Below are 254695 nucleotides of genomic sequence, written 5' to 3' on the forward strand. Positions count from 1 at the left end.
AAGCATTGGAACAGGCTGCCCAGAGAGGTGGTGGAGTCACCATCCCTGGAAGTGTTCAAAAAATGGGTAGATGTGGCACTTCGGGACATGGTTTAGTCCAGTCTACCCTTGATTGGCTTAGAGTAGACTTGGTAGCGTAGGTTAATGGTTGGACTGGATGATCTTAAAGGTCTTTTCCAACCTAAACGATTCTATGGTTCTATGATTCTATGATTCTATCTACCCGTTTTTTGATGCTCAGCTGGATCTGAGAGGAAGGAAGAAGAAACGATGGATGCTGCTCGGGCCAGCGCTCCCGGTAGCAGGGGAAGCGCCCTGGCTGGAGGCACGGATGCCGCCGCTGCGGGCTCTGCAGGGCGGCCGGGCTGACTGGGAGCAGGGTGGCTCATGGGGACAGCAGGCGGTTGGGACCCCAACCCGACCTGTCCTGTCCCATCCGGCCACGTCCTGCCCACGGGGGACGGGATGGGACATGGGTGACCACCCCCCCACCCCCACCCCACCCTGGAGCGGCAGGAGGGCACTGAGGGAGGTCATTATACTTCAGGATTAGAAAGTAAGAATCTAGTGAAAATCTAGCAAATTCAGAACTGCTTAAATTTTAAAAGGCATCATAAACCAGAAAAATTAAACCTCATCCATCTCTCTGGGTAATTGCTGAAAATTAAACACAACAGGTGATATAAACAAATGGCACGATGGTTACTGCAAGGAGGGAGACCATCTCTCTCGTTTATTTTCGAGTTTAACAGAGCTTATAACAACGTGGAAAGAAGAATACAGTGGAGAAAATGCTGGTTTGGAAAGGCAATTTCTGTAGACATCTGATGTTCATGAGGGCACAGAGGTAATCAGATCATTGCAATTTGCCTCTAGGAAAGAAACTCCTCTGCCTCTGCTAGGGAAGAAAATGCAAGGTTTTTCTTAACAAGATCGATGCCTGGCACGTATGTAGTGCTTAGCATGTCCTGGAGGGGGGAGTGAAGCGTTGTTATCCTGGGAGTTGTTTTGGCTCAGAGGTGGGCCCGGACGCGAATGGCTGCCCTGCAGCTGTGACGGCCACCATTTCCTCATGAGAAGGTGCAGCTCGCTCCCTGCTGTGCCTCTCTTGGCACCTGTATGGAGAGAAATGCTAATGCTTTTCCTCACCAGACCCCTCCTCGCTCCCCCCCGCCCCAAGCATCCCTCAGCCACCCCACCATCCATGCCACTGCCACCCCAGGACAGGGCTGAGCGGCACCCGCCTGCTCCCTGCAGCCTCCTGCACAACCTCACTCTAACCTAGTTCCAGTTCCTTGGAGAAGGGCATCCTTGATACAACTGCCAGTACCATAAATACCAAAAGCATCCAGCAATCAGCTCACTAAGGGCAGCTTTTCCTGGAGCTCTGTCACTTACCTTTCCTCTTTCCATTTTGGCATGATGCAAGAACAAGACTTACTGCCCCAGGCTGGACGTGTAACAACAGACCAGAAAAAGTCAGTTAAATAAATACCCAAGAAAACAAAACAGTAATCTTCTTCGGAGAAGAGGATAAAGAGCCAGCCCTTGGCTGTATTACTAGTGTCGCTATGTGTGAACAGAATAACAGAAGACAAGGCAGAGCAGGCATCCTGACAACCAGCAAGGATGGAGAGGTGCACATCCTCATCCTGCCTGGGAGCTGCTCTCTGTTCCAGGGGCTCCCTGGAAATACACAAGAGGACAGAGCGAGCTGCACACAGAGACTAAAGCTTCTCTGACACTACCTCTGTGAGCAGTGCGGGGAAAGTCCTGCAGAGGAAGAATGAGTAATAGCAAGATGAGCTATACAGAAGATTCCCAGCTGCAGAGACGACCCACTAACAGCAACACCACCACCACCACCCCCCCAGTATACTACTGACAGTTGTTGGGGGGTTTTTAGAGTATGTGGTTGGTGAGCAAATATAAAAAATAAGCATCTAAAATATGACAGTAAGTGTGTAAGACATCCATGGTTTGTTCCCTTATGACTCATGGTTGAAGCTCTCATTAAATCTCTGAACATTTTTTTGAAATGGAAAATGAATGATCAGTTGGGCACTTCAGAGAGTAAGCTTTCTAAAGATAACAGAGCTCTTCAGTTACATGAGGCATTTATAAGATAAAAGGTATTTGATTGCTTTCCCTATGAAGAATGGAAGTACAAGCAGCAACAAATACAAACGTATTATCCACAATTTTGCATTTACATGATGTTTATAACTCAATCCATAACACTGATGGCCATCATTTGACTAATTTTCATGCGGGACTAAGTGTCATTTATTCAATCTAAAACATGTATCAGTGTGAGAATATGTATTAGTTTTCAAAATGAAGGCATGCAAATGCTAAGGGAAACTATCACAATGTCACTCAACAATATATCCATCTCACTCAAATGCCACCAATCCTCCTCTAAGCAGAAAGCAACATTGTAAGTAGATTGTTCTTTCTTTTTACCTTGCCTTAGTTTACAGAAATAGTTAATTTCTGGAAACTTCTTCAAGCTATCTAAACTACTTAAGATGTGAGGAATTAAGTCATGTCTGGTAATGTATCCACTGGGAGACTGAAAAGCTCTATGGTATTGGATCCAGGACTTCATGTATTAATCAAACAACACACCAGCTCCTGGCAGTGGAAGATTAACAATGTCTCTTTCCTCAGCTCTTTGGAAACACACTACAAACTCATTTCTTCTAGCAGAAGAAAAAAGAATTTTTTTAAGATGGCTGATAAGGGAACGGCCTCCTTTCTTTCTTTTTTTTTTTTTTAGTTTGATGCACCTTTTATCCTAAAGCAAATGTTAGGTAGGTGACAAGTGACACAGCTATTATGTAGACAGCATATTCCATGTGGTCTTGAGCTTCTGCTATCTATGTACTTTTAGTTTCATTTATACAACAGGTTTAGCAGTATGTGGGATGGATGTATACATTCAAAAATCACAAAACAAGTGGAAAGAGATGGAAGACAGTTTAATAGTAAACACTAAATACTCTTCACTGTGATACATTGCTGGCAATAATCACTGTTACTCCATTTCCAGGAGTAGAAGAGAGTTAGTTGGAGAAAGCACTAGGCTTCAAATACGTTCACCATATTCCTACTGTAATACTTCATGTACAGCATAAACAAGTCTTTTGCCTATCTGCATTTCTGCACACGTAAACGATGTTACTGACATAACTTCAGCCAAAGCCAAAATGGTAGAATTCTTCGTGTTTTATTCTAGACCATAAGAGCTAATCTTTAAACAGTAGGTCAGCTGGGATTCTTAGGACTCCTCCAGGGTTTAACTGTTGTGTGAACTGCAAGAGGAAAAAGAAACTACTATACTGCATGTCAATTCAGTCTTTTCTGTCATAAAAAGCTTGCAGGGTTAAGAGACATTTCATGTTTTTGTAGTTTGATGTCAACTGTTTCCTTGTTGCTCTCTCACAGTGGTTATGAATACTTCTTTGATGGTCTCCTTATCCAAGTTCCTGCCTGTAAAGAGAAATAAATTAGCTAATTATATTTTACAGTGTATTACAAAAAAGCATGCAAGTAGCAACCTGCAAGTCTTCTCAGCAAAGGAAATGTTTATTATACCAATGAGTGAAAACAGACCAGTATTAAAATTAAGCTGCAGGTAACAAGACAACTTTAGATTTTACAGGCAACAACAGACTTCAAGCTGTACAAGTAAGGGAAAGGAGGAAAAATAGGGGCCTTTTTTTGGTAATAAAAACACTTTGCAAAGCAAAGAATAACACACAGGAAATAAGAAATGTACAACTTCAGCATCACAAGCTTTTCAGGAAAATACCCCGATTTTATATATTTTAATGGCTATAATCACCTTCCTTAAACTTACTGAATATTTGATCAACATTCAAACCATTCCTATCACCACATTTCTAATTATGGATTTTAAAAATAACATTAAATATACCAACATAAGTTAGGAATACATAGGTTTTTATTTTATTTTGTTTTATTTTATTGTATTTCCCTAAAAGGGATAGTGTAGATTCCTCTCAGCTGGAATATAAAACTGCTGGAGGTCTTCATGGATAAATCTTTGACTGAAGGTTATGCTAAACATAATGCTATTATTCTGGCCAGTTCAGGCTGGTTGCTTTTCACATGCAAGTCACAGGACTGCATGCTGAAAGAACAGCTTCTTAAAGTCAAACAAGGAGATACAAGGGTAATTCCCTCCTACCTATTAGGACCAGTCTATTTGTTCTCTTTTCGTCTTCTTTCCAGGCTACTGCAGTCTCTTCTAGATCATAGAGCTCATGGACACCTTGGACTATCACCTGATGAGACTTGCCTTGAACAGATACCAGTCCCTTATCAGAAAAAATAACTGTTAGGATACATAAACAAACCTTTAAAAATTAAATGTTCCTGGCAACTATGCACCAAATAGTCAAAATAACAATGCAGTATGATCACTTCTACTCGTCACATCCATTCTCACATCTCCTTATTTTTTAAAAAACTACTAATTAGACTTTTCCATACTCTGCCTTCTGCTCCTCATTTGGTCGGTTTCTAGCATGTCTGAGCAAAAATAGCCATCTGCTACTATGCCACTTTGAATATATGTATGGTGTATGATGTGTGTGTCTACAAAAGATTGATTGCCTATCAAAGATGATGTAAAATGAGCAAAAATGTTTGATTTTATATTATTCTGATTAAGCTCTTCTGCTCAGCATTTTCATTATTCTGGAAGAGAATCTTTGAATACTGGCGAAAGAACAAACATTTGTGAGGTAAAATGACTAGCAACAGAATTAGAAGCTATTACTGTCAGAGCGAGCCCATTAACCCAGAAACTGAAAATTGTATTAACAGACTTTCCATCACTGCATGAAAAAATTTATAAAATATTCTAGTGGAACACAACCTGTAAAACATGTCTCATACTTCCGTAAAGAAAAGGAAAAAAAAAAAAAAAAAAAGTTAAAAATATTTCATGAAAAAAGGTCTGCATTTGGCATATTAGTTGGAATTCTGTGACTATCACTGCTAAAAGGATTATGACTGCAGGTAAAAGAGAAATACAAAAGCAACAAACTTTGGAGCCCATTCTGTAATTACCTGGGGTTCATTTGCTTTGGTATATTTGTCTGTGACTGAGGGCCAGTGCACATATTATCACAGGCCACAGATCTCCTAAAGAATTACTTTGATTCCAATGCTCAATACAACAAAAATGTACTTGTGCATAGCAGTACTGTTTTCAGACAGCTTAAGATGCATCAGTGGCTACTTTTTTTCTATTTGTCAGGAAGAGGAAGACAAGGATATTCTCATTTTGTTGCTGAAAGAGCAAGAATACAACCTTTCTTCCAATGAAATGAAAATAATTACATCACTATCCATGACGCAAAAGTGTTCTCAGAATACAAACCAGAGAGTACTTTCCTGTATTTCTTACAGCTTACCAAATGACACTTGGTTCTCATTTTTTAATTATTTACTTGGCTGCTTGGTATAGGAAAATGAAAATATATCCTAAATTGTCACCTATACTCCTCACAAAATCATGCAGCTGAAAAACATACAAAGTGCCCATGAAGATGAATACTTATGGGCTGCATCTTTAAAACTACAGTCTCACAATACTGTAAAAAGTTCTAAGTGTAGATCACAACTAGTATTGCACTGCTATGTTATGCCAAATTCAGCTTCTGCATATATTCCAACAATCATAATTATGGAGAGCAATCTATAGTTACATCCCTAGATAAGGAGACATTTATGTGACATGGATGGAACCTTTCAAAGCAATGGAGGTGAAAAATGAAGAAGTGTTTTAACTATGTCCTGATTATTAACTCTGCCACTGAAGTTTAGAACCGTACATCTTCCCTCTCAATTCAAAACAAGTAGGATCAATGTTTGCTTCTCTGTCAGCGATCTCCTTTTGAGTTCTTCCACCAGCCAGCAGATAAGAAACTATCTCTACATGGAACAATGACAAATTTCTATTCTCTCTTTTGTCTGTTCTGCTACAGTGATCCAGTAGCACCTTTGATAGGTCTGTAACTGACAGCACACTGCAGTTTTTTAGCTGTAAAAGAGGAAAAGCACAAAACAATTTGGTCATTTCTGACTAACCTTCAGTCTTATAACGTCCATGGTGCGTCCAGTCTTATCTTTCACATTCTTCTCCCACAGAAGATTCTATGAAAAGGAAAAATGTTTTCATAAAGAGAATGGCATGTGACAATTTTCTATAAAAAGCCACAATGATTTTTCAGTTGACAGTGACATATTACTTACCTGAATAAAGAGATTTAAGTTTTCTTCTTTTATATTTCCTGGAACTTCAAACGTTACTGTAATTATACCCTGCAAATGGAAAGACACACTTCTTACTACCAAACTGAATAAACATTCCATTACATTAATTTCAAAAAATGTTCTTTATAACTTGGCCTCCTAAAAAAGCAACTATATACCCATATCAATTTTTTAAAAAAATTATCCATTTCTATTCTGCTCTAATTTGCTGTATTATGCTATACTTTTTGGTTCTGTTTGGGTGTACACTTAAGGGGCATATGCAACACTTTGAACAGTTTAATGCCATCAGCTTCTACTGCATAATTCTTTGCTGTAGTTGATCTTTGTTCTCAAAGAAAGCTTAAGAATTTTAATTCTTATAGGCTAGTAAGCTCAATCTTTCAAGTATGTTTAAGAATACTGTTTTCTTGGCATACTGATCTTTGTCACAATTTCTGATCTTCATCACAATTCTATCAAACAAAAATTAATCAACATATTTTTCACCTATCCATACTTTCCTGTTATAAAAAGCTTTTTATAAACAGACTATGTAGCAACAGATTCCGAAAATAAAGATGTCTGAGTGATGTTTTATTCCAAAATAATAGTAACAACAATAATAACAAAAAAATGTGTAGTTTAAAATTAACAACTTCTTACAAAATAAAGGAAATAATGTGTCTTTAACTTATGTTTGTCACTATAACCTCAGCATCGCACAGAAGAACATACAGAGGATTACTTTTTGTGCAACCTAAAATTCTTTCAAATGGTTACTGCTTTCAGATGACTAGTCTAACTTAAGAAAAAAAAATAGCATAGCATAGCATAGCATAGACTAGACTATTTCAGTTGGGAGGGACCTACAACAATCATCTATCCCAACTGTCTGACCACTTCAGGACTGACCAGAAGTTACAAAATGCCACTGACAGGCTTGGGGCATCGACCACCTCTCTAGAAAGCCAGTTCCAGTGTTTGACCACCCTCTTGATAAAGAAATACCTCATGTCCAGTCTAAACCTCCCCTGGCGCAGCTTTGAACCATTCCCACATGTCCTATGACTGGATCCCAGGGAGAAGAGCTCAGCACCTCCTTCTCCACTTCCCCTCCTCAGGAAGCTGTAGAGAGCAATCGGTCTCCCCTCAGCCTCCTTTTCTCCAAACTAGACAAATGCGAATCCTTAGCCACTCCTCACAGGACATGCCTTCCAGCCCTTTCACCGGCTTTGCTGCCCTCCTCTGGACACATTCAAGGACCATTTAAAGTGTGGGGCCCAGAACTGCACACAGTACTCCAGGTGAGGCCGCACCAATGCTGAATACAGCCAGACAATCACCTCTTTTGACCAGCTGGTCATACTGCATTTGATGCGCCCCAGGATGCGGCTGCCAGGGCACACTGCTGACTCACATTGAGCCTGCTGTCAACCTGTACCCCCAGATCCCCTTCTGCAGGGCTGCTCTCCCACCACTCCTCTCCCAATTTATGCTTGTGCCCAGCGTTACTCCAACCCAGGTGCAGAATCCGGCATTTAGACTTGCTAAATTTCATCCCATTAATCATTGTCCAATGCTCCAATCTATCTAGATCCCTCTGCAAGGCATCTTGTCCCTCAAGAGTCAACAGGACCTCCCCGTTTGGTATCATCTGCAAATTTGCTAATGGTGCATTCAACTCCAGCATCCAGATTGTTGATAAATATATTGAACAGAACTGGCCCTAGAACTGAACCCTGAGGAACACCATTGGTGACCGGTCACCAGCCAGATGTAACCCTGCTCACTACAACCCTTTGAGCTCTGCCCTTCAGCCAGTTCTTCACCCAGCGCACCATGAACCCACTCATCCCACAGCTGGACAACTTGTCCAGAAGGATGCTGTGAGGGACAGTATCAAAAGCCTTACTAAAATCCAGAAAACCTACATCCACCACCTTCCCTTCAACCACTAGGCCAGTGACCTTATCACAGAGGATACCAAATTAGTGAAACAGGACTGTCATTTTGTGAATGCATGTTGACTGTGCTCGGTGACTGTATTATTCTTTAAATGCCTTTCAATAGTACCCAGTATAATCTTCTCAGCAATTTTTTTCAGGAACTGAGGTTAGACTGACAGGTCTGTACTTCCCTGGGTCTTCCCTCACACCCTTTGGGTAGATTGGCGTAACACTGGCTAGCTTCCAGTCAGCAGGGACATCCCCAGACTCTCAAGACCTTTGGTAGATGATTAAGAGGGGTCCTGCCATAACATCCATTAGCTACTTCAGTACTCTGGGACAAATCCCATCAGGCCCCATGGACTTGTGAACATTCAGCTGATACACTGGTCTCTTACAATTTCAGTGTCCACAAATGGAAAGTCAGTGTCCCCAAACTTGTGGTCCTCTGACGCAGGGGACCAGACAGCCCAAGGTCTATCAGTATTATTAAAGAGAGAGGCAAAAACCACATTGAATGCCTCCACTTTTTCTGCATCCCTGTTAGTCAGTTAACGATCTTCAACAAGTATTGGTCCAATGTGTTCTTTAGACCTCCTCTTGCTATTAACATACTTTAAAAAGCCCTTCTTGTTACCTGAAACAACACTGGCCAGTTTCAAGTCTAGAGCTTTGGCCTTTCGTGTCTTTTCCCTGTATAAACAAACCACAGCTCTGTACTGTTCCTGCAAAGCCTGACCTCACCTGCAAAGATCATACAATTTCTTTTTCCTCTTGAGCTCCATGGAGTTCTCTGTTCAGCCAAGCTTGTTTTCTGCCCCACTTAAAACAAAAAAAAAGAAAAACTTGTATTTTTATTAAGTAGCTTAGAAAAGTGTACTTTCCTTCTAGAAAGTTGCTATGATTAAATTTAATTTTCAAGTTAAAATATGATGCATACAATGCCTTTATTTTTCTTTTTGAACTGCAAATCTTGACTGTGAAGTTGCTAGTCTTGAAAACAGCAAAAGGCAATTATATTCTCTTTCTGGAACTAAAGATTAAATATAAGCAACAAGCAGCAAATCTAAAAGTTTATCTAATTACTTAGTAAACTCACCAAACCAACCAAGAACTAACACTCTGAGCAGCTTCAAAACAAGACAGACAAAAATTCACTGCGCTCCATGCGTAGTGCAGTATTGCTTCTGTTGACGTTCCACATGAAAATAAGCACGCTTTATTATCCAACAAGGACTTCCAGCCTACTGCAAAAGAAGTGTTCTGCTCTCATTATGCCTCATCTGTCTCAACAACCATCTTAAAACTGTGAGTGTTGAACTACACAGGGGTAGTAACAATGAATTCTCACTGTTTCCTACTGGCCGAATGGCTCCACGCTACAAAAACAACAATAATTTCCTTAATACAAGCATGCTGTAACTCTCATAACATTCAGGAAGGCTTCTATTTAACTTATTTTCTACTTTAGGGATCTATTCAGACTATTAGTACTAGAACTGAACATATTTAAGATGAACACAAATTTTAATTGAACTATGAACTTAAGATTCTGATTGCAATTATAGCTAAGCATGAAACTGATTTTGTATTTAATCTGTAGTTCTGAAAGGAGAATATAATTGCCTTTTGCTGTTTTCAGGACTAGCAACTTCACAGTCAAGATTTGCAGTTCAAAAGAAAAATACAGACATTGTAGACATCATATTTTAACTTGAAAATTAAATTTAATCATAGCAACTTTCTAGAAGGAAAGTACACTTTTCTAAGCTACTTTATAAAAATACAAGTTTTTTTCTTTTTTTACAGCACCTGAGGGGACTGATGCCCATGGGTGAACGGCACCCAGTTGAGGATACACTGGAGAGGACTGTGACCCATGACTCATCCACAGAGCAGGGTACCTGTATATGGGCTAGGACCCATGGACCAGGGACACTTAAGGAACAGAGCAGTGACAAAACCACTAAGAAGCAAAAAGGAGCAGAAAGCTACCACACAAAACTACAGGCCCTGCTAAAAAGTCTGTCTTTCCTATAAGCCTCATTTAAGTATTGAAAGGCTGCAGTAAGGTCTCCCCGCAGCCTTTTCTTCTCCAGGCTCAATCACCCCAACTGTCTCAGCCTTTCCTCACAGGAAAGGTGTTCCACCCCTATGATCATTTTTGTGGCCCTCCTCTGCACCTGCTCTAACAGGTCCACGTCTTGCTTCTGCTGGGGGCCCCAGAGCTGGATGCAGTGCTCCAGGTGGGGTCTCTCTCTCGTGACATTACTGCAATGACTTGGGGAATGCAGAAGGAGCCTTGGTTCTGGTACTGGGAATCTGCAATTGTATATTCCGGTGTGAGTGGCACAGCCGTCACGTGTGTGGATGCATGCAGACAACGTATATGCTGTTGGAAAAAGTAGGGACCTGAAAAACCGTAGTGGGACAGGAAGATGACTGGGAAGACACAGGATGGTGCCAGCTTCAAGCCCATGCAGCCATGGCATAGGACCTTAACAGTCCCCTAGGGCAGCATCCAAAAGATCAGCCCAGGAGTTATAAAAGGGATACAACTGCAACCTGTAAAACACTGGAATACGTGCTGCTTTGGTGTGGGGGTATGCCAGAGTTTATCATATGCTTCAAATAGAGCCTGACAAAAGTCAGGACCACTTACAATTCATCACCATCAGACTGACAGTCACTGTTAGACTAACGGTCTGCTAAAAGATGCACTAGCAAGTGCTCAGCAAGAGTGACAAACCCTGAATCAAAACTTAGCAGGTGGTAACACTGAACTGGCCAAAGGGAAAGCTGTGTGATAAGCCATCCAATATACTGTGGAAACAGTAAGCCAGTTTAAAATTAAGAGTCCTATAAGGCAGCCCATGTAATAGTGCTGCAGAAATGGGAGCACCACTCCTCAAAGTGCAACCACTCTGCAACCTTTTACTCAGAGTACTAAAGCAGTGCACTTATGGCTGCCGTTCCCAGAAGTTGCTTCTGCAGTGGCTCTGGTGGTGCTGGGAAGCTGGAGAAAGGCACTTGCAAAAGTAGGAAACTCTGGGATTTACTGATGGAGGGGTATGCTGAGCTCGATCATTCCAATCCCACAAACAAGACCCTTGTGGAGGGACCGAGAAGAAGGGGCAGTGGACTGTGAGCACTTTGACTCCTGCTGTGTTTACAGGCAAGGGACCCCAAAAAGGCTGAGGCCACAGATCAAAAGCTCTGACAGCTACGCACAGTCACTATTGTCCCTCTGGTACCACCTGATAACCTGGTGGGACATCCCATTGATCAAAGAGTGATCTAGAGTATCATACTGGGGGGATCATTCCAGAGGCAGGTGTGAGATCAGCCTCATGGCAAAGCATGATGAAATTGCAGCTGTTAAAGTGTCAGGAGAGGATGAAAAATCTCCACGCTCCCACCCTACAAATTGGGATTTGGAAAGTGGAAAAGAAGTCCTTCAAAGACCTACATCTGGGAGCTAAGGAGTAACAAGCTCAGCAGAAAGGTCAAAGCTCAGTTAATATGGTTATAAGATGTGAAGCAGGCTCTGGGAAATCTAAGTCATCTGATGCATCGTCTTACTTTCCTACTGGGGAAGCGTCCAGGTTATACCAAATGAACACTGGTCACCACACATTTTGGTTTTGGATGAAACTACAGCTGTTGGACTCAGAAACCAACTGGATATTCAATAGCAGTGCTACTCTGTGGTTCTACTGTCTAATTGCTTGCTTGAATATTTGCTTGTATACTAAGACATGGTGAGTAAATTAAACATCCAAGTGTCTTGCTTTGGTGTTTTGCAGGAACAAGGTGTGCATTTTCCAGTAAGTAATGCTAACCTTACTATCTACACGGAAGGGTGGAGTCTATAATGGAAACGTGTAAATTCAAACCCTTAACGATACTAACCTCCATCATCTGTTTGGCAGCAGATGGAGGTTAAATACAACAATTTTTAACATGTATATTCAGACTGCTACAACATTAACCCCTACAGTCTAACTCTCAGTGGCAAGGAGTGGAATATGTTCTAGGTGTACATTCAGTTTCTGATGATATTACAGGTAGAGTCTACAACCCATATATGTTCATACAGCTCTTTAAGTCTGTGTAAGCTTTCAAGGCTTATGTAGCAGGGGGCTGCAGTTCTGAGGGGTGTGGGAGGAGGCCATCAGCTGCCTGGTGTGTCTCACAACCCGTTCTAGCCAGCTCTGAAACCATACAACAGTAAAAAAAAAAAAATTCCACATATCTTCAGGCAGAGAAACACATGGCACCCTGTTAGAGAGACAGACACCTCCAGCCACTTGGGAATGAAGACTCTTTGGAGGAGGCGTGCCATGCCATGCCATACCAAAGGGGTACATACACCCCTGAGAGACCACAGCTTGTTGTTTACCCACAGAGCAGGAGCACTCCACGGGTACTAAGGGCCCTGCGTGAACCACAAGGAAGGAACCTTAAGGAGCAGAGCAGTAACGAGGAACAGAAAATTATTACACAAACACCCCCGACTTCCTATGCCACATGTGGCCTTGCTGGGAGAACTTGGATGGACTAAGTGTAAGCCACTGCAAAAAACAGGGCAAGCTGGGTAGAGTGAAGAAGAGGTGTTCATGTAAGTGTTCGTGTAATTGTTCTGCATTTCTTTTTTTCCGTACTCAAATCAGTAATTATAAGATTTTGTTGCCCGGTAATAAATTCAGTAATTACCTGACTTAAGACTGTTCTGCTTTTGAGAAGGGTCTAAGCAGAAAAAGAGACTGCTATCATGACATTTGGAAAACAAACAAAAAAAGAAAATTAAAAGGGAGCCTTTCTAGTAAAACCTGTACATCATGGACAAGATAGGTGCTTAAGGTAGCAATTAGCACAGAACGGTCCTATTCTGTAGGCATGGTGGACCAGACCCATTTTCCTTAAATTCACCTCTGAAATTAGATATGCTGATCACAAAAAATATTGTATTTTCTCAGAAGCTACAAAGGCAGAAATGCTATTTGCAGTTGCATTATGCTGGCATCATTGTACTGCACACAGGGAGAGAAAAGATTCTGCCCCGATATAAACACACACTGGGTTGAGTACCGGGGGCAGGTGGAGTGGGCAGGTATACGTTTTAGAGTTTAATTTGACATACTAAAAATAACAGAACTACTTTTTTTAGCATATGCATGCTTACTGGATTGATACCTAGTTTATAGGGCAGAATCTACCACACTTACAAGCTAAATTGTTACTATTTCTTGTGAAAACAATGGGAAGCACTCATAGAGTGGAGATCTACACATGCTTAACTACTTAGTGAAGTTTTATTACAGCTTTAAAGAATGCAAAGTTATGAATAACATCTCCCTGATATCTATGTACACAGACAACATTTGGACAGAAGACCTACAGGATAAAGACTGGGTACAAATTTAGGACTTGATTCTGCAAATATTAAAAAGAGCAGTGCTATCTATCAGTTTCAGTAACACTGTCCGTGTGAATCAATAAACAATGTGACTGTCTGGACCAGTGGAAGCCTGTAAGTTATTTGTGAAAGACTTACTATATGCATTTACAATCTACCTACAACAAAGCACATTCCTGTATGTATTCAATGTAATCTTCTAAAGATCTTAAAACACATTACTCCCTACTGGAAACCTTCTGAAAAGGTAACATGATTAGTATGCAATGCTTGCAATTACCCTGAACAACCTCGCTGTTACAAAAAGATTGAAGCAGTAGTTTTGGTAATTACCTTATCTAGATGTGCATGTGTTGTCTTTATATGGTCAAGCTTTTTCTGCAAACTGAAACAAGTAAAGTTAAATGTCGCATTTGAGTAGGATGGACAAAATGTCACTATTTCAAAATTTAAATAAACTCTTCAGTATTGCAGAGCAAAACTAAAATGTCAAAGATACACTGTATACTCAGAATAAGCGTCAAATGTTAATTCAGTTTTAATCTTGAAATAGGTATGTTTAATTATATTGGTTTGATCTAATTAACTATTTGTGTTAGAATATTAGGTTTTTAAAATATAAACAACTATAATAATGATGTGCAGTATCTTTTGGATTTAAAATACTTATACTTCAAGAAGTACAATACCCTTGATATTCCTTTCTGTAGGAACAAAAGGCAATCTACATCATTAAAGCAAGAAGGGAAAAAACACTAGAATCTATTTATTAGATGTTGATTTTTTGAAAATACTTTAGAAGAATAATTTGAAAAGCAAGAAGAAAAAAAATGTACAAAGCTGTTGCTTGTGAGAATGAAAACTGCAACACTAAGTGAAATACTGTATCATAGAACACCAGGTTGGAAGGGACCTCAAGGATCATCTGGTCCAACCTTTCTCGGCAAAAGCACAGTCTAGACAAGATGGGCCAGCACCCTGTCCAGCCAAAGCTTAAAAGTGGCCAATGTTGGGGAATCCACCACTCCCCTGGGGAGATTATTCCCATGGCTGATTGTTCTCATTGTGAAAAATTTTCTTCGTGTCCAATCAGAATCTCCCCAGGAGTAACTTGTACCCATTACCCCTCATCTTTTCCATATGACTCCTTGTAAAAAGGGAGTCTCCGTCTTCTTTGTAGCCACCCTTTAAATACTGGAACGTGGTGATAAAGTCTCCCCTAAGCCTTGTTTTCTCAAGGCTGAACAAACCCAGTTCTCTCAGCCTTTCCTCATGTGGCAGGCTTCCCAGTCCTTTCATTGTCTTTGTGGCCTTTCCCGGGGTCCTCTCCAGCCTGTCCACATCTTTTTTGCACAGCAGGGACCAAAACTGAACACATGATTCCAGCTATGGCCTGACAAAAGCGGAGTAGAGTGTGATAATGACTTCTTTACCTCTGATGATGATGCCCTTGTTGCAGCAACCCAGCATCCTGTTGGCTTTCTTTGCCACAGCAGCACACTGTTCACTCATGTTGAGCTTGTTGTCCACCAGGACCCCCAGGTTCCTTTCCACAGAGCTGCTCCCCAGCCGGATAGATCCCAGACTGTGCTGCAGTCCTGGATTATGTTTTCCCAGGTGCAAGACCTTACATTTGTCTTTCTTGAACTTCATAAGGTTCCCGTTAGCCCACTCTTCCAGCCTCTCCAGGTCTTCCTGCAGGGTGGCTCTCCTTTCCAAAGTGTCCACTTCCCCACTCAGTTTGGTGTCATTGGCAAACTTCATCAGGGTACACTTGGTCCCATCATTCAGATCACTTATGAAGATATTAAACAGTGTTGGGCCCAATATTGATCCCTGGGGGACCCCACTTGTGACAGGCTGACAGGCTGAAAAGGAACCATTTACCACCACCCTCTGTGTGCGGCCTGTCAGCCAGTTCCCCACCCACTGCACAGACTACTTGTCTAGACCCTAACACATCAGTTTCTCTAGGAGAAGGCTGTGGGAAACCATATAGAAAGCCTTGGAGAAATCCAGGTAGACAATGTTGACCGCTCGCCCCACATCAACCGAGCGGTTACTTTGTCGTAGAAGGTGATCGGGTCTGTCAAGCATGACTTGCCCCTGGTGAATCCATGCTCGCTTTTCCCAATCATGTGCTTCATTTGACTTGTGATAGCCCCAAGGAGGATTAGTTACGTAACTTTCCCAGGGACTGAAGAAAGACTGATGAGCCTATGATTTCCTGGATCCTCCTTTAAGCCCTTCTTGTAGATGGGGGTGACATTAGCCTTCTTCCAGACTTCTGGGATGTCCCCCGATCTACACAACTTCTCAAAGAGTATGGAGAGCGGCCTCACAATTGACATCAGCCAGCTCTCTTAACATCCTTGGGTGGATATTGTCAGGGCCCATCAATATCTGCTTGTTGTTCACATACCTGAAGAACCCTTTCTTGTAGTTTTTGACATCTCTGGCCAATTTCAATTCAAGCTGAGCTTTTGCTTTTCTAACTGCATCTCTGCATACACTGCCAATGCCCTTGTAGTTCTTAACAGGTATTTGTCCACTTTTCCATCTCTGGTATACTTCTCTTTCAGCTTCAAGCAGACACAGAAGTTCACAGTTAAGCCAAGGGGTCTCTTGCTCCACCTACTTCCCTTACCTTTAAAGGAGATGAACTGGTTTTGTGCAGGACAGCATTCTTGAAAAACTCCCAACACTGGCTATCTCCTTTATCCTCCATGGAAGCTTCCCATGGAATCCCTCCCAACTGAGCTCTGAGCAAAATTTCACTGTACAGAGCTCAAATAAAATCAAAAGAAATGGAACTTCATTTAAAGCAGTTTCAAACCTTCTTGGTGCTATTAGAATTTATCTTTAAATGCTGCAATTTTAGAGTGTTTCCTCTGTTTTAATACGAAACATTGAGAACCTCTAAAGGATAGGAGAGAAAAGACTAGACCAAGGAAACAAAGAAGGATTTTTTTTTTTTTTTTTTGTCAGCTCATTAAGGACTTTCTCTGATCTGCAGAGCACAGCACTTCTTAGTAAACCTTGCAGAATGCCATGTAATATTACAGCTAATCAGATCTAACTGTGAATTGCCATTGTCAAGAATGACCCTTTTCTGGTTCACATCATCTTACAGCTTTCTCTCTACTGTGTGGCTCCAGGATGAGGCATTTTAGCTAGCTGATCCATCACAAGAACTCAGGACATGGGTTTATGATCTGGTTTATGACCTAATAGTTATCCATTGGCCATAAAGGATATATTGGCCTTCGTCCACCCTTAACTTTCTTTTGGATGCCTATTCTGATACCTCCCTGATGCTGCCATTGGTACAGATCTGACTGGTACACTCAAGGAGCTCAAAAGAAACAAATCCTATTTTCATAAAGCAGACAAAAGACAGTGCTAGCAAAAAGAAAGGGCAGCCGAGTCAGGAAAAGCAGGCTATCCTTTGGATAGTACTGCACCAGTTCATTGGGAAATCTCATGAGCGCATCTCATCTACTAGAGGCTACAAGCTTGCATCTTCTGCAATTTCTCCCTTCTGTGAATAAGGAAGTGGTTGCGTTCCTTTACCTGAAGTGAACAGTGTGCATCCAGGAAGAAAAATGAAGCTCATACGGCCCCCAGTTGCATGTTCCCTCCTTTCCTTTATGATGGCCCCAGTACTCCTTGCTCTCTTCACTGAACAATTTCAGCACGCAAAGTGAACAGAAAGCCCTTCTCCCCTCACCTCCAATTTTATTTTTCCACCAATCTAACATGCCAAACTCACATTTGGCCTTGAAAAACAAAACAAAAAAAACAACAGGAACACAGTAACCAGAATTTGCAGTGGCTTCATCTGTTGTGGAACCTCAGTCCCTCATTGTTTTCTTTGAAAATGAAGGAGGCCTCCAGTTCATCATGATGTGAAGTAAGAAAAATACTGAAATCCTTTAAGTTTTAAGAGAACCAGAAGAGACTGTACAAATCTGCTCTACTACTACTATTGAAGCAACACGTATTTGGGGAAAAAAAGCCAACCAACTATGCACACTCCAGCTCATTTCACTTTACAAAGTCAAAAAGCTTTTGCTGCACACATTTCAAGTGGACAAAATTCTCAGTCTCAGATTACCACTTACAAACCGAAAATTTTAAATAAGTGACTAAACTAGAATTTCTAACAGAAACTCAGATGCAAATTTGAGCCAGGATTTGAGGGTGTCTATTTCATGCATGTATTTACACAATAGACATTATTTCTAATAAAAGACAGTGAAATTATCACCATACCTTATTCCAGATAAACTGTCAAATGCATGCAGGTCCAAGACATTGGAGAGATCAACTCTAAAGAGGGGGAAGAAAGAAAGCTTTGTATTTTTGCTATATTTAAATATTGCATATACTTGAATAATTAGTTTTAAAATGGTTCTCTAAAGCTTGTGTTTGTTTTCCTGTGTACCATTCTAATGCCATCAATCCTTAGCCTTATTTTTGGATGTTGGTGGTTGGTATTATCTCCTACATGGAAACGCAGTTTTTATTTACATAGTAATATGTAAGCACAGAAACATGATTTTAAAAAATATAGTAAAATATAAGGTATTTCCAAAAAAGATCATAAAACCCATCATACTGGATGCCAGAATAGCAACTCATTTTCCCTAAACGGGAAAAGGAACCCTGAAGTTCTTCCAGCAATTATTCTGCACCCTTAATGTGTACAAATATAGACCCTCCTCTCAACACACAAACCCCTGGAACATATGTAACTTCTACTGACACACTGTTAGCAAACAAAACTGAAATAGAACCATAGAATCATTTACGTTGGAAAAGACCTTTAACATCATCAAGTCCAACCACTAAGAACAAATTCTACTATGAAGAATTTCAGCTCTAACATCGGAAACTTAGACAAATGAAAAATGTAATATGGAACAGACAGCACTGATCATATTGACTTGCAAGAACAGCTACCTATAAACTCACATAAGACACTTTTTTTAAAAAAAGCAATATAGACTATAGTTTCACTGCTAATAGCAACTGAGAGCTTTCTAAATACAGTTAATGATATGTGGCTAAATACAAGGAACACAAGAGGTTAAAACAAACAAACATAAAAAACAATAACAAAAAAAAATATCTCTCAAGTGTAGCCGGTATTATTAAATTTTTACACCCGACAGTAGCTTTACAAAGCAGCTTCTAAGATGAAAGGTTTATAATGTAAAACACATAAATAATGCCTCTCAAGTTAGTTCATTGCCAACTCATTGCTAATTGTTTGTTCTCAGCAATGTTCTGAAAAATCACACAGAAACACTCAAGATAGTGCTACATTGGTCCCTTTTACATGTGGGCTTTTGAGGGACAAACCCCCCTAACTAAAGAAGATACGTTCTCAAATAACATGTTAATAAATTAATTTTGTGCTTATTTCAGTTTCGGAATGCTTAATCATGGGAGAGACAGTATGCGTCATTCACTAAAGAATATTTACTAGTAACAAGTTGTCATTCAGGACTGCATCTGAGGTCCACTTTAATATCCAAAATTTACTGCTGGCTGGCATCAGACACCAGAGAATGGTACAGATGTGGATGCCACATTTCACATATTGCATCTCTTCCTAATGGACATGGACAGATACTGATTTAAGACTCAAAGCATGAAGTTTAATATCCTCTTCAAAATTGTTAGCCATGCTGGATACCATCATCATCTTTACAGAAACCTTTTTTTTTTTCCATGTTACCAAAATCTTGGCCTCACACTTGCACTGATTTCCCAGGGCAGTGAGACCCATGCATATGCAATTTATGAGTGGTTTAACTTTGTCAATAGTGTTTGCTTCTTTCCCCCCTCAAAGCATTTCACTGACCATTCCTGTAGTCTGCCTTGCAACTAAAGAACAAAGAACTCCTGATCTGCTTTGCCAAAACCACCGTTCGTTCTCAGTAAAATCATTATGTTCCCACTGCTTTAATTTCAGCTGGAGCATTCTTTTGCAAATCTTTTTTATAAAACTGTTTTCCTAAGCCCTGATCATCCTGCATGCTTTTCTTCCCCATTCTGTGGTGAAGGTAAAATTTCCCATTCCTCCTAATATAACTTCCAGAATTTTAAAAATTAGTATCATGTCACAAAAGTCTACTAAGCAGGAGGAAATGGAAATGCTACAATTTTATCTCTGCAACTCCACCACTTTGCAATATTTGCCCTTCTCATGTCTTTCAAATCTTTCATGCTGCACTCAAAGTACATACATTAGATTAAGAAATACCTCGCTGCATAGAGGGCATGAAAACTGTAAAGAATATAGAGGTCTCAAAAATAAGACTTAGATATTGTAAAATTAGCTATGAGTAAATATCCGAGATTTACCATCAGAATAAAATCTTGGTTAAATTTAACCTGGAGTCACCAGAACATTCTCATCTCCATCTACAGACAGAAAAAAATGCCAGTAGCATTATTCTAATACACCTCAACTTTATTAAATACTAACTTAGTAATACTGAATTTACAGAGTAGAACAAATGAACAGAAGTCTAAAATTTTGCAGCAGAATCTGGAATGACTACTTACACATTAAAACTCTTAACATATCATGAAAACTGGTGAACATTAAAAGCTTGATTGTCAGAATTGCTCACAAGTTTATCCACACTTGCTGTTTTGAACGTAAGTCCCTGAATGACAATAAATCCATTGAAGAAAATAACTTTTTATGTAATAGATACATGCTGACTTAAGAGAAATGATTTACTGAGGACCACTAGAGCAATACATGGATCAATATGAAACACCTCTCAGTAACAGAATTTATGATCCCCTCCATAGTATTGTTTATTCTTGTTCTAAGTGTTCTTCAACAGAATTTGCAAGTCAAGAAAGTAGTGTGAAGTTGTCAAAGCTAGTTAACCATGTCACCTTCCTCCTTGAACAAAGTAATGAAAACAGTATGAGAATAATCCTTATAAACTAACACGACAGTCACTAACATGATAGTCACTAAAGAGAATGCTTTTCATAGTGTAACTGTTTAACAGCAGGGCATAAAACTTCCAGCATCAGACTGCAGAGAGAATTTCAAGTAAGTTGAAGTCAATAGAAATGTTAACAAGATTAACATTTTTGGAAATATAAACCAAGCTGATCTTTAGATTAAAGTCAGACAAGCACCCACCTTCAAAACCCTGGGTTACTAAATAAAATACATAGAATCACAGAATCATAGAATCATCTAGGTTGGAAAAGACCTTTAAGATCATCCAGTCCAACCATTAACCTACACTACCAAGCCCACCTAAACCAATCAAGGGTAGAATAGACTAAACCATATCCCGAAGTGCCACATCTACCCATTTTTTGAACACTTCCAGGGATGGTGACTCCACCACCTCTCTGGGCAGCCTGTTCCAATGCTTGACCACCCTTTCCGTAAAGAAATTTTTCCTAATTTCCAGCCTAAACCTCCCCTGGTGCAGCTTGAGCCCATTTCCTCTCGTCCTATCGCTAGCTACTTGGGAGAAGAGACCAACACCCACCTCACTACTACCTCCTTTCAGGTAGTTGTAGACAGCGATAAGGTCTCCCCTCAGCCTCCTCTTCTCCAGGCTAAACAACCCCAGTTCCCTCAGCCGCTCCTCATAAGACCTGTGCTCCAGACCCTTCACCAGCCTTGTTGCTCGTCTCTGAACACGCTCCAGCACCTCAATGTCTTTCTTGTAGTGAGGGGCCCAAAACTGGCCACAGTATTCCAGGTGCAGCCTCACCAGCGCCGAGTACAGGGGGACAATCACCTCCATGCTCCTGCTGGCCACAGCATTCCTGATACAAGCCAGGATGCTGTTGGCCTTCTTGGCCACCTGGGCACACTGCTGGCTCATGTTCAGCCGGCTATCTACCAACACCCCCAGATCCTTTTCGGCCAGGCAGCTTTCCAGCCACTCCTCCCCAAGCTTGTAGTGTGGCATGGGGTTGTTGTGACCCAAGTGCAGTACCCGGCACTTGGCCTTGTTGAACCTCATACAGTTGGCCACAGCCCATCGATCCAGTCTGTCCAGGTCCCTCTGCAGGGCCATCCTACCCTCCAGCAGATCGACACTCCCACCCAATTTGGTGTCGTCTGCAAACTTACTGAGGGCGCACTCGATCCCCTCATCCAGATCATTGATAAAGATATTGAACAAGACTGGCCCTAAAACAGAGCCCTGGGGAACACCGCTCGTGACCGGCTGCCAACTGGACTTAACACCTTTTACCACAACTCTCTGGGCTCGGCCACCCAACCAGTTTTTTACCCAGCGAAGAGTATGCCTGTCCAAGCCGTGAGCTGCCAGCTTCCCGAGGAGGATATTATGCGAGACGGTGTCAAAAGCGTTGCTAAAGTCCAGGTAGATGACATCTACAGCCTTTCCATCATCTACCAGGCGGGTCACCAGGTCATAGAAGGAGATCAGGTTGGTCAAGCAGGACCTGCCTTTCGTGAACCCATGCTGGCTGGGTCTGATCCCCTGGTTGACCTGTACTTGCCTGTGGAGTTCGCTCAAGATGAACCTCTCCATAATCTTCCCCAGCACCGAGGTCAGGCTGACAGGCCTGTAGTTCCCCGGGTCCTCCTTCCTGCCCTTCTTGTAGATGGGCGTCACATTGGCAAGCCTCCAGTCATCAGGGACCTCCGCTGTTAACCAGCACTGCTGATAGATGATGGAAAGTGGCTTGGCGAGCTCCTCCGCCAGCTCCCTCGGTACTCTCGGGTGGATCCCATCTGGCCCCATAGACTTGTGAGCGTCCAGGTGGCATAGCAGGTCATTAACTGCTTCCTCCTGGACTATGTGGGCTCCATTCTGGTCCCCATCCCTATCCTCTAGCTCAGGGGCCTGAGTACCCTGGGAATGACCGGTCTGGCTGTTGAACACAGAGGCAAAGAAGGCGTTAAGTACTTCAGCCTTTTCCTTGTCCTCGGTGACAATGTTCCCCCCCACATCCAGCAAAGAATGGAGATCCTCCTTGGCTCTCCTTTTATTGCTGATGTACATATTCTGCAGACACTTATTGATCCTATCAGATTAGCCAACAACAGCAAATATTTTTCTCTACACTTTTGAACAAGAACTTTAAGAAGCCAAGTATACTTTACGAAGATTATGTCTATTATTTTCCCTTCAAAAACTGCTTAAAACAGGAACACATCACAATATAGTCAAATAACTGATGTAATAGCACACAAATCAATCCTAGCAGTATGAAAGATACACTGCTCTCCTAATGTCCCTGGGAATACCATTTCCATTTAATACCTTATTAAAGAAGAAATCTGAGTCAGAATTTCAATGAAAAATAGCAAAAACAATGGAATTACTTTTCCTTCTTATAAATTCCCCTGCACTGTTTTCAAAGTAATTTTGTAGTAACAACTTATCTGCAGCAGCCATTGTAAGTCAGAAAAATCTTTAAGCTGAACAACAGAAAAAAACCATTATAGTCCACGTGATCAATGATTAGCTCAGATACAACTTGGCCTTACATGTAGCTGTTTAGTTACAAGATCTGGTTAACGAGTTACGAGAAACTTTGAATTTCTACCTGTAACACTCCCTTAAAAATCTGCTATGTTTCTGGAATATGCTGAAGCCAATTAAACTACATCAATATTAGCATTTTCCAAAAACTTTCCAAATGCTATTACTCCATAAATGGCAACATGACTAAAATGCAACTTTAATAATTAAAAACCATATTCATATTATACTTAGAACAACATACAGGTTTTGGAAAAATTAATGCCCGAGCTTTTGTAAAATCCAGTTCTCATGTAAATAAGAAATACTTATGGTTATGTTGCAAAGTCCAATAAAATCCACTAGTGATAAGCTCTGTAAGCTAAGCTACATCTTAATAGCGATGTTTTTTAACTAATTATACATGTAGGATGTGAGCAGCAACAAAGAAAAATACATTTTTACTTATTTTTAAAAAATCCTTTATCTAAATCCTTATTAGTAAAATATTGAGTTAAATATTTCTAATTCAATAGTTTTCCTTTAACCAAACTGATCTAATAGCATACTCAAATCTGTCACAAAAGAAGCAGGATCTGGTACCTAGTAATAGTGGCCATTTAATACCTTGATCTTTGTGTCTCTAGAATTTTAACAAGTCCATTTATTGACCTAAAATAAAATAGAAAAATCAGAAGTTAGACGAAAATGCATCTGTAATACATTGCTTGAACAACTTCACCATGGAAAGCAGCGTAAGAAATAGCACCACAACAACCCCAAATCTGTTATCAACTTGTTGAACAAAGAAACAGACATCCCAACAAGACCTTGTTTTTATGACTTTTTCATACCCTAAGTAAGGGTTGGGGAACTTCACAAGTTCTGACAACAAAATGCTACTAGTAAGAATAGCGTTTTCCTATGCAAGACCCCTCATTGACACACTCTGCTGGGTCTAAGCATTTTTACTTTTAGAATTCAAACCACTAACAGAGTTGTAAAGAATTTCAAAATTTCAATGTTTTATTTTGGTTACCACGGTACTGATAGAAAAAGACAGGACAAGCCTTTGATCATTAATTTGATTCAGACCATTGGTTCTTCTACACCCAAGACCATTATTTAGGACTTCCTCCATACATCTTTGTATTCGCTACTGAACTCATCTCTGCTAGCAGATTTTTCTTTCCCTGATGCCAATTCAGAAAAATGGGGACAGCTGCCCAAAAATATAAGAACATGGACACTTCAAAGGCTTGTCCTTAGTAGGTAACATCAAATCTTACCTAAACAGGCAAACTGCTAAGCTTACGTAAGCACATAAAAGTAGTGAAATGCCTTTAGAAAGGGGCACCCTCTTTTTCCCTGCTGAGCTAAGGATTTATATCAGTGTAATCATGAAATCTAATTTCTGTATTAACAGCAAGAAAGAAGTAATTCTGTTCCAATAAAAATAACCTGAGCCAGTACAGCATTACATTTATGCCAGAAGTTTCATACCTGACAGATGTTCTGACTTTATTCAATTCTTCCCCCGAAACCAAATCTGTTTTGTTGATGATTATAAGATCAGCTAATGCAACCTGCCTATGCGTTGGGGTGGGGCGGTGGAAGAAAAAAAAAAAAGACAACATGAACAAATACTTTTACTGTAAGGCAGAAACACCACCTCTCCCATAGCACCAAAAAAATACTATGAGCATTATTAGTACAGAAAGGCAAGCATTAATCAAACCAGAACATCATGGAGTATGACTACAGTACTACTGTCTTCTTGAGGTGCTCTTCTGTGCCATAAGAGGAGCCTACCAAGCTACCAAGGCTTGCTAGTTTTTGGTTGTTTTGGTTTTGTTGTTTTTTGGTTTTTTTTTGAAAAGAAGTCATCTAAACTGCAGGGCTTTGTAATTTATGAACTTCACAAGCCCCTGTTTCTCCTGCACGTACTCTTCGCAAAGTCATACTTGAAGTCTCTTTGCTTTATGAAGGCTTCTTTTGTTATAATTACCCTTAATCATTGCAGTTCCATATCTAGCAAAAAATAGTTCTACTTCAAGCATCTGGCAGATTCTAGCATGCAGTTCCTTCTTCCCCCCAACACAGGTGATTTTCCTTCAGTTATGTAAAACCAATCCCTCTTAAAATGTGTATGAGAAGAGTCAGATCTTCGCAAAAAGACCAAATGGAGCATGAAGTCACTTTTCTATTTTCTACCTTTGTTTAAAAACAAAGAAGAAGAGAAAAGCATTATAAAAGAAAAAAAAGCCATTTCTAATGAACTTCTATACAGCACGGTTCCTAACATGATATATAAAATTAATTTGTATGTCCATACCGAGATGCTTCATTGACAAGACCTTCTGGCTTTTCCTCCGTCAAGTGCTAGACAAAATTTAAAACAATTGGATTAATCATGTTCAAATGACATTTAAATTCAAAACCAATTCAGCTGAGGTGTATTTTTCAACAAGGTATTGAGGAAGACGGCATCTAGAATTTTTCTATAAAATGATGGTGACAAAATACATTTATACATTCATCATTTCAGAAGCTTATTTCTTTTATGAAAACTCTTCTCTTTTAATGAATTTTATGACTAGAATGCTAAATAGTTGGAAAATGTATTACAGTATTTATTTTTAATTACTTTTCAGATTTATGAAGAAGTAAAAAAAGTCACCATGACATATAGTAACCATGGAAAAATGTATCTGAAAAAATGAAAGTACAGTAATTTTTCTAATGAGGGTGATGTTGACTGTTAAAGATGAGTTAGGCTTGCAGGATTTCATATCTATTAACTGCATACTCCTTTTCTCTGAAAGATTTGTCAAACTGTACTTTTATAGTAAAAATTCATGGGAAGTTTAGCAAGATAAAGCCTTACTTTCATCAGTAATTTAGGCAGAGCAACAGACTTTACACTGAAGCAGCAAAGGTTCAAATACAAGCTATTTTCTGCTCCCTATGCCATGGAGGCAGCAATCTCCAGGAGAGAAGCATCACAGACACCTGGAAGCAGCAAAACTTTAAACTGGTGCTGTGATGTTAGTAAGAGCTCATCTCTTACACCTGACATCTCTGGGAAGATTAAAGAGTCTTGTGCATTCCTTCATCAGCTCTAAATGTACCTGGAATATAATTTTAAAATTTGGTTTTAAAGACACAAGAATACCAAATGAAAGGGGAATTAATTGTCATGGGAAATATATAAATTAAAAAAAACCGGGCCCCTAATATTACTTGACTTGAAAAACAAAACTAGATTATTGCATACCATCTGTCACCTTAAGAAAAAAAAAGAAGAAAAAACCCTATTTCCTGATTGTGCACAATCTAAGCAGAGCATAACAGGACAACTGGGAGGGAACCTCTCCTCTGACCTTTTCTTTGAAATCCACTGTGTATTGATTCTATTGAATTTAATGTTGTCAAATTTGTTGCCCTGAAAAGGACAATGCCAGTAGCACAGATGTCAAGTCCTGCAAGTAGAAAACTGTCACTTCAAGTTGTCCAACCGTTTGCCCGTGATTAAAGAAATGAGTATTTCAGATTGCAGGGTGACAAATCCATTAGAGTGATAACCCATGATATCAATTACCACTTCAGTTTCAATTTGGCTGACTGGTCACTGGGTACTATTTGTCAGCTTTTCTTGTGACAGGTTGGTTCTTTGAAGCATGATACCCTTAAATTGCTGCCTATTATCTCAATGTCATTACCTGTATGGCTTTCAGAATTCTTTGAATCACAAGCAGCTGTTGAGGTCAAGCTTTGCAACCAGAGGAATTGCACAAGTTAGAAAGTCCTTTATACAAAGCAAAAGTTATTTACTTGGCATGTAACTGAGAAAGTCTGAAGTTTCTATTATTCCGAGAGGACATCAGTGTTGTACAGGCTTCCTGATTAATAATGTAAGAGTTTTCAGTGAGCTGTCAAACATAATAATGGATAGAAAAGCTCAATGTTTCAAAACATTTTTGTGTTGCTTCTGACATATTACTTGAAAGTTTAAATATTAAACAATTTTTAAATCATAATAATTGGTTGGACTGGATGATCTTAAAGGTCTTTTCCAACCTAAACGATTCTATGATTCTAATTCAGTGCTGCTGTGTACAACAGAATTATGTTTGATTCAAGCCAATAAATCAGCATTGCATGAAGAGAAAGATAAACAGAACAACATTTTTGCAAGTAATAAAACACAGGTGAATTAGTACAAGGGCACTCAGCTGAAAAGGAGGCTGACTTAAGACATGCTGTGGTCTCTTGTGATAGTTGAGCTGATTTAAAAGTCAGTTCCTGTTCAAAAGGGCAAACCAGCTCTCAGCCCCTTCCCCTTGTTCTTCTCCCAAATCCTCCACAAAAGCCCTTGAAAACACCATGGTTTAACTCGACAAACTGCCTTACTATGGGGTTAGATTAGTTCTGTCCTGGTGCAATGCAAATTGGCAAGAGGACAGGACAGCCCCCTTTTGGTAAATCAGCTGTTAGATCAGCTCAACTGAAATGAGAAACCCAGACAGTCGAAACAAAATAAAATCTTAAAAATGAAGGATCACTTCCTTAATTTTAAGCCATTATTCCTCAGTTTTCTCAGCTTTTTGCAGCCACTGTAAAATGCAGAGATATTAAAAATACTTTCACAGCATGATGGCGTTTTTTTATACCATGGAGGCATCTTTTCTTACAGCCACTCTTATTTTGAATCCTGCAAAATCAATACTTCAAAGCAGTCACTTCCTAAGCTATTACGTTACAAATAATTATTTTTATGACTACCTATTACAAAAGAAGTTCAACTATTTGATTTAATCACAACTTCTGCTGTTATCCAACCTCACTGTTCTATAGGTCTGTTCTTACATTACACTTTATACAGATTACTCTAATACCTGCTCTTTTTGTCTGCTTCCATGTAATGAAGTCATCTTTTATTCTGAAATGGTACCTAGACACCTGGCTCTCTCATGTCTCCTCACCACAGTTGCCATTACATTAGCACCTTTCCCAATTTGAGCCCTAGCTCACTTATTACCACACGAGTATCAGAGGCCTGTTCTTACTCCTCTCCTTTCAAGTAACACGGACCAATGACACTCTGTAAGACAAATTTCTCCACTGTTTTACAGCAATCCAGAAGTCTATTTGGAATACAACCAAGACTCCTGATTGAAGTGATAGACCTAGAAGAATCAAGTATCTAGCAACCTGACAACTCTTAGTAGACATGTTGCTGTGTTGGTAAGAATCTGAATTTCTATGAATATCAGTACTTCCTTGTTCCCCTTCAAAATACAGTACTAAAGTACCACAGCAACTGAAATATGTCCTCATCCATTGTAAGAATTAAAGCAACTGTAAAAATATAATTCACCCAAATGAACATTATTGCAATAGTTGTTCTAATGCTGCAGTTTTAAGCCATGTAATAAATCCAATAACTTACCTGCAAGCCATGCTTTGCATCAACAACAGATACAATACCTGAAAGAGAACATTAAAATGGAACAGAAATGTGCTGAAAGTAGCTAACAATTTAACAACTTGTAAACTTCTTGTACAATTACTGAAGTAACATTATCATCACATTTACAACTGCTTATAATACCTTCAATGCTTCCAGTGTATCTGAACATCAGACTTGTCACCCAATTCGTTTCTTATTTGTTACTCATCTCTGTGATAAAAAAATGTCAACCAAAGCAGGTGAGAGAAATTCTCACAAGGTGGATGCCTCTCCTCTTTCCTCCGCAACAGCAAACTGGCAGAGGTATGCTTTTACAGGTTATGGAAACAAATTAAGGGGACTGACTGAGGTATACAGTTACTGTGATTGTAAGTGACCAGGAATCTGCAATTCTCTGGCAGAAACTTAGGAACCTGTTTCCTATTCAACTGTTTCCTTGGCTAGATTGGTATTCTAGAGACTGACCAAAATGTTAGTAGGATATTTTTTTAAGCGAAAAAGTACAGGGTTTTCCTACATTTAACAAAAAAAAAAAAAAATCAACATTCAACAGGCTCTTAATATATTAATCTAATATATGAATATATTAATCTAATATAGTGATCATTTACATTACATTAAACTCAGATTTTTAATGGAACACAGCAAAAACTAGCACTAACAAGAGTACAATAGGCAAAGAAGGCAGAAAACAAAAGGCAGCAGAGTCCAGATGTTGACAAGTTAAGAGTTCAGAAAAAAGGAAACAATTTCAGAAACACTGCACTGGAAGGAAAAAAAAAAGTAATAAGAGCTGTAATAGTACTCCTAAATAATGTTTTATAACATCTAACTAATGAGGGTTTTTTCCCCCCTTTCACCACAATCAAGATCTCTCCATATCTGATTCCTTAGCAAAACATGACACAACTTTTGCTGGATTTAGCAAACTGAAACAGTTCACCAAGTAGAAAACAAGCATCAGAATAAGCAACTGGATTGCTGTGGTCAAATTTCAGGATGTGAGAACCAAGACCATGTATTTCAAACATTTTCTGAAACTTTGCCTTAAATGGTAAGGATACATTACACTAAATCCAGACATGGAATGCCAATACATTGGAAAACAAGCTTGCCCTTCTTACCATCAAGATAGATGTCACTTCCCAGCTCAGAATCAACCCAGAACATGGAAGCCACAGCTCCTAAGAAGTGCAGTACATTTAGTTGCAAAATTGACATTTTCCAGTAAACTATCAATATTCAAACATTTCATAGAAAAATTCTGTTTGTAGTGCTGTGCTTGAAACTACACTCTTCCAAACTCACAAAGCATCATAGATTCAAACACCCAACCACACACTTGATCTAACAACAGCTACCAAAGCATTATACTTGTGTGCACATCAACAGCTATGACTACAGAAAGCATTAAAAATCTCACAATTCCAGATGCATGCAAGTTGTCTAAATTACCTTTACTCAGTAATATCAGTTATCTGTCATTACTATACTCCAAGGGTCCCTCATTTCTTAAAAAATCTGTACTCCCTCTCCTCACCTTTCAGCCACTGCTTCTAGGTCATGGCACACACACAGAAAAAAAAAAAGGAGATAAAAAAGGAGATAAAACAGTTAAAGAAAAATGGAATTGGCACATTTGGGAGAAATCAGCTGTGAAAAAATTATTGTAGCTGTGGACAAGGGGAGAGCACTGCATGCCATTTATGTCACCTCTAGCAAATTTTTCAACGCTATCTTTGAAGTTGTAACCAAGTTTGGACATCACCAGTCTGACTGGAAAGGCAACTAGGTAAAACTGGTTGGATAGTTAAGCTCTAAAGGTTGCAGTTAAATGGGTTATACCCTACCTGGAAGTCGGTAGTAAGTAGGGTACTGCAGGGGTCTATCCTGGGACCTATCCTGTTCAACATCTCTACCAGGAACTCAGGAGGGGATGGAAGACATGCCTGTCAAGTTTGCAGAGAACACCAAAGTCGGAAAGCAACAGCTGATACACCTAAGGGCAGAGCTATCTCTCAGAGGGACCAGGCCAGGCAGGCAGGAATGGCCAACAAGAACCTGATGAAATTCAGGAAGGAAAAAGGTTAAGTAACGCACTTAAGAACAAAGAGCACCTGGCAATGATACAGGCTAGTGACAAACTGGCTGGGGAGTAGGTCTACGGAGAAGTCCCTGCAGGTCCTGGTAGGCAGCAAGCTCAGCAAGCAGTGTGCCCTGGGATCAGAGAAGGCCAAAAGCACCCAGGCTGCTGGAACAGAAGCATGGCTGAAGGAGGTTGTTCTGCTCTATTTAGCACTTTCAAGTCCACATCTGGCTAGCACTTCCAGCATGGGGATTCCCCATATAGGAAAGACATCAATAAACTGGAGTGAGTTCAGCGTAGGATCACCAAGACAGTTGTGGCCAGAGCACAGGCGCTATGAGGAGAGGCTGGGGAACTGGGTTCGTTCAGCCTGGAGAAGGGACAGCTTGCGGGGAACCTAAGACTCACCTACAGGTGAGTCACTGAGAAGACTGAGCCAGGCTGTGGCAGCAGGATGAGAGAAAACTGTAGTAAATTGAGGTAAGATAGATTCAGACCACATATATTAGAAAAACTTTTTTTTACCATGAAAAAGCAGGCACAGAACAGGTTGTCTGGAGAGGTTGTGTCATGTTTATCCTCAAAGACAAAGATATACAACTTGATATCCCGAACAACCTGACCCTGCTTTGGGCAGGAGGTTGGACCAAAGACCTCCTAACGCCCCTTCCAAACTGAATTTTCTATGATTAGATGATTTTAGTTTTTTTTTACATTCTAAGCCTCATCATCCACTGAATTTCCATCCAAATGAGGTGCTTCTGGAATAATGAAACATGTAGTACTCTCTCTTCTTTGTATAGTTATTTGTATTTCTTCAGAATGTAAAATGGAACATGCTAAACTGGTGAGTCTTGATCAAGAAGAATCCACAAGTATTTGGACAACTGGGATCACATTCTATCAAGGGCTTGGAATCTGTGACCTGATACCTGTGCACTACACATGGCCTAGAAGTATGCTACTCCTGTTTTCTGCTAAAATGGCCCTGTAAAACAGATTCTAGCAGCCGCAGGATGTGCTGTGTATTTATTTTTAAAAAAAAAATCATAATTTGTTATGAAACAAACCAATTCAACATGTATCAGTGCCACAATATGAAAGTCAGGAGGAGCTGACAGTAACAACAGTCCTTGTTTTTTTCAATTATCATATCCTTAGTTATGAGCAGGCTAAGAGTATTAAGCAAAGATTAAAAAGAAAAAAAAAAAAAGAGTAACCAAACTCATTCTAACACCTAAAACTGTCCACCTGAAGTGACAAAATGCAGTCCTCCAAACATCACTCTGTATCAACACCAAATACCTGTGAGTTTTTCACAGTGCTTACTCATGCAAGATATAGCAAGGCCCACAACATCTAATGGTTTTCTGGTATCTATTGATTTTTTTTTCCTCACCAAAAAGCTTAATAGTTTTCCAATTTCACTCAAATAGAATTTGCGTGTAACAGAGGCCAAATCAATGTCCTTTCTTTTGAAGAAAATTACTTTACCATGACAACTATTTAGCTTTGAGCTGGAAAGTGTCAGTCTCCTAAATGGGAAACAACTGAATTTCTGATAAGAATTTCCTTCACTCTCAATCAACAACACTTTTTTTAATTGAGATGGTTCAGAGAAAATTGTTTTAGATAGCTACTACTAACATAAGCTCAAGTTTACATACCTTTTTATAATAAGTATCACTAAAGAGCACACAAGGAATTTGTAACATCTCTACTCTTGCTCTGTACCTTCCAGAAGAATGTCTATTTCGCAGCGTATTTTATGACTTCACAAAATACAAGGCCTATCACAACCAATGTGACAATACATCAGATGCCAATAATTCATACTTTAGAAGGAGCAATGTAGAACAGCAAAAGCCTATTGAAAACTACTATTTTCACAGTGTGCACCTCTTTTCCAAGCCCAGTGTCTTCTCTTGATAGAAATATATTTTAACTGGATTTCTGTAAGCTTTAGAGTCAATTTTAGAGCAAGTTCAAGAAAACAAAACAAAACACCCAACCAAGCAACCCCACCCACAACCCTGCTTCTGCACATTACCCAATTTGGTTTTAGTCTATATGGCAATGAAAGCATGTGCCTGACAACTCACCACTTTATATTACATTTTGCACAGTGAACTGACTGGTGAGCAAATAAGCACTTCATAAGAACAGAGTAATTATCATGATTATGAAAACCATAATGTGAACTACCTGGATCTGCCAAACCAGTTGTTTCTAACAATATATAGTCAAACTTTCCTCTCCTTTGCATCAGGTTCTCAATAGCCTTCACACCATTGTCCCTGTAAGAAGAAACAATTAAACCTGAGAACAGAGAAAACAAGCTAGAATACGTATAAACATGTACCTTCTGACGCAGAACACAGTGTCAGGACCATCAAAGAGAAGGCCTGAGTCAGGACTTACAGTCTACACTGAAAATTCAGTCATCAAGCTGCTGCTCTAATATCAGGCAAATTATAGTTTTGTTTCATTTTAGTGTGAAAATAGTATTTGTCTACTCTGGACAGGCATAATAAAGGTGGTTTAAATGAAGATCTGTCTTCAAACACTGAAAACCCTGTAAGAAACAGTAGGGCTGCATAAACGTGTGACTACTTGGTTTGGCAGCTGAGTTTACAAAAAGGAAGAAGGTGTGTAGAGGGGGGTGGGGGAAATGAACCATGTTCTGCCTTTCCACTTTACCTACAGCAAAATTAAGACATGCCATTTACTTACATCTCTGCTGATGAAGTCAGCCTGAAGCAGAAATGTATGGCATTTTATACAAGAAACCAATGTATATAAAACGTAGCAGCAATGGCAGCATTCCTCATATCCCAGTATAGGACACAACACAACAGGGTCTTCTGTTTTCCACTTCCTATTCCAATTTAAGGCATAGGACCAGTTCTTTCAAATTTTCAGGACAAACAGGCCATCACCTTTTTAACAAATTTAGCACAAACAATCCAGCATTCAAACAAACAGGGTAAAAACATGTCAAAGAAACAAATACACTCCTGCTTTTTAACGTGACCATCAGCTTACAATTTGGAATACTGTATTTCATTAGGTGACCAAAGGGTCTCCCTCCACCCTTTCTGAGGTATACAATATTCAAGTATTAACCAACAGAGAACGAAACACAGAGTAAGTATTTCATGTGAAAATGAGGAAACTTGAGCCCTAGTTCCAGCCTCCACGAATATTTAGCTCTCTATATACAAGCATATAATACTAACAGAAGAAGGAGAGCTCCCTACCCTACAATACCCCAATGGTATATAAGTTGGTATTTAGATTATTTTTCTGAAAGACACTAAGTCCAAATCCAGTAAGGCAGCAAAAGGAAATAAATTTCTATCCCCCAAATTCCAATTCTTGTTTATCCAACGAAAGAAGTCTCAATCAATACTACCATCAGTTTTAGGCATCACATCCTGGATGTCTTCTCCTTTCCTCAGTCCCCCCAAAATCTACTGTAAGAACTTGTACAATAGTCCTTCCTTACTTTACTGAACAGCACAGGCAGCCATTTCTGAGCTCCAGCCATTCTTCATAGAGTTCTCCCCCTTGACTGATTGCCAGGGATTTCTCCAAGGCACTTCCTGGAAATGTAAGTAGTACTATAATTTTAATCTACAAACTTGCATGACAGTGCTTGCAAAAGAGATGTGAAAGATTCAAGTTGGTATGCATTTTTACTCTTGGATTATATTTTTGTCTTCTGAGACCATGGTTCTGACATGTTCTTTAGAAATTAGTATTTCCCATTTTATGAGCAATTCAAAAGCCAAAGTCAAGCTGGTTCTACAAAGACCAAAACCCAGAGGATGAAAGTACAACATAAGTGCCACAAACTTTGCTAAAAGAAAAGGAAGTCAGCCTCTACCTCCATATCAAATAAAGGCTCTGTCTACACACTTTATTTTAGGCACCATGACCAGAAAAGTGGCATGTGTCTTTGTTGATAAAAACAAACACACAAAACACCACCAACACAGTGCAAACTGTAAGCAACGCTGACTATGGTACAGATATGAAATTATAGCCATAACAGTTAAAAATCCTAAGAAGGAAGCAAAGAGTTCGAAGAACCACAGACACCAAGCACACATCTCCCCGTTTTCTGGGTCTAGGATAATTTGTGATCTGTAAGTGGCTGAGAGGAAAGGAAAGAAAATAAAATATTATCTACCAACACGTTATTTTAATTTCCGTTTGCTTGAAACTGAGTAGGACAAATGGAGGTACAGCACTTCCAACAGGGCGATATATTCATTTATTTGACTCCGAGGGACTGAATTTATGTACAAAACAGATTAATGCATAGCATTATTTTATGAACACCAGCCAAAAGACTTCTTGCCCTCCTGAAGACTCTGAGGTATGTCAATAATTTCAGTAATGGATTTAAAACTCCGTTGTTCTTGATTTCCAGAAATTTAATATATTTGTCATTTTACAGCTAAAAAAATTGTTTCTGCAGGTTTACATACCTTCTCCAAACTCATTCAGAATAACCGCTATTCTTTTATTATGCTGTTCTGTCAGTATGTAATTTAGAAGAGTTGTTTTCCCGGCTCCTAGAACACAGACCATATTTCTATTAAAATGTTAAAAAAAAAAGCTTAAGTTATAAATAAAAAGCAAATACTACTGCACATGTGCACACTTCAGATAAATCTGATCTTTTCTGAAAAATGAGTTTTCATTCTTGTATCCTGCATTCTATTATAACACTGTAAAAATTAATCTGTAGACATTTGACCTCATGGAACTATCAGCACATTAAATCTCAGCTTTAAAAGACCCATAGTTTTCCATTCACTAAATGTTAGTGCTTGATAAACTTACATGTCCCCTACCAGCTAGACAGTCTTTTCCTAGAAAACTAATTTTATGTTTCTCTTAACAAAAGGTGCTCTTATTCTTCTACCTCCCAATGCTTTTTCTGACCAGCTCTTTTGCTATCAGTAATCACTGATTGTGCTACCATGAGATGAGGCATTGCTAAGCAAGTTCACAACTTCTGTAACAGCACATTACTAACAGTTTCATCCCATGCACAAGATCACAACTAGGGGAATTTGGTAAAGCAACCTTCCTTCCATGCCCTTAGGGTTTTTGAGGGAGTGCAATGCAGTACAAAGTTACAACTTTTAGAACAACACCGGCGATCCTAAATTTAACCTGATCTTTACTACATATAACTAGATTTGAAGCTCCCAATAACCACGTTGGTTTAAGAGAAGGAAGCTAAGCCTCACATTTGTAAGATGGCAATTCAGGTTGCATTTAACTGAGGCAAACACATCACGCTATTCTGACATTAAGTGACAAAAAGCTAGTGTCAAAGATGACCAGAACAAATCGGACCCAGAACACGGACAAAAGCAGCCTGCACAAGCAGCAACAACAGCTTGTGCAGCTGTTCAAAATCGTTCTGCAAATCTAACTGGAACGGCATGAGGACACTGCGCTGAAAACGCGGCGAAGCGCTGAAGGAGCCGTGCCACCAGGTCTCGCTTACCCACCCAACTCGCGGGCACGCAGGCTGCCGTCAGGCCTGCCGCGGCACTCCTCCGCCGGCCCCTGCGGCCCAGAGCCCCGCCACAGCCCAGCCTCCCGCTCAGGGGTTTCCCGACGCCAACAAACCGAAGCCCGCAGGCCTGCCGCACAGCTCTTCCCAGCGGCGGGGCGAGCGGCACGCCGCGGGCCGGGAAGCGGGGCAGGCCGCTCCTCACCCAAGTAGCCCGTGATGATCGTCACGGGGATCTTCCTGCTGGGGCCGGACTCGGCCTCCTCCGCGCCGCCGGCGTCTATCGGGACCAGGTCGGGGCAGTCTTCGTCCTCCATGAGAGCGCGGGCCCCGGCAGCGCGGCGCAGCCCGGCCGGCCCCGGCTGGGGAAGAGGGAGAGAGGCAGGGCAGGCGAGGCGGCGCTGCCAGGCGGGGAGAGCGCAGGGCGCCGCTCTCCCCTCAGCCGCATTCCCGCCCCCGCCCTCCAGCCGCCACCCGCTGCCCCCGGCCGCGAGCCGCCACTCACCTGCGCCCGCCTGACGTCACGCAGCCCACGCCACGCGCCCGCCGGGCGGCAGCGCGTCACACGCACGACGGGAGTGCGTTCCACGGCACCCGCCGCCCCGCCCCTCTAGCGCATGCGCCCCACGGCGGCCTGCAGGCGCGTGCTGCCGCGCAGGCGCAGGCGCAGGCGCAGGCGCAGGGCGGGGGTGCCCGCGCGGGCTGGCCGTTGGCCGGCTGTTACCGGCCGGGGGCGGGTCAGAGCGGCGGCGGGCCTGCGTCAGGGACCGCTGCCGCTCCCCCAGCCCGCTGCTCCTGCTCCTGCTCAGCCCGCTCTCAGGAAGAGGAATGTCGCTTCTGACCCGCGGGGAACGCTGAAGGCGTCCCGCTCTGGTCAGCAAACCTTGTGCGGGGTGGATGTGCAGAAGACGGCAGTCTTCTATAATCAAATAAAATTTAAGCTACAAATTGAATATTAGCTTTCTCTGTTATCCATTAGATACCGTGAGGAGGCATGTACATGTAATAAGACATGTCTATGGTTAATTATAACAGAGTTGTCCGCTCCCTTGCTTTTTGTGGGCCATGGGTTTATCAAATCGGTAACACCTGTTTCTTCACATCAAATAGTGTAAATGTAATAGCATTGGGAGAGGCATGGAGAAGAGATTTGCCTGATGCATAGTGACGTATGCATACTCCTCAAAACCCAAGTGTGGTTCTCTGCTCTCGATGTAAGGTCCAGTAACAAACGTTTGAGTACAGACTGATAAAGTATGTTTGTCTGTTAGTTGGCTTGTATGGCAGTAAATGTACTTAGTGTTTATCCTTGAACCATCTTATACTTGTGTAAGTTAAAACATTCCTTTAATACCGATGATATTTGATTATATTCCACTCTAAATAGTTGCTTCTACTTTAGTCATTCTGATTATAACAAGCATGTGACATATATATAACAAGCAAGTCTGGTCTAAAAAGTTATCAAGTAATTTAACATAGTCCATTAATTCAGCTTGTCCTTGGAGAGACAACCATATTTATTCCAACAGAAATACCTACAGCTACGTGATTGTCCAGATAGTAAGTTCAAAAGCAAATTTATTAAAATTTTGATTTGTGAGAGAAATGTGGTTTTCTGCTTTGGTTGTAGTTAAAATAACTCATGTTGTCCTACACTATAAATATTCTGCCAGTTCTGTGGAATGTCAGCAGTGGCACAAGCATGAAGCTGTCAAGTTTAGCAAGGTGAAAGGCTTAGGAATCTTTCGTAACTAAGGGTAGCTGACAAGAATCAGTTGTGGAGTTTCTGTTTCCTTAACTGTGGAAGGCAGTAAATCTCATCCGTTCATTATAGGGTATAATTATACAGCCTGTTGATTCATAGAGCTTTAGGACCAATACGTGGTAAATGCATCTTTTTGCGTTGTTGTTTCAACCGCTCGTCCATCCCCTTGTATGACACATCCTGTTTTAAAGGAAGAACCTGATCGGTTTTTCAAAGCAATATGTTACAACCATGACTGATGGTGTGTGTTTTTGCTGTCCTGAGACTGCTGAACATCACATAGTTCTGCTATTAAGGCACTGATTAAGAAAAATTTTAACATTTTCACTGCAAGAAAGCTGTGGGTTAAAGGAAGAAAAAATCAGAAAGGTGTTGGGAACTAGCAGCTTGGCATCACAGAGTTGTCTTTCAAAAATGAGACTGTTTGTAATACTGAAATTTCATTTACATGTCAGTGAGACATCTGGTATTGGGGAGGAAAAAGGTGATGAAACCAGTGTCCTGGTTCTTTAAGCTGTTCTGCTTTTCATCAGTTCACATGACACTGCTCATTATTTTTCCTTTGAACAAAATTACCTAAAATAAATACTGTGGTTTTGGGGTTTCCCTTTGGTTTCTTCAAAGTTTATATTCAAACATTATAGTTTTGCTCTAAGTCCTAACTGTCTTTGCATTCCTGCTGAATTGTGTAATAAATCCTACTTTGTGAAGATAGATGCAAAACCTGCGTATTTTATTGTGGTGGCAGTTAAAATGAGCATGACAAACCTAAATCTGGGTGGCACAGCTGGAGTGTTTTGTTCTAAGGTATTTGTAGACCAGATATACAACATCAGAAAGCAGTTAAGTGTCGATGGGTACCAGGAAGTTGTATTGAATTATTACTTTAGGTGGCTGCAACCGAAAGAAGCTAGTACCTTCCCAAATAGCAAAGCTGTTTGCTTCACACTGATTTGGACGATGGACGCAAGTGCTTAAGGCTGTCACTCTTTGAGGAGAATTGGGGACGAAGACGCTAAGAGCTATGAAAATAAGGAAGAGGATGCACTGAAGAGCATTGCAACTTACTGATTCCTGACACAGGAGCAAGGGGAGCATGGCCTGATTGAAACAACGGGAAAAGAAAATCATTGGCATTTCAACATTATGTGGAATGTGACAGTCTTAAAGCATCATGGCTGCTGGAGAAGGAGGTTCCTTTAAGGTACTACTAGTCTGTATAGTACAATGTAGTTCAGCATCACAGAGAAAGGAGTTGCTGCAAATTCATACCATGATGCCAGATTTTTTTAATTATAGTTAACCTGCAAAACAAGGTGGAAAGAGAAATTAAGTTTGGTTTTGTGATCAGCTCAGTAGCTGCAGAGCAGGTCTGTGTGTATCTCAAAATGTAAGCTGGTAAGCAGAGGCATAATTTTAGTATGATTTGAATACTCCCCTGAGTACATTAACTTCTTTCTTGCCTGTTATCTGTGTTTAGCTGTTTCTGTATTAAACTATCTCTATTTGTATCTTATCTGTACTTGGTTTGACAGCTTCTCCTGACAATGGGACTTTATTTTTCTTTGAAGAATGCAGATTATTCACATGTGTAACAGAAGGAAGATCTTCGAGAAACACCTACGTTACTTCAGTCAGTGCATCTGCTTTTATCACTGCTGCATTTTTTGACACATGTGCTCAATATGCTGTTATGATGTGAAACTCAGTGAAACTGAGAACATTAGAATAAAGGTATGGCTTATAGTCAGGATTTAAATATCAACATACATTGTCTAGCAAGTTGCCTAATTTTGTGTAAGAAGATGGTGAGAGTAAGGGAAAATATCATTGTTGTCTCTGCTTAAGTTCTGTTTACTACGAAGGTGAGCAAAGAAACATTTCTCTTTGACAAACCCTCTGTTGAGTGTCTGGCCAGTAACATTCTTATGTCTCCAGAAGAATTCACACAGACAAATGGAAAAAGAAGATATGCTTTCATGTAGCCTTTTTTTCTTAGAGTCAATTGTTTTATGAAAAAACAAAGGTTGCAAAGTGATCTAAGTTCCCTTTCTCCTGTTTCACTAACACAGAAGTGAAACTTAAAAGTAGGAGTGATTTTTTTTTTTTTAGGAAGATTCAGTATTTCACTGCCAATCTATTTAATACATCAGTAGGAGTAGTGGAAAATTACACTTATTTTTCTCATTTAGCCTACTAAATTTCATATAATATCTTTTGTTTAAAACAATCTTGAATACATCACTTAGATTTTATTGGATGCAGTCAAGATCCATGCCAGCGAGAGCACTGAACCTGATGGCATGTCAGCTTCAAGGAGGGAGTGTCTAGTTGCTCTGGCTACTTTGTACTCTTCTAGTCAGTGATGTCATAGGAAGGTGGAATATGAGCAAACATCAACAGGCATTGTGTGTTGCTGGCAGGTACTGAGATCATCACAGTTTTCCTGTTGGTGTAAACATCCAGATATCTTACGAGGTAATTGGATAACAGTTACTCGTTACTGCAGTTATATACCACTGCTGTATTTTGCCAGGGATGCAAACTTACCATTCTAGAAGATAGTGAGAAAGCTCCCATGAATTTAACTCAGTTGCTGGTTGAGTACCAAAGGTACATCCTCTACAAATAAGCAGGTGACACTTAAAGCTTCAGCAGGGCTTTGTCATCCGTGGCTATCCTGAGCCACAAAGTTGTGTGTAATGATGGGCTGTGATGCTGTAATACTCATGTCATGCAATATTCCTTGCAGGGATACCCCTGCCGGTGAAGAAGTGACTGCTAAGTTACTCTTTTAAGAAAAGATGTTTGGAAATACGTGTCTTAACAGAAAAAAAATCCCCTGGTAGGTGGCATATAGACATGATGATTGTTGTCTCTTTCAGCGTTTCTCCAACCCCAGCTTGCAGACTCCTTCACAACAACACGCAGCAGTAGCTGTTCTGCCCAGAAGCAGGTGCCCAAGCTGTGCTGTCCTTACCACCACTCAGCTGCTCTTTGAAGACCAAAGCCTGGTGAGAGGACCAGAAGCCCCAGTGGAATGAGAGGAAACTGCAGTTTTGTGGCTGATTCTAGGGCTGAAGTGATGCAGTGGTGATTAGGACCACCATTTGGGATAGATGTGTGTGTGACAGGAGGATGGGGACGAGTAAATGGGGAATGTGTGCATGCTGCCTACTGTATCGTATACAAGGCCCACCAACAGCTCCTGCAATCCAAGCAAGCTAGGTTTGGAAAACCATGGTCTGTTCTGAGCTGCATTGTTCTCTTCACTTTTGATTTTGTGCTGCCTTCACCTGCACCTGATTTGATATAATGTTTTTAATTTCCTGATGGGAAAGATCTTGTTCTTCTTGTTCTAAAGGCATGACCTTGTATATAGTAGGTTGGTTTGTTGCAGGAATTCAAACAATAGTGTTTAACAGTGTGCTAGACCAGTACTGTTGACAATGCTTCATTGCATAAGATAGTTTAAAAAAATCAGTTTACCAACATCTCATGTGGTAGTACTCCAATGAGTTAAAACCATACAAAGTTTCTTGATAAAATTCCTTTTTTTTTTTTTCTCCCCCCCCCCCCCCAAAAAGGCAATGGAATTGCTGACATAATAGATGAAAAGGAGTATTTGATGAGTTTTGCTGCTCATATGCTGAAGTAGGCTGCTGATAATTCAGTTCACCCATAAAGATGAAAACTTAAAATAATCTAAGTGTTTGGTCTGTACCTGCTGAATATACTGGCAGTTTTGGAAACCTTACTTTTGTGTGTCTCCTCAGGCATTTTTTCATGCATGTGACAAAATATTTTTGAGTAATCCTTCTGTCCACGCTTACCAAGAGTGTATGAAAATGCAAAATAAATAGTTGTATCATTCATAAATGGGTGTATTTGTGCACGTTGAGATGGTATCTGCATTGCTGCTAGCTCTATTTGTGTGGCCAGATTTGGCCATGAAGGAAGGCCACATGAGCTGTTAAAATGAAGCCTGGACTCTTTTTTATAGCTTCAATAGAAAATGAGGTAGTGGTTTCTTCTTGAGTAGTTAGCAGTTCTGGAGGTACAGCTAGAAGAAGAAACATCTTCCGCTCTTAAACAAACAAACACAAAACAACACCCCAAACCAAATTAACCACAGGCTGCAGTAAAGGAAGAGCATCCAATTCTTTTTGTGGGACCTGCAGTGAACAGAAAGACGGGTGTGAAACCTATCTAATACCAAAACTATTGCCTTACTGTCTCTACAACCAGACAATGTACAGAATGGTTAATGGAGGTACCTGCTTTTTTTCCTTGCTTCCTTTTCTCCTCCTTAGCTTGTAAGTTGCTAGAAAGATAGGCATAGCACTTCATGGAAGCTTTTGCAATTAAACAATGAAAAGGATGGTTATGGTTTTCAAACGCGGTATTTTGAGAAACAGAAAAGACCTGACTTCCTACTGTGGATGAGCAGCAATTCTAGTGACATGTTACCTATAATGCATGGTTAAGCTACCAGAAAGCAATTTCATGTGATAGCAAGGACCGGCTGTACTAGTGGAGAACTGTGTAACATTTTTTCCTTTGATTTCCCTTCATTTATGTGGGAGATAGAATGAGGTGGAACTGAGAGAGTCCACCTCGATGTGTGCGAAAAGTACATAAGAAATGTTTCTTGCCCAGCCTGCAGTGGTCTAGACAGCATGGGAAACTGACAAACTGGTATTTATTTCATGGCTATTGCATGGCTTCTTACGGAGAGCATGGTTTATATTAATCTCTAAGCTAAAATTCTGAAAAGCAAATGGGAGAGAAGGAGCTCCTCCGTCCACCAATTTCCTGTAAGAGCAAAGAGAGTAAGTATACTAGAAAGGCAAAGATGTTAAAATAAATACTTCAGCTGGATTTTGGATGCGTAGATTTTAACGGTGCTGAGGCCCTCGACTGCAAGTAGAGTAGGTAAGAAATGCATACCATTGATCCAGGAAAGAATCAAATATTGGGTGTCTTAGATTAGGCTCTCAAAAATGGGTATGTCCATTTAAATTACATGGGTCTACTAAAATTAAAAAAAGGTTACATTTTTCTTGTTTCTTTCCACTGTTGACACAATGTGATTGCAGCCACCTGTCAGAAGGCAGGTTGCATGCTTTGAGTTTCTTGTAAAGCACACGTCTAACACATCTAACACATCTAGTAAAACCGCAGCCAGTTTGTGCGCTGAGGAGAGTTGTGAAGGCAGTGGCCATCTTTCAAGAGGCACATGCAAGTGCAGACCACAGGAAAGGTGGTGTGGAGCAGTGGCGTGCCACAGCCAGTATCTCAGGTGCTCCAGAGTTTTCTTGTCATCAACACACATGCCAGATCATAGCTACATATTGGTGATTTGTAACTAAGTGATATTTAAGTTCAAATTACACCTGAGGTAAAGAAAGGAGGGGTGTGGTGGGTAAGTGCTGTGCAATAAAGTGTCTAATTTATTCTTTGCAAAGCAAATGTTTGTTAGTTGATACCATTCTATTAATAGTAGATTTTGATATTTTCTTTCTGAGGTTTTCAGACTCATATCTGAGATCTTATTCTGCTGTAGATCCTTGAGGGTATTTTCCCCCAAATTATATCCATATTTGTTTCCATTTTCAACTCTTTTTATTTACTTCTGGTTTTTGTTAAGTCTTTCACATCTTCAGCCTTTCTGCACTTCCCTAACAGCACATAGCCACTGCTCTTCAAAGACCATGGGGGTTAACAGTCATATTTGAGACCACCCATACTTAGTGCTCTAGTGCTCTAGAGAAGGGTGAATCCTGCAGGGTAAGAGGTAATTGTTATAGCACAATTTTAGGCCTTCAGTGTTTGACAGTCTTCTATTCCTCGCCTCAAATCAAACCGTTTCCCTCTAGATACCCTGCAGCTCACTGGGAATGGAGAGACAAGCTATGACTGCCTTTGAATGGGTGAATCCTAATGTTGTTGCCAACAAAGCATGGATTTAATAAAAACAGGACAACGTAAAACTGAATTGCCTCTGCTACCCCAGAATTCCCCTGCAGAAACCACGTTTGGCTTCTGTTTCCCCTTTCAAATGAAGCCCGAGTTCTGCTTATCTGCAGAAGCAGTGAAATCTGCACCAAGGCTGAGAGAAAAATACCAGTCAGGAAACATCACTTTGTGACACAACCACAAGATACTTACTAAAAACGGCCTTTTGTTGAGCTGTACGTGCAGGTGAAGGCAGCAGCAGCGGGGCCCACTTTGTGCCAAGCTGAGCTGGTATCTGGTGCTGGTATGCGTGAGTTTTCCTTACACACTCAAGTAATTTAGGGGTAAGAGAAACGCACATCCTGGGTGCACGTGAGCGTTGGCAAAATATCATCCCAGGCAAATGAGCCGGCATCTGTTTTGGTCTTACACTTTCCTGTCTCTACCTGCCCGAACAGCTCCGTCCGTGTGCCAGCGGGGCCGAAGGAAGGACCCTGGCTACTTCCCCTGCCCGAAGAGCGATGGGCACCGGCCTGCCCTGCCCCTGCCCTGCCCTGGGCAGCCCTGGGCAGCCCTGCCCGGCCCTGCCCGGCGGCCGCGCCTGCTGCGCCGGGGGAGGACGGGCTGGATCGGCAGCGCCCGGGGGCGGTGCGGGGCCGGTCTGGCGCCCAGCGGTGCCCAGCGGTGCCCGCTGCCTCCTCGCCCGCCCCCGCAGAGCAGCGCTGGCCCCCCGGGCGGGGATGTCTGCCAGCCGCGCCGCCGCTTCCAAAAGCAAAGGGGTTGGGACGGTGCGCACGGGTTTCCGCAGCCGTGCGCGTTCACGGGTACAAGGTGTCTTCCCTCCTCTCTTGCGCTTGCCTAAATGCTTGCCGTCCCCGCCGCTTCCCTCCGGATCCCTCCAAAATACCCACGGGGCGGTTCGCTTCCCTCCAAAATACCCACGGGGCGGTTCGCTTCCCTCCAGAATACCCACGGGGCGGTTCGGGGGTCGCCTGTCTTAAAGAGGGCGGTGACATTCGTGCCCGCTCCCGGTGCCCCGGTGCGCTGCGGCCGCGGCGGGCAGCCTGCGGGAGCCGTGGCGGGGAGGCGCAGCGCGCCCGGGCTGCGGGGGCCGGGGGGCAGACGGCGGCGGGGGTGAGAAGCCAGCGGTGCACGGGGTCAGATCCCTCCCACTCCGGCCGATTTCGGTGAGGAAGGTGAAATGCGGAAGTTGCCACCCAGAGCTGTCAGAAGACCGTCGGGGTGTTAGCCCGGAGCACGCAATTAAGAGAAATAAATAAATAAAATAAAGCCGCCCTCCGTGCGTACAGCCGGCGTCGGTCCTCGCCGGCAGCCGACACCCGCGGCTGCTCTCCCGCATGGCGACTTTACCCGCCGCGGACAGGAGGGCGTTCGCCCTGAAACTCAACAGGTAAGGGGCTTTCCTCGTTACCTCGCAACTGCTCCCCGCCAGCCTCAGCCTGAGACCCGGCCGAGGCAGGCGAGCGGGTCTGCGGGAGCGGGGGCGGGGGCGGGACGGCCCCTCCTCGGGAGACCCCCGGGGCGTGGAGCCGCCTGCCCGCTCCAGATAGCCCGGCTGGCCCTGCCGCCGCTGGCCGCCGGCCAGCCTCCGGGCGGGCACCCCCCCGCCTCCGCCCGCCTGCTCCTGCGGCCGGCGAGCGGCGAGCTTCGGCGGGGCCCGCCGCTCCTCGCCCGGCCCCGGCGAGCTGCAGCTCCGGGGCGCGCTTCGGCAGCTCGGCTTGCGCCGACGGACGCTGCACAGACGAAGCCGGCGATGGGTTCGCGTCCGCCGGCAGGGAAGAAGCGTCCCGTCTCGCCCCAGGAGCCTGTTCCCCATCAAGGTCTGTCCCAGCAAGGCCGAGCCCGCCGAGGGGCTGCTCGCTGTCGGCGGGGCCGAGGGTTGGGGTTCCTCCGCACGCAGCGGCCAAATGACCCGGTGCTTAAATTCGCGCTGCTGGAAAAGGAGGGTTTTGTGTAGGGCATCAATACGACAATGACATACATCCCCGGGATTTTTTTTTTCTTTCCACCCTTTCATCAACAGAAAAAGTCCTCCTGGTGACTGAAAACAAATCTACCTCCCCTCTTCCCTCCCTAAACCAAATATATTAGAGTTCAGCTATTGGAACACCATACTCTCGCGACGGAGCTTGCAGTCTGCTAGACTCCGGTGTCTTTTCCCAGGGAAGTGCTGACTCTCAGCTGGTCTGTGCTCTGTGGTGGCAGTAAGAAACCAAGACAATTACTTTCATATTGTTAGGTTAAAGGAAAACACAGGGGCCTTCTTTTCTTGTCATCTGAGACAAAAAACGTGTTTCCAGGGTGTTGATGTAAGTACGAGGTAACTGAGTTTGCTGACACATAAAAGAACAAATAGCATAATGGTAATATAAACTGAGGATAAGTCTCTGTGCCAGAGAGAAAAGTATGCAGAGAAACTCCACCTCCTCAGCAGTTTATTGGAACACATGGGGTTTGCAGTCGCAGAGGATAAAATTAGCTCCGCTGTGATGTGCCTTTCCCATGGTAGAATACGCATCAGTGTACCTTTCTGTATCCTTTGGGAATTCATTTGAAGTTTATGGTGGAATATTCACAGGAGTGAGACATCATATTGAGAAGCCATCAGATGAGCAGTTCACTACGTGATCCTGCCACCATTCCTGATCACTTGGAGACTTGCCTGAATAAAGAGCATAACTGGCTGATATTTAGAGGGTTTGGGTTATTTTCTTTCTTCCTATTTTTAGGGTCAGCCTTCTGGCAGCTTTTCCCAGCTGTGGTGATGGTCACTGTTCATCTGTATGACTAAAGCCTTACAAAGTAGTGGAATCGTAACAATGAATCTGGCTTCATTTCACAAAGGCTCACAAAAGTTTTGCTAGTAAGAACTGTTGTGAAATTAAACCATTTTATTTAAACCATTATAATTTTTCAAAATTTTTCTTTTGATTCAACAGTGAAATATTAAATATTTTTTGTAGTAAATTAAATGTTCAAATATGTTACTTACCATGTTCTGAATATGATTCCAATTTAACAACCTGCATGTTTATTTTGCAAGTAACAATGTTCTCTGTTACACAGTATGATAGAAATAACACATATTTGCTAGCAGAACATCATGTTTCCCTTCAAAAGGAACAAGTCATTTTTACATGATTCAAGTGCAGTTTGTTCTACTGACAGTAGAGAGATACATCTTCACAAGAACTGTTTTTAATACGGTGTGTTGTGATTTTTTTAAAGGAATTTTCAAAATGAGAGGAATAATAGGTCAGTGTGTTAGCTTTCTTGCCTGTACACAAAAGGCTAATTTACAGCTGTAAAATTTTGTTGCTCTTTCTTCAGAGTTCCTGAGTTTACTTTGTCAAAATGCAACTCTTAGTGAAAGTTGGACGGTGGCAAGGCATCATTTACAGGAGTTATTACATTGCCTGTATAATTACTGTCCATTTGCTACAAATTCACATGCAAGCTCTTCTCTTTCTCACTCTTTCTCTTGCCAGTGGCTTGAGTAAGCTATGTACTGTATTTATGAGGACCAGCAGAATTTTAGGCTCTGCGCTGGTTCCTCAGTAAGATGACATCAGCCACCTCCCTGCTAGTTACGTAAGGTGTACCCTGCTGTGTTCAGTGAAGCGTGATAGATCTCTGACCACCTTACAAACTATGCTAAACACCATTCTGTAAAAAATTAGCAATGACGTGATCCAAAACATCGTGTTAGTGGTCTTGTCATGATTTAAAGTTAGTGTGAGTTAGTGTGATTATGAGCACTGGAATTGCAGGTGCTTCAGGAATAGCTGTTACATGGCAAGCATCACATGTGTTTAAAACAAGGTCAAACTTTGAAATCAGGCCTGCAAATGCCTCCAAACTTGTAAGTTGCATATGCAACCTGCCCACACAATCATGTCTTCCTATCACTTTATTTTTCCTTCCACCCATCTGATGTCTGTTGCCCCAACCTGTTGCTTCCTGCCTTTTTTAATTATGCAAAGACTTGCATATATGTTTTTAATGCATGTATGTGAGTAGTTCCTTCTGTTTTAATGGGATAACTTTTATGTAGAATGGTGTTCACCTCATATGTAGAAGTGAAGAAGCAAGCCTTTAGTGTCCCTCATGTTAGGCAGCATTCCTGCTAGTTACCTGTGTTTTACCCAGAGCTAAGTTCCTGAAAGCTGAGCAGGACGTCAGAAAACATCCTCTTCAAATAACATTTTTTTTTATTATGTGAGAAATCAAATTCCTGTCCAACTTTTTATGTTCTTTGAAATGAAGCCTAAAGTATCGCTTAAAAGTAAGTTGTAACTGTCTTTCCAAATGGCCTCCTGCGTCGGACAAAGGAAGGGAAAGAAAACCCTCATTAATGTGCAACACCAGGAGACCTTTATGGTGCTTTCCGAGAGTGTTAGGTGTCTGTGGTGGTTGGAAGCCAGCATGCCACATGAAAAAGCAGATCATCCTCGTTGAGTTGAGTCCTAGACAGTAATTAGAAGGTATCCAGATTGCATGTTGTAAATGTGTCTACTTTCCAATCACAGTATTTATACCCAGAAACCAAGAAAGTTGAAAAATAATTTTGTAAACTGCTGAGAAAAAAACAACCCATCATTGCTGAAAGTGTGCGCTCTAACATATTCCAACTGAGCAGTGTACATCTGAGAGACCATAAAAGCTGGGTTTTAATCACTTTGGCTCAGCAGTGTGTTAGGATAAACATAGCATTCACTGAAGAGATTTTCTATTTTTATTACTTTTATTTAGCTAGTGTAGTTTACTATTTTATCTTCCACATAGATGTTGCAGTAGTAGTTACTTGGTTTGACTTCAAGTGAAGAAAATTGTGCTTTAGGCACCTTGCTGGGGCCCTGGCCACCAATGCTGTACGTTCAGAACATTTCAACACATAAATTACAAAGCAGAAAACTATTAAGTGCAGCAATACAGCTCCCTAACGTATCACTTAACTTTCAGTCATGTGATTCATGCAATTAAAAACCCTCCCAATAGACATACTCCTCAACTGGTCTCTACAGGCAACAAATGTCTGCATTTTACAAGTGTTATAAAACAAATTTTTAGCATTTACTTCTATCATTTCATTTCCTTGGCCCTGATATTGTCCAGTTGCCAAGCAAAGTTTTCTTTTCCTGTTCTAGTTTTAAGAAGTGTACTTAAGGATCAGTTTACATGCATAGATTTATATTTAAAAAAACAAACAATGCACACAACCAATATTAAAGCAAACATTTAGCTAAAGATTTCAAATTTTAAAAAGCTTACAATAAAAGTCAAACCCCTACCTAATTCTCAAATAGTACCATGAATTCTACTTTCCATTAATGATGACAATACTTTTAAATTATTTCTACCTGAAATGAAAAGGTCAGCTTAAAGCTTGTATTGTACAAAGTCTTGGTTCTGAAGGCTCACAAGAAATTGTCCAAAATGGCAAAGGCTATTGCAGAGGGGTCAGGTACGCTGCATAATGGTTTCAGTGGCAGAACAGGCCATTTCCCATGTACTTCTGTGTATGTATAGCAGATTTCTGTTTGGTGCAACCCCTTTATGAGGCTGAGGCCAGCATCTTTTGATTGAATTTCAATAAAACCCTTGCTATATACATATAATAAAATGCTAATTACTTAAAAGCATTGTCCAGAACTCCATTGTATAGGCCAAGCTATTTCTTTTAATTAATTTTTCTTTTTAAACTTTAAATATATTAAATAAGCTGCAGGAAAAGCCTCAGTCCTTTGTGTGTACAGTAGATTTATATAGTAAGTATAAAGATCTAGTTCATTTTTAAAAAGGTGTGGTAAATTCTCATAGTCTGTTTCTTACATAAATTAATATATCATAAAAACCTTAAAAAAATTACCAGTGTGCTAATAGCAAAGGCATTTTCCATGTGTTTGCTGCATACCTAAAATGCACATTCATACTTTATCAACTTTTAAAAGCTGCTTGTAGATACATCCTTCTTATCAAGCATGACCATTGAGTCATAGCCTTATAATATGTAATGTCAGGACAGTGGTAGTATTAAAAATCCTGTGTTCGTTTTTACTGAGTCAACCTAATTCCAGAAATAGAGTCACAAAGGAGAGCACACTTGATGCAAGGGTTGAATCCTGCTTTACTCTAATGAGTTGCACCCTGAGAATGAGTTGCACCTAGTGTGAGGATAACTCAAGTTAATAAGCCTTTGCAGATTTATATTTAAGACAGTTTTTCCAATGGTCAAATAATAACACATTTGAATTCATCTAAAACCCATACCATAAATATAAAGGGCATTATGCCTTTTAAGAGAGGTTAAAAAATTCCTATTTGTAATTGCTATGGGAAAGACTACTCCTTACATACTACATGTGTGAAATAATAGTGGTTTTGTATTTGGTACAGAGAATATTAAACACAAATAACAGATTAAAGATAAAAAAGTAGGATGTATATAAGTTTCATATGTTATGTATAATAATATTTTAGTAACAGTTTATAGTAAATGGCCAGTTTTCTTAGACTTCTGTAAAAATAAATGAGTAGCTGATTTTTTAAATCCTTCAGAGCAAATTACTTGGAGCTGCATGTACAGGGAATATAAAGATCAGGTTTGCCTCTGAGAACCAGAGAAAGGTTTGCATTGGAAGGGACCTTCAAAGATCATATAGTCCAACCCCCCTGCCATGGGCAGGGATGTCTTTCACTAGATCAGGTCGCTCGGAGTCCCGTCCAACCTGACCTTGAACATTGCCAGAGAGGAGGTATCCACAACTTCTCTGGAAGACCTAGTCCAGTGCCTCACCACCCTCATCATGAAAAATGTCTTCCTTACATCTAGTCTGAATCTACCCTCTTTTAGTTTAAAACCATTACGCCTTGTCCTGTCACTACAGGCCCTACTAAAATGTCTCTCTCCGTCTTTCTTATAATCCCCCTTTAAGTGCTGAAAGGCCTCAGGAAATGTCCCCAGATCCTTCTCTTCTCCTGGCTGAACAACCCCAACTCTCTCAGCCTGTCCTCAGAGGAGAGGTGTTCCAGCCCTCTGATCATTTTTGTGGCCCTCCTCTGGACCTGCTCTAACAGGGCCATGTCTTTATTGTACTGGGGACCCCAGAGCTGGACGCAGTACTCTGGGTGGACTCTCACCAGAGTGGAGTAGAGGGGCAGAATCGCCTCCCTCAACCTGCTGGCCACACCTCTTTTGATGCAGCCCAGATACATTTGCCCTTCCAGGCTGCAAGCACACATTGCCAGCTCGTGTCCAATTTTTCATCCACCAATATCCCCAAGTCCTTCCCTGCAGGGCTACTCTCAATCCGTTCATCCCCCAGTCTGTACCGATCTTTGGGGTTGCCCTGACCCAGGTGCAGGACCTTGCACTTGGCCTTGTTGAACTTCATGAAGTTCATATGGGCCCACCCCTCAAGCCTGTCAGGGTCTCCCTGGATGGCATCGTGTCCCTCAAGTGAATCAACTGCACCACTCAGCTTGATGTTGTCCAAACTAGCTGAGGGTGCAGTCATTCCCACTATCTATGTCATTAATGATGATATTAAATAGTATTGGTCCCTGTACTTACCCCTTAGGAACACCACTCATTACTGGTTTCCATTTAGACTTTGAGCCATTCACTGTAACTCTTTAGATGTGGCCATCCAGCTAGTTCCTTATCCAACTAACAGTCCATCCATCAAATACATGTCTCCAATTTAGAGGTAAGAAAATTGTGAGGGACCATACAGAAGCCCAGGTGGTTAATATCACTTGCTCTTCCCTTGTCCGCTGATGCAGTCACTTCATTGTAGAAGGCCACTAGATTAGTCAGGCACAATTTGCCCTAGGTGAGGCCACACGGCTGTCTTTAATCACCTCCCTGTATTCCATGTGCTTCAACATAATTTCCAGGAGAATCTGTTCCATGATCTTACTGGGCACTGAGGTAAGGCTGCCTAGTCTTGTTCCTGCATACGGTTTTGTTTGAGAGCCTTTTGGTTTGGCTGTAGGAGTTACTGAGCTAGTTGTCTTTCAGAAATATCATTACACTTTTTTCACCTTTCATTAACTTTTATGTTAAATTTTTTCCAGTTTTTCAGCTGAGTTCAACATGTGTTTTTTCCCAATTGCTGGAGCATGTATCTCCCATTTCCAGTTTACAGGGATAGATTATAAACTGCCCAAAGCATCTGCTTGTTTCTTTGACAGAATCACAGAATGGTTGAGGTTGGAAGGGACCTCTGGAGGTCATCTGGTCCAACCCTCTGCTCAAGCAGGGCCACCTAGAGCAGGCTGCCCAGGACCATGTCCAGACAGCTTTTGAAGACATTGAAGAAGGCAGACTCCACAACCTCTCTGGGCAACTTGTGCCAGGGCTCAGTCACCCTCACAGTAAAAAAAGTGTTTCAGGTGGAACCTTCTGTGTTTCAGGTTGTGTCCATTGCCTTGGTTCTGTCACTGGGTAGAACTGAAAAGATCCTAGCTCTGTCTTCTTTACGCTCTACCTTCAGATATTTGTATACATTGATAAGACCTCCCCTGAGCCTTCCCTTCTCTGGGCTGAACAGTCTCAGCTCTCTCAGCCTTTCCTCATAGAAAAGATGCTCCAATCCCTTCATCACTTTTGTGTCCCTTGGCTGGTCTGTCTCCAATATGTCCATGTTTCTCTTGTACTGGGGAGCCCAGACTTGGGCATAGAACCCAGGCATGTCCCACTGGCACTGAGCAGAGGGGAAGGATCATCTCCTTCAACCTGCTGGCAGTACTGTGCCTAGTGAACCCCAGGAAAACATTAGCCTTCTCTGCTGTCAGGGCACATTGCTGGCTCATGTTCAACTTGGTTGAAGTCATGGTCTGTGAGGACCAACATGATCATGGTCCTGTAGGACCCCCGGGTCCTTTTCTGCAAAGCTGCTTTCTAGCTGGGTGACCCCTAGCATATATTGGTGCATGGAGATGTTCCAGGTGCAGGGCTTTGCACTTCTGCTTGTTGAACTTCGTGAGGTTCCTGTCAGACCATTTCTCTAGCCCGCTGAGGTCCCTCTGAAGGGCACAATGACCCTCTGGTGCATCAGCCACTCCACCCAGTGCTGTGTCATCAGCAAACTTGCAAACTCTGCCTCATCATCCAGATCATTAACGAAGATGTTAAACAGGGTTGGAGCCAGTATTGACCCCTGGGGTATACTGCTAGTTAATGGCCTCCAACTACACTTCATGCAACTGATCACCACCCTCTGGGCCTGGCTGTTCATCCAGTTTTTGGTCCAACTCATTGTCTGCTCATCCAGCTCGTAGTTCACCAGCTTTAGACATGTTTCCTTTAGACATATGAAGAACGCAATCTCCTAAGTGTAAATTCTTCCCAGAAGAAGTCACTCCTGTCTTCCTGCCTTACTGCCAGCTGATTTCTCCTAGCTTTTTATGGCATCATTGTATTGGTGTCTTCCAGATTTGTATTCAGCGTAAGGAATAGATTGTACATGGCTTTAAAGCAGGTGCAGAGGAGGGATAGAAGACAGGAAGCTCTGCTCTTTCATACGCTACCTAAAAAGGCCAGTCAGTCCCCACTGCAGTCTCTGCACATAGATACTTTACCTCCCATCCCACCACCATTTGGATTCAAGGCAATCTGAGTGAGCAGAAAAGATAAGGAGGAGTTGAGACCATGGTATCATCCCTGTTGTATCAGTTACGACTGCTCACTGCATGTGAATGACTAAACAGCCATTACATGCCTCAGATGGCTGTTTCCTTAGGTATATTAACCTGTCTCTCTGCTTTTGAGACATTTTTACAGGTACTCCTCCACTCCAAGGGAGAGATGTAACCTGCACGAATAACAACCTTCTAAATCTACCACAAAGTCAAGAATATTAAAGCATGCTAGGGATGGATCCTACCTATTGTAAATAGTTCTAAAGATAATTGAGGGAACATCCTAATGCCTGTGAGGTTATCTTTTCATCAGCCCTAAAGACAATTCATCTTTAAGCCTAGCTAGGGTGTTTCCAGTGAGCAGTCAAATTAGACTAAATCTATGTCAGTGCAGTGCTTCTGAACGTGTTTTACAACCACACCAGAAAATGACAAACTTAGGCAGTACACAGTTTGGCTGGTCACTATGTATAATTCAAACCAGTATCAGCTGATTTGCATCTCACATTCTGGCATTGATAATTGTTGCATTTAAGCCCAACTATTTCAAAGCCTGTCTGCATCCACACAGACTGCTGAATTATACCATGAGTAAGCTGTGCTGTAGATCGTATGAGCTAGAATGTAGCTGGGGAGCTAATAAGAGAGACAATTGCATGAAAGAAGGAACACCGCTCTAATGTTTGTTATGGACTAGGCTTAGATTGCAAGCTGTCATGATTTATACAAGCACAAAATTAATAAAAAGAAAAGCAAACAATGCGCAGAGCCATGTTTGTCTGTGCAAAACTCGTGTGTGTGTCCTTAAGATGTTTCTAATTCTGATGGGGAACTGTGTGAACATTGCTTCCTCCCCTAGCAGAGGTGGACTGTAAATCAGTTACACGAGTAAGTTGACGAAGAAAGCAATATTATATATCAAGATTATGCCATAGCGTTAATTCATCATGCTAATATAGATTCCTCTAAGTATCTGCTCATTTTTCAAAGATAAGATTATTCAGGGTGCTCTTGCTAGATTTGACATCCTATTGTCCATTACAAAGACTAAATGCACAGACCTTTCCTCTGGTACACTGTGCGAAAGATTACAACATTTCCTGCCTAAAATTCATCTAACTTTTAGGAAGTAGAAAAGAAAGTTTAAGAAAATGCCCTCTTAACTACTTTCCAGAGGATACTAATGCCTTTGGTTATTCACAGTGATTTACTTTTGGTTTGTATTGTTTACCCTGAACTTTATGATTACCTTTTCTGGAGTGGTCTGCCTGCTATACAATCAAGGTGATAGTAGCCACTTACGTAGGGGGCTGATGACAAACACAGGCTCATCCAGCCAAATCTCTATGAAAAATTACAAGTGCAGGAAAGATAGCCTCCATAATACAAGCGTCTTTATCAGCAAGTAGGGAGCTGTAGAAACAAAGCCGTTAGTTGGGAGTTGGTCATGCAAGCAGAATACTGTTGTTACTGTTGAGACAGATGTTACTGACAGCTGTTGTTAGCAGGAAGGTAATCTTTTAATCCGACTGCTTACTCAAATTGTGTTTAAAATATAACCATCTATTTTCTATTACAGTTGTTGAAGACTGGTATTATACTGTACTTACATATCTGTGCAGTCACTGGAATCAGGCATAATAATCCCTGCTCCATAATTAGAGTACTGAGGTTTCTGCTTTGTCTCTGGAAGATGGCTCATGAGCCGGAAATGGACTTCAGACTCTGAGCAGAAAAGCTGCATTTTAAAATCCTTTTTTAAGATCTTATGTCCCTCTTAGGCTTCAGACATCTAAGTGCAATGTGAAGTCTAGGCTGCAATTTATGATGAGGTTCTTTTTTTATAGTACAGGAAATCCTAAGCTTACCCAAGAAAAAATGTAGTTGCAAATGAGAAACATCTTTATATTCACCAGGTCCTGCTTATGAACATTCCTTATTTATCTTTCCAAACAGTTTTCATTTTCAGAAGTGAAGTGAAAACCAGCAAGGAAGAAATTTTCAATGTTGTATATTATACCCTCTACCACTTTTAGGTTTTATGGTCATTAAAAATTACAGTTCATAAGCATAGTTCAGCTTAGTTGTCCTTTTTTCTATTCTGACTTGATTTTTTTAAAAAAATTTATTTGAAAAACACACACCAGACTACACTATTGTTTGTAGCAGTAGGAAAAAGGATAGCCTGTGAAAAGTGCTTACCTGATAATATACTCACACTAAATGCTTGCCATCATGAATGCAGTTACAGAAAAATAGGTTGAGGCCTAGATCAGCTTTTGAGCCAAGTTCATATAAAAAGCCCACAATATTTTTCCTCACAACCTTTGTAGAATAATACTTGCACATGATGAATCACACAGTTTCCTGAGCCTCAGTAATAATGACCTGGAGACTTTTTATAAAGGAGTCAGCACACCTGGACTCGATATTAGTATTTTTCCCTAAAGTCAAGAAAACTGGATTAGGTAAGAGTATATTTTATTTCAGTTGTCACATGATCTGAGCTTTACAATCATTATAATAACAAAACCTCATGTTTAGAACATTGTTAGAATAAAATTTAAGCTTTCCCCAAGCTTGAAATTTTCCAGATGAATCGCTAACTAGAATTCAGTTTCTAACTTGTGATATAAAATCTCTTGCATCATCCAAATGTGTTTGTGAGGGTGTGTAATATAGTTTCTATGGAATTTGTACCTGTAGTGATAGCTAGCAGATGCAAAAATACATTCTTTTTAACAACATAGTTGTTAACATATGTCAAATTCTGTAGACGTTCTTACTTTTAAAAGTATCAGTGGAAGATCCAGCTTTCAAGTGTATCTTAGTTACTGCTCTGGTGTCCACTGAAATTGAATAAAAATTCCCTGTTCCAAAAATGGCAGTACCTCTTCGTGTACTTGCAATTGGGCCAATTTTTTTCAGGTATACTTCCCTAATGAAAGATCCTCCTTTCACTATTTAAACTTACAGCTCTAAAGAAAAAATGTTATTCTAAGAAGTAACTGGAAAAAACCCAACTCATGGTTTTCCCGTCACAGAAAGGTCACACTGAAGCTCCACCAATCTGTGTCCTTAGGAAATGAGGGGCCAAAATAGTGCCATTTGCATTATCTCCTCCTCTAGCTTTTGAAGTGCTCACAGTATTAAAGACCCATCTGTGAATATGTTGTGAATTTCTTTGAAGTTGTCAGTCATGAAAGAGACAAAATACACATTTTTTTCCTTGTTGATAAAAATACCAGCTGTGACCCTGATAAAAATAAAAACAACTCTGTAGAAGCAAAAAGAAAAAATTCCTTAGAATGACATTTACATGGTCTTTATTGTTATTCTTAATGTCTGACCTTTTTTTCACTTACTAGTAATAATTGTTTATTAGGAAGAAAGTGAAAATGAAGCACATAAACTATTAAACTTGGTACAGGTTTTACAAAATTATCAGCATTATGGTAGCATTTTCTTCATGAAGTCCTTGTGAAGCTCAGATAATACATGCAAGCTGGAAGATAAATACTTGCATTTATTTCATAATCACCCTGTTATGAATTGGTAGGATAGTGCAGACAAAACAAAAATCTAAAAGCACAAACTGGTATCATTCTATTACATTTCAAGTGACAGTATAAAAGGAAGATGGCATGTATGATCATGAATGCTTCTGAAATTGCCCTTATTGTTGTTGTAGAGGACCTAAGATTTTGGAAGACATTCAAACAGTTTAGCAAGGAACAAGCCAGGGCGGGGGACGAAGAGTAGGCCCTAACTACAAAGTTTTGCCCTGGAATATAGACCTGTCAAATCTTCTGGAGACTTCAGGGGCACATTTGTTAGAAAGCTTTTCTTCAGCTATCTCAGCTGAAACAAACATTTAATGAGGCACCAATGTGAGCTTTAGTACTTCAAGCAGAGAGTACTTTGAGCCAACCACAGAAAATTATCCTTAGATAAATTGAGGTTAAACCCTTCAGTATGAAAGATTTGTGTATCTATTGCTGTATGCTGATAGATTTTAAGCTAATGGGGACAGCAAAGGAATTCTATTGTTTTCATACAGATTTATCTTTTGTTAGCAACATTAGTTAGCATCATGTGAAATATTCATTAGAAACTTTGTATTGCATATATAAACTTCCATGATCAGTTTAAGTCTGTAATAGGATGACAGGTAAGATAGATTTATAATCTCTGCTTTCCAGGAGGTACCACTAAACTATCATATGAAACATTACACACCTAAAACCACCTTAATTGCAAGAGCCAACCAGTCAACAATGTGTGCACAATGTCTTTGCAAATGTTATGTCATAGCTTTTCCATATTATCCCTAGAGCACAGTGATTAAAAAGCACATAAAAGCATGGTTCATCAGGACCAAATCCTAAGTCTTCTGTTTCTTCGTGTGGCATGAAAGTAAGGTTGTCCTTTTCCTCCACTGCCAGGATTAGAAAATTAATTTTTATGTGTGCTTATGTCTCTTCCTGAGGGAGAAACAGCAAAACTGAGCAGCAGTGAAAAGTCTTCACTGAGTAAATAGCATACATGACTGGGACAAAAATAAAAATTGCCCTCTTGCCCATTTTACTTTGTAACAAGCTGCCAGCATAACAAAGTTTGATGACTTCCTCTCCTAGACTCCTCTCTTTGTTCCTGCACCATCTCCTTTGAGAAGATTGTGATTAAATTTCAACTGTCTCAAATAGGATCTTTATTGCCTTAACTGATATAGAGTCTTAATGTGGTAGACCCCACAGTAGGGATGTGCCAGAGGGTGTATAGCCTACCTGAGCCATCAAGGAAATAGCAGCTAGTTCAGATCGACCACTGCTGTAAACAGTGACTAACAAAGCACAGCTCTGGTGCCTTAAGGACTAATTAGAAACTTAGAAGAAAAACAGGCAGTTCCACTGGCAGTAAGAAAAGGACTTCTAAGCAAGATTCCCATATTTGCTAGTTAAAGATCTGGATTGTTGCCCAAAACTTTGTATGTGTTTGTGTGTGGGAGTGGAGGAGAGAGGTAGGTAATCGTCACCTTTTTCTTTTCCAGAGTTTTTTGTTACTTGTTTTTAGTTGTAACTAGAGAAGTTTCATTTAGGCTCAGAAAAAGAACAAAAGCTAGCTGAGAGTTTTCTGTGTCAGTGTCAGATGAAAGGGATTACTCCTCAGGGTAGCCAAGACTGAATATTTTACCTTTTAAACAAAAGTTTTCACTATTTTACTTTATGATTCCACCATCTGTATACATGTAAATGTGAATGTTTCTCCATCCTTGGGGATAGTTCTTGCAGTCTCTTTTTATTTCGTATTTTCATCTTTCCTTGCTATCTAATTGTGTATGCAGCTCTTGCAGAAGACAACTCACTGTTGCTCAGAGTCTGCTGGAAGGGATTGTAAGGGTGTTAAGGATTACTCTTCCTGCCTCCCTCTAGTAGGTAATTTCTAGTAGTAGTTAACTTTGGATAACTTGATCCAGTAGGCATGTGAAGCACACTTTTAAAATCAGTTTTTTTCTTATGAAGTTTCTGATTTCCAGTTAATAGGTGATCTTTAAAGATCTTCTCTTTCTGTTTTCTTTTATTTCTAAATTGCTGTTCTGTGTTTTAAGTTTTCATATTATCTACATACTAGCAAAATACCCATTGTGCCTGCTTCTGAACTACATACTTCAAAGAACAATACTGTTGAGCAGAATTTACAGGGAAACTACAGAACCAGCTTTATGCATTATGAGCATTCATACAATTTTAATTATAGAACCCATCGGTGTTCAGCCACAGATCTAACATATGTTAGAGAGAGAAAATAAATGGCCTATTTTATCTTCCTTTCCTGATACCTAATCTAGGCCCAACCAATAACTCAAATCTCCAAGTTCCCAAACCTGCAATGAGCTCTACCCTGAGAAACATCTCAGAATTTGACCTACAAGTTAAACTGAATTTCAAGAACCTCCACATGTAGTCTGTTGCTTCAGTTACACTGTTGTTTTAATATATTATGCAAACTGTACACTTTGCATTGGAGAGTATTTGTGAAATACAGACTATGTCTCAACTTTTTGTTAGCAATTCAGGAGAATTGCTGGAGGATTGCATCTACCAGTGGGACAGACACTGGTGAAATTCTGATTAAGCAGCACCAGGGGTTTTTTTGGGTTTGGGTTTGTTTTTTTTTTTTTGCTACCCTCCAGCCCCATCCGGGTGGATCAGGAGGTCTGGCGAGTTCCAGCTTTTTCAAGATTTACACCAGAGGAGTACAGCATCATCATTCAGGTAGGGCTAAGGCAACACAGAGTAGAGCAATGAATTCCCGTTGATCATATTTTGCTCCAACACCATAGAGCAGCCAAGAATCTAAAAAGTCCAGAAGAGCCTTAGGCTGTCATCATTTCCCATCTTTCCACAGGTTTACACTATCTTGCAACATGCCATGTGAACACTGACTAAATGTGAATTCAGCAGTGACTTTTGTGGAAAAAAACTCCCCCAAATCTACTCCTTTTTCTTTTCAGCTAGTGTTTCCTCTTTATCCTAAGCAAAAGGACAGGTACCAACATGAGAGGTCTGTAGGGCTATTAACACTTCTACGTCCCATTGCTGATCTCTGAAAGGCTTGCAGTTGCCCAGATGCTGTTCTTCAGGTAGTTCAGAGACATGGTCTACATCACCAGTGTGCTCTTGTCACTGTGGCATTACCAGCTGGCCCCTTCCAGTGTGCCATTGCAGTGGGAACGTTTTTCCTAATGGCTTATTAAATATTTCTTGCTTCAATTTAAGCAGATTACTTCTTCTTCCCTTTACGGACATGAATTGCTCACCGTTTTCTTTACTACCTTTGACATAGTCAAGGACAACTGCTGTCTCCCCTCAGTCATCTCTTTTGTAACACATTTATTTTTTTCAGTCTTTCCTCATGGGTCATCCTTCCCAAAATTTTTAGCATTCTGACTGCTCTCTTTTGAAGCCTTTTAAATTTGATTGCATCTTAGTCTGCAGTGCTCTAAGTGTGTACATCAACCTAAGAACTGTCTCATTGGCTTAAATAAACAGAAATAACTCCTCTTTTCCTCACTTACAGTACCTTGTTATACTTTGTTAGTAAGTGTCCCAGTATACTCTCTCAGAGCGTCTTCTGTGGCATGGCTATTTCTTTGGACAGCTCATTTCCCTTTTTGTATTTCTGCGTTTGCTTTTTTCTTCCTAAGTTTAGGAGTTTACATTTATTTTTATTGACTCTAACTGTGCTGATTTCAGAGTGTTTCTAAAATAGGAGATCATTTGGAGTGCTAGTCCTGCCTTTCAGAGCGCTCACAACTCCTTCCAGTCTGATGTGATCCACAAATTTTATTACTATGTTACCTGTACCATCATCAGTGTTGTAAAATAAAATATGGGCTGGAACTAGACTGAGGAAAAATCAACTTGCTTCTCACTTACAGTAGTAGATTGTTCAAAATCTCTTCACAGTCTTCTTTTGAACTACTGATGACTACACCTTGAATACGTTTTTTTAAGCAGTTTTGGAAACAGCTGTGATGATTCCACCTAGCCACTATCTCTTTACTTTGCTTATAGGAATGTCATGAGGGACATTATCAAGAGCCTTACTGAAGCCAGTTAAACTATCACAGAAAAGTATTAGACTGGTTTTATGTGACTGCTCTTTGATAAATCCATATTGGCTGTTCATCATTAAGTAATAATTGCCAATAGTATACCAATAATTGCCAAACTTTTTGGACCATAGCTTACTACAGACTGCAGTTTCTAGTTGCTCACCATACATTTCATCATCAGACTATTAATAAACAGGCATTACTAAGGTGATGTACATTTTAATGTTAAGTATGATTTCACAGTCCCCTTGCTTCAACTGGAGACCACAGCATGGGACTTGATGTTCCGGCTACTTAGAAGTTGATTGTCCAGTAAGTTGATCTACTACCTTTTTGAGTGTCAGAGACCAGCTGACTGGCCCATGATTATCTGAGTCCTCCTTTCTAGAGATCTAGTGGCCTTTTTTGCTCAGATTTTTCAGTGACTGCTTTGCATTCATCCTTAATCACTTGCCTTCTTTCCTTACTGCTTTTTAGCACATAGCTAGACTGTCCTTGCTGCTAAGGGTGACTGTAGAGCTCTCCTCAAAACCAGGCAGGGCTGCTGTACAGGCAAGGAGAGTAAAAGTATGACCATGACATAGATGGACTGCAGCCTCCATAACAGCTGGGACACCACATGCACTAGGTTAACGTGGACCACCATTTTCCTGTGGGTACCCAGGCAGTGTTTTAGGGAGCGGTTTGATCAGAAAACAGGCATCTCACAGACCACAGCCATTCTGGCATTATCAAAGAGCTGTCTAGAAGGACCTCCATTTCTACGTCAGTTCTCAGGTTTTCAAAACTTTCCGTGCAGATCTCTGACTGCAAGACCCACCTTTTCTCCATGTTGGGACAGCTAAATTGTGCTTTTGGTTTAGCGTCTTTTAGCAGCTGTGTCTTTCCTTCACCTATTCCTAGTAGATCCTGCCAATCATTTCTGAGTTGGTTCAAACCAACTTCTTACTGTATTTCTTCTCCCTTTCTTGCTTCAGTGATATGAAAAACATGAAATCAATCAATTGAGCTACTCTTAAGCTATTTGAAATTCACCTTTGTAGATTACAGGATTCTTCTTGCATTGGACTGATATATTTTGCAGGTTCTTTCTTTAAATATTGGGGAGACTCTGGAACTAATGTCAACACTCTTGAGAAACATATTTCCTCTCAGTTAGCTGGGCTTGCACAGGCTTTTACCAGACAGCAAATTTGGCCCTTCATCCACATGCATGCTTCCTCTTTTGTAGATGAAAATTCATACTATTTCCTCTTCAAAGAGTCTGATGACCCCATATCTGGTGTAATTCAGAGATGTGTTATATCATTGTTTACGGCAGAAACTTCTGCAATACACAGTAACACAGTTTTTTTACATACATTCAGCGAACATCTGCTGCTACATCTATTATTTACATCAGTAACAGATACTTCTGCACAGGGTAGAAACTGACTCAGTTTGAAGGAAAATAATAATTTTGAATAATTTGAGGTTTGTTTTATACCTTGCCACATACATTCATGATCAGAGATTATTTGCAGTGGGAAGATGAGTAACAGTAGCTTTGATACACAAGCAGCTTTTATTTTTAAAATAGGGCAAAAATAATCTAAGGAACACACAGACTTCCTCACTCACCCTGTGTGGCTTCTTGATTATATAATTATGGAACAACCTTTAAGAAAATTCCATTTCATCCTGTCTTATTTTTAGAATACCACTGATGAGTAGGAATTTCTCTTCCAAATGGATCTCTTTTCTTTCTCTATAACTCCAGCTTTGCTCTGACTGCAATTGCTGCTGCCCTCAGATTGGAGCAATGTTGCACTCACACCTGAAGTGGCCTTTTGACCTATGAGCAACTACTCCTATTTATGCATCTTTTATTTTAGAAATCAGGACTAATACCTCTAATACCTTTAATATTTTCTGTGAGATGCCTGTCTCTTAACACGAGCAGAACTGCATTGAGCAGAGTTCAGGTTTTTGTCATGCTTGTTCAGAAAAGCAGTAGTAAAGATTAAGTGTACAGAATAGGTATAGTAGTTGCAGAAATCAAGAGGCCACAGAGGAGAGAAGGTGCAGACCAAACAAATAGGCAAACTGTCCTGTGGCATCTGGTAATTCTAAGATGCCTATTAATGCTTGCTGGAGTTGAAAGAGAGTCTCATATGGAAGGGAAAGTCTTTTACCTCTGTATTTTCCTGTCTCCCAGTTGGCTGCCCTGGTGGGCTGCAGGTTTGGGGTTTTTTTACTTGGAATCTGCTTAAGTGCATCTTTGTTTTTTAAAAGTCTTGTCCTGGACATTCATGGTGAAATACATTGCACACGTTTTGTTACCATGTCATGACTGATTATTCTTAAATCATATTAAATATAAATTGATTTGTTTCCATGAAAAATGACCAAGCTACTCTGATTACTGAATTTTCAGATTGGGTACATGCAACCGTACTATCCTTGGGATTTCTGAAGAATTCAGTACTGGTGTCTTTCTGCTCCCATTGAAATCAATTAATTGGCACTTAAGAAGTCTTTTCCTCAAAAGTTCAGCTGATACAGTATAGGCTGATTTTTAAATTCATGCTTTGGTTTGTCTTGTGCTTTTCACAGCAGCCTGCATTATTAACATAAGTCTGGGCTTACACTGTTCAGTGAGTGATCCTGTCTTGTTTTTATTCTTTGGTTAATTACTAGTTCATTAAAATATTTGCTTCTGTGATGTTCATTTTTCTTTTTCCGCTCTATTATCCTGTAACTTTGCTTTGCAGAAATGAATGTGCAAGTATTGCTGTACATGTTACAGTCACACTTCACTGAAGGGCAAGGTTATTCTTTCTGGCATAGCCTTTCCCAGTTGTGAGGACTGCAATATAATGTTAGAAATCTGCTGGAAGAATGTCAGAATCTTAATTATGTAGGACTGCAGATGTTTTTGAGGTTTGCATCAACTACAAAACAAGAGGAGTCTAGAATATCATCAAAATACATTTCTAAACACTGGGACAGGAGACTAAATTGGCATTTGGAATTTGTATGGGGACAATTGTAATTATAAGGGGTTTTCTCTGCTTAATTAAAGGCACTCATCTGCAGAAATAAGAAAGCAATTTACGCTCCAACCAGGCTTTGCGCAGTTCTGTCAACGAAGCTTAAGTACCCCTGGCTTTTCTACTCTTCATCTGGTAAGTTCTGGGTTTATCTTCTTTACAGAGGTTTGGCATCTACATTGCTTAATATTTTTAGGGTAAATTAAGTGGTTGTCTTAAGTTGTCTTGCTTTCCACTGGCTTCTGCCTAAAGCTGTTAAAAAATACTCCCTGGTGAGCTGAAGAAATTGTACATCTGAAAAAACTGAGAATGGTCATTGGAGCCTGAAATAGACAGTCTTTCTGCATATTACTACAAATCAAAGTTAATTAGTAAGTGTTGGAGTATATTACATCCTTTTCTTGCTGAAAACATTGAACACCATTAAGTACAGCGTGCGGTGATCACAGATGATTTGCAAAAGGAGGTCAGTGAATAAAGAGAAAAAAAGAAAGCTAGCTAGGCTTAATACACAGTTTCCAGAGCTAGCAGTAGACGCAGCACACTGATCTGTTTTTCAGTGCTCTACAGTAAGCATGTTAAGTGAGAAATGCCAAAGTATGCCCTGATTGGCATAGATATAATTGAGTCAACTGTTATGTGTCTCCGAATCATCTTCAGCCTTCCATGTGTAATCCTCCTCTAAAAAAGTTAGACCGTATGACACTGCCCTTACGACAAAGGGAAAAAATGTCAGATCTTTTTAATTGCCTTTCAGGAGGATGGGTATTCTGCAAACGTACTATGGCATAAATAAAACTGACTAAGATTTTTATACTCTCCTTTTTCCTACCCTTTTAATTTTTTCTTATTTTTGTGAGACTCGATAAGTAGAAGCGGGAAAAGTCTTTGTGCACCAGTGGTTGTGAAAAATGTAAAACACTAGATGTAAGCAGTTACTTCCTGTGTGTCAGGGCCTCCTGCCACTACTACTCACTTCCTTAATCTGAAATGCTGTTGTTTTAACTTGTTCCTTGCGGTTATTCAGCCTGGGGGAGGCTAGGTCCTTTCTTCTAGATGCAGACAACTGGTTTTGCTCTTGAGAAACTTGATAACATTTCATTTACCAAGTATTACGCCGTAGCTGCCATTTTGTGTGCTGTCACAATCCACATGCTTCTAATCCATCATCCTGAAAAAGGTATGTTTGCAGTAATGATTTGTGGCATTTTCTGTAGAGTAATTGTTTTGCACACTTGTATGATGTGTGAAAAGGAGTGTTGGCTTCTCAGTTGAAACGGTATCTCTGTTTCCTTTGATAATTTGCACCAATCGTTAGGGAAACCATTACCCTCCATCTGCATTTACCTTTCTCACCAACTTTTTTTACATTTGTGTCTAATTTACGGTAGTCAAAAGCACACATTTCGAATGATTAAAGATTGTTATTAACACTTCAACTAGAAAAAGTTAGAAGACATAAGGATATGCAATGGATGTGACTTGTCAGAATGGAAAAGTGATTTCTGAAAGGAAGTGCAATACTTAATCAAAAATCAGATTGTATTAAGCAAAAATATTTTGCATGCAAAACACTACATCTTCAGCAACTGAAAAGATGTAATATGCTTTTGTATACTTTATGTTTTACTTTAATCTTTTGTGAATTTTTTTTAGTAGGTCTTCATACATATATATATATACACACTAACATGTAATGTTTTACCCACTGGCAGTATGGTAAGTGAACTTTGACGATAATTAATAAATAATCAATAGCTAATAAAAATCACTATTTACTCATAACTGTTGATCCAGTATGCTCAGCACTACGCTAGGTGCAAACCAGATATAGTGCTTAACCTAAAAATATATTAACAGCGCAGTGTATTTCTTCAGCAGGCTGCCTCATGATTTGCTGCACTTACTTTTAGTTTTAGGTTTTTCCTTTGGACAAAAAGAGCAGAGAAAGAGAGAGAGATTTTCCCAAAGATGGTTTCAGAGAATTCAATCGATCCCTTAAATGTACAGGCAGAGGGGTGAGCTCAGAGACTTTATTTGCGCAGAGACCAGTACAGTTTCCCTATAAAAGGGGAACCTGGGACAAGGGGTCGTTGTTCTCTACTATATCATTTGCAGGAGTATTTACCACATCTGTTTTTTTCAAAAGTTTAAATTGGTTTTCTTCTCCTAGATAAATCATAGAATCATGTTTTTGGCACATTTCTTCTAAATATGCTTCCCTTTCTGCAAGATGTTTCTGGATTTTTATTAGCCAAATAACTTCCTCACTTATATCTCCAGAACACTAGAAAGGCTCCAAAATTCATATTTATCACTACTCAGCTTTAACTCACCTTAGTATCTCCAGTGACTGACGTGGCATATGAGCCATTTATGAGCCATTTTAGTTCAGAGTTACCCAGAGCTTTGCCACTGTTGAGAACCTTTGCGTGTTTCATAAATTGTGGAATTCCTCATTGAGCTAAAATTCCTGATACTATGCATGTAACACTGTTATGTGCAGAGGTCACTTCATGCTCGGGCAAAAATCCTGTCAGCTTCCATGACAGCCTTGCATGAGTAGGAGTCAGTAATAATGAGTGAAGACTTCATGATTTTGCTGCAGAGATTTTATTTGTGGAGAAGAACACTGGAGTATAAGGAGGATAGCTCCAGAACACATGTTGGATGAGACACTAGCCACAGTAACACTGAATATAAAAGGCAGTGTTGATATCAGGGACATTGGGTGCCTTATTTTCCCCACACCCCATCAACAGCACGATAGAGGTAGATTATCTGATCTATGTTCAGACTATTTATTGCTGGCAGCTTCAGAAGACAGTCTTGTGAAAGGTATTTGGGTTATCAGTCAATGCAATCCTTGCTCTTTACAGACAAGGATGATTTGATAGTTATTTTTTGCTTGAATTCTTCCTCCTAGTAAATAAGTTACTCCAGTGCTATTATTGAAATGCACTATTTTTCTGTGTTCCTATTGCGCTGAGGTGTCTTTGGCCTTTCTGGAACTCACAGAACATAAAATACAGGTTTTGTAAAGCTGTAGCTTTTAGACCTGTTTGTTACTTGTCAAGAAAATTAACAATATGAGATGCTGGTCTCTGTACACAATTAGACAGCTGTTTTGTTTTCTAAACATATACAGGCTATTTTTGTTGGCTAGATAGCAAGTAAAATAATTTTCAGTTTTATCTATACATAGAATAACATATACTTTTAATGTATGAAGTCACATTTATGTGTATGTGGAACATTTCTAGGTGCCATATCAAACAAGATTTTCTGCCTCTGTTTTTGAGACTAAGCAGATAAAAAGAGCCAGACAGCTTCATAGCACGTAATGAGTGGCAGAGCTTGTACTTGTTTAACTTTGTTCTGATCAGACGTTCTGTGTAAGAATGGCTGATCAAATGTAATCAGATACAACTGCTATCTATCAAGGTGCAATGCCATGTGCTGTAGAAATGGTGGATATCTAAGGTTTGCAATAATAACTTTAGTAGTTCCATGTAATCTTCTGTGTAGTTACTGTACTAACCCTTGAAAAAAACAGTAAAATTAGAACTCCAATAATATACAAGCCAGTAACATCCAGAGATGGAAAATAATAATTTCTTCTGATTTTGGGTATATCATGCCCTCAACTTTGTTTGGAGTTGAGAGCACACACCGTTTCTAATAGTCAGTATCTTTCAGGCACAGCACCTCAAATGAATGACATCTTCATGATAGCAGCCATGGTGCTTATAGTTGGTCCCTGGCTCAGTATAACTTCCAAGACTTACTGCCTTGGCCTTGTAATTGCTAGTGCCTTTCGTCACATGTGCGGTAGAGTCCATCAGCAGCTCCCTGCCAGCTGGCCCTGCCTGTCACTATCATTTTGGTCATCTGCTCTTGTTCTCTGCTATTCCTACCTACTGCTGCCTTTTTCATAACTCTGATTAATACCATGTATTGGACAAGGGGGACTGAGTGCACTGCGTGAGAATCCAGCAGAACACAACTGAGGGCATCTAGGATGTACCTCAGTCAGCCCTCCTTCTACCAGCATCTAGGAAAGCTCAACAGAGAAAATTGATGCCAGTTTGGATTTAGGTGTAGTATCTTCAATTTCTTCTTTGTGTTTTAAAACTTTTCTCTCTTTGTTCCCTTTCTTTTTTCAGCTGAATGTCTCGTTAGCAATTTTTCCCTGCATTAAATGCAGTGGTGCTGTATATAACATTAGAAGTCTGTTTCCAGTGTTTAATAAATAATGGGACAATGACAAGAATTAAATAAATAAACCTAAATTACGCTATTAAGAAAAACCTTCTGTTGCTAAAATAAACACCTCCTTATTTCTTTCTTTAGCCTTCTTTTTATGACGCAGTAGACCCAGTAGATTTTGAAGGCTTCCTAATGACGCGGCTGAACAACTTGGACTCAGAACTAGCACAAGAACTTGGTGACTTCCCTGAAGATGACTTGGACATTGTCTTTACACCCAAAGAGTGCAGGACTTTGCAACCCTCTATGCCAGAAGATGGGTAAGGAAACTTGCTCTCCCTCTGAAATGCTGCAGGTTTAAAAATAGTTTTGAAGATGTTGATCCAGACACCTCACTGCCATCCATCCAGCCATTATGCACTTGCTGAACATTAAACATTTGAACTTCACCATTCTGTTAGGCTTGTTTGCACACTTAAAATTATACAAGTGCTTACACGACTTCCTGAGCTAGCTGGTAGTGGCAGAAGTGAGGTAGGCATAGACCAGGAAGAAGAGTAAAGAAGGGCAGGAAGGTAGTATGAAAAATTATTTTGTAGCTGTGGTCCCAGAGGTGGAAGTTGATCCTGATCATGTAGTAAACACAGGATTCGGGTTTTTTTTTTTGCCAGCTATGTGTTACATGGCATTGATCAGATCACTAAGCATCTTTCTCAGTACCTTTCTTGCTTAAATGGCGGAAATAGTTCATACTTCACAAGGTTTGCGGAAAAAAAAAAGCGTTAATTTCTGGTGTAGGAGTCACTTTTGGTTTCAGGTTGACACTACTGAAATAATTCCACTATTTTCAACAGCTTTTAAATTAAAACAGATAGTATGTGTCGATACAGGTGCTCGGCCATCCTGGACGTATTTAAGCTGGTTTGATTAACAGGCAAACTACGGGCAACAGAATTTTTCAGAATGAGAAAAAGGGATGCATTGGAGGGTTTTCTGATGTGGTTTAGGAGAGTCCTATGCATTGTATACAAACTACTCTTCAAGGATTGTGTTGCTGTAAATGTTACTTTCAAGTAGAACCACAAAGGCGCATTGAGTTTTGCAAGCAGTAATGGCCAGATAAACACAAAGTCAGCACCAGTTTAGCCCCAAACTGCTATGTCTGCAAAGACAGCTAACAGTGCAACATGTTTAGGATGGGGGACTGGCTCCTTCCAGTAGGTATATTCAGGAAATGAACAGCACAGTCTGTCTTCTCTGCTGTGCTGAACCTGAACGCTGAAGGTCCAAATAGGCTTAGCTTATGGTGTCCTGGCTCACAGAGCACACCTGCATGCCCCTCTGTTACTGCAAAAGTTGTTACAGGCTGCTCTAATTTATACTGGCCAGCTGTATGAACTAGAGCCCTATACAGCAGCAGTATTTGTTCAGTGTTTTCTGCCCAACATACCAAATGCAACAAGGCTAAGCGGAAACCACAGCTTATATGATTTTGGCCAGCTGTGGACTAGCTGAAACCACCTCTCTCTAAGCAAGGTCTCAGACTGCAAGTTCTTTCTTGGCCCAATGCATCTCTCAGGAACTTCAGGAGAGCAAAGGTGATAGAGGCGAGGTGCCATGCTAGGTCACCTCAGAGCTCTTTGAATCATACAGCTCTTAGGGTATTTTGTAACAAAAGGTGATTTTCACTTGAAGTTACTCATAGAAGATGTTCCAATCTTGATCATGAATTCTTGTTTTCCTGTGGGCTGGGAAGAATGCATGTGGGAGACAGTGAATATTTTGGTGCTTGAAGTTCCCATTTATTTAAATGATGGACAAAAAAAGTAAAAAAAAAAATCCAACTTTGAAATGAGATTTAAAAGATAAGATGACCATTTCTCCCCTATTTCCAAGGTTACTTCCCAGCATTCCTGCTGTCTCAACCAGCAGTTATCTATTTGTTTTTCCAGTAGGAGAACACGTAGACTCACACTGTACAATCAGTTTTAGGCCTGATTTGCACCACAGTGACATTAAGGGTTTTGTAAGGAGTCTGTGGCAAAGCTCAAATAGTCAACACCGACAAATATGCTTTCAGCAGACTTTTTACACAGTAACTTCCCATTGAGCTGTTCACACTTCCATTATCCATATTAGTGCTTTCACAGAAAATCCTGATCAAGGGTGCCAGGGTGTGTGAGGGAAGATGAGAGCACAAGAGGGGCATGGACCAAAGATTCACCTGCAGGCGATGCAGTCTGTGGTGTCTTCTTGCATGGAGAGCAGGAAACAGCACCAACCAAACTGGGTTAACATCCTGCTTGCTTGCAAACATATGCAAACATACCTCCCATCTGAACCAGATGCAGGGAGTGACCATGTGCTGCGTCAGCCTGCCAGTGGCAGGGGCACGCAGCAGTCTGGTATCAGCCAAGGCTGCGTCCAGCAGTGCACGCATGAACCCAGATCGGTTTTTACCTGGTCTTGGTAATAGGTTGTAAATCTGTTAAGAGTTCTGGGTGGAAAGTGCTAAAAAGTATCATACCTTTCACCCATTCCTGCATTGTGTGTGTATCCTACTCTTTTACTTACTTGGATCAGAGGACATAACAAGTGATTTTGGCATGTCGCTAAAATTTTTTAGAATAGTGGTAGGGGAATTATGCTACAACATCATGACAGCAAATTCATGGACATCGACTTTAGCTTATAATATTTCAGTTCCAATCAGTATCCAGTCTATTAGGCAGCACTGACAACGCCCTACCTTAAATGAGACTTATTTGAAAATCATAAAATTAAAACATATTCTTAGGTCTTAAAGTTTTATTATGCTATCTGATTAAAAGCTTAGGGTACTTTTTTAGAATTTTCTTCATTTCTATGACAAAGAGAAAATTACACGAAAACATACAAGAGCCTATGTATTTGTAAGGGTCCAAAAGATGAGGCCTCTGTATGTTAAGACTTGTTACCAAGTTTTGAAAATCACAAAGATGGGTACCTGGTATAATTTATTTTATTTTGCTGTATTTTGTAGCAACATTGGTCTTATATTCATGAAATGTGTGGTGTGGCAAATGGTTACCTCTGTTAAATGTATGTTTGTTAATTTATAAACACAGTAACAGAAACCTGCATCAGGGAATTCATGCAGTACACAGAATTCTTTAAACCTCAAACAATAGTTTAGCAGTAAAATAAATATACAGGAGAGGACTAATAGGGAGGCCTTTATCTGAACAGCATGTTTAGACAAATTTCTTTGTCCTTAAGGTATGATCTGAGTGCTAAAATATTTACAATATATTGCTTTTTCCTCAGGGTTGAACTGGACTTACATGTCAGAGACTGTGTTCAGACGTATATCCGGGAGTGGCTGATTGTGAATCGAAAGTAAGTGACATACAAGTAAATAATACAGAAAATACCTGGCATCTTATTTGTCAGAGAGGAGATGCATGCTGTTATAAGTAATCCTCAACAATAATGATTTGAATCAGTGACTGAACACAAGAACTGACTTTTCAGTAGTATATATAACTATGTTGTTTTGTTTGAGCTAGTGGGCTATAGCTAAATATTCTTGCATCTGCTTCTTAATTATCAGGCGCTCTGGGAATTAATTGGGAAGAAATTCACATTAACTGTCTGTAATGATGATTTATCTAAATCAGGAATACTGCTACTATTTGGTCACACTAAAAGGAAAGATAACAGGGATAAAGATTACATTTGTATACTCTTCATTTTCCCATCCATGCCCTGAAAATTCAACATGATCTGATTTCTACTGGTGTCTGAAAATGAAACGGAGTGCTAGTAGCAAAAAAACAAGCATTATGGGCTTTTCCAGCAGTGATTGAGTGTATTCATGGAATTATTAGTGTAACATCCAAGGTTACTATTTTGCATCAGTAAGCAATTTCTGCATTTGGGGTCAGTATAATTCAACACACAGAACTGGACCTGTAGTCATTATAAGTGACTTTATTTTATTTTAATTTAATTTAATTTTATAATTTCATTTCATTCCATTTCATGTATTAAATGTGAAGGGAACTCTCCATCAGTGCTTTCCATGTGGGGGTGTCTGTCCCCAGACCATCAGAGGTGCACTGTGCCAGTGGAGCTCACCTCCTTCCCCATTACTCCCTCCTGTTCTTCAGAAAGAGGTTTTTGGAGCTCTGTTTTTCTGCACTGCTTCTTGTTCATCCCTTCCTGTGCTCATGCCCTGTTCTTGAGAAGCCGTAGTAGCAGCCGATGGTAGAGTGCTGGTACATCTGCTGCCATTTTGTTGTGCCCCTTCGCCCACCCGTGCTACTCTCTGTTTTTCTGATGTGATGTACCTCAGCAGTCAGTGCACTATGGGCTGACTCCTGATGACTGTAAAGGAATTGCATTGTTTAATTGTGCAGCTTGTGCAGGGATGAAGCAGCCGCTGAGGGTTATTAAGAGACTTCCTCTGGGGGTGCTGATGAAATTGATTGAGTTCTCAGAACTGTTCCACAGTGAGTCACTAAAAATAGGCTAGCGGGTTTTGCAGGCTCTCCACCTGCACGGCTCAGAGCATGGGCACCCGATCTTTCACGCAGGGTTGTTCTGAGTGCATTGTAAAGAGCTAGTGTGCAGCTTTGTCTGTGCACACGAGTAGCGAGCAAGCAGTAAAGTAGGTGAGGTGAAAAATAGAGCATAGCTATTTTTGCACTTACATGTGCTTCTCGAAACGTGAATGGAGCTGTAGAAATACATGTGCATGAAAAGATTTGTCGTGTTTTACTATTTCATTCATTCAGGTAAGGCAAACTTGCATTCAATAACTTTATCGAGCAGTTGAGTCTGTGGTAAACATGATGAAGGGCCCTGCCGGAGAGCTGAGCTTTGATGGCTATGGCTAACAAAGCAAGTAAGTTATTAAAAATTGCAAAGAACAAAATGTGAAAGATGCTGCAGTGTCACATAAACCAGTGACTGGTATTGGGTGTCTCATGTTATGCTTGGACACTATTCTCAAAACAGATATGAGAGGAAGACAAGATATGAAGAGCGAAGTGAGAAAAAGTAGTTGTAGAAAACTTTGCATTGTTTTGAGAAAGGCTGGAAAAACTGTAGTTGCCTACTTGGGAGACAGAGATTCATAGCACAGGTTGCTGAACGTATGGTCCGGTGAGCTATGGATGAGAGGAGTGTATAAGTGACTTTCATCCATTCATGGATGTGAAGGTTCAGAACAGGAGACTGAAGAGTCTTCAGTTAGGTGGCATGAGCAGAGGTGGTCCTTGTGCCCCAGGGCAGAGAGGTGTGTGACAGAGGGGCTGAACACAGCTGAGGGGTCCATGTGTTTTTGCCAGACGCTTGATGGGAGGCTCGTTCCTGTGCCTGTTGGTTTCTCCTTTGAGTTGTCCTTTGTTTCTTTTCCTCACGCCATTTTCTTAATTCAGTGTGTGGCCATTAAATTGACACGTGTGCTAAAAGCAGGGTTTGCCTCTTGGTGAGTTTTAATTGCTACCGTGCTTTTCAAAATAAATAAACAATATAAATAAGTTTTCCAGGAATACTTTAGGGGAAAGGCATCTCACAGGGAAAGCGTGATCTCAAGTACATAAATCTCTCCATTAATCATTTGTTTGCCACCAGAGGTAGTGAAAAAATAATCAACAAAACCTCTTTTGGATGCTGAAATGTCTTAAAGTAAGCTCATGCAGAATGTCTGTTTTCCATTCTGGATGATTAAGGTGGTTCCAAAACAAGGTCACATCCAAGGAGAGCTGGGATTGTCTCTTTTATGACTTCGGTTTTCATTTGCAGTGAACTGGTAAACGATTAAAATGCAAACAATTAAAATTAAAACACATCAGAGCATATCATTCAGTTACTCCCAAAATGTAATAAAAAGGTGTCTCCCCTATCAATAATTGCTTATCGTGGCATCTTTATGAAAGTACTCAGATGTTTAGACATTGCTTTGGGAGTGTTACGGAAAGGAAAATGGGTGAAGCAGGATACTGTAACTAAGGAGGCTGATAGCAAAAAGGCCATCACAGGATTTAGAAAATTGCATACTAAAGTGGGAGAAATAGAGCTCTGGATGTGTCTGGTATCTTTTTTCAGGGTACCTGCTGGTTTTTTCCATGTGCCACAAAAATGTAACTTGAAATTGGTACCTTGCTGCAAAATTTTGGGAAGTTGCCAGCAAGGAGGCTTACATTGTGCTGTAGTGATAGCCCTCATCAAAAAGAGGCAGTGTTTGAAGGTGTAGATTGTTGCATGTGATTAACCTGGGATACCAGCTAGGTCCAGGACAGGAGCAGAAAGCTCCTTGATGTAAAATTGCAGGAGCAAAGAGTCAGCCAGGAGAAGAGCAATCCCGATCCATGTTCTTAAGGTCACTGAAATAATCACCACATCTGATGAGGAGCTCAGAGCTGAATTTGTACCTAGGTCAGGTTTTGCTGCTGTCTCAGGCTCACAGTCTGTGCAAAAGTGATCGGAATGAATTTTCTTCCCTTAAACCTTTCTTAATATACACAATAGAGTTGCAGTGGTGTGATAAAACAATTAAACATTGTGAAAGCATAAAAATGGTGCTACGCTGCTCTTTGGCACAATACTGTTTCCAGTTGCTTAATATTTTTTTAAATTTGTCTTTTCTGTTTTATTTTCCCTTAACTCCTCCTCATGCTGTCCTGACTTGCTCGGGCTTTTCTTTGAAAGGAACCAAGGGAATTCAGATATTTGTAGCCTGAAAAACAAAGGATCCCGAAAAGATTTTCACAAGACGCTTCAAAAACAAACATTTGAATCGGAAACATTGGATTCCAGCGATGCAAACTTTCAGGTACATTTTCTTCACTTTGGGAGAAGTGATCAAATACAGCAGCTTTCCCCAAAGGAAGCACCCTAGGATCCCTGTAATGGCGTCGAGTGGAGAGCCGTGCTTGCCATTAGGCCTCACCGCAGAGGTTGCGTTAAGGCCCTCCCTGCCAGACAAGCGAGAGATGTTTCATGACACCCCAGCGTCCAGGCCACAGCTTGCCATTTTGTTGTTTTCCAACAGGTGGGGCCCCGACATGTCCATGCGCTCTCCGAGGAGGCCTCAAGGACGACCCTCACCTCCTCCGACTTCGACCTGCGCAGCCTGCAGCCGGACCCCCGCCTGGAAAACCTGCTGCGGCACGTCAGCGCCGAGGAGTTCGAGAGGCAGAACGAGGAGGCACGGCGCACCAACAGGCACGCCGAGCTCCTCGCCCTCTACCCCTCCGTGGATGAGGTGAGCTCGGAGGCTGACTGGCCCACGAGCCTTCCCAAGCTGGCTGTCCTGGTGTGTTTAAGGTTAAAGTTGCACCACAGTCAAAAACAGGGTTTGTGGCCTGGATACGTGTCTCCCTTGAACAGTAACACGGTGAAGGCACATCACCGTGGGCTCCTGTCAGCTATCTTGAATGTGCATTCAGGGGGCTGTACTCAGACTCGTGGTGTTGCCTGAGGCTTCGTTACACCCCCCTCGGTGCGGGGCAAGCCCCGTGCTGGTGATATGGTTGTGTCAGGGTGTTACCCTTCACTGTAATGCTTACTTGGGGGTCAGAAGTGTAAATATTCAGTGCGAAAGCCAGACGGGGGAAAGAAGCACAAATATTCATAAATATAAATCAATTTTCTTTCATCTCTAAAGAGAAGAAATGCCTGTTGAGTGGGGGAAGGTGGTAGTCTGTAGCAGTGGCCCCGTTAACATCACATTAAGGTTTTATGTAAGTATGTAAATTTACAGTTGTTCTAATTGAGTATGGCTAGAATAACTGTTTAATGGTAGGAAGATGCAGTGGAGATACGGCCGGTGCCAGACCGCCCAAAGGAACATCTGGGCAACAGGATTTTGGTGAAGTTGCAGACTCTCAAGTAAGTATCCTTCACAAGCCTCGCTCACCATTTCTCAGTTCATACCAGTGTACTGCTGCCGACCCTGCTACACCACTGCAGGTGTCCTGTTCAGCAAGGATTGCTTGTTCTTGCTTGCTTGTTCTTTCTTAGTGTAGCAGAAGACTATTTTCTATCCATCGTTACAGAAGTCTTTAACTTGTCAGGGTGAAAAGGAGTTGGGAATGAGCCCAAATTATATATTTCAAACAAACTAGATTGGTCTCCATACATGCTACTGGACTTGATAAACAGAAAAAAAAAAAATCAAGAAAGGTATGATCATTTTTAACTGGTATCTGAGACCACCTTTCTGACAAATTTAGAAAATACATTGCATGCAATTTATTTCCCTTCTTTTCCTCTTGAAATCATCTAATAAAATGCACTAATAAAAAAATCCTCCAGCCTTTGAGAGAGCTGAGTTCTGGAACTAAATATTTCTCCTTATTTTCTAATGGAAGTGCCAGTCGAAATACAGCCCTTTCATTTTTTTATTATACAGATTCATAAGAGTGCAGTATTAATCAGTGTCCTTTGTGTCTTTCCTTAACAGGTTTGATATAGAGATCGAACCTTTGTTTGCATGCATAGCTCTCTATGACATAAAAGAAAGAAAAAAGGTAAGTGTGCATATAGTATTTTTGTTCCATGGGCTTGGGTTTTTGTCTCTGGAGTAATAACTTAGGAAAACATAGAAAAAACATGCAACTTTTTCACACATGCAGTCTGCTTCAGGATTCTTTTTATTCAGTCAAAGTCACATGCCTGTGTTTATTTTGTAGTTCTAATTACTACTTTTGACTTATTTTAAAATAAAATCCCATACATTTTTGATTTGCAATACATTTTAATTCTTTTTCTTTTCAAGATCTCAGAAAATTTTCATTGTGACCTCAACCCTGATTCATTAAGAGGATTCTTGCGTTCTCATACACCCTCCATTGACTTGTCTACTCAGGCAAGATCGGCAGTATTTTCTGTCACTTATCCCTCGTCAGATATATACCTAGTAATAAAGGTATGTTAGAATGCTACTTCAACACTGTTCTTGTTCCTGGCTGTGCCTGTTGTCTGAGTTCATGAAGCTGACAAACAAGAGTTTCCTGTAGCTGAGATGAATTCTGATAGTTTTTAATAGTACATGTGCAGGTGTCCACTGGTATATCTCACTCCCAAGCTAAGAAGTTATATTGATACCTTGTCTTCTAGTTCTAATAAGTATTTGTAATTTCTTATCTCTGCCTAAGGGAAATTTAAAGTAAAGTGAAATAAGCAATTTTTTTAAATTTTAGTTACATTATGTGGAGGTTTTGTGGCTTTGGTTTAGTGCACTTTGCATAATTTTGTTTATTTAATTCTGAAGCCACTTCATTTGGAATGTGTTAATTTTCCTGATTTCAGTGAAAATGTAGTAGTACCTGATTGACAGTGTTGTCACATATGTATTTTCCTCTTTTCTAACAAACCAGATTGAAAACTAGGAGGAAGTTTAGTATCGGTTACTCCATAAAGATGGTTTTAAGAATTCTATGTTGTGCATTTAGGCAGGCTCTTTTGTATTGCTAGAGAACCAACATGTTACTATTTGGGTGATATTTTTTCCTTGTGACTGTTATATTTTGCTGCTTTTTGTAGATAGAAAAAGTGCTTCAGCAAGGAGAAATTGGAGACTGTGCAGAACCCTACATGGTTCTTAAGGAAAGTGAGGCTGGCAAGGTAAGTAAATAGCTATAAAGGGTGTTTAGATCAAAAAATGCATGCACAAGAAAAAAAACAGAGAAAGAGCAGACCCTTTGGAATAGGACAGAATCCCAAGAACACTGGGGAGGAAGCCAGTTGATGCATCCATGGTGCAAGCAGTCTGGTGTCTGTGACCAACACGAAGAAGTCATGAGAAGGCAAGGTGAACATTCATTACTGACCACTTTGGAAATCGATACTGGCAAAATCTTGAGTCACAAAGCAGATAGGGTGGGCAAAGGAGATGGCAGTGCAATGTGGAGTTAGCAGAAATATTTGTACCTTAGAGATATGTTATTGATTTGGATGGGCAAACAAGCTGTTGTAGTGTGTACGTGGCCAGTTCACTGATGTCATCCATAGATAATATGAGCTCTGTTCAAGGAATTCATGGTCATTTACCTCCTTGGAGCAGATTGACAATGTTTGCTGGACTTCCACATCTCTCTCACCTTTAGAATGTTGCTTTCAGCAGAATATTGTTTGTGTGCCTGGTGAAGGAAGTAGAACCTGCTAGCCTTTCATGGTGATTATTCATGCTGGGCTTGGGGGTCACTGCAAAAAGATCTGCATTCTCCTTTTTTGTAATGAAAATTAATTCACTGAAAAGGAAGGGGAAGTGAATGTACAAATCAAAAGAGCTATGGTCCTGACAGTGATGTAGCAAGGAAACATGAGAGATAAGAATGCAAATTATTTACTGAACTGTAAATATGAAATTTCCATTTTTTATCTGTAGTAGCATTAAAATAACTGATTGCTTTTTCAACACTCATTATTTTATTTGTCTTAGACAAAAGAAAAGATTGAAAAACTGAAAGCCCAAGCTGAATCCTTTTGTCAGCGGCTGGGGAAATACAGAATGCCATTCGCCTGGATTCCCATAAGCCTAACTAATTTCTTCAACCTTTCAACACTTGAACGAGAAATACCTGAGGCCGAAGGTTTAAATGGTAGTTGTCTAACTTTTCTAACTAATGTAAAGTGACTCTTCAGTAGGACTGTGCATAGGAAACAACGTCATTCACTCTGGCATCAAGAGTGAACAATAGATCCAAAGTCACATCTTCTCAGTCTTCCTTTTCAGTGCTACAAACACAACTTAATATGTTCACTGTTTCAGTTCTGCATTTTAACTTTTATGTATGCTAAATATTCTTCCATGTTTTAGGCCCAATTTTGGTTGAACACTGGCTTTGTAGAAGTGAAACTCCCTTTGCCATATGGAGTTCATTTGCAATACAGGACAAAATGTATCATCTTAGTTTCTAGAGTATACAGGACTATTGGTCAACAACATTGACCAATGTGCTTTATAACCCATGAACTAAAAATTTCAATAAGCTTGTGCTCTGCAGCAAAAATAATGTCACTTCACTAGATGTGTCCTGGCACTCCACTATTTCACATAGTCTGAAATAAAAGTAGTGGAATGTTTTAGGTACTCTATCTTCTGATGTTGCTGGGAAGTTGTGGTTTTCTAGTGTATTCTGATAGTCTTTGTACTGAAGCAACACAAAGCAAGTTGATGTTTCATTTAATTTCCCTTTGAAGGGAAAGGATCCACTAGTGACAAAAGGTCAACACTGCTGCAGGCGAGAAGACCTTCTGAGAGAAGTCTCAGCTCAGAGGACAGCTATCCAGTATCAAACTTCAAAACAACCTCTCTGACCCTCAGCACCTTCTTTAAACAGGTACTGGATAATTTTTATTTCTGATTGCCTAAGACATTTTTCACCTATGTAATGTGAACTGTGTTGGGAAAAGTTACCAGTGATGTGCATGTGGGGACAGAGGATAGCTGCTGTCAAGTAGGCAGTAAGCCACTTGCTTTGCATGCCTCAAGGACATGGTTCACTCAGAAGCCTTTCTCAGTGTTACGGAGTATTGTTATAAAGGTACTGATTTTTGTTTTCCTCCTGTTAGGAAGGAGACAGGCTCAGTGATGAAGATCTGTTCAAATTTTTAGCTGATTTCAAAAGATCATCTTCCTTGCAGAGAAGAATTAAGACTTTACCAGGTACATAATTAATTTTGGATGGAAAAGGATATATGTACTTTTCTCCCCTAAATGTTGTGTAAATTCCAACCCCAAAATATAATTAACTTGGGTTTTAAGTCTATAGTATGTGCTATTGTGTAACTTCCTGGGTTCCCAGTGTCGACCTGAGCACACATGCTTTTGAGGTTTTTTCGTGTATGAGTATGGAGATTTATATTTAGCTTGATATTCTAAAATGATTTGCTTTCATTCCTAATTTACAATGTATCTACTGGATGTCTTCTGTTATTATTCAAACTGTTTAAATACAGTGTTTTAAAGCAGATTTCTAAGATCCTTACTATTTCCTTGCAATATTTTTAAATCGGTTACATTTTACAGAGGGAGATTAAAATGTATACACATTTCATCTTATTTGGGTATTTGGGTCAGTGTTAGCTAACAAAGCAGAGAAGCAGAGATAGTGTTTGGCTACTGTCAAAAAGCTGACCAGCTTATTTTTTCTTTTTACATAAATTACAGCTCAAGCTTTTCTGGGTTGTAGAGGAACCTTAAAAAATATGAACTGCATGCTTTTGGCTTTGTAGCTGATTGCCAGAAATGACAAGTCTGAGTTCCCCAAATGGTTTTCACTTATCACATTAGAGAATTTAAATTGAAAGTCTAGTTATGCTTGGGTAAATGTTATCAGTATTAACTGTTTAACTGCTCACCACAGTAAGCCTGGCTTTCCTGGTGGGTGGTGTCTACTTTGGCAGAGATTAATCAGAGCAGAATCTGAGTGGGGGAAGTGAGAGAGAACTGCATTAGCAGCCCTTTTATCCTTTATTTGTCTCCCAGACAAATTTTATATTATTTGTGTGTGAAGATCATTTGTATGTGAACATCAACCCAGCATATAGTATTCCTTCTTTCTTTCCTGTTTCTTTGAAATTGTACAGGGTAGACATAAAGAGCTATATATTGGCCTGATGCGTAGGGATGTGTGTAGGTTACTTCCTGTGTATCTTTCTACACCTGTGCTTTCATTCTCGTGCAGCCTTGAAACCAAACAGCCCATTCTTATTTCTGCGCTGTTGCTATGTAACCTCACATATTGTTTTCATTTTTGTTTTATTATACTTTGGTTATTTTTTATATTTTTGCCAACATTTTGCGGGGTTTTTTTTTTAAGGAACACTTAAACTGGAGATTTCCCCAGCTCCAGAAAACCTTGGTTATTGTCTGACACCAGAATTACTACCAGTGAAGCCATTTCCAGAAAACCGTAATCGTCCTCACAAAGAGATTTTGGAATTTCCAATTAGAGAAGTGTATGTTCCCCATACCATTTATAGGTAAGAAATAACATTTTTTTTAAGCTCTTAAGATCCATTCTCAAAAGCAATTGTGGTTTAGTTACAATTTTTTTCAGAAACAGAAACTAAAAATAGTTTAAAAAAATGTTAAAGACTATGTGCTAGGCTGATGATTTAATCTTACTAGCCATTACAAGATAAAACACCTACAGGATGTTCTGTAGTGTATCTGCTAATCTAATTATGTTGTCCTTTGAAAATTTTTCTAAACAGTCAAAAAAAACCCTAACAGCTCTCACTGGCTTGGCATATATAGATATATATCTTTCCTCTTCTGTGTTTTTTTCCCAGTAGATCTTATTATAACTTTTAACAGTTGGTAAATGTTTGTGCTGGGTGGTTTTTACTGTTAATTTGAATCATCTGAGCATCTGAGGAAGTAATATGTTGCCACTTGTACTTTTTCACCATGAACAAGGATTCTAAGCTATGTCGTTTCTCTTCTTAAATCTGTTCTATTCTGGTTGTTTCAAGAAGACCACGGTGTTCAGTAGCATGTAACTCGGCAATTCACGTAATTTCTTAGTGGTCTGGCACATCCGAGTCTCCAAGAACAAATGCGTATCAAAAGAATATGCTTCAACATGTTTGTGCAGCATAGTAGTGCTAGTGAGCAGTGATATTGGTAATAGCTAACTAGCAATAATTCAAAATGGGTGTATCACAGTCTTACAGATAGAGAAATACTAGCTTTCGTGAGACCATTGTGTTAGTCAAGGCATGGAAGTAAAGCAGTATGCTTCTTACAACAGCAGCTGACACTATTCTAATGGACTATTCTGATCCCTGAAACAGTAGCTAGGTACTGAATTGCATTAGTGGCAAAGATGTGACTATCAATAAGGAATCAGAGAGTGAAGAAGCTGAATAAAGGGATGTAAAGCTTATTCACTTCTTGTAGCAGAGATTAGCAAAGAGCCAGCTCTCCCATCCACTCACCTGTCTCCACCCAGGAGGGGAGAAGGGAAGGGCAAGACTGATAGTTCAGTACAACTCAGAACTGCAAGGCTGCAGACTAATTTATCCTGGGGAGATGCTCCCCACCTTCACAGGGAACTGGAGAGCCAGTGGGGCTGTTGGTGACACCTGCATTTGGGTCTCAGCTTTTAAGGAAAGCAAAAAGAGGAAGCGGCATCTTATCTTAGAATGACAACTTGCAACGTGGTGTCAGCAGGGAAATAGGTAGGCTAGTTTGGATAGAGCCTCAGTGTATGTTTTGGAGGAGTTATTCCTGGGCTATGCCATGAATCTGTGGTATTCAAACTGCTGAGGGCAGTTTCTTTGAGCTCTCAGCACCAGAATGCTAAAATGCAGAGTGTTAGGGTACTTCTGTCTTCTCTGTGTATCCAAGATAGACATGTCTTCCCCCTGCCCCACCCACCCCACCCCCCCCACCCCCCAGTTTTTAGGGGTTTTATGCAGACATTTCTACAGGGGAATTAGTTTTTATACAATTGAAAGTGCAAATGTAAATGAACTTGAGTAATGACACCTTTTTTTAAAATGAAAAAATAAGACAGAATTTTAACTTCCCTGTTCATTTTCTGGCCCCAATAAGGAGTAGCATGTGTCAACTCCAGTGTGCAGCCTGGTAGTGTCTAAAGGTCTGCTTTTGAAAATGAAAAGCATTAGCAATGGCTGTGTTGCTGAGCTGGAAAGAGAGTTGAGACTGCACACAATGTTCTCTCTTTAGTTCTCACCAAGCTAAACATCTGCAGCCAGACATCATGAATATCAAAGCCACCATGCTGAAAATTAATTTGTGCATCTTCTGAAGCAAGTTTGGGTGTCTCCACAGTATCCTTCAGTTGCTAGGGTGTCTGTGTTGAATACATACACACACATTAGAAGAAACGCTTGCTACAGCTCAACAGTTACACTCTTTGTGCAAGAGTTCACACCCAGCATGCTTAATCTCTTCAGGCCTTTTGGGCTCTGTTTTGATTTTCACCCTAAGTGAAAGTCATGGTAACAAAACAAAGTAGGATCTGTCCAGCCTAACTTGTAATAATGAAGACAATATCTATAAAGAATATTTCCCTTCATTAATCTTTACCTTAATTAGTGAATCAGTGGTGATGACACAACTGAAATGCCGTAAGTAGTGTTATACTGTAAACTGGAAACTCAGTTAATACCCAAATTAAACCTGAAACAGTTAGTTAGATACACTGGGAAAATGGTGAAAAAAAACGCAGAAATGCTAGGTCATGTTTCAACTACCTTGTGACAACAAACACGTTTGGAGCAAGAAAGGAGAGTTGCCAACTGAAACCCCAGAAAGTTAGATGAGGCAGCTTTGCAAACATTACAAAACAGCGAAGTCTGGAACTTGGTGGGGTCCAGGAAGTAACACTTGTGTTTGCGCAGTGCCATTGAAAGCACCTCCTTTTCCCACAAGCTGGACTCACCTAGCCACATCTGAGACACATTTGCCACACAATCATGCCAGCGCTCTTTTTGGTGAGCAAATGCATAGTTAGGGATTGTAGCCCAATGTATTTGCTTAATTTAACTGTCATGCAATTCTCCTTGCTTAGTTCTGTGCATGCATACTGTTTTGAGCCTGAGATTAAACTAACCTATGCAAAGTAACTCTGAATTTGAATAGAGCCAGATATTAAGTGTTTCATGTTATTTTATTCCCTTTCCTCTAATCTGAAAAGTAGAACCATCCTGTCTTAATTAAGCAATGTGCTAGCATTTAGTCGTAACTGAGTGTCATGGCCTGCTAGTGTGTCACAGGTGATTTAATGTTTCCTACTTTTTGATTGTGAGTCTGCAAACCATTTTTTTTTCACCAGTGCTATAGATTAGATATTAAAAGAATGAAAAATGGATAAAATAATTACCTGTTTTCTATTAACATTACCATGCATGTAGGAGAGGGTTACATATAGGAATGTACTTGAATAACAAATAAATGAAAACTTATAAAAATACAGTCTGATAAGCTCTTACGGGCATAATAATAACTCTACACATGTCCAGACAAATGCTAATGAAACATCTAGCTTCAGTTTTTCTCCTGAATTTTTAAAAGATTGCAAAGATGCAAAGATTTTGTTTACTTTTTTGTGGTTTTTTTGCCAATGTAAGATATTTCAAAGGAAAAAAAGTCTACTTTTTAAAAAAAAAATAGATTTTTGCTTTGTGATAGGAGAAGCAGAGTCTTTGAACTTAGCTCTTGCTAGTTTTTGTACTGGTGTAATGCCATTATTTTAAATGATGCTATTTCTGATTTATGCTAGAGAGATCCGCCAGCCCACTTTCTTTGTGCACTGTGAAATTGAGCACTTCTTTTTGTTGTGTACCTACATTTCTTTAATAAAAATAGTTCCCTGAAAATGTCAAAACATTCCAAGATTTATTTCTTTCAATACTGTTTTATTCTTAATAGGAAAAATCATATAATTTAAAGTTTGTTTATAATTTTATTTTCTCATAAAATATAAATGAAAATGATGCTGCTTACTGCCACTATGAAATGTTGGTGCTGAGGAAGAGGGATTCATCCCATCACTTCAGCAGTAACTCAGCTTAACCAGGCACAGGAAGTCCTGCTTTGCTAGGGGAAGTGCCTAACGCTTAGGGCATTTTTGGGGCGGAGGGGACACACCTTTCCTTTGCCATTTTGTTTCATCTAATTGCAAACCACTTGGCACTGTGCTCAGACTTGTAGTCTGCAGTGTGAGCTGGAGGCCTTCTGCTTTGGTGGTAATCATTCTACCCCATCCTTGACTAGTTTTCAGTAAGGAAATGCTGTTGGTGTCTAATGCTCTGTTACTCCCATTACTGACATCACAGCGTTACCTACTCTTTTCTGCCTCTCTGCCCATGGGATCTGGAGACAGCATGGTAGCCCTGTGTATCTCCTACAGGGGCATTGCTCTAGTTTTGTGCCAGTCGGAGATCCCAGCCCTTCTAACTTCTTTTTCAGAGTAAAGAAAGTGGAGATTAATGTTGCACTGTTGTGCACAGGTGAAGGAGACAGCTTAAGCTAGCTACTACAGCTTCAGACAGATGTGTGTCTGGATATATTCTGCTCCTCAGTACACATGATTTCATCCCAATGCAAATAGCTGCCTGCTCTTTCCCAATCTCCATAACCTTTCCTGGGCATCTGCTATACTATCTCAGCAGTAAGAGGTTTTATAGAAGGTTTCCTAATTTTTCTTTGATTTTTACTGAGATAAAAATGACTTTATCAAATACTGCATAACAAAGCAGAAACAATGACAACAAAAACTTCACAAACAGGATTCTGGGAGTGCATGCCCCTCTCCCATAGGTACCTTGTTTGTCACAGTGCTTTCAGATGAGGTATTACACCTGACTCCTGATAAGAAACTTCATTCATTATGTAATACAGGCAGAGAGAAAGACACGCCACCATGGCATGGTGATCGCTGTGTAGTCACTGAGCAGAGACTCTGAATAAAATATAGATTTGTCTACATTTCCAGATGAAAGCAAAGCCTTTAAAAAAAATGTGTAATTATTCTTTAAAAAAGAAATCACATGCACATGGTTTAATTAGAGGGTGTTTGGGGGTTCTTCAAAATATTATGGTTAATTGTAATTTGACATCATAAATTAGATTCTTGAAAACGATTTTCAGCAGACTTTTAAGTAAGTATAAATCAAAATGCAACAACAGCATTTAAAAAAATCTTGGCAATTTGGTGCCTTGAATAGCTGCTAGCTGTCTGTATGAAAATCATTAGTATAATCTGCTTTCACATTCTGCTGAGCACTTTTGTGCTATTTAAAATCTATCATATACTGATAAATATTGGCTTCCAAACAAATCTGGTGTTGTATTTTTGATGACATTGTTCTTCAGCTTCAGTATTAGTTTGTTCTTTGGCCTACTGTGTGGAAACAAAAGAGCACTATCAGCAGAAAATCTTGTTAAGGAAAGCTTTTAAAACAACAGAAAGTAAATGCAAATACTTTATAATGTATACCAATTAAGCTAGTGCTCTTTTCTTTTGCGAGAAGCTAAACTGAGTCTTCCAGAGACCTGTAGGAATTAAAGATTGAAATTAACATGTATCTCAGGTATCTCAGTTCAAGCAACTTCCTAAAGTATAAGGAGCGTGGGACTGAATGGCAGTTCCTAAATCCAGTTCCAGTTCTACCGCTGACTTTCTGCAAAGCCTTGGCTTATTGATTGTACCTTATATTCTCCAACTGCACATTCACATCCACAGCAAGATACCTACCATGCAGGAATATTAGAAGGTTTGACGAATGTTTATACACTGTCTTCAAACAATGCTGGCCATTTTTGTTGTGGTTTAATTCCCCAAACTTGAGGCCATTTTTTTCCCCGCTTCTTTTTCCCTGTCTTGTAAAGGCTATTTCTATTGCTTCTCCTCTGGGACGTAGAGATAAAAGCATTTTATTATCCAGTACAATGACTTCCTAGAAAAACTGGGCTTCTCATTAATCATTATCATTAGCCATCAGTGCAATACTGAATGCCTACCTTCCTCTCAGGAAAGAAGCTGTAACTGAAAACACAGAAGACATAAGTAATGAGAGGGGCCTACCTTTCCAGATGGTTTTAAATGAAAGCAGCTGCTTTACTGATTTGGTTTTGATGCAGCTCCGCTTCAATTCAGGTTCCACCTGTAGACTTCTAGCTGCATAGATCTTGCATGCTGCTGAATCCTATGTCATTCACTAAGGTTTTTAAGCATTTTCAACTGAAATTTTGGAAGTGCCTGGTGTCTGTGGCAACCAGAAGATGCTAGTAAATATGAAATATTGCCTCATATTATCTAACACATGTAACTTCCTGGGGGGCATGTTACCAGCATTTTGGGAAGCTGTGGTATGCTACTGTATTTACTAGCACTCCTTGACTGTGTCATTTATTAATTAAATATATCAGGACAAAATTATCTCACCACGGTTCTCAGCTGTAACATCGTATTTCAAATAGGTTCACTATTATGTGTAAAAATCTAGTATGTCAGAAATTTCACTCTTTGATTATCAGGGTTTAGTGAGAATTTTGGGACAGAGCTTTACCTCTATTTACATAGCTGGAGGAATCCCAGGTCCTGGGATGGCAAGTGGATGTATAAAATACAGCTCTACGGTATAGTTGCTGTCTTCCTTTTTTCAGCTTTTCATACTTCATTCAGGTGACTGGGCAATGCCTTATGTGTGATGTACTATCTTGTTATTACAGTGTCTTGACACCAATTGATACCTGGTGGATTTCCACTCTTTTTATCCATTTTAATAACACTGACCCTCAGGATTTAATAATACCAGAACCAGCAGGGGAAGTGAGGATATTACCAATGCAACAGTGGGTTTAGGAGGTAGAGGACTGCAAAGCATGGAGGACAGAAACATCAGAAGGTGGTATAACCCCTTTGATTTTCATATTTGAAAACTTTAAAACCATTTTAAGAGTAACTTCTGCAAAAGGTGATGTAAAGTAGGAATTGTGGGTCAAAAAGTTCCCTACATTGGCACACGAGAAAATCAGTATGATAGGTAAGAAATTATTTTGCTGGTGATTTTTATGTTTCACAAAAGTCTTGATTATTTGCCTTTGGTCTTGGTTTTCAAACACATTATGTCATTGAATACCTCTTTGCAATATTTGGTGTTTGAAGTAATGGTAGGTCAGTTCAATGATGTATAATGAATAACTATGAGTCCTGGAGAGAAAGCTATTAAAATTTCAGTCTGACTTGACTCTAAGCTCTAGGTCACATTTAAATTTAGAAATATTTATTTTCTTATCATAATTTTGTGATTTCTATCTGAGGAAATCTGATGTTTTGAGTCAGCCTTCCATTCCATTCTTCTGGCAACATTTTTTTTTTTGTGCTGACTAAAACTTTAACAGAAAATTTATTAAGGTTTTCACACCAATGCTAATGGACAGAATAAAGCAACAATCACTCTCAGCCTAAAGTTAATGAGGATCTGACCACTGACTCTTTAGATGATTCCTAGTTTTAGCAACATGAGAAAAATCATTTGAAATATTATCCAAATTATCCATACTAAAATACAGAATATATGACACATATACATCCTCTTGAACATGACATGTTGAAGTTCTGTCATTGTGCCATTTGTTCTAGTCAGTGGCTGACTAGAACAGGTTTCTTTTTTTGGTAAAGTGTTTGTGATTTGCATTATAATTTTCAAACATTTTTTCTGAAGATTCCCTGTGCACCCCGGCAATACTGTAGAGAAATCAACAAAGATTTTAAATTATAACTAACGGGTGTATCAGTTTTTGTTTCCAGTACCATAAATATTAAATGGCAATGTTAACCCATCCATCACTGTTCACTTATAGAACATTTGTGGGTTTGTATCAGTAATGACTATGTGCACATATATTGGCTTTTGCTGTGTATGGCATTCTTGTCACAGTCATCAGTGAACATGCCTAATATTCATTAGAAGTTTGAAATGCACTTGTTGACACCTCACACCTTGTGTAATTTAACAAGGAGAAGAGTTTCATTATGTCACACATGTGCACAACCAATAATTACAAATGGGAGTATTCAATGAGAAAGGTCACAGGCTTGAAACTCTGCATAGCTTTTATTTTGGTAGAAGATAGGTCTGCATTGCTTTGGCCATGGGAAGTGATCAAATCACCACTGCTAAGTCCCATGAAAGTGTAGGGAGGTCAGCAAATTCAAACGAGAATTGCTGCATGGTGTCCTGTGTCAGCCTATGTGGACCCTTAGCTTTCCCAGCAAATAACTGATTCTGAAACAGCCTCATATCTTACCATTGCCCTGCTGGGTCAGTCTCCGACCCAGAGGAGCTGTCTGGGTCCGTGCGTCACCCAGGACTCTGCTGTCCTGTGGGACTCTGGTTTCAGTGAAGTTGGGTGCTGTGCTGTGGGTGTTATAGACCCATACTGACTCCTGAATAGCTCTTTTGCTTTTTGTAAACACATCTAACTGTATGTGGAGATAGAGCCCTGTACTTTCTGTAGGGTGAGTGAGGTGAGAAGTTTAATCACACTGGCCAAAAGTAATTGTTGTGGCATGTAGTTTGAATATTTCTGCTCAGTGCAGAGCCTCAAGGGAGACACAATGCCTCCTGGAGCTCACCACATCCTTATGGGCATGCTAGTTGTCCTGTTATTTATAAGACAGCAGTACGTGCTGCCCTGACACCCCTGCTAACCACCATGTGGAAATGCTCCTTGTCATTGCTTCCTCTCAGGATTTTGGAGAGTACAGATGCCGGCAGGCAGTAGCACCTACACAGTGGTCAGCAATGGGTCTACAATTCATGCCAGTGTGAAGGAACCTCTTTTGATGATCTCCCCACGTTCCTGCTTTAAAAAATCAATCACTTTCATCGCTGCAGGATATCCAGAGTCAGCATTTGCCTCTGTTCTTCCTCAGTACTGATGGGTTTTATACACATGTAAGCAAGATCTCTAAAACTGCTTGAGCATAAAAGGCACAAGCTTTAGCTCTTCAGTACAGTACTTGCTGGAATAATGCTTCCTTGGTTGTGTAGTCAGCAGAGAGCTCCCTGTTTGTGATTTTACATATCTTTCATCTCAAGTCACATCTAAATGTAAAATCCAGTGCTCAGGGACATTATATGGATTTGTGACATCTTCTGCTGGGCTGTAGATTAATGAAACAACGACTGGATTATACAGCCTCCCCTACATGTATTTCTTCACCTCTGGCAGATGTAATATTGATAATATCCTTCATTTAATATGTCATTGCCCCAAGCATAATTCAGTGGAGGTTACCAATATATTTCCCTCTTTCACTTAGCTTTTCCTAATATCATCTTGGAGAGAATTTGGCAGAGCAGAAATTGCATTTAAGAAGGTAAGGAAGAAAGTGCATTAGTGTGTCAGACAGGAGTAGTATTCTGAACAAAGGGAAAGGCAAGCAACATGTTAGTTTGTTTGCTAAAGCATGTCATGGCCGATGCAGCGTATGTTGGTTAGCAAAGTAGCTTGGACTCTGTAGTTGAAGAGTATTGTCACATTGTGACACATGGCAATAAGGAGAATCAACCACAGCTTTCCAGGTCTTGGGATGGAAGACGGAAGTGTGACTTAATGACAACATTCTCCAAAGCTGCTCCCCATTTTCAGCTGACGATGGTGCTGAGGAGATATCTGTGATAAGGACAGGGCGATTTTGTGTGTAGCTTCTGACTGTCACAGACAAAAATTATGAAAGCCCATGAGTAGTTCTCATTGTTTCTCATTGGAAGTCAGTGTGCCTCCACCAACTACTGTCTTATTCCTTACACTCAGGGCAAACAGTGAGAATCCTATACCAGAATGGGAAAATGAGACATTAAATAGCCATAATAGTGAAGCCAGAATGTGTGCAATCCAGGTCTGACTGAAATCTCAGAATTAATAGACTTCACTGGAGAAGAAGCTTTCTATTAGCATTTTGACTCTTCTACTAGAATTGTTGGGTTTTGAACTTGAAAGACCATCTATGCTGCCAAATTCCCCACAGAAATTAAAGGTGCTTTTTAAGTTCAGAGATCTGTCCATGTACAGAAGCTAGTAAACAGCAAAGGATGCTGTATTTTAAAGCATTATTAATATTCATTACTAAAAAATGTCAGTTTCTAGAATCATAGTTCAAAATTTCTTGTTTGTATTTACTCAGGTTCATTGATACTGCTTTTTGATTTGCATAACTTAGAAATACATGCCATTTTGTTGCTATAAGCTAGGAATGTATGAACTTCAGTTGTTGGTTTTATTTGCTGGTTTACTTGTTTTTATAACCCCTGAGTGATTCCTTGCCCCTTCCAAAATGTGAATCTTCACAGCTGAGAAGGGAGCTGCTTTCTTGAGAGATTCACGCTTTCAGTACCTCAAGCAAAGATATTAATTCATTTGTAATTGGGAATTATATATTTCAAAAAAAAGAGAGATAGGAGGACTGCTTTCTCAAAGATATAGCTTACTGTATGAGAAACCTTAAACATAGGATGTTCTATGTGTCACAGCAAGAACTTACCTTTTCCCTGTGAACTTTTGAAATGGAGTTCTGGCAAAACTTTCACTATCTAGGTGAAATTGAAGCACAGGAAGAGGAATCAGCAAAATGCTAGTTTGTGCACTTCATTTTGAAACACAAATGCCTGCCATTTACCCATTTTATTCTATCTTTTCTTTCTTCCAGAAATCTCCTCTATGTTTACCCTCAGAGGCTGAATTTTGCTAACCGACCAGCTTCTGCAAGAAACATTACCATCAAGATCCAGTTTATGTGTGGCGAAGACCCATCCTGTGCAATGCCGGTAATAAAAGCTGAGATTTCTTAGCAGACTTTTGCTTATGTGCATTCCTGAGGAACCTCTGAAAAGATAACTCATTGTTTACTTCCCATCACCACAGTTTCTAGTGAGGCCGTAGGAAGCCTAACATCAGAGAGCTGGTGAAGTTTGTCATTCTCATCAGAAAGCAACGCTGTAGTCCTTACCCACAACAGGAAAGACTTGTCACTCAAGTGGAGCAAAGGCATATTACTCCCTCTTATCTAAGTCTTCCTACCTTATTTCAGAAGAGTGACATCATATTAAATCAATGCTGTGTTGGAAATTCTAAGGGTAACGTTCACAGAGCTTCACAGACCTTTTAAGAATGATGTAGTCTATGTTCCAGTGTAAATCTCCTTCATACACACTATGTGTACACAAATATTCAGGTGTAACACTGGAGGGTAGAAGCTGGGATCTTCATTGCCTGAATCTGAACAGGTGCACAATTATGCAGTGCAGGTAGAGTTTTCCATGTTTGAAACGCACTGTCTTTTAGGGCATACATGTGCACTACTAGCTGAGCAGGCAGCACTGTCTATGTTCAGGTTGTTAAACGTTTCTCATTATAAGATCCTCTCTTCAGCTTTACAAAGCTTCAGATGTTCAGTTTAAAGTTTTCTAACCCAGACATCTGCTTCAGCCTGAAGTTTTTGGGAAATTTTCAGACAGTGTAATTGGCTATTTGAGAATGACACTGGGATAAAAATCTTCTGTGATTTTCTGTGTTAGAGTGGGAGAAAAATGAGTGGAAGTACTACTTTGAGGAACTTTAATCTAACAACATATTTGAGCAAGGACTGACATCTGACCAGCCTTTATCAGCATGCTGACACTGTACAGTGTATACTTCACAGCCTTACTCCACATAGGTCTGGAACTGAAATCAGATCATCAGCACAGTGCTTTCCCAAGACACACTTCTTCCAGAGCTGGAGCTGTGCCATGTGAATATAACACTGTCTTTTACACAATACTGCATTGTTGGTTTTCTTAAACTCTGCCCATATTATGATTAGGTTGTGAGAAATGCTTAGGACAGACACAGTTCATCTGGCATCCCTCTCCACTGTGAGAGCTTCATCTCAATACATGTGAGCTTGTGCTGTACAGATATCCTTGTCTAAGCTCAGCTCCCAGGGCTCCCTTTAAAGTTACTGGATTCCAGGACCCTCCCATGAGGCTGTGTCTGAAATGAGGGAAGGAAATCAAGCACCAAAAATGCCTATTTTTTCTTCATTGATTGTAAAGGAAATTTGGACCTGTAAGGTAAGGTGAGATGGATCGCACCCTAAATGAGCAGGCTACAACTGAAAAGCAAACTTCTAAAATTAATTTTAATTTAACTTTTTAGCATTTAGTTAAGGCGGTGTGACAATGTGTAAAAGGCTTATCATAACTTTATTCCTGCAATTCCTAACTTTTTAGTGCATGACTGGAGAATGTGATGAGGTAGTCAGTGGCTCTGGAAATTACATCTGCTCCATTTTCCTGATGTTTTAGCCTGAATTGTGTGTGGGAAGATGCTTGGTGATATGACACATTTGTGTCAACATGTTAGGATAAAATTGAAGAGTCATTTTCAGCCTTCATATACTCTCTTAAAATTTATACAAGATGATGACATTTAAATGCTTTAGACCTGGCTGCTGTTACATTCTTTTCTTCTTAACTTAGGTAATTTTTGGGAAATCTTCAGGTCCAGAATTTGTGCAAGAAATATACACAGCTATCACATATCATAATAAGTAAGTATTGTTACTATTTTTATGACTCGAGAAGTATTAATCATAACCTCTTTACATAATTCTTAGCCTACCTAGTTCATCAAGGAATGCTGGTACTAATACATTTTAAACATTTACATTTTATGTGAATTTGTCATATCTAATTTGGATTGCTACATGCATTGGCATAAGTGACCATTGCGTTATTGACCATTGCTTTTCTTTTTGGAGCTTTTCGGAGGTTAGTTGAGAATATTGCTAACCTGAAGATTAAGGAGCAGAAGCAGGAAGCAGCAGCGCAGCTTTGTAACAGCATTCACTTTGATGAATTCACAGATGCAAAAGAGCTGAAGGGACATTCTCATTCTTGTGAATGTGGACTCAGGATTTAGGATTTACACAATAAATACGTTGGAACCCAAAATTAAGACTGAATGTTTTTGAAAGTACAGAGATGGGTGAAAGCTGAAACATTCCAGCTGATACCATCTTTGCTCTTCCTGATTCAGAGCTGTAGATAGTTCATAAACATAGCTGTATATATATGTTCTTTGTTTAACTCAGCTCTGAGGCTGTTTTCAGGATTTATAGTATCTAAAAGCCTACTGGCAAATTTGCCTTCTGCTCAGTCTCATACTTACATTGGAAATGTGCTTGCCATTTTTTTTAAACAGGTCCCCTGACTTTTATGAAGAAGTGAAAATTAAGCTGCCAGCAAAACTCACAGAGAAACACCATCTGCTATTCACATTCTATCACATCAGCTGCCAGCCAAAGCAAGGAGCATCTGTGGAAACCCTCATTGGGTATTCAGTAAGTTCCATGTGATATATAAGTGTGTGTGCATGTGTGTGTGCATGTATATATATATGTATGTATCTACATCCAGTGTAAACAGACTCTTTGCTTATCAAGAATTTTGTCATAGATTCCCTTTCTGGTTATGGTAATACATCAAAACCAGTAGAAAGTCTTAATGTTAATTCACAGAAACCGGATGCAACCTGTGCTGTTACATCCTCATCCTGTAATTTTATATTGTTAAGTGTCTTTGAAGTTGATGAATTCACCTGATGCAACTGAAGTTAAGTATGCATCTAAATATTTGCAACAGCAATGCTTTATAGCATATCACCTAATTCTGTTAGATTCTATTTGTTGCAGAAAAAACCCCAAACATACACAATTACAATTACTTACTGCTATCTGACATGTTCATACATTAGGTAACAACTAATATAATATTTTCAATTAGGTTTTATATGGCATATCATTTATGTTCTAAAGTATCTTTTACCCACATCAAAATTAAAAACCAGAAGGAATCTAGAAGGTAAAATGTAATTCTCCTGCATTCGTTATCTTCATGTTGAGACTAGCATGTCTTTGCTTCAGAAATACATATTGTAGCATAGTCTCTTTGACCTTTTCTTTATCAATTGATATTTTTAACTGGAAAGATTTTAAAATAAGAGGAAAGCATAGATGATGATACTACTTCAGATTTGAAAATGTCCTAGTGCTATGGTCAGCAATTGAGCTGTGAGGCCACACAAGTGTTTTCCATGTCTTCCTGCTATGAAGTTTGTATTTGGTTTTGATCCCAGTGCTGAGAATCCTTTCAAATGGGCTTTCTTTTATGGACAGATATAGTCCCAACAATGTCACTGGGATTGGTAAGAGGTAAATTAGTTTGTAGTTCAGGAGCAAGACCTGGCATAGGTGAGGACATAATTTTCAAGCTTCTGTTCACCTAAATACAAAATGTTTCTGCCCTGTGATACTGAAATGCACAGCCTCTTTCAGACTTGAATAGGAGAAAAATTAAGTGTGTCCAAATATCAGTAGAGAGTTATGATAAGTTATTCTGGCCTTAATCCTCATGGTCACCACAACCAAGATGTTCAATTTATCCTTAGCAAAACCTCAACTCTGTTGATTTGCCTCAAAGCCAAGGATCAGTCTATTCAAGATACGTGATTTTTTTAAAATAAAAACATGGACTCCACTAAATCCTTATGGTAGTATTTATTAGAAAAATATATGTCACACATGAAAAGCTCTGTGTTTGTTTTCTTCAAAAGGGGTAGTTTGTAAAGCAGTCTTGTACATTTTTCTACAGTAGCCATCAGTGAATTCAAAATGCAAAGAAATTACTGTTGAATGGGTGAGAGCAGAGATGGTTGGGTCAATATCTCATTTGTTGTTTTGTTGACTGTACATAACAAATTAGATAAATAGCCCTAATCATCTATAGTCATGAATATTGCTGTATTTTCTCTTCATTTGTTTCAGTGGCTGCCGATTCTATTAAACGATCGTCTTCAAACTGGGCATTATTGTCTTCCTGTTGCATTGGATAAGCTGCCTTTCCACTATTCAATTCACTCTCCTGAGGTAACAAAGCAAATTATGAAAAGATAATATTTTCCTAATGTAGAAGAACAGTATAAGTGTTTTACAAACTAACGTTTCTGTCTGCTTGTAGACAGTGCCTCCTTTTTGTACTTTAAAAGGGGAAAGCTCTGGAGAAAAATGTTGTTGTTATTATTGTCACTGGTGTTATTATTGTATATTGTTATATTGTGTTTTTTAAAGTAGTTATCCAGGCACATCCTTGTAAATTGTCTAATCAAGGATACATTTGTTTAGAGGGTGTCAAGTCAATAATTTGCTTTCTTCCATAGGATGATTTGCTCATTTTTTTGTGGCTATGTGGGAGAGGGAGGAGAATTGGAATCAGGTGCTGCTACTGGAGCAGAAAACTGTGCCCTCTGAGTAAATATGGCAAGTAGGAAACTGTCCAGAGGGTTAAAACTGCACCACATCACCATGGAGTGCCTTTGGCAGTGCTTTAACTTGGAACTTCTAACCTTAAAAATATCCCATCAGAAGATGTATGTTTGCACTGTCTGTGCTAGGCATCGAGCTGAAGGGCTCCAAATTGCCCTGTTCAATGCATCAACTTCTCTCCATCTAGTCTGTGAGAACAAGAAGATGCCTAGCTGTGGTCCTCTGTATGGCACTGAATTCGGATATCTAAAATGAAGTGAATAGCGCGAATACCCTATAGATCCCTGTGTAAACAGACTTTCTGTTTGATCATTAAAAGGAAGGCGATGATTTCCATATTTCTTTTCCATCACAGAAAGTTCCATGTCAGACACCACCTATTAAGTGGGTTGAAGGGCACAAGGGTGTTTTCAATGTTGAAGTGCAAGCTGTTTCATCTGTTCATACTCAGGTAATGCATCTAAAACAACACACAGCTGTAGTTTCATTTCAAAGAGAATTCAGATGTCCAGGCCAACTTAGGAGGTTTATGAAATGGAGATGTTTAAGCCCACACAGGTTTAAAAACAACTAGTAGCTATGGAAATAACCTGATATCCTCAATGAATGAAATCCTTTGGTGAAATGTAATATATTGGTACAAGTGAAAAAATGAGCACTCTCAGCAGCAAGTCACAACGAGCAGTAGAGCCTGGTGTCCTCTCAGCTCAGCAACGGTCTGCTTAGGCTGTGTTTGAAACACACTGGCAGGGCACAGTGCCAGTTTCTGCAGTCTGCATCTTCTATTCTGCAAGGCTAGTTCAGGCATTGTGTCTACATCTGGAGACACATAGCACCTCCCCGCCTGTAGGGACAGGTTACACTGCCAGAATGCTTTACGCGGCTCAGCATCAATGCAATGTGAGGTGGGGACACAAGCTTTGTGCTGAACGAGACCGCTACAATTCTGGTCATTTATGTGATAGGAAATTGGAGATTTGCCCATCTTACTGGGATACTGGTTTGAGGCAGAGCAGCTTCATTTTGTTTCTGCTGCTTTACAGTGTCTCCTACCCATCATCCCATTCTAGTTAACCCCGGTAGCTACGTCCTAACAAAGGACATGGAGGCCCTGTGTCTGAATCAGGTCCATCACCCCTTTGCAGCATGCTTTTTAAATACAAGTAGGGCATACTCATAAGGCACATAACTTGCATGTAGCTGGAACTTAGGTGTGGGTGGCAGAGGGCCTATAGACCTGTGGTGTGACAGAGTTTTATCAGAGAGAGGGAACACTTTTTTCATTAAGTGAAGCAATCACTTTAGTGAGGGCTTTAACTTTTCTGCTTTTAATCTGGTCTAATGACAGTCCGAATTTGAGCCAGATGAAAAGGAGCAAACAAAAGGCTGTGACAGCCACTTTACAAATTGATCTCTAGGGCTAACCACCACTGCAAGCCCGAAGGGTGAAAATATTTTCTCTCATTCAATCAGGTGGGACAATCAGGCTTTGCTTAGCTAGCACAGCCTGAACTGTATCGACTTCGTTAACTATGAGTGCATTGTATTTGCAGGACAATCACCTGGAGAAGTTCTTTACTCTGTGCCATTCTCTGGAAAGTCAAGTGACATTCCCCATTCGACTGATGGACCAGAAGATTACAGAGGCTACACTGGAACATGAATTGAAACTCAGCATTATCTGTTTGAATTCTTCACGCCTTGAACCTCTTGTCTTGTTTTTACATTTGGTACTAGATAAACTTTTCCAGCTTGCTGTACAGCCCATGGTCATAGCTGGCCAGACAGGTATTTACTGGTGCATGGCCTTGCAGCAGTAGTGCAACCAACAGAGAGATGTGGGGGAAATGATTGCCAAATATCCAGGCTCAGATTTAGCATTGGGGTAGTCCACTTCAGAAAGAGTTGTGCTTCTCAAGACAGAGTTTCACTGCACAATTTAATCAGGTTTAACTGAATTCCTGCCTTCTTTCCTTTTCCCCCTAAATATAAGACTGTCAGACGCTGTTTGGGAGATATGTTGAATTGTAGTAGTTTACTTATCTGGAAATACAGGTCAGAAAGGGGGTTGTGGTTTAACTTTGTTTGGAATTCAGTTGTTTTGCAAGGAAAACACCAGCAAAATCACTTGTCCTACAGCTGACATTGCTGACTGCACCATATCCTCTGCCCAAATATCTTTAGACAGAATTGGGTGAGTACAAAAACAGAGAGGGTATAGTAATGCATACAGATTTTGCTGTTGCTGAGGCTGCCAGCTGCCCATCATATACGTTAACTCTGGAGGGAAGGCACACTTGGAGACAGTAGTGTAGTTTATTTCCTGTCTTATTTTGGTAGTCAACACTTGTCATCCACTATAGTATTTGTGGAAAAGCCTGCTAGCTTGTATTTGCCTGTCAGCTGTGAATAATGAGTCTTAGTGTTCTTCAAGTAGGTATTTTATAGGAAATGCGTGAAGGCTGCTAGAAATGGTAATTAACAATTATGGTCTGCTTTTTTACATAGCACAAAGTGATGCAGTAACAGTGATTGGGTTGAAAGTCAGTGAGTCTACTGAAGAGTGGTTATTGGCCTATGTAGATCTTGGGTCTGGTCAGGTATAGCAATTGCTGTTAGAGCTCTGAATTTGTTAAGGACTGAATTAAAGTATGTAGGGTTGGTTGTTGTTGTTACAAAGAACGCCTTCACCTAATTATATTATACCCTTCAGCGCTGAGACTAATTCTTGCCCTTGTTTCACAGCCAACTTCTCACAGTTTGCCTTTGAATCTGTGGTTGCAATAGTGAACAGTCTTCACAACAGCAAAGACCTTAGCAAAGACCAGCACGGGAGGAATTGCCTCCTGGCATCTTATGTCTACTATGTATTTCGCCTGCCAGACCCTCAAAGAGAAGTAGTCAAACCAGGTAATATTGATGCAAGGGTTGCAAAAGAATTCTTTTTTATTTATACATGCTATTCAGCATGGTGCTTCTGAGAGGAGGACTTAGGGAACTGACCTATAAAATAGCAAACACAACTTCTCAGACCCAGACTGCATACCGTTTAAGCGCAGCACTGTTCAGATATATTGTTTTTCTCAGAGAAAGGTCAGGGATCTCAGCACTGTGAAAAGAAACATGGACTTGCCCCGCATAGATGTGGCAGTCTGGGACATGGTTTGGTGGGCATGGTGGTGTTGGGTTGATGATTGGAATGATGATCTTAGAGGTCCTTGCTAATCTTGATGATTCCTAGTTTTTACTTTCATTATAAATAATCCAGCCACCAAGCCAGGAAACATGAAACTGCTACTCTACCCTTAATTGGTTTAGTGGTGGACTTGGTAATGTTAGGTTAATGGTTGGACTGGATGATCTTAAAGGTCTTTTCCAACCTAAACAAATCTATGATTCTATAATCTCTCTCAGTCATTCATTTAAGATGCAGGGTTGGGGTGAGAGGACTCCACAGCTATATGCAATGCTGTAGTTTCATGAAGATGAAAGTGAGAGACATCTCCTAAACTGAGGCTTTCTTTAGAGGAATTTCCTCCAGAAACTAAAATGGCCCTAAGAGGCCAATTTCTTACTGCCCCGTACATCAGTAAACTACTTTCCATGCCAACTAACTCACTGCCAAGTGGCATAGGGCCAAGCTCTGCCAATTTCTCCATTGCATTAGGGATGGGGTCAGAGGATAAAATCCTGTATGTTGGCCAGCAGGTTGAGGAAGGTGATCCTTCTCCTCTACTAAGCACTGGTGAGGCCACACCTGCAGGCCTGTGTCCAGTTCTGGGCTCCTCAGTACAAGAGAGATAGGGACATACTGGAGAGAGACCAGCCAAGTGTGACAAGGGTGATGAAGGGACTGGAGCATCTCTCCAATGAGGAAAGGCTGAGAGCTGTGACTGCTCAGCCTGGAGAAGAGAAGGCTCAGGGAGGGTCTTCAATGTATACAAAGACCTGAAGGGAGGGTGTAAAGAAGACAGAACCAGGCTGTTCCCAGTGGTGCCCAGTGATAGGACCAGAGGCAATGGGCGCAAACTGAAACACAGGAGGTTCCCTCTGAACATCAGGAAACACTTTTTTCCTGTGATGGTGACGGAGCACTGGCACAGATTGCCCAAAGAGGTGTTGGAGTCTCTTGCCTTGTTGATATTAGAAAGCCATCTGGACATGGTCCTGGGCAGCTGGCTCTAGGTGGCCCTGCCTGAGCAGAGGGGTTGGACCAGATGACCTCCAGAGGTCCCTTACAACCTCAACCATTCTGTTATTCCGCTGCAGTCCATTGTCCTAAAACCTATAGGATTCATTTGATCAGTTGCTATATATTAACTGACTTGCCACCAAGCAGCTGTGCTATGGGAGCTAAAGATATGTTGGCCCTTTTCTCTTTCAAATATTCATTTAAATCCCCCTTGACGGACATTAAGACTGATATTAGGATGTGCTAAAGTCTCTGAGCTTGCCTACACTTGGAAATTCGTTACCCTGGAAAAATAAGGTCCATGGGGAAGCTGAAAACTAGGTAATCGTTTAGTGAAATTCCTTCTGGCAGTGCTCCCTGCTTCCTTGGGTACTTTGAACTTGGTGTTAAATGTTATGTGTTGAAGGTGGTATTTTGTGTTTAGGCCTTTGAATCTTCTCTTAATCTAAAGCAAATTAAAAAAGCCGATGGGAAGAATAAAGAGCTATTGTAATAGTGCTGCTGCTCAGGTAGCCCTGTTAATCTTTTGTTGCTGCTTGTGCAATCAACCTGTGGGCTGTTGACTTGGAAAACATCTGCACCTTATCATTCAATGCCTATATAATTTGTTAATGAAGCAGTTGGTGGTGAGATTTTCAGGAGATTTATGCTATTCAAAATGCTGATGCTATTACAGCACTGAGCAAAGCTGGCTTGAATTTCATGTATGTCTCGTATATATGTCCTTTAGTCTAAGTTCAAACATATCCCTATAAGCAGGTGCAGGCAGCAGTGCCATTTTGACAGAGTCTCGTTATTACACATTTGGACGCACTTCTGCAGTGTCTGTTGGGAGTAAACTCCTGCAGAGCCGAGTGATAAGCTGCAGCAATCCTGACATCACTGTTGCACAAACTGCTACTGATGAGGAGGTCAAAAACATCATGTCATCCAAGGTAAGAGAACAAAGTCCAATATCTGGAGAATTGTATGGGCCGAAACCTAATAATCTGGATTTGTTCCTTGACAGTTGGATTTGCTTCTTGTAAATGTGCTGTATGTATCACCAGAAGCATTTACTATTTATCTGATTTGGCATAGACACACGTTAAATCCCATTGCTAAATTCTGATGTCTCTTTATTAGTGAAGAGAGCAAGAGTTAAGAACTCTGTCTCTTGTTTGAGGCTTAGACACTCCACAGAGGGATTTGCTTTTTTAACATGCCTCACTCTCCTGTTCTTCCTGAAATTTAGGTTCTGTTCACATCTGGCGGCATGGGCTGGCCCAGGTTGTGCAGTCAGTGTGAGAAAAGACTACTATTGATTACACTGGGAACAGATTCACTTTCTGAAAGGCGTGAAAGAGTCCTTGGAAGGGAAATAGTTTTCCTAAAATGCACTTATAATTTATTCTTGCTCCTTTTAACTCGCTTTAAAAAAAAAAAAAAAAAAAAAAAATCACAGAGCCTGTTTAGTGCTAAATAGTTTCCTGCTAAACAAGAGTAGGCAATTTGTATGACAGCAGCCCCATGATTTTATATCAGCTATAGTACAGATACCATATGTGTATTTTGTAACTGGGGCTTTCCAAATACTTTACACAGCCACAGAGTGAAACACAAAACTTCCTCTGTCTTTCTCATCCACAACTACATATGGCACCAACAGCTTGCAGGATAGAAAGGAAGATGACAGCCGAGAAGCAGGGTTTTTCTTCCCTGATTGGCACCTGGTGCTTGCTCATCTACAGCATCCCAGGCTCATCCCAGGAGCTTTATGAGGACGGCTGTGCTCAGTTCTCTGCAGAAACCAAAATCTAGCGTTCCCCACTCAGCAGGAGCTGGGAAGTTGTGCATCTGACAAAAGCAGGATTTTTTGCCCTGTGCAAGGAGCCTGGTCGTAGCTGCAGCCCTGGTAGAGCTCCGCAGCATCATGTCTGCTGAGCTCTGAACCATATCCCCCCTCCCTTTTCTTTGAGTGTTACATATATAAAATACTGCTTCTCAGGCAGGTTATCTTCAGAGTCGTTCTGAAGTCTTTCCTCCATTGAACGATCACATGCCTCTCCAGTTAAAAAGTGAACCGGTGCTTGTCTTCAGCAAATTAAACCAGAACTAGTAAGATGCACAGGCTTTGCCAATCTGTTTGAATTGTTTATATGGGCATACATATTCATCCTTAGAAATTCTTAATAATGTAGATTTGAACTTAATAGCTTTATGAATTTTACTCTAATGTACTGTATCCTAAAAAAACAGAGCTTAAGGCAATTTTTTTTCCAAATTAGTACAAAATTAAAATGTTTTATATTACACCTTTATCACATTGATAAATGTAGCTATTTACAATTGGCTACTGCCATTTCACTGCCTTTTAAATTGGCATTACTTTTAATGGAAGGAAGACTCCCAGATGCTAGTTAATTTCAGATGTAGTACCACCGGATAAACTTAAAGGAAAGTTATCCTTGACAGGGTGAATGTAGCGCTTCCAAAATACAGCTGCAGTGCTGAAATTGGGCACGTGATGGCAGTGTTGGCATTTGCACGCTCCTGCGGCTGCTGCATTCAATGGTCGTGGCCTCCACTGGGAAGGGGGATGGGGAGAAGGGAAGAGAAGAGCTGTTTAGGTGAACATCTGTGCATACCTTCCAAAAAAACCACCGCTGCTGATTTCTCCTCTGTTAATTAGCTTACGTGTTAACTTACTATTATGTTTTTCCTCTGCCCTCCAGCCTATGGATCACAGCTCCAGTCGGATGTCTTTCTGTGTTGAAGGAACAAATGACATACCAAGTGTTTCTGCAAGCCCAAGACCATCCAATAAAAAGGTAGCCTACCTCTAAGCATGAGAGCACACATTAACAGAGCCTGGAGCCTCCTGAGGCAGTGCTGGTAATTGGCACTTCTAAATGAGAAGAGGGGAGAGAGAGAACAAAATAACAACCAGTTTTATCAAACAAGGAATTTGTGATGGAATATTGAGTAGTGGGTAAATATTACCCAAACTTTTCTGCTTCTGCTCCAGAGTCTTTAAATTCTTTTTCCAGGACAGATTTAGACAAGTAGCAGCCTGCCTGGATCCTCCCTTTTGCTCTCTTTTCTCAAAGTGTTAGGGCATCTGTCTTTTTCCATTGCTGTTTACCCTTGGATACCTGCCTTTACATGTTAAAGTAAACTGCATTCAGAAATGTTTGCCATCTCTTTCTTCTGTAAAGAATGTTTTTCTTGTCCCCTTTTTGTAGCTTTTAGAATCAAGAAATTCCTTCCTATCTTGAGTGTGTACTCCCAAATAGCTTTTTAACAACATAGAAGATACTATATTACATAGATAATCTTTCCAGAGCTGTGTCTTCTGTTTGGCATTGATCAGCAGCAGTGGCTTTGGATGAAGAAGCAGGGGAAAAACCCTGCAATGAGCAGTTCAGAATCTGAGTTACGGTTAAGAAACTCTCCTTTCTTACCCCTGTTGATTGCTTTGATTTCTGCCAAAAAACATAGAGGTTTATACCCAATCTGAATATTGGATGGATTAATATGTCCTATTCAATGGAAATATGCTTATGAGTCTCATTAGCTTTATTGTTTTTGTCAGGAATGGGAAAGAAACAATGCAATAAATTTTTAGTCCAGATCTGAGTTTCCTAAAAGTTTAGATCATTGGGATTGGATGTCTTACGGTCAGATCTCACTGCAAAGAGTATTGTCTCCAACTACAAACCTCTGTACAAGCTCTGCTGTGGTTATTGCTGTGTCCTTCTCTCCCACCACAGAGACAATCTTACTTCTACCTTCTCTCAAAAACCATGGATTGCTAAATGGAAATGCTAAGGGCGGGCGGGGGGGGGGGGGGGGGGGGGGGCGGGGAACATGACTGCTCCCTGTCATGCACACAGCCAATGGCCTGAGGATAGACCAAAGACATTTCCCAGTTTAGATATCCAGGGTTCTGGATCCACAGAAAAGTGGGCCCCAAAGTCTTTTTGCCACCAACATTCTTTGTATGTCATTTTGGTCAGATCCGCCTTCTCATCCTACAGGGATGTCCACACATCCCCATCCTGCCACTGACTCTCCAGTATGGGGGAGTTTCCCACAGGGAAGAGGGGGGATGTTGAAACTGGAAGATGAATTGATTGAAAAACCATTTCCCAATTCTCTGTGTTTATTATCTAGCATTTCCATGAGGAGCTGGCACTGCAGATGGTGGTCAGCACGGGTATGGTGAGAGAATCTGTCTTCAAGTATGCCTGGTTCTTCTTTGAGCTCCTGGTAAGATTTGACAGTGATAAAAACTACCACTAAGTTAATGGTGAAATTGAGCAGGTTTGCACAGATTTAGTTAGGTGGTGATCTCTTCAGTTATTCAGACCCAGTGTGAAAAGGATGTAATGGAAGTACAACTAAAGAATTCTCCATATTCAGCCTATTTGCCACTGGCAGCCTGTAATGGCAAAGTTCTGCATGAACTACACGCACAGCAGTCCACAGCTTGCAGAAGGCTAAAAGACAGATATCAAACTGAGCCATTCATTTTCTGTGAATACCTGTTCCTGTCTTTTCCACTTTGTTAACAACATGGGAGCGGTGACAAGGCTTCCCAAACTCACAGTTTCACAGAGCCCTGAGGTGATGAATGTCAGTGGAAAAAACATACTGATTTCCCCTGGCAGCATATAAGCAACCCAACAGTGGGTCAAGAAATAAGAATTAATTCCAGAAGTGTCACTCCCTGGCTGTCATCATGAAGGACAAAAGTTGCAAACAGCAGCATTTCAGAGCTGCAGATGGAAGGGACTGGGGAGGGTGATTCTGATTTCAGCTGCTGAGAGTAGCCAACTGTGTGAACATGAACAGGAATCAGCGTCTGTCTCTGAGTTTTAGGCTCTCTATTGCCATTGCCAGTATGTGTAGGATTTATCACAGCAGCTCTGAGAAGATGGGAGTGATTACATTCTGGGGAAAACAAGTAGGGAATCTTACTCCCATGGACTAACTTAAAGTTTTACCTCCAGTTTGGGCATTTTTAATTTTTTTTTTTTTTTCTGCTTTGTAGATAAAGAGTATGGCTCAGTATGTTCACAACATAGAGAAGCAAGACAACCCACGAAGAAGCCGGTTCTCCGATCGCTTCAAAGATGATATTACCACTATAGTTAGTGTGGTTACTTCTGAGATTGCTGCACTTTTAGTCAAACCACAGAAGGTAAACACATTAAATAAGCACCACGGATCCTTGCTGTTCACCCTGTGTTACACTGAACTGTGTTTAATCCCATTTCACCTTCAGCAGCGTCACTAGAATTAGGCCAAAACTGAGGCGGTATTGTCACATGGACCTTAAGTGAGAGTTGTAGCTATGCAAGGGGCAGCCTTGTGCTCCCCTGGCAGACAGTTCATTTATATTCAGCTCAGCTCCCCAGCCTGCTTCTCAGTGTGGCTGCAGGGTGCAGAGAGGGAATCCCCTTTCCCATCGACAGGAAGGGTTGGACGCTCAATTTCAGTGGCAGTGCTGCTTTATGTCAGGTTAGCCAGGGCATCAAACTGCAGCCTAAGCAGGTCTTATTCCTTTTATTCCCCTTTTTCTGTTACCCTCATTTCTACTGCATAGTGTTTTGTTCCACATTTGACTTCTCCGACGTCAGTGGGCTATGCAATATGAAGGCAGTATTCCTCCTGTGGGTTGCAAAATCCAGCCATGAGTGATCTAACCCCAGATGTCTTTAAAGAAGCACTGGCCACATGAAAATTAAAGGCGAGAAATAAGCCCTAAATCCCATGAAATTCTTTCTCTTGATACATTTTAACAAGTTGCACTGATATAACAGATTATAAGGATAAAAGGATCACAAAATCTAATTTATATTTTAACATTAGTACTGTCAGCTTACACCACTGATGTCAATCTGCGCTGGCCAATGGACAAAGCTAAGGCCACAGATAGGCACTGGGTAACTGTTATTTGTTCAGTTGTTGCAACTGACTTGTTTTCATGCCCCAGAGCTGACAAATGCACTGTGCTATCCCAGCAGTGTGCTCTGCCATGGAGCAGACCAGGCAGAAGAGCTGGCCCGCTGGGTCACTTTTCAACCAGCTCAGTTTCCTGATCCACTTCTCCATGTTTGCCCAGCAGCTCTGTTGAGGAGCAGAAACTGGGAAAGGGCCAAGACCAGACAATTGGGGGCAGAGAATGGCAGAAATGATTGTCACTGTCCACCAAGAAGTTGTTCTGAAGCTTTACCCTTTGCTTGATCCTTTGGTGTGCTTCTATGATAGCCACGTGCAGAGAAATCGTTTCCACAGAAATGCTTACTTAAGGTGTCAGTGACTTTTTTTTTAAAATACGTTGTGTAATAAAAATTTGTTACATTAAAAATATTTTAACAGAACTGTAGGTTTTGCCAGGAGATTAGTATTTCATGGCTTCCTCACAAGAAATACACAGGTTTTTATGGGCTGTTAATTCAATTCGATTTTGATAGAGTGAGTGTATAGAACCTGATTATGTGTGAAAATCCCACTGCAGTGTTTGCAGAATTAGGGCCATTGGTTAGTTGTACAGAGCAGCAGTAGGTAATGTGTGTCTGATTTTTAAATCCAAGCAGTAATAATCTATGTTTCAATACATGGTTGAGCACGTTAGATTGCTCTGGGATTCTACAGTGATATATCTGGCATATTTTAGCCTACCCAGTAAGGTAGTGGAAAACTAATTTTTTCTTCACAGTACAAAAATGTTTTGCTGTGTAAATTCGAGATCATAGGAGATAGATAGATAGATATATTCCTGAACAGTAACAAAAAGGGTGAAAAATGAAAAATTAAATTGTTACCACCCTGAGGTGCTGCACATCTGTTCTCACAAGTCAGAGACAAGACTAGGGCAATGTTTTTCTCCATCATCTCCTCTTGTCAGCCTTGAGTGAACCCACCTGAGGGCTCTGAGCATTAAATGTGTGCAGATCCCTCAGGCACCTCCACAAATTCTTCTTGGTGAACTACATATGCTGCTGAGATTTTATGATTTAAATTGGTATGTTTGAAGTAACTGTAGCCTTATTTTGGAGGGCACGTGAAGTTCTTTGTGACTTTTACTTGCAGGCTGCATATCTCTGGTAATCAGGCCAATTCTAAGCATGCAGGAGCTTAGCTGCTAAATGGTAAAACCCACAGATTTACCTTAGCAGTATTTTTTTACTCTCAGTTTTGCACTTAAAATTTCTAAAAAAAATACTTGGCATTCCATCAGCAGAGCCAGTGCAGATTTTTATTAATATTTTAAAACAATATTTTGTGTTTTAAGTACCTAAACCAGCATTCTCTAATGTTAAAGTTTCAATTGAAAAAAAAAAAAGGCATATGCAGTATTGCAGCCCATAGAAAATTCAGAACAGGTCTCAAATTCCATTTCATTGTTGTCAGCCCAAAGGTTTGCATAGGTGAACTTGTTCATTCATCCTGTGATATTCCTCTGTGAAAGCTACAGCAGTTGAAATAATTTACAGGAGTGATTCTGTATAATTTTAACAAGATCACATAAATTGGAGAACTGAAACAATCTTGTCCAGTATTTTCCATGTGATGGTTCTGGGACCTGTCCCCTACACTATGTTTTAATTATTCTAAAAAGTCTTCCGTCTTTATATAAGTTTTATATAGCATAACTGCAATTCTTCTCCCCCTCTCCCCCTTTTTTTTAAAGGAAAGTGAGCAAGCAGAAAAAATTAATATCAGCCTGGCATTTTTCTTGTATGATCTTCTTTCTTTAATGGACCGAGGATTTGTGTTTAATCTCATCAAACATTACTGTAATCAGGTAGGCACCATTGCTTGATTGGGATTGCATTTGGCTTATAGCCAGTCCAGTGTTCTGTTCTGTTTGATTCATTTATCCATCAAGATCCTTTGAGTTGTGTTAAAGGGCCAGGTAAATTTCCTATTTCTTATTGCATACACAGAGACTTTAAACCTCTTTTGATTTGTGGTTTGCAGAAAAAAAATGAATGGAGGTTAAGACTCTTTTAGAAATGTCATACCTTGCACTGCTGCAGAGCATCCATGGAGCGACTTTTCTTCCCTTACATTTTTACATCCCTTAGCAGCAGGGTCTGCAGACCATACAGAGCAGCTTTTGGTCTCTGATCTTCCAGTACACTGCTGTGATGGACAGTATTTTAGATTTGGGGGGTTCAATGAAAATGATCCATCTCTGTCTTCCTGCTTTACAAGGCCCCCAAATTAAAAAGAAATTATGAAGAAGGATGTTGTTATGAAATTATTTGTTGTATTTGAAGGGGAAACTTTTCCTTCCGTTTTATGACCCGATATACCTGCTGTAGTTTTTCTGCCAAAGGAAGGCCCCCCTGTCAGCTGATGGTAGGTAGGAGAACACAAGGCAGCTACCAGCCCCGTTTCCTATAGTAAGTGCAATACTCCACTGACGTCATTGTTGATATGAAGGGAAATGACAAGACACTGATGCTCTGTGTTGCCTAGCAGGACTTTTTATGAGTTTGGCACAGACTTAGCAGAGTTTTGTTTTGTTTTAATCTTTCTGTTATGCAAAAGGGAAGAGATATTGAATGTTTTTCTTTTGGGAGGAAAAAAAAAAACAATTGGTTGTCTCTTGGGAAGTTGGTAAGTTAGGTGGGGAGAGGGGAGAGAGACACCACCACTGCCAAACAAAGAGCAGCTCATGGATGGAAACTAGTGAGGTACAGGGAACCAGCGAGCATTTTAATGTGTGCTGGGCTGTTTGTCTATTTCTGTTTCAGGAAGCAGGATATTTCACTGCATGATAATTTAAATAGTGCACACCCATCACATGACACTTTTTTGGTTTGCTTTTCTAGCTCTCAAACAAACTGAATTCACTCTCCACCCTGATTTCCATGAGACTGGAGTTCCTGAGGATTCTCTGCAGCCATGAGCATTACCTCAATCTGAACCTCTTCTTCATGACCTCCACATCTGCTCCAGCATCCCCTTCCCCCTCCTTATCCTCCCAGGTAGGCATCCATTAGACAATACTGCATGAACATCACATGAAGCACACATGTAGAGCAAGACTTATGTTGCTCTGTATTCAGATACTTAGGTTAGAATCAGCCACTGTTGGATGAGGGAGAACAACTCCCCCTTGAAAGAAAAGGGGTAGAACAATAAAGACTAATGGAGTACCACTGCAAAACTGCATCTACACGAGTTAAGACTTAACGACACAGATACGTGCCCCTCTAGAAATGTGCAAACAGAAAATGACTGTTAAGGTAGACATACAAGATCTAAAAGGAACATGGCTCTGAAGGCGCACCTATATCCCATACATATGCAACCACAAATATGTATTTCAGTATCTGTTTTGGAAAATTATGGCATGTAGTAGTGCACAGCAAACTTTCTGCGCGTTTACATTCTAGCTGAACTGTTTGTTCTCCAAGTGGATGTAGATGCTACCACTATGTAAGTTAGTGACTAAAACACTGCAATTTTCAATATCCCAGAATCACAGATTTCTGTTGAGCCTTAGTGTTGTTCAGAGCAGGATTGTCATGCTTTCCTTTCCAAATAGCAGCATTCTTTGTTCTGTGTTCCTCGCCACCCCAGTGGTACAGATGATGCTAAAACTTTGCCAGTGATTTCTCTGTGTTTTCTGGACAGTGTTTTCCCTTTTATTTGAACTTTATGATTTTTCTGTGTGGAAATACTCAGGCATCCTGAGTGGGCCTCTCTACACATTTTTTGTGAATGCCCCTCCTCATCACTTCTCATTTCTCCCAGGATGTCATTCCTAGTACATGCACATTTTTCCAGACTTGACCTGATACTGACACAGCTCTAGACTTCCTGAATGTCAGGACGTCCCATCCATCATCCTGGGCATGGAGTTCACAAACGCATTCAATAAAGAAATTGTTGTCTGGCATGCCACACACTATTTTGTCAGTCTTGTGCTCTTCCCCTCTACATTCCACTTAGGTGGTAACTTGCTTTTACCATGGGGCAGACACCCTAACAAAGGGTGCTCACCTGCCTGTTTTCCACCTCAGTGGTCTTGCAGAGGTCAGGACTGGGATGAAGCGTTTCAGTGCAGTGCCCCATAATTGCCACAGACCGTAGATGCAGGGGAATGGTACTGAAGCTAAGAATGGTGGAAGGCACAAAAACACTCTGAGTAACAAAGCAGCTCAAATTCACGATTTCTTTTTCAAGTGTCATTGCCAAATAATTGGTTGGATGCTAAGATGTGCTACATCTCATACCTTAGGGGTTCTGACAGGTCAATAATAGTAAATAATATTTTCTTGAAGTTTTTCCTAATCTTAAAAGCAAAGCATGAAGGTCTTAGAGTCAGGATTTCCCAATAGTTTTGCTTAATGCTAATCCTGGATGCCAAAGAACTAGAAATGGGACTGTTCTGCTTATGGGGGAAAAAAGAAGTCAGCATAGCTCTTGCAACGAGTTCTAGCAAGCCAGAGCTGGGCAGACACCAATTTAATCATTCTTTCCTTCAAGCAACATCATCAACTCTTTTTCTCCTAAGGATTAACCTATGAAGTGCAACCTGTGCAAATCAGTAAGGCTTTTGTGGCCCTTGGATGATTTAATACATTAGCTGACCACCCTTGCAGTAATTTTGATCTGTCTGCAGGAGTGCTGCCCAGCTAGAGTTAGATTTTCAGTAAGAAATGTGGCCTTGTGAATAAATCTTTTGGAATTCTTGGAGAGAAGCCAAATTCACTTAACTGAGTGCTCTATGCTTTAACGTTATTCCACACAAACATAGTACAGCCAATGCCTGTCTGCCTGAGGTTGAAATGGGAGTGGGCTTAAGTACGTGGATCCAAAATATGGGGCTGCTCAGAGACATGAGTTTCATTTGACCTGGTGTGCTGGAAGACAGCTGCCACAGTGTGGTATACTGCTACTTCATGTGTTTATTTTCTGGGACTGTTCCCAGGTGACTGACAGAAATATTGGGAGAGAATATTGAAGAATATAAATTAAAAGCAAAATTTGGACTCATAAACCCCAGTGGCTGCACTGGGGAGTAGAGTCTGAGACTTACGCTCACCCGACCAGGGGACAAAAATATTCCAGGTGACCTGTGGCACAGACCTATGATTGGAGAAGCTAAGAAGTTCACAACACATATATAGCAGCAACTTTCCATTCCTGGGCTGGCTGTATATCAGTCATAGCCATAAGTTACAGCAGTGTGAAGGCTGCTTTAAATTATGCCAGCTGCCAGCAAGCTCAGCCAAGGATTTCCAGGGTGAAAGGAAACACTGTTCACACGTCTTTCCTGACCTTACTTCCCTGCTAGACATGGATGCTGAAGAAGGGACAGTGCAAAGCTTCTAACACCAAAGTCCCTCTTACTGTAGGGGCAGCCTCTTGCTGTACAGTGCCCAGTGGCTCCTCTGCAACAGTGAGAGCAATATGAGGAGTTGTAAACATGGAGGAAATTCTGACTTTGAGTCCTGTCGAAACTAATGAATACAGGGTAGGAATTTTGTGTCTCAAAAAATGTCAAATGTGTTGTTCAGACAGAATGGAAAGGATGAGTCTGCATCCTAGCAAGCAACTCATTTGAGACTAGATGCTTTTTATTTCACACTCAGATGTTTTCCTGCAAAATGTCCAACCTTCTTTCAAAGTCTGTGCTTTTCCTCTGGTAGAGATTTTCTGTTAGCTACATGGACTGTGACTACAACCTCTTTAAGAAGCTTTGATTTCCGTGATCATTCTTTAACACTTCTAATATACTTCTGCAGAACTCTAGCTCCTGCTCTAGTTTCCAGGACCAGAAAATTGCTGGTATGTTTGACCTCTCAGCCGAATACCGTCAGCAGCACTTTCTGACCGGCTTACTTTTCACTGAATTGGCAGCAGCACTGGACACAGACAGCGAGGGGTGGGTATCCCAATTTTCAGATTTTAGAATGGGATCAAGTCATACTATTACCCTTGGCAAGGTCATAGTTTGATTCCAAGGTAGTCCTGTTTCCCCTACTCTTTTTGGTGAATCACTCTGTAACATAGCAATAACCCAGTCATTGTTTTATCTGCAGCATGTTGGTCCCAGTGAATGAAAATACACTATTTGTTGCAGTAGTGTTGGCTAAATACACAAACTGAGAACACAACTTAAAATTTCAGTTACTCTTCTCTCTAAAACACCTCTGCCTTTGTCTGAGCTTAAGCGTTTAGCTAAACTTTGACAAGAGTCTGTGCTTTTCTTTAAGCCCCTCTCTTCACCATATTGAATTTTTGTGGGAAGTTCTAAAGACTTGAGTGCTCTTTGATTGTGGTGAAGTGGCTTGGAGATGTAAGATAGCTATTTTTTGCAGGGAACATGAGTCTCTTCTCAGAACGGAGGAGATTATCTAATGAATATTGGTGTATTAATTTGTTTCTTTCACGTCCACTCTTTCTTAAATCTTTGATTTACAAATAATTTGTGCATGACCCATTAATGGAGCTCATGGATGGTTTCTGTGTTAACAGGATTAGCAAGGTGCAAAGAAAAGCTGTCAGTGCTATCCTTAGCCTGCTGAGTTCCCATGACCTAGATCCACGTTGCTCCAAAAAAGAGGTGAAGATTAAAATTGCAGCTCTCTACCTCCCTTTGGTTGGTATAATTTTGGATTCACTGCCACAGCTCCATGATTTTACAAGTAAGACCTTTTTCCCTTTGTATTTTTCAGCTTCTTAGAGTGACTTGTCTAAACAATCTATCAAACATAAAAGAGATCATACTAAGTGCAGAAATTCCCTACAGTCTAGTAAGGTTGTCTATTCCTTTACTTAGAAGTAAACTGATTTTTTAAAGACAGGAAAAACTTCAGTGTCCTCACTTCATGAGCAAATGATAGACCAGAGACGTATCTGTAAGTAATCCTGCCTATCTCTTAGTGTAAATATTAGGATCCTGCAAATAAAGTTCGCAAGATCTGCAGGAAATACTGAGATATAGATAGGTTTAACAGACAGTAGGGAAGAAAACAGGAGTGATGCTGACATTGTGTTACATCACAATTAAAGAAATTGGATTGTATTCTTTCTATCTTTTTCTATTGCTCTGTAGTGCTGTTAACATGATACCCAAATTCATCTCAGGCAAATATAATCATCACAAAGGAAGTATATTTTTATCATCTGTTATAACTATAAACTTTGCTCTACATTATCAAACCTTTTAAAACAACATTATCTGAGCTGCTTCCTTGCATTTTGCTACATGTGTGTTCACATGATACTGCTGAAAGTAGCTATTTCACTTTTTTTTGGTAAGATGGTAGATCTCTGCTGCTTGGAAAGCTACATTTCACTTCCATAAATAAAATAAAGACTGTAAAGAAAAAAGGTATAATCTTTGAAGAACATACTTCTGTCACTGGTTCTGAAAATATTTTGCATTTAGATGTCTGGACAAAAAACTTCATACTATGAAAGTATTATTTAGCATTTTCAGTTTAATGGAATAAAAGCATTTATAATACATTGGCTAATCAGATGTCACCCCATTCTTCTAATCTAAGTGTTATCCTTATACCACAGATGAAAAGGAGACATTATGAGGAAGCCAAGGTGTACCAGTATGGCTAGGTTTTAGAGTGTCTTTCTTTTGGAGTATCTGTCACAAGAGGCTGTTGATCTCATTCTGAACACACTGGGACTGGCTGGTCACTCAGCTTCTCTAAAAAACAGGACTTGCAAAACAAAATGGATGCTCAGAAACAGAGGAGATTTTTACAAAACTTAGGTATAAATAACTTCTATTTGCGAAAGTGATGTCAAGAACTAACAGGGAATAAAAGCAGCTAGATGCCTGAAATTAAACTTGTTCTTTAGCCAGCAGTCAATAGTGGCTCTGTCAGCTGTTAGCAGACTTAGATAGTTTGTTGAATATCACTAAAGCCATGTATGGCTTTTGTGTTGATCCTCTTGCCTGAAATGGACTGGAACTGGATGGTTCCAAGTCTTAGGAAGCGCTGGCTTAGCTTTGAACTTCAGAGACGACCTCACGTTTGCTACTGCCTTTGCTTTTGATTTAGCTTCTCTGAACACCTGGAGTTTATTGGAGACATCTCCTTTCCCTGTGTTTATTTGAACAATTTGGCAGCCTTTGCAGATGGCTGCAATCTGTCTTGCTAATGCTGCACCTCTCTCACTGGTTGGTACATCAGCCAGACCAACAGTCTCAGGGATGGAGGTGCCAATTGTTTTGTTGGGTTACAGCCCAATGGAAGACTGTGACATGTGAGTGTCAACAACTGGATTGCTCTTGAAATTCCAATGAGATATTTCAAATCTAGTTTCAGATGCCCGCAGTGGAAAGGGACGCACAGGAAACCCAGAAGAAGAACAAGAGTCTGCAGGTGCAATCAATCAAAATGTGGCTCTTGCCATTGCAGGGAATCAGTGCAACCTCAGGACCTCTGGAATGTCTCTGGTGTCCCTGGTATGTCCAGTGCTCTGCCACAGTGTCCTTTCTTGTATCTGTTTTAATCTTTCTTTGTTTTCTCATTTCATCCTTTCTTGCAACTAATAACTACAGTCATGAGAAACTGTGCTTGTTTCCTTGAGCCCCAAAGAATGCCTCATATTCGTCCTGTCATATCCTGCTCTTCTAGTCATTTCATTACTCCTTTACCATAAGGAGTTCCACTTTTTCTCCCACATGTCTATTTCCATTTCCACACCCAACCTAAACTCATTTCCAGATCAGCAAATGGCGCTATGACTTCCCCACTGCCTCCCAGTCCCAGTCTCACCTGAATCCAGGGATCTAGGACTCAAGATCCTTCTTTTTCTCTCTCTATCTCTTTCTTCATGGTTGTTTTTATCTTCTGTACAATTCGGGTGACATAACTGCGTGGCAAGAGGGGACCAATCAGTTATACAATCTTTTTCTACATTATTCTAAGGAAATTAGAATACAAGTATCTAGCAAAGAATGCTCTTGCGCTTCTTCCTGTCTTTCACATGCATACAACTGGTCCCTTCTTCCTGTCTTTCACATGCATACAACTGGTCCTGTCACTAATTACACACACATACATTGAAAAAATAGGATCAGTATAACCTGGAAGAGGTTAAACTTACTGAAGTCCAGTCCTGAGATTTGATTTCACTGAAATTTAAATAACATTACTTCACCTGAATGACCTTCCTCTTCTTTTTCTTCTTTCAGCTGACTTTTACTTTATCTGCTCCTAGCCCTACAGACAGAGTGCTACATTAGGTCCTGATACTACTCGCAACCTTTTGATCTGTTTCCTCTGGATCATGAAAAATGCTGATCAGAATCTAATACAGAAATGGATTGCAGACCTTCCATCCATGCAGTTGAACAGGATTTTAGACCTCCTCTTCATTTGTGTCTCATGCTTTGAGTACAAGGTAAGTGAAACATGGCCTGATTTTGTTGCCCTGTTTTGGTTTCTTTTTTTTTTCCTTACCTTCCAGCTGTCCAGGGGAAATTTGTTATTGACAATTGCTAAATTAGCTCTTGTCTAATCTATGCTACAAATAGACAAATTAATTCTGACAAAATAACTGACACTAGCCTTCAAGCAAAATGCAGCCAAAACCTCTGAGGAAGTCCTGTGAAGTTCGCTTAAATTGTTTTATTATTTTCCTCTTCCTGGGGATTTAAGGGCTATTTTTGGTGGGCAATATGCTGACAGCTCCCGTAAGTACTGGAGCTGTTCTCCTTACACTCTACCCATTTCAAAGCAAGGTTGTGGTAGATGACCCTTTAGCTAAGAGCTGGGACTGGACATCATGACTCCCCTCTCTGATAGGGTCTGTCTGAAATAGATCAAATAACCTTTTCTCTGAACTTTAATTTCTCTCTCTGTAGCACTGTACATATTTGTGTTTATTAGCAGTACATATACTACCTCTTTCCTCATCTACAACATTTAATTAGTCTTTATATGTTAGTCAATTATATTCATTGCTTTCTGCCCCCTCTACAGGTCTCTCCTGTTGTGTCTGGCTCTGGAGATGTAATTTGGACTCATGTCCAAAGATGGAGGCATTGCTGTTGATTGCTGATTGCTTTGATTTTACTTTCAGGGCAAACAAAGCTCAGATAAAGTTAGCACCCAAGCACTCCAGAAGTCACGAGATGTTAAGGCCCGATTAGAGGAGGCTTTACTGAGAGGTGAAGGAGCCAGAGGAGAAATGATGAAGCGCTGCAGAACTCCAGCTGGTACTTCATACCCCTCTCCCCCATGTCTTTTGAGAGGATCTCCAGAGGTTGTAGACACAAATGAGTTTGTTGGGTTTTATGCACACTCCCCATTTTCATCCTTATGTTTTTCACCCACAGTCCTTTTCCTTGCAGACCTTTCTTGGTTTTGTTGTGGATAAAAATATCATTAGCTTTCAACTATCCAAGGTGTAGCTAGGACTGAGCTCTTCTCAAGTGAAGAATATGAGGCCGACAAAGAAGTTTTAAGACACTCTGAGAAATTAGTTAGTGTCTAATCAAGAACCAAGAAATGGTGTCAAAATAAATTGTTCATAGCAAAAAAGGTTTTTTCATTTAATAAATGGAATAGTTTGTGTTTTTGTCTTTGAAAGGATCTGTAAGCAAGCTAATGTTCTAAAAATCCTAGATGAAAAAAATGTTGAGGTCCTGTCCTTTTACTAGAGCCCTGAGGCTGTGAAGTTGAATGGTTTTAGTTCTGACAGATGGCTACAAATATGTATCTCCTTCTTTTGGTGAGCTATCAGGCTTCAGGTGTCCCTTTTTGCTTTAATCTCACTGATATATATTGCACTTTTAGGGAATGACAGATCAGCAGGGCTAAATGAGAACCTGCGCTGGAGAAAGGAGCAGACTCACTGGCGGCAGGCAAATGAGAGACAAGATAAGTAAGTCATTTAATAAATATATATATTGCTTTTATTAGAACCAAGCTTTTTAGTTTTTCTATGTTTTGTTCTTTCTCCTAGGATGTTTTATTAAAAAATCAGTATATTTCAATGCTTTCCCGCTTCTGTGAAATAGAAAGAAATAGAAAATGTTTATGTAGCAGAAGTGTCCAACTGTTGCGATGACACAACAAGGAGATCACAAATACTTGACTGAGGAGTTTAAATAGTTACCTACACATTTTTTCCTTCTGATTAGCAGTGTGGTAAACACTAGTTATTGATACAAGTTGTATCAAACACTCCACAGAGGCTTGCTGCGACATTTATTTTGGTGTTGCTATGGCTCCTCATTGTACACAGTACTGTGCTATAAGTTTTGCCGCATAAAAGCAGTTGAGCTGGGTTTGACATGCTATGTTAAAGTTGAGAGGAGTTGTTAGCAGGAGGAGGGGAAGATGATTCTGTAGTGAATATTATTAGCGGATATTTTTCTTGTTGCCGGTTTTAAGTTATGATGTCTCAGTACATTTCACCTTATCAGCACTATATGGTAGTAGACAAGTCTGTCTGGGTTTATGGAAGACTGTATTTTTGGGAATGATTTGTGTTACTAACAGCATTTTCATATGGTATGTGTTTAGTTTCTGTAAGCATAGAACTTGTTGCTTTTCCCTAAAGGAGATGTGTCATCTGTTGATAGATATTTGTTTGAATTTTGACTATCTAAACAGGCCACCGTGTGTCAGATAGATAGAGACTGTGGCCTCTCACCAGTCCAGCTGCTGTGAGCTCCCATGATATCCTTCAACATGTGTGAATCTGAACTGAGAACACTGGCTTGCGCTATGTGGCAACTATGTTGTTGTAGTCTAGCACTCATCCATGATTATCACACACATTTTTGAACACAAGATTGTTAATTTGGAATTTATCCAAACTGTAAAAGAAGATTCTTTCCACCTTCTGTGCTAGATTAGAAGAGTTGCAGATCCTGTGTGGATATTCCTATTTTGCCCTGAAAGTAGCTTGCTTTCTCCCAGCCAGTTTCATTGAAATCAGAATAAAACCATCCTCAAGCAGCAGCTCTACAGTATCTCTTTACAGTAGTTCAGTTAAACCACTTAAAATAAAATTTCTGGTTACATAAATAAAACTCTGCATGCTGTCCGGGCCTTTCTGTTTTACCCAGCGTTCATCACTGTGGTGAGATCTTTGCTCTCATCCTTTGTGGATCCCTTTAGTGTATATGTCCCATGAGTAAGGTGTTTGCAGGTAGCATGTGGCGCAACAGGTTTGCACAAGTCGCCACTCAGCCTCATTCAGTCTGCTTCTTATTGAGTCCAGTATGCTTTGGGATTGTAGTTGCAGTTTTAAGGTAAGTGTGGTGTCAGAGAGGATCCAGTCAGCATGGTTAATGTGCAAGGCTGAGTGGTTGCTGGAAATGGTTCAAACACTTATGCTGTTTGCTGAATTTGTTCAGTTCTTACTCATATTTAGCGATCACTAGCTTGATTATAGCACCAGCCTTTTGGCAGGCCCTTCTGTTCTTCATTGCTTTGAGTCATTGTAATTAATAACCCTACGACTGCCCTGACTTCCTTTCCTAGCCCTCCCCAGAATTATCTGTTTGTGCCCAAAAGGATGACTCTTTACTTTTCTGGTTTTCTTTTTGGGTAAGACTCCACTAGGCAGAAAAGGTAAGTGAATGTAGCAGAAAAGGCACAGATTTTGAAGTCACTCAGAAGTGTGATTACAAGGGTGTTGCTCCAGCCACAGAAATGCACCTTTAGAAACTTTGGCCCAAGTCAGAGCAGCTCTAATCTCAAGCTCTAGAGAGCAGCTTCTGGACATGCAACAGCCCTTTTCTGAGCAGTTTAGGAAAAAGAACAAAGCCTCCTCTTTGTGTTTCTGGCATAGAAGGGATCTACGAAAATACACTTTTGTTAGGAGCTGCACCTGTGCTTAGAGCCTTCAGCTGTAGAAGAGCTGTGTTCCAGACTTCATCCTTAAGTCTCAGCTAAGAGGGTATCATGCATTGGCTTACCTCCACCTTCTGTCTTTCATAAATGTTTCAGTACTCTGTTAAATGGTCTGGGGCACTTCTGTGTTGACCCCGCAGCCATTGGACCTGTTGTCTTATGTTGTCAACAGTGTCAAGAATCAGCATTTTTAATTGTCTACATTAAACACTGCTGCTATGGCATTGAAGCAATTTCCCCTTTGCCCAAGCCTGCTATTTTTACTTTTTTTCTGGAAGTGTTAGATCAGTTGCCTTTTATTCCATTTTGGGTTTTGGTGTCCTGCTACAGGCTATGCATTCAGAAATTACTGTGTAGCTTATTAAACAATTGAGCATGATATTGAGGGCAAAGTAACCATTACACAGATTGCTATTAGGGAAGCAGAAGCATCTATTCGAACTATTGAGAGGCCTAGTTTTCAGGTGTCCCCTTTGGGACTTCGGTTCTACGATATCAGCTCTCCTCATTTGACTCTGTAGCTCTTAAGAAACATCTCTGAACACTGTTTTCATTGTTTGCTCTTACAGAATCGTTCAGAATGGTATTGTTTGTATTTTGGCTTTGTTTAAACAGCAGGCCATCTAACCCTTGGGGTACTCTCTGTGTGCTTTAATTAGAACTCCTTTTTGCAGGACAAAAGCTGAGCTAGATCAAGAAGCTCTGATCAGTGGAAACCTGGCAACTGAAGCTAACCTGATCATTCTTGATATGCAAGAGAACATCATCCAGGTGGGAAATGGCAGAGCTGGCTTGGTACCAATCCCTGCTCCCTCAGAAGCCAGTGGAAGCAAGATTAATTTCTCCTTTTGTTTCTTAGGCAGTGCAAAATGTTTTAATTAAAGATCTTCTATAAACTTGTATAATCTTGAAGGGAAAAAAAAAAGAGGAAGAAGAATGAATCCAGATGAAATTGCTGCCTACCTTACTCTGTTGCCAGAAGCCCTTTGTACTGTAGGGCATTGCGCTACTGTGAATGAAAGGGAAATCTACCACCTTGTTTTCAGTAGATGTTGTTGAAAGCCATTTCCACTGTCTTTCCACTTGCATCTGTGACTTTGGAGAGGATGAGGGAAGGAAAATCTTCATTTATGCTAGGAATGTATCTGAAGATATTAGTAATTTGGAACTGGACTGCTGGGTGGCCTTTGGTCATACTTGCATGTATGATCCTGTGAGACAGAAGGGTTTAACCTTGACTCCCACAGAGTGCTCAGTGCAGGAAAGACCTTCCACCTGCATGGAGTCCTTCTGAAAAGAGAGACGCTCCCTAGAGCAATGTAATATGCAGAACTTACTTAGCTTCTAGGAGTCAGATGCAGTAAAACTTCACACATCCTTTGACAGCAGTGGAATCATGATAGTTGCCTCTCTTAAACATGGTCTCCTGGTTTAGAGGAGACACTCCAAATTCATGGGCATGGGAATACTACTGTTGGAGCAACATGGATATTCACAGATAGCAAGGAGAAAACTTAGTTCCTGAAAACGTTAGTAGAAAAGCATTTAGCTACTAGACTCTTATAGTACTGGGCATCATTTTTGCACGACACCACTCATAGCACCTAGTCTCTCCACTGTTTGGGTTGTGGGTTTGATCAGAGCATACCAGTATGCCTATTTAGCCTATATGCCCAAGAAATCAGAGCATGAGGAGGCAAGGAGAAGGATGGTGCTTGCCCACCAGAGGATCACTTCCAGATCCAAGGTACATGAAAGATTGGACAGAATGTGTACAGAGCTTCAAGAGTCACTGCAGAAGCTGGCTGAGCTTAAAAAGGCCTTGGAGAGTCTGTGGATATGGAGAAATGTTTGGGATGTTTTCCCCTCTGTCTTCCTGATCACTACAAAAGTGTTTTGAAATTCCTCTGAAGCACATGTTAACAAATGAAAATACTGCGATCTCTAAATTCCTGGATGTGTTTCATGGAAAAGAGAGCAGAACTTCAGTTCATTGCTGAATTACATCATGCAGTTATTGTTGGTTTTTCCCTCCATGTGTAGGCAAGCTTTGCAGCAGAGTGCAGAGACAATCTTTTGGGAGGAGTTTTGAAGGTCCTGGTAAATTCTCTTGGCTGTGATCAGAGCACCACTTACCTGACTCATTGCTTTGCTACACTCAGAGCACTCATTGCTAAGGTATGCTCTTGACATACTCTGTTTTCATGCTTCCAATCAAGTTATTAGAGCAGCATTTCTAGAGCAGAGCTGTGGGCACTCACCTCTTTTCCTTTGGCATTTGTTACATATGTTTTGCATATGTAAATACGAATGCCTATCTATAGAGATGTTAAGGGACTTCTACAGGTCTTGTAAGGTTATTCACTGACTACACAGGAATAAATGAATCTGAATAATCTTGTGGTTTTAGTAGTCTACTCTTAAATATAGAAGATTTGCTAATAAAAAGGTAAAAATTCCACCTATTATATTTTAAATATATTTTGGTTTTAATTAGGAATCTGAATACCAGGGATTGCACAGATTCCATAAAGTCAAATTTGAATTGTTATATCATCAGGACTAGTTTCAAACCCGCTGTGCAGCAAAGAAATCAAAGCTGACTCACCAGAGATCAGGGGGATCATTCTAGATTCTACTTCTAAGACACGTTCCCAAATTCTAAGTAGATTCTAAGCCATTGACAGATTTCATCTTCATTCTGCCTGAAAACTAAGCCAAATCCTAATCTCTCTTTCATTTCTGTATCACCAGTAAAAAAAAACCCACAATATTTCACAATGTGTATAAAGACAGAATTTGACCCAACATTTTTATAATATGGGTTATAATGGTTTAGGTGCTTCATGAGGACTCCGTAAAATCTGTTTAAGATTTATTCTACTACAAAGAAAAGCAGTTGCACAAAGGAAAAATCCATAAAATGTTTTTTTCCCCTAAACTATTCTAAAATGCAAATGACAAACAGGATACTCCTGTCCAATTAATGCCTGTGTGCTGTTAAATGCAGATTGGCTGACAAAGCCTAATTACAGGGTAGATCAGTTATGAAACTGATAATTACGTTTTCATTGTACTTTATCTTTGAAAGCTAACTTCCAATTACAATAATGAATTTTGTGGAGCAATCGTTATTCTCATTGAAATAGATCTTCTAGTTAAGCTGACTCAGTTCTGTATTTTATGAAGCAATCATTCCAATTATTTCTATTATACTGTAGGTATATAGATGTTATTTTACAAATAAAAATTATAGAACCCCATGCCAGCAGGCTTGTAATATAAATTAGACATAAACCAGTGACATAATGGAGTGAAAAAGTGTTGAGAACGGGGAAATGGGCCTGCAAATGAGAAATAATATCCTGTGTTCTGCTCACACACCTTCATCAGTCCTGTGTATGTACATACGGTACTGGTGCATCTGTGCTGTCTACGGTGAGGGTTTCTTAGGACAGACATCCTGCCCTCTGCGTTTATTGTCTGCTAGGTGCATTGTGGAGACACTGTAAAGGAGGGTCTGGCATGAAAGTTGGGCAGTGGAAGTTTTGGGGCACACTGTAGGAGGAGGAACATCTGTAGGGCTGGGGAAGAGAAAGGCATTGATGCAAAAAGCTAGTAATTGCTCCTTATGCTTAAGGAAGTATTTGCATGTTTCATCAACAATTATATATTCTGAAAATAGCAACTCTCCATGCTTCTAAGAATTTTGCAATAGTCGATGTTTTCAAAAGCTCCTGGAGCCATGGGACTCTGAGAATTTTTTTTATTCTCTCTCTACCATGCTTTTTCTAAACACAAAAACTATTTTCAAACCCTTCTTCTCTGTAGAAAAGCTTGAAAATGGAACCTACAGCGTCACAGGAATCAGAAGTCCAAATTAGAAGAAGTATAAAATGTAGTTTATGCAAACTTTAGTCTTTGTTGGAATCCTGTGGTTTTTGTGCACTAAGCTAATGACGTTTTAATGGCTAGAAACAAGATAATGAATGTTTTCTTCTCTATCTCCCTTAGTTTGGAGATTTCCTGTTTGAAGAAGAGGTCGAACAATGTGCTGACCTGTGTCAAAGAGTTCTCCATCACTGCAGCAGCAGCATAGATATTACACGGACTCAAGCCTGTGCCACTCTCTATCTCCTCATGAGATACAGCTTCAGCTCTACCAGTGTAAGATTTTGAGAACAGCAGTATGTTTTGTGCCACCTTTTTTTATGATAAATTGAAACTGAAGCTGAAGTTGTGATAGCAAATGGAATGCCTCTGCAGATAAATAGTCATATGTGATGCTGTTCTGCACATTTGAGCCAGAAAAAGTGCTAGAAGTGTAGGCGGAAAGTGGTTTTAATCATTGTTCATTATTTTGTTTAGGAAAATGTGACTTTTTCTGCAACATCTATAAATGCATCTTCAAATGGAACAGCATGAGGCATCTGACAGCAAGGACTATACAATGCATAAGCAATACTCTTCATTTTGTCACATGTTTTTTTTTTCACTCCTATGTCAGAACTACTTAAACCTAGACTAGTTCTATTCTAATGCAATTAAAACCTCTGCAGAACTACTGTATGCTTGTATTAATGGGAATTCTTCACTGGCCCCTTGGTCTCAGGACTAGGCTCTGTTTCTTACCACACATACGGAGCAAAATACATATGATATGTAGGTTGACAATGTCCTATCACAAAAGGACATGCATTAGCATTTTGGATAGCATCTGATCTTGCACAGCATTTTCTTCCCTAGTTGCTACTTTAAAAGCCTTGAATGTGTAAAAAGTGTTGGCTTTGCAGCAGGAGAATGTGCCTCTGAGGCACTACAATCAGCAAGGCATAGTGCATCACCACGTGAAGCCCATAGAGGCTTTTTACTTCCCAGACTTATTTCCAGAATGTTTTCCCAGTCCTGCTTCCTCTTCTTGTCCTCTGTGGGTGGCCTTATCTACACACCCACTGGCCTGTGCAGAGGGGGAAAGAGGTGCTTTTGAATTCCCTTGTCTCAAGCAAGCAAGGTATTCCAAGGTATATTCTTGCCCCAAAGTACAGACATGTCAGAATTAGGGAACTTTGGCTTAACCAGGTAAAACAGGACTGGCTTTGATGCACCAAAGGCCACTCATGTAAGTGGTGAGTTTAACACACTCAGGGTGGGCAGGAGAAAGTGGGTTTGGTTTATATAGTAGACAGAGATATGTGAACTGATACGCATGTTGCAGTGCAGCCATCATTCTTTCATGTTTTTGTTTTTTCCTCTGAAAGAATTTTGCAAGAGTGAAGATGCAGGTAACCATGTCACTAGCCTCTCTGGTTGGCAAATCACCTGAGTTTAATGAGGAATTCCTTCGACGATCCTTACGAACCATCCTAGCGTATGCAGAGGAAGATGCAGATATGCAGGCAACTCCATTTCCAATTCAGGTCAAATATTTTATGACATCTGTGGCTTTTATCAGGAGCTTTTACATAAGAATGTGCTTGGAGCAAGTCCTGGATCTTGGTCTTCCAAAGCAATGAAAATAAGGATGCAGGGGTTATTGTGTGAATTTATTTCTAACACAACGATAAGCGGGGAAGAAGTGGAGGACATAATTCCATGGAATAAACTCCTAAGACGTTCCATTGAAATCACATTACAGGGGAATCATCTCTTAGCTTTGTATACAACTTTCTTCTAGACCCCAGCAGGAAGTGTACCCTGTAAGAGTTTCCCAAGATGGAATTTGATTCATAATGTTTTCAGACAAGTAGCATCGTGGAAACTTCTATCCTTTTTCAATTCATAAGGTGACAGCAACAATAATGAAAAACATTTCAGACAACTGTCAGATGCTTTGCTAAAATTCTCACAGTTACTCAGCTTGTGCTAAAGACTTACAAAAACATCTGCTTTGTTATCAGATCACAGAACAACTAAAGCTGCACATTAGGACATAGGTTTGATTTTTTTTTTTAATTCAGAAATAGAATCATAGAATCATAGAATGCTTTGGGTTGGAAGGGACCTTGAGAGAGATCAAAGGATTCCAGCTCATTTTGATTAATTAAAATGTGCGTATAAGATTTGCTATGTCAGCAGTCTTCGCTGCATTGAATAGAGTTGGAAAAACGTATCTTGTAGCAGTTCAGCATCCTGACGTTTCCTTGGGTAAGAGGGACTAAAAGAGAATAACATCATCTGGTGCAGATGCTGCTATTTTTCTGGAAGGGAAAAAATAAACACCTGAGAAATGCATGTTGATCTTTGTATTACTGCAGGTAGAGGAGCTGCTGTGTAATCTGAACAGCATCCTGTCAGATACAGTGAAAATGAGGGAATTTCAGGAAGATCCAGAGATGCTCATGGATCTCATGTACAGGTGAATCCATTTAGAATTGCTACTGAGGAAGTTCTGCAGCGAGCAGAAGGAACTGTGTGTTTTAGGGACAGGCTGTGGACAAAACCTCTAGCTGTTCTGTTTGTGTACATTCCCACTTTAGCACGGCTGATCTCTCACAGGGGGCCCGGGCTGCAGGACTGAGCATGTTGCAGTGGAGCCACTGGGAGGTGGGCATAGACTTCGGCAACAATGGGAGTCAGGGACTGATGAGCACTGAAGAGTCTTGAGTTCAGCAGTTTTATTCTCCTCGTAGCCCCTGTGTGTCCTGCCTACCCCTGCCTAACCATTTGTTTTGCCCTGTGCTTAGTGAATTACACAGAATAAAGACAGAGCTATCTCCTTCCATTCAGCCCAGGTGGAGAATTATAAAGATTCTTTCTGTTATTTGAGAAGTGATCATTCACACCTCCTTTCTGCCCTGTGTTGTTAGAATTGCCAAAGGATACCAGACATCACCCGACTTGAGGCTGACTTGGCTGCAGAACATGGCAGAGAAGCACACCAAGAGGAAGTGCTACACAGAAGCAGCCATGTGTCTGGTCCATGCTGCAGCCCTGGTGGCAGAGTACCTCAGCATGCTTGAAGATCGAAACTACCTCCCAGTGGGCAGTGTCAGCTTTCAGGTAAGAAAAGGCTCCCAAGCTCTTGACAGCATAAGGCTGGGATGGCCTGTTTTGGTCTGTGTATTCCTTTTTGTGTTAAGCACAGTATGGGGTTAAGTGCATGTATGGGGAGGAAAAGTTACAATGGCAGAGTATCCATCACCACTCTGGGTAGGTTGTTCTGATGATTTATGCTTCCTGATGAAAATTGGTACTTTAGTATCTGGCTGTCTCTAACTTCTATTTCCAGCAGTTGGATACTGTAATCTCTTGTTTGCTAAGTAGAACCCCTCTATTATCATACGTTTTTTCCTAAGGCTGTTACATATTAACTGTGACAGATGCATCTTTCAAACTTCCTTCTCATAATCTAGGTAATTGGAGCTACTCAGTTCTTTTAGACATGTTCTCCAGGACTTTGACTGTCCCCCAGTTACTAACCAACATCCTTTTGATTGATGAATGACACAACCACCATAGTCTACATGCAGACACACCAAAGTCAAGTAAAAATGTCCCGTAAGTTCTTTAAGTCTGGGAGGAGTCTCTCAGTCTCTCTCTCCAAAGACTGCACTGGTTCTTTTGGCATTGTTGAGCTCTTTACTCAGTAATACATTGATCATTTCCAGAGAGTTTTCTTGGGTTTTGTTTTTCGCCCTTCTTTTCTATATCACATAGATGAAAGCATAACTCTTTGTTCTTGGAGTTAGACATTTTGAAATGCAGATATTTATACGTAGTTTATCAGATTATCCAGTTTTGGTTACCCTTACCTGAACAGACTTCATGTGCGAATTCAGTGATATTGCGGCATTTTTCACACGTTATTAAAATAGAAATGGCTGAACCCTTAAAATATTCCCATATGTTGATGATTCTTCCTTTATCATTATTCTCTAAGACCAGTGAAGACCATTGTTCATTTACAGAGTGTTTGGTGCAATGATTATGAATCATTCCAACTAATTAGTTTTGCAGAATCAACTCAGAAGTCATATAGACATCTACTGTTGGGGCATTATTGCCTTTATGAGATTGTAATCTCTTTAAAGGTATCAGGTTTCTATAATCTGGTGTTGATTCAGATTAATTACAATACCTTTAATTTTTTCTTTAGTAAAGTTTTGTATCAGTATTTCCACCACTTTGTCCTGGATGCAGACTGATAAACGTACCACTGTCTGCTCGTCTTGTTTACTTCTAAAAAAATGTGGTCCCCAAAGCATATTTTCTTCTCTGGAACTTCCCCAGTTTTCTAAAACATATGGCAACTCAGTATTCGCTGCCTCAATACCCTTTTGCTTAGTTGTTCTAATCTGTTGAGGAGCCCATTTTATAGTCTAGGTGATTTTGAAATGGCTAACACTAGTAATTGGTATATTCATCATCCCTTGATACAACCATACCACCTGGGGTTTTTTTACCTTCAGAATAGTAAATAACCATACCACCTGGGCTTTTTTTTTCCCTTCAGAACAGTAAATGTGAACATGATTGGACCACTTGGCATTTTGCATTGAGTTTAGTATGTTGGGCATTAGTATTTGCAATTCCACCCTAGCAAGCAGGTGATAGACTAGTGTTATTCTTAAATTAGTTTACTCTTAAGATAGCTGTATATACTTTTTTTACTGGCTACAGTAAAAATGGATTATACATTACATGGATTTATACTTCTGCCATTTTGAATACCTGATTAGTTTTGTACACTTCCTAACTTTCAACTTCCATTCATTACTTCCATTTTCTCCTCTTCTCCCTTCTTGTTACATACTGTCATCATTTAGATATGGGTGAAATCTGCATTCCCTTCCCAATGTCACCCTGCTCCCAGGCTGCCTTGAATGCTTGTAATCTCACACACTTGACCCTAATGCAATTCCTCCTTTCATTGCTCCCAGGTTATGCAGATTTCCATGAATGTGTATGTTTCCAGTTATTTTAGAGAACGGAAGTCTATTCTATAAGGCACTAGGCAAGCAAAAACTTCAAGGCTTAAAAGCAAGAAATCAATCTTTCTCATCAAAATGCTTGTGTAAATACATGTTTGCCAAAAGAATGGTTGCTCCATAGGAGAGATGTAATGAAATGTCTTAATGACCAGAAACCCAATTGCACAACTCTTTATCTGACAGCATAATTTTGAATTTCAGTTTGCTCAATAACAGTAATTAACTATAATAACACTTCATATTTTTACAAAGCCTTTCAAGAGAAAATCTCCCATTCTTTACAAACAGGTTTGTGGTTTGTAGCACCTGTGAAGATCTGTTCAGATGACCTTGTTAAAAGAGAGAAGCACTACTTGGACTGTCTCGGCTTTACCTGGAGTTCCAGATCTCACTCCCTGACTCTTTCTGTGTCCATTTCTTCATTTAGCTCAGATAGGAAATTAACTAATACTGGTGATATACATTTAGTTGTGGAATTGAGGGTGATAATAATGTGTGTAAAAAAGATGATTCTGGATGAGCAGAAGTGTTACCTCCTTTTTACAGATGAGTAAAATGAGGCAGCAAATGATTAAATCAGTTGACCTAGGTCTTCTGCAGTGATTCTGTTAGCATCCAGAAAACTGATTGTCAGTAGAGTAACACTTTTCCTTATACTGTGCCACACAAAACTGTACATGCTTCCCTCTGTGCAGTCAAAACTACCCCTCAAAATCAGAACAGGATCACTTTCAGTGAAATTTCCTTAGAGCTTAATTCATGTTTACACTAAATCCTCTTTGCAAGTGATAAGGCAGACTTAGAGAGAGTATGAATTGCATATGGACTGACTTTAAAGCCACTTTATATTACCACAGGCAAGGACTTAGTGTGTGTGTGTCTACGTGCTGAGGCACAGGGCTAATTCACCTGGGCTCAGCAGTAGCCTAATTCAACTGTGCTGTTTTGGGATCTAGGTTGCAGGCTACCGTAGCCATACCTAACATGGTGATAAGGGCTGGGGATCACGGTAAAGCCCCTTGAGTTTACTCAAGTGTTTCTTTTGCTTGAAGAAAACTAGGCTTGTGAGGTCCAAAATAATTGCTGGTGATATACATGATAACTTGTGTATTGCCTTTATTATATAAGGGACGTATACAATTCTTCAATATGAAAGGTAGATCAAGCCAAAAGGTGGGTGAGGCATGTCCACTTTGCAAAAGATCATGCAAGCACCAGGAATGTGTCATGAAGGCTCTCTCCTACTGGAATGTGTGGACTGTAAAACATGGAAACACATGCCTGACATTAGTTATTACAGGTTTAAAGACAAGAGATAATTGGTGTCTGTGACTTTCTTGGTTACTTTCATCAATAAATCACTCCTCTGGACTCTTTTCCCTTTGCTCCAAAAAACCAAAAAAGCCACCAAAGGCCACATGCCATTCTGTGAAAACAGTCCTTGATGGCTACTGTTACAGAAAAGGAAAAACTATCACTATCTTGAAATCACTATCTTCTGTGAGACTCGTAGGGTAAAAAGTTGTATGGATGTGTTAAAACATACTGCAGTTTTCCCTCTGGCTGAAATTCAGACATATTCTTAACTCCTGTGAATGCTGTCCTGAGCTTTGTGCTCACCTTTCCAGTGGAGCTGACATGATGTGCAGACTAGGCAGTGTGATGGCAGCACATTTGGAGTAGATTTCACCCATGGAGAAATAAATACATCCACAAAACCCAAGGGGGAAACTCCCATGTTGCTAGTGATGTGTGGTGCCAATTCTTTAAGTGAAATCTGATCAATAGTAACAGCCCTCAGTGTCTCTGTCATTTTATAAAGATGTCTTTAAGGACTCGACTAGCTAGCCAGCTGGCATCTATCCTGGACTCAGACAGATTGTCATTGACAGTTTCTGCTGAAAAGGGACACTATGACACTAATTTAACTCCTTTTAATTACTAGCAAATTGAAGCTTAGCATTTCTGCTGCTGTTGAAAGTTACATATGCTAGTTCCATACTGTACGTACACATATTTTGATGTTCATTTACATATATTTCTATGTATTACAAAATTTTTTATGTTGACTCTACCCAGTGTCATCTATTCAAAGGGATCCTGAAGAACTGTAGACATGTTATTTCGTTGTCTAGGATCTGAAAGAGTGACTGACACTGCATACTTTATCTAGTTTTATTTAAACACACAGTAAGATCAGTAACTTTAATGAGAAACCAGCTAAATTCTGCAGGATCAAGTTGTAATATGGCAGAGGCTGAAACGAGAAGCAGCATTCAATTACTGCAGTTTTTAGAGCAATATTGTCTATGTCCTACTTCTCCTCTGCTTGCAAAAGTAAAATCTAAAACCTGAAAGTTCAGCTTCTTCAAGCAGGTGGCAGAAGGTCCAGGGTGCAGCTTGGAACTTCCCACTCCCAGGTGCCAGCAGCAGAAAGGGCACATTGGTTGTGACCCCTGTGGTGTGGGAGATTCATCTCATAGCAGCTTCATGGAAATCCAGCCACCAGAGGGAGGCCAGTTTGCGACCTACAGGAGTCTGTCTTTTAAACCTGACGCCAGAAAGAAAATTTAGGATTCTTGTAGCGAAACTCCTGAGCGGCCATCTGCAGAGGCTGATGATGTGACATTCACTTCTAAATGGAATTTAACTCTGTATCCCCTGGCTGCACTTGTATAATCTCATTCTTCTTCCCGTCATGTAAATATGTTGAAACTGTTTCTTCTTTGATCTTTATGACAGACTATTCATCTAGGTTTCTGATTTCTCTGCTCTGATGTATTTTAGAACATTTCATCCAATGTGCTGGAGGAATCTGCCGTTTCAGATGACGTTTTGTCTCCAGATGAAGATGGTATATGTTCTGGGAGGTATTTCTCAGAAAGTGGCCTGGTAGGGCTGCTGGAACGAGCAGCAGAGCTCTTCAGCACGGTAAGCGAGGGCCAAAATCACCAGGACATGGAGTGGGGCTATTTGGGCCAGATCCATAGCTTATTTTCCTGTACACGAGGAAACAAAGTCTTACTGCTAAACCAGGCTCCACAGATCATGTATTATGACTGACCCAGCCCTGCCTCAGCCAGGTTGGCTAACCTAGGCTTTCCAGGTAGCCTAGCTCAGCCATATATCCACCTCTACTGTGCAGACTACAGGCAGCATCAGCAGAAAATAATTGTCCCAGGCATGAATGAAGCCTTTTGGTTGGCATTTTCATGGGACAGTACATTTAAGAAAAAGATTTTGTTTAAACTATAGATTTTAGAAAGCATGTGAGAGTTACTCCTGTGCTTTTACACAGCATACAACCACCAGCCTCATAATCCACATGTAAAGAGTCATGATGTTAATACTCAAGTAGTTCATCATATTGCTGTAGTGCTAAAGAGGATATATGATTTAGCATCTCTGACAATATCGTATGGATTCCTTTTGTCCAGATGCAGCTCTGGTTGCCCTGAACAATACATGCTAAACAAATTCATTTCCTTCTGCTCACTTTCAGTGTTAGTGTTTCTAACTCTTCCTGCTCTTAAGTAGAAACCATGTGCTTTACACAGGAATTTGGGCTTGAGAGCCCAACAGATCAGAGATCCAAATCAGATCCAGTTTGTTCTTTGCAGCTCAGAGCTACCCATTTACTATTACTGGTTTTTAGAAAGCTAAAACAAGCAACATAGCAGATTAAAAGATAAGTCCCATAAACCCCCATTTTCAGCCAGGCCATTAATGGAGATGGAGTTTCTTTCCAGAGTGCATGAGGACTCATTTCTTTTCTTCTTTTTTTCTTCCTTTTTTTTTCTCTGAAGGGGGGATTGTATGAAACTGTGAATGAGGTGTACAAAATTGTCATCCCCATACTGGAAGCACATCGAGATTTCAGGAAGCTTACCTTGACACACAGCAAGCTACAGAAGGCCTTTGACAGCATTATTAATAAGGTACTCACAAGGCAAGGCACTGCTAGTAAGACACATTGCTGGGTTGCACTGTTTGTTTAAGACTGGTGGTAATAAAACTGTTCATGTGAAATAGATCCATTTCCTTTTTCTAACAAAAGCTTCCATCTGCTTTGGCCTACCTACAGAGGGTAGTCTGCAGTGAAAAGAGGCTCTATCCTCTCTGCAGGAAAAAGCAGAGATGAATATAAAACTGGTTTAAAGTGACAGAAAAATAGCTGAACAGGTCAAACTTAGAATAAGAATATGCATGATTCCACCTGGCCACATCTATTTAAGAAAAATAACTTTATTTTCAATTAAATAGTGTTTTCAGTTATAAAACATACACATCAATTGGGAAAAAAGGCAACCAAATATTACAACACTGACATAAAAAAATAAGTAATTGTAGATTTCCTCTTTCTTTTTATCAACTAGGGTCAAAAGCGAATGTTTGGAACTTACTTCCGTGTTGGTTTCTATGGATCCAAATTTGGGGACTTGGATGAACAGGAATTTGTTTATAAGGAGCCTGCAATTACCAAACTTCCTGAGATTTCTCACAGATTAGAGGTAAAGAAAAAACGTTGCGTTAACATGATCTCCAATGTTATGTTATACTTTCTAATGAACCCACACAGTTCTAGTAGTATTATCGCTATAAAAATCAGTAACAAACTGATTTGTACTATATTATTTCCTTTGTGTATATCCTTTCCATTGTAGCCCTTTTTACAGCGTAATGATGAAAGTGATCCATGCTCTTGAGACCATGTCTCTTATGGGCAGGCCTGTAATATATTGAATGATTTGATTTGAGCATGCCAGATATTTGCTTTGGTATCTTTTCAGCTTTTTCATGTAACTGCAATGTTCCCTTCTGATTGCTTTACCTTGAGTGCTGCTTTTTTGTGAGCAACTCATGCTGATCCTTGTTAGAATATGCCTTCCCCTGGCCAGCTGTGGTTCATGAAGCAGTATACTGACTGTACAGAGCCCAGAAATTGTCATGGTTACTCCTTCCTCTTAGAGGCATACAGATCTTTAGCATTGTATTAAGGACTAAAAACACAGCAGGATAATGCTGTTTCCTTTCCAGGGATTTTATGGCCAGTGTTTTGGGGAGGATGCTGTGGAAGTGATTAAGGACTCTGCTCCTGTAGACAAAAGAAAGCTGGATCCCAATAAGGTAGGGAAACTACTACTGAGAATGTTGAGTGCTTTGTCACAGAAGAGAAAGGAAGGGAGGGGGATCCCCTTGAAACTTCGATGCTCAAACATTAAGGCACCAAAAAAAAACCCAAAAACCAAAACCAGCTTGGCTGTATCTCTGTGCCCAGGGATGCCCTTAAAGTCTCTGTGAAAGGCTTAGTTTGGTAGCTTGTCACAAGAATGTGGAAATCAGAAGTTCTGATCTCTGGTCCCTGCTCTGGCTCTGATCCCCAAGGTTAAGCTGTGCCCTGCCCAGAGGCAAGTTGTGTCAGCTCTGAAGAAGGGGAGCCCGGAAGGATTTGCAGCTGTGTACTCTTCCAGACTGTGCTTAGCCAATGTGAACTATGGGATATTTCACATAGGTCGTTCCTTTTACACTTCTTGGATTGTAAAGTACTGTAATGGTTCTTCCCTCTTTTCTCAGGCATACATACAAATTACTTTTGTGGAACCATATTTTGATGAGTATGAGATGAAAGACAGGGTAACCTATTTTGAGAAGAACTTCAACCTCTGTCGGTTCATGTACACTACACCTTTCACCATGGATGGGCGCCCCAGAGGAGAGCTTAGCGAGCAATACAAGAGGAACACCATCTTAACCACAATGCATGCTTTCCCCTACATCAAAACTAGAATTAATGTAATCCAAAAAGAAGAGGTAATTGGGTTTTGAGGACAGATCTAACTTCTCAGGTGCTGAAGGAGTCTGTGGGTGGGAAATTCTGTGCTTGGCAGAAAAAAAGAAAGCTGAATTTCTCAGACATGTTACTCTCATAAATAGGAATAGCATAGAAGGGGAAGACAAATGCAAGATGGGTATTTATTATGGAGAAGAGAGGATAGAAAGTGTATATTCTTCTTTTGACCTCCTGGTTGTAATGCTGTGTAGGAGGATGTGTGGAGCTCTATTTATGGCTGTATTTCTAGCTGATAAAGTACAGTCAAAGAACTAAATTGGACTCAGAGCTGGTTTAGAGACAGGGAAGCTTTATAAATGTAGAAAGTGCAAAACCATTTCAGACATGAAGTCAGTAACTTAGAAAACTATTGAATCGTATGCAAACAGGGAGTCAGATCCACATCCTGTTCTTGCAAATGAGAAGATGTCAAACAGCTTTGGATCTGATGCAGCATCTACCAAGATGCCATTTAGATTGAACAGTCTTCCTAGGTTTCACAACTACTGCTTTTGGCATGGGAGAATGGTAGTGGTATTGACAGATTTAGAGCAGGTCAACTGCATGCATGATTCCGGTAACGAAGCATCTTTTCTTCCATTTCCTTTAGTTTATTTTAACCCCAATTGAAGTTGCTATTGAAGATATGCAGAAAAAAACACAGGAACTAACTGCAGCCACACACCAAGAGCCACCAGATGCCAAAATGCTCCAGATGGTTTTGCAGGGCTCAGTTGGAGCTACTGTAAATCAGGTAAGGATCCCAATAAGCGAGATGAAGGGTTTCTGCATACTTTTCTCACTGTGCTTTCTTTTTTGCTCTTGAGCTGGAAGTAGTGCATCTAGTCAGACACATTTAGTCACAATGCACATTTAAACTTCATCCCTTGATATTTAGTCGACATATACTATTCATTAGGTATGCTTTTGGTGGAAGTGCTCATGGAAGTGCTGTCTTGATTGTAGTTGCAGAAACTCACAGAAACCTTGTGAATGCATCCAAGCATTTTCCACTTCTAGCACACTAGCCATCTCAGCCATTTTGTTCGCTCCAGGTGTATCCTTGGGGAATGGGAATAATAATAACAATTCTGCTGTGGGACCACCACAAACTCACAGTTTCACAGAAAATACATGAAGTCAAGACCTGAGTGCCCCAAAAGAAAGTTGAGATGCAATAATTATAACATAAATATGCCTGCTAACAAAAAAAGGCAATTAAAAAAAATTAAATGAAAGAATGAAGACATAGCTGAGAGAAAACTTGGCATTATCCACAATTTCACAGAGCTTGGTTTCTTTGCTGAAAGCCTAAATACTCTCAGTTTCTCCAGATTCTTCGTCAACCAAACCCTCTAGTCTGAAGTAACACATTGTTGTAAGCTTTGGAAAGAATGGTCCTTTTCTGTGCAGAGCTTATTTAACTCCCTTGGGGTCTTGTAATGCCACACATAGGAGCTGTATTTCTCTCATGTAATCAGGTTTGGCAGTAGAGCTATGCTACTCTGCTGAGTAGAATTTGTTCCCTTTTTTGTCGGGCTGGAGAAGAAATAAAAACGGGGTGGTATAAAATATGATGGGCAAAACCTCTGCTTGCCAAAGGAAAAATCGTGGGGAGGAAGAGCAAAAAACCATCCTGTTATGGTGACTACATAGTTTTCTTTCACAATTCCGCTCATGAAATAACAAACAGCTTAACCAAACGTGTGGTCTGTTTTCAGTCTAAGGTGTTTTTGACATTTTCCTGTGTTATTCCTATAAGGGACCGCTAGAGGTAGCGCAAGTGTTCCTGGCTGAAATTCCAGCAGACCCCAAACTTTATCGACATCACAACAAGCTGAGGTTGTGCTTCAAAGAGTTTATAATGAGGTCAGTAAAACAAAATTGAAATGCTGAATTGCATCAATAAAGCCAATAATCGTAATAATGCAACGATAATATGACTCTGTAATTAATTGTGCAAGTTACTGTCATGAATCCTGGCATCTCAAGCTTTAGACACTTCGTCCAGACTTGCTATCTCTGCTTCACGGTCAATGCTTTGGTAGGCTTTGCATCCCAAATGGGAGCAAATTTTAACACTTAAAACTAATTATGTACAAATTAAGATCTTCCTTTTTTTTTAATCTTTTGACATTTTACAGGAATAATTTCAGACTATTGCCTTCATTTTATTTTTAATAAAATGACATTTTTTTGTAGGAAGTGGTTCGTAAGAAAACATTTGTCCCTATCTGTCAAGCAGGCACAATGGTATTGGTAGATACACAAGGCCTTTGCTTTAGATATGCTTGTAAATCTTAACAAGCATACTCACATAGCAAGATATTCATCTCCTTAGTCCAAACAAAGCATAACTGCTGAAGGATAAGTTTAAGTTAAATAAAAATGAGCCTTACGCAGAAGATACAGCCTGTACTTTCTGCTATTGTCACTGCATCTGTTGACAGTAAGTAGGCAGGTAGCTCAGTATTCTGCAGTCATTACATTTGTTTTTTATTACCTCCCTCATGCATTTCTGCTGTCTTAAAAATATCACCTCAATTTGTGTACTTGGAAAAGACAGAGTTTCTTATTAGTTCATTATCATTTTGGACTTGACAAATTATCAGAGGAATGCCTAGCCCAGAGGAGCTGGATCCTTGGCCATTCAGATTATCTAACACAAAGTTAATGAGCTTAACAGAAATAGGTGTCATGACTTTTTTTCTTTCCTTTTGCCTAGGTGTGGTGAAGCAGTGGAGAAAAACAAGCGCCTTATTACTGCTGATCAGCGGGAGTATCAGCTAGAGCTCAGAAAGAACTACGGGAAGCTGAAGGAGAACTTGAGGCCCATGATTGAGAGGAAGATCCCAGAACTGTACAAACCGGTAGTGAAAGTCCATAGCACAAGGTACAGTTAGGGCAGGTTTATCTGTTGTAGCTATACAAAAAGATGCCATTTTTGCAAGGAAGAAAGGCAGTTTTTCTAGCAGATAAAAACAGGCCATAATATACATTGCCCACTTCATACTTGATTAAAGAAGCCTGCTGACTTCCACTGGAGCTGAATGTAGTATTAACTGTGTTTCTCAAGCAGCTCATTCCTGGAGTAGGAGATTTATGTCATTTTAATGCATCATTAGAGAAGACTTCCCCCTCACCCTAATGAAAAGATACTGGAAACATCTTCCCTTTTCTTCAACATTTGAAGCCACAAAGGAGGTAGAGCACGTATGTGTTTTGAACACATAGCACCATGTGGTGTTATCCAGCGTGAAGTAAGGGTGATCCTTTCACTCCCAGATAACATAATCTGGTTTAGTCCCATGACTGAGACAGAAGAGTCTTAACTTCTGTTCTTTACTTATGAATATACACTACTTCACAAAGCCTCTGTGTCCAGGGTGAGGTGGGAGCGGAAGAAGGAATATGACTCTGACCTGCCAACACATAACATGTTTCAGCTGATGATTTGTCAGCTGCTCCTTTTCACAAGGGAGGTATTTCTTGGGTTCTTTTTCATTTGCCATCTTTATTTATGGATCCATTTCATTGCAGGGAATCTTTTCGTAACCACAGTTTTAGGAAATATGAAGCCCAGACGTCTTCACAAAGCACTTAAGGACTCGCTGCTTTGGCCAAGGAAGAGCTTCATGCTGCAAGCCAGAAGTGATGGGGTATTCAACATCTATGAAATAGAAATCTCTCACAAGACAGCCTATGCACTTTCTTGACAGCATGCAGAAAAGCATTTGCACAAGATCACTGAATGAAAACTGGGGGATGACTCCTAATCAACCACATCTCATGAGGACTTGGGAAAGAAGGGGATACTTTTTAGATACTTTTGCATATATTGTAAAATAATCGTATAATACAGAGGGGTGGACCATTAAGGTGGTCAGTGGCTTGAAGTCAGTCACTACTAGCTAACAGACACAGAACTCTGTGTGGTTTGGTTGAGGTGTTAAGTGAATCCAAATAACGTGTCTAAGGGACGCTGACAAATTATGTCTATTTATGGTCCTTTTCCAAGACAGCATTTATCCATGCACTTATAGCAATGGAACACATTCTGCAAATTAATCACATGCTTAAATGCTGTCGTAATGAGGAGGGACATTGTCCCTTGATCAGTGTTTGCTGATCTGGAGCTGTAGGAAAGAATAATTTCCTCAATCTGTTTCTGTCGCCAGTTTCTATCTTGGTCCTTAACTGCAAGGAGAGTTCTGTACAAATTTTCTCAACCAAAGTTTGCAAAGCAAGAAGTAGCAATAAATAATTCTTACAGATCTTATAAATTTTTTCTAAGTGTAGTGACTACTACTTGACATGCTGTTGGATTTCTTAATAATAAGTGTCATTTTTAGCAGAGCTAACAAGTAATCATTTAAAAGAAGACGCTAAGCTATGAGTGATTCTTTTACTATACAATGCTCTTATGTAGATAACCTTATCCAAAAGTAACTACAGAAGCACACAGTGAGGATTTCCTATAAAGCACTTCACGCAGGCTTTACTGCAGCTTAAGTGAAATTAGCACATAATTTACAATACCTAATGCTTAGTCTTTTCTGAACCCTGAGCAAACATTTTACTAAATAATCTTTACAGCACTTCTCTGAAGTAAGGAAATATTATTAGAGTTTTGCAGATGAGGACACTGGCAGAGAGAGATTAGGACTTTGGAACTCAGTTAGTGAGGCAATGGCAGAGCCACAATTTGTATTGTGGCCATGCTTGCCATGTAATATTTGTATTTTGAAACAAAGATCCATGAAAGCGTCCCTCAATATTACTTCCTTCCCTCCACCTTTTCAGGGTTTTGGAAATTATAGTTTAATGCTGATTAAAGTAACTGATCCTATTTGCCCAAACACAGAATTTAATGTTAAAATTAAATTAAATGGTGGAATTAATTTTTTCCTTTGTACTTCATTTTAGAAAATTACAGTGAACTGATGCCACGTGTTTCTAAATGCAAAGCCTCCTTGCTCCAAAAGTATAAGGGAGATTGAGGCTGCTGCTTTTAGTGGAAACATTTTTACTTTTTATCGTCATCTGCAGCCTTGCTATTTGACAGTAGGAGTTTTCCCAGCACTTAGTTGACATCTGAACGAGTCAGATTTTGAATGTACTATGTAGAAGATTCACAGGGATGGTCAAATAAGATGAGAATTGGAAATAGGTGAAATGAACCCTGTACTCACACAGCACTTGGAGTGTAAGAAAGCATTTCCCTCCTCCTTCATAGTATTGTTAAATGCAATAATGAGGAGTAAGTCCTCTACGATTTTGAAGTGAACACATCCAAAGTACGTAAGCAAATGGTATGAAAAACTCAAAGCAAAAGATGCCTCCATGGAGTGGCTTCTCTATATTCAAGTTGCTTTGAAACAGTTCTAAGTTGAAAAGTTGATTAATTTCCCAAAGCTTTGAAGCTAGGAGATCTCTGCCTATCAGAACCTAGCCCCTTATCTGTTGTTTTTAACAGCCTGTTTGGGAGGAAGGTCAGAATACTGTCATCCATCAACCCCATAATCCAACCTCATTGTTTACAAGATACTTAACCTTTACAGCCTAAAGAATGGAAACCTCAGGTAAACAAAAAAACCCTACAGGTGTACTATATACTAGGTAAAAGTAATGAAGTGTTTCATGTTGTCTGGTCCTTGAACTGAAACAATACTTAGGATAATATAAATACTGAAGGACTCTTCACTCACATTTTACAAGCTGAGCACCCCTCAAACAGTTGGCCAGTCTTGCCCTCAGTTTGTAGCTCATGTTGTCCCTTCTACAAATGAAACATGGTTTGTCCCTTCTACAAATGAAACGTGGTTTATATATTTGTTTCAAGAGTTGAACTATGTGAAATGTTAATTTTCTACCTTATATTTGTTTTGCAATAAAGTGACTGTTTCACAGCACGTTCACGAGTGCCTTTGTATTGCACATTATACCTCAATAGAATCCAGCTGGAGAGAACATTTCTGTAGGAACAACCTTTCCTTGTAGAAGCATCACTCAGCAGAAGATAGAAAGATTTGGGCAGGGGAGGTGTCAGTCTGTCTTTAGGATAAATTGTGTCTGTTGCAGGGCTAACAGGCAGCAACTTGCTTCCTAACTTTTTTCATTCAGTGTCTGTGAAAAATGTCAGTGGGAAGCTCAGGGACAGTAATGCCCTCCTTTCTTCCAGTGTGTAGGTGTAGAGCAGAAACATGCCTGATTCTTGAATGACACACCACCCGGGTGATTCAAGACTAGGGAGAATTCTGTGCGTCCACACTAGTTAGGTCCAGGGCTAAACTACTGAGGCTCTCAGTGGAACGAGCAAGTGAGGCACAGACCTACACCCATCCTAGTCCAGAGATTCCCACAGGTGTCTCAGCTGGGAGTTCACCATAGCTCACTCACTCCTTGCATTTACCATCAGCTAGCACTGGCTTTAAGGAGCATGGTGCTGTTTTGGGGGCTGGAATCCTCTGGCACAAGCATCTCTCTGTTCACCACCCCAGCTATGCCCCGTCGCGCTGTACTGCGCAGCGGCAGGCTGTGACCAGCAGCGTTGAGTCTGTACACAGCCCCGTCACCCAGCAGAGCACAGCCGATCCAAATCAGGTGTGAGCACACACTCACACGCCTGTCAGCGTGCAGGCAGCACACATATATAAGGAATCCATGCCGGCTGTGAGAAGACCAACAATAATGCCCAGAAGTAAAAATTAACCTGTCAGCATTTTTTGAACACATTTGAACAGTCAAGGTGGATGGTTTTGGTCAGCACTACTGATCCTACATGAGCAGTCCTAACGCTAGACCTCCTGGTTTGCAGAAGAGCAGCCATAAAGGGAGCACACCTTTCATACTGCATGAAAAAAAAATCACATGTTCAAGGCTTCAGCAGGTGATGGACTGCACAGGCATGGCTGTGAGTAGCTGTAGCCACACTTGTGCCGGGTAAAGAGAAATGCAGTGTTGTCACTTACAACTGGCAGGTCTGGGTTACACGACCTGGAAGCTGAATGCTTCCTCATTAGGTTTCCCACCGGTGTGAAGACTTAGAAAAATGAAAGCAAACAGTTTTTTTGTTTGTTTTCCTTTTTCTCTGTTTGAAGTATCATCATCTCAAATATTTCAGAAAGGGTAATTAAAGAGTAGCAGACAGTCTGACATAGAGCCAGGTAGGACTCTTTAAGGTGTTATAATCTCTCAAAGCAGTGCTTTGAAAATGAAGCACATACATAACAGTGTTTTACTGTGTTCTACTGCACTATAGTGCTGCTGCCTTCCGGTAGACAGACACACATACAAGGAGTGTTCATAGGGTGTTGCCATTAGTGCTGGATTTGGGAGTGGGGTAACTTGGGGAGTAGTTCAGCTGACTATGTTTTAAACATCTTTTAAACTCTTTAAACAGAGTGATCAAAAAATTGTCAACAGGTCTTGATAAGTCATCTCAGGTTGGGTAATGCTCCAGGCTAAGCAGTGCACTAAAAGGAGAAGGGGTCCCTGTGGAAAAAGTCCTTTTTGATCACATAAATAAAGGCAATGCACACTCACAGTAGAGCTCAATTACTGTTTGGGAAGGTAACAGTAAAATCTGGCATTGATTGAGTGTTTGACATAGTGAATTGAATACGTTTCTGTGACTCCTTATGTTCTCAGTGAGGGATTGGTTTAAATGAAGCATTTTTATTCAAAAGCTGACTGTTTTCCAAGTGTTCAAGAATTAAAAAACTAATGTGATGAAGTTTTTTGCAAAGAGTGTAGTCACTCAATATTGCTTAGTAAAAAATCCTGAAAACATCAAACTAAATGTTTAGCTGATCAAAACAAAAAAACTAAAAACCCAAAGGCCTCAATAGTAGTTTTTCTAGGATTAGTTTAGACAGCCTTGAAAGTTGTAACATTTTGTTCTGCTTGTCTGCTCTAAGCAATCTGCTGCTTTGCACCCTTCGAAACAAAATTTTCCTTTGGGAAAAAAAATGCAAAGTTGAATACTACTACTTTTTTTTTTTAATTCCCTTCATGAATTTACACAGCATATGCTCTGGTGTCCAGAGCTAAGGTGCATTTAGTCCCAATTACTACACAGATGTGCTATTTATAAGCTAGATACCTTCTCAGTGGAAACAGTTGTGAGAGGAAAAATTGGTATGTGCTTGTTTAAATGCCACATGTACAGAATGAAAAGATACCTAAATGCAAATGCTCTAAATCATTAGATCACTTTTTTCCTATGCTATGAAATTGATTTTATGTTTCTATCTATCTGTGGATCTAGTACTTCTTATAGAACTATTTCTTTTTACAGGAATAAGGTTTTTCCCCATCTGCCTCTATTCATGGAATATTTCTAAACATGTATTAGATGCCTACTAGGACTGGTGAAATCCAAATTACAAACTTAAACTCTAATAACCAAAGGGGCAAGGTATTTTGGCCGGATGGCAGGACTATGTACTGCGCTATTTAACAAACACCTGTAAAACAACTGGAAGGGAAGATTTCCTGCCACACATTTCTGACTTTCCCAAATGTGAACGTCTGTAAAAATTTCAAGGAGAGCTGCATGAAAAAACAAAAAAAAGCAAGCTTAGCATTGCTGATACATCTAGAACTTGGAAGTGCCAGAAAGCTATCTTAAAACCTCAAGTAAACACGTGTTTCTGGACTTTATAAACAGTGAAGAAAGGAAGTAGGCACAAAACCATATCCTTTCCTTTGTTTGCATCTCAGCTTCAAGAGAAATGAAAAATCCCTTCTCAGGTATCAAAGGAAGGTTGGAAGTGTTCCCAAAGGAGTGTGTTCCTTCTTGAGTTAAGGCATAAAATCCTGGGCTCAAACCTAAACCCTTGGGGTGGCATTTTTTGGAGGGGGGGAAGAAGGGAAGGGAAGGGAAGGGAAGGGAAGGGAAGGGAAGGGAAGGGAAGGGAAGGGAAGGGAAGGGAAGGGAAGGGAAGGGAAGGGAAGGGAAGGGAAGGGAAGGGAAGGGAAGGGAAGGGAAGGGAAGGGAAGGGAAGGGAAGGGAAGGGAAGGGAAGGGAAGGGAAGGGAAGGGAAGGGAAGGGAAGGGAAGGGAAGGGAAGGGAAGGGAAGGGAAGGGAAGGGAAGGGAAGGGAAGGGAAGGGAAGGGAAGGGAAGGGAAGGGAAGGGAAGGGAAGGGAAGGGAAGGGAAGGGAAGGGAAGGGAAGGGAAGGGAAGGGAAGGGAAGGGAAGGGAAGGGAAAATTTACAAAAATTAGGCTGACAGTGCTTGCCCTCAGAGGTTGGAGATGTCTCAGCAGCCTGGAAGGATGCTGCTTTTGCTGTAACTTCATGCTGCCAGCTTTTAACATTGGGACAATACTATTAAATCAACAGAGTCTAAAAGATTTCAAAGAGGTTGGCTTATGTAACAGAATTCAGCCATGGATTAAATTAGGAAGAACAAAACTCTTGTAATTTGTGGCAGGTTAAAGAAAATAAAACCAGTCTTCTGTGACTATGTAGAAAGGGTTGCTCAGCTGAGGTTGTGGAGAAACCCAATTTCCCCCAAGGCCTGCTGCAGCCTAGGACAAAGGCTGCAGCTGAGTGAAAGAAATCCATCCATAAAGAAATAAATTAGCAATCAGAGAGCAAAAGATTAAAAACCAAACACACTGTGGGGAACAAAGGGAGTAGTACCATGGAAATGGAATTAAGGGCAGGTTAAAGTGCCAAATGCATCTCACTTTCTAGAACACGCAGAGCACTCAGCACCAAACCAAGGGGTGCTGTGCTTTAATGGAAGCTGTCAGGCAAAAAGTAATCACAAAAGATTTAATAATAATAATAATAATAATAATAATAATAATAATAATAATAATAATAATAATAATAATAATAATAGGGAAACTCTAATTTTTCTAATAAAAATATTCTTAGGTTTTGGGGGGATTTTGGGGGTGGGGCTTTTTGGTTTTAATGCTGACTGCCTGGATTTTGCTAGTTTCCATCAAGAACTGGGGAACTGCAAAAGCAACAAACAAAAGGCACACTGTGCTTTCCCATCATTCCTTTGAAGGAGGCAGACTAAGTGTCAGGATTGTTACTTCCAGTACGGGATCCAAGCCAGCTGGGAGCAGCAGCACAGCCCCACACACCTCCTGCAGTAACGGGTGCCAAGAGTGACCACTGTTTCCATGGCCTATGCACAAAAGCGATGCCGCAGAAGGAAATTATTCAGCTTGGAAATACAGTCATAGACAGGCATAGTTTGAGAAAGCAGAGGGCAAAGGCAGAATGTCCTATTATTTCTGCTAGTTTTGGTTCACTGTCAATCTTCTCTATTACTAACCAACACAGAATGCACCCAAAGGCACCCACCAGTGGCTTCACAGTTGCTGGAATACTGTTCACAAGCCAGGCACCATCACCAGGCCGCTGACCTTGTGGCACCAGCTGCCATCCCGGCACTCAGAGTGTTTCACTGACAGAGGCAATCCTCCTAGAAAGGCCAGCTAAGCCTTCCTTCCCTGCTGATCATTCTCACAGCCTGGTAAGGAAAAGCATTTAATACACAGTTTTCATGGTTGCAAAACTGGAGCTTGTTTAATCCTCTGTTTAACTTCAGCGGTTCGCTTTCAAACAGTTCCCGTCCCTGCTCTCCGCAATGCTGCTGTAACTCACCCCCTGCCCAAGATCCCTGTATTTGACCGCTGTGAACCTACACGTGGGTTGAGTAGGACAGTCCAGTGTAGGAGGGAGCGGCCACGAAGGTGTCGGTGTGGCTCACAGCTCTGCAGGCTTGGCTGCAGGAGAGCACTGCAGGGACTGCGCAGAAGAGCTGGGACACGCCAGCACGTGCACCAAGGGAGCTGCTCAACACCACTGCTGGAAGGAGGGCAGAAAACTGCCCAAACCCAAGAAATGCTTTTGGGATCAATGCATTTTTCTTGAATCCTCAGCAGCGCTCTGCATCAGTAAAATACCAACATGCACTCCCTGCATCCAGAGAGGAGAATTGCACACTATGCATTAAAAACAGGGACTCTTCATATGTTCCAGGGTGGTCTGAAACAGCAAGAGGGTACCTGTGCCTATACAACTGCCGGATCCCAGATGAAGCCTCTGGCTAGCAAAAATAAAGCAATAGGGCAGCTTAGTTTATGGAGGAATCCATACTTACTGTCTGTGCCAGGTTGCGTGGTCAGGAGGTACATCTGAAGGCTGAAGACTTCCATTGGTAGTCATGAGTTTGTTGAAACATAAATGTAGCATGATTAGACCTGGCATACCGTTCACCTCATCCAGTTTCCTACCCGCGCAGCAGCCAGTATATGATGCTTCAGGATGAAGAATCTGTGTGAGTTACAAGAGAAAATCTACACCCACCTCCAGTGTTATAAACCACAGATTAATCAGCAAGACATGCATTTCAAGAACAGCTAAAACTTTTCCCAGTCTCTGCCAAAGCAGCTTCAGCACTGATGTCTAGGAAACAGGGATGAAGAACCTGTTCTCTTCTTCAGCTTGATCACTGGTCAAGGTGAGACCTTTAGTGTTCAGAGTTGTCACTAAACAACCATCAGATGCCCCTTATTTGCCAAGTTGGTCAGCAGGTGAGAAAAACAGAAGAGAGCTTGACCACCCTTCTCAACAAAATGCCCAAGTACATAAGGAATTTTTGCGTGCACTTTTACAGTCAAGGCCCTCCATATCCTAATCAATTTTTTTTTAAAAAAGGCACCATGCCTCTAAGTTAAAATCCCCTTTTGAATTTGAAACTAGGATGAAGGTTGAGAAACCCCATTCTTAAGAGGACAATTGACTAATGAATTTGATGAAATCAAATCATCATCACAGAAATCAAATCATCATTTTTACAAAGAAAATAAATCTGTCTGTGCATAAGAGCGGTCCTTGCTAGCACAATTCTGGTGCAGAGCACATTTTAATTTGAGAATTTGCAGTGTACAAAGATAGAAAGAAAACTCCAAATGTCTCATATGTAAAATGTAGGGGTCCTTCGAAGTGTCCCTCAGGTCCTATCCATCTCCTGCTGCAGAGTCAAAATCTGTGATGAGGGAGGAATTCCTCCGAGGAGTACACATCAGAGAAATTAATACTGGGGTCATTAATTTCCTGATTCTGCCATTGCCTGGGGTGAACATGCGCAAATTTAGGATCACACCAACTGAGTCCAACTTTGAGTGTTCATTTAACAAATTCCTTGCTCCAGCAAGAAATTGCCAAAGCTTTTTATCTCCTGCTTTCTTCCTATAGTTGTTGCTTTTGTCTTTTACTATGGGTCTCAAGTTTGCCGTCGGGGTGCTGTGAAATGTTTTCTGCCTGCCCTGGCATGTGAGACAGATATCCTGTGAATTCATCCAAGCCAACTGCGCTTCTCATGAGCTACCATGTGGAACTGCTCATCTCCCCTAGCACAGGTGTCTGAATAGACCTTTGGTGACAATTTTAGGTTTTAGCATGATTCCCCCATGTACTTCTAGACCCCAGTTGATGTATGCACATACCCATTAAGGTAATTCTTACATTAATCTCTCAGACAACTCATGACAGACTTCAAGTCCAAGTAAAGCTTTTTGCTGAGACTAAGCTTTCTTTAAAATATTTCAGTAATAAAAGGTAGACAAAATCTAGAAGGTGAAGCTATGGCAACTTTTCCTCTGTCTTTTTAGAGCTGGTCGAACCTTGGGGAGTATAGTATTTTGACACTGCTCCTTTAAAGATAAGGGGAAAGGCAAGTGCTACATTTCATCTAGTAAATGATTTCTGGAGTTGCATTCCTGTGCATTCATGCACAAATCAAGAACACTCTTGTGCCTCAAATATCCATAGGCCTAATGGTGAGATCCAGGACAATGTGTGGCAAACAGCAACAGTACCCTCCATCTCAGATGATGGAAACTCAGCTGCACGCTGCATCATTTCATTTCACTTTGGACTGACAGGCAAGAATGTGGTACTATTTCCAAGCTGCCACTGATGTGAGTCCTGAACCAGGGCAGAAAAAATCCTCTGCCTTCTTCTGTGTTTGTGTAACACCTCTCCTTTGCAGAGGGAGCTCAGAAACAAGCCATGCAGCGTGATTTGCTAGTGCTGTGCTGTGCTGAGAAAAGTGCGACAGTGTGTACACCTACTGAAACTGCTGCTTCCCTGAAAGCAAGTCGAAATAGTAGACACACAGAGATAAAAAGCTGGGGTTTTACAGCCTTGCCAGCGGAGAGGGTTAATCTGACTTTCAGCTGCCATGCCCACTGTGTGGGGTCATTCACCCCAGTGCAACGGTGTTACCCCTGCTTTTCACTGGTTTGCAGAATATTCAGGGCAGCAAAGGTCCAGTGCTTTTAAAATTGGGTTTTACTTAATTCCTTAGGTTGCTACACAGCTTTGGCAACGGCAGCTGCTTGGCAGTGATCAGCACTTCAAAGTGTCCTTCACATGCAGAAGTGCACCCCAGGCCCCTGAATGGAGCGCAGCCCTGCCCCCTTTCAGCCCCTCTCTGTGTGAGACCCCACAAAGGCAGGGAGGAACTGGGGGGGTGGGGTGGTTGTAGCGCTTTGGCCAGGCTTAGGCAGGTGCTGTGAACACTGGTTCCTGCAAGCCAAAGCTTCTTCTCGGTAAAAATACAGGGTTTTTTTTCAGCTAAGTGATATTTCTAGAAGGGACAAAATAAGGCACAGGAAAGCATTGCCATTTCCTATGGAAAGAGTGTTTTAACTTTCTGTTTTGTTTTGGCAAAACCAGAATTATTCTGTTTGTAAAATTTTAGTAGGATTGTTTTGTTTACAGGGCAGATAGTTTCCACTATCCCAACAAATCAGGTGAAGTTTGCTGTGGCTTCATCAGGGGCTTCCCTGGGGCTGTGAGCCTTGTGGGGCTGGTAGCATCTCAGATTTTGGGCATGCTGAGGAAAGGCAGGAGAGGGGGGCATTGTGCAAAAAGTGAGTTAGCCTCAGCCTTTTCCACCCACTGTCCTGCTGAGGAACTGCTTGCTGTGGAGCCATAGGTGCCCATCCCAGTTAGAAGAAGACCTAAGGCAACTCATCTAAGATACGCCTGGCTTCTTCCAGGCCGCACCTGGAATACTGTGTCCAGTTTTGGGCCCCTCAATACAAAAAGGACATTGAGGTGCTGGAGCGTGCCCAGAGAAGGGCAAGAAAGTTGGTGAAGGGTCTGGAGCACAGGCCTTATGAGGAGCGGCTGAGGGAACTGGGGTTGTTTAGCCTGGAGAAGAGGAGGCTGAGGGGAGACCTTATTGCTTTCTACAACTACCTGAAAGGAGGTTGTAGTGAGGTGGGTGTTGGTCTCTTCTCCCACATAGTTAGCAATAGGACAAGAGGAAATGGGCTCATGCTGCATCAGGGGACATTTAGATTGGATATTAGGAAAAATTACTTCACGGAAAGGGTAGTCAAGCATTGGAACAGGCTGCCCAGAGAGGTGGTGGAGTCACCATCCCTGGAAGTGTTCAAAAAGCAGGTAGACGTGGCACTTTGGGACATGGTTTAGTGGGCATGGTGGTGTTGGGTTGATGACTGGACTGATGATCTTAGAGGTCCTTTCCAATCTTAATGATTCCTAGTTTTTACTGTCATTATAAATAATCCAGCCACCAAGCCAGGAAACATGAAATTGCTACTCTACCCTTAATTGGTTTAGTGCTGGACTTGGTAATAATGTTAGGTTAATGGTTGGACTGGATGATCTTAAAGGCCTTTTCCAACCTAAAGGATTCTATGAATCTTGTGCTCTTGTATGGCTCCAGCTAAGCAAAGGATTCCTGCCAAATACAGCAGCAGAGGGGATGTCTGATCCCCCTCCTTTCCACACTTGCAAACCGGGTACAGGTCTGTAGCTAGGAGTAGCGTTGGTGCAACCTGCCTCTAAGTTTAGCCCCCAGACCACCTGCACTCAGGCGCACTTCCAGCCTCCAAGGCTGCTGGTGTGACCCTCAAGCTCTAGCAGCCCCATGGCTCCTGAGTAAGCTGTGTGGGATGTTCAACCAGGTTTCAAAGTGAAGTTTGCTGTGGCTTCAGGGGCTTCCCTGGGGCTGTGAGCCTTGTGGGGCTGGTAGCATCTCAGATTTTGGGCATGCTGAGGAAAGGCAGGAGAGGGGGGCATTGTGCAAAAAGTGTTCAAAATGTTCAAACCAGGTTTCAGGCATGGTGTTAAAACCCAGAGGGATGGGGCCTGAGAGTCCACTGGAACTCATTCTGCTGGAGCCCCTGCTCAATGCACTGGAAATTACATTGGGCAGGATGATTTCTCTTAAGTCCTTCTTGTTTTTAACATATGCACTATGTGTGCATAGGCTTTATCTGTATTGTGTGCAACCTAAAATCTCACAGAAAACTCTGCCAAAGCATACACATATCTGGACCAGATCGAGATCATGGGAAAATACAATGTGTTCTCTCTCTTCAAGTATTACTTCTACTTCTGGACATGCCACTCACAGACATGGGGCATCTGGCTTTTGAAGGAAATAGGTGGGATTGGGGCAGTGGTTTGTCTTTTTTTTTCCTAAATGTTAATGGTATGTCCAGCCTTCCTACCTGTCAGAGCAGACCCCAAATGAAAAACACCCAGGGAGCTGGAAAAGCCCTGTAAAAGCACCTATTCCCTGCCTGTGCTTCTCGCTGGTGCTTGGTCGAAGCAAGGCAAACTCACTCACTCCCACCAGCCTGGGTGGACGGTGAGGGCTGCACAGGCATCTCCGAGGGTGACACGGCCAGTGGCAGTGCCCCAGTCAGTGCATGCCCAGCTGGGGAGCAGCACCCCGCTCCTCACCGCTCCCACCTGCAGAGGGGTAGGAGCACACTCACATCCTCATCCCCATCTCCTTGAGATTTTGCCTGGGTTAGTTTAGACTGAAGCAAGTTTCTCTCTTTGGTGCTTTACAGGGAGTCTATGGAGGGTCTACATCCCTTCTCCCAAACTCCCACTTGTGCATGTGCCTGGGAGGCCAGGGCAGACGGAGCAGAGCAGCAGGTGCTCACTGGCCCTCATTTCAGCTTCTTTGTATCTCCCCCCTACCCCATTTGGCAGATCCCCAGGCTCCCGGTTAGTGCACTTTGCAAGCTCTTTGCAGTGCCAGACAAGCCCCAAGGAGCTCAAGGGTGAACAAAGACCTGGTGGTTTTAATTGCACCATCAAAGAAAAAAGCCTCATCTACTGCATGACCATGCTAAAAGTCTTTTCCTGTCACTCTTATGCAGGTAACGCAACAATTGACTTCTTTATTTAATTTCACTTGTTTAAACTGTCAAGAGTTGGCAACTCCTGAAAGAAAGGATTAAGTGGGAGAAGTGGAAAGAGCCCTATCTGCTTGCTCTGTTCATTGCCATAGACTGGAGTGCTTTCATTCTGTGTTTGTACAGTTTCTGGTACAACATGGTCCTGACCCAACTATTCGGATGAATAAGCTGATGCTAAGGAGTTGTTTGCTGGCCTGAGTATACTTTCTTTCTGGTTGTTAATATAAATAATGGTAAGTGGTGCTCACTGTTGTCTCAACTATTTCTTTCATCAGTCCCCCATTTTTTCTAGGGTTGGTAACTCAGCCATAAAAAATAGCCTCTGGATGGAAAGTTAGCATAGTCAGGATTAATAATTGTTAGCATCTTAAAGATCTGCAGGGTCTGGCTACAGATTTGGATGACAAATATTTCTAAAAATATGTGCTCTTGAATTAAAATGTATAAAAGCATCTTTTTTTTTTTTTTTTACAAGAGCTTAGTGGTTTGAGAGATGGTTTATATCAACATCATAGCAGCTTTACTTACAAAAATACTCTGTGATTTGATCTCTAAAATGTTTTAATGGCTTCAGAGATTTCAGAAGAAATACTGGAAATTATTTAGATGGAAATATCACCGAGCCTGTTAGCTTTTTATGGAACAAGAAAACCCTACCATTTGTTGTGTACCATTACTTGAGTGTGGTCCACTGGGAAAAGCAGACAGAGAGTTTTTCAAATTTCCTTAATATCCTCCTTGCTCTATTCTAGAATCAATATTCATTGAGACAATCTTTGCTGGTCTCTATTCACGAGCTTCAGGTATCATGTCTGCAAAAAAACCCATCTGGAAATATGCATAGTTTCAGGACAGTTAACCAGGGAAAGGCAGAAGAAAAGCAGAGGAATGACACAGAAAGAAGGAAATGAGAAGGGAGGGTCAGGAGGTGCCAGTGTTTGACAGCACACTACAGGGAAAAACAGAAGAAGCAAGGAGAGATGCGCCACAGTTCGATCCTTTTGTGCTGTGAAGTAACCCACAAGAATCACCTTTCAGGGTCCCACATCCAGATCTGGAAAAGAAGACCAAGCGTTATCTCACTCCTGACTTTGCTGAGTCTCCTGCATCTTGCTTACTCCTGGCCTGTGGATTCACTTGCTGACCTCTGTGTTTGGGAGGGACTGTCCATCTCGAAGCTGTGAGACCCTTCCTGGCACCACCACAAAGCCTCTGAAGCATTTGCTCCTGGGGACTGGGAGCCCTGGGGCAACGAGGATAGCACCTGAGATAAAGAGTGGGAGGAGTGCAAGAAACTATGCATCAATCCATACCAAATTCAAACTCTTAAGCAAAAAACTCAAGACTTACAAAACAGGGAATACTGTACGCTTTCACAGCTGAAAAGGCTTTAGAGCCAGGCTGTCCTGGCCGGTAAAGGTCAAGGCACAAGCTGGAAAACATTGCTGCTAAGCTGAGATTCACAAAGGCATGCAGAGGGAGCTGATGCACATTTTGCTCTCCTTTGAAAGCCTTGGCGGAGGACCCTGTCCAGCCCCGCGCCGCAGAATAGCTGGCAGCGGGTGGGCACGTTCTGCCGAGGCTCTGACACCGAAAAAAAGCATTTCGCATGACAGCCCCCGGTGGGGAATCCCAGTCCCTCGGCACCGAGCAGCGCCAGCCTTGAGCGGGTATCGGATCCGACCCAAACCCTGCCGAGGCCAAGGCTCCTTTCGCGGGCTTCGAATCAGTCCCTCCAGCCTGAGCACAGGGAAGACTTCGTCTAGGCCAGCCCCAGACAGGTTTTCCCAAGGATGCCGTGTTCTCAGCCGCAGCCCCGACGGCAGCCCTGCTCTCCCTGGCAGGGAGCTCCCAGATCCCGCTGGCCGGCTGGCCCAGGCTGTTTGGTGGAGGCGAGAAATCCCCTTTCTGCAGCCACCACCGGCCCTCGCCTTCCAGCGCATCTCCGGAGCTGCGGGGGGGAGACGTGCCGCGGACCCCACGCCACGCCGTGCGCCCCCAAACCGGCCCACAGCCATCCCCCCTCCCGCGGCGGGGCAGAAGGGTTGCAGCGGGGGATGCGCTGAGGTGCGGAGGGGCTGCACTGTCGGGGGGCCGGGGGTTGCACTGCCGGGGGCGCGGGAGGGTTTGCACCGCCGGAGGGGGCACGGTCGGGGGCTGCGGAGTTTGCAGTGTCGGGGACGGGGGCGGAATTTGCACGGCTGGGGGTGTGGAGGAATGGCCCTGGGCGGAGGGATGGCCCTGCTGGGGGGGCGGTGCGGGGGACGGGAGGGCCGAGGGTGCCGGCGGAGGGCTGGAAGCGCGCCGTGTTGATTTTGGGCAGCGCGCAGCCGCAGTGCGGGCCGCCGGCGGGCACAAAGCGGCTGCGAGGGGAGTTTGCGGGCTCCCGGCGCTGCGGGCTGGCGGGGGAGCTGGAGTTTTGCCGAGGTCCCGAGCGGCCCCTCACGCACCCCGCCACCCCCCCACCCGCGGCGGGGCCCCGCTGGGGCGCGGAGCCCGGAGGTGAGCGGGGGCCGGGGCGGCGGGGGGCGGCGGCGCTGGCGGCCCGCCCCGGGGGGAGCAGCCCGCCCCGGGGGGAGCAGCCCGCTCCGGGGGGAGCAGCCCGCCCCGGGGGCAGCCTCTGGGTCTGCCGCGGCGCTGCCCCGCTGGCAGGAAGGCAGCGGTCCCGGTGGATCGGTATGTGAGCGCGTCCCGAAGAGTTGTTGGTACCGGTACCCGCTCCCCGGTTTGAGTTAAAAACGCGTGGTTTTGCCTGGGGGGTGCGGACGGGCGTATTCTGTGCATCGCTGCATCCCGTCGCTGCTTCGGAGCAGCAAAGGTGCATCCTGGCCCTCCCCTTGAGACGGTGCTCGTCCGGCCGGTGCGCTGCTCGGAGCAGCCGCGGTACGCCCACCGCAGGTTTCGGGGGTTCCCCCCGACCTTGAGCGCTGGCTGCCGCCTCCTTGCTCGTTTGGGGATGGAAGTGCGGCCGGACGGGCTGGAGAGCATCTGTGCAGGGGAGAGGAGGGGGACCGGGTACCGGCGTGTGGCAGGGGGTCGCACCCGCAGCGGGAGTTGTGTTCGTCGGTGCTGTGTTTACACGGACTATCTTGGATATCGTCTAACTTGTGAGCTGGCACTTTAAAAAGACATTAGAGAATTTTCTTTTTTCTTGGGGGGGAGGGGGGCATGGGTCTTGGGGCTTTGGTGCTGGGCTTATGAATATGCCTTAACTTTGGCTGCTCTTCATGGGTCTCAAAAAACTCTTAAAGACATCCTGAAGTGTTTGAAAACAATCTTATTCTTTCTGAAACAAACAACATTGTGAGGCCCTATAGCTTGATATGCAGTTATATGTAAAAACTGATTCAGGAATAATGACAAGCCCTATTAATGTCAGTGACTTTCTTGTGACTTCTTTGGCCCTGGGTTTCACATAACACCAAGCTAAGTTTAACTTTCTTGTACTGATATTAAGGTCAGGCATAGTGTGCTTTTTGTTTAATCAAAGCTCTCAAACATTTAATTAGCAGCAGAGCCCACCTGGCAGTTCTGTAGCTTAGTTGACAACCTTGCATCTTGGCTAGCCAAGAAAGGTGACCATGCCAATTTGCTGATTAAAAATATCAGATGTATCTTACTTTATTTCACCCCTTCTGGCAGGGTGACTGGATGTGATTAAAGGTTGTGTGGGTGCATGTTGTGAGGAAGGGAAAATGTGAGATAAGTGAGAGGAGGCTGACTGGGTTAATGTGAGCTGTAGAAAGGCTGAACTAATTTAATAAGTGCCCAAGGTGTGCAAAGAAAACCCTGACATTTTCATTCAGGTGGTGATTCAAGCCCTTGGGTCTTCAGGTCTGGATTCAGTTTTCCAAAGGGAGCAGATGTCAGCGGGGCACAGTGGGGCTGGTTGACAGCAGTGGGGCTGCCCCCAATCCATGCTGCAAGCATCATCTTTGAAGTCTTATCTCTCTTCTGGCTGGGAACACCCGCCTCGCATTAGTAACTGGGTAAAATGACCCCCAAAACTGCCTCGTCAACAGATGATGAGGTGTTGTCCTGTGACAGGGAAGCCCGGGTCCTTCCTCCATCCATTTTGAGCAAGAGAGGTTGCAGCTCTGGTGTATGGGGGGAGAGGGGGGGATGGCTTAGGTGTCAGAGCTTGTTGCCTGAGCATCCCACACAGTGCTGGGTGTGAGGAAACGTGGGTCACGCCAATGCTGGGGGCATGCCCCCAGCAGCAGTACAACTCCAGCTGCCAGAGAGTGGCTTGGGCAGAAGTGCAGATGGATACAGGCTCTTGTGTGCCTCAAAATCTGTGACTTTGCCGACCATGTGCTTGGTGGGATTTGATGTTACGCTGAGCTCTTTGTGTTTCATTTGTCTGATGTCGCAGTGAGGTTTTTCCCTTTTTATTGCCAGAGCTCTAACTAGGTGGAAATTCTTCAACTGAGGTGGATGGTTCTCTAGTGGCAAACACGATACTGACATTAAATAAATTACTGATGACCACTCTGGGCAATTTAGTGACAACTTCTGTAGCACTCCAGCCTATATGGGAGTCCCCAGTGTCTTAGTTTTTAAATTTGTACACACCTGCTTTCTTTTGAGATTAGGCTTTACTTTAAAATTGCAATCGAGACACTGAGAATAAAAGTGGGTCCTTAGATTGAAAACTGAATGTGGATAGTTTTCAGGTGGTGGTTTAGTGGGTCTCTTTGGGAGAGCTGGCAATGGATGTATTTCTGATCCCACAAATTACTTCTGTATGACATGAGTGTGTTCAGTTGCCTCCACTCAGTATCTGTCTGCCTTCTCCCACTCTGACAGTTTTCTCGGGCTTGTAAGCTCTGGTACAGCTTAGGTCTCAGTTTCTGCAGTGCCCTGTATGTCTAAATAATAGATGCTGAAAGTGAAAGAAAATGTCTAAATGAAGAGTCTCTTTTGCAAATGGTGCAGAGCCACCGTGAAGAGCTGTCAGAAACAGGCAACCGATCGTGCTTTTAGTTACTAAAGCATTAGTTGTTAATTGAGGACAGTTGCAGATTTTCTTGTGGTGTCAGCAGCTATTGTAGTGGTACATCATGGAGAGAAGGAGGTTTTTTTTCCTAGTCATTTAGCTAATGGAATTGCTTAATGGGCCATAGGAGAAGTTTCAGGCATCACTGCTTGGACTATCCGATCCATCTGAATTTGTCTGTGTGCTCTAGAAAGGGAGGAAACACAGAACTTGCAAAGTGGCTTGAAAGCTTGTATGTATATACATGTGCAGGTGTGAATTTTACCTACCTTTTTGTGGGTTGTGGTGAGATGACACGTGTTAAGCTAATAACTAGGTTATCATGTTATAATGATGATGATAAGTTCATGTGGAATTGCAAGATGAAGTAGCAACGAACAACTTGTGAAGAGTTTTGATTCCACCTAGCATCTTAAAGGTGCAGTAAATGTAGTTTACAGCTGGCTTGAAATGCCAGCTGTAATTCTTTTTGAAGGATTTAGTTGAAAAGTTTTTTGTTCAAGCTACATAAAATATATAAAAGTCACAATATCTTTTTGTAAACCTTATGTAAGCACTGAAGTAAGTTTGTCTCGACTAGAGATTCAGATTTATGATCAAACGTAATATGCTTGGTTCTAGTGGAAAACGATTATTTTAAGTATCTTAATAATATTTGTTTGCGTGGTTGAATAATTGGTGGTGCTGTAAAAAGGCATTTTGACATCTCATGGAGAAATCAGGGAAACCAGCTAGGTACCTCAGCTCTGACACTCCACAGTTATCTCTTGCTCCCATTATAGATGCTACATAGTAAGGGGAAAAAACATGCAAATTATATGGGGCTGTTCCCAGCTGTCAGAAGACTGGGACCTGAAGGGAATTAATAATACACGTCAAGAATGAGCAACCAGCATAACTGATGATTTTTCTGCAGTTTATATATTTTATGCAGATTACTCTTAGCTGTGTTGTACTGTGAATTATACTCTAACATCTAGCTCATTCTCTAACTATGAATACTGTCCATGTATTTTACTTTGGGAAACTGTCTGCAATCATGACAGCAGTGTTGAGACTTGTAGTTAAATCTGAATACTGGTTTCGGCTGTATTTCTATTTTTACTTTGCCAAAAGTTCCCTGGCAAACTCTGCACAATAGCAGAAAGGTGTATATGGTGATAGTCACTTCTTCAGCATTAAAGATGTAGTTGTCTGTGATGAGGAAAAGAGGAAATTACTTTTAAGGTGCTGTAGTGAATACTGAAAATGCTTTCTGAGCTTTGTTAGTAATGAAAAGACTTCTGTCATTCAGGTTGGATGGCAAGAGCGTCTGATCTCCCTTCCAGGCTGTCACAGGCCCTGGGCTCTTACCCCTGTATTAAGCCCAATGACTAGCTTGGCTAAAGCACAACTTAGAAGAAAGCATCCTTAAAATGCTTCCACAGGCTTCTCTTGGCAGTTAATGCCAATTTTTTGTGTCTTTCTGTGCTCAAAAATGTGTTTCTGATTTCTAATTAGAGCTGTACTGGGGAAGGACAGCTGACAATTAAACATGAGTCATGAATGCGTGTTTTAAATGTCCCTTTAATTCTTTAGAGATGTGAGATGTGAGTAGACTGAAGACAGAGGAGTCTGACAAGAACAGTTGCAACTTAATTGTGGGTAAGCATAGCTGTCAAAGTGAGTTTGGCCTTTTATAAGCCCAACTGCTGTTCATGTACTTGTTCGGTGTACAGGCTCACTATTACACACAGGAGCCCAAACTAGACACAGGTATCTGCCCTGATGGGTTGGAGGTTGTAACTGCCTTTCCCTGAAATTAGGTGTCTCCAGAAAATGTTCTGGTGAAGGTGATGGTAGGAGCGTGTTGGGTGGCGGGGGTGTCCCAGCCTGTTTCTGGGCTCAGGGATGGTGGCTCCGTGCCATTCCTCGCACGGGTGGAGGTGTCTGTGCTGTCCTGAAGCACTGGGGTGTTGCTGCATGGCACGCAGAGCCCAGGAGGAAGAAATGGCAGTGAGAGAAGTCTTTTACATGCAAAACGCAGGCTGTTTCTCCCTCTTCTCTGCGGCTGTGCGTGCCATGAGCTATAGGGTTCTCTGACTTCATTGGTGGTTGGTGGTGGTTGATGCCCAGGAGGGCAGTGGGGACACCTTGTTGGGTCTCTTGGGCAAATGTTCATTGTACCACACTTGCCAGGATGGACAGATACGGACACTAGCCAGGTCTGCTCTGGCTTGGTGATCTCTTAAACCTGCTTCATCATATGCCAGTGCTCTGAAGTAGAGGATGTGCTTCCTGGCTGTAGCTGCCATGAGCTGTTGGTGGGGGACACTGAGGAAATACAAAAGGGTTTCACTGGAGCTGCTTTTGCAGAGCTGAAGTGCTGGCTTTACTGTTGAGTTCTTCACTGCACAAACGTACCCATGCCTTGTCCTAAGGACCTGGGGTTTTCTTACTGGTCTACCATCTTCTCTGCCCAAAGGGTGCCCACTGCAGTTACACGAAGCAGTAGTGCCCTGGCAGGAGTAGATTGCGCTGGTGCTGTATTTTCTGAGGAGATGAAAACAGTTAAAATGTTGGTTATCGGATGAGATGCCAGTTCTATTAAGGCTGCTTTGTGCAGAGAGGTTTTGTACCAGAGACATTGAGAATTGTGCCGTACCCATACACCTAAGACTGATGAGGGCTAATCTGTCCCTTACCTTACGTCTTGTATGGGTCTGTAATTAGCGGATATTGACTTTTAAGTCCTAAATCCCTGGACTTAATTTTTTTTTTTTTTTTTCCTGAAGACTGCAATTAATATTTGTAAGTGTAGCTCCAGGTAGGGCTGTTACCCACACAAGTCTCCAATCATTCTGTTGGTCCCACTGAACTGGTAGCATTCATGGCTGTTGTGCAATGATAATGACTTCTGCAGTGTGTGTGTGCACACATTTCAGCCTTCTAATTACACAGCTTGATCATCCCTCGTTCTTGAGATAAGGAGAAACACTGATTTAGCTTTTGTGCGCCTTTCCTTATTTTACGTAATCCCCCAGCTTGCTCCAAATAATGTTTGCTTGGTTTGTTAAAAACTGAGGTGTTTTTTCGAAGCCTTTTTTATGATTTCTGCACATTTCTGATCCTTTTCCAATTCTGCAATGCCATTATTAAGGGGGAGGATGCTGCCCAGATTGACCTATATGATTTTGCACCATGAATTCCTAAGCGGCGTCAGAACTACGTCTGGTTTATTCGGCATCTGTGTGAATCTCTGCACCTCCTGGCTCTTTCCCATTGACTGCAGCTGCCCGTGCCATGGGGGCCTTACAGGGGCTGCAGGTAGGCAGTAAATCTGTGCCTGGCTGAAAGCAGTGAGCTCTTCTCTTGTACTTTTGCTGCCAGCTTCTTTGTGATGGTGCTAATATTTATGTGGCTGTTGGACAAAACAGATCGGAGCACTGATCTGGCTGGAAACAAACCTGCTAAAATACGCGCCCCCCCCAGGCTATTCTCTGTACACAGTGTCCCACGCACTGTGCCAGCATAGTGGGAGAGGGTGGGAAGCCTCTCAGTGGCAGTATGGGGTTGTGTCAGAAATTCATAGGCATCAAACCATGGTACTATGATTCCCTCTCGAGCCTGTGAACTGTTTGAAAGCAATGTGACTTGTTCTAAAATTTGGTTCATTAGGACCATCTTGGCAGAAGACGATCAGAAGCATCCTGCTCTGTGGGTGGGACTGGGAAAGCTCCTTGCCTTGCGTTTCATATTCATACATGCCACCAGCCTGCAACTTGTTACTCTTGAAGATGGAAGAGTTTAGTTTAAAACAATGATTTCCCCTGGGTTATACTGACTCCTTCCCTTTTTTTTTTAACTGCAGTTGTTTTCCCAGTTTAACGGCTGGGAGTCTCCCCTGGAGTGAGACAATGTCAGAGGTTGAATGTGTTTGTTTAGGTGCATAAACATGGCTGTGCATGGTGGGGCTTCTGTCACAGTGTTTTCATTCACTTCATGAGCTGTTAAATGAGAAAAGGATGGGGCTCATTCCTGAGCTGTTTTGGAACAGCTGTGTCAAAAAACCCCCAAGGACCTCAGACAATAGTGAACTCTCTGCAAATATTGCTCTTTTCATCCCTGTCTCAGCATATGGTGGTGCAGAGGATCTCTGAAAGTTACTCCAAACTAATCTGGTTTGGACAGAGAAAGAAAGATACATGAGTGTTTTATGTGGCTCCTCAGTATTTCTGCAGAGAGAACTTGCCAAGAAGTACAGTGATTGGGGGGGTGGGGGGGAAGGGAATCTTTGGATTCAGTTTAGAGAGCCTTTCTCTCTATTTTTGGCTTTTGAGTGTTTTAAAATTAGAGTATAAAAAGTAACAAAGGACAGTCAAGATGTTGATTATGAGACAAAAGTATGGGGACATGACCCATGCATAATTATTAAATGAAACAATATTGCAGAGTTTGCCTCTGATATCCAGGCTTCTGACACAAGAGAAAATGGAACCGAAGAGTTGATACGTCTTCTCTGGTTTGCAGCTTAGCAAAGGCAATTTAAGCCTTTGGGTCTTTTCTCACCAGAGTTTTGTTATAAACCCAGCTGCTAGTAGACAGGTTGTACTGTTTCAACTCCTTCTGTTCAGTGTCCTTGCAATGTTAGTAGATTGATATGTTAAGACATAATCCACTTCCCACTGCAGCCCAGCTTTTAGAGGGCTGCACTAGAGCAGAGCCTTGCTTTTTTTCTGAGTGGATGTACCTCAATAGACACAGCAAAATATCTGCTGCGAGATTTTTAGTTTAGCTGAATCTTTCTTCAGAGCAGAAACTGATGCTGGGGTCAATCCTACTGTAGTTTTTGGGGTGTTTTTTGTTTTGTTTTGGGGTTGTGGTTTTTTGTGGTGTTTTTTTTTTTTCTTGAGAAGAACACTTCAATGGATAATGACTCATCTATTGGAATCTGACTTTTCAGTCCAATTACCCACAGATAGACCAAGATGTATCTGCAATTCTGCGATAGATAACTTCAGTGTGCATTGTTTACATTTCAGATGCCAAACCAGGGTGAAAATCAGGCTGTTCATTCATTGTGACCTGTCATGGAGCTGAGTGTGAGTGCACATCCCTTCAGGCTCCATTAGCATGAGTTAACTTTGTAATTGGGTTTCTGGGGCAAATGGGGACAGGAAGCAGAAGTAATTTGGCAGGCTAGGGTTAGCTTTTTTGTTCCATGTGGTGTAAGTGCACAGGAGAGCAGAAATAAAAGATGCGTACAGAATGGCTGGAGAAATCCTAACGAAGTGGAGCACAGTTGTCAAAACTGCATATGGACGTTACGGAATATCATGCAGCTATACCGAGGTGGGACTTTACCGCTCTATCGAAGTAGGATTTCTATAGCTACTGTGCTTTTCAGAGTCCTTCTCTTGCTCTCTTAAACCTGCTCTGTGTTCTACAGCTTTCTGTCCATCTGGCAGTAACATCTGGCAGTAACACCTTGTCTTGTAGAGACTAGCAACCAAAAATGGGCTTGCTGAGTGAAGAGCAGCTGTCACTTGGTTTTGAAACCACTTCACAATGAAGATGCTAATAGAAACGAAAGTTTTAAAGTTGCTCTAAACTCTGTTTGTAGTCTCCATTTTTACTGTAATTTCTCACAGTTTTAGCCCTTGGCCAGTTTTGCTGAACAGCCGGTTTTGGTATATAAAAAAAAAAACCCCAACCCAACAAACAAACTGTAAAATGTTAGGGTTCTTGAGCAGGGGAGTAATTTTTTGGTTTCTTTTTAAAGGCATTAAAAGTTATCTGGCTCTTCTCAGGTGTTCAGTGTGGATTTACATGAGTGGGATTAGAATTAAGCTGCTTCATGGTATTCTTTAAACACCACACTTCACATTTTTCAATAAACAACTTTGCTTTTAAAACAACAGTCTTTATCCCAGACTAATCTTAAGACTTACAAAAAGTAACACAAGAAGATATTTTTAGTTTAAGTTCCATTCCTTCCTGACATGTGGTATTGAATTTGTTCTTAAACTTTTAACTTGCCCTTTATTTTTTTTTTCTATGGTAAGCTCTTAAAGAGTTTTCTTTCCTCAGATGAATGCTAGTCTTATTGTGGTGTCACTGATCATTTTCTCCACATGTGTAGTTTACCAGCAGTCTGCTCAGATTCTTTTCTGTGCATGGCAAGTTGGTAACCTTCCCAGATGAGATAAGATCACCTGCAAGAAGACCCTAGGATTGACTCTCTCTGAAATCCAGAGGTGCTGAAAATGGTGTAGGATGATTAGCTGCAGTTTATGTATCTTGTCAGCATTGTTTAATCGGTTTGACAGTCTTCATGCATGCTTCTTACTCAGTTCTTGCAGTGTTGTGGACTGTTCTACTCATGTTTTTTCCGAGTAGACAAGGGCTCTGATGTGTGCCCGTGTGTGGAGTGGGAGTCACCTTAGTCTCGAGCCTGATCCCATCTGTGATTTATCACTCGGTCTTTATCCCTCTTCTGTGTTTTTCTTGCAGTTTCTCACCCCATCCCTGCTGCTGCTTGTGACCACTGTCATGTTTCCAAGCAATGTGCGAGATCAGTCACATCAACGAAAATACTAGTGGCTGCTGGGAGCCTTCTCAGCTGGGGAAATTTAAGGAAAACAAACCCTTCTTTGTGTCCATGCACACATCATGATTGTCACGAGTTGTGCGGTAGGCGTGCTAAGGAGATGCAGTCGGTGCTCACTCCGGCAAGACCCGGCGGTGGGAGGTGCCCGCTGGCTGCAGGCATGAGCCCCTCCTGGGCAGCTGCAGTGCCAGCCAGATAGGCAGTGCTCATTCACTGACTCTCTGGTTGGACCGAGACCTGTGGACCAAGAAAATATGGTAGAAATAAAATGGAGTTCTTCAAGAACCTTAAAAATAGCAGGTGACTCAATATGTTCTTCATGCTGTAACGAATTGTTGGTTTTGGCTGAAGTAGACTTGGGAGGGTTTCAGGTCTGTTTTATCTGTAGCAATTCCATCGTCTGTTAGCCTAGGGGAGAAAAGGCTTGTGCTTGTACAGCTGAATATCAAATCTCTGGCTCAGGAAGTGTTAAGTGCATGTGTTTGTTACTCTTACTGCTGGTATGTTTTTCATGTCAGCAACTAGCCAAAAACTGGGGGACCTGCAGTTTGTTTCAGCTGGTAGAAATTAATGATGGACAGGTTTATTGCAAAGTTGCATGTAAAGTTTTGTTTCCACAAGCACGGGCTGGGTGGGACAAGAAGGGATCCTTTGCTGGTTTGCAGCCCGCAGTCAAGACTTGCGATGCCTCCACAGACACCCCCGCCCCCCCCCCCCCCCCCCCCCCCCCGCCCCTTAAAGGGAGTCCTGCAACTCTGCAGCAACCCCAGTTGCCTCTTGATCTTGTTGTGTTGTTTCCCCCGTACCTGCTCCCATCCCTCTCTCCCAGGCAGCGAAGTCCCCCTAGCCCCCGGTCCACATTGCTCACATTCCTGAGCTCTGCGTGTGCCGGCGTGCATGCTGGCGTGCCAGTGTGTGCACACATGGGGCAAGGAAGGGTGGCTGGGCTGGTCCTCTGCTCTGGCTAGGAAATCACCGTTGGTTGTCAAAGCAGCCTGCCTGCTCCTGCCCTCCCTCAATATCCACCAGAGACCCGCTGCCCACATAGCTCACATTCCTGAGCTGCATTTCATTTGGGATGGTGTTTTGCTTTGGAGGCTGTTCCTGCTTGGTAAAGGAGTTTCCTTGTAGCTACATCTTCATGGAAGGGCAGTGATTCAAGCGCGGTTTAACACATCTGGTGCTGGTTCTGGGTGGTTCCAGGTCTTTTTGGTGACTGCAAGTGAGTGAGGTGACAGGAGCATGCAGCAGTGAGAAGAGTGTGCAATCAAGGGGCCAGAGGTTTGACTGTGCATGGTCTGAAGGAGAGCGGTGGAGTCCTGGAGGAGGCTTAATGGGTGCTGGTGTCTGTGACTATTGTGTAGGGAGGAAGTTTCATTGTAATTTCAGTTAAAAGACCTTTTTCCCCCTCTTCCTCCAAGCAACTTGCTAATTTACATCACAAAAGTGAGCCAGGGTTGTCTCCGTAGTAAATTGAGAAAATAAGGCCCCTTCAACTGTTTGAGTAAAAATGAGACGATTTATGGGTTGCTTTATGCTTACTGGTGCATTCAAGTACAACTGTTAATTGAATGGTTAGTACTGTATTACTGCAATGTCCAGTTACAGCCATTCTTGTATCAGTGCTGAGATAGTCTCATTACAAGGAGGAGGACTGGGCTGGCCTGTGATACTGGTGTTGCCCTGTAGAAGAACTAGCTGAGTATGTAAGGCTGTTTCCCCTGCACATCCAGTCTTCAGAAACACTGGGCTGATATTCCCCATGTCTTACTAGTGCTCTGCCAGAGATTCTTTGAGCAAATAAAAAATAGCAATAAAATAATGTATTTATGCACAGCTAGGAGCACAATAGTGCTGGCACTTACCATTTTCTTCATCCAACAGCCATTTTGTATATATATTAAAGCTTAGTCAAATTGACTTTGGCGGAACTGGAGCATCTCATCACTTTGATTTCAACACAGAAGTTGTCAAGCCACAAAGCTGCTCTGATATTCCTGCCTTAAGTTTCTGTAAATAGGTGTGTGAGCATGGCAGGTCCTTGAAAATGTGACTAGTGTATCTGTACTGTAGGTCAGAAGCAGTAGGTACTCTGTGTGTGTAAATCTTCATACCTTTACCTAAAACCCATAGTAGTACAGAGGCTACAGAAGGGGCCAGAGTAAGGGATGAAAGTTTGTATTCTGTATCGCCTCAAGATTCATGTGTCTGTGCTGTGTTGCAAAATTGTAATGTTAATGCTCTTGCTCTGAACAGAAAGCCTTTTGTGGCTGGCTAAACTTTGGAAGAGCGTTAGGCTCAAAGAGGAACATTGTCTTTTCCTTCCTTCCCCAAATAAAATCTGCACTTGGACTGATGCTTGAATACTTAGGTTAGGCTGACTTTGCCCTGTCAAAATCCAGTGAGGTTTTCTTTGCCAAAACTGAGGTAAGCTCCAGATAAAACTTCACATGTAATGAGTTATCTTTCTAATTCCTTTAAGAATTGTGTTCTCTCACAATGAATTACTCACATAAAAGCACTTGCTAAACCATGTCTAGACTGCAAAGAGCTGGATTTGACTGAATCTAATTAAAGCAATGGTGGCTTGCAGGTGAGGATTTAACTGCAGTATATTATCCTAGCTTTTGCTAGAAAGAGATTGGCCTTAGCTGAGATGGTTTTGACTTGTATGCAGAGGTAAATTAAAGTCAGATACCTGAAACGGTCCTTCCCTGCTACCTGCTTAGATTGCCACTCAGGGAGAGTTACCTGCCTACAGCAGGATGGTGAACAGCTTATGGAGATGCAGGTTTCAGCACAGCGTCCTGAGAACAGCTGATATAAATTTCCTGCTGGTTTTGGAAAATTAGGAGAATAATTCTGGAGAGTTATCAGGAAGCTTCTGACTGTACTGTGGAGATATGAGGCTTCTTAGAATATCCCTGCTAGAAATACTGGTTTTGATACTGGAGGTTAAACATGCTCAACACATAGCTCTAACTGGTCCATGCTGGCCAACCACCCTCCTAAGCTTGTGAGTTCATTGTCCCATCTGTGCCTATTGCCTCACCGTGACCACTTAAGCCAGGTTGATTACCAGCTGCCTATTGATTAAGAGGGATGGGGGGTGGGGGGGGGGGGGCGGATGTCTAACACAACTGGTTTCTCCCAGCTTGAACAAGTCGCTGGGGTAGAAGTTGTGGGTTGCCTGTGTGTCCCTCCTGGGAGATGTAGTTTTTATTGCAGTACAAAGAAGCACGATCTAACTCCTGATTTCTGGTAGGTTTACCTCGTGGCCTTGAATGTTTGCCCAGATGTGTCTGTGAAGCATCTCCCATCTCAACAGTTCTCATGCTTTTGCTATTCCTCTGTCTCGGCTCTCCAGACTCATTTTATTTCCTGTAACTTTTCTATCTAGCACACGCTTTGTTTGCTGCCCGTCAAGTCGTGCCTGCTCCTCCTCTTTCACCCTGCCCTGAATGCTCACTCTGTTTATGCAAAGTCTCTAAAGACAATAGAGAAAAGGGGGGTAACAAGAAGAAAATGGAAGAAATAAAAGGGAGAAGTGAAAGTGCTGGCCCCGACAGAAGTCAGGCTCCTCTGTCTAATCTGACAAATAAAACTTTTTCTTGAGAAACTGTCCTTCCCTTTGCATTTTCAGCCTGTCATCAAATTTCTGCTAGTTTTGAACTTTGTCTTGGGGCTATGGCAGGAGCAGAAGTGATGATCCAGCTGCGCAATTCCTTTTCTCCTCAGTGCAAGTGGGGGAAAAAAAAAAAGATAGCTGCCTCTCACTGTAACACAGCAGTAGTGGGCAACTACTGCGACTTTTCAGGCTGCTGCCATCTTACAAGATGTTCTACTTTGGAAATGGAAAAAGAAGACATGCTGGGCTATTCATAGCACCAAGTTCAAGCCTCAGCATTACAAAGAAAATTTATGTGTTTCTACAAAGATACACATACTACTTCATGGCAGTTTGTGGAGACAAAACTTGTCCTGGCCAGGAACGTTGGCTTGAATCTTGTCTTGTCCATGCGTGTCCAAGAACTTGCATTTCTGTCATCTTCTCAGAAACAGAGCAAAATCCAACCTGGGATAAACCGCATAGTGGCCAGGTGTCACAACATGCAAATAGTTTGAGGTGCCACAGGTGTTTTGAGTATTCTCTAGTCTCAGCTGTTTGCAGCTGTTTAGTGTAGGCTGTGGAGTAGCCCCCTCACTGCCCTCTCCTCTGGCCACAGGCTGTGATCAGCTGAGCCTGCGGCACAAAGTGTGTGCTTGCTCTGCCAGGTGCTCTCTTAAGCTCTTCCTGCTTTCTGCAGGAATCTGGTATTTTCTTAGCTGTGAATACTCTTCTAGCCTGATTTATGCATGTTTTTTGGAACTGACCTTTTGATTTCCTTTCACCGTTAACCTGTTAATTGAGAGCTGGTTGTTACAGGGCTGCTTACATTCTGAGTGAAGAATAGCCACCATTTGTGTTGTACATTCCTGTATGCATTATGTTTCATTACTGTGGAAAAAAGCTGTTGTGCTCCATGACTGGCTTATAATTCATTCTGGATGCCCTGATCAGGACTGAAGTCAGATGAAGTGAATGATGGTCAGTGCTGATGTTGTGGCTGAAGATGGAGTTACAGGAAAAGGCTCCTAGTTACCTTTCTTATCATGAAAAAGGGATAATATTCGTCTTGCTAGACTGAGATGCTGAGCTTCTCTCTCATCAAGGAAGTCTCCACTGGCTCCATCCATTTCCTTGATTGTTTCTTGAAAACTTCATTTTAAGTCATGGTTTAATTTCTGGCTGGAGCGGGGAGACCCTTCTTATTTTCACCTTGCTGGCTATCTGGAGTGACAGAAATTGCATCAGAGGCAGGATGGTTTTTTTGTAGATGAGTTTCTCTTCTGTGTGGCTCTGGCATTCACTGGCCCTGTTCATGGTGGAAGTTGCAGGTCACTGATATTTTAACTCCTGACCTAATACCATGTGAGTTTCTCCTCTGCTCTTTCCCGGTTTGCTCAATTCCCTGTTTGGTCAGTAGCTGGGAGCTGCTGGGAGCTTGGCTGGAGATGGGTTGGCCTTGGCTGCAGGTTGCACACAGAGCTGGCTTGTTGCTGGTATTAGCCTTGTCTGCCGACCAATGTGACTGGCAGGCTGGGCAGGAGGCTGCAAAGCTAAAATGCTGTCGGTGCTCTTAGCCCATGGACAGGGCTGGATGGCAAAGTCTGTCAGGGTTTTGGGGGAAGAAGGGTGATGTGGGTGCACGCCTTGCACGGGGGAAGGCAAGTAGGCTGAGCCTGGGGTGGAGGCTGCCCGCTGCAGAGCCATACTGTCCTTGTACCTGTGTTCCCTTATGTTTGCTGAAGTGTAATTGTAAACAGCCATTCCCTACTTTCTTCTTCGTACATCTTTCTTCAGTGTTCCTTTTAACCCTGATTTTTCCTTCAAGTTGCCTGTTACTAATTCCAGTTTAATTACTTTTTTTGTGTCTGGGGATTGTACATTATTTGCATCACAACAGAGCCCCATGAGAGACTTGGAGTAATGTCAGCTCTGGATCTGACATTAGGCAGTTCAAAGTGCCAGGCATGAGTTTTATCAAAGTTGATCCCTTTGTGCTGCTAAGTTTGAAGACACTGATCCAGTTGGAACTAGGCAGGTGGCAGGTCAAGCAGCACATCTGAGAGTTGCCTGGCCACCAAAACTTGTTTTAATGAGAAATAATAGAAGATTAACAAATCTGTCACAATTGAGAAGTTTCAGGAGTTCAGCTTTATTGCACCTGTAGTAAAAATAACTTAATAAACATCAAGAGCATCTCAAGGGTTAGTCAGTCACTTTTTGGCTTGTGTATTATGGCCTGTTTATTCAACAAGATTGTAGAATCAATTTCTCAAAGCCTGGTAATAAAACACATCAGCTAAAATGAGGATGGAGACTGGAAGAAACTACTTAGTTCTGTGGACTGTTTCTTTCAACACCTTGAATTAATAATGTTTTTTTAATTAAGAGTTCATCATAGCAGAACTATGTAGCAAGTTATGCTTCTAATCAGCTTCCCTCCAAGCTGCATTTCTTTTTAATTGCCAAGTGCTATATTTGCTAGTAGAAACATAGGAAAATATGAATATATCTGTATTGAGAGATTATCTGAGGGAGAATGTTGAAAGCAGTCTGCTAGCATCAGGTTTTTTGTGGGTTTGTTTTGTTTTGGTTTTTTTTTTTCTTCAGGTTGCGAGTAAGTGTGTGAATGCTTCATTTTAAACAGGACAAAAGGAGATGGCTATTAAACCTCAGCTCTGCCTTCACTTTTCCCAGCTGCTGTCTCAGGTATTTGTTAAGCTCACTTCTTGTTTCTCTCTCTCACTCAGCTTAGGCCCAAAGGTTGCAAAGGGGTCATTGCATTTGGAAATCTGTCAGTGTCTAAGCATCCTTTGGAGAGCAGAGTGGAGAAAACCCATCTTTTCTCACCCCCCTGGTTGTAGTATATCCAACAGGTTTTGCTATACTTCAGTGTTGTTGAACTGCCCTGCAGCTGCTTTCCTGTTCGTGAGTTTTGATGGATCCCTGTTCTGTCAGCTTGCATCAGGTAGGTAGCAAGAAAAGGAATCATTTCTCGAGAAGGAACTTCTCACATGCTGTGAATGCAAATGGACCATTTGCTCCCCTCCCATCACCTAAATCTTTCCTCTCCGGCTGTGTGGGATTTAGTGCCAGCTCACAACACAAGGGCGACAGCTGGTTGGTGTCCAAAGTCCTTTGTGTTTTTTCAACTTGAATCAGGAAGTGATTTGTCAGAGGATCAAAGCGCTCTTGGGTGAATTAACTTTTTTTTGCCAAACCGCAGGTTTGAGGCAGATGTAAATATTGTCTGATATTTATAGGGACTACCAGTGCTCCTGACACAGGAGTGATTTCTGGCTGTCACCCAAATCATATTGGGGTTAGCACAACTAATTTCATAGAGCAGCCTGCATGGACTGTTAGAGATTGCATTTGGAAATAAGACCAGGTAGCTGCATGCAGAGGGGCAGGACAAGGTCTTTTAGCTTATCTCCTGGTACAACTCTTAAACCAGCAAACAAGTTTCCAGTGTTGGCAGCGACTTGTCTCTTTGCCTCTTCTTCTGCCTCTGTTTCTGAAAGACAATTGTGTGTCACATGGCACTGCCTTGGCCTTTGGAGGCTTTGTGAGGCTATGAAGATGTGACTTCATCCCTGCAGTGCTCCCGGGGCTTGTGCCCACAACAGGGCTTAGGAGCACTCATTGCGCAATGCGAATATGCAGTAGGGTAAGACCCCTGGGCAGGACTTCGCAGTGTGCACAGCTTGTGTGTGTGTTCATAAATATTTTATTGGAAATACCACACTGTGGAAGAAGAGTGAGAGAAGTGATGAGATCCTGTGCTTGGGATTCCCTCTTCCCCTGGGAGGCAGGTAGGGTGTTGCTGTGGGGGCAGGTATGCGCATGTCCGTGCAGGCGGCAGCGCTGATGACAGAAGAGTGAGCTGCAGGCAGAGATGGAGGTGGTCTTTGGTTAGAGGCTATGTGCTGTGAGCAAACCAAGCTGAATGAGGTCGTGTTGGTGCCTGGGGGGAAGGTGTGGTGGGGGTCAGGGCGGAAGGCAGTGAGGTGGATAACATCACCTTTCAGCAGCAAAGCTTGCTGAGGGGTGCCGCCTTTTGTCCGTGGCAGGACATAGCTCTGGGTGACTATTCAAGGCAGCAGTCCCAGTATTCATGAAGGACTGATACCTTGTCTTCAGTATGTAGAAAAAGGGTGGGTTTTTTCTTTAAAAAATGCATTTCATTTGGGTGAAGTACACCCAAAACTGAAGTACCTTGTTTTATCCTGGTCTCTGATTTGAAGCACCATGTTTGTCAGTCACCGTAAAGTAACTCCCCTCCCCATACACGCACACACATCCTTTCTGGGCAGGAGGGCCAGGCCCCACTCTCCAGAATTGAATGGGTGATATACTGCATGGTGGTCCAGCCATCTACCATCTGCCAGTATCAGGTACCTGCAGCTACCTGGGCAGGCGGAGCCTTCCCTTGACAGGACAACTCTTCTTGACTCGCAGCTTAGTCTCTTCATGCATGGAGATCTGGGACAGCAGCAAGACCACAGCCCTGCTCTGCTGCCTGCAGGACCTTTGGGGATACAAAAGACTTGTGCTGCAGGACTACGTAGTTGCAAGCAGGTGGGATTTGTGCTCTGGAGAGGGGGGAAGAAGATTGCTGGTACATGTGAACTCTGGGCTATTGAGTTACTATTTGGTACACCTGAGGGCAAAGTCATAAGAAATGGATGGTGTTAGGATGCCTGACTGGTATGAGCAGAGTTGGATTGAGGCGCACAGAGAAGACTTGATGCGAGCTGTTAATCAGTAACAGAGTCATCCTGCAACTGCTTGCGATGCCAAGCAGAGATGTACACAGTATAAAAGGAAGGAATGTGCACAAGTGTGTTTATTCCAAGTAGGGAAGGACTCGCCCTCACACTCAAAAAATGGCATTTTACTGCTTTTGAGAAGGAGCAACAGGGTTTGGTAGGAAATGTGTCCCTATGCATTTTGTTCTCTGTCCCATTCTTCAGATCTCGTAGCATTGGTGTGAAAAGCTCAGTAACCACCCAGACAAGCTGTGTAATTCCTGCTTACTCAGTCTGTGTTCTGGCCACCAGCATTCCTGATCCAACCTGTCTGCATCTTCAGGGTCCTCTGGCCAACCTCTTCCAGGTTACCTGTCCAAAGAAGAGCTTGAAGCCAGAGAGGAGCTTGTACACAGGAACCAATTAACCTACAATGGTGTATCCTACAGTGGAGGATTTCTGCTTTAAAAAGAAAAAAAAAAACCCAAACCAAAACAAACGGTATTCCCATTGTTTGCCCAGAACAAAATCTGGTATGTTTAAGAAAGTATCTGGTCCTTGACATTTCCATTCTTTTGCTGTTGGCTCTGAATTGAACACCTGAGATTGAACTCCAGGTGTCTTCAGATTCAAACCAAATTAAACATTCTTGCTTCTCAGATTTCAATGAGGTTTGTGTGCTGTGGTAAGGCCAGGAACTATAATCCTTTTTTTCAGGGGAAAATATGTGGCTGAGATTGCTGGGTGGGTGTAAAGAAAAGCAGTTTAAGAATGGGGACAAAGGAATGAAAAATTGATGTGAGAAAACACAGCTGGCTAGGCTGCACATCTGCTGTGCATTCAACATGCACTCTGTGCGACCAGGAGATGATAACGCAGTAAAAAAATTCTTTCCATTGCCTATGTGTGTTGCCCAGTTGTCCTGTTGCCCACTTCTACACATGCAGTGTGAAGAGGTGGTCTTGGTGCTCCCACTTTGCCCTGGGTAGTGAAAAGAAATAGTTCTAGGAGCATTTAAACATAACTAGAAAAGGGTGATGAGGTTAAAGCTACTTCAGGTGTTGCAGAAGTTTATAGCTTGCCCTGCCTCATCAAAACCCAAAAATATTAATTTAAATAACTCCATGCTTTGTGTTCTAGCTAAAATGAGGGACATCACAGTCATACAGTGAGAAGAATGAACGTTGTTTGGATTACCGAGTCTTTGTGCTTGCAGGTGGATTTGTTCTTCAAAGTTTTAATGACTGTGATGGCCCTTTGGCACTCCAAAAGGCTATAGCTAAGCTGCAGGTGTTTCAGATTATACTTGATTTATGGCTTTATCTGCCTACTGATAGCCAGGAGTTTAACTCTTGCTGTTGGGACTTCTTGTGTTTATATTGTGATAGTACTAACAGAGCAGCCTTGCTAGGCAAACAAACTACTGCTGGTTGCAGAAAGCTTGAGATCCTCAGTGTTAAAGTGTGCTGAAATCTCTCTTTGTGGGGTCCATTGGTGTTTTTCCATTATTCCTCCTGTATGACTCATGTCTTGTCTTAGTGCTGTTTCCAAAGTGCTTTTCAAAGCCTTTGACCCAGGTTAACTGAGCACCTGAGACAACTGCTTCCTTAGCTTGGAAGTGCTTTAGCTGCCTACGTCTTAAACTGGCATGTCACCTGCAATCTGCATTCTGGTCCTGCCCTTACAGCAAGACATTTCTACCCTATTGCAGCTTATTCAGAGGTAGTTTATTTCAGGGAAACTTGTTGACCTAAGAGATGATGCAAGGACTCTTCCTCATGGAAAGTCATCCTTTTGAAAGCATCTATGCCTGTGTCATGCTGACCTCTCACCAAAATTGCTGTGAGACGTAGGTTGGTACTCTGAAAATTAACCAGGCTTAAAATAATGTAGGCTAGAGTGATGCTGCTTTTCTTTCATCTTTTCTTGCTGCTGATAGGGAAAATGTTACAAACTGATCTTGTGAGATGATTGCATCTCTTTTAATGGCATTTTTCAGAACAAGTCAAGCCTCTTTCTTAAAATGCTATCAAGTGCCTGTTCCTAGATAAGCAGGTACTTTGCAACTAGAAGCTTCACAGTGCCTGGGTGAGGAGGAATTAATTAGCAGCCTTCTTGCTAGCTGGTGTCCTCTTTCACTCTTCTCAGATTGCAAAGGGTAAGAATGAGGAGAAAAAACTCATCCTATCTCTTTTCATGGCTTGATCCTGGCCATCCTGAGGCTATTTATGCCAAGCATGCTGAGTAGGGTTCAGTTCAAATTTTTGCTGGCTATTCTCATGGAGCTCAGGGCCTCTGCAGAGCAGGGCAGTTGCAGTTGCCTCCTCGCCTGTCCCTGTTGCTCCCTTCCCCTGGAGCAGTCCCTGTCGGTCACTCTGCTGAGAGGTGCTGGGGGAGGAGGGCACCGCCACTTCAGTACGAAGGGCAAGAACCAGCATTGTCACTGCAGGCTGCAGGTTTGCTTGTGCTTGTCAGGTTTCGCCAAGGATTTACTCCAATGTGGCTCAAGGGGGGAAAAGCCCCAAACCCTCTCTCTGCCTAGCACTTCCCTGCCAAAGCAAGGAGTAGCCTTTCTCTTGGCTCTATTTTGTTCATTAACCATTGCTCTAAGAAAGCAGTCTTTTGTTTGTTACTGTTTTGATAGGGTATGGGTATTTGTTGAGAATAAAACACAGAAATAAATCTATGAACTTTTTTCCAGCTGCATAGCAAAAATTAAATTTCTGCAGCTACCTTTAGAAGAACAACTTTTCTGTAGAAGCTGGTTTGTGGCAGTCTTGGAGTGTATATATAGAACTCCCCTTTCTGCCCTCCCACCCCTGCCCCCCCCCCCCCAGCTTGTTGGTCCTATTGTTACAGAAGGTTTTGTTGATAGTACAGCTATATTAGCATTGTAGCAGGACACATACAAGCTGCTACCCCTGAGGTTTCTGTGGAAGGTCACATTGGAGAGGCTGGAATTCCCGCCTTAATCACACTGAAGCAGAATATCCATGCTGGTTTTCCCAAAAGATTAACAGAATGATACTGCATTGCTTTGAAATGTGATCTCAGAGCATCTAGCTCTTGATGACAGTTTCTTTCATGTTTAACATATGCATGGATTTTGTGTATTTTTAAGCCATGTAGTTATTGCTTATTGGAATAAAATGTGAATGATAGTTTATTGCACTGGTTGCCTTTGTCTCACCAGAAGCTTTCAGTGCTCTCCTGTGGAGTAGCAGTGAAGAGGAAGACTTTGATTCCTTGGTTTTGTGAAAGGAATGTCTTGAGGTAACTAAGCTGCACCTCTTATGCAGTTGCTGAAATGTATGGTAAGGTACAGCTTCTCTACAGGTCCGAAAAATTAAAAAATACATTAAAAATTGCCCAGTGGTTAGGCTTGATAGCTGCAATTTTGCAGGCATCTTCGCAGTCTAAGCTGAAGGTGCTGACGTTGCTGTTTTAGGACTCTGGGGAAAGAGTCCCAGAGAGAACTGTGACCCTTTCCCTCCTTACAGTTTGGCTCACACAGCAAGTAGCTCCTTGGCTCCACTCCAACTATGCCGTGAAATGCGGTATCAAAGTGTCTCTTGCATTGTGAGCAACTGCTTTATTAATCATGGGCCCTGGCATGGTCAACACAGCTGGGAGCTTTTGTAGATGCCCATGTTTTGTACATTGTGTGCGCTTTTCTGTATGCCTCGCGGTCTGTGGTGGTGTCAGAGTATACCAGAGTACACAGGATGACTTGGCATTGTCCTAGGTTCTTGATGCTCAGAGCACCTCCAAACTGGACTGCACCTCAAGGGAAAAGATGAACATACCTGATTCTCACTGCTGTTTTCCCCCCAGAGCAGTCTAGTCTCCAATCCTTCTGGAAGCAGTCTGTCCTTATTAATGATACAAGGGACTTTCTTTCTTTGTCTCAGAAGTTAAGCACTGGTAAGGAGGATTGGAAAACTTGTTTATGCACCTGAATTTCCCCTCCTCCCTTTTCCCCCCAAACCCTTGTGTATGTATAGACAAGCTATAGATTACAACATTTTTTTGGATGGAAGCCATCTATAATACTGTTTTGTTTCTGTCACTGTTGATGAAACAGTGTTAGGAAGACACTCACTGCAGGGCAGAGGGGGAGGTGTTCACATTTCTAGTGGGTACTCCAGATGTTTATGTAATGTGCCTAAGCTTGCAGTGGAATACAAAATATTTGTGAAAGGCCCCCAGGTCTATCCATGGATAAGCTATTTGTCCAGGTTTTCTGAACAAAGCAGGAGAAGGAGCTTAACTGACAAGCCCTAATTAGCTCTGTGCTCTAACAACTCTTTCCCAGGAGAATGACTTGGGAAAGGTTGTTATCAAACCACTTCTAAATTGGAATCTTAAAACTATAGTGTTGACTTTTCCCTCCTCTTGTGTTTACTGGAAAAGCAAATACTGAAAAAGACTTGAGAAATTCCTGCTCTTACATAGTGGCAATTAAATGATTCCAACCAGGATTTTATGCGAATCTTTGCTCTGTAGCAGTTTCTGTGCTGAAACGCGCATCCATTTTCCTCTCTTTTCACCACAAACCACTTTTGTTTGACTTAAAGCATTTTCATCACATAGCTTAGACATTTTGAATAGATACTTTAGGTAAGGCTTAAGAGGATTGCTCTGTCATCTTTTAACTGATTTTTTAGGTTATATGGAAGAGGAAGAAAAACTTCAAAATAAAGCTGCCCACAGTTTTTAAAAAGTGTGTAAGAAAGTATGCAGGGTTTAACCTCTGAATAAACCACTATTTGGAAAAGCAGGTTTAAAACTAACAAATCTCCAGCAAGTTCTGCTTGTATTGTATTAACTTGACACTGACTAATTTTCATATCTTGAGATTTCAGATACATGTGGAAAAAATTTGCTCTTAAGTTTTTACTTTTTTTGTATGTGGTCATTGTGGCAACTCATGTTCCCTGACATATGGTTCTCCTGCATAAAGGGGAAACACAGATCTTGGAAACTGTAAAATCTGACTCGCATATATTGAGAGGTACTTCACTGTATGCATTGCTACGATCTTCAAAGGTTTTGGAAGTATATAATGAAGGAAAAGAGATGGAGGGAGCTGGGCTGCTTGAAGTACAAAACAGAAGAATTATTCTAGAATTATGCATGTGTCTCTGCTGGAACAGTGTTCCAGATGCATGCATTGTCCATGGTGCATGGGGAATTAGCTGAAATAAATACTGTCTATTCCACAACTATTAGTGCAAGCACTGGGAATGAAATGGGCTGAATCAAGAATGCTGGAAGTGTTTCATTGTGGAAAGGGGATGGGCAAGGTAGTTGCCCAGAACAGCAACCAATGGATGTTGGTATCAAAATAAGCTGAGGGGCAACTGGGGTCACAGCAACTATAGATGTTGCTGTATCTCACTTGGTCAGGCGTGTGGCTAGGTCTTGAGTTTGATGAATAGGAGAACATAATATAACAGGAGAAGACTGTAGTTAGGCACATATGCACCATTCTTCTGTCTTTGGGAACTGCATTTTCTCCCTGTTAAGAAAAAATTGCATTTTATGTTGTCTTCCAGCCTTAAAAGTTCTGAAAGTGTTATGTATTTTGCTAGGCTCCAGCTGTGAATATTGGCTTGCGGTATTTCATTGTCTTCTGGTTCTGCCATCCAAAACTCAAAAGGTGAATGCTGCTTTCCTTGGAGGGAGGAGAAGGCTAGCTACATGCAGAGGGACACTCTGTATGCTTGGTGTGAAGGGGTATTGCCATAAGCGTAAGCAGCTGTGATGTGAGCTGTGGTTGTCGGTGCAGCTAGGAGGAAGCATGGTCTCTTCTCTTCATTCACCTGCCCTGTTTATCCTTACGGTGGTGTTTTCATCCCAATCAGCCCTATGGATGGACTGCTTCTGTTAAAGGTCCTTGGTCTGACAGAGGTGTGTGGTTGTGCTGAGGAGCAGGCAGGCACTGCACAGGTGAGTAAGAGAGGTGCCACTGTGCAGGAAGGGGTGGATGATTAGTGATGGGAAATGGCTGCTGGTGCCCTGGCAGGCATCCTCAGAAGTGCTGCAGGAATGGGTGCAATGGGTGCATGGGGTCGGAGGAGAACAAAGTGACACTATGCTGTCAGTGGTGGGGAAGAAAGCTGAAAATCCCTGGTGTAGCCCACTGTTGTCTTGGCTTTGAGCTGGCAGCATTGTCATTGTGTCTTTTTAACATATGCACAACTTAAGTCCAAAGAAAATTTTTCCTGCCCTAAAAAATTTTGTTCTCTCAGGGCCTCATGAAAAATCTTCTTAATTGATGGTTTGCACATAGTCTAAGCCTGGAGTGTCAGTGTGACTTTTCCATTCATATTTGTTCACGGATGAAAGAATGTGTGGCAAATACCCAGCGTAATTATGCATGTTTCTAATGTTTCAGCTTGTATAATACCGCCCACCTTCCCAGAGAGGTCAAGTTACTCTTTCAGGCATTGCAGTTCAATGATGTACGGTGTGCTAGAGAGAAGCGTTGGACTAACAGCCCTGTAAGTTTAGTCTTTTTTTTTTTTTTGCTTTTTCATGAAAAAGCGAAATCTGATCTGGTTTGTGTCACTGAGTAGGTTTCAGTATTACAGTCTAATGGACTATTTAAAATATATCTAAATGGGAGAGTACTTGTGGCTTGAAGTGGTGATTTGTTTTTGAATGGCAGTACTTAATGTCGAGGAAGTATTAACAGAGCGAGTGCATGTGTGTGTGTGAAATCCCTCCACGGTATCTTTTTCTGGTGGACACACTGTTTGCAAACTGCTGCAACAATCCAGATAGTCCTGCACAAATCAAAGTCTGGTAGGCAGAAGCCATGGCAGGACGACGATGAAGTTGATGATTTTTCATCTGCAGTGACCCTGAGTACCCGCAAGCACGCTGACATGATAAAGCAGTGTTGCAAAGCTTGCGCTGGCTTTTTCATCTGCTTTTCCACTCTGTCCTCTCCCTCCCCTGCCTTCTGCTGGCTGCGCTTGCAAATGAGAGTCTGCAACTTTTCAGGCGGAATCGGTTGAGGTCACTTTGCTCTGTGACCTTCATGTTTTATGGACTGTGTGCACAGAGGGGATTTTTGCGATTTTATATTACTCTTTTGGATGTTCGAGGGAAACATATGTTGAAGATCACACAGTTCACATGTGTGTTTTTCCTCAGTCTGCTTTGAGACATTAGGTTGTTAGATTACAACCTTAATGTCTGTGAGCTGGATCCTGAAAATCCAGTGTTTAGTGTGTGTGTATATATATAGATATATATAGTGTGTGTGTATATATATAGATATATAGTGTGTGTGTATATATATAGATACATAGTGTGTGTGTGTGTATATGAAACCCACTATTATTGTAATGACAGTCTCCCTACTTATCTTTTGGCAGAAGGGACAGGAATATTGCCATTTGTGTATGCGTTCTTTTGTGGAGTTTCTAATCTGTGCCATTGCTGAATATGCCAGCCATGATTACAGTTTCAACAGAGAAGAACATCCTGACCAGCACTGCATGTCTCCCGCTTGTCCTCTCCTTGCTAGTCTTTCTAGCTTGTGCTAGGACCAGATACTCTCCTGCTTCATTTCTGAGGGACACACACAAATGTCTTAGAGTGATAGGGTTTGAAATGAAATTGGGGAAAGCCATTCTCTTAAGACCTAGTGATGGGACTCTGGAGAATAATCTGTCCTTTCCTTTGGAGGCCACATGCTTGCTTGCTTAATTTTCCTGGTCACTGAATCCCTGGATATGCTCATTTTTGTCTACCACCCCTTGTCCAAAATGAATTGCTGTGTCTAGAACATGGTGCTCTTGCAGGTATAAAGACATACAGTGGTTATTCTGGATTAGTTTGCTTCACAGGGGGTAAATTCAGAATGACTTTATTTTTAGCTTTTCTTGTTCAAGTCATTGATTCAGAACATCTGATGAGACAGCTGTCATATTTCTTTTTTTTTTCCTTTTGCACAAAGCAAACATCATTGCCATGACAGTAGCCCTCAGTGATACATGACTATGTTTATACTTTTGAGGATCCCTCATGTTGTAGCCTGCTGTAGTGAGGAACATACCACCCAACAGCACTGTGCAGTTTGGGGTTCATCAATTAATTGCATATTCAAAACTTTAGGCTGAAAATATGATAGAGGCTTATTCTCATCTTGGTTCAGCACCAGAAATTTCCCAGAGCTATTACAGGAGTGTGTGGTGGGCGTTGACGGTCATTCACAAACAGTGCTAGATTTTGGAGGCTGGTCTACCATAGTCCTTCCAAAAATCCCATCCCTTAGGAATATAAGCTCTGGAATATCACTAGGGAGATGGTGGTAAGACCCATTTGAAAATCCCAAAGGCATCTAGGCACCATGCATACGGAAAGCCTGAGCTATAAAGCCAAGTGACCTGGTCCAAGGTTTGCCTTGGTGCCAGAGGAGGATGTGAGTCCTGTTGTCTTTTTTCCTGCCAACTGAGAGCCTCGGGATGCGTGCTGTCCCAAGGTAAGGGGAGCTTCAGCCTCCAGGCCTAGATACAGAGATGGATATGTGAGGGATATGGATTCCTTAAGATGCAGGTTCTTGGCATGGTTCTAGAGCATATCAACTGCCTATTTCTTTGTTGTTAGCTATAGTGGTGTTACACCCATGAAGATATGTAGTGATGCTTGACAGCTGGGGAATGTTTTCATTTTCTAAGAGGATGAGGAAATAGCACGAAGGAAGAGCAGGGTTTTGACAAAGATTTGCTTTTTTGTCACTTGAAATCCAGCAGTTAAGACCTTTTGGGATCCATCAAGGTTACTAGTGTTTCTGAGCTGTTGTTTCTGGAGATAATGGCAATCAGCTCTGTATCTTTAACTTAATCTTGAAGGTTAAGATTACTTAGTGAAGTGTCATCTTCCTTTTGAAATCTGGCAGGCCCCTTTCCCTCCCTTCCTCTGCTTGCCCAGCTTGGATGGGATGGGGGAGTAAGCAGGTGGCTCTCATCAGGAGCAGCCTGTGTCCCACAGGCAGGTGAGAGGCCATCTGACCTAGGAACCAGGCAAGCAAGGTAGTGTTTTATGGTCCCTTTCAGTTTCATTTTCCACCTTCCACTTGCAAGACAAAAGGATGACCTTCATGCCCTTTCCTAATCTCGGCTCTCCTTAAGGAAGCAAGCACAGATTTATCATGTGTGTTGTTGCTTGTCAGAGGTGTTTCATGATATGTTAATATGAACAAGCAAAGGATATAACTGGAGAAAGGATGTAGTACAGGATATAACTGGAGTATTGAGAAAGGTTAAATGAAGATGATCTGTAGCTGAGGGTCTTCCCAGTTTTCCTTCTTTCTTGAACCTCTTTTAGGTAACTCCACACCAGTGCTTCAGTTGTGACACGCCCTTCTCCTTCCATTCCTTGCCTAACATCAAGTATTTCAACTAAACTGGCCTTGTAAATCCCATCCTGATTAAGAGCCCTAGGAAATGCATTATGTTTTTAAATCTGGGCTGAGTTTTGGCAACTTAGTCTTCCAGACAGAAAACAAAGAATTAGATCTGCCTGCAGAAGGGGACACGTGAAAAAGAAGGGTAAAAAATCCCCACAAACAGAACTTGGGTGTGCTAATGACTTCACCTCCTCTTACTCTCTGGACATGAGTCCCTATGTATGGGTGATGAAGTCCATGAGCAGTGATTTCCCTGCAGATGGGATAAAAGACAGCGCTGGGCAAGCTCTGGCACTGTCAGTGCAGCTTCATCTGTGGCAGCTGCCTCAGCTGTTAGAGTGGATATTTGTGCCGGTTCCTTTCAGAAGTTTGCCCATGTCTGGTTAAAGCTCAGACTGCTGTCTGCCAGCTGAAGATCTCCGCTGCAGTGATGATTGTGTCACGGCACTGTTTGTCCTGCCGAGCAAAGATCTCCATTCAGAAAGCCCATGGTGAACTCCACAGCCTGTATAGGGAAGGTACTGGAGGAGGGAGTGGGACATGTATCAGTCTCATCTGACTTGACAGCTAAAGGTGTTAAGATTCTGTTTGTATGGCTTGCTGGGTTTTACTGTTTTGTCACAATCTTTACCAGTTTTTGTTGGTTGGAGACTGAAATGTCTACCTAGATTGTCACTTTTACTGTGTACAATTCACAGTCCTCAGCCTTTGGGTCAAAAGAAAAAAATACCTAAATCTTTTGAGGGAGACAGCCTTTTATTATTCAGTCTCAAACTTACATGTGCACCAGATGCATGTGAAAAAGTGTTACTGGTTTTGGAAGCGATCAGGTAGCAAATGTCTCTTTTATGACACCTTTCCATTTTTCATGAGTTGACGTACTTTGGATCTAAGTGTGAGAACTGCTGCTTTAACGCCTACTTATCAAATGCAATTTAATTTCTTGTAAATTAATGATTATGCTTTTTACGGTGGTGTAGGATTTGTATTCATCTGTGCTGGACCTGGCAGACTTATTTGAGTACTTGTGTACTCTGATGAGAACACGAGAGGCTCAAGAGGGTTTTGATGCTGCTTATTCAATGTGGTTTCTCCCTGTCTCAGTGCAGCCCACTTTATACTAGACCAAGTTTTCCCTGTGCTTTTGCTACAAGAAACAGCCTACTTGTTGAAACCGGTCACCAGTTTTTGGCTACTGTAGTGCAAACCCTGGACCAAGGTGAAGCTGCCCTTCTTGCGCTCCGACCGCTGCCTGTGGAAAGGGACTGAAATGTGAGAAGCCAGCCTTGCCTGCCAGGTTCTAGCTGAGCTGGTGTATCCCATTTACCAGCAATGTGAGTCCCCTCGCTAAAGTAACTCGTGCATAAATTCATGGGGCTGTGTTTTGCAGAAGGTCTGCATTTCTTGGGAGAGGCCATACAAACAGGATTGTCTTGGGAATTTCTCATTTTTAAATGTGGATTGGTGGGGAGGAGGAAGAGTGGACTGGACAGGGGGTTTTCAGACTCTGAAATTGCCTGTTCTGCTTGGCAGTAAAACACTTTTCCCTGACTTTGGCTTGTTTGTGCCACGGTGAATGACCCTTCTGCATCTTCCATCCTGTGTTGCTGGGCAGGCTACAAGGCTATGTTCTGCTGCAGGTTGTATTTTTGTGTAAATGATCCCCTTCCCTCTTGCTCTCTGGCTGCTCAAAAAACAGTTCCTATTGGGATAGACGCTTCAAGCTACTGCTGAGTACATTATTCCTTATGGCATGTGTTTTAACAAGTCACGGGAGGCTCAAAGTCCATTTGCAGTACGTGAAGAGCTGGTCTCTGTACCAAGAGGTGGCATCAGGTACAGCAGATAAGGTGTACTGGCTTTAGCCCAAGACTTGTTTTATCATCAGAATGTTGAAAGTTGCTTTGGCAACAGTGTAACTTCTTTTAATGTGCTAACAACCACACCATTATCTGCTATTTAGAACATACAGCTAGCACTACAAGGTCTTTCCTTGCTCTGAGACAGGCTGGCAAATCAAAGTGTTGTGGGGTGAATTGCTTCAGGTGATTGGCAGACAATCACCATTATCATTACACATAGCTCCTTTGAGATGCTGTCCTGGACCTTCTCTGCTTGTGCCAAGAGGACTGTCCATAGAAACACCCTCTCACATTCCTCCTCCTAGCAGTCTAGGATCCTTAGTAATGCTGGTGGATTATTTTACTGTTTGTTAAGATTTAGTGCAATGTACGGCTCAGTATTGTCTGCTGTAGGTCACATACTTAAATAAATGTGGGTAAAAAAAAAAGTATGACAGCTTCTGAGAGGAAGCACCCCTCATTGGAGGGGGTTCATCCTTGGTATAAGACCTCTTTCATGTGAAAGAGGCCGCTGGGGGTGTGTGTGATAAAATGGCATGATACATCGGCATGGGGAGATTCCCAAGGCAGCAGAGTAGCCATGTTACCGTGGCGCCCTGCCCAGATTAATTAGTGTCTCTGCAGGGTTAATTAGCATGGTGCTTTGTGCCATGCAGACATAGCCTTAGTTGTTTCCTTTAGCAATTATAAGAACTTATGCCAGTGAGGTGTACCAAGATTGAGTATTGCTTTTGACTACTTAAAGGCTTTCTGTCCAAAAATTTCGAATGTATTCACCTGGAAATAGTGTCTTTACCACTGGCAGTGTCACCTTCAAATTGAAATTAATTTTAAAACAATGTGTCCTTCCCAGCAAGAATGTAACTACCCTTCTGGTGTTATGCAGTGCATCTTTAACTGACTTTGAAGTGTTTGACACAACATCTGAGGCATATCTCAATAAGTTATCCAGGCATGTGCTTGCAGTTGAGGGGGCTGGAGTTTTTTCAGACCAGCATAAATTCCTCTTTAGATTAGTGAATCTGGCTGCTGGAGGGAGGTGTGTGTGTTGGGAGGAGTGTGTGGGAGGAGGTGTTGAACAATACTAAAATGGAAAAGGGGAGAAGATGGAATACATGTGTTACCCGCCTGTGGAGGACTTGTCAAGCTAGGGTATGCTGTGAAATACATAAACTTTCTGTGAAAAGCTGGTGAAACGATGTCTTTGGAAATTTAAGAAATATCTGTTGCATAGCAAGCTTTGTTAAAATGTAAAATGTTATCAGGGTTAAAGCTTCCTGTAGAAATGACAATGTTATCAGCAAATGTGCTCCCTTTGTGTATGTAATATCTCTGCTTAACTGTTTTACTACGCTTGTTTTCATTTCTGCTTTTCTTTGCTTCTATTTATCACTCTGTGCTAATCATTGAGTCAGTTTTCTGCCTGAGAATGAATTTAAATTACCATTTGTGAGGCAATTCAGAAGAACAATTACTGTTTGATATGAGATATTTAAATCGTAAATACATTTTATACAGATTCAAATTTTGCTTAGAGTTACATACATTTTTTTAAATCCCCATTGTATCGGAATGTTTTCTAATGTTTGGTGTTTTTGTTAATACCTGTTAGGTGTGGTTTGTTCTCTCCTTAAGGGAAAAAATGGGTGTGCAGTGTAATGTTTTGTGTTTTGGTTGGGCTTGGATGTGTAGGAGTCAAATGGTTGTGTATGCATGTATGCTGTGATTTGTTTGGGGTAAAAAGCAAAACTGAAGCATTCTTTCCATCTGGTGTGGAAAATGGTAAGGTATGTGATAAATCTTAGCTCCTGAAGGATTTCTGACTTTTGTTCAGTCCTCTTTGAGAAAGAGGTGCAACTCCCACAAAGTTGTCACTAGTTCATCTTGGTGCTCAAGCCATGTCCTAGTCCTGGCCTTTGGTGTTGCACAGTTACTGTGCTTTCAAACTGATGTGGATGAGGTATGGGCATAAACACTACCTTTAGCTGAATGACACAGAGTGCCTGGTATAGTTTATACTAGCTGTGGGACAATATGCAAAGATGAAGTCTGTTGGAGCAAAATTAACCCATGAGAAATACCTGAATGTTCTTGACACCATATCATGGGGACACAGCATGCTGGGTATGGTAGTAGGAGTTTGAAAGTCAGTTTTGTTTCGTCCTTGAACAGTGGTCCAGGATGTGTAACTATTGACTGAAGAACTTGGAGATAAAGGCTGAAGTCTTGAAACAGTCAGAATTTTTACAGGAAACAGCTGTAATGCTTTATGCAGAAGTGTAGAGCAGGAGGTTATACAGAAATACTATGATTGTGGTACTTCCTATTATCTGTGAATATATAGCTCCAAGGATATAATTTGTTTTCTATCATCTCAAGTTTCCTAATGCATTACAGTTTTTAATATTATGTAAATGGAGATACTTTTAATCATCTTTGAATGCACTCCCATTGAAATGTAAGAAAGGCATTTTTAGGGTATCATGAATAGCTAACATGCAGTGTAAACAAGTTCATATTTTATATAAATAGCTGAAAGTATAACTAAACGTACTGGGGAAGTGTTAGACGGGGGGAAGAATTGACTCTTTTTTCCTTGGGGTAACTTAAGAGCACTGAATACTATTTTAAAGCTCACCTAAGCTTGGGGCTTTTGGATTTTGGGGTTTGTAACAGATGTTACATTTATGGTTCATCTTTCCAGAGTGTAAGGTCTTGCACTTAATCCCCCCTCCCCTCCTCCCACAGACAGACCCCTGTAGTTTCCCTTCAAATGCTACTAGTTAGTTTAGTTTATGAAGACAATTAACCCTCAGGAGGCTGTTTTAGGGATTTGTAAACAGTGTAGAATTAGAACTATATATATATAAGTAGGGGCATTGGTCTGTGACATGCTTTCAGTGTAGTTCATGTATTAATTTATAATAAAATCTTCTCAATTCTCACCTGGTATGATTCCCTTGTACCCCATTAAGCCCACACCTCTGTAGTTTTACAAACTGGGACAGACTGTGTGTTTTCATACCAAAGCTTTAGGGAAGTACTTAATTAAAACCTGGATGATAAGAAGTGTCTTTTCCCTGAAAATAATCTTCAAATCTCTCTTGAGTAACCGTGCTAGATACAGATCAATTGTTTTGCCATCCTATCCCTCCATAGCTGTCAAATGTCCTAACAGTGTTGTTGTGCAACTATTCAACATCAGCACAGCCTCAGGGTGCAGCTGACTTGGACTGTACCTGTGCATGGTTGTGAGGCAGGATGTCTTGGTGCAAGGAACAGGGTGTCTCTATGTGTGCATCTGTGGTTTTGGGAAGGTTTTTTTTGTTTGGGGGATTAAACATGCCAAATGAGTTGGAACTGAAAAATAAGTGTCTAAACCTTGGTGACAGAATCTGAGCTGAATTGCTGTGGAGGAAAAGACCTGTCTTATGTGCCATAGTGGTGTAGGCATGAACTTAGCTGCAGCTGGAGTGCAGTAAGGGTTTAGAGTATATGTGAGTCCTTGCAAGACGAGAATTTTTTTAGAAGTCTGTTGAGGGAAATGAGAGAAACCACTCTGTAGATGTCTCTCCTTTTACTCTAGTCTATAAAATACTTCCACGTGTCTTTCATGTACACCAACATCCTGGCTTATATGGTGCTACTGCTTAGCTCACATGGGCTTCTACTGCATTTCCCAGTTCAAACTAGTATCAGGTTACCCTTCCTTAAACACTTACTGTTGTGTTTCTGTAACTGGCATAGGTGGTGTATGCTGATGTGCCTGGAGCTTTGTTTCTATGCATTCATATGGACTGTTGTTTGAACAAAGACAATTTAAATTAGGAAGGCAATGCAGGGTGACATATCTATTGCAAGATGCATGCTTTCTTTTGCGGGTGCTGTAACCAAAATATTGCTTGTGCATTTCACCGTGGAAGCAAAAAATGACTGAGCCTTTCATATTTGTGATTGTTGGTAATTTCATTATTGTTTAGCACCATGGCTTTACCAGGCATCAGCCGTTTTAAGCATGTGATATATTGCCCAACATGTACAGTGACTAATTGGTGCTTTTCATTTCTCTTCTTGTAGGATGACTCTCAGGTTCCTGAATGTGCTGTCAGATGCTGAAGCATTGAACTAGCTGAATCCTCTGCATTATTTCTGATGTTTAAAAAGGCCTAAAGGAAAGTAGAGGACTGGCACTTCTGCTACAGTGTTTTAAGGTAAAATGTGACTTCTTTTGCAGGGGGCAGAGGGGAGAGGATAGACGTAGTCCCACAGACTGTCCCAGCCCCACCTCTTGCTCTGTAATAAACTGTACTAACGTGAAGTCTTAGACTGAATCTGACTATCAGTATTTGTTGGTTATGACTAAATTCACAAATTCACTGACTTCAGTAAGGTAAAAATTGACGCAGTAAAGAAACAACTTGGTTTGTTTTCCTAAATCACCAATTCTACACTCCTGAGTGCTTGTATACCTTCCCATTAGATTGCCTTAGTCTTTCATCTATGGATTAATAATGTTTTAGGAGTAAAAAGATTTAGTCTGCAGCCTCTATGGAATGTCAGGCTGAGACAAATTCTTCACCAGGAAAAATATGGGTACGAAGCTAAATGCAACTGTAGCTGGAAAGGTGACCATTCTGCTTTGACGAGAGCTGCTGCTGCTGTTGTTTTCATTAATTAATTAATTACCCATATTTTGTACCTATCTTTTGGATTCCTAGCTGGATTGTCCTCTGCATTGTAGTGCTGCTGCTGCTTTTTCTCAGCCCCACAGTAGACCAGCCATGGACTAGACCGATGGGGAGTATGTTTGTGCAATGCCCCGTGCACAGCACAGTCTTCTCTTGCTGCAGAGTCATTTCGGTGACCAGGGACTGGGTGTAAGCACCCCAGCGGGACAGGGCTATATAGAAATGTTGCTGTGCAAAGGCACAAATGGGGATAAGAGCAACACCACAGGGAGGGCCTGAGTTAAATCTGTAATAAAAGAAATCCAGATGGGTAATCCCTGTGTTAAAGGCTCTCTTTGCTACTGACTCCTGGATTCCCTCATGTTTGACAGCTGCTGTTTGAAGTGGCAGTGGACTCCTATTTTTATTTACTTTTGGGGACTGACACTGCCCACCTTGTTATGTGCACTGCAGTGTGCTGCAGGTTTGTGTGAGAGATAAGACACACCTAAAACTGAACTCATCTCCTGAAGAGCAAAGATTTAGTCTCTTGGCCGTTCCGACTATTTAGGATGGCTCACTGCAGATTAACTCTTGTCTTGTGCTGCTTTTGCTGCTTTAATCAAAGTGAAACCAAGCAGCAGGGGACAGCTGGTTTGGCTTTTGAGTGTGAAGTAAATCTGGTACTTACAGATGTGGCCTTGAATTGCTGACAGCTGTTGGGACAGGTGGAGGGCTACTGAATCTAGTGGTCCCAAAGATGCAGGGGCACCAGCTGTTTTTCCCAAACTGTGAAACTCAGAAGTGTGGAAGAGCAGATCTCCTGTCTTTCTTCTCTGAACTTGCCATTTAGTGGGGTGTGAGCGTGTGTGTACGTGCACGCGCTGAGACTCCACTGACTCTCCCTTTGACTCTCTTGCATAAAACTCAGTTCAGAGAGGGGGCAGAGGGTGCTGCAATGCACCTATGGCAAGCTGCCATGACCAGGAAGCCTGCCTGCACTTCCACTGCAGACCTCATGCCAGCACGTTTCAAATCGGCCCTGGGCTCTGGCTCACAGGGCAGTGTCTGTCCCTCCTTGCAGGATGCTGTTCTTCACTTAGGCGTACCAGGGCTTTCACTCTTCCAGAGCTCCTTCTTTTCACCAGGAAAAGCATTTGTAGGTGAATTTTGTCTTTTCTGGTGGCAAAGTGGTGCTTTGTCAGGGGAAAGCAGCCACAACTGCTTCTGGGCCCCAAGGCAGGGCTGTAGCTGGCAGGGAGGAGAAATGCTTAGAAAAGGCTAAATAAGGAAACTTATTATCACTGTGACTAGGCTTGTCCCAGTTCCTGTGTGGCTGTGTGCCACAGCAATGTCCTGTCTGTAGAAGTGTGCACCCTCAGCCATGCATGGGCTTTTAAGCAAAGGGAATGTGGATATATATATATGCAGAGAGGGACTTTCAGGTTGCCCTTGCAGGTTGCCAGACCTGTCTGTCTGCTGCACTGCAGCAGGTGTCAGTAAACTCATGTAGTGATAGCCTGGATGTCCAGCGGGATGTATGGGCTGTGCAAGGTATGGGGTGGGAGAAGAGGGGAGGAGGCTATAAGGAAACACATGCAGACAGAGAGGAAGAGTATCATTGCAGAAAGGCTGGAGAACCTAGAGCAAACTTGTATCTGCTGTCGGAGAGCCAAAGTAGTGATAGCGGCTCTTCAGAAAGCATGGGAGCAACCACGTAAATTGCTAAGAAATGGATGGTAAAGGCAGCTCCTATGTCAGCTCTCGTCACAAGGCTGTGGCTACAGAAAAGAGCAGGATGAAGTGATGGGCTTCTCAGATGCCCTGAATTTAAGTTTTATATAAATGTTATATACATACATACATTATCTTCTTTGCATATCCTTATACCAAGCGGCATAGCAAACTGTCCCGCTGTACGTTTGAGTAGTGCTGGGCTGTAACTCGGTGTTACAGAGGACAGGAAAGTACAGGCGTTAGTGGCAATAGCCATCACTGTAGAGAGGTACTGCAAATTAAATGTTGGTGCACTAGGGCTACTAATTTAGCAAGTCTTTGGAGAAGTGGGCTTAATTTCTCCTCATAAAATACAGTGTTTGAAGATCATGTGTGCCCATGATTGCATGTAACACAAAAACATTTATTTGTGCTCAAGGCATTTTGCATTTGTATGGATAACTGCTACTCTGAAATACTAACATGACCACCTCAGTGCTTTTCCCCTGTGAGTTACAAAGCCAGCATCCCACTGGAGCAACATGCTCCATGGAAAGGGCCTGAGAGCATCTGGTGTGTCTCTTCACTGAATGTGATCACTGTGCAGATCGTTAAAGCAGTGCATTTCTAATTGGATCACAGACTTTGGCAATGTGAGATGAGCAATAGACTTACTAAATTAATTTCCATTTATAAATCCATGGCTGCTTCAGTGGGATTGTCTGGGGTTTCTCAAAGCTGTGTCCTGTAGCCTTGATTTAGCCAAGGGGTTTACTGCAATACCATCAGACTTTCAAACAGCATTTTCACTTTTCACAGCAGAAACTCAACCTATTAAATGGAAAAAAACCCCAACCAACCCTCTAAAGAAAACCTTGCACTTTTGACAGGTTAAAATACTGTCCTGGTTTCTGCTGGGATAGAGTTAATTTTCTTCCTAGTAGCAGGCACAGTGCTGTGTTTTGGATTTAGGAGGAGAAGAGTGTTGATAACACACTGATGGTTTAGTTGTTGCTAAGTACTGCTTATGCTAGTCAAGGACTTTTCAGCTTCCCATGCTCTGCCAGGTGCACAAGAAACTGGGAGGGGGCACAGCCAGAATAGTTGATCCAAACTGAACAAAGGGCTATTCCATACCATATGATGTCATGCTCAGTATAGAAACTGGGGGGGGTTGGCCGGGGAGCAGCGATCGCTGCTCGGGAACTGTCTGGGTATCGGTCGGCGGCGGGTGGTGAGCAATTGCATTGTGCATCACTTGCTTTGTATATTGTTATTATTATTATCATTATTATATTATTATCATTTAACCTTATTTCAATTATTAAGCTGTTCTTATCTCAACCCAGGAGTGGGTTTTTTTCCCACTCTTACTCCTCCGATTCTCTCCCCCATCCCATTGGGGTAGGGGGAGTGAGCGAGCGGCTGCGTGGTGCTTAGTTGCTGACTGGGGCTAAACCACGATGAATACAAATACCCAACAGTTGCTTTCCTTAGCTAAGTCTTAAGCTGTAGGCTTTTTAGGCTGCTGCTTGTCTTGAAAATCTGAAAAAGGATTTTATAAAAAAACCTAACTAGGTCTCAGTACAACTTCATGTGGGATACTTTCTGCCTGTAGGACAGAGCAGACAGATTCTGCTGGTGAAGCAGCTTCACCAAATACAGGGTTGGTTGCCCTGACACAGCAATGTAGTGAGAAGATTTAGTCAAGTCTGGCTCTTTCTGAATTTTCTGAGCTTGCTGAAGCAGTTAGATCAGAGTTTTACGCACTGATTAGTTGGCTTCAGAGGTCCATGAGATACTTGCATCTGCAAAGGGGATCTGACTTTTGAGAAAGCATGCCTATTGTAAGTGAAGTTAAGCTTTGCTATACAGTAGTATACATCTTAACTAGAAAATTAAAGGTGTCTGCAAATCCAAATACCACTGATCAGAGTGGATTTTTTTTTCTCTCCACACCTGCACAACAAATGCAGTCATGCTTTTTTTATTTAGCCAGATATTTCCACTTGACCAACTTAAAACAGATGTGGCTTAAGTTCTGCCTCTTGCATCCTTCCTGCTTTTAGCTGTGGTTGTGCTTAAATATGCCACAAAGCCATCAAGCTGCCCAGCTGTGCTGTGCTACATCCTCCACCTTCCCACATTGCATGAAAGCAGTTTTTCCAGGCAGGGATGTCATCTTGTCATGCCAGCTACCAGAGAGACCTGGAGGGTCCCACCTGGAGTGGTGCTCTGTTATAAAAAGGCTGTCGCAAACCTGATACTTGCCAATATTTTTTTTAGAGGGAAGCTGGGCAGTGCTGCTGTAAAAGGAACAGCAGGAGAAGTCAGCAACGTGACCCAAACCCACCTCCTGGTGGTGCTGCCATCCATGGTGTGGCTGGTTACACCTGAAGCCAAGCTAGTGAGCACCCAGGTGGAGCACCCAAGTGGCACGTTGGCCACTGCCAGAGCAGAGCCTGGGTACAACTGTTGGATGCACAGACCTGGCATCTGCGTCCTTTTGCTGCTCATGCGCTCCAAGTTCCTTGATGCTTTCTTGTGTTTCTGGCATTCAAGTGCTGGGACTGCTGTGGTAGGAAGAGGTGGGACTGACCGAAAGCAACGAACTTGTGCCGTACCATCTCTTGGTTAATTTGGCCTGTGGAAGGGACCCCACCTCTCACTTGTTTACTGGTGCCATAAATGTTGCTGAGGCGATTTCAGTACGATAACTAGTTCTTTATCTTGATGAAAGCCTTATGTGTGCTTTTCTGATTTATATGACTTGTGAAGGATTAAAAAATAAGTCTATTAATCTTTGGAGCTACCTAAATATAAACAAACCCCGTCAAAACCATCTCTGGTTTTTAGCTCTCTTGCTGTCAGAACCTGACCTGTTCAGCACCTCTCAGGATTTTCTGAGACTGACAATCAATTTCTACTATAGAGAATAAATTCTCCTCCTTTATGTTTTAATCCTGAGTTGTTGCATGTATATTTTTTTCCCTTTTTGCTATTTCTCTACATGTAAGGCACGAGAGTAACTCATCTCTCCTTCTGCTAAATGTACTTTTACTTTTTCAAAGGAGATGCTTTGTCCACTAGGAACTGTGGCTCAGCATGCTAATAAAACTCACTTTATGCCTTTAAATGTTTATTCAAAGTGGCCTGGCTGGCTTACAGTAGCTGTGTGGGTGGACTGTCCTTGAATTTTGTAGACTTAATTTAGTACTACACAATACCCAGTGATGGAAAACAGCTATAAATTGTCTGTGCGCAGCCATGCATTATTGATAAAGGGTAGAATAAGCTCTACAATTTCTTTATTTGATGTTGTTAGTGCAACAGCTGGTTGATTTGTTAAGACTTTTTTCCCCCCTATTGGCAGTAAAATAGCTCTTCATTTTGAACTCTGAATTTCCCTCTGAATTTTGATTTGTGTGGGGGTGAAAACTTGCTTTTTCTCCAGTGCTACTAAATCTAATGGAAATGTTTCCACAGAGTAGAACCAAGCTTCATTTCTGGGAGAGCTAAGCAAACAGTAAGTTTGGCTGTATGCAGAAGATGGGACTTTTTTAATTGTCACAAATATTTAGAAATGGAAAATGGAGCGTGAAGTGTCATAGTACATTTAGGGGGAAAAAAAAATCCTTTAATATACATGATTTGGCACATGCTTAGAGAAAATGCTTTACAGTGACTTAGGTGTGCTTTGTAATTTCAGTGTTCCTTCAAAGTTTATGAAAAAATCTCAACAGTCTTAAATCTGTCATGCTTTTTTTTCCTGTTGACACTTATGATGAGTAGAGAGTCTACTGAATATAATTTGCATATAAAACTGTGCTGTAAACTAAACAGTTCTTTCCCTGTAGTTGAACAAAGGTACAATGAGTTGCTCAACACAGTGGAAATTAATATATAAATATGGGGGAAAAAAACCCAAACTTGCCAGCAAAACTATCAAAGGCTTAGTCTTCCCAACAAATGTCCAACACTGAAACTTCTTTTTAAGCTATAATTTCTGGAATGCTAGCTTCCCACAGCTTGTTATTCTAATACAACAGAGGGAATGTACAATTTGTGGCAAGCAAATATAGTCTTTGAGTATGGAATTGTTTATTTCCCTCTTTTATGTGTGTGCATCCAGACCTCTACAGATTTTTTTTTTTTCCTTTGTAGAAGTGTTAGGGTAGTGAAACGTATGAATATAGTTGATCTTCACGAGCTATATGGATGTTTATAATGGTTTCCTCTAGTCTATGGAGAATTTCTGTGTATAAGTTTAGCTTTCTGTATATTTACAGCCTTTTAAGGTAAGAAGTCATTAAATACTGAAGTAATTAAACTGGTTGTGTCGTTTCAACCAGGAGGCAGGAAAAAGTAACGGGGAAAGGACTAACATGATTGACAGGCTTGCTGAAGATTTACATTGAGAATAACTCATTCTTCAAAACTTTTTCATTTTCTGATGGAAGTTGTGGGGTAAATCAAATACGGTGGCTATGAATGATTAAAATGTGAAAGTTATGAATTCTTACTGACTTTGTAAATCTCTAACTCCTACACTGCTAATATAAAGTCATTTATCTTAAAGGGGTCTTGGGGCTGTGAGGATTTAAATGAAAGCTTCAACATCTTGAAGACGACTATTTTGATATTCAAGACTGTGAATTTTGTGGCTTGGTTGATGCATAGAAAGCTGTTGTGGAAGAGGAATGGGAGGTTTTCCATAGGTGATCTGATAGGTCTGTGATAATTCACTTGACTGATCAAAGTGGGAAATTTTCCAGTAGTTTAAATATTTATGCAATTCAGACAATAATATGGGCAACTAAAAATTCTGTGCTGGTGGAAGAGGATGTCTTTGATTTGATCTTACAAAAAATAGAAACAATTGGACATAGTCATGCCTGTGATTTTGTTTTTGGAACAAGTGTGCAGCTGTTTGTGTTTTCATACAGAAGGACAGACTTCAGCCATATTACTACAATTCTGCCTTTGTTACAACCTTCTGTTCAGGTGATTTTGGAGTAGGAGTGTGTTGTGTGTAACTTTTTCTGAAGCCAGTATACTTCGGTAGTGAAATACAATTTTGAAAATTCCTTGTTCCTGGTGTTTGTTTAAAAGAGCATCTTTCACTGGCATTGTTAGTGGCTACTGTAATGAGAAACTGTAAGATAAGGAAACATCACAAAGTATAGTGGGGATGGATTCTCCTTCTCTGCCTCTGCGCACTCTCTGCAGGCAGTGTGTGGATGAAGTTACTGTGAGCTCTTCATTTACCCCCCTGGAAGTCAATCAGAAGTAGTCTGACAAATACAAAAGAGCTTTAATGCAATTTGACATTTCTTAACTTCTTCATACGAACAAAATATGCATTAGTCCAGAAAGGTCAAGTGACTTTCCCAAAGTTACCTAGATTAGAAATCTACTGTGCAAGTGACCTAAGTGCTGCTTGCTAACATTGCAAATTCTTTGCCCTTGGGAAAGAAGTTGTGGAGGAGGCCTTGAGAGTGGGATGGATGAAGTCGTAAGAGATTGGCTTCACGTGACTGATCTCTGCAGACCATCCTCAAAATACAGGGACAGGTGCAGCAAAATCTTTTTCCTATCCCCTATAAGTATGGCTTTTAAAAACACGAGGAAAAGAAATGGAACAAAATTAGTGTTTGATTGTAATCCCCTACAGCCAGTGCAGATGTTGGAGGAATGGCATGATGCAAAAGGACGTGAAAGTAGTTGATTTTAAAGAAAAATAAATAAATTTTTTAAAATGTTAGTTTTCCCATGGAAAAACACAGAGAGACTTTTCCTAGCAGTCAGTATAAGTGCAGAGTGGTAGGGGAGCAGTGAGACAGGTGGGCTTGGCTTGTGAACTAAAGTTATCTGACAACCTTCCATTACTTCTAAGGTGGTATTTCCAGTTCCTTTTCAACTGCATCAAAATATGATGTTAATTTTGTTTTTCTTCCAGTATAGGAATTAAGGGGTGTGTAGGGGAGACATCCTTCGATTATTTTTGGAAGGTACTGCCTAAAATATTCTCTTTTTGAAAGCACAGGGCAGGAGGGTAAAATGTGTGTGGTTGCATCCATCCCCACCCAGGTGTAATGCCAAGTGCTTAGTCTCTGACAAGTCACAGCATGCCCTATTACAAGGGAAAGGGAACTCCTGTTCTTTCCATTCTGCCTTTTCTTGGTACAGAAGGATGTATAAAACTTGTTTGGGTGGGACAAACTTCAGCAGACTCTTCCAGGTTTGATCAGTGCTGCAAAACCTGTCTTGGTTATAACGCAGATGCCTTGCGCTCCAATTACCTCACCGTTGAAATCTGCAGTGTGGCAGCCTGTTGCCACACAGCCAGGCGAAGCTTTGGGTGGGATTAGTGCTTACTGCAGAACATAGTTCAGCCCGTTTGCAGTACCAACACTGGTTCTGCCGGCTAGGTTGCAGGACACACTCATCCTGTGCATCACAGGGACGTCATCGTGGACAAAATCTTTCTTCTTTTCCTTTTTGTTGTTATGCTATATTGCCCTCCATAATTGCCCTCCCTCTAATTTGAGAGCGATGGGGAGGACAATGAATTACATGCTGATTTTAGCAAATTATCACGATAACAATGTTGTTAATTGCTCTGAGGGTTTGCAGTGGCAGAAACTGATTCTTAATGAGACCATCTAATGGATTCACTAGATACCTAGCCCAAACTAACTTTCAGCTGTAAAAGTAAAGAATTTTCTGCAAAACTTGCTTTAAGTAGAACTATGTCCTTGCCTAATGTCTGTAACCATGAAAACAAACTGTGTTTTGTCCTTCTAGAGGCCTCTATGGATTATCTTTCCACAGTGAAGTTGGCGAGTCCATTCTTTCTCCCAGAGCACTTTTTAACCCTTCTTCTCCCAACAACCACTTTAGCTGGCAACTGTCATGCAGTTTCCATGAAATGCGGTGTGCCAAGGCATGTTACCCATCTGCTATGTATAGCACATGTAGCCTCAGGGTGCTTTCCTGTTCTGCTCCTCTTCCCCCTTTCCTCCTTCCTTTCATGCTACTGTTAATGAGGTGCTCAGGGATGGCTGCACAGATCTTCCCAGTATGCGTCAATGCAAACATGGCTAAGCTCTATGCAGTATAAACAAACATGGTTAGAAATGGCAGAAGAATTGCTGGGTAGGTAGAAACTGAGCTATGTTGTTTAGGAAAATGATCGCACAAAATAATTGAATAAGCAGTTATGTGTTGCCTCACTGCAAGCTCTAAGTATCTGAAACATGATCTAGTTCAGTGCTGAAGCTTGCTTTGAAATGGAAAATGGAGTAAATAAGGTTTGGATCCAGTGTGATCCTAAGCTGCCCTTTGAGGTTCTTCACCTTCCTCCTTCTAGTTTAACCCAGGATATTCTTGTGCACCTGGAATATTGTGCTATAAAAATGCAGAATTTTGTTTGTATTGTTTTATTTATTTTGTGCTAGACAAATTGTATTCCTGAAAGCTTTCTGCAGTGTGCCTATAAGAAAGGCAATGCTGGCAGGTGAGGTTAAAAAATAAAGAATAGACTGGAGAACTCCATTTTAAGGGGACATCATGAGTGATAGTGCTTAATGTGTCTTATACCCAAGGAATTTTCACCCCCAGTAGTTTTGAGGCAAGTACTACTTTTAAGGAGTCACCACCTGGAGCCTGTGGTTTACTTTGGAGTGAAATCGCAAGTGACTTCAGCAGGTTTTGTTCCACCTTTCTCTGCTTTCTTTGCCTTGTTCTTAAGTGTTTTGACATCTTTTGCTGCCTTGCTTCCACACAGCAGCAGCTGATGAGGGACCACAGCTGCCTCAGTAGAGATGCATCAGCAATGATAAGTTTTCTTCTCTGATGGAGAAGGATGCAAGGGAAAGACGCACGCTGTTGCTTCCCAAAGATCAGTGTGAAGGTTCAGATGCTAACAATGTCATGAGTGTGCGAGACAGATCTATGCACAGGCATTTCAGAGTTGTTATAGCTGAATGTAGCTGTCAGTCCTCGGGGTGTAAAAGGATAATTTGTCACTGACTTTGCTGAAAGACTAATAGCTACTGTACTTGAAATTTTCCTCAAAAACCTCAAAGTTAATTCTGAGAGATAAATAGGAAATGTTGCATTTTTTTATTTTTCTGAGCCGATTTCTAAACTTCAGAGTAACTTTACAAGGGTCAGTGGAAAATCCATTTTCAGAGTTGCTAGAATGTGTCCATGATTCTCAAAGGGTAAAAGAGATCCCGTTCGAAATTCAAGAGTGGCAAGACATCTCATTTTAAATCTGTCCTCAACAAAGGATGGATTATTGCTTGCTCTGGCCAAGTTAAAAATTGTAGGAAAGAACAAAAGTGTTTTCTGCCAGGTTACCCTTCATTTGTGAGTAATGCTACCATCCCAAACTTGTTTCTCTGTCACGTCACTTCAAGTTAACTGCTCCCTTCATTTTGCTCCAAATTCTGTAGTATAAAATTAAATACCAACTTCCCTCTGCTTTAAAAGGCGGGGTGGAGGGAAGGTGTGTTTCAGCAGGATTCCTGATGTTCTAAAGAGAAATAGAGAAGCCAGGACACTGCCTTTCAAAGTCGTTAATTGACGGGGTTTCTATTCAGGGAGGAGTTTGGCTTGCTTAGTGTAACTTTGCAGCAGAAACATGCATCTCATTATTTTATGTGTCTATATTTATTTAACTTTTGGCTGTGCATTTTAAGGTGCCTGTAAAATTCCTTTTAGCTGTGTCTGAGATCAGACTAAGCAGGTAAGCATAGGTTTAAATGCGTAATAGTGTGGCTTGGCTGAGGTTGTTTAACTGGGCTTGGCTTTTAATTGAAAATGCATGGAAATAAGAATCAGTAATTTATTTAAAACCAAAATCTCCTTTTGAACAGCACAAACAATTTTTCTTTATGTTAAAAAGAAGGGGGTGTTACTGAGGCATTGTGTCCTTTGCTAGGTATCTGGAACAATTTATGATCTATCAGTGGTCACTGAATAATTGTTTGAACTGTGTTGGAAATAGGTTTTGTCTTTAGACACCTAGGAAAAAGTGTGCTCAGAAGTTCAAGGAATTTTGAGGGCAAAGGAGTCATACAAACACAGGAGAACTTGGGGACATGCGTGGACAATGAACTGTGGTCTGAAGGAGCTGAGAGAGGAAAAGGAGCTTTCTTTTGCTGTTCACTCTGCAGCCTTGAGCACCTCTTCTGTATCAGGTTTGCCCCTCAGAAGAGTATCTGCTTAACTCATGCTAGCCCAGCATTAGCTGTGGTGCTAACCTGCCTGCAGAGCGTTTTTTGAACACATAAAGTGACTCAAATATTAATTACACGAAGATTTGTGCATGTGCTTTAGAGATGGGTAATTATTTTTTTAATTTCTAGATTGCTAATATATTTAGCAACAAAAGCTTTAAAGCCCAGATTTTGAAAGGAATATCATAAGCATTATTTCAGCTGTAAAGAGGTTGCCTTTCATGCTTCCTCTTGTGTAGCTGATTAAGGGTTGCCTAATATAGTACTACAACATCTTCTATTCTTGTGTAGAGCGCTTCTGAAAAGGCTTTCTGAGAGTGGTGGTACAGATTTAAATCTGACATGTAAGTCAGACACAAGCTTTCCTGACAGCAGTTGTTATCCAGAGAACTCTGCACTCTGAACCTTTGTCTCCAAATGCATGTGCCCTTTGCATAGGATTAATGAATATACAGGCAGGACCACATAAAAAGACAACGTGAGAGCCTGTAAAAAGAGAAGACAGGTGTGAAGGAAGGATATGTAGGACATAACAGGACTTTGGAGAAGGCAGCATGCCACAATACTGTTCCACTTGTGAAGACTTTTTTGATGCCGTGTAAGGCTTGTGATGGTGTATGGATCATAGCGGAAAACCAGTCTTCTGGGAAGCTTGGCGATCATTTTCTGTTTTTCCTTACAAGACTTGAAATAGAAGATTGAACACACTGAATATATCAACAGCAACTAACTTGTAAAAGAGACTAAGAAGAAAGAGATTAAGGATCTGAAAGATAACAATCTATGTAGTGTTTTAATCCCAATAAAGACAAAATAGGTCATAGTCCATTAATCTGCCATTCCAGTAGTTTGGGGGGGGGGGGGGAACAAAGTCAAAAGTAGTTCCCAGTGGTGCAGTATCAGTCTGTGCCTATGGGGTGACTTCCCCACTTCCCCCCACATTTCTCTAAAGGTTCATTTAATGGGGTTTCTCCCTGCCCCTTGCTCTGTGGAACAATTCACAGGCAAAACGGGAGAAACAAATTTATTTTTTATTGAGGAGGTACGCAGTTCACCTGAAGTTAAAAAAAAAAAAAAAATCCCAAAGTAAAGTATAGCAAAATGGAGATGACCTTGTCTTTCATATGAGTAACTAGCGGTGGGGAAGATACTTCCTCAGACAGGGAATGGCTGTCTCTGATCAGGCCAGGGAGGACTTAGAAAAAAAAGTGTTTGAAATTATGAAAGCTATTCAGTTTGTCACTAGTTTGTAAATCCCAAATGCAAGTAAGTTATGAGAGTTACTTTGTAGGAATGATGCGGTTAAAAATAGTTTATGGTAGGGAATGTGTTGATATTCAGTTAATCTGTACAGCCTACAGCTGTTGTCTTTGTAAACCTCAATAAATACAATGGCTGGACTAGAGGAACGAATAACTTTGGAAAATCAAAAAGCTTCATTGAGAACATGAGAACCTTGCAGTAGATTTTATTTGTTGCTTAGCTGCAGGTGGCTCCTGCCTCCTCATGAGAGAATTTAGGGGTGGTTTTTTTGGTTTGTTTTTTCCTTTTTTACAAAAAGGGAAAGTAAAATATTTTCTATGTTCTGTAAATTTTTCTTCTGTTTTCTCTGTATATTCTATAATCTCTGTCTTCCTTGTATTTTCTCCACTGAGTGCTTTAGAAAGGCCTTCTGATTCAGTCATTCTATTTTACCATTAATGCTGCTGCAGAATGATATTTTGCCAGCGTTCCCTGTAGAGCAGTGAGAAGCGGTGGCAGTAAAGTGGATTAACAAGTAAGTTACAGCTCTGTGAATGACAGCTCCTTTATTAGTACCGTGTCTCTCTTAGTACACCATATCACAGAACAGGTGCAGGAAAGAAACTGATGCATATTTTAAGCAATCACCTGGGACTAGCATTTAGTAAAAGTTTTGCTACCTTGGTCATGTGTGGCGTTGTCCCCCCCTCCAGCTTCGTGCGGAGCGTTCACCGAGCGCTTTCAGCCACGTGTGCCACCGCGGCGGGGAGCACCGGGGTCAGCGGTCAGCCCTGGCTATGCGCTTTTCAGTGGGTAGGGAGGTGAGTGACCTCCGGTGACAGTCGTACCTTAGCAGATGGCCAGCAATTCATGATTCTTGCAAGGCTGCTTCGTGTTCTCGAACTTACTAATGAGGCCTAAGAGCTGTATATCCTACCCTACTGACATCAGCCTCATAGTTACTGAGGTTATAAAACATACACCTTCCTTTAAGCACTGGATTTAAAAACTAAAATGGCTTTGCTTTCCCTGTAAATATTTAGCATACGTTTATAGAGTTGTGGTTTTGGGCAGAGTAGGTATTGCTGTTGTTGAGTGCAGGATTTTGGTGTAGAAAATGCATGTTTGTATTGCACTGTGATTTTGGAAGGAGCAGATCTGGGGTGGGGGGTGTCACAGGAAGAGGGGAATACTAGAAAAGCTCTTCTTCAGGGAAAAGAGAGAAGACGTGTGTGCATGTGAATTCTGCATACAGCAGGCTCTCCTTCAGCAGGTGGTTCTTCAGCTGGAGAAGTTTTCCAGTCTAGCTTAAGGCTGGGAGGTTGTGCCCTGGAAAGACAAGGAGAGCAGGAGAAATGCACGGTTCAGAAAGCAAGCAATGCTAATTCAGTGTGCTGCTCAGCAGAAAACTAACCTGACAAAAGAAAGATTTTTACTGTGTTAGTGAAATCAATCAAGTAAGACTCAGAGGGAGAACCGGGGTAAGGAATAGGACAGAACTGCATGGCAATGGTAATTTATCTTAATTGTTCTCTGTTTTGACATTTACTGTTTTGTTCTTCACACAGAGGAATTCAGGGAAATGCTGCATGCTGGGTTTCAGTGTGCAGTTGCAAAAGTTAGTTTAATTCTTAGGCAGTGGCGAGTGAAATGTAAAATTATCCAGTTTCATTTTAGGAGGCAGTAGTTGTTCATGCTTCAGTCCATAAACATAGTCTCTTAGAGAGAAGACCTTCAGGCGTGTCCAAGATCACGGGTTCATTCTTTTGTCCATTTCTTGTAACCAATAAAAGCTGTTTTCATCTGACTACTGTTAATCTTGGGCCCCTGTGACCTTCTTTCCTCCTGTGTGATCAGGAGAAGTTAAAATCCCTGCAGAGGTTTTTCAGGCATTTCTGTCTGGGGCACTAATAGCTATTAATATACCGTAAATCTGATTGCTTTCCCTCTTCTCTTGGGAAGAAAGGGATTATTTTGTTCTTGACTCTCACACTCTGTGCATATAAAATGTGCATGTTTAGAAAGAAAATCAACTTTTTGCCAGCAAACTATTGGTATGCTTCTCTTGCTTAATCTGTGCAAGTCTGTTTTCCAAAATGGTAAATTGTTGTGCAGTTGAGGAGATTTTGAGATCACAGTTCCCAAAGTCACGAACCCTGTGGCAGCTCCACAGGAGTAGGAGGTTATCCTATGTCTACTGTACAAAGAAGATGATTCTTTTGAGACTAGGACTTGCGCTTGGGGCAGATGTAGCAGGCAGTGTCCATTAGGTGGCTCTTGGTTATGGTACATACACTTTAAAATTACACACAGGCTAACTTTAAAAGGCATTAGCTGTGTTCGTGTCCTGTCATGCAGTTGGAACAAATCAAGAGGCCATAAATTCAGACTTTCTCAAAAGCTGACAGCTTTTGGTATCCTGAACAGCTCTGCAAATACTGCACTATCTCTGCTTGCTTCTGTTGTTCATAAATTGTTCTCTGTTGCAGGCTCTACAAGTGAGATAAGATGATTGGAGATAGCATTACTATCTGTTACAAGGCACTGGAAAACGGTTGTGCTCTTTCGTTATGAAAAATGTCCTTTTTCATAAGAAGCTGAAAAGGTAATGAAAGCACTAATGGGGGTTATGACTCCTTCCTAAGTGGAGCAAAGCTGCTGCTGCAAAATTCAAGCTACTTTCTCTTTTGCTCTTTAAATTAAAATCTGGTACAGAAATGAGGAAGCCCCGTTCAAAGCAGCAGATGATATTCAGGCCTTTGAATGTGCAGACATGCTGGAGCAACCACTGAGTGGTCTAATCTGTCCCTTTCCGTTCCTTGGGCAATTAATCCTGGAGAATAATGATTACAATTCAAATACATGAGAATTACCACATGCACGGTTACATGCTTTGTCCATGATGGTTAGTCTGAATTTCAGATGCTGTCCTCTATGCAAAGCAGATGCTGCTGAAACTGCCTGCCACAACGCTGTGGGTACTGCCACAGGTGCTGCTCTGAAGATTGTGGAAGAGGGGAATAAGATGAAGGCTGTGTGTGACAGTCCCCACTCCCTGAGGCTGCAATACAGCACAGCCACAGGCTTTATTTCTATGTCTTAGACATCCCTCCACAGACTGGGTATCTGTGGGAGCCCAGGGAGAAGCCTTGGAAGCGCTGACTTGCCTTGACCATGCTTTGCAAGCAGGACAGACAAACCTTTCTGGGGGACAGTGGAGGGAGGAAGGGCACAGGTTTCCTGCTGGTTCCTCACTGTCATCTTGAGAGCAGGCACAAGGAAGAGTGGGTGGGAGATCCGGCCAGCAAATAGGGCACCCTGTTTGTGCCTCTCTGATTTAATTTGGATTAAACCCTCCCCAGAGAGTGCAGCTCCATGATCTCTCTGTGTACCAGCACACCAGCCCATCTGCCTGCCTGCTTGTGAGCTGGGTTGGGGGACTAAATGGGAATAAAAGCAGCACTACAGGGAAAAAAACCCAACATTTTCTAGCTCTTCATCTGTCTGATCAACTTACAGCGAGGTACCCAGGGAGCAGGTGGATCCGGGCAGAGTGGTGGGGTTGGAAAGACGTCTCCTTTTAGCAGCTGGTGGTGAGACCAGCTGAGGCGTATCGCAGGACTCCTGGTTTAAGGACTGCTGCTGGCTGGCTGCAGGGGGACTCCTTGCTGCCCTGCTCTGCTGTCCTGCTTTGTGTAGGGAGCAGGCATGGTACTTTTCCTAGCAACTCACATGCCATACTTCTTAAAGGAAGAAGTCTCCGAGGAAACGGGGACTTCTTTTTTCTTTTCAGCCATTTGTATCAAATGTCTTTCTGAAGGAAAGTAGGGCTGCTGGCTTGGGTTTCTGTAAGGGAGGAGATAAGCTTTAGAGAAACTGAGATCCTGGAATCGTGTATTGGATCGTAGAGACAAACTGCAAGGAATAGTGTTATTTATTGTGGGTTTTGGTGCCTTACCAAGAGACAGTATGCAGATAAACTTAACTGGTGTTTTTATTTCAGCAAACATATAAATTTTATACTGCATCTGGTGTACATGATTCCCCACGTGTCTTCTGGGACAATACATATACATGCACATTCTATGTAGCACTGCCCAAATGATTTAATTTCTGGAAGGCAGCTTGTGTACTCTGTCCTTATTTGATACTCTACATAGGATATATGCAAGTATAACAAGAGTTTGCTGTATGGCTTCAGTCGTTGCAAGTTAGTAATCGACAACTGTTCCACTGGTGGGATGTTCTTTTGTTAGGAGAATTTAGTGTTAGTCCCAACAGTATTATACTTCATGCCTGAGAGCGTTTTCATAAATCTTTGTTGCAAGCCTGTCACCAGATGCATGTAATGTATGAAGAAAACAGAAGACCTCGGGCACACAGTGATCATGGGAAAATTGGTCTAAGCAGTAAAGACAATTTGGTGGCTTTAATGTTCATGGATGAGTTGAAACTCATGGTTTCTTCTGTGTTTACTGCAGACGTTGTCCTTAACAAAGAGAATTACCTTGGCAGTGCTGTTCTAGGTCTTAGATGACAGCAGTATCAGAGATATCACAGAAATCTCCTTGTACCTTTTTTCTTTTTTTTGGTATTAGGCTTTGCATATATTTGTGTGTCCAAGTTTTGAGTAATGAGAACGTTAAAGGTTGCATCCAAGCAGTGTCTCTGAGTGTGTATATTGGCTTCTTGATGAATTCTGTCCGTCTTTCTGTTGTCTCCTGGTATTTATGCATAAAAGCACAACTTGCTTCCAAAATAGTCACAAGTTTTGAAATTTGGCTGTAAGGTTTCAGAAGCGTGGTTCACTTCATGCTGAAAGCATTAAAGGCAGTGATATATAGTGGGACAGTTCCAACATTGCTGCAAATGTTCTTGCTAAGGGGAAGAGGGGAGCGAGTGGACCTTGGCATTCATTTATGGACCACTGAGGCTCACAGCCTGGAAGTAGAAGGAAGTCAGCGGCACGCTGTGGGACTTCCCCTCAGCCCAGGAGCGCCTGAGCAGGCTGGATCCCAGCCTGCTGCTGCAGTCATCCCTGGAGTTACACGAAGCCGTCTCTGGCATAATTGCTTTGTGGCAGAACTGGTGCCGTCATGCCGCTTCAATACCTCTCCTAATTCCTGGTGCCTTCAGAGCTCCGGACAAAGGCATGCCTCGAACAAGCATGACAGTCATTCACTGGTAGGCACTTTGAATGCTGTGTCATCCTTAGGTCCCTTCAGTGCTTGCCCGCAGAATAAGTCTGGAAACCCAACGAGAGGAAGTGTGGGGCTTTCTTATCGCTGTGCGGTACTTTCTGTTAAGCACTGTGTCTTTATGAACGTAGCAATTCATGGTCCCTCCGTAGACCACCCAGCCTCCTTTGGCTGCAGGGGGGCATAGCCTAGACTTGTGCTCAGCAGCACCCTGTCAATGTGGTGTTAGCCTAGGGGTGCTCCACACACCCTCCCTTCTGTCGCCCTAGTGTTTCCCACACCGCCCAGCAGTGTCACCTTTACAGGGTGGAGTGTCCCTGGTCATTGTTCTCAAAATGTGCTGAACGAGTCTAGGGAGGAAGTACAGCCCCCAGTAAAGTTGCTCCACATGAACTGATCTGTTAGCTGTCAGATGCCCCGCAGGACTGCCAGAGTTTTGACTCATATGGAAATAAGATTGTTCTTCATCTAGTCTGTGCTGGATTATTAAAAAAAAAAAAAAAGGTATTAGTATTCCACAGTGTTAATACTGTACAAATCATTCTGCATTGGCTTCAGTATCATATGCAAGAGAATTAGTCTAAGGATTTGGATGTGACTCATTAATCAAAGTCTCCTGCTAGCCTTCCTGTCTCCTAGTACAGAAACCACAAGGGCCAAGCTGGGCAGAAAGGTGAATAGTCAGGTTTCATAAGCTTGTACAATAAGTGGAGTTACTGGAACCCAGATACTGGCCCATGGCATTTGTGACAAGGACATGGCTGATGTTGGCGCCAGCATTCCCCGCTGTGCATCCGAGTCTGCTGCCTGATGCCCCTCTGCCTGCAGAGGTGAACTGTGGGCAGCTGAACAGCTGCCTCGGGAGCCCCCGCGGGACATGAGCAGCCCTGCGTCCCCAAAGGGCTTGTGACAAGCCTCCGGGGAGGGCTGTGCATGACAGCCTCCACTGGTCAGAGGGCTGCAGAGCCTCCCCAACCCAGCAGGCTTTTGCTGTGGGTCCGCAGGGGGTTTCAGCGGATGCAAGGTGATGCAGTCTGGGACTCATGCTTTACCCCTGGTAAACCTGTGTGAACAGTCTTTTAAGAAATACTTTAAAGTTTTTGCTTTTTAAATGTTAGAACACTCCGGGCAGAAAACTGCTCCAGAGCCTTGGCTTTCTTTTAGGGCTCTGCCCTTCCCTCGATGAAAGTCCTGGTGTGTGCAGTAGGTAGCTCAACAGAGAAGAAGGTGCTGCATGGGGTAATCATCAATATATTCAACTTAAAGTGAGGAAGAAAAGTCAAGAATAAACAAAGCAACCTCCAGAGGTTCCCAGGAGGCTCTGTTACAGTTGTGAGGGTGAGCAGCCACAGCAGTTTGGCAGCAAGCGCCTGTTGTTTTTCTCAAGAGCCAGGCTGCTTTAGGACTAAGCTATCAGGTAATATCTCTAAATCTGCATGAGTATGCCCCGAAGGATGTTCTCTCTCTCTCTCTGTTCAACAGGATGGCCTCCTTTGCAAACACTGTTTTTCATACATGCTGTGTATATAAATACATCATGTTAATTAGAAAGGTGAGCAGATTTTCCTCTCCAAGAAGAACACATTTTCAGCACAACATGCTGTGGGTGTGAAAAGGACCTTTATTTCCTAGTCAGTAATAATCCCTAGGTTTGCTAGGCTTCTCTCAAGAAATGTGTAGCTTACATCAGGCATTCCTTAGCAAACTGCCCTATTTGTAGATGAACAACACCCCCACAAACAAGTTCTGTCTGTGGGCACTCTCACACAACCTGACAGAGAGCTAGTCAAGTATTTCCATGCCTTTGAAATTTAGTTAGCAATTCTGGATAAGTTTTGGCATGTGTCTGTGGAGATAGGATACAGAGCTTGTGCCTCCTTTGAAATGTTGTTCCAAATAGCTTGGAAATGCTAAGTGTTGATTTAAAAAGAAGAAAACTAGAAAGCCAGCTGTCTGGAAAGCTTTAAGAGAAGTGCAAGCTTGCTACACTATCCTTAGGCTTTCTAGAGTTGTAGAGTTTAGCATATTTGACCATAAAAAGATGAGGTTGAATACTTAACACATTCACTTCAAATCACTTCTGTTAATGCTTCTACTAGTGGAAGAAACAATCTGAAGTGGTGCTTTCCCTCTGTCACTTTATTCTGTTTCATTTATGCAGGTGTGGCTGTACTGGATCAGGTCAAGGTCCACAGGGTTCAGTCTGTTCTCTGGCGGTGACCAGAGAAAAGTGCCCAGGGAATATAACATAAGAATAGGGCAGGCACATAATGCATTCCCTGAATATACCACCAACCTCCAACAATTTGTGGTCCAGAGCTTTCTCAAGCCACCGGTTGTTTGTTTGTTCCAATAGCCCTTGGTGGACAAATACATTGTATTTTTCTTCCATCTGGGGTTTCTAAATATGTGCAGACTTTTAGCACAGTCAACATCCTGTGGCAAGGAGTTTCATGGGTTGCTTAGGTTGTGTGAATGCACCTCATTTTTACTTTCTCTTTTTATCCTGCTTGACATCCCCTAGTTTTTGCAAACTTGGCAAACATTTATTCCCTGTTGATAGTTTCCAAGCCACACATTTAATACGCCTTTTTATTAATTAAAGTTTCAATCTTCTCTCAGACAGATATATCAGTAGAAAAATGCAAATCATAATTTTAAAAATTACTGAAATTTAAATTTTAAAAAACACTGAAAATTGGGGGGGGTGGTATTTATTCTACAGAATTTCTTGCTCCTGCCAAATGCTGTGTTGATAGCTGAATACTGGGAAAAACACCTGGTTTTCCTTGCTGTTGCCAGAGGCTTGTTGTTAAATTGGTAAAAATATGATCATGGAACTTCTAAATGTATTTCTTTTGTCTTCCAGTTTTGAAGCCTTTTGAGTATTTCTAGCCCTGAACAAGGAGAGCAGGAATCAAGGAGATCCTGTTCTGTTTGTGCATACGTTAGCAGAGATGAGGGGTTTTACATATTTAACAAAGACTTGCTTCTTTTTTCATAGCGTTTGGTAGTCATTGTTTTAGTGTGAGAGAGGAGGAAACATTACTCTCTGCCAGTGCAATTCCTGTCCTTCCTTGCTGCTCAGGTTTGGTCTCTCAATTGCCGTGATATCATCAGTGTCACTACTCATCAGCTCTGCCTTCAGATGGTAGACCTGAATTGCCAATGCAGTGAGCTGGCCAAGGAGTTGCCAAGTCCTCCTCCCCCCTGGATCAAAAGACGGTTTCCCTCCCCGCCAGCTTTATGGCTGATCAACTTTTCAGTAAGACTTGTTGGCAGGGTGAAATGTCACTGAGGAGTCTCCTTGGTACCAAGCGACCCAAGTATCGTCTCTCTGGGTTGTGACCAGGTGGCCACAAATGGGCTGTGGCTAGCTTGGACCCAGGTATGGCAGAGTGGAGCTGCAGGTAAAGGTAATGCCTCCTAAATTCACAGTATCAGCTGACCACTGTGACTTTGAGAGATGCTGTAGTAGCTGACCACCATGGCTCCTGGAGCTGGTACAGTCGGTGGTGACCGCTTTTGGGAGGCCACCACTGTCATCTTACTTACCATGGTGCCTTCCATACTGGGCCATTAGCCTCCTCCCCCCTCACATTTTGTAAAGTTGGGAAAGGTGAGCCTGGTTTTGACTTTGAAGTAAAGGCTCAACGGTAGGTAAAGGATCTATTCAGTTTTAGACAAAGCCTTTGTGTTGCTGAAGGACAGCAGGAAGGGTGGCTAGAAGTGACTGCTGCCTTGTCCACACACAGCAAGGCTTGGTCTGCTGATCACAAAGGTGACTGGGTTTACCAGGCAGCTGACTGTGCGGTGGACCAGTTTACTTACTCTGCAGTGCCATCCACTCCCCTGAAGTGAACTCTTTCCTATTACCAAGCAAAAAAGCTTTGTAATTTCACTTGAAAGAAAGGTGCCAGACAGGGGCATGTCCGCTGATTGCTGATCTGGCCTCTCAGGGCTGTTTAGCAGTGCGGGTGAGCCAAGTGGCACAGGAAGCAACCACCTTCCGTGGTGGACAAATGTACACGGGCTCCATGGGATCGTCTCCAAGGATTTTTTAGGGCACAACGCAGAAAACCTCTAGCAATTGATCAAAATGCAGTCTCCTTCAGATTGTGACAGTAGCAAAGTATTTGTTCTTCTAAAAAGCTTTAGATTCCCCACCTGTATATTTTTTGTAAATTGGTGGAGCTTGTTTCTTTATAACAAAACCAAAGAACTTTCCATTCTCTTCTGGGATGCCGTTGACAGAGCAGGCATCACTGGATTGCTGCTTTTGAGGTCTCCAGCCCCAAGGTGGAAAGGAAACTCATGCACAAGACTGGCTCTAAGGAGAGACATCTTTTCCTAGCAGGAAAACCATCTGGTTCCTCTCACAGGGTGCTGAGCAAAGTAACTGTGTGAGCTTCCTGCCTGAGAGCCACGGGTAGGCAACCTTATTTGGCCACCAGATCTTCTGATACAATTTTGGGTGGCTAATCCAGGGCATAATAAATAATAAAAGTGACAGTGAGCAGGCTGCTGATTTAAGGATTTTTTTTTTTTTTGCACTGTTGCAGGTGTCTTTTTCAGATGCTGTGCTGCAGGAGGGCATTACACTTTGTGCACAAACACTCCTGCTTTTCACCTAGAAAAACTCAAAATGGTAAAACCTGGATGCTTTCAGGGGTCCTGCAGAGGCATCGCTCTACCCCAAGTGAAATGCAAACCTCATGGCATATTAACATTATGTAACTTGGGCAATTACTCAAAGAGATGGGTTTCATTATTTTCCCTTTACGAGTTGGTGGTGAAGCAGGCAAATTCCTGCAGTGGATAAGTTATAGCATTTACTGGAAGTTGGCAATATGATGTCCTTACACAGCCAGCAGTGTGCCCAGGTGGCCAAGAAGGCCAACAGCATCCTGGCTTGTATCAGGAATGCTGTGGCCAGCAGGAGCAGGGAGGTGATTGTCCCCCTGTACTCGGCGCTGGTGAGGCCGCACCTGGAATACTGTGTCCAGTTTTGGGCCCCTCACTACAAGAAAGACATTGAGGTGCTGGAGCGTGTTCAGAGGCGGGCAACGAAGCTGGTGAAGGGTCTGGAGAACAAGTCTTATGAGGAGCGGCTGAGGGAACTGGGGTTGTTTAGCCTGGAAAAGAGGAGGCAGAGGGGAGACCTTATCGCTCTCTACAACTACCTGACAGGAGGTTGTAGTGAGGTGGGTGTTGGTCTCTTCTCCCAAGTAGCTAGCGATAGGACAAGAGGAAATGGGCTTAAGCTGCGCCAGGGGAGGTTTAGACTGGAAATCAGGAAAAATTTCTTTACGGAAAGGGTGGTCAGGCATTGGAACAGGCTGCCCAGAGAGGTGGTGGAATCACCATCCCTGGAGGCGTTTAAAAAACGGGTAGATGTGGCACTTCGGGATATGGTTTAGTCTGGTCTACCCTTGATTAGTCTAGAGTGGGCTTGGTAGTGTAGGTTAATGGTTGGACTGGATGATCTTAAAGGTCTTTTCCAACCTAGATTATGATTCTATGATTCTATGATCCTGTTGACCAGAAGAAGCCAAGTGGCTGGTGTGGACCCCTCAGCATCCTGCCATGACCCTGCTGCCAGGGCGTGGGGTGCTGAGAGACCAGTGCCGCGTCCCACGGCTCTGCCTCGTCCTTGGCAGGTAGCTGGGGCGGAATCCTGCTCGCTGTCTCGGCCACTCATTCCTGTCCCTCTGTCCCCTCGGCGGTGGTGGCTTACAAACCACTGCGGGAAGCAGCCGTGGCCAAGCCCCAGCGTTGATTTTTTTTTTTTTCTGTGTAGCAGCTGCATAAGCCTCGTCCTGTGCGGTTTACTTCTGACAGCAGCCACAGCCAGCGGTGCTTTGGCTTCAGATGTAGCGTAATGATTAGTGTAACACGCAAATAATAATTTTGTCGTAACATCTGCCACCCTCTTGGGGTGAGGCTGTGTGTTTTCCCCGTGGGCTGACACTTGCTGGATGCATTTCATTAGGTTCCCAGACACACCCTGGTTTCTGTATAATTGATGTGCTTATTAAAGAGGGAACAGAAAAACCTCTTCTGTTCCCAATATCTGATTTAATAATAAACTCTCATTTCTGCCTGTGAACAACTCTGTTTTCCCAACCCTCATATCTTTGGGTATTGTGGTCTGCAGTTAACAACAGTAGGAGGTATCTGTGTTGGCCGTTGAAAAGAAAGGAGAGGAGAGTTTTGCAATTCTTACCTCCTTTTGCTGCTGTGTATGGGAGAAACACATTGACAACCTTCTCCCTTAAAACTAGCAGTTTCATCTTTCTTTATTTTTAAAAAGCAACTCTTTGCACTAGATGGCAGTGTGGCTAGTTCTACAGGAAAGTTGTTTTATTTGCAAAAATCGTAAGAATGATGGTAAACAGTATTTGGCATAAAAAGCACTCTGCAGTGATGACAAAAGCACCTTCCACTGCTGGTCTGCCACGCATCCATGTTGAGGAGAAATGGGTATTCCAGGTCTGAAAAGCTTTGGCAGGAGGTGCCCATTCTCCGAGTTGCAAATTATTGCATTTTCCTCCTTTTCATTTCCTTCTCTTGCATCTCAGAAGAGCTAAAGTCCTGCAGGGCTGAGTGTTCATCTACTCACTTCTAAAGACGCATTGCTGCCGTCCTGCACGCATAACCCCTGAGGAGGATTCTGCTGAAGGAATAAGGACAATTGCTAAATGTTGAGAAGTATGCTAAAATTATTGGCTATGATTACACATTCCTGACCAAGGGTTAACAGTGGATAAATAGTTGTATCAAGTGCAGATACCTTGAAGAAACTATCAAAATTAAGTCATAGTTAAGAAAAATATGACATCCTTCTATATATAAAAATATTAAGCACAATAGATAAACTTAGTTAAATAACAAGATGCTTGTCCTGTACTTGAGCATCAACATGCGAGTAAAATCCTGGTGAACGCTGGCAATCTTTTACTGAAATTCAGTAGTGCTACTTTATATTTAAAGAAATTGAAGGGCAGACATGAATTGAGACATGGTATCTGAAGTTCCTTTCTGAGTAGATGCTCATGAACCTATTAGACACTGGAAAAAGTAAAGGTCCATGTTCTGAGCCATTCATGACAAAGCATGTCTGTCTCTCAGACGGTGGAGTTTGGGCTCCTGCATTTTCTCTTTAGCAAAACCTGCCTACCAGGAGAGAGAAGGGGTTCTCCTGGAAAGGAACCTAAGATAATCAGTGACAAATCCACTTGTGTTTTTATTTTGAGTTAGGAAAATAGTTGCTATCAAGTGTAAGAAACTGTTTCTAATTATGCACAAGAGGTAGCTTGAGTAGAAAAAGTACCATGGAGGCACCTCTGTGGAAAACTTCTTTGTCTTAGATATGCAAAAATGTGTTTTCACCAGGTATTTTGTGGCGTGTCCTTTAACTTTCACACATAACACAAACAAGAAATTAAAATTAGTGATTTGAGACTGATTATCAGAAAGGTTTTAAGGTCAAGTTAATTACATTGGTAGGAGAGAGAACTATGAAAATTTTAGTTGCAAAGAGGCAGCCAGTATCCAGATACTCTTATACTGAAATTACAGTGTCTTTCCATGACTTGTGCTAGCTGCATGAGATACAAGTATAAAAGATAAAATAAAAAACCCAAAAAGCAATCAACAGAAGGAATAAACTTTGGCTTGCAGATTATCAAACCTGACATCTATGAAGCAAAAGCTAATTAACACATGTAATGTTATATGTGTCTATATAACAAAAGCTTTCAAATGAAAATGCACCTTGTTTTTGTAACAATACTGAAAAGAAAGCAAGCAAGTTTGGGAAAAATAAAATTATTTAATTGAAGTTTTTGACCTGGGCAATCTATTTAATGCAAAAATGTTTAAATCCTTAAGGCCAGTTAAGTAGAAATAAAATGGTCAGAATGCTTAGCTAAATAAGCTTAATTTCCCTATTTGCAGAGTCCATATTCTTTGCTTGTCTTGTTCAGATGTCTGCTAGTTAATACATTGGATTATTCATTAATTTGAATATAATTGAGAGTTTATCCACAAATGTATGCTCTTGGAATGAGTAGTTATTTCCCTATTGCCCATTGCCCTTTGCCTATTTTTTATTAAGTTTCTTAATATCAAGTTTCTTAATCAGGCAGAAATTGCAGTGTGATATAGGCTGGATTAGATACCCAAATGCAGATAAAAATTACATTTCTTTCAAGCAAAGAGAGCAAATTGGATGACATTTACTTGCATTCTCTAAGTGATTGAAAGGGCCACTGCTGTGCAATGGTCTGGATTTCAGTGCCTTGAACAAAAATTTATAAAATGGTGATGCTCTGTCACAGCTCTGTCCTCGTAGGCAGTGATTTAAAGTATAGCAGTGGGAAGACATGGCAGGCAAATTAGGAGCATGTACTTTACAAAGGAACTTCTGCAATTGCTCTGCTTTGACTGACTAGCAAAGCTAGAGGACTATGTAAAACAATTACCACCTGAACATGAAACTCTTATCTTGCTACTCCAGGGAATCTTTGCGGCTGGAAAAAGGCTGTCGTGTTGTAAGTAGGAGATAACTGAAAACATGGACAAAGATTAGGCTCACGCAGAAGGAGCATGTCACGTCGAAGCGCAGCTTGTGATTGCAGCCTCAGCTAATGTTTCTGGCAATTGGGCGGGCTGCTGGGCAGAGTTGGTACCAGTCCGTGGTGCTGCTGGTACCTGACTGGTTTCTCACCCCCTGCTTTAGCTCCCCCCTTAAATGTGTCTCTGCCACAGTTCACAGACACGATGAAAGTTGCCGTCCTTCATGCTACTAATAAAATTGCGCTTCCAGCCACTTACAAAATGTCTTTTTTTTGCTAAACTGTTAAACTAATTGATGTTGTGGTTTACTCAAAGGTGCAATTCATTCAGCTGTGATCATGAGAAAAGACTGCATTATTTCTTTTAAATGGCTAGGATTTTGCTTAATGAATTATGGAATAAAACAATCTCTAACCTTACCATCTTGTTTTGAGATAGATAACGAGGTTAGAGCCACAATATCTTATGTGGTCGGATTAGTGTACATTTATGTAAGTGTCCAGCTGTCCTTCTGAAGTGAGTAAGCAGTGACAGGTTTCACAGAAAAAGTTAGGAAAAATATTCAGGGTAGAGAAAATGTAGTTGGGCTTGTCTGTAAAGTGCACAGCATGTCCAAGTTTAAAAAAAAACAAACACAGAGAAAGGATGCTTCAGTTTTCACCTCATACTAACTTTCTGTTTGCCTGTCTTGTGTTGGAAAAGGGTGACAAAGCTAGTATGTTTTACTGTTTCTCCTCCCTTTTTTTTAAGTAAAAAAAAAAAAAAAAAAAAATTATAAAATCCCCTCCCTTTCTGCTCTGTTTCTTTTTTGTGATCTCCTCCACCAGTACATTATTTGCACTGTAACCATTACAAGGAAATATTTCTGGAAAACTGGTTCCCTAGGGGTGCTTATTAAGAATCATTGCTATTTGTTTCACACTGCTAAACAAACAAACAGAAACCTCAACCCCTCCTCCCAATTTACAGTGACAGATGACCTTAAAGAGAGCTAGCAGTGCCAATAAAAAGGTTGTGGTCTACCAAAGATAAATGGGAATACATACATGCTATAATATAAAAGTTATAGAAAGTTGGGTAATAACTGGTTTGCATTATGCTGTAACCACTGGGCTGAATGTGGTTGAAGTCAAGTATATTTCTGTGAGTAACAGAGGAGGAATTTGTTGACAGGAGCAATTGTTAAACGCCAGTGCTTTGACCAGGGGCAAAAGGAAGCTTGGTTTGTACAGCTGTGTCTTGCTGATACGATGTCTCCTGCAGAAGTGAAGCGTCTGTAGGAAAAGATTGGGTTATTAAAAAAAAAAAATCTGCCCAGTACTCTCAGCACAGATTTTTAGGAAATTGTCTTGATTCGATACTCGTTGAATTAATTTGAACTGAGAGGAGCATATAGTTTCCTGAAGGAGTAGCTACAATGCTGGGAAATGAGATTTCTGGTCCTTTTATCTGTCTGTTGATTTTTCACCATTTTTCAGTAAATAAGATTGATATTACTGCCCGTTTTTACTCTGCCTTAGTAGTTTTGCCCTGAATAGTTGAAATGGTGCTGAAAACCTCCTATTTTCCAGGCTGATCAGAGAATAGTTATATATATGCGTGTGTGTATAATATATATCTCCTCTCCTTTTTCTAAGTATTGAGACTCAGACTACTTAGTGGAAAATGGTAACACCTTGCAAAAAATCGGAAGCATCTGCAGTGGGATGGGTTGGTCATCAATTTGAATGCTTTGCCCAGAGGGGCTGATCAGGCTTAGGAAGTGAGTAGCAAACTTAGGGTTTACAACTTCAAGGACTTCTCCAGCTGATAGAAATTTTGTCTGAAAGTTTTGGCCTCACTTAATGAGTTCAATCAATCAATGAATTTTTGGACAGTTAAAACATTTTCAGAGTGGGGTACACGCCAGGAAAATGACCCATACGAGGTCAGCCACGCTGTTCATGTGGGAGCTCTGATCTCAGCAGAGCGTGGGCGCAGCGACGGCTCTGAACCTGGCCTCGACTCTGCTCTGAATTTCCTGAAACAGCTGCTTATCAGTTGGCATGGGTCACTGCTTGCACATTTTTACCACTAATGCCTGGGAAAGTTGGGTGTTTGTGCATCTGTACTTACCTATTGTTAATATTACCCATGACATTCTGTGAAATAGACGGGAATAATACCTTGGCACTTGCTGTTAGCTTTTAGTTTATGAGCTCCTGGTACCTGCTGGCTTAAGGTAAAAGAAATGGCTGGGCTGGAGGGCAGGACGGGGCAGCCCAGGCTTCAGTTTGGGGGTGTATGTGGAGCGAGCAGCACTGTGCACGCTGCCTTCAGCAGGTCCCGGTGCTGCGGGTTGGTCAGGGAGCTGAACTACTCAATTGTGTAATTCCTTGTGGGTTTTTCTGCTGCTGTCTTCACTCTCTGAACAGGCCTGCTGTGGGATCTTACGATTCTTACCTCCTTGTGAAGGCATGGTAGTGCGAACTGGTAGCAGTGCAGACCACAGCAAGCTGCATGGGAGCGGCCAGCTGGGAAGGCTGGAAGTGAGGCTGGTCTTGGTGATGACCACTTGGAATGTCCCTTTACCATGTCCTGTGAAACTCCCCCCGCTAAAGCCAGGGGAGGCTTACAGATCTTGTAGGTATTTGGGTCAAAATTCAGAGGCTTTTAGGAGTGTAAAGGTGTAGCATGCACACCTAGCATGTTACTAGCCTAACTCTCCTAAGATCACTTTCTATATAGGATGCAACTGCTCTAGTGGATTCCTGCCTTTTGAAAATCAAACCAGTCCTTGTGGTTCCTTTAAATCTGCCCCTTGTTAGCTGAGGGGTCTCTATATTCATGTAGAAAATGTTCCAGGCAAAAATGGCATGCCTCTTGGCTTGCAACACATCTCCCTATCCTGTTTTACTTTGAATTGCATTGGCTGAGAATATTAGGCAGTCTACTGCAGCACCTGTGGTGCAGGGGCAGGAGCTACAGTCTCGCCAAGAGCAGAGGTATTTGCCTGCTGACAGGCATATAGAGACTCAGAAATTTTCTAAAGAAAGTTTGCTAAAACTAGCACAAATCTGCCACAAGTCAACATGATATGCTTTGATTTCGTAATATACATAAATAACCTTCATTTAATCAGTAGATCTCGTAAGGTCAAGAATAGGACTGATTAGGACACAAAGAATAAATACAATAAATCTATAAAAATTAATATGTAATCTTGTCTAGGATTAGAGGTTGGTGTGAGAGAGTTGGCAGGAAATAATTAAAACACACTTACTGGGAGATTTGGTTATCTTTTAGTTCTGTTATTTATTCCTCCTACTTCTAACTAATGCAAATTTCCACCCATGCTGTAACTCCGAGCTGGTGCAAAACACAGCTGGCCCTGAGGGATATTGAGAAGTCTGGTGTCTGTTTCCCCACCACCACTCGCTTTAGTGGCTGCTCTGTAGAGGTATGCATTGCTATGCCCACTGATAGATTTTGGAAAATTTGGAAATAAACTATGTGGGTTCCACCTGATGGTGATCAGAAGCCACCTCCCTTGACACCAGAAGCTGAAAAAAAAATTTAACACCTTCATAGTGTCCTGCAAACAGGTTTTAAATGTTGTGGTTTAAATATTAAAAGTGAATTTTTATTGCCATAAATCAGTGTTTGGACACTGAAGAGGATGATACCGTAAGCTTTTTAATGAGGTCACTTTCTGGAATTCAGAAAGTTTGTTTAAAATAAAAAAAACTAGTTTTTGTAGAAAATGTGATCACCATTGGGTGCATGGGACATAACTTTTGTTCTTGTGGAAACCATCTTGTTTTGTTCTGAAATACTCTGCTTTGGTATTATTCTGAAATCTTACTCTGAGATGCTATTCTTCATTGCGGTCAGGTTTTTCAAAGTTTGTTTATACACAGACAAGCCATACAGCTACCGCGCAGTGATACCACGTAGAACTGTAAGTGCATTGTGGAGAGTGAGCCTGTGCCATTTTTGGGGAGAGGATGGCATTTGGTAGCCTCGACTGGATTTTGCTAAGATGAGCTCTCTTCAGCACAGGTGAGCTCTGTGCAGCAGTCTGTATTGGTAAGACCAGTGCTTCTCAGTGCTGCAGAGGAAAGAGCTCAAGCATCTGTCATCCTCATAGCAAGTGATAACACAGATGAGCACAGTGACTCGTAGAACATGTTTTTCTACAGTATTTCGCTCTGCAGGATGAATGGATGAAACTAATATTGTTTCTGAAGGAGTGTCCAAATATCTTTGTGCTGCTTGTTGTCTCTCTGATTTTATATTGTCCTTTCTTCAGAAACAGGCAAGCTGATTAAATGTATAATTTCTAATTAACTACAAAACTCAGCCTGCAATATTTATTTTTACTGTAACTAGGGCCTTGAAAGTTGTTCACAGGGAGAAATTAATTACATCTTTAGATAGTAGTTGCCTCTTTCCATCATAAGTCAACACTAACTTGCAGTATTTATCAACACTTTTAAATAAGATGAAATTTATATTTACACATAATATTCATATGCATAAAGTAGCTGTGATTCCTAGAGATTTTTTTTTTAAAGTGTGTTATCTTCATTGTTGCTTTTGAACGCTATTTTATTATTGCAGCAATGTAAATACGTACTAATCTTGCAGCTTCTGTGCGGGGCTGGCTGGTGTCTTCATAGGTCCAGCGAGTACAGGAAGCGATTTCTGCTGTTCTGTCCCACCATGCCTCAGTGATCTCTGTGCTGCTGAGAACTGAACCAAATGTTCTCCCAACAGTCACATTCCTTCTGCCACTGTTCATTGCTGCAAGTCAATAAAACAAAGTGGAATTTCTTAAAGCTGCCTTTTTTTTTCTCTTTCTTCCTTTAATGCTTTTGCTTTCCCAGCAAAGAGCTGCTGCCGCCAAATGTTATGCCTCTCCAGGTTTTGCCTTCCCACATACTTGCTAATGGCCACTTTTTAGGAAGGTTTGTGCCCGTAGGTTTTTGGGGCATAGCAGCCTCATGGAAAATGCTTCAGGAGGGGAGGTGATAGGGTGGCATTCACGTGCACACCTGTGTTTATTTCAATACGAGCTAAAACCTGCCCAACTCCAAAATACACTACCATAAGCGAGCACCACCGGAGCAACTGTAGGTCACCATATATAGGCAGTCAGGGTTTATGTGCCTGTTCTGCAGCAAGGCCAGCTGCCGCAAGCTCTCAGCAGAGAGGTAAATGCCATGAAAAGCCATGCATTCGTGGGTGTCACTGAGCTCATGGGGAGACGGTGGTAGGAGGCACCTTGAAAATATTGATGCATCTTTATAGTTCTTGTGTGAAAAGTCACCTCCTACTTGAGACAAAAATCCTACTAGTTATGGAACAAGAAATGTTGCTGTTGACACCCGTGCTAAGAAATTTGTTTTGACTGCTTTTTATGCTACTCCATTGCCTGCACCTGGGAGCAGACTACATCACAGAAAGGGATATTCCCATCTCTTGCAGCTTGGGGGTTCCCTGCTGTAATTATCAGCAGTTCTCTGAGTACACTTTGAAAGTCCTCTGCTGCTTCTGCAAGTCCTGCATGAACTCCCTAAGGCAAATGAAGTGCCAAATACCTCTGAAGATCTTCAGTCTACTGTTTGTAGTTGCACTGTCCACCGCTAAGTTAAGTAAACTTGCCTGTTTCTATCGCACTTACTCAAGAATATATTCTGGTAGCTGAGATGTAATATAAGGTAGTGGCTGGTGACTTTGTTGTGACACTCTGCAGCTTGTTAGGCCCCCACCTGTTTTTTTAAAAAAAGCCACCCACTACAAATCTGAGCAGTAATCATAGCTACCTAGTTATTATTCTAAAGCAGCTGTTGCTCTGTGATTTATGCACCAAAAGACAAATACCACAATTCTCTTAAAACTAGCTGAGAGCTGGTTTTATTTGAACAAATACAGAGATGCATACAAAGCTCTGAAGTTTTACACTGCAGCTAAGACTTCAGTTAAGGATGAAGTTTGCAATCATCCAGTTCTTTATTTGCTATTGGCCATGAGCACAGTTCACAGTGAAGAGTGTGGTGTGACTTGGCACATCAATTTGCAAGATGCATGGTGCCTAGTAAGGCTTCAACAACAGTTTAGATCTGTCCATGTTCATGATGCGCTTTCCTAATTTTGGTGGGAGTGGAGACAATGTAAACTGAAGAAGTTTCCCTAGGAGTTTTGGTACTTAAGCTGAACTCCAGGTACCCACCAAAGCCGCTCTATCACTCCCCCTCCTCAGATGGACAGGGGGCAGAAAATGTAACAAAAGGCTCGTGGGTCAAGATAAGAACAGGGAGATCGCTGACCAAGTACCATCGCAAGCAAAACAGACTTGACTTGGGGAAATTAGCTTAATTTATTACCAATGAAATCAGAGTAGGGTAATGAGAGATAAAATCTTAAAAGACCTTCCCCGCCACCCCTCCCTTCTTCCCAGGCTCAACTTAAATCCCTATTTTCTCTGCCTCCTCCCCCTGAGCAGTGCAGGGGGACGGGGAATGGGGGTTGTGGTCAGTTCATCACACGCTGTCTCTGCTGCTCCTTCCTCCTCAGGGGAGGACTCCTCACACTCTTCCCCTGCTCCAGCGTGGGGTCCCTCCCACAGGACACAGTCCTCCATGAACTTCTCCAGCCTGAGTCCTTCCCATGAGCTATAGTTCTTCACGAACTGCTCCAGCGTGGGTCCCTTCCCTGGGGTGCAGCCCTTCAGGAGCAGACTGCTCCAGCGTGGGTCCCCCACGGGGTCACAAGTCCTGCCAGCAAACCTGCTCCAGCATGGGCTCCTCTCTCCATGGGTCCACAGGTCCTGCCAGGAGCCTGCTCCAGCGGGGGCTTCCCACAGGGTCACAGCCTCCTTTGGGCGCATCCACCTGCTCCAGCGTGGGGTCCTCCCTGGGCTGCAGGTGGATATCTGCTCCACCGTGGACCTCCATGGGCTGCAGGGGTATCTCTGCTCCGGTGCCTGGAGCACCTCCTCCCCCTCCTTCTGCACTGACCTTGGTGGCTGCAGAGTTGTTTCTCTCACATACTCTCAGTCCTCTTTTCTGGCTTCTGTTCCGCAGCGGGGTCTTTTTCTCCTTTTTAAATATGTTATTACAGAGGCACTACCACTATCGCTGATGGGCTCAGCCTTGGCCAGCGGTGGGTCCATCTTGGAGCCGGCTGGCATTGGCTCTGTCGGACATAGGGAAGCTTCTGGCAGCTTCTCACAGAAGCCACCCCTGTAGCCCCCCTGTTACCAAAACCTTGCCACGCAAACCCAATACATGTATTGGAAAAGTTGTTATCCTGTTTACAACCTCGTATTTCATACTGGCAATTCTGTACTGGTAGAGGTAATCTAGCAGTTTTTGTACTCTGTACTTTTGTAGTCTTTGAAAATCGGGTCATGTTTTTCTCAACAAGGTGTTTCCCCAGCTTAAACAATTGCAGAGATCTTCCACCTTGGTGGCAGCCTTCCTCCCTGAAAGTGGAACTGCTTTTCTGAGTAGGGAAACGTAGAATATTTCTAAATACTGTGCAATCTAATTTCTTAGTCTTTTATTTACTGTATTGCTTAATGGCACAACATGGGATATGCCCTTTGTGTAATGAAATTTTTACTTAAGGCAATTTTTGCCTAGCTTACACCTTTTCTGCTTTTGAAGCTTCACTGCAGGCTAACATCAAAATGCTGCCTTCTTTTTGTTCATTTTCTTGGTGACATTTTGCTACTGGATGTACACTGTCAGAAACAAAGGGCAAAACATGGATTAATAATTAGCAATATATGCGTCAACTGAAGTTCAATTGTAGCCTCTGTGCTTGCTTTTGCTATTGTATTGTGAGGAGAGGAAAAAAAAAAGTGTCATTCCAGTACAGCAGAGAGGAGCAAAGGGTAAAAGTTAGTATTTCCTCATATGGTAATTACATAGCTTTAGAAAATTAAGAAATTAAAAGCAGTAGGAGGAAACATATTTGCAGAGGTCTTTAATCCTAACATGTCGTGCTGCCTTGTAACATTTTTGGCTCTTCCCTCTTAGGTAGAATGTATAGAAGTGTAACAATTCGCATTGCTTGCTTTTTGGCACTGGACCTGTTGCGCTGAGGAATGGGAGCAGGTGAAAATTAGGGCTGGTTAGCCCTGGGTGAGGTGCATGCATCCTTGGTGATGGCAATAGTAAAAATAAGTAGTTCCTCCAAATAAGTAAGGCAGGGGGAAAGAGCTTCAGCGTATGTAAGAACAAAGCCAGGGAGAGAACTTCTGCTGTAACACCCTTCTATAAAAACATTTCTCGAGATTTAAAATCAGTAAAATATTATCTGTATTGCTAAAAAAGGGTATTTTAGGCTTTGTAGGGAAATTACACTGGCTGCAGAAGGGACCTTTAAGTTCTGCTCTGCCCCGGAAAACCAGAACCTAAATCTTAAAAACTTTCCCTTTTTATCTGACTGGGACAGACCTTGTTCAGTTTCAGCTGTTCTGTTCTTGATTATGCTTGGAGTGAGGGAAAAGGGGGACAGGGATAAGTAAGTTGTGTATTTTCTGTTTTGCAGTTCTTCCAGGAAGACAGATGGATCTGCTTTTAGCTCTGTATGGGTTCATTCACTGTGGCTGCGTGTTTATCACAAATCCATGGGCACTGGGGCTGGGGAGAGCTCAAAATATGGCTTAGCTTCCTGGGGAAGCGGGATGTGGATAGGAATAATCTCAACAAAGAAAGTGCCCGTCTGCTAGGGCCTTGGTGGTCGGGTTTGAGGAGAGCATTGATAATTGTGCAGCGGCTTATTTTGCTCTCCAGATAATGTAAGTGAATATGAAAGCCATTCTTTTGTTAGTAAGACCATCTGATTTAGTTTTTTTATACATGCCACATAGTTTCCTGCCCAGGAGTGGCCTTCTGCGAAGAAACACATGAATCACATTGAAGATGCATTGTTTCACTGACAGTCCTGCTGTGTTGCTCTTCAGAAGATTAAGTTCTTGCATCACTTTTTTCACAGAATTTGGTTAGTAGTGAAAGATGCACTGCCCTCTGTTTATGTCTGTGTGCTCATATGGTGACTGATAAATATACATGTTATTTTGCTATTTCTTTATTAATGTGCTGCTATCCAATAATAAATCGACAAAAAAGATTTTAAAGGTAACATATTTATGGATCCCCATAGAAAGATACAGCTTTTGCAGTTTGCGCTGGACTTGATCCACTGTCTCAGAGTTACAGGAAGGTGACTTGCAGATCCACGTGTCATTTGGGGAATTACAAATTTAAGTCTAGCTTGACGTGTGCTGTAAGACATAGATTGTCCCTTGTTTGTGGAGCACTTCTGCTCGTGTCAGCACCGAGATGTAGTTTTGGCTGACAGAGAATTTGAACGAAAGCTGAGTTTATTGGGATGTGACTGACTGGTGCAAAAATGAGCGTCAGCGCTGCAAGCCTCGATGTTGCATGTGGCAGCAGTACTACACGTGTCCCAACAGCTGGACACCCGCTTGCTTGCCAGCACCGCTCCTCACTGGCGCCCTGTGGCAGAGCGGTGTGTGCCTCATGCCAGCAACCAGATGCAGGGCTTTAGATCAGAATTTGTAGGTGAGAGACATAATTCACTGAGTTTTAATGCCCAGCTCCTTAAGGTGGAAAGTTCCTGTGCAATTAGTTGATCAGCATACTTAAATGTACACTGGCACTCTCAGAACTTGCCACTACAGCTGTTCGAAAAAGAAGGGGGGCATGAGCATGAGAAGATGCTTTGAATAATTAACACAAGCATTAGCTCATCCTCTCACTGAGAAGGAGGAAGACAGGTTATGTGAACTCTCTGCTGACTTGAATTACTCTGATTAAATGACAAAGTCCCTGAGCATTAAGAACAGCTTGTTTTAATGTCGGTTTGACTAGCCAGCAGAGAGGAACACCCCCTGTAAGGGATAAGTGTGTTGTCCCAGCTTGTGGTCCCCTCCTTTGGGTGGGTAGGTTCTCTGCAGGTGGCCACAGATAGCAAGATGTTTTTGGCCACATGCAAGGCAGTGCACTTGCAGGAAGTTGACATGTCTTTCTCCGTGAGCTGTTGAGCAGGAAGAGTTTGGAGATACCCAGCTAGCCTGGCTCCACTGTGCTCCGCTGCAGGTGCTGCCAGACAAGCTCCAGTCGGTTCATGCCAGCTCCAGGTCAAAATGTTAGTTGGGTTTGGTGACTCTTTGCATGCTCAGTAACGAGAGGCAATTTTGTGTGTGGTGGGGTGGCTGGCAGGTTTTTGTTGCCAAGAAATCCTGTGTCACTCCCACCAGTGTGCAGGCTTGCAGTCCGCAGACTGTGGTGTGGAGATGTTGGCTTTGGAAGAGGGACCAGAGAAACCTGCTCACCCCTGGGATGAATGCAAAAAGCTTCAGAGAGATGGTCTGCAGCCAGGGGAGGAGGCAAGAAAAATTGTGTACACATGTTGGCTCTTCCTGAGGGAGGCTGTGTGATGGGGTGGGAGGGGAAAGCAGCCTGGAGGATGTCTCCAGTGTGTTCCCTGGGCAAGCTGAAGCTGTCTGTTTGTGGTCTCAGTGCAATGGAAAAATTGCAGGGGGTGGGGTCCCCCTGCATTTCCAAAGGGCCACAGCAACTTAAAGAGACATGGGCTTATGTTAATATTGAGAGAGTAGATGCAGTCTAGCACTTAGTAGTGATGTATTGGTGGTGTGGGCTGTAGAGTCACATGGAGAGTAGGACTTTAGAGTCCTCTGTTGTAAATTGTGATAGAGGAAAAGTGAGAGGCTGGCCCTCACAATATTGTCTCCTTGCCCCTAGAGTTTTCCATCTGGACTGTGGAACAAGCCTGTAATTTCTCTGTTCCTGTATGGTAAGGACTGGTTGATACTGACGTCCACAGTACCCTTATTAGTAAGAAAAAAAGGAAAAGAACTACCAGGATTTAGGTCTTGTTTTGGGGCAGGAAGCAGCATATAGGGCTAGATGGGGGCAAAGCTGATCTGCTGCTGGAGCTATCTCACATAAAGATATACCTTCAGCTGGGACCACCATGGAATAGCTACCTGGGCAAATGCTGCTAGACAAAAGTCTTTGAACTTACCAACAGTCCCACAGCACCACAGTTGCAATGCATACCACCCTTTTGTTATACCAGATTTATGGTTGCTCTGACTATGTATAGCAAGCATCTCAGAACTAAAATCAGAAGAAGAGGCAGACTGAGATTTAGCTGTCTACCTCTAAATATCTTTCATGCTTGTGCCACTGCGTATGAAATGTCACCGAAAACAAAATAATTGGGCACTTTGTTGAAGACTTAAATTTGTCTATCTACCAGAGTTTGTGCCTTAAAATCCCTGCAGCTTGTCTTAGAGGCAAAGTCTAAATAAGATCATAGTGCATTTCATCAGCTGTTTATAAATGTCCTTGATTGGTTTATCCATCTCAACTTTCAAGTTTATCTACCTTTAAATTCACTTTAAATAAGCAAATTCACTTTAAACTATTGGGAGCTGCAGATACGTTTTCACAACTATTATTCAACTTCTAATATTTCAAACCAAGAGAGTGAAAAGGATGCTGTGTTTCATCCTGCCTCGTTGATTGAACAGATGTGATGGGCAATTTACGTACATGCTGTAGAGGAGAAGGTGGAACTGCTTCTTCTGCCAGGCACAGTAGCTCCAGGGTTGTCAGCACTGGGAGGCCACAGGTACACTGCAGCTGGCATGCATGCATCATCCCCAGTATGCATTTGTTCTTCTCCTAATATAACACCTGTTTTGGAAGCCTTTTCACTGCTAACTGGTGCTCCATCTGGGCCTTTGTCAAAGCAGATGAAGATGCTGCTCAGCACGCGTGTTGTTTCATTTCCCTATTGAAGAGTGATCAGACTGAACTACTTCAAGCCATGGAAGTCTCAGCCCTCCCACTTCTCCACAAGAAAAATGTGGATAGCTCAGTTGCATCCTTTGGGCTCCCTGTCACAGCAAGCATTACAACCCATAGCAATATCATACTGGCCTGAATTCATGTACTTTCATGTGACTCATTATTCACTGGCATAAACCAAAAGGGAGTGTCTTCTACATCACCCATTAGGAATTTCAGGTATAAAAAAAAGTTGTTTTTTTCTACCCTAGATTGTGTTTCTTTTCTAGTTGATTTTTTTTTCCTCTAATATAAATAGAAATTGGTTTCTGAGTTACAACACTGTGCAGCCTTCTGAAGCTTTTTTTTTTTTCTTCTGTAATGTAACGTGATGACAATGATGTTGTCAGGAGTGAATTCCAGAACAGATGGGTGGTCTGAGAACATTTGCAGGGTGTGGGGGGCCTTGCAGCAATGTGTGATGGGTGTCATCTGAACATACCCATCTGTATTAAGGCTCACAGCACATGAGCAAAGATCATGCTCTTACACATTAGACGTGGGCCACCAAGTCAGCAGACTGGACAAAGCAAGAAGATTTTAGCCCAGTTGTGTATAAATCGGGTGTCCTCTTTATCAGGAGTGACAAAAGCATGCCACCTATGATGTACAGAATCCATACAAAGACTTCCTTTTACCAATGAACACTGATCCTGATAGCAAGAAAATAGCGACAACTGCCACTCCTGGCTGACAGTGAGTCTGCTGGATCTCGGAGAACAGGTATGGTTACCTAAAGTCCATTAGGCTGACCTGATGTGAGTTTGGATACTTGGGAGGGCTGTGTCCAACCTCTGGCCTATACTAGGGAAAGCTGCTTGTGCTGCCGGCAAGTTCTGTTTTGTTTCAACTCTTCACTTGCTTGACAAAACATACTAAAACTGATGTTTTCCTTCCCTTGTATTAGCTGGTTGTTAGAGCCAAGCTTTGTTATGCTAAGAAAAGTACTGAATGTACTTTACCCCATTTTGTAAGATCGTTCTTGGACAAATTTTTTGGTAACATGCTGTTCATGACGAGGGTCTTCCACATGGTGAGTATATGTGAAAGGATACAAATAGGGCAAGTAAAATGATCTGGGGACGGAGTTGCCATGTGAGCTGGGAGGTAAGATTGAGGTTTATAAAATCACGGAGGGTGTGGATAAGCTGAATCTGCACTGATGTTCACCGAAGCCTGCAATGCAAGAATGTGGTGGCACTCAGTAAAATTTGTAGGACATCAGTTTGAAACAAGAAAAAAGTATGCAGTGGGTATTGAGAGCCTGGGACTTCCTGCCCCATAAGGCAGCAGAAGCAGGCGGCATCAGCAGGGTCAGAAAGGGGCTAGTCAAAATCACAGGCAACTTATGTCGATATTAAAATGACACAGTAAGGATGTACCTTTAGATATTCCCAATCTAATCACTGTTGGTTCTGGGAGAGCACAGAAGCATGGACTCATCATCAGGCACGTGTACCCTCCCTAAATAGTATCTCTTGTTGCCACTATTGAAAACAAGATAGTCCAAGATGGACCATTTGCCTGGCTCCACAGGATGCTTGTTATGTTTGTGTCTGCTGGGTAGTATTTTGAAATCCTTCCCCTGTTGCTTGGTGTCGGCAAGTCAATGAGTGGCTTGTGTAGCACAGCTGATTTCTTTTCTGGATCCTCCAGACCCACTCGGCATAACTCCATTATGAAAGGAAACTAAAACCCAGCAGCTGATGGTAGAGCATTGCTGTCATTGCTAACAAACACGACAAAGCAATACTGGAGGAAATTCAGAAAATTGCTGTTATTTAGGGTAGCTAGAAGGATCCAATGCCTTCAAAAGATTTTCATGTATGTCCATTTTCTGAGGCATTTTCTGTACTGAAAGCTGCCCAGTAAAGCCCAGCTCCCATGGCAAGGAGCTGGCTTTACTGGAGCTAGCCACAGCTGGCTACCAGTGGCTTGGGAGAGTGAAGTAGAACCTTTGTAGAAGCTCAGCTCAGGAGATGAGGAGGAGAACATTTTCAGGTATGCAGAAGAAAATCCGTCAGACCCTTATGTTACTTAAGGTTGTACATTTGTTCTCTGCTTGCAGAAATAACAGGCAGGCAGACAGCTTAATGCAAGTCTGCTTAAGATGGGGGGAAAGACAGTTTAGGACATCCCCATGAAAGTGACTAATGGTTAATTCCAACATAACTTGAGAATTAGAGCCTGGCATTGCAGTAGTTGGGAGTTGGTGGTTCAAAAACAACGAAGCTCAGAGTCGGGTCTGGGTTTTTTTTGTTTTCTGGCAGAAAGGAACCATGTGCCCTGGCTGGGAGCACTCTGTTCTTTTCTTCAGCCTGCTGACTCAGGTCCCAGAGTTTCTGAGCCATCACTCTCTTCTTAACAGAGCTTAGCTCAGCTTTTGCCTGGAGCTCTGCTGTAAAGAGAGACCTTTTACAGGCCAGTGCTGTTAAGTGGAGGGAGTGAGGAAGGCAGGCAGGTAAATTCATGCTGACCGTAGCCATATCTTGCTAATTAACTTGCCTGTTGAAAGGATTTACAAGGCTTCTTTTGCTCCCATTGTACTGCAGATTCTGCAGAAAAAAACATACCATAGGGAGAGGTGGCTTTTTTCTGGTTGCTTGCTTAAATATGGTCCAAAATAAATTGCCTGTCGTATTGCATATAATAAGAGTCAAATCTGGATCATCTCTACTGATGAAGGAGGCTGAATCAGAACAGACTGCTGCTTGAGAGAGGCTGCAGGAAGCACTGATCCCAGTGAATTTTTACTTTTGCCTTTAGGGTGGCCTAGGCAAACAGCCTGTGCTAGTGATTTATTTTGTTCAGTTAGTGAGACTTAAGCAGCAACTGAACTTGCACAGTTTTGCTTGTGATTTGGATGCAACATTAAAAAGACATTTGGTCTAGAAAGTATGTGGATGGGTGAATTGTTACATGATTAAATTAAATTTAAAATCCTTCAGAGTTTACCCTTATCTCAAAGTCGACTGCTCTGTGTCTGACCTGAAAAAAATCCTTATGTGCCTGCATTCTTACTTGGTTTTTAACTTCAATTATTAAAAAAAACCCAAACAACAAAAAAAAAAGATTTCTCCCTTACAAACTTTGCCTCTCAGTTTATTGGCCACCTGTTTTGATAAACATATGGATAAGAACAACACAACTACAGTAGGGGTAAGATTGAAAAGAAAATATCAGTGAGAGACACAGTCATTCTCCCAGGGTAGATACCAACCACAAAGCAACTCCCCACATACTTTCTCTTTTGCTGTTGCTGGCTTCAGCCCTTGCTTCATTTAAATTGCACCTGGCATATTTGTTTGAGGATACGAATTAGGTTGCAGACATTCCTGTTTCCTGTAGAGCCGCACAAGTTTGGAAAGTGCTTGCCCCTCTGGCTGAGCAGGAGGAGGGATTTCCAGTGCCAGTTTCTTCTTGCAGCTAGAGAAATTACCATCTATGTGTTTAGATGGGTTTTGCATGTATCTTGGCTCTTGTTTGCATATGTTATCAGTACCTTGCAGAATGAAACTGGGCGAGTTCTACTGCCGGGACAACCCACATGTGAGAGGGAAGTGTCAGGCAGAAGTCTTGTTGTACTGATGCATAACAGGAATGGAGCAGTACCAGTTCTTCCTCGAGTGTTGGATCTCATGGGTCGACTTGCTCTGTCAAACCTCTCTATCCCAGGCCTGCTTAATCACCGCTTTGCATTTGCTGGACAGGATTGCAGAGCTGGTTTCCCTCCTGGGACCATCCTCTGACTGCATCCATCTGAACAACTGGGAGCCAGTACCTTTGAATCCTGCATAGCACTGCCCCACAATGCTCCCACTTTTAGTCCAGATCTTAGGCAACAGCATCTTAGTGTCTCAGCCACACTCACCCCGTGAGTGGTTCAAGATATCTGCAGATCTGGAGCTTGTGTTGAGTGGTCGACATGACGGTTTACTCTTAACAGTCTATGCCCATGAGAAAAAAGAAAAGTTATATGCATATCTGCCTAAAGCCCTGTTGCCTGAGAAGCCAAGGCCTGTCTTCTTGAATCCCACAAACAAGTGTGTGCATCACCATTTCCCACACATGACTGCGGCCCCTGGACAGGAGAACTTTCATGATTGCTTTTCTGGGTTAAGAGCTATGACTGCTTTTCTGGGTTAAGAGCTGAGTTATACTTCTTTTCTAATTACTGTGTTGCCAACACTCTTAGATCAAACCTCAGCTGTTTCCTGTCTTAAGCCTCTCTTGCAAACATCAGACTAAAGTGGGAGCCTGGATTTTCTGCAAGGTCTGTGCCTCTAGAGTCCACAGCTCTGCTGTGTGGATGCCAGAACTGATGTATATGTACTCAATACTTCTGGTGCAGAAATACTAGCATAGGTGTAGGTGACCTGACAAGATGCAGCACAAAGGAGGAGCAAGTTTCTTGTCCCTTGTGATTAGGACAGGATTAGGACATAGGCTTTATGTTCTGCCTAAAGGATCACCATTCTGGAAAAACATGTAAAATCTGGGGTGTCGTGATAGTTTGTAGAAACTGAGGATCATGTGTGTTTAAGGTTTCTGCTATTGAACCTCAGGGCAGAAGAGGGTTTGAATATCTAATTCAAAACACTTTAAACAACTGCTTCATTGAGCAATAACACTTCATACAGCTAGTCTCTGCTTGTTTTGCATTTGCCCTAGGGTCTGTAAATCACAGTATTCACAGGCAGGCATGGGGTGAGCATGTAAAAACACATGGGCAGAAAGTTGAAGAGTTGGGAATGGAATATATAAGCTCCTCTACTAATTTTCTTTTGTAAGATGTCTGTACTGGAGAACATGATTTGCTGTAGAGCAGGCTAAGTTTTCCTCCTCTGTGTATTCTAGCTGGCCTTCAGTGTCGTCATATGCCTTGCCCACATGAGAGACTTCTGTCAAAGTGCAGCTATTGGGGTGTGTGTTGCTGGGGAATCATATGCGATACCTTTCTAAAAATGGGCCATGTATGTGTTGGTGCAATTTCAGAAATTCAGTTCCTGATGTATTGTTGTGGCTCAAAGCAGTATGAATTCCCTTCCTCCATGAGTCTGCTGAGCTAGATCAGATTATTTTCCATACTTTAACAGCTGTTAATAGGCAGGTTGTCAGCTGCAGTTACATTTCATCTAAAAAAAAAGAAAGGAAGCAATTCTTCCACTTATCTTGGGTAGCAAATTATTAGACCCTATGTTTTTTTCTTTTTCTTTTTTTTCATTTCTCCTATCTGTTGGACTGAATTTGCTTCCTAAATTATTTTATTAATCCTCATTTAAACTCAGAAGCATCATTGTTTTAACTAAAGATGTTTGTTTCTTAATGGAGGTACTTAAGCCTGCACAGCTTTGAAACCAATAGAAGCATAGCCAGAAGGGAGTTTGTACCAGGTCAATTACATCTCTTTAAGCCACAACAAAATGTAGACCTAAGGCCCTGTTTTGGCTTTCAGAAGAGTCTTTATTAATTTTATGTCAATTCTTACCTCAATTGTATTTGCTTCTCGCTATTAGGAATCTCTCCTCATGCATGCCCATGATGGTGACTAGTGTTCTTGAAACTGACAGGATGAAGCTTGACAGATTTTACTTTTAAATGCATGACAAGTTTCCAGGCACACCGCAGCATGGGTTTTAAGTTGGGGCTCACTTTTGTGGTTGACCCGCTCTCATTTGGGACTGCACTGCACCTGAAAGAGGTGGGTCCCCCACAGGGCCCTCTCCCACCCATCTGCCCATACCCATCCCTGGATGCATGCTCTCATGCCTACCCTTGCACAAGCATTAGTAGCGGTGCAGCTGGAGGTGTGAGCCAAGCAAGCTCAGGCAACTAGCTAACACCCAGCCCTGCAGAACCGCTGAGGCAGGACCCCAGAGGACTTTGGCCAGATGGATGCAAATCTTGTGTCAGGTTTCCTTGACCAGCCTCCCTTGAGCTTTCTTCACTTCTAGTGGGATAGGAAGCTGCAGACTTGCAGAACATGAGTTGCCGATAAAGCAAGGGCTACCTTAGACAGTGTGTGTATTTTACTGTGCTTCGTTGGTAGGTTTACACTGGTGCAAGACTTCTGCTGCAGCAGTGTACAATAAACGTATATAGTGAAAGCAGGGAAGCACGCCTGTTACAGTGCTAGTGAGAAGTACAGAGCTGTGCTGAACAAATTAGAAGCAGGTGAATTAATTCAGCCCTGTTTACCCTTGGGTGCACTGCTGGTAGAGTCTGATGTCCAGCTAAGTGCAGCCTGCCCTGAGACAGTGGCTGTCCTGAGAAACTTAACATGGAGACAGATGATAATTTTTCAGTAAGCATTCATTGTGACTCAGGAAAAATTGCTTTTCTTGAACTTAAAGCATAACTTTATATCCTGATGGCAACAACAGAGACAGGAGTGATGCTTTAAAATTTCTCCCTTTGAAAGGAAGTAGTTAATATTTTCCTAAGAGCTCACAGATTTCAAACTTCGGTCCTGGCTGCAAACTCAGACAGCAACATGCTTTTCTATTTTTTTTTGCCATGCTTCATTGTTTCAGAAATCTGATAATTATTGTTATGCCTGGACTCTTGTGATGGGCCTCTCTGCATCATGGTCTGTGTTGGATGCCTGCTTTATTTTGTTGTTTGTAGCCTTTTGCTTATATGGGCTTTATGACAGCTTCATGTCCTGCCCCCCATTGAACAAGAGATCATAAATTTAAGAGTATACAGCAGAGCTTGGGGAGGAGGAGTTGCAGTGGAGGTCTTTCTGCATTCTTGGAAAATTGATGTCAGGACTGTAGTAAAAATGAAGTGATTTGTGCTTGTGTTCCTTGAAGGGGAAAGCTAAGCTATATTAGCCTGTGTGATAGAGCTCCGTCAGTTGTGAGAGACAGCCAGGTTCTCTCAGTTGGTATACCTTTGACTCAGATTTACATGGTGCTTGCACTAATTAATTTCTGAATTTTCTTTTCCTTTGCTAATCTGCTTAGCTTTTAAATACTTCCACGCATGTACTATCGGAGCCAAATCAAATATAATTGGAAAAATGTGACTGGTTTCTTGAGGAGCTGTCAGCCTCAGTCAGACTGAGGTCAGCAAAGCGGGGTGTTCTTCATACACCTAAGCTCCACCTACCAGAGTCAACAAAATGAAATGCTGTTTGAATTGTAGAAAACTTGAAGCAGAGCCAAGAGGAGGTGTCTCTGCAGCCCCGGATGCGTCAAATCTGCTGCTCTGAGGATGAGGATTGTGATCAGGCTGCCCCCATGATGGTCAAGGAAGGAGGACCAGGAGCCCCGTTGCAGAGCCAGCCAGGCAGGCTTCACAGAGCCACCCAGCAGCCAACTAGCTACAAAACTGCTGCTGGTTTTCTTTCTGCCTCTCACTTGGCTTCTGCTCGGCAGCCACCCACCCATGGTGACGGTGCCCTTTCTCTGTACCCGCAGCCTGAGCTTCAGGCAAGCACTGCTTCTCAGTTGAATCTGCCACATATGGGTTGAAAGAAAACCTCACACCCCAAAAACCTGACACCATTGGGACCTGCAGGGGACAGGTCTCACAGTCAGCCAGGCACCATCCCAGCCCAGGGTCCATGCCAGCTCTGGTCCCCCCACCCCGCAGGCTTCCACGCAGCAGCAGTCAGCCGCCGGCTTCGCCAGGCAGTGGGATGCACGTGCTTGCTTTGGCTGCGTCCGCGGTGGGGTCCTTCTGCCCTCACCTCCCTGGGGGACATCGGAGCTCGGAAATTGCAGCTGGTCTCCCGCTCGCTGGTACTGCTCTTCTGTAGGTGCTCTGCATCTAAAAATCTTCTAACCCTGCCTACGTAAACCTTTGGGTAGTCAAAAACGTACACAGATGTCAGCAAATGTGAGGAAGCTGCTGTGGTACAAGGGAGGCTAGGGACAAACTGCAAAAAAACTCAGGGTAGACCAAAAAGATGAAGGCCAATTGCAAATGCAGCTGGTTACATCCTCACAGAGGACAGGTCCGGAGCAGCGGTCCTCCTTGGAGGTTCAGAGCCCCGCAATTCAACTTCAGATGCCAGGACAGTGGTGGGATTTATCATAGCTAGGATGCTGATTAAGAGGAATATATTTACTGCTACAGTGAAGTTTGCAGTGAAGATGAGACTGTAAACACTCAGAAATGCCTACTGTTTAATGTACCTAACTTCTAAAACTGTACGTTTTTAACTGCCTTTTTCTTGTCTGTTGCAGGTTGCATGTCTGGTTGGACTTGATGCATGGCATTTGCATGACACCTAACAGCCTAGCTCTGGATGTGTCACTGAGCAAACATGGCCTACCCATCAAATACTAACAGCAGTGCTACAGGTAACTAATCGGGAACACTCTTCCCCCTTTGGATTATTAATATTTTTTTTTTAAACTTTTTTCTTAAATTGTGAAAGTAGCAGAAAAGGGAAGTAGCAGCAGCTAAAACTAAATACTGAAAACTAATTTCCTGGTAGATCACAGCCTGTCTGTTCCCCACCACCACCCCTGATAATCTTAAATATTTGAAGTGCAGAAAGTTGTTTGCGAAGATGTAAGGGCTGGCACAGGGTTGTTCAGCATGCAGTGCTGTCTGCTTTCATGGACCTGCACTGACTTACACCAGACTCTGAGAGGCCTAGGGGTTTGCTGGAAAAAGTCATGTGGTTGTTATCCTGTGTCTGTAATTAACTTGTGAGATTAACCAGCTCTTACACATCGAATCCCCAGCCCTTCCTGGTCACTCTTGTGGGTCAGGCTAATTTTTGTTTCTTGCTTCTCAGCAAAATGTAAAAGCATTTCAAGCAACATCAAGAGGAGGCGTTCAGTTAATTTCACTTTTTCATTATTTTAAGAGGCTCCTGAGATGTCTGTTTTGGTTGGGTGATACTCCTTGAAATAGATTGCTTGGCATGTTCAAAGGTTGCTGAGGAGGACTGATGCGTCAGGAGGGGTCAGAGATTGCAGAGGGATTGATAACAGCACAGCAGCAGCATGGTTGTGTCAATATTTTCCTGTTTTCCTGCTCACTGCACAAACATTGCTTTAGCCCACTGCAGCTGAGGCTGCTACAGTGGGATTATATGGAAAATTTCAAGTGCATGGCAGGAGCTTGTGGGTGCTCTTTTGAGACATCCTAATGCAGGTATGATGGGAAATGGATTTATCAGTGAAGGCTGGGGTGGCTGGGAGCACTCTGAATATCCTGGGAAGGAACATTAAATATCTTTTTTGTTATGCATGTAAATTGAAATTTCAGCTTTTTGTTTCCCCTAAGGCTCATACATTCGTGTTCAAATGCTATTCGCCAGATCACAACACACACATATTGACAACTGGCTTATCTGGCAGATTTTAACACCAACCTCCTTTGAAAGTATGTTCTGGTATGGAAATAAATCCTGAATTACTCACTGTGCTCACTGTAGAATTGTTCTAATTAGTGCAAGGGATTAAAGCATTTTGTGTGCAGGAAATAAGAAATATGGAGTGTCATTATCTGCAATTTATGCAAAAGAAGTATTTTTTTAAAGGTTTGTGGACATTACATGAAAACATTGGAGTTCCTTTTATCTGTTGATGATTTAGGGCTAAATTTACCAATGTTGTTAAATCCTGAGAGTGATGAAAAAGGATATTTTCTCCCACCCCCCATTTTCATACAAATAAGAGTATATTCTGTAAGAAAGAAACTATATCTTTTTGCAACCTTTTGTAATAGTTTTGAGAAGGCAGACTTCAAAACCTCTGCTGTGTGACTTAGCTGTCGCTGTTTACTGCCTAAATCCCTCCATGTAACTTGACTTTTTTTAGTAATACACTTTTCACTTAAGTCACGTAGAACAATTCCCTGTGCTTACAAAGAGAGAAAAATTTTGCATGGACTGTTACTGATTGGTTTACTAATTTTCTGCCCTCCCTGCAGTAGAATTGTCTATAGAAAAAGTTGATAAGCTGACATGCAGGTCTAAAAGAAGCTAAATGCTTATACTGGGGATGTGTTAATGCAAGATGAAATTTTAGTTTCAAGATTGTTATGCAAACAAGGCTTCTTGCAGGGTAGAAGCTGTTTGTTCCCTTATTCGTAGAAAGACGCTATAATGAATTGCAAGTACTTAATTCACAACTAAATTGGACAACATTTTGCAGAGACTGTCAGGACTTGTTGGCTTTGCAAACCCTTGAGGCCAGTGTTCTGACATGCAGCTATGTACTCCTGTGTCTCCAAATCCTCAGCAGTTCATAATGGACAGAGTATTGGGCTGCAAATACCTGTGATTTGTTATCCTGCCATGCTGCCTGGGAGAGAATGCCTTTGTATGAGCAGGAACTGATTTGGGCGTTGGAGGTATTGATGCAAGTTTCTTAATTGCATGGAGCTCTAAGAGTGGAAAGACAAACTTCAGGGGTGGTGTTTTCTGCACCCTCTGAATCAATCAGCAACAGGAAAAAGAACTAGAAATACTTGTTATGGACTACTAAGCTGCGTTTATGTTACTTGAATATTTTGGCAAGTTTGACCATATGTTCAGCTGCATTCAAGTACGAGGTGACTAAGGAACAGTGGTTTGCTTTGGTTAACTCGAGAATGTGAGTACTTGCACTGTTAAATGATTATGCCTATGTGCCATTTCGGTCAATTTTTTCAGTATACAAGCCTGTATGGACTACTGCTGCTGCAGATAAAATCTGTAGAGGAATGCTTGAATTTGGAACTTGTTTCCAGGAAAGGATCGGGCTGTTCTGCTTTTGTATAGAGATTTTTTTTTAAGGATGTTTATGGGAATTACATTTGCTGTAAATATTTTCTGTGAGCGTGTATGCAAGATAAGCTACAAAGCAAGTGATGACTTTATCGTGAAACCACCTATCATAAATTTCTCTGCCTCTTGTATATCTCGGTAAAGACTTGAACTTTAAATGTGGCGAATAAGTAATAGGCTGTGATTTAGACTCCAGTACTGTTTGTCAATAGTTTTGTTTGCTGCTGACTTAAAGTTTTATCACTGTGTTCCTGGTTTCATTGCACAGAGGTCTTGTAGTGAATTGTAAGCTTATTTGTTCATCTTATACATTTTGGAAGTTGGTTTAGAGACTTGGTACTGATTTTGGACTAAGCTTTGTCAAAGTTGTGCCAGCTGCTCAGAAAGTAGCTGAAGTCTCTAACACTAGTGATAGATAAACTGGTACTTGCAGAAAAATTAGCTTTATTTTATCAGTTGAGTGCTGGGTAGTCACAACTGTTTGCTGCTTCTAATCTGCCCTGGTGGCATGTGAGCTTACTGCTCAGTCTGGTAAGCTCAGTAGTGTTAAGGAGTGCAGTGGAAGTCCAGAGCATGTCATGCACTCATTGAAGGACCTGCAGCAGGGCTGGGAAATATCCTGCGTCTGTGGGGAGCTATTGGGAGGCTGGGCTTGTTTTGGTCCATGATAAAAATTAATTTCTCTTTGCATAGTACAAGAAAAAAAAAACCCAAGGTAATTGTTTCTCGAAATAGTATTACTGTCTTCATTAACCACTGGGTGAAACTTCCAGTAATTGTTAGCTTCTGTGCTTGCTAGGACCGATGCATAAATCATCTATTTAATGAGGCTCTGCAAACACTTCTGTAGTGGTATCTGTAGAAAGATCCTCCAGTCAGCTACAAAAAGCACAGTGCACACCAGCCTAAAACTTACTGGGCAGTTTGGAAATACTTCTGGCTGGATTTTCATTCCTTTCGCTAATACCTAATTAGCTGAAACTTTGTTTTGAAAACACATGTTCTGAAAGGCACTGAATGGTGTGAAATTCCAGTCCAATTCCATTTATTCTCATGTAGAAAACAAGGAAGCAGCAGAACAAACATAGGAAACTGATTAAAAAAGAGAAAGGATTAAACCCCATCTTTGTTTCTAACCATAATGAAAACATCTGTTTTCTTTGACTTCCCTAAGCACCTCATACTCTGTATCCAGAGACTGCAGAATTGTCAGTCATCTCTTTAAGAAGGACATAAAAAAGTGTTTTAACGGAAGAAAAGCTTTTCCAGTTTTCCTGAGTAGGGCGGGCTGCAGGGGTCAGTATAGCAAGGCTGTTGCACAAACCTTTTCTTTACTTCGCTGCAAAGCAAATGCGTATTGTTTTCTGTACATGGTGTCTGAGATTTCCCTGATCCTTTCTCTTTTCTCCCTTCTGTCTGCAACTTCCCCCTCACTTTTGTCTAAGGATTTGTGTTTCCATGCCTTCCCATTCCACTTTTAACATGCTTGTCCTTATAAGAGCACTACATCTTACATGGATTCGTTTGAACTCTTTCCCTGTGTGTTTAACTCAGCTATATGCTTTACCTCCTCCAGATTCCTGCACAGTTCTTAAAGCAGTGGCATCATAGCAACTCACCATCATTTTTACTGTTGGTCTCTTTCCACCTGTAAAGCAAGGAACTGCTGCTGTAATAGCCTTTCACTTTCAGCCTCCTGGGGACGGGGAGATGTCACCCCCGGCAGACCTGGGCATCCACCTCTGCTCTGGAGAGTGTGCCAGGGGCTGTGGGACCGCGGGTGCTTTGATGGCAGATGCAAACTGTGTTGGAGCACCGGTTCTCCTGCAGCAGCCTGGTGTCCCTCTGGTTATTTTATATACGCACAGTTACTCTGCAGCACCCCGTGGGCCTCCGGTTAGATTTTCTTTGTGTCTGAGCAGTTTTCTTGACTCCTAAGTGAAGTTACAACTATGCACCAGTTAGTCGGAGAATGAGGCCATTACAAGAGGCCGTTGCCTGAATTAGTGTTGTTTGAGATACTAACGTCAGTGTGACTCAAAGACCGACTGTTTAATAAATGTGTTTTCCATCTGCTGGTATATAAATGCTTAAGCAACTGTTGTAAAGTATTATGAAAACCCCTGTTGACTTATTAACCCCTTTTATTGAAGCCAATAAATAGAACACACGTTTGCTTAGAGCAATTGTTTTTATCATACGCATCCTTCTCATTGATTTGCAACAACTCTTACCAAACATTTGTAGACGCACTTTCCTTTCAGTTACTGGATTATTTGAGTTAGAGTCTCTCCTATGATTTGATTTTCCTGATGTGTATCATCTTAGGCAATATGCATGGAGTTTTGCATGATTTCCAGCCTAATGACCTGAAATGTAGTCTACTAAGAATGTGCACCAGAGCATTACCACTGTTACTAATCTCAGCAGAATATCCACCAGCTTTCATTACAGACCCTCAGTCAATAAATGGGAACTTACAGGCATGAAGAAGTTAGCAATTGGAAGTGTTTGATTGCTAGGTAGTAGTCAGTCCGACAGAGCCTTGAGTCCTGAGTATTGCAGGTGCTTGCCACAAGAGCCCCGCTGACAGCCACTGTCGCTGCTTTCCTGCAGGGTAGGTGTCACCGAGGTATCACTGGGGTGCTACTGACACCCCAAGCTCTGAGCTTAGCAGCCTTAAATACACTGAGTTTGCTTAGCTTAGCAGATGCAAATGACCAGGGTTCAGGTGAGTTTGTGTTTTTATCAAACCAGCTGTGCAAGCAATGGTAATTTGGTTGAGTCAGGGCTGTTTAAACCCTGATGAGAGGCTATTTAAGCCTGGGCTTACTCCCCTACCATGCTCCCTGCTCTAAGCCTGCACCCCATAACCATCAGAGTTAATGGGAATGGGTGTACACCAAAGGTGTGCTTTGGCAGCTGGTGGGAGACTCTTGCCATCAGGAGAGCCTTCTGAATTGCAGTCTTGTGCTCTCTGGATGGGCAGATGGCATGCAGGGCTGTCACTGGGATCCTGCTCCTGCCTCACCCACAAGTGATCTAGTGAGTCACTCTGGTGGTGCCCAGTATTTAAAAACAAGCTAGGGTGGGACCCTGAAATCTATGGGGTGAAGGGTGAGTGAGCCTCCAGTGATTTCACATCAGATCTATCATAAGGCATATCAAAATTTCCATCAGTATGCTGTAGTACACTCACTGATGCCAGATCTGCCTTAAGGACAGATGGCTGGAGATGGAGCACATGATCTCACAGCCAATGCCAACTTTCTACTTGAATTAATACTTATTTTTTCTGCAATTGCTAGTTGATACCTGTAATCCAAGGGTTCATTTGCCACTGCAACAGAAAGCTTGAAAACATACTGACTTGCATTTGCTCAGCGTAGAGGCCTTTATCAGACCACAGAGGATCAGGGATCATGCATCTTCTTTTACATAGGACTTGTTGCCTGAAGAATGCCCTTTAGGCCTGATTTTGGAATCTACTGGAAAGGGAGGGGGCAGGAAGGGTACAGTAAATACAGTGTCATTAGGAGCTGAGGCCATAGCGGCCTGGCCCAGACAGCCCAGTCCTTAGAAATGAAAGTTGGATGTGGTGGGAAGCAGATGGCCCAAGACACAAAGCCATATAAGATGCAGACACTTTGCAGAAGGACAAAGTGCCATGAGAAACAGAACAGATTTAATTGGTTTGTCTTTTGTTCAGAGATTACTGCAGTTCTGTCTTGTTCTGGATTATCTTCCGCAGCTGCCTAGAAGCTTCTTAGATCTCACCTAGGCAGAGGACTGTGTTCATTCCTCTCTGACACAGGCTTGCTCATGGTGTAATGCACGCTTTCCTTATCTGAGCTGTTGAGATGCGCTTGCATGGGCAGCACCTGGGCTGTCTCATGAAGCCTGCTGCTGCTCCCTGTGGAAATACATGCCCTCTACACCCTCGGAGGCAGCTAAGGGTCCTGATCTTGTATTTTAAAACAGTGATGCTCTAGGGACTAGACAGGCATGCCTTGTTGTTTATGGTACCTTGCAATGTCACTGAACTGGTGGTGATTAACAGTGATAAAAGCCTGTAAGTCTTGTGATAGAAGTCACTGCTTTGCACTGATCTGGTGGCAGTCGGGTGAGAGGTGTGGAGGAGTAGCCCGTGGGGCTGGGTGAGGGGCAAGCATCAGTAGTGTGGCAGGCACGTGTCATGGGGAAAACACCAAGAATAAACTTTTTCCAGACTTGAAAAATTATTCTCTCTGCATCTGCTTCCTTCCCTCCACTCTCAAGATACACAACTCAGAAAATCTTCCTGTGGCCATTTAACCCAAAAGAGTGTATTTTTCCCCAAAGCTATTCTACAGTATTCCTCACTCCCTTCCCAGATTCTCCTGCAGAAAGCAGTTTATGAACAATGCATATGAATCTCCTCCCTGTGGGAAGGGAAGGGATTTTGTTGCCTTTAAAAGGATAGGGTCCCCCAGGGAAATGGCTTGGATGGACATAGCCTGATTACAGCTGCTTGTCTTCTGTTGCCGAGCATTGAGTGCCTGCATTTAGACATGTTCCTTGCAGAAGGGCTACTGCTGGAGCAGAAGTCCTTGGGAATCTTCTTGTCATGGCCACCTCTCTCCACCCTCCCTTTCGTGCCATTTGTAAGGCTTTGGACTAGCGATGACAGAAGGGCAGCCTTTCCTGTATCATGTTTTCACAGCAGTTTTAGGGGCGGAGGGAGTGCTTGGGCTGCCCACGTTGGCATTGCTGCTGTGTCTCCATTTCCTTCCTCTGGAAACACGACTCCCCTTGGTGGCAGAGTACAGATTCCTGCCAGGATGTCCCTGTGTGACCAGCCTCGGGACAGAAGTGTGCTTGTGGCCATCCTCCCCTTTCTTTCTTCCATTCCCTCCTCTGAGTTCATCGAGAAATTGCACTACCATATTGGCTGAAAGTGATGGTTGACCTCTGCTGTGGGATGCACACTGCAGCTTGCAGTGTCTGGGGGTTAGCAGATCAACCAGGTCCAAATAGGGCTCTCCCCCTCCCCTGTCTCTCTAACTTTAATTCATAGCATAGACTTGGTCTGCATTAGGTACAATCTCCTGAGATTTTTCTTCACCTGACTCTTCACACAGACTTTGACAAAACCAAGTGCTCAGACACTTGGAGAGGTAGGTGAGTGTGAGATCCCAACATATTCTTTCATGCTTTCAGTCCATCCTTTGCCACTTGCAAAGCCTTCCCTTGCAGAAGTAGGTAATGTGACCCTTACCCCCTCTTACAGCCCATCCCTTTTTCTTGCTCAATTTCTCCTCCCTAGTTATCTCACACTGTAATGAGTGTTTTATGTAATTGTCTTCTCTTTTCTTTATTAATGTATTCCTGTATGGTTTTTTCTTCATAACAATGTTGCTTTCCTTGAACATACAGGACCTGTATGTGATATTTCTCTATTGCCCTTCAGTATTTGTTTGAAAGTAGGAGAGAGAGAGATGGAGGGAGGGGGTGGAAACTGTTTTTAATAGCTGGGTTTGAAGGTTTGGTCAGATTAGGGTGAGGATCAAATTAACTGATAATTGGGAACAGATTGTTCTCCCTGTGTAAACCAGACATTGCTGGTCTGGAGTAGTCTCTTACTGCTGAGGGGCATGTCTGTTGATGTACTCCTAGCCCCCTCCCTACCCTCTCTTCACACAACCAACCCCTCTGCCTGGAGCACCATCATATGGGTTGCAGAAGATCTAATAATAAAAAGAAAACACTTGTGCAACTTAGCTGCTGTTACTGGAATTTCAGGTCTAATTGTAGCAAACAGGTCAAGTTTTAACACTTCATGTACACTGCTTGATAAATCTGAAGTGTGCAGCTTTCAAAAAAAGGTACAGTGCAAGAAAATACACTAAAATGCATGGCTGTGGTTGAAAAAGTGGACTGACATTTGCATATGATAAAGCACAAAGACAAGATCAGAGCAGTCATGTCTTAAGGGATTACAAGGATCAACTTTTTTCACTTCAAGAAATTGTGATTCTTAAATTTTAGATATGTTTCTCCGTATCTTAAGTTAAAAGGTTAAAAAAAAGTATATTTTAGAATTATTCTCTTCTGCTCCTGTCCTCTGTTTTTCCACATGGAGACAGAGGACTGTTACATAGCTTTTCAGTTTGCCAGTATTTGAATGTGCTCACAAGGCTGTGCGTCTACTGCATCACCCTTTAGACTTTCACCATTCTCCCTTGCCATGATTAATTACAGTCCTGTTCCCTTTCTCCACTCTCAGACAGCATGTCTGCCACCCAGGATGCTCGTCCTTTTATTTTTGTTCCCTTATATTGCTCTTGGCCCCTTTCTGCAGTGCTTGGTCTCACCGCAGCTCTCCCTGGACACGCAGGGACCTCTCCCCCGGCTGCAGTCCCTGGGGAATGCAGCCTCTGCCTCCCCCCAGATATGCAACCTTCCTCCACCCTGCACTCTGCTTTTAACACTCAGAGGCTTCCTTGCAACCCGTCTTCGGTGCTGTGGAAAATGCACTGTTGATGGTTCTGGGAAAATTACTTCCCTCTCCCTTTGCAGAGAAAAGTTGTAAGGCAACAACTCTACAAGAACGTGCGTAGCTCAGCCAGACTATCTCAGCCCTTATCCCTGTAGGACAAGACACCAGGTACAGCCAAGACCGCAGCAGCAGGAGGGGCATCTCTGTGCCAAATTGAGTGTAGCATCTCCTGCTCCACACCAGCTTTACCGTCCTTCTCCAGTCCTGCTGCTGTGTGATGTACTGTATGCACTGTTTATCAGTTACCTGGCACATTAATAATGGACATACTTAGTCTTGCCGATGAGTCCCAGTAGTTATGCGTGGCACTTGTTTTTTTTCCCCAGTTTGTGTGGCACTTTCCCTTGCCTCAGCTTTTTGTACAAGTGCAGTATTTTTGGATTAGTTACTAGCGTTACTAGAAATCCATGGTGTTTGATTGCAGAGTCTTGATCCAAGTGGGAGATGCCTAAAACCATAGCCTGTACAGTCTCCCTGGTAAAGCTGTGAGTTCCCTCCTGCACCCCTTGCCTCCGCTCAGCTGGGGAAGTGGGGGGTGACAACTGAAGGACATGGGATGCCTTCCATGCTGGCAGGATCCACCACCTGACCCCGAAAAGACTCGGTCTGCTTTTCCAAATGCACCAGGAGACAGTCACTAGGCTGACACCTCCACTTGAGTTCTCAACAGGCAGAAGTTCACTTTGCATCCTTGTCTGTGGCATAAGAAGCCTGTACATGTATTTCCAGATTTGAGAATGCATATTTTTCTTTTACAGCCATGGATTTTTCCGTTCTCTTGTGTTCATGTTCAGTGTCATTGACTTTTTGTCTCTGCAAAATGCAAAAGCAAAGCTGACCAGTAAAGCCCTACAGAGAGCTGCAAGTCGAGTTGTTAGCTCATGCAGTTCTAGCATCTGAATAGAAATAAAAAAGTATGTCTAACCATCTGTACAAAAAAGAAGAGGAAAAAAAAAAGAATTTCACCAAATTTTGAAGGTTTGAGTGGTCTACTCCCACAACAAGACTTCTTACCATAAGCTTTTCCAAGCAGTCATGTTGGGAGAACAGTAGAGGTCATGACTTGCCTCATGACACACAGAATACCAAGTAGTTGAAGTTCATTCTGTGTGAAGCTAAACCAGGTGGACACTTAGCAATGATATGGGGTGCATTTTTTCAGTTGCATCCTCTCTGTGAGTAGATGCTAACTAGTGAGGGACCTAACTGTAGCATGCAAAGTCTCTCATAAGGAGGTTTTGAGTGTTGTATAGTCACTGGGTCAGACTAATCATCCATAACTGTATCTCCAGGCACCTGACCAGTAGATCTCCTTACAGTACTAACAGAGCTGCAGTCTGACATTTTGAGCCTGGTTTTTGAATGCCTCCCAGCTACCCTGATAATAGAGATTTGATACTGTGACTTAAAACCCATCCCGGACCACCGCTGGCCCAGGAAGTCTCCGGGTTGCAGGCTTCTGGAAGCCAAGAGGAGAAATGTTGCTGTACGTTTGCTTCCTTCTTATGCCCTTCCAGAGGCATCTGCTAGGGAGGAGAAGGTGGGTAGGCCAGATCAGTCTCAGATCTGACTTGAATGGCTATCAGGTTTTAAATCATTCTATGGAAAACAGCTGCCAGATTCTGAAAGGCTATAAAGAAAAACACCCAAACCCACAGCAATGCCACCCCTCTCTCCCCAAAATAAAATCCACCAAAATAAAACCAAAAAAGAAAGGAAAAAAGAGAGCAAAATGCAACAGCTGTATTTTTGGGGATAGGAACATAAACCTGACAGTGGTGGGTCAAGCCAAGCTCTGCGCTCCCCTGGATCGGATCATTGTAATCAGGCACATTATTTCATTCTTTCCAAGCAGAACCACTCCAGTGCTGAGGAGATAGCCTGTTGCAGGCAATGTTTACAGAGCTGTGTTTCATCCACCGCCTTTCACAGATCCGTTGTGTCCCTTCTGCCTTTTGTTTTCAAAAGGGGTGTGAAATAACCTGCTCTTTAGATAAGAATTTACCAGCTGGGTGGCTGCCTATACACATCTTACTTTCACTCTGCCGCAGACCAAGTCAGGTTTTTTGGTCACTGGGGAGCTGTGCTCTGACCTCAGTTTTGTTTCGACTGTAAACAGTAGCTGAATGAGTTTATTTGGCACCATAACGGTCTCAAAGGCCAAGAGAATAAATACGCGTGTGCTCTTTGCCTTTGGGTTTTACGGGTGCCAACCTAGACATGTGCCTCCATATTTGACTCGCTGGACAAGGGATGAGGTGCTGATACACATTATGGGCTATCACTTGCACTTGTGGCAGGTCTTTTTCAGCCTGGTGAGTTTACCAAGCTTTGAGGAGAGTCCACTGAAGGTGCGTGACTTGATGCAGGGCTCGTTGAGATGTCAAGCCCTTGAAACCACAGAGTAATGATAAACAGATGGAGCATGTGGAGACAGCTGCTAAAATCTGTTCTTCTCTAAACAGGATATCATGCTGTCTTTTTTTAGAAAACTGAAATCATATAATGTTAGAGATTTTTTTTTTTTTTCTCTGAGCAGAATCCTAACTCTTGAGAAGGATGTTTTGGCCATACCTTCTATTCTCATACTTGGATGAGATGTCATGGTTTTTTTCACAGCAGAAAAGTAGATGGGTATTTTCATGTTCTCCCCTTCCTGGTGTGACGAACCTGCTGATAGAGCTAGAGATGCCCACCAGTAACACCCAGTTCTGCTGCATACTGCTTGTCCTCACCCGGCTGGTCACTCGCTCTGCAGGTCGAAAGACAGGGCTTGAAGGGCAGCGAGCGCAAAGCAGTGGTTGCACTGGGTCCGGGCAGTGTTTCAAGGGCTGAATTTTTGCTTTTGTTTCCCTGAACAGAAAGCGTGGGTCGGATTTCAGCTGCCCTGGAGTGTTTCAGCTGGCCTGGAGTGTTTCTGTCTTCTAGGAGAAACTTCAAAGCATGGTTAGAAGTGGTTCCCAAAGCGTTGTTTATGGAGAGCTGCTTTTCTTTATGGATGGGGTGGTTAGAGCAGAGACCAAACCAAACCAAGTTCACTTAAAATTCAGTACCTTCATGGTACATAGATGTAATAAGTTGGCTACGTGTAGAGACCTTCCTCAGACTTTTTTTGGGAGCTCATGTTTTATAGTGTATGCATCAATGTAGTCAAGGAAATAAATGTAAAATTACCTAGAGGGCAGGACCTAGTTTATAGTCCAAAAGCTGATGCCTGTAAGTATTAAATATTACTTTGCTTCATATTAAATACCACTGAAGCCACTAGACATGTTCAGGAAACACTTTTATTGGAAGTCTGTGCCACTTTAGCTGAAGGCGCTGTGGATGACTTGGATGACTTGGACCTCTCTCCTGTCATTTCAGCGCAAGATCTCACTTCTGTTTGAAGTACAACTCTTCCAATCTGCAATGATCTTGGAAATTATTCCAACAATTCATGCGTCTTTTTTTCCTTTTCTTTTAAGTGTTCTTGGGATTCTGGATGGGAGGCATGGTAATAAAACTCTTTTCCTTTAGTCCTGTGAAGTCTTAGGACCGTTATCCTTGTTAAATCAGCGTCTCCCCTTGCCCATTTACTTCTGGAGTCCCTGTTTGGCTACAGCAACTGTTACTGTAAGCAGAAGTTAAAAGAGATGGAGCTGAGGCCTTTGAGGGTCTCTTTATGATGCTGAGAAGTGGCACTTTTTGCATGTGGAATCCCAGTTGTCTTTACTTGAGTTAATACCTGGTGTTATGTGGAAACAAGAAAAGTGAATATGGAAAAATCAAATATGTTTGTGCATAATTTCGAAAGTGCTTGTACTAGCATGAAGTATGTCTCATGTATTTTGGCTGTGTTTCAAAAAATAAGAAAACTGTGTCTGTAACTTTATACTAAAAGTTTTTATTTTTATCCCTGAAATTATAAGTTGCATTTGAGAAGAGTAAACAAAACGAGATTGAATGTAACACAGGCAGAATTGCAGGCAGTGGTGGTTACAACAGAGGTAATTGTTCTGACCAAATTGTATCAATGAACCTTTCTGTGCTCTCAATCCACACGTGGGAGTGAGAAATGACGGGGGTGGGGGGTGAAGGGCTTGGGGAGGACGGCAGAGCGGGTGGAAGAGGAGTCACCTGAACTTTCAGTTCGCTCTTGGGAACTAAATCTGTCTTCATCAGAAGAAAAAAAAAAAATCATCTTTTTAGTGTGTCATTTCGTATGGTTCCTTTTGTCCTGCTGCCCATTTCCATGCGTTTTAACCCTTGGGGAGCCAGAGGCGTCTCACAGCATCTGAAGTGCCGTGAAGGAAACCACTGGTGCTGCGCTGGGCTGGCTGCCAGGCTGGGACTGTCTCAGGAAATTCCAAATGAGTATAAATAAATGCTCTGTAGCAACCTCTGGGCTCCCTGCCTGCTGATGTGTCAGGAACACGCACTCCCTTTAAGGCAAAGGAAAGTGTGCTTCAGACTTAATTTCCTGAAAAACTAAATGCGACAACGTCCACGGGTTTGCTCCTGGGCGGATCGGTGAGTGAGACCCTCGAACGGGGTGGGGGGGAGAGGTGAGGTGCGAGCGGCTGGCTCTGCTAGTGCTGTGGGCCAGCTGAGAAAAGGGATGGGGGGCACTCAGGGTAGCACAGCTGAAACCAGCCCTCGATGTTCCTTTAGGATATTAAGTTGGGATGGGGTTTTTTTTTTTTTTGTTTTTTAACAGTGCCCGGTTAGCTGGGTTGTCTTGCAAGTGCTGCCGTCAGAAGGGGGGTTGCACTTGTAGTTTCATACACCTCTGCTAGCCTCTTTGTTTTTGTTGTTAGGTACAGAGTAGTTTGTTTCCTTCCCACAAATGCAGGTTTTCTAGTGGGAGATCAGTGTTGTGAACACTCAAGTGAAGACAGCACTGCAGCTATTTACTGTAAGGCATCATTTCAACGGCAGAAAGGTAGCTGTTACCCTTAAAAGTTGCTCATTTTAGATGCTGTTTATAGACTTTGAGTTATAAGCCACTGTTTTTAGCTGTTTAGAATGTGCATAAAGACTTACTTCTTTATTAAATTAAATTAAAATTTTCCATATTTTCTCTGATCATCACTTTTTTAACGTTTTGGGGAAAATCAGTTTATCAGTCTGAACTACTTTAAGTGCAGAGAAAAAGCTTTCAGTGTTTTTGGAAAATGCAAATTGCTCATGCTTTTGAAGTTTAGAAGGCAACACACGTCTTATCTCACACAAGGAATCAGTACTAGATTAATATAAAAAGGGGTAGGAGGGAACAATTCCTGGTATTTGAAATATCATACTGATTATGCAGCATAAACCATATTCCTTATGGAGGTAAGCATGTGACAAAATAATGTCCATCCGGCATTCATAAATAAAAATATTTGTAGAACCGTTCTTGCAGAAGACAATTCTTCCATTTTTTCCACCCTGTGCACAGCTGTAAGACCAAGCTGAACCTGTAAATCAGTTTTAATATTCCATGGCAGGTTTATATCCCAGGAGTCCAGGCTCTTTCCTGATGGTTACTCCTGTTACAATAGCCCTCTGTATCTGTCCTCCACTTCTCACCTCTTCCGAGATTTATAGGCACAGAAGGGTAATGACATTGTAAATCTAAATATTTTGGGTTTGTGATTCAGTTGTTCTTGGCTAGAAAGCAAACACAGCCTTCTTTGCTTGGGCTTCAGCAGGTAACACTGATGCACAGTTGTGTTAAAAAACATTTTCAGGCAAACACCTGGCTTGCATCCATGACTCCTTTCGGCCTCCATGGGGAGTCAGGAGATGATCTGGACAAGTGAGGAAGGAAGAGAGATGTTTGGGGGTTTGCTCCTTTTCTGCTTCGCCAGCCCTCTGTCTGGGTTTTGTGAAGCCCATCCTACTATGTGGATGTAAGCCTTGGTCTTTGCAATTATTTTTTCCTTTGTCATTTTTCTTGTGACAGTGATATGGTGTAAAGTAATGGGATGATGTACTGTTGGAAGAGCGGGGCAGGTATGCCACATTTTCAAGGTTTGGCAAGGGAGGTAGGGGAGCTTTGGGGTTTCTCCTGTGCAGTGGAGGGCAGCAAACTGCCTTACCAACACTAGGACTCAACCTCACATTCATCAGCATTGCTGGCTGAACCAGTTAGCCCAGATCTGTTGGGATGCATTTTCAGAAAGGAGGGCTATGGTGGTCTGAAACTGAGCTGCTCTCCTACTGTGGTCGGTAGAGCACATCATATGGCTTTCTCCCAGGCTGCAAGGAGCTTGTGATTGCTACCTGCTGTTTGCCATAACTTACATTATTTTGCCAGGCCTGAGTTAGTCTGATTTGGAAAGTATCTCTAAATTGAATGCTCTTCATTTGTCACAAATGTGCCTGCAGCCAGTAAGTGTGCACACAGTAGAAAGTGAATGAAATAACTGCTTCAGGGAATGACGAAGGGCAGTTCTCAAGTAGACAAATACTGCAAGATGAAAAAAATGCACATGGAATCAGGTGCTTGGAAAGAATGAATTCATACTGGTTTGGACTTGCCTTGTTGGCATCTGGTGTTCAAAAGTAAGTAAACAGGACTGAAATGCCCCCCATTTCAAGCCCAAAAGTAAAGGATAACTGTTGATACTCATCGCTCTTCCCAGTGACACCTGAGAGAGCAGGAGACTAACTTTACTATTAAGAAAGGAGCGTCTTTGAGGGGAGAGCATTTCTTGTGGCTGAGCCAGCTAAGCCTCTGTCACCGGTTCAGTGGTTTGCTTTCAATGTAAGGCAAGCTCTTTCTTCCTCAGTTACATTTCTTGTCATGGCACATCGGTTAAAGTGGCATTTGCGGAGGATGATTTGGGAAATGCATCAGTGCAATGCAACTAAGGCTGCTGCCTGCTTCTGACTTGCTTGATGGTGGACCTGCTGGTCACGCTCAGAGCCACTGTGGACCCACAGGCTGACTTGCGACAGCAGTTTGCCCAAGTGTTTTTAGAGTAGTTTCTACCCGGAGGTGGCAGCGCTGTTGACCACAGCAGCAGCCCCCAGCGTGGTTTCTGCTCTGCTCCTCCTTGCTGCTGGTGGGGCAGTTAGCAGAATAAGCTAATGACTATATCCCTTCCCACCCATGCCCAGCTTCCTGCCAGCTGTAGTTTGATTTTCCCTGGGACCTGTGAGTCAGAAACTGGGATGGAGGCTAAACAGACTAGCCTCTTAGTTTTGAGTTTCCGTGGTTAGCGGCCTTGAGGTGCTGCAGAGACAGAGATGTCCCACCACAGAACTGCCAGATCTAGAGCTATTCCCAGAAAGTGAGAGCAGTTGAAAAGGAGACTTATATCAGCCTCAAGTAAGGGAGTTGTCAAGAATATAAAGCAGATTTTGTGAATTTTGATAAGGGTGCATATTGCAGTCACTCTCAGCAAAGTTGGTTGTGTGTGCCCCCCCCCCCCCCCATAGATGTCTCATAAACAAGATTAATCCTTTATTCAGGGTTAATTAATTTGCACAACTTTCTTATAGCCTTTTTTTATATTTTAAATTTTAAATTTAAATTTTATATTTTAAATGAACTCCTGTTTGAGCTGCAAGTTTTCAGTTCAGAGAGTCTAGAAGTAAAAGGTTTAGACAGTAAAAACAGTAGAGAGGGTTAGGAGGTGTGTTTTTTGGAAGGTGGGGTTTTCTTTCAGCTCACAGAAATAATTTTTAGTTGTGGCTATATGATGTTCATATATAAACTCTGTAGGTAACTCTTTTTTACCATGTGAAAGAAAACCTCTAATGGTGTAAAAAAAAGGTAATGTGACCTTGAAAGACCCCCTCCTAACACCAAAAAGGCTATTTTTTTTATATAGATATATTAAAAAATATATATATATATATAAATGCTTTTGGGTAGCAGGCTGGTGAGCATTCTGAGCATTTTCTGTGTGATACCAAAATGCTCTGGTTTTCATAGCTATAAACAGTAGGCAGCACATAGTTAGCAAACATGCAGCAAAGGGAGAAAAATAAGAAAAGCCAGAGTGTCTTCTGCAAGGTTAAGAAATGGTCCTGTGGTTTAGCAGTTGATCCTTGAGGAGGAGGTGACAGTGGGACATCCAGGCTATTGCATCCATCTGATCACCGGTACCAAGGTGAAAGCTGGGTCATTGTTTTTGCTGTAATGCTAAACAAATAAATTTTTATTACGTTTTTACTCTAATGATAATCCTAGTATAATGCTAAGCAACTAAGATTTTTCAGGTTCAGAGGAACATAACTGCTTGAGAGACTGTTTTCACTGTGGGTTGATCAAGTCAATGGAAAAGCCCAGTTAAGTCAACGGAGAAACTTTTGATGCTTTTAATGGCCTTTGCATTGTGGCTGTGATTGTTTTGAGTTTTGTTCTATTGCCTTAATGGTCGTACTTCTTCTAGAAAGAGCATGGTATCAAGACAGCAGATCCATTCTTAAAATGCCGCCTTTTACCAATGTTGTGTGGTAAATGTGGCATAGTTGCTGCTGCTTGTGTTCATTGACTTAAGGTGGTGTCCTTAATTCACTTCTGTGAGGCTTGCCACTACAAATATCTGAGCTGGAGCTTCTACATCTTGAAATAAAAACCTATTTATTACACAGTGTTGTAGCTTCAGCCTTTCTCTGTTATTATTATCATTAGGGAAGTTGCTATCCCCCATTTTTTTACTACAATTCCCCACCCAAAGTACTGAGTATTTAGATGTCAGATTTAAAAGTCAGCTCCCCAGTTGGGGTATTGACACATAAATTTTAAAAAGCAATCTAAAAACCTTAGAAAAGTATTTTACCATTTTCCCGCTCCTTGTTTTTCCTTGAGACTAAAATTTGCAGCAAACATTTTACACTGGAGATTTATTTCTTCAGTAAAACGTGCGGTAAATGGAATTCCTGTGTAACAGGAGAATCCCCTGCACCTGTAACTGTGGGGTTGGTAGCAGGGTCAGTCATCCCTCCCTGGCTGGGGCACTTTGGTTCGTACTGTAGTACCCCATACCCCCACAGCCTCAGACGCATCAGGAGTTAAATCCCATTTGCTCCAGGCGTGGCTGTAGCTGAGTAACAGCAAAACAGATTACCTTTCTTACAAGGTGGTATTTACTGGTTGTTTTTCCATAGCAGAAAAAGCGGGGAAGGTGTTATCAGCCGCGTCTGCACTATAGTGTAGTGTGCCGGGCAGTTGTGCCATTGCTTGTAGGAGCTGAGCTGGGTGATCCAGGCACTCCAGCCTGGCACTGCGGGGAGGGTGGCAGAGGCCAGCGCTGGGGTATCCTCACGGCCAGCTCCGTGTCTGGACGCCGCTGTGCTGCGGAGGCTCTCCTGCTCGTGGGCGACCAGCAGCCAACGGAGGCCGTCTGCGCCCCGCACCTGCGGCGTGCGTCACGGCTGCCACGGTGTGCTTTAACAGCAAGGGGAAGAATAAAACGCTCCATGCTCCTGCTGTGTCTGGCAAAGTACAGAAACAGCTTTGTGTCCGTAAGTTTTTTCCTCTCAGTTCTTGGAATAAAATAAAATAAAAATCTGATAGATTGATTGTTTAGCTTTTGGGCTTTTTTCTCCCCACCTTTGAAAATCCTGGAGAGCTAGGCTGAATTGTTGGAGAGCTAGTAATTTCATGGCATCCTCTGTATCTTGCTGGCCAAAAGAAAGCCGATCAAATGAGCGTGCTGTGAGGCTTAGGTCTATTTTCCAAGTGGTTTTATTGTTCTTTTTTTTTAACTTACATTCAAGTCCCAACACCTGAAAAGGAGAATGAAAGAAAAATTGTTAATTCTTGAATTCTGTTTTTTCTTTTTGAACATGTGCTCAGCCTTATGTGTTTTGGTTCTTTTCAGAAGGTAAGGCTGATACTCATTTGTATATGCTGAAGAACAGAAAGAGAAAAGAACAGAATTATTATTGGGGGAGGGAGGAGAAGGGGGAAAGCACTAATTTCTTCTCTGTTGCAGTAAAGAATCAAAAAGTCAGAACGCTTTTTTTATCCCTTCTTTTTCTGCCCCAGATAACCTTTCAAACTGAAGTTGCGCATATAAAAATACTGATTTGACTCCATTTATGCCAGCTATCGCCTCTGTATTTTTCCTCTGCAGCATTCTTTATGAATTGTCTTATGCCATAACTCTGGAAGGAGGCTCTGTTATTCATAACATTATTTCAATGGAAAAGACTTCTTTAATAACAGTCAGATCCAAGATAAAAATGCCTTAGAGCAGATATCATAACCAGATGGGGAGAGAAGGCCTTAGATGTGATGTCTGTATTTTTCAAGACACCTTAGACTTTTAGCTTCAGAAATACATCTTCAGTTGCTTCTCTTTGCTCTTCCTGGACCCTCCAAGGCAGCTCTACAATAAAGTTTTCCTAGCTTCCAGAATCAAAACTCCTGTCTGCCCACATTTTCACTGCTTTTCTCTCCCTCAGAAGTCTTGAAGCACATCAACTAAATGTCCTATTTTTTTCCAGTTCTCCTGGTCTGGGAGCAGACATGATTAGTGTGGACTTGGGTAGGGCTGACTCAATATTTTAATATACTGACAGTCTTGTGTAGTGCATTGGATAGGATATAATTTAATAGAAGTTGGCAAGACTGGAATGTTTGGACAGAGCCAGTCCCAGCAGTGCAGGAGGTGAGAATGGAAGCATGCATTTTTTAAATGCTGCCTGTGTCCTGCCCGTGGTTATCCTGCAGCGGGGACAGGGAAATGAAGTCTTTGCATACTTCTGGAGAAATGCATTAATAACGACAGCACGACAACGAGGCCTCTGTGCTTCACAGGGTGTTTTCTTACAGGTACTGGCCTAAACCCATGATGTGTCTGTGTCTCATTGCATTTAGACATTTCAGAAGAAAACAGGAGTGTCTGCAGCATTTTCACAGACAAAAGTATATGTGTTTGTGCACCTGCACATACTGTTTTAGTGTAACACAATTACATGATTAATATTTGCCTGAGCTACTACAGAGACTGGGGAATAGTTCTAATTTTAGCTGTGCCCATGATCAGCTGGCCAAGGATGAGACAAGGCACCTAATGAGTGTTTGTACTGCCCCGGTATTTGCTGCAATACTTCTGTGTGTGTTGGGGTGAATGGGGTAAGAATCTTTTGCTCACTTGAGGTCTCTGGGCGTGAAGGCTTGCCTTTCTGGCTGAAGGGCAAATAGATACAGCTTCCTCCGAGGTTAATCTGAGGTACCTGCTTGTGTAGCGCTTGGTACTTGCCCACCAAAGCTAGGGAGTAAGGGCATCCATGGTTCATCCAGGACCTAAGGGCTGAAAGGAAGATGGGCTGCACCCTTTATCAGGTGTTTATTCTTTTCCTTTTTATTAGGTGTGTCTGTGTCCCCGTTGTGTCGTCCCCATCCCCATCCATCCTGTGTGTGTCCCGTGTCCGTCCGCCCCCCCCCCCCCCGCCCCGAACCAACAAAACCATTTTTATTGCCTGAAAATAGCCATCCATTTTGCTTTGTTCCATACTTAACAGGCACACCCATTTTGGCCCTTTCTCTGAGACAGCAAGAGGCACAAAGGCTTGGCGCAGCTCCTGCATGCAGCATCACAGTGTTGTGGTGGTGTTGGTAGATTGCACGCCGGATCCTCATTTGTCTTAACATATCAAGAAACGTCTCCAGACATCAACTCGTAATACTGGCATTGTGTTGGTGGAGTGCTCACTGTGTTGTTTTAAGGAGAAGTAATAGGCAGTCAGCTCCGCGCAGTCTCATGCTTGTGGAGAGGCAGATATGAACTGTGTCCTGGTAGTGCTGCCATCTTAAGCTGGGGACCAGAGGGATTTCATTCTGAGGACGCTGAGCTGCCTGCAGGTGTTGTGGAGAGGTTTAGTGAGGGATTCAGTGTCAGTGTGATTATTTATTTATTATTATTTATTTTTGATGGGTTTCTGTTGAGCAATCTGAATACCATTCCGTGAAGAAGAAAAAAATAGATCTGAGATTCCAGTTTGGCTCTCATGACTTAACATGAGATTTGCATGCCTTTTTAGAGGTTTTATGAATATTTTTCCAAAGATGCATTAATTCTTAAGTCCTGGGACTGCCAAAGAGTCGGTTCCTCCCTCCCCCATCGAACACTTAAGTGTTGTGCCCAAGGACAGCTTAGAGGAGCTGCCCAATTTCACTGGTGTCGTGATGGGAGAATTGGAGATGTTGCTGGGTAGGAAGACAAGGACTGAGACAAGCAGAGGAAAGGAACTGGGAAAAACAGGAGAACAGGTAAAATTGATTGAGCTTGAATTTATCTGGGCTGGGTGAAGTGACCAGAACCAAGCCCAGGATGAGGGGTGAGAGTATAACCAGCTTTTGGGTTAGAATTAGTGGAGCAAGCAAATGGATGTAAGTAGAGAAAATAGGTGAGAAATGCAAAGCATGGCAAGAAGGCAGAAAGAGACCAGGAGACTACAGAAGAAGGGGGGCCAGTGTGAGAGTGGGGACAAACCTAGGGTGCAGGTGGGAAGGAGGAGTGACCAGGGTCACTAGGGTGAGGAGGACCAGTGGGGCATGGAAAGGAGAGCTGTTTGTCGGTGGGGAACAGAGCCAGGACATGAATCTGGGAACAGAGCACTGAATTTGGGGAGGAAGGGGAGTAATTTGGGCAGTATGCTCTGTCTCATTCTGTCCTTGTCAGTGGGAGTCCTGGAGGCTTTTTCCATGCCTGACATTGAGGCAGTCCTGTTGGAAGGGGCTGTGTGCGCTTATGTGCTTGAAGTATGTGTGTATGCATGTATTTTTGCTTCCACTCTGGTATTTAGATGGCTATTTTGGGTGCATCTATAAGTAAATACCACAGCGTACTGAGGCTCCGGTCTTTCAGCAGAAACGTGTTCGGGGGGGGTGTTGCTTGTGTCCCCGAACAGTCTGTCGCACACTGCAGGGCCGAGGCAGCCGTGCCCACAGGTCAGCCCCGCATCTGCTGCTCTCACATGTGCCTGCCTGCGTCTGCTTCTCCATCCTGTTCTTCTCCCGGGCCGGGGACGGTAGGTTTTCGCTGAGCAGCATCCTCCTCCCGTCCGCCGCTCGGGGTGTCCTGCGGTAGCCAAAAAGCGCGAAGGATCGCCGTGAAAGCAGTTACGCTGTCTGTAGACAAAGCTTTTCTGAAGCATGCCAAGGAAACTGGAAAAACAGGAGCTTCCCCCCACCTTCTCCTAAACCTTTTCAGTACAACATGAAGTCACTTCCTGTAGTTGCAGTAAGTCGAGAGTTTCTCTTCCCCCCCCCCCCCCCCCCCCCCCGCTACCCCCCCACCCCGCTCCGCGGCTTATATTCCTTTAAGAGGACG

At 42.0% G+C, this 254695-nt stretch overlaps 2 protein-coding genes across 16 annotated transcripts; one reads left to right on the forward strand and one right to left on the reverse strand.

Moving 5' to 3' along the window:
- Positions 1-2988: 2988 nt before the first annotated feature.
- LOC104039204 (zinc-regulated GTPase metalloprotein activator 1A-like) lies at positions 2989-36574 on the reverse strand. 15 transcript variants are annotated; one of them, XM_075726918.1, is made up of 15 exons: positions 36460-36574; positions 35212-35298; positions 34224-34320; positions 32921-33012; positions 29754-29813; positions 28609-28646; positions 25492-25538; positions 24660-24746; positions 23784-23828; positions 17935-17991; positions 13993-14044; positions 6292-6360; positions 6127-6192; positions 4217-4346; positions 2989-3495 (listed from the first exon to the last, which is right to left on the reverse strand). In XM_075726918.1, the coding sequence occupies exons 1-15, from the start codon at positions 36569-36571 to the stop codon at positions 3422-3424; spliced, it is 1113 nt and encodes a 370-aa protein (XP_075583033.1). In that variant the 5' UTR covers positions 36572-36574; the 3' UTR covers positions 2989-3421. The 15 variants fall into 15 exon arrangements, with proteins under 15 accessions (XP_075583033.1, XP_075583037.1, XP_075583035.1 ...); XM_075726922.1 differs by lacking the exon at positions 35212-35298; XM_075726920.1 differs by lacking the exon at positions 29754-29813.
- An 8796-nt stretch (positions 36575-45370) lies between these two features.
- Positions 45371-140046, forward strand: DOCK8 (dedicator of cytokinesis 8). Its single transcript, XM_075727029.1, has 48 exons — positions 45371-45391; positions 64329-64431; positions 68650-68825; positions 71812-71883; positions 75202-75325; positions 75545-75757; positions 76298-76383; positions 76958-77024; positions 77273-77422; positions 78040-78120; positions 78938-79100; positions 79705-79838; positions 80071-80164; positions 81321-81483; positions 91695-91812; positions 93508-93578; positions 94232-94370; positions 95853-95954; positions 96706-96801; positions 97904-98138; positions 99096-99260; positions 101302-101477; positions 103257-103352; positions 104698-104793; positions 105578-105727; positions 108224-108337; positions 109374-109529; positions 112299-112438; positions 113032-113201; positions 114843-114988; positions 115747-115929; positions 116611-116746; positions 117327-117414; positions 120071-120167; positions 121440-121574; positions 123411-123563; positions 124655-124813; positions 125651-125751; positions 126203-126395; positions 131114-131257; positions 132133-132264; positions 132703-132837; positions 133364-133453; positions 133901-134137; positions 134767-134910; positions 135919-136025; positions 136882-137049; positions 137697-140046. Exons 3-48 carry the CDS (start codon positions 68698-68700, stop codon positions 137758-137760), a joined length of 6111 nt encoding a protein of 2036 aa, XP_075583144.1. The 5' UTR covers positions 45371-45391; positions 64329-64431; positions 68650-68697; the 3' UTR covers positions 137761-140046.
- Positions 140047-254695: the final 114649 nt, after the last annotated feature.

This window comes from Pelecanus crispus, chromosome Z, assembly GCF_030463565.1.
Source record: "Pelecanus crispus isolate bPelCri1 chromosome Z, bPelCri1.pri, whole genome shotgun sequence".
Lineage (NCBI taxonomy): Eukaryota > Metazoa > Chordata > Aves > Pelecaniformes > Pelecanidae > Pelecanus > Pelecanus crispus.

Bases quoted from the DNA above. Each gene is read 5' to 3' on its own strand.
- LOC104039204 (XM_075726918.1), bottom strand. From the start codon at position 36,571: ATGGAGGACGAAGACTGCCCCGACCTGGTCCCGATAGACGCCGGCGGC. The intron at 29,814-32,920 runs GTAGTTCACATT...TGCACTTCTTAG, and splicing joins AACTGGTTTGGCAGATCCAG to GAGCTGTGGCTTCCATGTTC. The intron at 6,193-6,291 runs GTAAGTAATATG...TCCTTTTCATAG, and splicing joins ACTTAAATCTCTTTATTCAG to AATCTTCTGTGGGAGAAGAA.
- DOCK8 (XM_075727029.1), top strand. From the start codon at position 68,698: ATGACGCGGCTGAACAACTTGGACTCAGAACTAGCACAAGAACTTGGT. The intron at 91,813-93,507 runs GTAATAAAAGCT...TTCTTAACTTAG, and splicing joins ACCCATCCTGTGCAATGCCG to GTAATTTTTGGGAAATCTTC. The intron at 98,139-99,095 runs GTATTTACTGGT...CTTGTTTCACAG, and splicing joins GGTCATAGCTGGCCAGACAG to CCAACTTCTCACAGTTTGCC.